Raw genomic sequence first — 282,429 nt, forward strand, 5'->3', positions numbered from 1 at the left:
CCTCAGGAGAAATCCGATGAATATTTAATGTCGTCTTAGAAGGGAGGCGGAGAAGCTCCAGGATCCCACTTAACCTACTTCCTGCCTCTCTGGAGAACAGGCAGGCAGGGGGGTGTCCCCTTGGGTTGTGGGGTCCCAGCGCAAACCAGTGCCCCCCTCCAAGCAGGAGCGACTGAGCTGGGAAGCAGCTTTCAGCTCCTTCAGGAGAGAAGCAGGCAACATCCGAGTGTGCCCCGCGGACCCTCCCCCTGTTTGGGAGGGGGATTGGGAAAGTTTAGCCACAATCGCCACCCTGTTCTATTTTCCTTTTGTTCTTCTCATCTCCTATTTAAAGCAACCACCTCCCACTACCAGCTGCTGTCTTCAATCCTTGGAAAGGCCCGGGGTGGGGGAGTGGCGGGCGGGGGGTGGGGGCGGGAAGAGCACGCTCAGGAGGCAGGAGAGCTGAATTCGTATTAATAATATTCCCAAACTACCAAGCGTGCCACACACTTCCCTGAGCATTTTCAGACTCGAGCTCATTTAACTCGGCCACCACTCTGAGGTGGTACTGTCCACGTCCCTCTCTTCACATGGGGCATCGAAGTGCAGAGAGGTGAAGCTCCAGGTCACAGGGGGAGGCGGAGGCAGAGCCGGGGTTCACCGTAGGCTGGGGACACCAGAGCCCCCACATCTAAAGCTCTCCAGTGGTCTGCCCGCTGTCTTCTCACCTGCAAAGTAGGGTTCGCAGCCCCTGCCCTGCCTCCTTCCCGAGATGACTGTGGGGCCCTCGGCAGATGCTGGCCATGGACACGGAAGTGCTTTCAGGTGGGAAGGGCTAATCCAGGATTTGGGCCAGGGCCCGTCTGGGGTGCCATCCTGCACCCTTGGGCCTCCTGGTCCCAGGATGCATCGGCCTACAGTGCTGGAGCGTGAATGGCAGGGGGACGGCATGTGCACGCGAGTGCATCCACACACACTTCAGTGACCAAGGACCCCGAAGAGCTGGACTAGACACCCCTCCACCCTGAGCCAGGGAAGACAATGTCCATGACAAGTGCCTGTGAGGGCTTCCCGGGACCGCGTCTGTCCCTCCAGCCTTAAAATGGCCCAGTGAAGTGGGGTTCCCACCACCATCGGTGGGAAAATGGCTTCACAGAGAACTTGTGACACGCCTGCCATGGGGACTGGCCCCAGGCTCAGGTTTCCCTCCTGCACACCCACAGCCGTGGGGACGTGATGAGAGTGACAACTCCCCCAGGACACCTTCCCCACTGCACCCTCCAGACCCCCCTTCTAGACTTTCGCTCTGTGTCCCCAGTGTGCCGCATCTTCTGTCATGGTATCGACACCTGCTGCATTTTATCGACTTGATGGCAGGGACTGTGTCTTCTCTTTCTAGCACAGGGCCTGATATGTATTGAAGATGCATCGTGATGAGTGAGGGAGTGAAAGGATGGATGGACGGATGGACAGATGGACAGGTGATGGGTGGATGGATGATGAATGGATGGGTGGATAGGTGAATGGGTGATAAGTGGGTGCTGATGGATGGGTGATGGAGGGTGGGTGGATGGGTGATGGGTGTATGGATGAATGGACGGATGGATGGACAGATGGATGGACAGGTGATGGGTGGATGGATGATGAATGGATGGGTGGATAGGTGAATGGGTGATAAGTGGGTGCTGATGGATGGGTGATGGAGGGTGGGTGGATGGGTGATGAGTGTATGGATGGATGGACGGATGGATGGACAGATGGATGGACAGGTGATGGGTGGATGGATGATGAATGGATGGGTGGATAGGTGAATGGGTGATAAGTGGGTGCTGATGGATGGGTGATGGAGGATGGGTGGATGGGTGATGGGTGTATGGATGGATGGACGGATGGATGGTGGATGATGGATGAGTGGAAAAGTCCCGGGAAACTTAAAGCAGCAGGCACACAAGGCGAGCATATCAGCCATGACCGAGTCAGGGGCTCAACCTTGTCCCTTGAGTTCTGATACCCTCTGCCAAATTTCCAGGCCCCTCACAGAAGACCTCAGGTTTGTTTGGGACTCACAAAGTCACTCCCCTTTGGCCTGGTTCCCAAGAAACATGTAAAATCCAGAAGCAGCACGAGTGGATTCCCACGGGTGAAAGTGCATTGCTAAAGGATGGAAGAGCATTGCAAAGCAGGAAGAGGGTGCTGGGTTTGCAGTGAGACCTGAAAACCAGTGCCGGCTCCACCACTTACAAGCTGCGTGGCCTCGAGTGAGTCCCTTCATCTCCTGAGCCCCATTCTCGGGTAAAAGGAGAAGTGCTTGCCCTCCTACCCAGAGGTCACTGGGAGGATGGAGGGTATGGAGCCACAATTGAAAGGGGGTCACGAGGGGCGCCTGGGTGGCTCAGTCGTTAAGCGTCTGCCTTCGGCTCAGGTCCTGATCCCAGGGTCCTGGGATCAAGCCCCGCATCGGGCTTCCTGCTCGGCAGGAAGCCTGCTTCCCCCTCTCCCACTCCCCCTGCTTGTGTTCCCTCTCTCGCTGTGTCTCTCTCTGTCAAATAAATAAAATCTTAAGAAAAAAGAAGGGAGTCACAAGGTAGCTAGTATTGTCAAAGCCTCTGCCGGAGGGTTGTCCTTGGCAAGTGCAACACAGGCTTCGCTCCTACACCCAGGCTTGGCCTTCGAGGACCACTTGCAGCCTCCCCTGCCGTCCTGGTGGTCTTTCCAATCATCGCCCAGCAAATATCTGATGAGCTCTGGGGAGGTGCTGGGCCCCTGGCAGAGGAAATGGCCTTCCACAGGTGTTCCTGCCTCCAGGGGAACACAGACTCTAAAGGGGCTTCCTGGAGAAGTGTGTGCAGGCAGAGCCGTGGATAAGCCAGTGGATGTTCAGGGGACATGTGTTCCAGGACCCCTGGGAAGCTTCGCCCAAGCCTTCCTGATTGCCCTGGTCGGGGCAGGGCCTCCCCCTTGAGCACTCGTAGGCCGGGGCGCTTGTGGGAGCCAATGGGCTCAGCATTATGTATCCCCCTACCGGGCTTAGCATGGGGTTGTGTACACAGCTGGTGCTCAGTAAATGCTTATTACGTGAACGCCCTTGCCCATTTATTCATTTGTCAAATCTTTCAGGACATTTGTTGTGCCAGGTTCTGCTGGGGCTGGGGACACAGGACAGTGTGACATTCTTGCCACCTTTCAGAGCTTGCAGTGAGGCAAACCTGAGAGCCATCGGAGACAGCTCCCTGTGCAAAGTGTCCTGGGGCACGGGAGTGCCCAGGAGGGGCGCAAAGACCAGAGAAGGGACATTTGAGCAGGACCTTGAACTGAACTGGGCTTGGGGTTCAACCCACGGGGAAGGGGCTGAGAGGGAGGGCTGGGAGGGAGCGTGTACACGAGCCTGCAGGCAGAGCGGGGGTGGGGGGGCGGGGGGCAGGAGGTGAGAGATGGTTCTGGAGAGGTGGGCAGGAGCCAGGCCTCTGTGGGCTCACTCGCTGAGATGAGGGAGGGAAGCAGGTGGTCACGGAGGCGGTCGCGGCATCCACGTGGCGGAGTCCATCTGCCCCGGAGAGGTCAGGCTGGGGGGTGGGGGGAAGGCCTGCACCAGGCTGGAGAGAGGGGGCCAAACTGGGAGAGGCCACTCATCAAGTGCTGGGAATGCCGGTGTGGGGAGGCATACCTCAGTCTTTGAGGGGTGGTCTTCGCTCTCCCCGCCACCCCAGCTCAGAGGCCCCGTGGAGCTGGAAGGGGCAGCACTACCCTGGGGACAGACTAGCATCTTAGGAGGTTTGTCCAGGGCTGGGGCAGGGGGGTAAACATTCTGTCACTGAATCATCTGGAGGCCAGCCCTGCCTTCCCCTGGGCCCCTTAACTTGCGGGCCCTTCTCTTATCAGCACTGATAACTGACCCCCCCACCACCTGGCCAGGCCTCCCCCCCCAACCCCGGCCTCCACTGCATCCCCGGGGCCTTGGGCACTCCCTGGACTCCACCTCTGGAGACCCATCTGGGAGATGACCCCCTCCCCCCCGCTCCGGCCCCCAACCGGCTGACTCCCGCAGATGCCACCTCTCTCTAACTATCCTCAGTGCCCTCAGCGCCCCCTTCCAGGCTGTCGGACCCAGCTCCATGGCCCTCCCACTGTTTCCATAGTGGTGATGATCCCACCTCCAGCTGCTGGGTCTCAGTGGCCCTGTGGCTGCACTTGGCTCCTTCCTCTTGGGCCCCTTCAGGTGGCCTTGTCACATTCAGGACAACCCATGCCTGCCCAGCCCCCCCACCCCTTCCCCAGCTCAGGAGCCCCTGGAGGCCCTTGGCGAGGAGCTGTGGAGGCTTCTGGAGCTGCGAGACTTCAACAGGACCCCAAGAGGAGGCTGCCCAACAGATACCAGGGGCCACAGCCTTCCAGGTGGCCAAGGGCAGACACCCCTATATAACACCCACGCCTGTGCTGGGGGGAGGACGAGCTCCTCCGGGTCACCCCAGGAAGAACTTCTCGCTGACAAACAGCAAGAGTGCCGAATGGAAGTGGTCCAGCTCCTGGCGATGCTGTGCGCCGCAGCCAGAGACCAAGCCTCTCCCACCTCCGCGGCTCGGTGAGAAGTAAGGAGGTCTCTGTGAGGCCTGCACAGCTCAGACTCCAGGATGGAGGCTGTTCTCTCTGTCTCGGGCTCCCTTCTTTGCTCTCTTCCTCATCTCTCTTGCTGAGTGTTCCATCTGCTGCTGGGCCCTGGGGCCCCGGTAACGGCCAGTGCCTCCCATTAAGCCCTGTTCCCTACCCATCGGGGTCTTGGCCACAAACCTCGCTAACTGGTGAGTGCTGAGCTCCCACGAGCTGGGGGTGCCAGGGAGAAGGCTCCATACCTAGACTGGCCCAGAGGGCTTCTTGGAGGAAGGGGCATTTGAGCTGAACCTAGAAGGGATTTCCATAGGCCCCAGGGAGGTGAGGAGGAGGCAGGCATTGTAGCCGAAGAAGCTGGGGGGTGGGAGTGGGCGGAGCTGAAGCTAGGGCTGGGTCAGTGGGGTGGGGGTGGGGCGATCCTTGCCGGATCATGACACTGTAGAGCCGGGAGGCAACTAGGGCTTGGGAGAGGCAGCCAGGAGCCAGTAACCTGCTCTGCTAGTCAAGGATGGAGCTGGGCCGTGGCTATGCTGCCAGGCCTCCTAATCCAGCCCCCCACCCCCATCTCGCTCCCCTCAAAGGAACCAGAAGAACCGCGCTGTGCCCTAGCTTACCCCCACCTGACAGTTTCCCCACTGCCCCAGGATAAAGCCCAGCTCCTCGCCCTGGCCTGCCAGGCCCAGCGTGGCCCGACCTCACTGCCTGTCGGCAGGGTCCAGCTGCCTTGACAGCCAGGGCCAGCCTTGACCCTCAGGTTGGCAGAGCTGCCAAGCCAGACCCCGGAGGCACCCACCCCGTGGCGATGCCTCCACATGTACCAGGATGAGCTATACCCCAGCATGACCTGCCGGGCTCTCCCTGTTGGAGGAGGTGGCTACCAAGAAGATCGTGGCCTTGAGTGTGGTCAAATCCACCTGCATGCCCCCCGCCCCACACTCCCCATCCCCCAGCCCTGCCCTCCCCAACGCTATCTCCTCCTTGCCGTCCAGAAGTCTCGGGGATGCCAGCTGAAGCTAACCGTAATGTGCACCAACAATGGTATACCATCTTCAAACCCATGAGGTGGGACCAGCGAGGGGACCTCTCAGGTCTGCCACGAGCCGGCTGTGTGTCCCTGCGGTCGGCCACCCCCTCTCTGGGCCCATCTCCTCCTCTGTGGCCAAGAGCTGATCTCCCAGATAGTAATTCAGCCCTGCTCCTGCCCACCCCCCTCCCCCACCCCCCCACCCCCCCACCCCCCCCACCCCCCCCACCCCCCCACCCCCCCACCCCCCCCACCCCCCCCACCCCCCCCACCCCCCCACCCCCCCCACCCCCCCCACCCCCCTCCACCCCCCCACCCCCCCGCGCGGTCCTTTTTCTCCAAGATGCGTTCCCTGCTCTACCGCTAGGAGCCGTCTGGGAGGCTGTTCTCACTGCAGCTGGCGGTGCGCGGCGACCTCCTGTGGCCACACGCGGGCATAACATGGCTCTGCAGCGACTGTCCCCGCCTGGGCCCGCACGAGGGCGCTGGGAGGGCAAGCTGGGCTCTGCCTACACTGTGCTCTTCTCCAAGGCCCAGCCAGGCCCCCTCTTCAGGTTCATCAGGCCCAAGTGGGAAAAGGTGAGGTGGCGGTGAGTCAGATCCAACTGCCTTCTGATCTTCATTCACAGACATTTATTAAGCATCTACTGTATGCCCTGCCTGTGTGGGTGCTGGGGCAGCAAACTAACAGAGCAGGCTGGTCCCCATCCTCACTGAAGTTAGGGTCCAGCCAGGCCCCAGCACCTCCACTTCGATCTCTGAGCCCCATACCTCCTCCTGGAACCTTGCCTGCTCAACAGACCCCACCTGGCAGGGCTGCCGTGAGGATGGAGGTGCAGGAGGGGGACCTGGCCCAGGGCAGACAGCAGAGACGCAGCAGATCCCAACCCATCTCCTCCTCTACCCATCCCCACCCGCACACTCCACCGCCCCTTTGTCCAGAGGGCTATTCCAAGAGCTTCCACCGAGACCCCCAAGCACCTGCCCCCACGCTGGGGTGCCTCTTCCGGGAGATCACGTTGGTGCTCTCACTTTACCCTCCAGGGAAGGGGCCAAATTAATAGCATTTGACTGGGAAGCTTTTTTAAAAATAAGGATCCTTTCATAGAGCGAGGGGGCACTCTAAAATTTGTGTTTGTGGCCCCTTTGGATTTTCTGCTTAGAGGGTTTACTCAAAGCGGGGTTGCTGAGCCCCTCCGCCAACCCCTAGCCAACACAGGCCAGAGGACCTGGGTGCAGAGGAAAATGCAGGCAGGGCCTGTCCCTCCCAGCCCCCAGGGAGCCTGCCTAGAGAGCAAGAAGGGAGGCCCTCATACGTCTCCATTCCGTGGCTGGGAGTGTCACCTCCAGAGCAGAGACACCCCCCTGCCCCCCACCCAGAGCCTCAGTCACCCTGGGAAGGGACATTTGCCATGATCCATGTTCTGCCACTCGCACATCTGTGATTGCACCTGGAGAGGCAGAGTGAAGACACTGAGGCAGAGAGAGGTTAAGTACCCTGCCCAGGGTCACACAGCTGCTGGGAGCTGAGCGGAGGGGTGGGTCCAGAGCAGACTGTAAGTGCAGTGCTCTTCAGAGACCCCAGGCCCTTTTCACTGGACCATCTCTCTTGACTTTTGAAAGGCCTTCCTGCAGACCATTTTTGGATGGAAGCCAGAGGAGGGAAGGGAGCTGGCCTCTAAGGGCAAGGCTCTGGGCCACCTTATCTTTCCATCCGCACGGTGTCGTTAAGATGAGGAAACAGAGGCCCAGGGAAGCAAAGCTACGCCCCACCCCCCAGCCACCCAGCTCTCTCACAGGTGCAGGATTCTGTCTCTGGTGCAGAGGGCCTTTCTGTCTTGTCTCGGGCTGACCCAGGGTCAGGAGGCCCCTGCCCGCCTCTCCTACTTCTCTGACTTTGAGCAACACAGTTCGAAAGGGTGGCTTTTCTCCTGGCTAGGTGAGGTTCCGCGGCCAGATTTCTGGCAGCCCGGGGGTCCCCAGAGCGTAGCCCGGCCGGCAGGTCTCCTCAAGCTCACCTTGCCCCTGGGTTTCTCCGCCTCCACCCGGCTTCCCAGGGGCAGATTCCACCCTGGCGCTTGGCTCCGAGGGGGCCACCCAGCAGGTAGAAAGGGCATCTGCTTTCAGACCCTCTAGCCTCGCCATTCACCAGCTGCTTACCTTGGACAAGCCACTCAATTTCTCCAAGCCCAGCTTCCTATAAAGACGATAATCAGCCTACGTCTCACGTTTCAGAGATTTAACTGAGCTAATAGGGTTAGGAAAAGTGCCTAGGGCCTGACCCGTGTGCGTCCTTCTTTCCCTTTCTTCTGGGACAGAATCCTGGAATTCTGGAGGGTTCTCCCAGCCGTGGGCCGAAGGCTGAGTATCCTCAAGGTGATGTGAGGCAGCCCTACTGACAGAAAGCTCTGCAGAATCTTTTTTTTTTGAAGATGTTATTTTATTTATTTGAGAGAGTGAGAGAGCGAGCGCAAGAGGGGGTAGGGTCAGAGGCAGAGGCAGACTCCCCGCTGAGCAGGGAGCCCGATGCCGGACTTGATCGCGGGACCCCGGGATCATGACCTGAGCCGAAGGCAGTCGCTTAACCAACTGAGCCACCCAGGCGCCTGTGCAGAATCTTCTTCACACCCCCAGGTGAGTGGGCCCACCTCACCGGGGCCCCTGGCCTTCGGAGGCGGGGAGTTGAGAGTCCTCCTCATCTGAGCCGCCCCCGAGGCCTTCCCCCACCGCACTGTCCTCCACATGGACTGCATCCTCCTCGCCCTCCCGAGGAATCCTGTGTCCAAAGTGGACACAGACCGCGCCTGCTCCGTGAGCCGGGATTCCCCGTGCCAGCCCCAGCCCGAGCCTCGTACACTGGCCCGTCTCTGGTGGGGGGCAGGGGACAGTGCCAGTGATGAAGGCTGCAGAGGGCACAGGGTCCCATGAAGGGACACAAAGCCCACCCTCGCATCCGGTGGGGGGGGGGGGCTTCCTGGAGGAGATGCCATTGTCACTAGGATTTGAAGGATTTTTTTTTTTTTAAGATTTTATTTATTTGACAGAGACACAGCGAGAGAAGGAACACAAGCAGGGGGAGCGGGAGAGGGAGAAGCAGGCTTCCCGCTGAGCAGGGGGCCCGATGCGGGGCTCGATCCCAGGACCCTGGGATCATGACCTGAGCCGAAGGCAGACGCTTAACGACTGAGCCACCCAGGCGCCCCTAGGATTTGAAGGATTTAAGAGTGTGCGTCTGAGTTAGTGGAGTGTTAGCAGGAAAAGTGAGATGGGCCTCTAGGTAGAGGTCACAAGGGTGTGGAGGCTGGAAGCAGCACCAGGGGTGCAGGAACCGTAAGCAAGTTGCTGGGCTGTTATTGGAAACGGAGGAGAGAAAGGAGCAGACTGGGGACAGGGGCTCGGGGAGGAGGCTCTGGGTGGGGCTTGTCGGCCTGAGTTGGTCCAAGGTGCGGGTCCACTAATCTTGCCTCCCAGCTAAATGACAGCGGCCCCGTTTCATGTGTCCTGCCCTGTGTTCACTTGTGTCCTGGACAGTGAGCCCGGAGGGCCGTGGGAGCTGGCTGGCAGGCCATCGTTCCGGGGCTGAAAGGGATCACGTGCTTTGTGGGCCATTCGGGTGTTGCCCTGTCCCTCAGCTTCTTCCAGGACATGCAGGAGGCCCGAGCCGACTCCAGCCCTCCGATGCCTGGGCTCCGGTCCCCCGCAGCACAAAAGGGTTCACGCTGTGCAGCTGGCTGGCCGGGTCCAAACCCTGGCACCCCACTTACCAGCAGGAGCCCAGAACAGCTGCTCATGTTGTGTACTTGCTGGGTCTCCGTGTCCTTATGGCTGAAGTGGAGACAGGAAGACCTGTGTGCTGAGGCCCATAGGAGGTGGTCATCGCTGTGAGTCCCCTTCCCCGTGTTGCAGGACCTCCCTCCGTGCTGAGGCCAAGGGGAGGGACCTAGGCTGGCGGTGCCCTGGCGGGCACAGCTGGGAGAGGGAGGCGTAGGCACAGAACCAGATGCAGGAGGAGGTGGGGGGTCATGTGAGGCCATGGCATCCACCCACAGGTGACAGTCTGGGCACGCGCCCCCAGGGCTGGGGGTGGGCATCTCACTGGGGGCTCTGGGGCTGCCCCAGAAGGCAGAGAGCTCAGTGAGGGCAAGTCAGGACCCCATAGCCCTCAGAATCCAGGCTGGGCTGCTGTCAGGGACCGATAAGTTTGCAGATCCCTGGGGTGGGCGATGAGAAAGAATGATTGATTAGTCACTTTACCATGATGGTCCTTTCCTCCCTTCAGCCACCCCAAGTAAGGTCACTGTGTCCACCTTACAGGCCAGGAAACGGAGGTTCACCGGCCCCTGGCCAGCTACAGAGAGGGGTCAGGTCTACAGAATCTGGGCACAGGTGTAGCTGGGATCTGGGGAAAGTGGCAGAAATCAGGGGTGGTACATGTAGAGTCAGAGCCCAAGGGAGTCACTGCTTTATGGCAGAATGCGGGGGCAGAGGTCCTTCTGCCACACCCCATCCCCAGCACTTGAGTGGGCTGAGGCTGGTAAGGGACAGGAGCCAGGCAGCCTTTCCCAGGACTGGCCCGCATGCCCCTCCGACTCCAGTATGGAGCCCGGGCTGAGCGGTAGCCCCACACATCTGAGGGCGCCATGGGCACCTTTGTGCCCAAACCTGTCTGGCCAAATGTGCGTGGTGCCGCCCCGGAGATGCTCCTGCTGCAAGAGCCAGAAGGCCAAGTGAGCGGGGACAAACCTCTCATCTAGAAGAGCTCCGGTCAAGGCCATGGGCACAGGGTGTCTGCCAGGCCTCCCCCTCATTGTGCATGTGGTTCCTGTGAGCTCCAGGTCAGGCACTGGCCAAAGGAAAAGAGAAATGTACTCTGGATTCAGAAAGCTCTGGTTTTATCAGTAACTGGCTATGTGACCTTGGATAGACCAATCACATCTCTGAGCACAAACACATCAGTTTTTTCATCTGTAAAATGGAGACAGCAATGCCCACCAGGGATGGTTGTTTTTCATTCATTCAACTGGTATTTGCTGAGCACCTACAATGCTAGGCACTGGGGAAGTAGCACAGTGAGTCGCTCTTATTAGGCAATGGTGGGCACCTTCCAGAAATCCAAGTTTCCAGATGCCAGCCAAGGGCCAATCTTGAAAGCAGGCCTTTGTCGCAAGCCTGCTGTGTTCATTCTTTTCTGAGTAAGGTGGGGAGGGGAGACTATGAGGCTGGGGGGAGGACAGAGACCACATCATAGGGGCCTTCTAGGCCAGGCTGGACTTGACCCAGGGCTTGATGGAGCCATGGACGGGTGGTAAGCTAGAGGCAGCTGACAACGTACAGCCTGTGCTTAAGAAAGATTGTTCTGGAAGCTTTGTGGAGGCCAGAGGGAAAGTGTGGGGTGGGGGGAAGCTGGGAAGCTGCAGAAATCATTCAGAATCCAGTTCTGGATCCGGGGTTCTTAGGGGACGATGACAGCATGACAGGCCTTAAGGGGCAGAGGGACTGTCGGGTGGGGGAGGGGTGGCACCACACTGAGGGGTCCCAAGGGGAGAGGTTGGAGCCTAGGGAGGGGAGCAGAAGGGGGTGCAGGATCCAAGGGGCAGGTCCTGGCAGGGAGGCTGGCAGTTAGGAGTGAGGTGTGGGGTGGGGCAGGGACCCAGTTCTGAAGGGTCTGGGATGAGGGTGACAGCTGGGGAGGGGCTGGAAGAGGAAGACCGAGAAACTGCCTGAATTTCAAATAACCGCAGCCATCTTGTCCCCAAGAGGAAAGCTGTCAAGAGCCCAACACAGGAGAAGGATGGAGTAACAGAGAAGAGAAGTGGGCGCTGGAACAGGAAGGCAGGGGAGAAAACAGGAGAGTTTGGAGCATTCCAGACACAAAGGAGAAAGAGATGTGACCTGCAAGACCCTCAGAGCCTGTGTGGCAAGAGCCGGGGAGCCAGCCTGGGGGAGAGAGAGGAGGGAAGCTAGAGCAGGCTCAGGTCAGCCCCCGCCCCCACCCCGACACCCCGTGTGTGCCGTCCCCGTGTGGCGGGCACCGGACTGGGTGCGCAGACAGGTAACTCACTGCCCGTCCTGGGGGCTGGACAGGTTCAGGCTGGGGTGGCCGGGGTACAGACGGGAGTGGGGGGAGCCACTGCCAGCCAGGACGGCTGAGCTGGGGATGGACTCTGGAACGGACACCTGCCGCGGCCACAGGAGCACGCTGAGGCTTGCCTGAGACCATGTCATCCCCGAGTGACAGCCCGAGATGGCTGCCCATGCTGTACGCACCCAGGCACGTGCACATGCACTCCACGCACACTCGCCCCCAGATGCTAGAGGCGAGTCTCCTGGACCCCATCCCTCTCTGCTTCCCCCCCACCTTTCTTTAGCATCAAGAAGTCAAACATCCTGACCCCCAGGGAGCCGTGGCTGCAGGCTGGGCTGGACACGGGGTCCAGGCGCATGGACCGGGGCCCTCGGGGGTGTTGGCAGAGAAGCTACCGGCTGGTAGGACCGAGCCGGGCAGAGGACCACGCGTGGCCCCTGCAATCCCCGCCCCACCTGTGTGCCGCCAGAGCCAGCCAGCCGGATCCCCCAACACCTAGGGAAGTACAGACCACCAGGAAGCAGGGGCCGTGGGGGCAGGGGGAAGGGCACAGGGGAGCGGAACGAACTGGGGTCCCCAGATTGAAATGCCCTCAGCCATGGGCAGTGGCTCCCAAGTCCTGCACCCTCTCTGGGAACCACACCGGGTGACTCACGACCACGGAATGTTCCTCCCCAAGCAAGCTGCGTGCTGACAGCCGGGGCTGCATGAGGAGGGCCCTTCTGAGGTCTGTGTCTGCGTGGGAAAGCCATGCTGGTCACACCAAGGATAGCACTGCCGTGAGGACGGCTGCCCCGGCGTCCCGTGCAGCTCAGCCCAGCCTCGCCACGGCCACCTGGTGGGCAGGGCCAGACGGCAGTCCCTACCCCTGCCCCGTGGAGCAGGCCTGCGGGGGGCTGCAGCCCTGCAGGAGGGGGCCCGGTGAGGGGCAAGTGGCGGAGGATTTGTTGGCGTTGGGGAGGGGCTGGGGTGCTGCTGAGGCTTCTCACGTTAGCCCAGGGGACACGGGCAAAGAGTCCAGGGACAGGGCTGGGAGGGGGCAGAGGCTGTCCCTACACAATGTGTCTGGTGGGTCCGGCCATGTCCCCTGAACTGAGTGCTCGCCCCGCTGTCCCCTCTGTCCTCTGGCTACTCCTCTCGCCCTGATTCAGGTCACTGTCTCTGGCAGTTTCCCTGACTCCCCAAATCTGGGCGAGGGGAGGCACAGCCAGTCCCTCCCTTACACACAGCAGGCACAGTGCCGGGGCCCGCAACACACTTCGGGCCCGCAGAAGTGCCTTAGTTATTTTTCCAATGAGAAGGAAAAAAAAAATGAATACAATCCAGTCTGGATTATGTTCTCCTTTATACCAACACAGCCACAAAATAGAGTTTTTAATATTTTTATGGAGGTCAAATAAATAATCTTAAAAAACAAAGCAAAACAAAACAAAACAAAAGAGGCTGTCTCTCCAAAAAAAAACGATATTTTTATGGAGGAAGGGGCCCATGAAAGTGATACTGAGGCCTTGATCATGGGGGCCCCTAGAGGCCTGTGTCCCTCCTGGGGCCCCACTGTGTGACCTGCTTACTCACCCCCTTCTCCAGAAGGGCAGGGTCCTACTCCCTGGCAAAGCAGGGATGCTGCAGGCATAGAATACATAGATGCTTGTAAATTAAAAAGTAGTTAACACTGATGGATCATTTACTCTGTGCCAGGCACTGGGCTAGGCTTCTAGGAAGTAGACACATCAATGTCATCCCCATTTTACAGATGAGAACATCGAGGCCGAGAAAGCCTAAATGATTGGCCCGCGCTGTTCACCTGGAGCGTCTGAGTGTCAAGCCTGCTCTGGGAACCACTGGCCCAGCAATGTCCCCACAGCAGGTAGAGGAGCAGGTGGGGGTGTCAAGGGGCTGAGAGTCCCTTCCAGGAGAGACAACCTCATGGGGATATCTGGCCAGTCCCTCTAGATGAGCCCAGGAATCATGACCCGTGGAGGCCCCAGCGCCACCCCTGACTTTCCTTTTTTTTTTTTAAGATTTTATTTATTTGAGAGAGAGAGAATGAGCGAGAGAGAAAGCACATGAGGTGGGGGGAGGGTCAGAGGGAGAAGCAGACTCCCTGCTGAGCAGGGAGCCCGATGCGGGACTCGATCCAGGGACTCCAGGATCATGACCTGAGCCGAAGGCAGTCGCTTAACCAACTGAGCCACCCAGGCGCCCCTGACTTTCCTTCTGACCCCAGAGGCCCAGCAAGCCATTCCTCCATGCACTCAGGTGCTGTGCGGGGGCCAATGAGTGACTCATCGAAGCTTACACTGAGGGCTCGTGCTATCCGTAGGGGCTGTGGGTGACTGTTAGTCCCATTCCAGAACACAGCGTGGGACGTGCCTGCATAGAAGGGATGGGGAGTGTGGGAACATGGTGCAGGAGCCATTCTTTCTGCCTTGGGAACTTGGAGACGGGGAAGGAAGCCTCTATGGGAGAAGTGCCACCTGAGCCCATCCTTGAAAGCTTCATGGTATCTCATCAGGCAGAAAAATGGGGAAAGGGCATTCTAGGCTAACGCACAGCCTGAGCAAAGGTGTGGGAGTGGGAGGGGCCTTGGATGAGGCCGAGGAGGGCTCAGCTCTGGGGAGCGCAAGTGGGGCTCTCAGGGCTCTGTGGCCGCCACACTAGGGAGTGGGGTGTTTGAAGACTGGGGAGCTGCAGTGAGGCAGTTAGTTGATGCGTGTTTATTGAGCAGTTCTTAGGAGCCTGGCTCTGTAATAGGCGTGAGGGGACCGAGATGACTTCAGGCATGCTCACCCATAAGAGCCTGGCTGGCCCGCTTACTAACCTGGATCCAGCACCTTTCCTTCCTCAGACTGGCCTTCTCCTTCCATAAAACAGGCTTTACTGTGCTTGTCACCAGATGACAGAGCTCTTTGAGGTCTTGGGATGAAAGATCCTGTAAATATGGAGCCCTGTCGCCAGCCGGGGCAGGGTGGAGTTGGGAGCCCACATCAGATCCCCGAGAGGATAGAGAAACAGCCCCTGGGGGGTGGGAGGGCACCAGGATCCTCTGAGGTTACCCCCCTCCACAGCTGCCAAACATGTTCCTGCTGCCAGGAAGCCTGACATTAAAGTCCTCCCCATCCCGCCCCCCAGCAAGGACACTGCTTGGGGTGATTAAATGACAGACGCCGACACCCTGTCTGCTGACCCATGCTGACAGCCGGGAGGGAGGAGTAGAGGTGGCCTTGGCAGCAGCGAGGTGGCTAGAGGCTCTGCTGTCACTTTCGTGTTCCTCCGACAAGGGCACACTGACTGAGTCCCTGACTCGAGTAGTCTGGAGCTGGGGCAGGCAGGCAGGTACACAGGTCATCCCACCTCCACGTGGGACGGTCACGTCTCCCCGACGTGACCATGCGTCCGGGACAGACCAACAGCCCAACCTCCTCGTCTTCCCAAAGATCTCCAGCAGGAAAAGCCCTTTGTGTCGGAGCAGTTTCTCTCCTCACTTGACCTCACACATGAGGAAACAGAGGCCAGAGGGCCTTGCTGACTTGTCCAAGGTCACGCACAGGACAGTTGTAATTATTCAAGTGAGGAAAATGGTTCCGAGAGCTCAAGTGGCCACCCCAGGATCACAGAGCAAGCAAGTGGGACACCTGGCCTGGAGCCAGGGCTGCGGGTCCCGCTTTGCTTTTTATCATCCCTACACGGATGTGAGACTTCCTATGGCTGCTCTGGGTGAGAGCAGGGAAGTGCTAAGTGGCCTGGGGGTGGGGGGTGGGGGGCCCCCCCGCAGGCCAGGGCTGGGGCAGGAGCCCATTTTGGCTCCCCTGGCTGAGCTGTCCGTTCCTCAGCATCTCCAGCAGAGCAGGCAGGGCGCCCAGGGCCCACGATATGGAAATGGTTTCATTTTCATCCTTTTAACATCAGAAGAAAAACTCCGTATAATCATAATAGTAAATATTTACGAATGAATCAAGCCTAGATTGCAGTCATCTTTCTGCCAGCGTGGTCCTAACATATATGTTTAAATATATATATGTATTTTTTTTTTATAAAGGAAGGGGGCTGCCAAGGCAAAAGTGCCTGGTGACAAAGAAAGCCATCACGTGGCCCCCACTGCAGGGGCTGCATGGTCAGCCACTGAGATCTTGTTCCAGGGGACGAAGCGGTCCGCCTCCTGCCCCGCCGCTGGGTATGAAATGATGAGGAGAAAAGGAGGAGCAAGAATGGGGTGGAGGCCCAGAGAAGACTGGCCACATGAACGGCAGCCACGCAGGGAAGAGCCCCGAGGGGGTGAGAGGTCCTGAGGGAGCCGGGGGAGATAGGTGAGGGGCCGAGAGAGGGGGAGACGGGTCTGCGTGTGATGGGCGGCACGGCACAAACACGAGACACCCGAACAGCGAAGCCAAGAATTTCTCCCGGCTCTCACTACTTTCCTGTGGCTGTGGTAACAAGTCGGCACAAATTTAGGGACATAAGCAACAGAACCGTATTCTCTCACAGTTCAGAAGACCAGAAGTCTGAAATCAAAATCACTGGACCTGAAATCCAGGTGTCAGCAAAGCCGTGCTCCCTCCCGAGGCTTTAGAGGAGAACGGGGTCCTTGCCTCTTCCAGCTTCTGGGAGCAGCCAGCATCGTGCGCCCCATGACACCATCGCACCAATCTCTGCCTGCGGGGTCCTGCTGCCCTCTCCTCTTCTCCTCTCCCTCTCTCTTAAAGAACACTTGTAATTACATGTAGGGCCACCTTAATAATGCAAGATAATCTCCCTTTCTCAAAGTCCTTCATTTAATGGCGTCTGCAAAGTTTTTGCCGCTTTCACTCACATGCACAGTTTCCAGGGATTAGGACCTAATATCCTTGGGGACATTATCCACCTTCTCGGGGCCCCCAGAGGCAACACGGTTTAGGAGGGACCTGCCTCCAGCCGGCAGAAGGCATGCCCCAGGAAAGGGTCCTTCTGCTGAGATCCTCGGAGAGTGAAACAGGCCTGCAGGGGAGATGGTGAGATACGGACACTCTCGGCTGGAACTGACAAGGACAGGACCGGGGAATTAAGTGCCCAGGGGAGAAGGTGTCAAGAGAGGCCCCTGGGAAGCTGGCCCTACATCTGACTTGCGTTCTCATTTCACTCATTCCACCGTCAGCAGATAGTGAGCCAGGCCCTACGCGAGGTCCTGGAGAGCCAGCCCTGTCCTCAGGGTCTAACCCTTGTCTTCAGGATGCTGCAAGCGCAGGTGAGGCCCCCCTCTTTTCCAGGGGGAGCAGTAGAGGTCCAGGAAGGCCGGGTGGTTTTTGTCTGGAGTGCTAAGTTGTTAGCCCAAGGGCTTCACTAACCCCCCCACCGCCCCGCACCTTCCTGTCCTGTCTCAGTAATTTTGTAATTTGTCTCTTCCTCTTGGTGCTTTCTTTAATAGTGAAATAACCACAGTTACCCTTAGAAGAACTTGCACAGGAAATGACTCCTCCCGAGCTGTGCACTTGCTGCATCTGTAAATTTGGCGGGAGGCGGGCTGCTGGAGTCTGGCAGCATTTGACCCGCTCAGTATCTATCTATCACACGAATCTGAGTGAGGGAGAGGAAGAGGTAACCAGCCTTGCCTTCTCGGTATCAAATGTAGCAAACTCCCTCCTTAAACTGGAGAAAAACTAAAAAAACAAACAAACAAACAAACAAAAAACTGGAGAAAAACTTCTGCAGTGAAACTTGGGGGCCCTGGGAGCAGACTGGGAAGTGCCCGAGCCTCCTGCCATGTCTGGAATCCCAAAATCAACCCTAAAGCGGAAAAATCAGACTTGGACGTGAAGAGAATCTCCTAATCTCAATTCTGCCTCTTTCTAGCTGTGACTTTAAGCAAATCCCTTAAAACCTCTATGAACCTATTTCCTAATCTCTAAAATGGTTGTAGAAATGCCTGGCTAAAAGGACAATTACGCATGCGCCAGGCGTTTAGCAAGCCTTCAACAATCCACTAACAATCCACTAAGGGCTAACTATCGCTACCCCTCCAGGTGGGCCTGAGGTCAGGGGTCTTCTACTCTCCTTGCTCCCCACTTCCTTGGGCCATCCTCAGAGAGGCTGTGTCTCCCCAGTCACCCGATGCCTTTAAGGCCCCAGCACCCCGACTCCCTGCGGAGTCGGCTTGCGGGACGCTGGGACGCCCCGGCCGGAAGGCCACGGGTGGGGTGAGGCGCACGAGGCCGCGCTCGGAGCCGGATCAGGTTGTTTTGAGCCGCCAGACCGGGAGTCAAGTGCGCAGTCAGGCCCGACCGGGCCCCCACCTGCCGGCTCCAGCAGCGTCCTCCAGCGGCCAGCCGCCGCCCCCGCGCCTCCCACGCGCGGACTCGGGGCAAGGCGCGCCGGGCCACCCCCTCCACGGCCCACGCGGTGGGCGGAGCAACCGGGGCCTTTGTGTTCAAACCGCCCAATGGGCGGTGGCAGTGGGCGGTGACGCGGGCGGGGCCTGGCCAATGGGCCGCGGCCTGTCAGCGCTGATTGGCAGGCGCACACATACACACTCGGCCACGCGCGCGCCGGCCGGCCCCACTCGCGCAGCGCGATTGTGCGCGGGTCGCATTGTCTGCCGCGCCGTCCCGCCCGCTGGCCTCGTCCCGCGCCGCCGCTGCCCGCGCGCCCCGGGCCCCTCACCGAGCACCGCTCGCGGGATTCCGACGCGGGAAGGGGGCGCGCCCGGGCGGCGCAGCGGGCCTCGGACGCCCCCGGCCCCGCACGGAGCAGCCGCGGCAGCAGCAGGTAACCGCCGGCCGTGGGCCTCGGGCGGGTGGACGTGCCGGGCAAGGGTATGTGGGCCGGCCTCGCCCGCCTCCCCGCGGGCCGCCGACTCCGGGGTCATCGTCGGCCCGCTCCGGCCAGGGCCGAGCTGCCCAGGCCTGGTTCTTCCACTCCGGGCCAAGCTGGGCCGGGCTCCCGCCCCGCCCGGCGCACGCCCCTGGGCCGGTCGGAAAGGGCCAGCGCCGTGCAGGGGGGCCAGCCGCCCTGACTCATCTCCGCAGCCCGCCCACTGGCCAGCTCCGAGGGCGGATGTCTCCAGGCGGGACTTCCCCGGGCACGACCTCCCCGAGAGGAGGGGAGCGAGAGCCGGGCCACCTCAGACCGGCCCAGGGCAGTGCCTGTTTTCGTGCCAGGCAGGCAGTTTCCAGGGACAGGCAGTTCCCTGCCTCTGCCTGTCAGACTCTGGGAATAGGAGGAAGGCCCATTTTGTTCCGTTCTTTAAAAAAAGAAACCAAACACATAGGAGGCCGGAGGGTGACTTAGAACAGAGTGGCAGGGAAGGCGCGTGGTTGGTTAAAAAAAAAAAAAAAAAAAAAAAAAAAAATCAAATGTCTGCAGGTTCAGCCCGGAGAGAAAATGAGGGGAGAAGGGAGTTAGCACCTGGAGCGTTTTACAGGTCCCACGAGGGAAAGTAGTGTGAAAACGCCCCGTGGAAGACGGCCGAGATCTAGGTTAAGTCTGAAGACTGGCTGGTTACGGCCATATAAGTTTGTGGAGGGGGGTGTGGGGGAAGGTGGAGTTGAGAAAAGGATGTGGTTCGGCCCAGAAGTGGGGAGGGATGTTGTGTTTGAGGGTTTCTTTACTAGTGTGTGTGTGTTGGTGAGGGTGGGGTCTATTCTGATATGCAAAAGATTTGAGCTCCTAGAGGCTCTTGTTTTGTTTTGGAGGATTCAGGCCTTGACCTTTCTCATCTTCTGAACCCAGACTCAGTTGCAAACCGTTTCGTGATACCAGGACTACAGGAAAGACTGGGAGGGCGGAGGAGGGGGCTGCTGACAGTTTTCACCACCCCCTCCCACCCCCCACCCCCCACACCTCCGTCTGAATATTTATATTCTTGCCAAGAGCGGCTTGAGTTGGCAGAAACATTGTTTTGTTTCTGCCCCAGGGTGAAGGCTTCCTTCCCTTCAGCAGGCAGGGGTTAAGAGGAGGAGCCTGTATGGGCATCTGGAGCTTTCAGGTGGGGAGGGCAGTCGAGGGGGTGGAATTACCTTATAAGGAGTGGAATATAGAAAAGGACCCAGGCCAACTTCCTGCTTTGGCTACTACCAATTGGTCCCTTTACCAACACCGGCCTAAAACCACGGAGGGATGCTAGGTGGGCATCCTACCTGGGAAGACGCCAATAAGACCAAGACATGAGGCTGCTTGTTTTTCAGAAGAGGACTTTCTAGATTTTTCCAGCTGGACTAACCAGAACTTCTGGTTTCCACAGCCTTGAGTTGGGAAATATTGGAGTCTCTGCTCTTTGTACAGCATAGGGACCTAACAGTGTAAGGATCACCCAGGAATATTAGAAGTGATAATAAGTCAAAAGTACTGGGGACTCTTGAGTGGGTCTAAGTGTAACAAAGACTTTGTAACATGGGCAGGCAAAGGCACCACGTTGAGACTCCTCACATTGGTCATCTGAGATTTTGAATTTGGGTTTTTATATTTGGAAGGCTTATTAATCCTCCTCTGGTTATCAAACGCTGTCTTTTGCCCGGTCTCCTCACCTTGGCCTCCTTTGAGTCCTCGATATCAATTTCCCAGAGCCTTGATTCCCCACTGCATGTGCTGACTTGTTCCCTCCGGCAGAGATTCACCGAAATCCTATACCTGTCAGATCTACGCTCAAATCCTGAGTCTGTCATTCATAGGCTAGGTGACTGTGGGCAAGGTCACCCATCACCTCCGTGTGCCAGGGTCCTCCCTTGTACAGTGGCAGGAATGGTACTTCCCATGTTCACAAGGATCAGAGATGGCTGTGTAAGGAGCCAGTTACCTAGGAGGCATTTAACACAGCATTCTGTCCTCACCATCACCATCCTACCAGGATGCACTGCTGCTGCTGCACGCTAATCACTGAGGGGACACAGCATGCAGACCCCTTCAGGATGGAGGTGGGGCTTACCAGGAAAAAGGTTTTCTCCAGTCCAAGTTGGATTGGCGCCTTGAGTCAATGAGTATAACCACAAGGAAGAGAAAGCGTGTCCCCTCGAAGAGAAACAGTTGGAACGAGCGCACACACAGCTCTAGGGGGAGGGCAGCATGGTGGGACGGCTGGACTGGAGCGTCTGGGCGAGGCAGCAGCGATCAGAGGCATCCAGTTAGCATCTGTCGGGTGCCTGTCATGTTCGACGTGCTCTGCTACGTGCCGAAGGTTGCAGAAGGTCCAGGTCTGCCTCTCAGGCAGCTCAGTGTCAGGTTAACTGAAAACTAGAAAAGCCTGTGGAAAGCACCCAGAGAGGCCACCTGCGTACTAAGTGAGCCCGAGGCTGGGCAGGGACCGCAGCAGGGTGGATGCCGGCAGATGCCTAATAAATGCCCCATGTCCCCACCTCTCAGGCTGGGTTGAATGCACAGGGGGTGGACTGTTCCCTGGGAGCCAGGTCCCCAGGGAGGAGCTGAGAACAACCGCAGGCCTCACATGTCCTCCTTTCTCTCCCAAGAGTCTCTCCAGGGGGAGGGTCCCCATCCTACCTCGTCATGTCCCGCCGAAGCCAGCGCCTCACGCGCTACTCGCAGGGTGACGATGATGGCGGCAGCAGCAGTGGAGGGAGTTCGGTGATGGGGAGCCAGAGCACCCTGTTCAAAGACAGTCCTCTCAGGTAGGGGATTCCCGTGGATTGCGGAGAGCTCGGGCAGGTCTTCCTGTTGCCACCTCAGCGGGCAGAGATCAGATGCCCATCCGGTCGAGGGGGAACCTTCACACCTTTGAGGATGCCAGGACCCAGCACTGCCGCTTCTTCGCCCCCTGTTGCAGGCCAGGCTGTTGTCCTCATGTTCAGAGGACAGGCCGTGGGGAGAGGCAGCTTCAAGAACAAGCCAGGCCAGAACCCCCAAAAGTGCAAGTGGGGTTCACAGGAGCCCCTTCTGCTATGGATAGGTGTGCCCTTCTGACCCTCCGCCCCCGACCCATGTGTGCTGTCTGTAGGGCTTCAGCCCGGCCAGCGAAGCCGCCCAGGGGAGGACCAAGTCTGAGGGGCAGAGCAAATGAGCTGAAGCAGGTGCCCGCCTCATCCTGCCCGGCTGGCAGATACGAGGCCCAGAGAGTAGCTCGCGAGGCTTTGGCTAGTCCTAGGAGGCCAGGTCGGGTTGGTCCGGGCTTTCAGTGGGTCGTAGAAATGGCTACTGCTTTAGGAAGCACGAGAAGAAACTTTGGCTTTAAAGTTAGGGACCTGGATTTGAATCCTGACTCCATCACTTAACTGCTGGTGAGATTTAGAGCTAATGGGAGTCAAGAAAGCACCTGTGGTTAGCACCGGCAGGAGCCAGGAAGCTGTTGGTTGCCTAGCAACAGGGCTGACCCACTCACTAGAGGCGGGCAGAGCGGCTTGCTTCCCTATTCCTGGCTGGGCTCACCTGCCTGTTCCCGGCCTCTCCCTGCCTGGCTGACCTCCCGCAGGACCTTGAAGAGGAAATCCAGCAACATGAAGCGCCTCTCCCCAGCGCCCCAGCTGGGCCCCTCCTCCGATGCACACACCTCCTACTACAGCGAGTCAGTGGTCAGGGAGTCCTACTTTGGCAGCCCCCGGGCCTCCTCCCTGGCTAGGAGCTCCATCCTCGACGACCACCTGCATAGTGACTCCTACTGGAGTGAGTATCTGAGACCTTTGGCCTGGGGCTTTGCTTTCTTTGCTTCCAGTGGAAACTTAAGGTCCACAATCTCCCCCTGAGTGGTTTCCTGAGCACTGCTGGGCCAGAGGAGGGGCTCCCCATCTTCAGAAACCCTTAGAAGGGGAGCCGAGTGTCTGAACTCGCAGGCCACATCAGACAACGAAGTGGTCACGGAGCTGCTCCAGGCCCAGAGACCCTCCTGTGGACCCAGGGAGCTCGGGAGAAGCGAAGGGCAGTCCCATCTGTCCATCAGAGATGCTCCTCAAGGTGTCCCCATGAGGCCGTGTGGCATAGCCTCCTGGGAGTAGCTCTCGGCTCCCAGAGGACCCCGCGTTCTTTCTTCCGCAGGTGAGGACTTGCGGGGGAGGAGGAGGAGGGGCACGGGTGGCACGGAGAGCAGCAAACTCAACGGGCTTGCTGAGAAGAAGAGCTCCGAGGACTTCCTGGGCTCTTCCTCGGGCTACTCTTCTGAGGATGACTTCGCAGGTAGGTGACACCTCGGGGATACACTCCGGCAGCTCCCGGGACTGCTGGGGCGGGTGACGGGGGAGGCCCAGGGAATGTGCCCCCTGACCGCCTGAGAGATCACAGTATCCGACAGGCCTCTCCACAGACCAGCCGTGCATCCCCACCCCCCCCCACCCCCCGTGCCACCACGGCACCCTGAACCCGGGCCGGGGGGGCCATTAACACACCGTGACTGCCCTGTCCCCATCAGTCTGAGCAGCCTGTGGTCAACTCCATTGTGTTTGACTTGTTTCCAGCCAATACTTGACATGGGGCTTCACACAGAGGAGGGGCTTGACCCCTTTAGTCTCGTTCTGAACGATGGTTTGAAGGACTGCTGGCGAGGAGAGGGATGCAGATGAGAAGCTCAAAGGAAATAAAATGTCAGAAACCTACCGCTTCATTCCTTTCACCGATGTTTACTGACCTGCTGGGGGCCAGCCTGTGCGATGCTCTGGGGGTGCAAAGGAGAATGATAGGTGGTCTCAGCTCACAGTCTAAAGGAGACAACTAATAGGCAGTCTCCGTATCCCTGGGCCCGTAAAAGTGAGGACAGACTGAATGTGGCCTCTCTGTCCCTGCAGGATACTCGGAGACTGACCACCGTGATTCAGGTTCACAGTTAAGGAACGCCGTCTCCTGGGCAGCCTCTTGTTTCTGGACGCTTGTCACTTCTCCAGGTGGGTCCTGGCTATTCTGTGCATGATTATTTCCATTCTCTACAGCAGTCCCTTCTCCCCGCTTCTCCCCGTGGTTGGGCAGCCCACTGAGAGACCATAGCACCATCAGGGAAAGCTCGTTCTAGAATAATCACTGGAGACCAGGAGCCATAGTAACACTCTAGCATCCTCGGGTGGAGGGGCAGGAGGGGCAGGAGCAGCTGCGGAGCCGGGTGGAGGGCGTTGGCAGACTAGGCAGGTGGGATCGGAGGAACGGGGTGGCCTCAGACGGGACAGAGGTGCTCTGGCAGCTCAGGGGTGGGGGTGGGGTGGGGGCAGAGAGGGCGGCAGGTGGACAGAGCGGTGCTCTGAACCATGACCTGCAGGCCTCTGGCTCAGGGTGACACTTAGGCCTTGCTGGTCCCTCTCGTAGGCCGGCTCTTTGGCCTCCTCTACTGGTGGGTTGGCACCACCTGGTATCGCCTGACGACAGCTGCCTCTCTTCTCGATGTCTTCGTCTTAACCAGGTGAGTGAGACCCCCACTTTGACAATGAATCCGGAAGCCCTGGGACGGAAGGGACCCATAAAGCTCCTAAACCCCTGGATGTCATCTCTCTGAAGGTGGTCGTCCCAGTTTACGGGTGGCTTTTATCAGCGAGCAGGGAGCGGACTCCCCAGAGCCCTTCTTTGCCTGACAGATGATGGGACTGAGTCAGGTGTTTTCCAGACCAATAGCTCGCTTCAGGGAGTATTCTGGAATTACGGGTTCCTGTTTCTTAGATTCTTCCTGCTAAATGCCAGCCCCGTCTGGCCACTTCTGTATCTGCCGAGCCTGGCCTTCCTCCTGCTGGTCAGGTTTTAGGCTCCGGCCAACAAGTGGTGTTGCCAAGAAAGTTCAGTTTCCCTCTTGGCCCCGTGGCAGTCTAGAACCCAGTGTTCTCCGAGGTGTGTTCAGAAGCCAGGAATAGGTGCTGTGTGAGGATGCTGTGGGTTTATTTCCCAAGTCCCTGAGCCAGCAGAGCCAGGAAAGAAGACTGAGCCAGGAAGTCCGGGTCCTCCTACAGCTGTAGTCCTGGCTGGCTGGTCGGCCGGCTGTGCTGAGAGGGGCAAGGATGGATCTGTGTCACCAGAAGAAGGTTCCTCATTTTTCTAAAAGAAAACATTGTTTAAGGAGTTCTGTATTTTTTTTTTCCTAGAATTGCTTGCTTAGAGGATCTCTGTATATGAAAATTTCAGGTTTTTCAAGACCCCATGTTTTTTTAAATAACATCAATAAAATTCAGAGAGTCCGAATTCTCCCCATTATTCCAAGACCTGCAGGTAAAGCTCTAAAGTGTCCAATCCGGCCCTGGGGAGATGAGACACTTCCGGGCAACCCCCTCCAACTCTAGTGTAGCACTCAGGAAAAGCCTCTGCAGACTCCCCGTGGGGATAAAGAGGCCCAAACGCCCTCTTGACGCTGACGCCGCCCCCCCCCCCCCCCCCCCCCCGTCCCCTCCTGTGGTCCAGGCGCTTCTCGTCTGTGAAGACATTCCTGTGGTTCCTCTCGCTGCTGCTGCTCGTGACCGGCCTGACCTACGGTGAGCTTGCCTGGGGCTGCAGGGGAGGGGTGGGATGAGCATGCCTGGCTGAAATGGCGCTGGCGCGCCAGAGGGGCGGGGCAGGGTGTGGGTGGGGGCTGGCGCTGAGCAGAAATGTGAAAACCAGAGGGACTGTGATGATCTCCAGGAAAGGGAAGGAGGCAGGATGAGTGGGATCAGACTGAGCCTGGGCAGCTCCCAAGCCCCAGGCCAGTCCTGTCTGGCTCTCCTGGGTCCTCACTGACCCATGCGGCATTCTCAGGGCGCCCAGTGGGTGAAAGGGGATATGCCCCAGTCCACTGACCTGGTCCTGTTTGGGGAGCTGCTCTGGACTGCCTGGCATGTCTAGGGCATTCTTGGAGCCACCTGGCTCAGGACATGCCCTAGTACAGGAGCACTGGGGTAAAAGCCAGGATCTTGACACTGTTATTAGTAGTCCTTTTCCCTCCATTTGAAAGCAGGACGTCGTCTGGGTGAGTGAATTCTTCTTACGACGTCAAGTTCAATCTTTAACTATCTTTGAGATCGAAACAATAAAGTAGTAAAGAGAAGCATGCTCTTTTATACTAATATAGCTCATTTATAAGGTGCTTGATTGACATTGTTCCAGTCTCTATCCTAGGACTATTTTGTGTGTTTTACATAGTTGTAATAATGTGTGTATATATTTTGTGTTCAGCTTGTAATCTGACAGTATCATAGGAGTCTCACAATTCCATAGGAGTTGCCTCTATGGCCCCCAGCCTGTTTTAATGATTGTACCAATCTACAATTAATTGATAGAGACCATGCTTTATTTTTTTTTTTAGAGTTGATTTTTTAAAGTTTTTATTTATTTATTTGAGAGAGAGACACACACACAGATCGAGTGGGGAGGAGAGGGCCACGCAGACTCCCTGATGAGCAGGGAGCCCAGTGTGGGGCTCGATCCCAGGACCCTGAGATCATAACCTAAGCCGAAGGCAGATGCTTAACGGGCTGAGCCACCCAGGCACCCCTAGAGTTGGTTTTATAGGTTTAGCATCTACTCAACTTGTATTTATCGAATAGCAAGATAGAAAATTTTTCCAAGTGTTGATTTCCTTTTTGTTTCCTGTACAGGAACAGCTTGTTCATGTCCAGTGGAAACTGGGCATCACCCTTAAAATAATAATGATCCTTTACAATTGTATAGTGCTTTGTTCATGAGTTACCTCCGATAATTTGAGTTTCACCACAGCCTTGTGGGGTTGTTGGAGCTGATGTCCCAGCGGCATCTCTCACGAAGAGATGCGTGTGGAGAGTCTGAAAGGCGGGGGCAGTGGCCCGCTCCGGGACGGGAGTGCAGGAAGTGAGGCGCGTCCAGAGGGACTGACTGAAAGCCTGGTGGGCGTGTGATTCCCGCTGCGCTTGCTCCCAGCCAATGACTGAGTGGCATGTGTGGTCCTACCCGGATGGAGACGCATGCAGCTTTTCAGGTGTCCTCACCACCCCCACACACACATGCATGTGCACAGCTCAGGAGTAAACACATGGCAAGCAGATGACCCCTAAAGCAAGATGCAAGTGTCACTGTAGCTGTAGTGCCCTCTCTTAGCAGGTGTCTTGTTTTAGTGATTCTCAATCACAGTAGTCCATGAGAGTTACCTGGGGAGCTTGTTTTTTTTTACATAAGTAGGCTCCTTGCCCAGCATGGAGCCCAATGCTGGGCTTGAACTCATGACCCTGAGATCAAGAGTCAGACACTTAACCAACTGAGCCACCCAGGTGCCCCTCCTGAGGAGCTTTTAAGACTCGCCCACAAGGGGGCGCCTGGGTGGCTCAGTCGTTAAGCGTCTGCCTTCGGCTCAGGTCATGATCCCAGGGTGCTGGGATCGAGCCCCTCATTGGGCTCCCTCCTTGGCGGGGGCGGGGGGGGAGCCTGCTTCTCCCTGTCCCACTCCCCCTGCTTGTGTTCCCTCTCTCGCTGTCTCTGTCAAATACATAAATAAAATCTTAAAAAAAAAAAAAAAGGCTCACCTCCAGGGACAGTGCGGTGGCTCAGTTGGGCATCCAACTCTTGGTTTCAGCTCAGGTCATGATCTTGGGCTCGTGGAATCAAGCCCTGCATCAGGCTCCGCGCCTCTGCATGGAGTCTGCTTCTCCCTCTCCCTCTGCTCGTCCCCCAACTCTTTCTCTAAAGTAAGGAAAATCTTTCACCTCACCTACAGAAGGATCCCCCAGACCAGTGAATTCATGCTCTAGAGAGTGGGGCCAGATACTGGGTATTTTTTAAAAGCTTCCTGGGTGATTCTGATGGACATTCGGGAGTGGCCTCTGGTTCTACCCCTGGATCATCCCTCGCTTATCATAGCCATGTTCTCTGAGTTTTGCCATCCAGAGAAAGATGAGGGTTCCTGAGGAATGTGAGAACGCATATACTCTGGGACTGTCGGGTGGAAGTTACCGCCTCAGAGAATGATGGGAACCTCCATTCCACCATCCCTCCATCTCTTCCAGAAGAAACGCAGCTCACGGGAATGAGACAGGCTGCTAATAACCCGTGTTGATTAGGCCGCCCGCTTCAGCAGCTTGTGCCTTCCTGCTTGTGGCCACTGGCCTGGATAACCCCCTCTCCTCTGTGTACAGGCGCTTGGTATTTCTACCCGTATGGGCTGCAGACATTCCACCCTGCGGTGGTTTCCTGGTGGGCAGCGAGGAGCAGCGGCAGACAGCAGGACGTGTGTGAGTCCAGAGACTCCTCCCACTTCCAGGTGAGGGTCTGAGGGTCGCAGGTCCTCCCTCTGCCTGTGTTTGTAGTTGATTTCCCTGCCCTTACACCTTACATACAGGGCTGAGAAGAGGTGCCGTCCTTGCTGATAAACTGCCTTGTCTCCCAGGACACCCCTTCCTCTACTGTTTGGGCTGCAGGTACTGGGGGAGCAGTTTGCTTGTGCTTAAATAGGATTTCAAACTGTGCCAAAGTTAGTTGCTGTCTTAAGCATAGAAAACTGAAGGAAAAAGAATGAGACCAATCGTTTTGTCTACTTTTGTTCCTTTGTAATATAATTTCATAAATATTTACTAAGCATCTTCTACGAATAAGGTGATATGTTGGTCAGTTACCAATTACCACAAGTAAATCACCCCTAAAATCAGTGCCTTAAAACTACAGGCATTTGATTAGCTCACGAGTCTGGGGCTCCTCTGGGTGGCTTCTCTGGTCTAAGCAAGGACCGGCTGGTCTAGGCTGGGCTCCCTTGTGTGTCTGCAGCTGGCTGTGCACCACACCTGCTTCTCTCGCCCAGCAGGCTAGCCTGAGCTTGTTCTCATAGGAGCTGACCATGGTTCCATGAGAGCAAAATCAGGCCTAGATTCTGAACTGTCGCTTCCACCACATTCTAGGCCGAAGGCAGTCTCAAAGCCAGTCTACATTCCAAGAGGGGGACACAGACTCCACCTCCTGATGGGAGCACCTGCAAGGCCACACTGCGCAGGGTGCAGATACAGGGAGGAGGGTAGAATGGGGGCCAGTTTTGCAGCCCAGGCTGTGTCCTCAAGGAGCCTGCAGTCCAGTGGGGGTGACAAGTGCCCAGATAACCAGAATATGTGCGTGTGACAATGAAAATTTAAAATTCTTTACTCCCTAAATATATTTGAATTTTGCTTGCATCTTGCTGAATCTAATTGGGTAACACATTTTTAACCATTTATTTTGGTGGATATTACTTTCCTGATCATCATGTTGTCATTTCATAAAATAATAACCTATTTTGGCATTATAACTTTCCTTTTTGTAATCGTTTGTAAAGATGTTAAATACAATTTCAGGACCACCTTTTCTGTGCAAAGGGGGAGTATATCTTTGTACTTGCTTACATTTGAATAAAGACATGAATGAAAATTGTTGCTTGGTTTGGGAGCAGGTGGTGGTTGAGAGCACCAGGTGGATAGGGACACAGGTTAGAATAACTTCTGTTTGCTTTTTGAGTCCTGTAAATGTACGGCCTATTTAAAATAATTTTAAAAAATCAGAAGCAACTTCCGCGCTTAGGAGGTTCCTGTCTTTAACCGACAGCTGACAGATTATATCTTCTTTTGGCAAAGATTTTTGTTTTTAAGCCAGCAGGTTTCTAAAAATTCATAGCATGCTATCAGGTGCAACCCTCAAGTCCAAATGACTTCTATTTCCTCTGTGGGCCCTCCAGTTAAAGAGAAGAAAGAAAGCCTTTTCAAATTATTTTGTCTTTTAGCCCTAGTTCTCTTGGACAGACTTAGTGGGAGCTGCTGAAGTCAGCAGCTGAACCCCTCGGCCCCTCGCTCTCCGGCATGCGCACCCATGTAGCAGAGGGAAGGGGGCTGGGGTCAGCCCGGCAGGCCACCCAGCCCCCTGCGGCTCCCTCCTCGCTATGTCCCTGCTCACCTGGCCCACACACACTCCTCCTTGGGGATCAGACCCTTCCAGGCCTCGTGTGTCCGGCGTCCTGTGCTGCACGGTCACTACACGTCAGCAGCCTTATGGCACCCCGGCTCCCTGCTGGCGTCCTCCCCTACCTGCAGGGCACAGAGCGGCCTCTGTCACTCACCTCCGTGGCTTTTCCCTCCCCACCCCACCCCACCAGGCTGAGCAGCGCATCTTGTCCCGGGTCCACTCTCTGGAGCGGCGTCTGGAAGCTCTCGCTGCTGAATTTTCCTCCAACTGGCAGAAGGAGGCTATGCGGCTGGAGCGGCTGGAGTTGCGGCAGGGAGCCGCTGGCGGGGGCGGCCACGTGGGCCTGAGCCAGGAGGACACCCTGGCACTTCTGGAGGGACTGGTGAGCCGCCGTGAGGCTGCCCTGAAGGAGGACTTCCGCAGGGACACCGCCACTCGGATCCAGGTCTCTGAGCGGGAGCGGAGTGGCATTTGGGTGGCGTGGTTGGGCGTACGGGGGGGAGGGGCAAGGCCCTGCACACCCTGACATGACAGAGACAGCAGTGTGTCACTTGGCAGTTACCTTCTCTAAGCCTTAGTTCCCTGTAAAATGGAGGCTCTTGCACCCCCACCCAGTCGTGCGAGACCGTAGAGTGCCTGGCACAAGAGGTGTGCAGTAAGATCCAGGGAGTCTTGCATGTTCCCAGGGAGCACTGGAGAAGAAAGGCCAGGAGCTGAAGTTCACAGTCAGGCCTGGTTCAAGTTCCCATCTGACCCCGTACTGGCTAAGTTCCCTCTGCCTGTAAATCCGGAAAGTCCTCAGCCTCTCTCCTCTGTCTGATAGGAAGAACTGGTCACCCTGAGAGCAGAGCATCAACAAGACTCTGAAGACCTCTTTAAGAAAATTGTCCAGGCTTCCCAGGTCGGTGGGGCCCTTATCCAGTTCAGCATCTGCTCTTGGGCTGAGACAGCATGGCTCTCCCGAAGGGCCTGCTTAGACACCAGATGGGGTGGGGGTATAGTCCCCTGACTTCTGCGGAGCCCAAACCCACAGGCTCTGGAATGCTTTGCAGGGATGCGCTGGGGCATGCTTGAGGCAGGGGGGCTTTCAGGAGGTCTGTTGTGCTGAGTATAACATGCCGAGCGAATGAATGAATGAATGCCGAAGTGTGCCAGCAGGGAGACTCTCGTAAGGACCCTGACCAGGAGGTGTTTAAGGTTTGCTGGGGTGGGGCTGTGGTGAAACAAAGACTCCAAAGGGAACAGATCCTGCTCCCGGAGACCGGTTGCTGCGAGCTTGGCATTTGTTCTATCCGTGCTTTCTTCCCACGACAGGAGTCTGAGGCTCGACTCCAGCAGCTGCAGTCTGAGTGGCAAAGGTAATGGGCACTGCCATCTGGCCTAGGCCTGCTCCTCCCCCGCCCCTTCCCCCCACACCCGGGCAGGCCTGGGGAGCAGAGCCCCAGAGCAGAGAGGGGACGGCTGAAACCTAGCTCAGGAACACCTGCTTAGAGCCTGTCAAGAGAGGCTGGGTATGGGAGGCACTGCAGGAGAATTGGGATTTGTGGGTTTGGGTGTAGACGTGCCATTTTTTCTGTACACACTCATGTAGGCTGCCTTCCCCTGCCCCAGACATCCGTATGTGTGGAGGGGGGGGAGAGGCTGAGGCAGAGTGAATTATGGACCTGGGGTTAGAAAGGGAACAGGGTAAGAATGGATTCCTTGGGATAAGCAAACCAGTTCGTAGGCGCCGGGGCCATGGTCCCCAGGCGTAGGCCTTGCGTGCACCTGCGGGTGATGAGCACACATTTCTATTGAGAGCCAGCGAGGGGATCCTCTTGTGTTCCTCAGCACGGCCTCACCCCTCACCAGAGAGCCAAGGCTTACTCTTTTCTGCTCTCTCCCGGAGTAGGATGACCCAAGAGGCCTTCCGAGAGCACTCCATGAAGGAGCTGGGGCGGCTGGAGGGCCAGCTGGCAGCCCTGAGCCTGAAGCAGAGCTCGGTGGCAGACCAAGTGGGCCTCCTGCCCCAGCAGCTGCAGGCCGTGAGGGATGACGTAAGTTGGAACCACCCAAGTCCCCTGCTGAACACCCTGTCCTCTGAGGGCATCTGTCCTAGGAGCCCATATGGCAAAGAGCCTGTTTGTCCCACCGGCCCCTGCTTGGGACCTGGCACAGATGTTGGCTTTCTTTGACCGGAGTTCTTCTGGTTTTGTTTTCAGTAACGTGGAGGGTTGAGCATAACTCTTTCCTCCATGTGGGTTAGCAGGATTTGCTGGCCCGGCCCTCCCCTCCCAGGCTTGTGCTCCTTCCCTACCCCTTCTACTCAAGCCAGGCCCCACCCTGCCCTGGCCTGGGCCACCAGAGCAACACTCCCTGTGAGCCTCTCAGAGACCTTTTTTCGGTCCCCAGGTGGAGTCTCAGTTCCCCGCCTGGGTCAGTCAGTTCCTTCTCCGAGGTGGAGGAACCCGCACGGGGCTCCTTCAGCGAGAAGAGATGCAAGCTCAGCTGCAGGAGCTGGAGAGCAAGATCCTTGCCCACGTGGCTGAGATGCAGGGCAAGTCAGCGAGGGAGGCCGCGGCCAGCCTGGGGCTGACGCTGCAGAAGGAAGGTGTGATTGGGGTGACAGAGGAGGTAAGGACTGTGTGGCCCCTGGAACAGCCCCACCCCCAACACGGTGTTCTCTTCCCGGGGAGCCACAGACCTGCACAGTCCCAACACTGCCGGCTTCCGGCTATGTTCCAAGGCCTAAGGGACATGTGAGAGGCTCTGATGTTGGCTTTGGGGCTGGTGGGAGTGGGGGCGGGGGGACACCTAGGGAAGTGGCATGTGTGGCTGGATGCCAGTGTGTGGTGCAGGATAGGAGGGGCCCCTAGTAGTAGGGGCTCAAGGGTGGACAAGTCTGCTTCTCCTGGCAGCCGCCCTGGGTGCTTCTTTTAGCAGGTGCAGCGCATTGTAAACCAGGCCCTGAAGCGCTACAGTGAGGACCGCATAGGGATGGTGGACTACGCTCTGGAATCAGGAGGTGTGTGTGCACTCTCCCCCCTTTGCAGAGCCTTTGTCCGGCTGCTGGCCAGGTCCCCGTGCTGGCCGGCCCTCTGGCATCAGCCGGGGCAGCCATGTTGCTAGGCGAGTGGAGCTTGAGATCAGCACACATCACTCACCACGAAGGCAAGTGAAGCAGCTTAGGGGAAGTCTGGATGAACTGAACACCACTGTTGGCCAGGGAGAGGCTGACGTTTACAGTTATTCTGTAGTTGGATATAGTTGGAAGTACACAGACTAGGCCCGGGGCATCTGCCCTCCATCCTCAGAGAGGACATGGCAATAGCCGCCCCCACCTGGGTTCCCTGGGCTGGTGAGATGCACACCCTCCCTCCCCTGCTGGGGTCCAGCTCCAGGTGCCCACACTGCCTTGCTTTCCCGTCTTAGGAGCTAGTGTTATCAGCACCCGGTGTTCCGAGACCTACGAGACCAAGACGGCCCTCCTCAGCCTCTTCGGCATCCCCCTGTGGTACCACTCGCAGTCACCCCGAGTCATTCTCCAGGTAGGCACCCAAAGAGGGCAGCGGCAGGGGTCCCGAGCAGTCACCTGTGCAGCTGGGGGCTCCCATCCTGGGGTCAGCAAAAGCTGTGCTCAGGGTGGGCTATCTTTGTCACCAGCCCTACGCTGACCCAGCTTCCTTCCCCTCCAGCCAGATGTGCACCCAGGCAACTGCTGGGCCTTCCAGGGGCCCCAGGGCTTTGCCGTGGTTCGCCTCTCTGCCCGCATCCGCCCCACTGCTGTCACCTTAGAGCATGTCCCCAAGTCCTTGTCGCCCAACAGCACCATCTCCAGTGCCCCCAAGGACTTCTCCATCTTTGTGAGTACCTGTGGGGGGCCAGGGAGGGCTACAGGACCCTGTGAGGCTCTACCGAGGACAAAGCTGGCATCTGTTCTTTGGCTGGGAAGAAAGGAGCAGATTTGGAAGAGAGCAGCAGGGTGGGAAATGGTACCTCGGTCCCAGGTATCTTAGGCTGCACTGGAAGAAACCGGGTCCAGGGCTCAGGCCCCCTACAGTCTCAGTAAGGCTGCTGCCTGATCTGCTAGTGTGGGAAGGGACCAGTATGGGAACAGGAAGGGAGAACATTCCTCCCTGGGGGGGGCGGGGGCACTTGTCTAGTGCAAGATCTTCTCTCCATCCCTTGTTCTCTTTTCAGGGGTTTGATGAAGACCTACAGCAAGAGGGGACACTTCTCGGCCAGTTCACCTACGACCAGGATGGGGAGCCCATTCAGACCTTCTATTTTCAGGTACAGGACTCTGCTATGCTAGCAGACGTGGCACGCTCACTTTCCCATCCACTCAGCAGACAGTTTGAGCACTTACCCTGGGCCGGGCACTGGGGGCTCAGGGCAAGAAAAAGTGCAACCCCTGCCTTCCAAGAGCTCAAGGTAGGGAACAGGGACAGCTGTCCCAGTGGGACAGGAGAGGCACCACCTAGATGTCAGCACAGGGGAGGGTCCCATCCCAGACAGGGAGCATGGAAAAGGCTGCCCAGAAAGGGCAGTTGTCTGAGGGTGATCCAGTTGGACCTCAGGGGGTGCAGCATGACTAGGGCACGCAGGGAGGGCGCTTGCCTCAACCCGAGTGGGCATCAGTCTCCCAGGCCCTTGTTAGATATGCAGATTCCCAGTCTCCACCCCAGGAGATAGGCTCCCAGGTTCCAACAGCCCTAAGGAATCAATGTTCTTTTTTTTTTTTCCCAAAGATTTTATTTGAGGGTGCCTGGGAGGCTCAGTTGTTAAGTGTCTGCCTTCGGCTCAGGTCATGATCCCAGGGTCCTGGGATCGAGCCCCTGCATCGGGTTCCCTGCTCCACGGGGAGCCTGCTTCTCCCTCTCCCACTCTCCCTGCTTGTATTCTCTCTCTAGCTGTGTCTCTCTTTGTCAAATAAATAAATAAAACCTTAAATAAATTTTTTTATTTGAGAGAGAGTGCACATGAGTGGGGCGGGTAGGGCAAGAAGAGGGAGAAACAGACTCCCCTACTGAGCAGGGAACCCAATGCAGGGCTCGATCCCAGGACCCCGGGATCATGACCTGTATCCGAAGGCAGCTACTTAACCGACTGAGCCACCCAGGCGCCCCAGGAATCAATGTTCTAACAAGCAGCCCAGATGACTGCTGTGCAGGGGGCTTGAGAGCTATACCAGGGGTGAAGAATTGGATGAGGTGGCAAAGGGACAGTGGCGGGAAGGGAGGCCGGAGAGAGGCAGGCCTGGCTACCAGGCCAAAGACTTTTGGCCCTGATGGGCACTGCCATGTTTTCGGCAGAGAAGTGACAATACCTTGTAGTAAGATCACTGTGACCATGTGGAAATGATGAATCTAGGGGACAAGACCAGTCAGGAAGTGGCTGCAGAGAGAGGGTGTGAGGAGGGAGAGGTGGATACACAGTTGGGAGGCCAAGGGTCAGGCTGGACAGAAGTGGGGAAGGGGTAAGAAAGGGATGGCTTCCAGAGGTGCCAAGAGGCAGGCTAATGGGGGGGGGGGGAGGGTTGGCCACCAAGTCTGAGGCACCTGTGGGATGGCCCAGTGGAGGGATCAGGGGAACTAGACACAAAGACTGAGCGGTCAGCTCCAGGGTGGTAACCGAGCCAGTGGGGTGCTCAGGGATGGGTGCAGACTGAGCCTTTAGGAGAAGGTAGAGGACAAGAGACTGTGTGGAAGGCCAGAAGGAGACAGGAAGAATAGGAAAGCACTGTGCCTACTGGCATCAAACCAGGGGAAATTTGCTCTGAAAGCTCACTCAAAAATTGTGGCTTTTTGAGCAAAGAGAACCAGAGGCCTGATGAGAACTTGAGAGAGAATAATTCTGCCTAATTCAGAGGAAAAGGATTCTTTTCCAGCGTCAACATCTATCAAACCCTCCACAAAGGTAATTCTGTCCACTGACAGTAATAGCTCCTATGAATCTGTCAGTTTGGGATGAATTTCGCTGGTCCTCAGCTACACGGCCGTTTGGATGTGGCTGTGGGTCACTGGCCCCTGGAGGACCTCTGAAGCCCCTGGAGTTCCTTGGCTCATAGGCTGGAAACTGCTTCATGGTCTGAGGACGGGACCTTGGAAGCCCACTTCTCTGTAGAGGTCGATGGGGGGGGGGGGTGGGCATCTGACCCTGGGGGTGGCTGTCTCCCTTCCTGCCCTCCTGTCAGTGAAGTTTGAGGACTTGGCCACTCCTAACCTCTTCTTTCTCTACCCAGGACACTAAAATGGCCACATACCAGGTGGTAGAGCTACGGATCTTGACTAACTGGGGCCATCCCGAGTACACCTGCATCTACCGCTTCCGGGTGCATGGGGAACCCACCCACTAGGCCTTTTCGGCACTGCAGCCAGCCAGCTGGGAGTCCAGCCCCTCAGCACGTGCCCCCTTCTCTGGGAATGGGAGAGCAGCACCCTGCCACTTCCCCACATGTTGACCAGCGCACGGACTTCCAGGAGCAAGAACCCCTGGCCCGATGGAGCTGAGAATATATAGGGCTTTCCTAGCAGCAGGACAGCTCAAGGTGGACGGCAAGCTCCAGTGTCCCTTTTCTTTGTCCTCCTTGTGCCAGGCATGGGGTGTCTACTTCCCCCTCTTGGGATGGTGTATATATGTAGCATATCATGGGGGATTGAAAGACAGGGAGAGAGGCAATGAGTGGACATGTTCCAGCAAAGGTGGGTGTAACCTGTCTGCCCCTTAAACAGGATGGGGGCTGGCACCTAGGGAGCTGCTGTTGGTAGGTGTGTGAATGAAGCAGGTGCCAAAGCCGTGGGTGGGCTATAAGTGAGGACCTGGGGCAAGTGAGCTGCCCTCATCCACAGGCAGGGAAGTTAGGTCCTCTGGGAGGAAAGTGCTTGTGGTGCAGGTTGGGATTGAGCCCCAGTCAGGAAGCTCCTTGTACAGGGCAGCTGGGCTCTTCCAGAAGTCTAGTGCCATCAACCTAAGGGAGCTTGACCCATGAGGCCCCCCAAAGGCCTCACTACACTGTATTTGGTCTGGGTCACAGTGGGCCCTTGAGCTTCCCATGCCCTCGAGGGTCTGGCTCCTATGAGCCTCTGAGGGCCCGGGGGGCCAACCTGTAGGATTCCCACTCTGCTGGGGCTAGTTGCTTTCTCTCTCTCTCCTGATGCTGGGACCGGGGCCTACTCTGCTCCCCGTTCCTGCTAGGGCCTACCTGTGCCCCAGAGCAAGCTTGTCACATTCCCCCAGGGTGAAGGGAGCCTAGACCAGTTTTTTGAGGCCATAAGCAACTGGGGTAAGCTTAAAAGGGTGAGGAGCAGGGTATTCCCTAGGCTCTCGGGATGGTCCAATGAGTATGATGGTAACATTCAAGGTGTCGTGGTGGGAAGAGGTCTGTCTACTGTGGGCCCCCATCCTAGTCAGGCCCCTGACTATAAGGGCCCTGATCCTCAGCTACCCCCTTGGGACTCTTTCAAGTTCTTGCTCAGATTGTTTCCTTTCTGGCTCATTTTCTATGGGGGGTGGCATTCAGGGGTGGGCAGCGGGGAGATAGGGCTTTTAGACCCAAGCAGGCCTGCTGTATTATGTATATATTTTTCAAGGTCTGATTTTTAACTGAAAAGCTTTGGGCTTGATTCCTAGCCCCGTTCTGTGGGGCACTGGCTGATTTCAGTTCCTTGTAACCCAGCTGCCGCGAGGGGCTGCTGTGGAGGCAGGTGCCCCAGGAGCAGGGCTGAGCCCCAGATGGGCTCGTAGGGGAGGAAGCTGGAAGGAAGAGGAGGCCCAAGGCCACCTCTGGTCCTCTGGCAGTGGCCCCATCCCAGATAACCAGGTTTCGTTTTCCGCTCTCCTGTCACAAATGCTGCACTATTGGCTCTGAATTTTTTATCTCCACATTCTAATTTATGCCTATGCAAAAAAAAAATAAATTATGCCCAGGATTCATGGCGTGTGTAGTTTTTTATCTGGCCCTGGCACCGGGACTCTGCTCTTGGGAAGACAAAGAGAATGAACTCTGAACCAAAACAATGCCCCAAAGACTTACCCCTGAACTTCAGAAACCCAGGCTTCTCCACTAAAACCCAGCTGGGATGGGGCAACGGGGCTTGAGGCTGACCCTACTCTGGGATTCTGGGCTCAGGGGAGAGAAAGGGCGATGAAGAAAGAAGGGAGGTGGCTTTATTAGCCCTCCTAGACATCTCAGTAGGAAGTGGGCAGCTTTGCCTGCCCCTCGGTGTCACTTGAGCAGAAGGTAGACAAATTTACCTGTTTCACTACTGACCACGTCTGCCTTCAGTGTGGGACTGGACTCCACTGTGGGAACTGGACATTTGTCCCTTGTACCTGTGCTGGGATGGCACAAGAAGGGTCCCCTGAAGAGCCAGAACCTGCCAGCTCAGAGGAACAGGTCCTGGCCCTTCCCTGCCAGTATGTCCCCAGATTCAGTGCCTCCAATAAGCTGCCTGAAGGGCCAGGGGTGGTTCCACAACCACACTTTCCAACATACTCTGCTCCTGACCATGGCACCTGACCCAGGGCTGGTCCCCACCACATCTGAGAAAACAGAGGCTGGGATGGGTCAGAAGGGTAAGGGTTAGGGATAAACTGCCAGAGGAGAGGGTACCAGGTGCAGTGTAAATCCAGCCCTGAGGCCTTGGGCCAGTTAACCCCTCACCCCCCTCTATGCCAGGAAAGAGCTGGTCCTATGGCTCACCCCCAGTGACCACTCCATTTTCCCTACTTAACACCTGCTCTGCATCTAGAACGTCTTTCAACAAAGGAGCTATCCCCCAGGTGCACCACTAAACGAGTGCCTGGAACTTACCACCGTCAGGGCTCAGTGCCCCTGGTTGTGCTCTCCAGGCCAGACTGCCCGTCTGTACATGTTCAAATCCTCCTGACCCCTCAAGGCACAGCTCTCACCCCATTTTCTCCATGCCCCATGCCCCCAAACCTGTGTTTCCCCCTGCACCATCGCATGGTCCCGTTCCCTTATTCTGTGCCAGGGAGGCCAATAAGCCAGAACAGGGGTCCTAACCGAACTAGACGCCACAAATGCTAGCTGTACATACAAAAGGGTCAGGATCGGTCATTCGAGATGATTAACAACTTTATTCTTTATCAGCTATAAAAGGGCTGGTGTTTTGTTCCAAAGTGAGAGTCGGTAGGGCTGAGACCCGTAGAGGACCTGTGGAGTCCCTGTTAATGACAGTAAAACACTATTCAGTCAGCCCCTGCTAGCAGGCACGGGTCTGGTGACCACCAAGATCCAAACCAACCTCCTGCACGTCTGAGGGCAGAGGCCAGGGTGGAGACCACAGCTTCCAAATGTAAAGAAAGTGGTTATGCTCTTAGGGGCAAAAGAGTTCAAACAAGGTCCCCACCCTGGTGAAGTCCTGTGGAAACATGGGCTCCACAGCACCTGCCACGGGGACAGAGAGCAGAGGGGTGCTCAATGCTGCAGGCTTCCTCTTGCGAAGGTACCAGTGGGCGGCAGCCCCTATAATAAGGACCAGAGTCAAAAAGCAAGAAGGAACTAGCACACAAAGGAACAGGCAGGGGCCCAAGGCCACGGGGCAGAGTGGCTGCCTACTGACGGCTGGGGCTGAGGGCTGGTGCGGGCATGAATGTGCCCGCTGGTGGCGCTGCTCCTCCGAGCTTCAGTCGCCCTAACCAGAAAAAGGGACCGCCACCTCTCCTAGATGGCAGCTTCAAAATCAAAGCGCCTAAGTGAGGGAGACATCCAGCAGACACATGTCAATGCCCCCTTTCTCCCTGCACGCCTGCCCACCGCCCCGAGGACCTGGGAGCCGGCGCGGGGGGCAGCAGCACGGGGACCGGTCAGCGGCGCCTCCCACAGGCTGGCACATCAGAGCCTCACCACACGCTCTCTCACTGAACCCTCACAACCACCACGACACAGGCATTTGTTTACCTCTTGCTCTAGATGAGGAAATAGGTTCAGGGAAGACTGGCAACTTGTCCCGTGTCACATCTGCCAGAGGAGCCTGCATTTTGAAGCCACACGTGCCTGAGAGAAGCTGGGCTCCTCCCGCCCCTGCCCTGCCCCACAGCTGGGGGCTTGGGGGCAGGCACAGCCAGCGCTCCCCGTGGTGGCACCTCCACCTGGGGGGCCGGGGCAGGAACAGGACACCGTCAACTTGGAACAAACTTTTATTTCTTGTGCTGGTCTGGTCAGTCCATGGCCATGGGTCAGTGGTAACTGGAAATAGCTGGAAGGAGGGGAGGTGAGGGGACCAGGAGTCCAGAAGCAGGAAGAATGGAGGACGGTTGGGGATGGGAGGGAGGCTAGGCTGAGGAAGGACCCAGCCAGCTGGGTGTCTGTCCTGGCTAGAAAGAACACATCTCCACCCACCAGTCCACCCTAAACCCAGGGGTTCTGGCCACAGCTCGGGCCAGGCTGGTCTGGGCCCCACACTGCCGCCGCTGGCCTGAGTGACCCCAACCCCGACCCCACCCTCACCCCAGGCAGTGAATCTTCCAGAGGGATTAATGTTCTGTGCTGGGCCTAGAAGAATCTTTTTCACTACCCTTACCTGCCCTTCCCACAACCCAAATGGGGCTTCCGAAACTGGGGCTCAGGCCCTTCCCTGTTGTGCTCCTGTAGCAGCCATGCTGGGGCAACATGGTGGGGCTGTAGTGGGGAAGAAGGGGTTCCAGTCCTGGCCTGGCTCAGAGGAACACCTCACACCCCCACCAATAGGAGGTGCTGGTGAGCCGGACCCAGAGCAAGCCAATCCCAGTCCAGGTCATCAGTGCCCCAAGGCCCAATAAGATTCATAGAAAGTTCAAGGGCCAGAGCCCCCAGCTCAAAATCAGCACAATGGGAGTTGCCCTGGCCTGGCCAGGCAAACACAGGATTGTCTCCAAGGGGAAAGGAAAACCACCAGCTGTCTTTGGGTCAGTGGCAAGGGTCAGAGTTAGGGGCAGGGAGGTTCCTACAATCGAAGTGCCACTCCCCTCCACACATCTACAGGCTACAGCTTAAGAAATTTTGGCATTACCTGTTTTGGGGCTTAAGGCAGGGGGGAAGGAGGAGAGAGAAAAGGAGGCCACCACTCTCCATTCTGCTAAAAGCCCCCCAAGTCCCAGAAGGAAGGCTTCCTGCTCTGGCAGCAGCACTTACGAAGCCCCTAAGCCCCGAGTCCGGCTCTGTGGAGGGCTCTGGGTGCAGAGGAGTGAGCACAGGGGAGGAGGGTGAGCACAGGGGAGGAGGGGGAGGAGGGTGAGCACAAGGGAGGAGGGTGAGCACAGGGGAGGAGGGTGCTCTTCAGCTCCTGAAAGCCCCTAAAGGTTGTCAGACACACAGACGGATGGACACACGGGCAGGCAGCCAGCTCCTGGAGGCTGGTGGCCAGCCACAGAGGAAAAAAGGAGAAAGACTGCCAGGGCCCTGACCGGCTACACTTCACCACACACACACGCGCGTGCGCGTGCGTGCACACATACACACACACACGCACACACACACACACACACACACTAAAGAGAGAGAAAGAGATAATAAAAAGAATAAAAACTAAGGGCCCAGATGTACAAAAAATGTGAGTAAGGAAGAAGGCAGGGAAGAAGGTGGATGATGGTCAGTCCTCCAGAAGTCTGGCCACCTTCCTCAGCTTATAAATTACAACCCCCCTGGAAAATGGGGGTGGGGGTGGGGAATGATGAGGCTCCGCAGTGGCCTGGGGGAGGGTGGGTGGTGGTCAGAGCTGCTCTGGCCCACGTGGTAGAACAGTGGCCAGAGTACAAGGATCCCGTGGGTGGTGGGGGTGGGCCGGGGAGATTCAGCAGCCGCTGGCAGGAGTCACGCAGGCCCCCTGGGACTTCACTTTGTGACGCTGGCCCCCCCGTCGCCGGCCCCCGCTGCTGGGCTTGGGCTGAAAGGAAGAAAGGAGGAGCTTGAGAAGTAGTGGCCCACTGGGAGCAGGGTAGGACAGCAGAGGGGCAAGGTGGTGGGAAAAGGGGTAAGAGAAAAGCAAGCAGGCAGGATGGTCCCAGCCTAGCCTGAGCAGTCATCTACTACTTGGAGCATGGCACTCCCCCTCTGTCAGATGGAGCCAGCACCCAACCTAGCAAGTGGGGCACACGTGAGATGGGGTGAGATGGAGCCGTTCCGAGAAGCACAAGGAGAGCAGGAACCAACACCTGCCCCCGCGGATAGGTAGAAAGAGAAAGGCTCAATGTGGGAGAGCGGCAGAAAGGACAGGTCCAAACAGAAGTTTCCTTCTCCCAAGAAGGGTCAGGTGGAGAAGACCCTGGAAGGAGCAACATGAGGGGGTGCCAGGACAGAACCAGGGGACAGAGCTAAAGGGAGATACTGAGTGAGAACCACACTGATAACGGGGTCCGAGGCCACCAATGCCCACCCAGGAGGACCCACTAAGGCAGCGCCTTTCCAACAACCTTCTGGACTGCCACACACATCCCACTCCCGCAGGCCGCACGCGCTCTTACTTGGGGGACGGAAACCCTGACATTTTTCTATTGCTTCATTAATACCAAATGCTAATCAGGACCAACTAAATCAGCTTTAAGCAGGCCATATCTCAAAGATTGGAAAATACCGCCCTAAGAGACAAACAGCACAACACTTAGCACTTATGTGCCAAGAGTTGGGAGAGACACCTCCTATGAACTACAGACACGGGAGCTAGACACAGGCTGCCTAAAGCTCTCCTGTCACCTCCACCAACTACAGTAACAGTCACCCTCCCACTCCCACCCTGAGGGGGTCAGGGGACCAGACCAGCCTGAGCAGCACACTCACCTGTGGCTGGAGACTGCTGGACAAAGCTGGCTGCACAGCCCCTAGAGAGCAAGCTTCATCTCCAGTGGGGGGCGCCCCTACTGCTGGCCCTCCAGAGGGGCCTCCTTCTTCTCGTTTGGTCAGGGGACCCTTTTTTGTTGACTGCATTTTAATTTGCTGGGGCTTTGAATTCATCGGGGAGTTGTTGGTGGTCTGGAGGAGCTGCAGGAGCCAAGGAGTTGGGGATGAGGCTGGAGCTGCAGGCAGGGACGTCGGCTCAGCTGCCCAGGCCCCGTGCCCCCACCCCCAGGGACTCCCTGGCCTGGCTGGTCCTGAGTGAGGTGGACGGCAAGGGCGCCACGACAGGGGCAGCGGGCTGGAGAGACGCTGTCATCCCCCTTCAGTGTCTCAAGGCTGCCCCTCCCCTAGCTGATGTCTGGCCTGCCTCAGCCCAGCCCGGCTCCATCCTAGTCTCTGCCCCCGCTGCTCTTCCCGCAGAAAGCCCGTGCATCTTGGCTATCCCCCACCTGGCCTAGCTCCTAGGCTGCCCAGAACCTTGTATCGAACTTGAGGCTCTTGCTCTTGCTAAGCTGGCTGAAACTCATCAGAGCATCACCTGCATCTCTCCTACTGCCCCGACAACAGTCTGGGGCAAGTTTTAACTTCAGGCCTCCCAAAGAGACCAAGTGAATGTTCAGCATCTGGAAACACTGAGTGTGTGGCTATCAGGGATCTGAAGAACTACCACCCAGGAGAGACTGATTTAGAGCCTTCCCTTGTGGCCCAAGTTGAATTTCAAAGCAGACGGGAGGACTGCCATACCCCCAAGGGCACTACCTCACGTGCTGGTGGCTTCTGCCACTCTCAGCCAGTCCCAGAGGCAAGTGGCCTTCAAGGACCTGATCAGGTCTGCATGGAAGGGCCTGAGGAAGGCCGTTCTGGAGGCAAGGCCAGCCTAAGGGTGGTCCCAAGATCTCACACAGGCTGTTTGGAGCAAGAGTCAAATCACTCTATCAAGTGCTCCTACCCAAGGCCATGGGTGAAGTCTGCAGAGGGCATGAAGTAGGCTCCAGGACACACAGACAGCTCAAGCCCCAAGGGCACTCAAGCCTAGGACCCCCAGCTGTCCAACATTCACTCTAACCTGACCCACTGCTGTGAGGGTGCCACCCCAGCCAGGCCACCGGAGCCTGCGCCTGGCATCTCAGAGGCCGACCACGGCTAGATCCAGACACTCTCCTACCACTGTTTCCCATGTAGGACAGCTAGGCCTCAACCCCACCTGCTCTCCTCCACAGTCACCACCAAACCCAGGGAGACCTCTCAGGGGGAAGAGAGAAAATGGCACCGAGGCTGCACTTCAGCACTGTTCCAGCTCTCCCAGGGCGGGAACTAGAGCCTCTGTCCCTGGCAGTCAGGGGGACTCTGCAGGGCTTCTGCTGTTGTGCTCACAGGCTGAAACTGGAGTGGCCCCCATGCTTCCTGGGGCTGGGAAAGGGAGGCTGCCTGGCCATACCTTGGTGATGGTGCCCACAGCCTTGGTGCGGCCTTCTCGAAACACCAGCCGCTGGTCTATGTGCAGGTACTCAGGGGTCTTGATGAAGCGGAAGTGCACAGTGGCCTTGTCCCCCGTGCGCAGGCAGTCCTTGTCCATGCTCAGAATGGTAGCCGTCTGCCTGATGCTCCCACAGTGCACTGCCAAGAGAGTGAGCGGGTCACCACAAGACTGAGCTGCCCAGTGGCCTCCGGGCAGGAGAGGCAGGAGTGAGAACATGGAATATGCTGGAGCTATGGTCAGCTAAAGGCCTCAGGGGGCCATGTGTGGTAAAGTGAGCTGGAGGTCCACTCTCAGGTCTGATCCTGTCACACACACTCAGACCCCACCTGTCCCTGCACCCACGGTCCTGGTTCCTAAATACAGGGCACTCTGTTTGCATGTGTGCCTTCTCTAGACTGTTGGCTTTTTTTTTTTTCTAAAGATTTTATTTATTTATTTGACAGAGAGAGAGAGACAGCGGGAGAGGGAACACAAGCAGGGGGAGTGGGAGAGGGAGAAGCAGGTCTCCCGCCGAGCAGGGAGCCCGATGTGGGGCTCGATCCCAGGACCCTGAGATCATGACCTGAGCCGAAGGCAGATGCTTAACGACTGAGCCACCCAGGCGCCCCTAGACTGTTGGCTTCTTGACGGCAGAGCCCCTGCCCAGCATTGTGTCCCCAGCACCCTGGCAGCACCACGTGGCACACAGCAGCATTCAGAAGACATTTGCTGAAGGAATGAGTATGAGGTTCTTGAGGGCAAGTCTGGGTCTCCAGAGCCCAGCACAGAGCCGGCACTCGGTTAATATTCGCAGAACTGAATAACACTGCAGCTTATGGGCAGAATAGAGGGGGCATCACCACATAGCATGGAGACCTGACTCTTGGCTGCAGCTGAAACCTTGGGGTTTGGGTAACTGGAGCACTTTGTTGGGGTAGCTACAGCAGATGGCCTCCTAGGCTGGCAGTGCCCTTGGACACCTACCCATGGCCTGGTAGCGTGGGCTAATCGTGGTGGGGTGGTGGAGGACAAGGATCTCGGCCTCAAACTCCCAGGATGCTTGGGGATTCAAGCGTGGGGAAACCATCACCATGCCCTTGCGGATGGACGAGCGCTTGATCTGAAAGAAAGAGGGAATCCCAGACCTCAGAGGCAATAATGTCCAGGGGTTCTTTCCCCCAATCCCAGAGAACCAGTAGTCCTTTCTGGGAATGGAGACTACCCCAACTCAGCCTTGCCCTCTTACTGTACTAGACCACAGGCCTTCTAGGGTGAACAATACAGGGCCAACTTCAGGGCTATGTGGGAAGCCTAAACACTGCTACTGGGGGTCAGGAAAGCCTTTAGGCAGGAATTGGCATTTCAGCTAGGCCTTGAAGGATGGTGGTGAGAGGGCAGAGGTAGGCAAGCTTTCAAGTGGAAGGGACAGGGCGAGCACGATGGGACTGTTGGAGGGAATAAGGAAAGTCCCACTCTGCTGGATAATTTGGTTGGCAGGGAGGTAGGTGACCCTAGAGCTAGCACTTATCCCAATCCCTGAGGGACAGAAGGCTGACTGGGAGGAGGATTTGGCATGAACCCTAAAGACCCTATATAGAGGGACCATCTGCACAGGAGGGAGGTATCTTTCTGACCTTACCACTGAGCTTGGGGCACCCACCTCAGGCACTAGAAGGAGGCAAAGAGCTTAGGAAGCAGGCAGGCAGGCCTGGGCTCAAGTCCTGGCTCTAGAACTTACTGTGTGTTCCTGGGCAAGTCACTTGGGCTCTCTGAGCCTGAGTTTTCTGACCTATAAAAGTGAGGTCAGTAACCCCTGCCTTACACAGCAGCCAGGACGACTGGAGATGGCCCAGAGCCTAGCGTAACGAACCCGAGGGGAGTTCTTCGTATTCTCAGCACTCACCTTCTTCAGTGCAAAGGAGGCTGTCTGGCCCCCCCGCACTTCCTTGACAGGCATGCGCTTGCGGTGGATTGACTTGACAGCAATGGACAGGAAGTTACCCAGGGGATCTGGGCCAAGCAGCAGTGTGTCATTCAGCTTGATCAGGCCTCTCAGTGTTGTCCCCGACACCACAGTCCCCACACCCTGCAAAGAAGGCCAGGGTCCAGTAAGTCGATCCCACTTAGGTCCTCCCTACCATACACTTGCCCGATGCCCCTGTAGGAAGTGCCCACCCAGCCTCCCATTCTGTTCAGTCCACCAGAAGCCACTCACTGGGACAGAGTAGGTGTCGTCAATCTGAAACTCAGCAGGCTCTTCCTCCCGGTAGCTGGTGCGGGGGGAGAGGAGGTTGAGGAACATCTTCAGCAGGTCTAGGTTCTCACCTGTAACGTTGGAGATCTGGAATATCGGGCACATCCTAAGTGGAGGGTGAAGAAAGACAAAGGAGCTCAGGTGGCCAGCTCTCAGGTGACAGAGTAGGAACAGGAGAGCTTCTGGAACATGTGCTGCTGCTAAGGGCCCCGCTGCCCCCTCACCAGCCTGCCCCAGCTTTCCAAGTGCTGGCCACACCTGCTCCAAGGCCTTCATCTTTCATTCAGTTTTATCTCTGAAATCTGTCCCCTTGTCTCTGCCCCTCTACCACTGCCGTATTTTCGGCTTGTATGACTGTCTCTTCCTAAAGCACACACATTCTTGCCTAAAATTCTTACCTGCCTTTCCACTGCAGAGAAGACAGACAGAATTCCCTCTTCCCAACATCTCTGCAGGTTTATTTCTCTCAAATTCCTGTCTGTCAGCCAGACCACAGAACCTTCTCTTCTCCCAAAAGCTATTACTTTTTTGCTCCCCATGTATTTCTTCATTCTGATCCTGCTGCCTGGACTCCTACCCTCCTCCTTCAGGGCCCATTTCCAATGCAGATTTTTCCAGGAAACCCTTCTCACATGGGTACTCCTGACTCCTCCCAGATCTAGGGAGCACTTTTTGCACCTCTGTTACACATGATTACACCTGATTTTCCGTTTGTCATCACAACAGCCTCTATGTCTCCTATCCAAGGTTAATCATACTCTTCAAGATCAGGAATTATATATTCCCCATTGCTCCCAGAGTAGCACCTGCACAGAACAGGCACAAGGAATGAATGGAAAAGCGGCCGGCTGAAATGTACCCCCTCTGCTGGCCGCTTGATGGTACTGAAGGCAGCACTGGGACGCAGCCACCGGCCAAAATGCCAGCCTGCTCTGGGTGCTGTATACTGACCAAGCCAGGAGGCAGATGGCTCCTAAGCAGCCCCAAGACTCTGGGAAAAGGGGCAAACTTAACAAAGTTCACTACTGGGGCGCCTGGGTGGCTCAGTCCTTAAGCGTTTGCCTTCGGCTCAGGTCATGATCCCAGGGTCCTGGGATCGAGCCCCACATCGGGCTCTCTGCTCCGCGGGAAGCCTGCTTCTCCCTCTTCCACTCTCCCTGCTTGTGTTCCCTCTCTCGCTGTGTCTCTCTCTGTCAAATAAATAAATAAAATCTTTAAAAAAACAAACAAAACAAAACAAAACAAAACAAAGTTCACTATTATCAAGAGAGTATCTCTGACCAAGGAGGTGACCACCTTGAGGACAAGGATTATACCTGAGTCAACTCTGAATCCTCAATGCCTAGGTGAGAAGCCTGGTACAGAACATCCAACAAAGATTTATGGAATCAAAGGATACATTAATGAATAAAAGCCAAATGCTAATCTGTGATTAAAAACTTTCTGAAACTTTCAAAAACTGAAAGAAAAACTTACTAATAACAGTTATAAAAAGGGCTGTGTCTGTATCACACAGCAGCCAGACACAGTGCCAAGTGCTTTACATACATCATTTCTAACACTTACGAGGCCACCGTGGGGAAGGGAATATTATTCCCATTTCACAAGTAAAGACACTGAAGCCTCAACTGGGATTCCAACCTCAGCAAGGCCAGCACCTCAGAATCTGGGTTGCATGATATCGCTCCCAGGCAACACTGCCAGCCTGGGAGAGCTTGTACTGAGACCAGAATCTTCTATTCCATCCAATCTCTGTGCCTGCCCAGCAGTGAGTGCTCCCTACTCCATTACCTCTCAGAGCTGAAGTTGGAGGCCGTAACGATCACATCATCCTTGCTCTGTACCAACACAGGGATCTTCCGGCAGCCTGGAGACTTCAGCAAGCGCTGTAACAGCTTCAGGGTTTCTTAAAGGTTGAAATGGAACACAATTAGGGGGACACAGCTTTCTCTCTGGCCAGGCTTCCAGGGCAAGACCGGTCCACTCCTTACTGAGAGAAGCAGGAGACAGACGGACCAGTGTTAAATGCCATGCCTGGAGAAGCAAAAGGAGGATCAAAACTTGGGGTGGGTATGTGTTTGCTAGAGTAGAAGGAACACAGACAAGACCTGTCTGGTAAAGTTACGAGTCTGAAACCTGTTAAATTTCTCCAGAGTCTCTAAAAGACCCACATCCTATAAGTAAGTGACTTGCGGGTCCATGGGAAAGGCAATGTTCTTCTCAGAATGCTCTGCTTCCTGGATAAAAATTCATCTGACAAAGGATCTCTATGACATTTACACCTCTGCAGAAGCCCTTATGAGGCATTCCAAAAGAACACCTCTCCACTTCTCTTCTACCATCTACAGCAATGAGGGAGAAATGCGAGGCTATTCTGAAACCTTTGGTGGTAGAAGGCAATCAGACCCTCTGCCCAAATGCCTCCATATGTATCCTGTTCAGATGGTAAAACCCAACCCCCTGGCCCTGGGGCCATCTGAAAAGAGGTACCAGATTAGAAATCTCAAGGATCCTATATTTGGAACGAGAAGGAACAAAGAGTAAGGGATAATTCTAGGGTGTGCTTAGACCAAGAGCTAAATAAAGGAAGCAGAAGATTCAGGCTTGATGGAAATTCAGACCAAGGTCTGAGCACAAGACAAAAAAGCAGAAGATTCTGGGCCGAAGCCGTGGCAGCACCACCAAGGAGCCACAGTGGGTGACAGCCCCTGCTACTAGACACAGGCTTCACTTACCTTGCAGGATGTTGGCAGGACACATGTCAATCTTGGTGACCACCACAAAGACAGGCACATTGAGTGCCAACGCCAAGCCCAGATGTTCCTTAGTCATCCCCACGATGCCAGCATTGCTGCCCACCTGCCCCAACACAGAAAGAAAGGTCAGGACAAGGGAGACAGAAGTTGCTGCTGGGTGGGCACAGGGGCTCAAAGAAGGCTGGGTTAAGAGAGAGCTCTCCTCTGAGGCCCCCATCAGAACAGGACACGTGGGGCAGAAGTCTTAGGCCAGAAACAAAAGAGCTGTAGATGAAAGCTGGGCTGGGCACAGATGGCTTTAACCTCTGATTTAATGATATGGGCTGTCAAAATCTGAAGAGACTTGGAAACAATAAAAAAAGACAAACCCAGACAGTCCAGGGAAACAACTGTCTAGTGTTGTCAAGGTAGATTCAGTCTAACATCACTGGCCTCCAGTTTCCCTGTCTGTAAAATGGAGAGATAGTAACATCCCCTTTAGAGGGTCTCTTGAGGTTTGTGTCATAAAGTATGTCAGAGATCCCATACACAACTAGCATGAATTAGGTGTTCAAGGAATGGCAGCTCTTATTACTGTTACTATTCCTTCCCGTAACAATAAAGGTTTTAAATTATCACCATAAAGGTTGGGTAAATGAAGGCACGTGTACAAGTGTGCCATACAAAATGTACCAAATGTTCTATAGACAAGAAAAAGGAAACTCTTATCTACTGACATGGGATAATCCCTAAGATATGTTTTTGAGAGAGGAAAAAAAGCAAGGTGTGTACAGCATGCTACATGGTGTATACAGCATGTAGAATGGGTCACTGTTTGAGAAAAGCAGCTGTAAGAGCTGGAAGACATCGGGGGAACATCTGAGATCAGATAAACACTTACAGCCGAGATATTAGGGAACTCTTGTTCATATTCCTGGCTGCTGTAATAGCAGGAGTCAGTTCTCACTTTTAGGAGCTGTGTGCTGAAGGATTTGGGTGTCAAGAGTCACAATGCCTATAATCTACTTTCAAATGATTCAGCCAAGGGGCGCCTGGGTGGCTCAGATGGTTAAGCGTCTGCCTTCGGCTCGGGTCATGATCCCAGGGTCCTGGGATCGAGCCCCGCATCGGGCTCCCTGCTCAGCGGGAAGCCTGCTTCTCCCTCTCCCACTCCCCCTGCTTGTGTTCCCTCTCTCACTGTGTCTCTCTCTGTCAAATAAACAAATAAAATCTTAAAAAAAAAAATGATTCAGCCAAGACAACAACAAAAAAAATACACATACTCATCCATGACACATAAAGATGAACAGAGCAAACGTTAATGATTGTTGAATCTGAGTGGTGGGTCTATGGGATCCATCGTATTATTCTTTCAACTTTTCTGACTGTTGTGAAACTGGAGGGAGAGAATATATCCCCATTTGCTGGTATGATTACAAAATCTCTCTGAGAATAACTAAGAAACTGGAAATACTGGTTGCCCCTGAGAGGAAACTGGACAGAGGAGGAAGAAAACTTTTCACTATAAGCCCTTTGGTTATCTTTTTGTTTTTGTACCACATGAATGCATTACTTACAAAAACAAAATTAAAGTTGCCACGACACATTTATATAGTGTTTAATACATTCCAGAAGGTTTTCAAATGATGTTCTCATTTGATCCCAGGTCACAGGTGAGCTGCCATCCCCCCAATACCGACGTCCCCTGCATATTCCCTTCTGCCCACACCAAGAAACCTCCTCTTTCTGCCTTCTGATTCTTCCCATTTCTTCCAACCACCTTTCCTATCCAACCCAGACTTGCTTTTGTTCTTCCCAACTGGGATAAGAGAATGCTCTATCACTCTGCTGTCTATATATTTTAAAGTTTTTTTCTCCTGGAAATTTATTGTCATGGGGCAATAATGATTTCAGTGTTTTCTATAGAAAAATTTGAGTATTTAATAAAATATTAAAATAATATTTATAACCTAAAAATCAGATAATATATAACATTTCATCTAGGGTGAAGGTATTTCCTTTAATTGGCCTTGTTCACTATAGCTTAGCTGAAAAAAATGCTCATTTTAGACTGGTTTCTATACCTTTCTTAATATAAACCCAACAACTCCCCCCAGATATGCCCTATGGCTCCTCCTCTGAAATCCCTTCTTGTAGAACAGCTTTTCTTAGCCCAGCTGAGTTGGTGATGGCCCCTTGAAATGCTCAAGGATATGGGAGATGAAATCATGCTGAGATCCCAAGAACCTTGGGCAGAGAGCCGACAACAGTGTTCACACATATGCTCTGCCTCTTTACTCTCCAGTTTGGGGAGAATTTGCCTGAGAACCTGTGTTTGTGGGGCAACTTAATCAATTATGCTCTCAACAGATGCCTGTGTTTACTACACTTATTAATACAGACAGCTGGAGGAACTGGGAAATGGGGAAGGGCTTAGAGAAGAACCTGCCAAAGGAAAACTTGCTCACTTGTGCTGTGAAAGCTGTGAAGCTGTGTGCGAGGCTGTGGATCCCACAGACTCCCATTCTCTGTCCAGAGAAGATCAGTGGGACCCAAATGGAAGCTTTGCAACATGACCAACACAGAAGCCCCTGCTCCCTTCCGTTCTCAGGTGATCTACAGGATTAGCTGCTGAAAAGTCTCCTCTCACTAGACTCAACTGCTGTATCTTCAGGTCCAGCATGGTGCTAGGCACACAGCAGCCGCTCCACAAGTACCTTGGACTGGCTGACACTCCTCCCAGGCTTTGAGAGAGGCCACCTCCCAGGCCCCTCTTGATTGCTGTCTGTGCTCTCCACCATTTCTTCCCAGGCCTCCCCATTTCTGGGGGTGCCACCGGGTGCCACCTCTGCAGAGTAGCCTAACCCCAGGAGAAACATTTCTGAAGGCAGTAAGTAAGCCCCAGGAGAAACCCTCCTCTGTGCCTCTCTGAAAAATAAAAGAGGTCCACAAATGGTACCAGGGAGAGAGATCAAGGTACAGCCCTCGAGAAGGTGATAGCACTCAGAGGACTAGGTATCCCTGTAAAATGTGTCATCCTTACCCTCTGAAACCCTCAAAGCCCCAAACCAACAAGCCTCTGTTGCAGAACAATTTCTAACACTTGCACATAAGCAACCCCCCCCCCAAAACAGCCCAGCTGAAGCCTCCCCTCCTCAGGAGTGCCTCACACTTACCATGAGCATGCAGAAGTCAGGCAAATGACCTGTCATGCCAAAGACAGTGGTCTTCAGGTATTTTTCATGGCCAGCCAAGTCAATGAAGGTAATCACCTTAGTGGATTTCTCACAAATCTTTGTCCATTCCAGGCTGCCACCATGGCTGTCCGGCTTGTTTACCACATTGCCTTCACTGTCAAACCCCAGAATGTCGTTGCCCACGCTGCTGGTGCGACCAGATTCAATCTCATGTTTGTGGCGGAAGAGCTTCTGACGGGCAAAGCCTCGGCCATTGTCCAGCTCCCCATGTGTCAGGACCCCCAGGAGCGTGCTTTTGCCAGCATCCACGTTGCCTACTACTGCTACCCTGCGTGTACATGAACCCAAACATCCTTGTGAGAGACAGCAGGGAAGCAAAGTGCGAGTAACGAACTGTAAGGACAGACTTGCCCCTGAGCCTCTCTAGCTTACCGCTCCTCCCATTCATGGCTGAGCACATTGGGAATGACCCTGGAGGTACACCCAAGAATAGAAAGAATTATTCAGGAGGAGCTAGGCTCCTGTCATGATGGCTTTCTCTCTTAACTTCCATAAGCCTCCTCAAAGCTGCCAGATAGGAGCCCGAAAACCGAGAGGCACAAAATGCTCTCCTCCAAGACCCTGGTTTTTAGCCTCACAGGCTGACAGGTAAGAAAACACGGCCCACACAATGGCCACAAATGTATGGCTAGCCTCCCCCTCTTACCAAATGGAAATATTTAGGGATAGGGAAGTACAGAAATAGAAAATGAAGCTATCATATCTCTGGACACTCTTCCCATGCCTCAGAAAGGGAAGGAGTGAAGTTGACATGCCAGGTGCCAAAGGCTCAATCACCCCATTCTCTGTGAAGCCCTAGAACCACAAGGTCATGCTGCAGAGAACCCCTGAACTGTTCTGAGGCCTCCTCACCTGACCTCCAGGAAGTCATTGTCTCCTACTCGTTTCCGGACCAGGTAATCACGCACACGGCCCCCAGCTTCTTGACGTTCCCGCAGGAGGATGACATCAGCCTCTATCTGTTCCGCCATGCTCTTCACTGTAGCGTAGGAGGCCTCCATGTCAGCTTCACTCAGCCCATACTCAGTCCCATCTGGTGACAAGAGCCCAGACATCAGCTAGCCAACAAGTCAGCCGGTCAACCACCCCTACCAAAGGCCCCACCCTAGGCACTGGAGAAGAACACCACTCTCTCCACCTGACACTTTTCAAAAACTTGAGCACACACGGAGTTAATAAATAATAGTGCCACGGGCTTCCCCTTTAAGCAGGGTATTCATTAATTCATTCAACAGTAATCACTAAGACTCTCCGAGCTTTTATGCCAAGCCTCATGCTGGGTACTGGGAATACAGGTGTCCTTGGTGAGGTCACAGCCCAGCGGGAGAGACAGAAAATTAATTAATTGTAATACAGCTTGAGTGCTTTACTATATTACTGTACAAAAAGAATGTTAAGCGTGAGCAACTGGCATTGCCTGGGGAAGCTGAGGACAGCTTTGCAGGGTGCTGACTCCAAGCTGGGTCTCCAAGTATGGAAAATGGACCTACAGAGAAAGGAGTAAAAACATCCTAGGCGGAGGAACAAAGCATGGAGCATGGCAGATCATGGCAATTCAGGGACCAGTAAGCAGCTCGGTATGTTGGGGAGCAGGATGTCAAGTGGTGAGAGACCACACAAGAGGTGGGAGCTGTTAAGCAGAGACGTCAGAGAGCAGCAAAACACAATTATGTACCAGGCGGTGGGAAGCCTTGGGGGTTTAGGCAGGGGAGTAACATGATCAGATCGCTGCAGGTTAGAAAGATGTCTTGAGCAGCAATATAAAGTGTGCACTGGCAAGCGAGAGACCAGAAAGGGGGAGCCCAGTTAGGAAACAATTCTAATAATCCAGGCAAGAGATAATGAGGACGGGAGTCAAAGGAAAATGGGGAGAGAATTCCAGAATGATTTCAGGGATCGATTTTTCAACTGAGGTGGCTCAGGTGAAATATCCAGCAAGTAGCCGAAAAAAAATGAGTCTGAATTCAGGATGAGGAAGGGTGTCCAAAGGAAAGACAACAGACCAGTCAACCAATCACTTGAGTGCTTAATGTAAGGCAATCCCTGCAAGGTGCCTTCCACATGGTGTCATTCAATGCCCACAACAGCTCCCTCAGCTTTCCCTCCAGCCTCTGGGTCTCACAGAACAGCTCCGCTCCCTCCCTAGGCTGATCCCCCAGTATGCGCCCAACTTTTCTTCTCTTTTACTGCCTCCCAAAGACCTTGCAGTACCTTTTCTCACCTTCTCTTCCCTCCTTCCATGCTTCCCCTTACAAAGGAGCTCATTCTTAAACCACAAAAAGGAAACCCACCCCGTCTTCCTTTGCCCCTGCTTACTTACTAAGCTACCATCTCCCCTGTTCCTCCTTTCACCACCAAGCATCTCAAAAAAGTGACTGTACCTGCTGACTACATTTCTGATGACTGCAGAAGAAACTAGTTTTCAAGGCATTAATGGACTTCAACCACTCATCTAATGCCCTTTTCTTGCCCCCTACAGCATATGACACTGCTGGCTATCCTACCTTTGCTTCTTGAAGTACCTCCCCCTCCCACTCTGCTTGCCTATTGCCTGAACTCTCCTGATTCATCTCTCTACCCTCTGGTTCCTTCTTCTCTGTTCCCTCTGCTGGCTCTTCCTGCTCCTGTCCCCTATATGCCAGTCTTTTCCAGTAATCAGTCAGTGGCCCTTTTCTCTAGCCTCTAAACATTTCCCTTGGCCATCTCATTCTATGGTTCAAACTGTAGTTTTGTAAATTACAGAAACATTCATTTCTAGCACTGTCCTCTTTGCAGAGCTCCAGACTGAATTTCCAATTGCCCGTTTGATAACTCTTTAGAAGCACCTACACTCAACCACTCCACCCGCCTTTTAAACAACAACACAAAAACTAACACCACTAACAAAGCATTTTAGACCTCCCTGCAATCCTAAGGAGTAAGCATTACTGTTCCCATTTAGCAGTGGGATAAAGAGAACCCAGAGAGGTCTCAGAGTTGGTAAAGAGCCAAGGGGCTGTGTGAGCTTGAGTCTTCTGATTCCAAACCTAGAGCCTTTTCCTCGGGCAAGGGTTCCTCTTTGTGCCCAACTAGTTCCTCCCTTGCCTTCCTTACTTCTAATGACACCACCACCCTCCCAGTCACCCAAGCTCAACACTCATCCCTCCAGTCCTGCTGATTCTAGCTTTAGACCTTGCCCTTCTGTCCTTGTCCCTGCTCTCTTGTTGCCAATCCAGCGCCACCAGCCTGATTCAGGCCCTGTTCTACCTCAATCACTGCAACACCCCTAGCTGGTCTTAGCATACCCGGGCTCTATTCCCTGCAGCCCATCCTACATACACACAAGCTTAAGCTCCTAATCCAGGCACAGCTCTGACGTTTTCACTTCTAACTCAAAGCCTTGGAATGGCTCCCCCAGCCCAGCAGCAGCCAGTTCCAATTCCTTAAAGCCCTCCCCCATTTATCCCACAGCCCCTCCTCAGTTTTGTCCCAATGCAAGTGGCCCAGTCGCCAGCCCCCATGTGCCCTGCACTTCTTCAGCTCTATACCTTTGCTTAGGTATTTCCTATCCTAGAAAGCCCATCAGTGCACCACAGACTACCCCTTGTGGAACAGTGTTTTGGATGCATGTACTCCCCCACTATACATAGGCATCTTGAGGATAGGGTACATCTCAAACATCCCCTGGATGCCCCATGAGGGTGCTTGTCCTCCATCAAGTCCTCTAATGTTTGCAAAATGCAAAACAAATGAACAAAGTGGGAGCAGTTGGGCTGAGGAATACATGGCCAACTGAGCTCTGGAAATCTTCTAGATTAGAGAAGGGCTTGTTGAAAGTGTTCCTAAGGGGCGCCTGGGTGGATCAGTTGTTAAGCATCTGCCTTCGGCCCAGGTCATGGTCCCAGGATCCTGGGATCGAGCCCCACACTGGGCTCCTTGCTCCGCGGGAAGCCTGCTTCTCCCTCTCCCACTCCCCCTGCTTGTGTTCCTGCTCTTGCTGTGTCTCTCTCTGTCAAATAAATAAATAAAATCTCAAAAAAAAAAAAAAAAAAAAGTGTTCCTAAGAGGAAGTCTACTAATCTTGCCATTCTTGCCAGATCCCCAAATTCTATCCAACTTCCCTGTTTTTGGTACAACAAAATGCTTTCAGGTCCTGTTCCGTGCCAGGGGGCAATCATGAGTGTTACCTTGTCTATCTAGAGCTCCCAGAAAATGCTCCCAGTCACATTACCCTTCTCCAGCATGCACTGCATTCCTCACTCTGTATGAGTGGAGACAAAGGTCAAGGAGAAAAGCTGCAGAGGTCCAATTACCCAAGGTCACATATTCAGCCATGTCCAAACCTAATCAGATTTCTGTCCTGCCATCTGACTTACCTTTTCTGTACGTACTCTCCTGCTCAACATGCTTTTAGGATAAAAGTCTTAACTCTTTAATATGTATTCACAAACCATCAAGATCTGGGCCCTGCGACCTGTCCAGCCTACTCTCCTGACACTCCAAACCTCACATTCTATACTCCCACTTTACAGAATCACTTTTGGGGGCACTTGGGTGGCTCAGTCGGTTAAGTGTCCAACTCTTGATTTCGGCTCAGGTCATGATCTCAGGGTCGTGAGATCGAACCCTGCACTGGGCTCTGCACTCAGCACAGGGAGTCTGCTTGAGATTCTCTTTCTCCCTCTCCCTCTGCCTCTGCCCCAACCGACTCCCATGCAAGCACACACTCTAAGATAAATTTTTAACAGAATCACCTTTGGTCCACCAAATATTCCACAATCACCAATGTCTCTGTGCCTTTGTGCATGTGGCTTTCTCTGCTCACTCACTACTGCCTCTATTTACCTGGAAAACTCCTATTCACCCTTTAGTATCAATTCAAGAGGCACCTCCTCTTTTGAAGCCCTTCCTGACTCCCCCACAAAGACCTAACACTCCTCCTATGTTCCCTGAACTTTTAATACAGTAGCTGGCTCTTGTAAGCCATGTCTTAAAATGAAAAATGAACAAAGTGGTTCTTGAAAAAACTCTCATGGTAAATCAACTATAACCTAGAATCCTTAAAAAATTAGTACTGCAGGGTGCCTGGGTGGCTCAGTCGTTAAGCGTCTGCCTTTGGCTCAGGTCATGATCCCAGGGTCCTGGGATCAAGTCCTGCATCGGGCTCCTACTTAGCGGGAAGACTGCTTCTCCCTCTCCTACTCCCCCTGCCTGTGTTCCCTCTCTTGCTGTCTGTCAAAAAAAAAAAAAAAATCTTAAAAAAAAATTATTACTGCAATTACTAAGTAACATTTATATAATGCTTACTGTATGTCAAGTATTAATCTTCACCATGACACCATGGGATAGATTCTATTATTAACCCCATTTTAAGACAAGGGAAAGAGCCAATAGGCAAATGCAGACCTACCAGGCTCCAGACCCTGAACTATCAGGCCAGACTGCCTCTTTTTAAAATTAGGAATGTATACTTAAAGAGCACATTACTCTGCTTAGAATTTTTTAACACCTAACTTATCCATACAAAATCTCTCTGAGGTAGGGTGGGTAAGTATGTCATTATCCCCATTTTACAGATGAAGGAAGAGACAAACAGAGGTGAAGCACCAAGCACAGGAAGTCAGTAATGAAGCTGACCCCTGGGGGCCTTGCACCTGGTTTAGTCCTCTGATGTTCAACTTGTTTAACTAGTTATGATCTCTTTCTGCCTCTAAAGAATTCCAGCAGGAAGGAGTCACTGTGAATGTAATAGCATCCAATTGGTAGATGCAAAGATAATGCTTAGGTATACAGGAGATGTGATAATGAATATCTGACATTTTCTTATGCTTTGCTGTTGGACGGTTAATTAGTTGTGAGTTGCCAAGGCATGATAAAATTCACTAAGAGTCCACATTAAAGAATGGGAAAAGGTGGGGCCTTAAGAATTTAAATCATCAAAGAACAGTCCCAACACTTGTCAAAATTGATCTAGATGTGGTTTCTTCAATTCTACAAACATGAAGTGGACTTGGAGTGGTTCATCCTATTACCAGCGGGCCAGATGTACACCTGAACAAAAGCTTTCAAAAGGCTACCAACAATGCCCTAGCCACCAAACAGAATGGCTTTTTCTGAACCTGACTCTCCTTGCTGTCTCTAGCACTTGACAATGCTGACCAATTTCCTCCCTTTCTTGACAGGCAACCTCTCAGTTTGCCTATCTCTCTGACCATGCTTTCTTTAAAGTGATAAGACCCAAACAGGAAGGTGGCAGCAAGGATGGAATGAAAGGGATAGATAGGAGAGACATTTCAAAGGAAGGCACAGCAGTATTTGGAGATCAAACCCTTCTTCCATGTGTCAATCTTGCAGCATTTCCAAATATTATTTTCTACTGAAGTTATCTATGTATATGCCATCTTTCTGGGACAGAGACCAGATTATAAGTATCCAAAAATACTTTGCAACAGTATCAAGCCCTTGGAAGATACTTAATAGATACCTGTCAAATAGTTGAAGAATGATTTTGAGATTTTTCTCCATCTTAGACTAAAAGGAATTATTACCTGCCTTCACAAAGCCTACATTCAGCAAAGAACTGTTCCTTTACTGATGCATCAAGGCCCACCAAGGCTTCCTGCATCCTGCAAAGATGACAGAGACAAGTTCTGGTACAAGCTAAATTCATTTGTTAACAAGCCCAGCTGCCATTTCAGCAAAGATAATGTCGTAATGAAGTAAGGGTAAGTAGGGCTCGCATCAAGGTTATAAACTAGGACCAACCAAAAAAAAACCCCAAGCCCAAAAAAACAAAAGCCCAAGATACAATCTGCAATGAGGACTGCCTTCCTCTAAAACAGTGGACCTCATTACAATGGAATAAGTAGGCTGGAGGACATTAATCGGCCCCTTCCAGAACATGTAACAAGGCTGCATGTCTGACAGGATCTCATAGAGAGGAAAAGAGGACTTCTGTTATCACAACTATCCACACTGAATGGTCACTGGGGTCTGAGGCAAGGTAGCCTTGCTGAAGAGAGGAATTCTGGATGTGCCTTTCTTGCGGACATCAAGAAGAATAACAAAGGTTCTCTTGTGAAGCAGGCAGTAAGTAGCAATGGGATCTGTAAACCGGGCCTGCAGAGGGAAGACCTAGAGCTTCCCAAGGAAGGCTTCTTTGTAGACCTAACTGTGATTTGCTCTATTACCTGAGATAAGAAGTTTCCTTGCTTTGTGCTTTCCCTTTATGCAAATTGAGAATACTGGAGGTAGAAAAGAAGCATCTGTAAAACCGCCTGGAAAGTGAATCTTTGAAGTCAAGCATATTATGACCACTAACGTGGGAATTAGCATTATAATTTTGTACTTTAATGTCCTCCCAAACAATTCTGCAGATACTAAAGAATCACTGCAACTGAGACACACGAACAGGAAGTCAATAAGAGGGAAAATGTGCTCTAAATAATTTTTTAAAAATAAAGCAAAAGGAAAACTATGCTCACCTGATCCCTGCCCAATGACATATATGGTCTCTCCGCATCCCTCGTCCATCCTCTCCCACATCTGCCGAAGTAGGCTGTCATACTGCTCTGATGTAGGGCTCACTAGAACCAGCTAGAAGAGAAACCAACAGCCTTAAGACCACACTTACTAGAAGAGCACCACAGCCAAAGCAGATCAATAGCCTGACCAAAGACCCTGACTGAACCCCCACAGCACCCTGATCTAAAATAGCTACGCAGCCCCCTCATGCCCTCTCTGTCTCTCTTGAAATAGACTTTGAGACTAAGCACTCTCTGAGTTAAGTTACATGATATACTAAAATGAGTATGTCTGAACCACAACCCGCAGAAAAGAGGGTGAGAGGAGCCGGCTTCCTGCTGCTTAACAGGAGGGGCAGGACCCACAATGACTGAGAATCTGGACTGTGGGCAGAAACTGATGAGCAGTGCTTTATTACCTACATGTCAAAGTCTTCCACCTGCAGCTTGCAGTTCACAGGACAGAGATCTCATACACTGCCATGCTCTCCCCTCAAGGCCAATGGTTCTTACAGTAACGAAAGAATTCTGTTCCATCTTGCCTTGGCTAACTTGATTATTTAGGAATCAACAGTTAAAACTGCTGCAAGACTCATCTTCATCAACAAAACACCATTACCACTAAGATGGGTATTAGTACCATCATTTTGCAAATTTCTGCCAATAACATTAAAATATGAACTACTTATTTGGGGAGGCCAATTCCATCTTCTGCCTACTTGTGTGTGACCTTGGACAAAGAACTTAACCTCTCTGAGTCTCAGTTTTTCAATCTACAAATAGAGATTATACTACCTACATCCTAAACACACTATACAGACCAAGTAAGATTAACATGCAAAGCATCTAGTCCACACCTCAATAAGTGGTAATTAGTTTCCTTCGCCCAATCTTTCCTAGAAAAACCTTCTTGGATGAAACTAGCCGCTTCAGTCCTCTAATTGTTTTTCCCTTTGAAAGCTCTCAGAACTTTCGGTCTCCACAGCTAATTGTAGCAAGTGTATAAACTTATAGCTTCTAGTCTTTTCCTCAGGAATCAATCTATTCAACACATCACTTCTCCCCCTCCACATTCTCAGTTTTTCTTTTCAATATCATCAAAATTTATATGCATATAGCTTCTCAACTTTAAAACAGCGAGGAGGACTCCCCCAGCCCTGTGATGAAGTAACACTTCCCTATCCCAGAACGCGAAATAAGTTGGTCCGGAGATGAAGGTACTATACTCTCTTTGCAACTCTGCCTTGCAATTTCCCACTGTGTTTTCAGGATTCTTCAGCACCTTGACCATGAATTGACATCCAACTCATCCGCTTTTGAATCAAGTGCATTTCTTACAGTTTCCTGAGCTGACTCATTAGGGCCTGTACTTGTAACCTGGGTGCTGTCTGGGTCTTTTGCATCATGTCACATCACCTCACACACTTCCTCTGATCATCCCCCTCTCTGAGCTTGGCCATTCTCATTGTGGCAGTAGAGACATCAGACAGGAAAATTGTAATAAGGCAGATAGCTGGTTTCTTAGTTGGCAACTGAGACTAGAGGGAGAGAGAAGAGTTGAAATTTGGCTGCCTAGGTTGCAAGGGAAGTTCTCTCCAGTTTGGGTCAAGTTTCATGCAGTTTTGCCACAACAGACTTTGAACACTCGCAAATGTTTTCAGTGCTCTATAAACGTCTTTTTACTGTAACTCTCCAACAACAGGTAGGAGGCGGCGTTGGTGTTCTCCCTTCCTCGGCTCCTATTTAAATTGCACAGGGAATTATCAGTTATTCGGTTCACTTTAAACATTTACTCAGTAGTATGTATCAGGCACTGCACTAGGTGTCCGTCAGAAAACAAAATTCAATCCAGTACATTTCTAGATCTAATTGGCTTTGTTCTAAATTCATGAATCAGGCAGCACCCTACTGAGCAAGGAGAAAAGAGTTCCAAGTAGCTGTACCAAAACCAAAGATTTTATAGGCAGAAAGGGGGTGAGACAAGGTTATTAGGGAAAGAAAAGAAGGGGTCATTTCAGGCACGGTTATATTCCCTCTAGGAAAGGCAGGGGGTTTTATCAGGCAGATTACCTCACTAGTGCTGACCAGGAAATTTCACTCCTGGGAGAGGGTGATGCTGCAACTAAGTACTGGTCTGTAGTCCAGAGGGCAAATGACCCCATCTTGGGCCTGTTGTTTTTCGTTTTGGTTTTTTTAAATGTCATATACATTTCTCATTTTTACAACACATCTGTACTTAAAAAAAATGGAGCTGGAAAACCGAGAGGTTAAGAAACTTTCCCAAGGTCACAGAGCCTTTTTAAGTGGCAGGGCAGGAAAGGGAACCCAGCCCAGTCTGACTCCCAAGTTGGCGTTCTTTCCTTTAGCGATGTTTAAGCACCTTCAAAACACCAGTCACATCTTATACTTACTTTTTCATCCTCACAATGCCAAGCAGAAGCTGAGCCCTTAATTCCTGCCTACCTTCTCACAAGCTCAGAAGCCCCGATTTAAAAGGTCCTTCATTATTCCATTCATACAAGATGAGGTTCCACTCCCAGTATGGCGAGATTATGGGTCCTGCCCATCTTTCAGTTTTGGTTTGGGAAGGAATTCCTCAGACAACCCTCTCCGCGACTGAGCAACTACTTTCCGTCTCCTCTTCCGAGGCCAGGAAGAGCCCCGGCGGCCTTCGTGCTCCCCGCGGGGTTGCCTGATCCTCCCGCGCCTCCGCTCTCCCTGCCTCAGCCACCTCCGACTCTCGGCGTGGCCGGTGCAGGGAGAGGACCACCCCCTCGGTCTCGGGGGAGTCGGCACTGCTCGGGGACGGCGACCGCGCGGGGCGCTCCGAGCGTCGGGCGCCCCCGTTCCACGTGGCGGAGCCGAGGGGTTGTGATCTCGGCGGGAGCCGGACGGCGGGAGGCCGGATAGGCGCCGCCGGGAGAAGACGGCGGTGCGCGGCCCTCGGGGGCCGCCCCTCGCCCGGGAGCCCCAGACGCTTCCCGCACCGGGAGGTGGGCGGGCTCGGCGCGGCCCCTCCCGCCCCCACCGGCGCCATCGCCGTCGCCCCGGAGACGGCTCTGCGCGCCGCCCGGTCCCCTCAGCGCCGCCGCCGGCGCCCGGGCCTACCTTGCTGGTGAGGTCCAGCTCCGGCTCGCCGTTGAGCGCCTCGCCGTCTTCGCTGCAGTCCGAGTCGAAGCCGCCGTGGAGTCGGGCGGCAACCGCCGCGGCCCTGGCCGCCCCCGGGGAGCTGGGCTCGGGGGCGAACATACAGGCCGGGACCGGCGAGTCCATGGGGGAGCGACTCCGCTCCGCCGCCATCTTTAATAACTTAGGCTAATTCGTAGCCGGCCTCCCCTCCCTCCTCGGCGTATTTGCCTAATGTATGCGTGGGCCCCGCCCCGCCCCTCATCGGATAATTTATGCGAAACTTCTCCGGCCGCGTAGAGGGTGACACGTATCTCTAGCTAAGAAACAATCGACCAGGCCTCTCAGCCACCAATCACTGCAGCCCTTTCAAGTACCTAATGAATAATTAATGAGGTCCAAACCCCAACAACAAATGTCTTGAGACGTCACGCGCCTAGTTCGCAGCTCAGGAGGGGGCAGCACCGCGTCCAGGCTACCTGCCTGGAGCCTTCCAGCCAACGAGACTGGGCAGAGTATGACTGACACAGCAGCCACCCAATGAATGGGGAAATACGCACAAGTTTACCCTCACCTCCCTCTTTTCCATAGGCGGTGTTCAGTTTCCAAATCTTACTGTAAAACAGTCGCCGCGGGACAGCCTTCCGATGATGGACAGGGGCAAGGCCCAATCTAGTCACCCGATGGGTTCCGCGCCTCGGGCCACCGCCCACCGAGATAGTAAACTGCACAAGGCACCTCCCTCCTCTCAGTGACTCCGGGCAGTCCCTGGAAGATCGAGGTCGGACGTGTTGGCAACCTCCAGACAATTTTAATAGAAGGATCGATGCTTGGAATACTATAGCAGCCAAAGCGAGGCAATTAATTAAACGCTGACCTTAGGGAGAATTCTCCATTCACTGCCTCTGCGGAGAGAGCAATTACAGGGCCAAAAAGAGGCAACCAGCTAAAACACAAGCCCAAAGTACCTCGCCACATTTGTGAACTGTGAAGCTGAGATCTAGGGTCTGTTAGGGTAGTTTCCTATGGATGATTTTTCCAGAGTATCATCAGTTGTGGAAAGTCCCAATCCGCAATACCATCAGCACAAGTTTTAGGTGTCTTTCCCTGTCTCAAAAGTCTGAAAAGCGGGACGCCTGGGTGGCTCAGTCGGTTGAGCGCCTGCCTTTGGCTCAGGTCATGACTCCAGGGTCCTGGGGATTGAGTCCCACGCTAGGCTCCTTGCTTAGTGAGGAGCCTGCTTCTCCTTCTCACTCCGCCTACTTGTGCTCTCTCTCTGTGTCAAATAAATAAATAATCTTAAAAAAATAAAGTGAAAAGCTTGATAAAATGAGGGATTAGCCAACATTCGCATAAGGCTGGCCTTGGCCACTCGTCTCAGGCAGCAATCAAGAGAGAGCAGCCATTGAGATGGTAACATAGCCAAGATTTAGGGTTTGGAACACAGGATTTAGTAAGAGTCAGGGTTCAAAATGACATTGTTTCAGGGATACACCTGAAAAAAAAAAAAAAGGCAACCTCTGCTTGCTCCTGTTTTCAACAATTTTTTTTTTTTTAACAATCAAGTTTTATGTGCACAAACACAGCTGGGAATCTGGGACAAGTCATTCAACTCCAAAGGTCTTGATAATAGCTCTTCAAATGCTTTTTTTTTTCTTTTTCTGCCTAATCTGCTCACCATTATCCTATATATGCCTCTATGAGGTAGTTAAAAACATTAAAATCTTGATTTGGCAGAAAAGCCAAATATCAAGCCTTAGTACTCTAGAGTAGTAATTGGTATTTACCATCTTACCGACTGGCTCTTCCAGAAAGAGCTTAAGTTCAGAATGTGCTGACATCTATTGGTAGACCAAAAAAAAAAAACATGTCCTTCTCACTATAGGGCTTGCCCATAAAAAAACACTCTCAAGAGTAGATGCTTCTTGAACAGAGAATTTTAAAAGTACATTTTGGGAAGGGAACTGCCTACCCATTTTTACATCCTCTTTCTGAAGACGTTCTAGAGTTCAGGTTCCAATTCCGGGTCCACTGCTTACTAACTGTGTGACCTGAAACAATTAACTCTGAGATTCAGTTGTCGCCTCTTAAAAAAAAAAAAAGCTGCATAGTTAGCTATAAATAAATGAACAGTGCTTGTAAGCCTGTCTTACAAGCCTGTGTTGCAAGCCTAATGTTATGAAAATATAACTGCAACCCTTAGGTGGCTTACAAATTACAAAAATTTAAGGTAAGTCAAAAGTTGTCTGGATTAGGGCAGGACTCCCAACCATACGGTAAGCACTCAGGTGTGTGTTAAGTGGTAACTGTGGTGAGTGTCCTGGTGTTAGGAGAGTCGTGTTGTATAGCAGGGTTAAAGAAATGCCTGAATTGTGTAACCTGTTTTTTCAATTCTCTGCACAGAAATCCCAAAGGGCAGCTAGGGTAGATAATGCTTTCCACACGACCTAGAGGTAAAGGGAAAAACGTCTACACGGAACTGGGTGTTTACCTTCCTGACACTCGAAACACCTTGAAAATATCCAGGGAGTAGTTCTGTGTCAGCCACCGTGAGACCAGGTGGAAGCCCGAGGGCAAGAGGCCAGTGGTCAGTGTGTAGTGCACAGAATTCGACAGCCCTGAAACGGGACTCTCCATTCCGCTTGAAATCTGAGGCACTTACCCTCAGCGCTCCCAGGGAAGTGCGAAGCGGCCGGGCCCACTAACCAAGACAATTTACTCCCGGCCGCATCAGGTCACCTGGTGAACAGCGCGCCACACAGACAGAAAACGGTCAACGAAGGAGTAGCTTGTCCAGGTTCTCGAAAGCACTCCGCTCGAGAAGCCCGCCCACAGAGGGAAAAGGGAGGGGAAGAAGGCGAAGTGCAGCCGCAGGCCGGGTCGCCGCCCCGGAACGGCGCCGATGCCCAGGGAGGGGTGGGGAGCGGCGGGCGTCGAGGCGAGACTCCCGCCGGCCGCCCCGCCCTACCCAGCCCCGGAAAGAACCGAACCCAGGAGTCGGGCATGAGCTCCGGCTGCCGCCGCCACGCTCTACGGCTCACGGCACACAACCCCCAGCCGCCTCGCCTCAAGGCCACCCACACCCACTCAACCGACGGCTGGCAGCCCGGGCCTTAAAGCCGGCGCCGCCTGACGACAGGCTGACGTCATACGTGACGCCGCGGCGGGCGGGAGCGGGGACGGCGCAAGAAGGCGTTTCCGGAGCACGCGCCCGGCGAGGGCGGCTGACGTCGGGCTCAGGTGCGCGCGCTTGCCCGCCCGCCGGAGCGCGGCCCAGGTGGCGGCCCGCAGCGCCAGGTGGTGGCCTGCAGCGGTGAGGGGGTTGACCCGCGGCGTGGGTGGGGGCAGCGGCGGGAGGGCGTGTCGGCTTGCACTCACGTGATGGGCGGGGAGGTTGGGGTGTGGGCGGTGAGGCGAGCCGGGTGGGCCCGACCCCACCCCTCGCGGGCCTGCCAGTCGCTGCGCAGGACCTTCCCTCGGGCTGGGGCCGGGCCCGCCCCCGCCCCCCCCCCCCCCCCCCCCCCCCGCCTCCGCCAGCCTGGTTCTTCGCGGCGGTCCGCTTGACCGCGGGAGCTGACCGGGGTTGTTTCCTCCGCAGGGCCGCGGCGAGAGGGTGAAAGTCCGCGCGTTCCGAGGGAGCCGCCCCCGCCTCGGCCCGTGCCCTGCGGGGCCCCACCGCACCAGAGGGGATGGAGAGCAGCCCCCGAGGCCCCGGCTCGGCCCGCGATCCCACGGTGGCCGGCCCTCGCTAGCGGCTCGAATTTTGCATTTTACCCACCACCTAGGCCTTGTCTCCTGAGTCAGTGGCGTTGCGGTTTGAAAGAAATGGAAGAAAAGGAGCGATGTGACCAATTCCGTTCGGTCCTCCTGCGTTGAGGTCTGGTTGGCATTTGCAGACAGGAAAATACGGCAAGAAAATCGTGGGTTTTTTGTTTTTTGTTGGGTTTTTTTTTTTTTTGGAGGGGAGGGTGGGAGAAGGGAAACAAGGTCTTAGATCGTCTATGATTTTTTTAAAAAAATCTGCACTTTGACAGTAGTGGCGAAATACACTAATCCAAAAGTGGTATTTCTGTTGATGGAGGTGGATTTTTTTTTTCCTTTTGATTCCAACCTTTCTCCCCGTGACAAAGCATAAATCATGGAGACCAGAAAATAAGGTGGACCTCAGGAATCCTGAAAAGACTGAGAAGCTTACATTCTTCCTCTGGAGGGAAGGGTGGGGTGTTTTTAGCCCTCTCTGGAACCTAAAACGAAAACATGAGTTGCGTGCCATGGAAAGGAGACAAGGCCAAATCTGAATCTTTGGAGCTGCCTCAGGCAGCACCCCCACAAATCTACCATGAGAAACAGCGCAGGGAGCTTTGTGCCCTGCATGCCCTCAATAACGTCTTCCAGGACAGCAATGCTTTCACCCGGGAAACGCTGCAAGAGATTTTCCAGAGGTAGGGGACCTTCTCCTTGGCATTTTTACACTGTTTGCTATTTATGAATTTCTGTGGGTGGGGCAGTGTCTCAGCTACATAAACCTTCAAACCAACAGGTATTATTAGCTAGATGTTAGCAGTTATAAGGGACACAGATGGGAAAAATAATCAGCCTCGTTGATTGAGCACTTACTATATCGACAAGGCACAGTGCTAAAAGCCTCAGTTGTGTGATCCCCTCAACAATCCCATGGAATGTGTGTTATTTCCATTTTACGGACATAGGCAGGGCTCAGAGAAGTTCAGTAATTTGCCTGAGGTAACATGACAAGAGATGGAGCCGAGTTTGAATTCAGGTTTGTATCTGTGCGGTTGATCGCTATGTTGTAATGCCTCTCAAGTCCTGCCCCCGAGCGGTTACAGTCCCGAAGGGGGACGGGAGCTGTACACACTAAGTCACCTCTCCTCAGAGGTGGAATGCTGTGGGTCTTATAAGGAAGGTGCTCAGCTATACACAGTGCTCAGTTTGTGTATGCAGCCATGTGCTGGCCGTGGTGCTTTTCATAAATTGCTTTGTATAGCCCTCCCCAGCAGTTATTTTACTGTTTCTCTTTTACTGATAGAGCAACAGGCGGAAAGGTCAGGTAGTTTGCCCAAATAGCTTCTGAATAGCAAAGCTGTGATTTGAAGCTGACTCTAGATCTCTTCCCCGTTCTGCTTCATTCTCGATGGCCTTTTATACCCACTTTGCTAAGTGCTGCCTGACAGGTTGATAGAAGTTCAGGCTTTTCTCTCTCTACTTTGATGTTCTAAAATTCTTTTTATCAGAGGGTTTGAGAGTTGGTTCTCTAGTGTCTGGATGGACACAGCAACTCCTCTGCTCTGCTACTTCCTGAGTATTGGAAAAGGCGTGTCAGAGCAATGGTATGATCCGAACCCGTTCACCCTGCTAGTAAGTTGGGCCTGGGTCTAAAGATACGGACTGTGATTATAAGCTGTTTGTGGATAATTGCTGTTTGCGGATAACTCTTTCAGTTAGTTGTGTTTTCCTTGAATGAAAGAATGCTAAATATTTGCTAAACACTCAACATGGAACCAGAGTTCTATTCCTGGCTACTAAAGCTCTAGAAAATTTGTACTACGCTCCCCAGTTTCCTACCAGCACAAGGTAAAGATCCATCTCAAAGTAATAGCAATAGCAAATATACTCAGCTTCCACTCCAGAGGCAGAATTCTATGTAGGGCATTTTGTATGGAAAGATTCAATGTGGATAGAAACAAAGAAGCATGAAAGGGATCAAAGAAAAGGGAGAAGAGGTGAGGAGAAGAGGGAATTTTATAAACATTTACTAGCGGCCTGCTGTGTGCCAAGCACTGCTAGGCACTGTAGAGAAAAGTTGAACAGGACTCAGCCGCTAAGTACATCCCAGGCTCTACATTGACCAGACCTTGAGAATAAACTTAGGTGAAGTTAGAACCCTGGAATTTAGAACCGTTTGAAAGGGAAAAGATGATCTGTTTGGATCTTAATGGAAAGAATAGTAATGTTGGCAGGTTAAACTAGATAATTTTAAATTCCCAGATACAAAGTTTTATGCTCTTTTGAAGATGGGGCTGATGAATGGGAGAAATGGGAGAAAAATTTTGATGAATGCTCTTTGTTGAGAGGAAGTTCATCCTAGCAGTTGAATTTTAGCCAGATAAAAAAGGAGAAATACAAAAGCAGGGTGGAGTTTCAGTAGTTGTGGATATGAGATGACTCATGTTTGGAACAGAAATGAGTAGGAACTAAGAAAAAACTAAAGCCAGTGGCCCAGCAGCATGGGGATAGGGAATAGAGGAGTCAAGGTGGCAGAGTCTCAGTCCAGGATTTGAACATAGTGCTAAGAACCACAGTGATGGCAGAAGAGGTCACTGGTTTGAAAAGGATCTGTTTTCAACATGTGTGTGAAATTAGAGAAAAGCTCGGAAACTTGGCAGCTGTCATCGTGCACATATACAGATGTGGATATCTGATCCTGTACATCTCATCATATATGAGCCTGTGCTTTGAAAAAGGAAGGATTTAGAAGTCAAATGATGTAGTAGCAGCTTTGCTGAGTTGTTTGGAAAATTCTCAGTTTCAAACCATTTTCACCAGACTCATCTCAATTGTTCAGTGATTAAATGTTCTTGCAGCTGGGTGTGCACCTCACCCCCTGCAAAAAAAAAAAAGTAGCTGTTAAAATCTAAATAGATGAAAACTAGGTTGGTACCATTCAAAAACTCTAATGCAAGCTGGACGGGACAAAGAATTTTAGATATTGGTGAACAACCAGCATTCTTCTACCAAGAGAAGTCTAACCCTCCCCATTAAAAGGTCCCTGAGCAAGTGAAAGGAGCCACATTTAAAGGTGTGGTGTTGGTAAATTGCTAAGTATAGAGAGTTAACCTCTAGAGATTGAAATCATTTTGTCCAAGGGCCAGGCAAACACATCATCATCATTGCCAATACTTAAAGAGTACATTGATGTGCCTGGCCCTGTGATCTGTGCTTTATATATTTAATAATTTAAAGATCCATCATCAAGTTCTGAGACATATTTTCTAAGGTCACATTTCTTCAGATCTGATAAAAAGGAAAATAATAATTAGGAGAGAAAAGGAATCTTTTTTTTTTTTAAGATTTTATTTATTTATTTGACAGAGAGATATAGCGAGAGAGGGAACACAAGTAGGGGGAGTGGGAGAGGGAGAAACAGGCTTTCCACTGAGCAGGGAGCCCGACGTGGGGCTCGATCCCAGGACCCCGGGATCATGACCTGAGCCAAAGGCAGATGCTTAACAACTGAGCCACCCAGGCGCCCTGAGAAAAGGAATCTTGGTGAATGTCTCCACATCTCCTTTTTGTTAAAATCTGAAATCCTCATCGTAGCCGGACACAGGAATAACCACAAGGGAGGATCAGGAACTCACCTGAGGGCATAGGCATTAGTGAGACCTGGCTAGAGCCCATTTTCTCACTTGGAGATCATCACTTCAAATCCCATGGCTCTAACCTGTGGCTGTGACAACAGAAGTGAGAGGCTTGCTTTCTAGTCCAGACCTTCTATCCAAATCATGAAGACCATCCTGAACAGGAGTTTGCCAAGGAGTCTCAAGAAAAGAATCACAGAACAGGATGCCACGGAGTTCATTGGGACGCGTGTGTCAAACTGTCCGGGAGACCGTTGAGTGTATTAGGTGTAGGGGTTGGATCCTAGCTCCGTAGCCCTCGCCAGCTGCACAGGGCTGTGCAAGTCACTGTAGCCACGCTGCATCTCAGCTTCCTTATTAACACTGTGGGATTAAGTTCTGTCTTAAGACTGTTGGAAGGATTAAGAGATAAAGCTCGTAAGGGTAGCTAACACAGTGGGCACCTGGTTATGGTTAAATAGAAACAAGTACTGGTATAATGGCCCACTGGGCAGACCCCACTTATTCAAATGACCACTCTAGGAATGAGATGGAGGCCATTCTCTGCATTCCCTGTAGTGATATCATCTAGGCCAGCCCGTGTTTACTCAGTTGCCACTGCTTTGCCGTGAGGGCTGCAGAGTTGAAGAGCCATCCCCTGTGCTTCGGGAATTTGCTATTTGGTTGGACACGTATAAGATAATGGAATTCTTGGGCGCCTGGGTGGTTCAGTTGGTTAAGTGACTGCCTTCGGCTCAGGTCATGATCCTGGAGTCCCGGGATCGAGTCCCGCATCGGGCTCCCTGCTTGGCGGGGGGGTCTTCTTCTCCCTCTGACCCTCCCCCTGCCATGCACACGCGCTCTCTCTCTCTTTCATTCTCTCTCTCAAATAAATAAAAAAATCTTTAAAAAAAAGATAATGCATTCTTCAATGGTCTTGTAAGATGGGGATTATTCCCATTGTTGCAGATAAGCCAACAGGCACGGAGATTAAATCACACAGTTAGTATTGGTGCTGCTTGCTAGGATACTGTGTGGTCCTCCCCATCTCCCTGTATTTTCTACGCAGAAGCCAGGAAAGATTCCATGGAAGAAGTAGGATGTGACATTGACCTTGAAGAAGCTTTAGGATTTGGCTTGGAACAGGAAACAGGATGAAAGAATAGAGGCCACATGGTCGTGGTGTCTGAAGTGCACTAAAAGGGGCGCCTGGGTGGCTCAGTCGTTAAGCGTCTGCCTTCGGCTCAGGTCATGGTCCCAGGGTCCTGGGATCGAGCCCCACATCAGGCTCCCTGCTCCACGGGAAGCCTGCTTCTCCCTCTCCCATTCCCCCTGCTTGTGTTCCCTCTCTCGCTGTGTCTCTCTCTGTCAAATGAATAAATAAAATCTTAAAAAAAAAAATGAAACCAAAAACTAATGATGTAATATATGGTGATTAACATAACAATAAAAAAATTTAAAAAAAAATGAAGTGCACTAAAAGCCCAAGGAGAGGGGAACGGCAGGCTCAGTAGGGCCAGGAGGGTTGAAGTTAGCCAGTGGGCAGTTGGCTCCAGTGGCAGTTCTTACATGAGAGAGTGAAATGATAACTTGGTGAATGTGGCAGGAACATTTAGGTGACTTGGTGGAAGGGGAGTTTGGGAACAAGATCACTTTATTTTATTTATTTTTTAAAGATTTTATTTATTTGACAGAGAGCGAGAGAGGGAACAAGCAGGGGGAGTGGGAGAGGGAGAAGCAGGCTTCCCGCCTAGCAGGAAGCCCGATGCGGGGCTCGATCCCAGGACCCTGAGATCATGACCTGAGCTGAAGGCAGACGCTGAATGACTGAGCCACCCAGGCGCCCCAAGGAGATCACTTTAGCAACCTGTTTCAAAAGCCCAGATATGGGGCAAGGAAGCTCCAGCTAGGGGAGAGCAAATGGGAACAGACGGGAGAGGGTTGGAGCCTGAGATAGAAGCTGTGGGACATGGAGAGGAGACCCTGGGAACACTCCTGTAAGGTGCACCTCAAAAAAAGGTTTGGTTGTATATGTTTGGGATCTGAAATCTACCGTCTCCTCAAGACTCGAGGTGAATATTAGCATATTAGGGGCTCCACAAATTCCCGCAGGAAACCCTTTTATTCGATTTATTCAGCCATTAATGTGTTGAACACCTTCTGTGATCATCTGGGAACACACTCAGGAAAGCGAGGCTCCAAGTTTTTTGTTGTTTTTTTTTTTAAGATTTTATTTATTTATTTGACAGACAGCAACACAGTGAGAGAGGGAACACAAGCAGGGGGAGTGGGAGAGGGAGAAGCAGGCTTCCCACCGAGCAGGGAGCCTGATGTGGGGCTCGATCCCAGGACCCCGGGATCATGACCTGAGCCGAAGGCAGATGCTTAACTGACTGAGCCACCCAGGTGCCCTGCGCGGCTCCAAGTTTTGAGCTTGGTAAGGAGTTAAATAGTGAACAAGGTAGAAGACCCAGAAGTTTCTTTGTTGCAGTCTTCATGCATCTCCTAGAGACTTCCCTGAAAGTACGGAGAAGCTATTGAAAAGTTGGTGAAGGGGAAGGAACTTGATACACCTTGAGCTAGGCTTGCTTTCATATACTTTCTTATTTAATACAAGAGCCCACTGAGAGCCTTTGTCCTTTGAAGCTGTATTTTAGGTCCAGGCCCCAGGGATTCCACTGGCCTTTCCTCTTCTCACCCAACTACCATCACCCATTCTGGTTCTTGGGTCCTCACCATAAGACGAGTAAGCACAACATTGGAGTCAGACAAACCTGAGTATGAATCCTAGTTCTGTCATTTGTGAGATAAGTGATCACAGGCAAGTCACCATTTTAAATCACCAAACTTCAGTTTTTTAAGCCTGTAAAATGGAAACAATTTATAGCTTCATAGGTTTATTGTGGAAATTAAATGAGATACACATAAAAGCATCTTGCATTGAGTGTGGCATGGAATTTTTCAATAAATGGTAGTTATTGTTACAATAAAATGCAATTTGGTGGCAGAGTGAAGTTTTGTGTCCTCTGATCCCCTTCTTTGCCAGCTCTGGGGACAAGCACACAACCTCTTTTTAAGGGTCTGCCACCAATGTTTACAAAGAAAGAGATAGGGTAGCAAAATAAACATGGCAAACATGTCAGTAAATATTTCTGGAGCACCTGTCATGTGCCAGGCACTCTTTGGGTCCTGGTGATGTAGTCCTAACAGGATAGAGAAGGCCCCTGCTGTCATTCTAGTGTGGAAAACAGACATGGCTGGTTGTAACAAGGGCTGTAATTAAAGCAGGTGGAGTAAGAGCTGGTGCCTGGAAGAGACTGAAGATTGGGTGCTCAGAAAAGGCCTCTAAGGCACTAACACTTGAGACCCAAATAATAAGGAGCAAACCAAGTTTCAGCCAACTTTACAGATGGCTGAAACAGTGTGTGCAAAGGCCTTCGGGTGAGAAGGAGTTTTGTGTGTTTAAGTAGTAGGGAGCAGGTGTGTGTGTTAAAAGAAGTAGGGATGAGGTCAGCAGTGTTCTGAGGGCTTTGCAGGGAGAGGAAGTAATTTAGACTGTATTTAAGTGCTTTGGAAGCCATTGGAGGGTTTAAGTAGTGGAAGGAATGTTTTATGTTCAAAAAATATTAGTATAGTTGCTGTGTACAGAGAAGTTTAAAAAAAAACAAAAACAACTTTTTGTAAGATTTCTTGAGTGTTTGGAGTTGACCTAAAGTCATGATTCTCTTCTAGAGATGGCCCTTAGCAGCCTCCCGGACATCTGCCCTCCGATTTTATTCCTGAGAAACTCACCCCATTTCCCTTCTTCCCCTTCACAACAAGGTGGAAGTAATCTACCCCTTCCTTCAAGATGGCCTTTCCTCAGGTCCTGGCCTGACAAGCCTGTGAAAGCAAAATCGTAGGACTGGAAACGCCTTTAGAGCTGCTGTCCTTGCCTTGGATGAAGGAGTAGCTAATAAGGCCTGGCCAAAAATGACTTAAAGCTCGGTGGGCAAGTTTGTTTGGCACATTCATTTTTTTCAGTTGATTCATTGTGTTTTAATTTTTTTATTTTTTATTCAATTATTTTACACACACACGTATATTTGAAATACTTTAGGTGGCTCATGCATTCCAGTTCAATGTAGGCCTTACTACTTCTTATTGCTTTACATTTGGCCCCAGGTTCATACATTTATGTTACCCGTCTGAGCGTCTGTATGCCTTGGAGTATTTAATGATTAATGATTACCAAGTGTGCAAGCGTTAAATAGAAAGCATTTCAACTGTAAAAGGAAAAGAAAAAAGGAGAGAGTAGAGTCCAAGATGGTGGAGGAGTAGGAGACCTGAGTTTCGTCTGGTCCCAGGAATTCAGTTAGATAGCTATCAAATGATTCTGAACACCTGCAAACTTAACTGAAGATCTAAGAAAAGAGTAGCTGCAACTCTACAAATAGAAAAGCGACCATGTTCTGCAAGTTGGGAGGTGCGGAGAAGTGAATCCGAGGTGATATATCAGAAGATAAACTGCAAGGGGTGGGAGCCTCTGTAAGCCGGCCCGGGAAAGTGAGCAGCAGAGCACAGAATCAGAACTTTGAGAAGTCTGCTCCGATGAGGGATGTCCCTGCCTGAAGGGTGCTCAGGTGGCAAGGCGAGGTAGAATCCTAGGTGGAACAGTGTGGTCTCAGGATCTGAGGGGTCACAGGAAGACCGGGAGTGTCTGAGTATGGCAGAGCTCCCAGACATTGGAGCGGGGAAGCTGGCTGCAATCAGCGAGCCCAGGGACTCTTAGCTCAGGGATGCCATAAACCATGCACCGTGGCTGCAGTCAGCAAGCTCGGAGTGGACTCTCAGCCTGGGGTTGCCATATACCATGAACCACAGTACAGTTGGCTGACCGCTCTTTGAGCAGGGGCCCAGCAAGCAACAGAACCTCAGCGAGACCCTCCTCCCTCCCCTGGGGGAGGAGCGGTGCAGGTGCGCACTGCAGGAGTCTGCAGGGTTTAGAGACTCAAAACGGGTTGTGTACCTGAGACAGAAATGTCTGGTCACAGACTGGGTGAGCATGCAGTGCAGACAGAGACCAGGGAGACAGGAGTGATTGCTTTTCTCTGAGGGCTCACTGAGGAGTGAGGCCCCGAGCTCTCAGCTGGGGCTGAAGATTGGGAGGCCACCAATTTCATTCTCATCCTCTAAAGCCACGTGGAAAGCCTTCAGGGAATAAAAGAGCAATTCAGAGCCGCTTAGCCTGGCCCCAGGCAAGGGTGGTGCAGTTCTGCGGGGGGGGGGGGGGGGGGGGGTAGACACCTGAGAATCAGTGCAACCGGCCCCTCCCCGAGAAAATCAGCAAGAACATCTGGCTAAGACCAAGTTTACTGATCACACTGAACTGCAAAACTCCAGTGCTAGGGGAAAATAGTATATAGAATTCATGGGTTTTTCTCATGATTGTTTAGTCTTTCAATTTTAATATTTTTTCCCTTTCCTTTTTCAACCAATTTCTTATTTTATCAACTCTTTTATAAAATCTTTTTTAATCTTTTTTCACTATCATTTTTAGAGTTACATTCTATCCTTTTATTGTATTTAATTTTATTTTTGTATATATATGTTTTTCGTTCTTTACAATTTTGGGATACAGTTTCTTCTAACAAACAGACCAAATTGCACCCAGAATCTAGTGTATGGCTCTGTTCTCTTAACCTATCTGATCATGTTCTTTTTTTTCTTCTTTTGCTTAGGCTTTTTAAATTTTGATCTTTACAGTTGCATTCCATCTTTTCAATGTATTTAATTATATATATATATTTTTTTTTTTTCTTTACAATTTTGAGATGTAGTTTTTCCAACAAACTGACCAAAATATACTCAGGACATAATATATTGCTCTGTTCTGTTCACCTGTCTGTTTATATTCCTTTTTTTTCTTTTCTTTAATTTTCATTTTTATGGTTATATTTTATTCTTTCATTATATTTAACTTTATTTTTATACATATTGTACATATATGTTGTTTTTTTTTTTTTTACAATTTTGGGATCTAGTTTTCTAACAGACCAAAATACACACAGGATCCTGTGTATTGCTCTGTTCAGTTCACCTGTATGATTATATTCTATCTCTTTTTTATTTTATTATTTTTTTTTTTGGTTTTTAGTCTCTTCTGATTTGTTTAGTGTATATTTCTCTGCTGTCATTGTTGCCATTTTAGTATTTTGTTCTCTCATTCATCTTTTCTTCTCTAGACAGAATGACAAAGACAGAAAAACTCATCTCAAAAAAGAGAACAAGAGGCAGTACCATCTGCCAGGGACCTAATCAGTATGGATATAAGTAAGATGTGGGAACTAGAGTTAGAACAACGATTATAAAGATACTAGCTGGGCTTGAAAAAAGCATAGAAGATATTACAGAACCCCTTTCTGGAGAAATAAAAGAACTCTAATCAAGTCAAAATCAAAATGCTATTAATGAGATGCAATCAAATATGGAGGCTCTAACTGCTAGGATAAATGAGGCAGAAGAGAGAATTAGTGATATACAAGACAAAATGATGGAGAATAAAGAAGCTAAAAAAAAACCATAACTACTGGATCACGAGGGTAGAATTCGAGACATAAGTGATACCATAAAGTGAAACAATATTAGAATAATTGGGATCCCAGAAGAAGAGGAAAGGGGGGAGCAGAAAGTATATCGGAGAAAATTATACTGGAGAACTTCCCTAATCTGGGGAAGGAAACAGGCATTCAAGTCCAGGAGGCACAGAGAACCCCTCTCAAAATCAATAAAAATAGGTCAACACCCTGACATATAATAGTGAAACTTGCAAATCTCAGAGACAAAGAGAAAATCCTGAAAGCTCGGGACAAGAGGTCTGTAACCTAAAAGAGTAGAAACATAGCCTGGCAGCAGACCTATCTTCAGAGACCTGGCAGGCCTGAAAGGACTGTCATGATATATTCAGGGTGCTAAATATGCAGCCAAGAATACTTACTCCATTCATTCAAAATAGAATGGCTATCATTCAAATAGAAGGAGAGATAAAAAGCTTTCAGGACAAACAGAAACTAAAGGAATTTGTGATCACTAAACCAGCCCTGCAGGAAATATTAAAGGGGATCCCTTAAGTGAAGGGAGAGCCCAAAGGTAACATAGACCAGAAAGGAACAGAGGCAATAATACAGAAACAGTGACTTTACAGGTAATACAACCACACAAAATTCATCTTTCAGTAGTTACTCTGAATATAAATGGGCTAAATGCTCCAATCAAAAGACAAAGGATATCAGATTGGATAAAAAAGCAAGACTCATCAATATGCTGTCTTAGACTCATTTTAGACCCACACAACTCCAGATTGAAAGTGAGGGGGTAGAAATCCATTTATCATGCTAATGGACATCAAAAGAAAGCTGGGGTGGCAATCCTTATATCAGACAAATTAGATTTAAACCAGAGACTGTAATAAGAGATGAGAAAGAACACTGTATCCTACTTAAAGGATCTATCCAACAAGAAGATCTAACAATTGTAAATATTTATGCCCCTAACATGGGAGCAGCCAATTATATAAACCAATTAATAACAAAATTAAAGAAACACATTGATAATAATACAATAATAGTCGGGGACTTTAACACTCCACTCACTGCAAGAGAGAGATCATCTAAGCAGAAGATCAACAAGGAAACAAGGGCTTTGAATGACACACTGGACCAGATGAACTTCACAGGTATATTCAGAGCATTCCATCCTAAAACAACAGAATACACATTCTTCAAGAGTGTACGTGGAACATTCTCCAGAGCAGATCACATACTGGGTCACAAATCAGGTCTCAACTGGTACCAAAAGATTGGGATCATTCCCTGCATATTTTTGGACCCCAATGCTTTGAAACTCAAACTCAAACACAAGAGGAAATTTGGAAAGAACTCAAATACATGAAGGCTAAAGAGCATCGTACTAAAGAATAAATGGGTCCACCAGGAAATTAAAGAATTTTAAAAATTCACGGAAATAAATGAAAATGAAAACACAACTGTTCAAAACCTTTGGGATGCAGCAAAGGCAGTCCTAAGAGGGAGGTATATAGCAACACAAGTCTTTCTCAAGAAACAAGAAAGGTCTCAAAGACACAACCTAACCTTACACCTAAAGTAATTGGAGAAAGAACAGTAAATAAAGCCTAAACCCAGCAGGATAAGTGAATAAAGATTAGAGCAGAAATCGATGAAATAGAAACCAAAAGAACAGTGGAACAGATCAGCAAAACTAGGAGCTTGTTTTCTGAAATAATAAGATTGATAACCCCCTGGCCAGACTTATCAAAAAGAGAAAGGACCCAAATAAAACCATGAATGAAAAAGGAGAGATCACAACTAACACTGAAGGAATACAAACAATTATAAGAACATATTATGAGCAACTATATACCAACAAATTAGGCAATCTGGAAGAAATGGATGCATTTCTAGAGATGTATAAAGTATCAAAACTGAACCAGGATGAAGTAGAAAACCTGAACAGACCCATAACCAGCAAGGAAATTGAAGCAGTAGTCAAAATCTCCCAACAAACAAGAGCCCAGGGTCAGATGGCTTCCCAGGGGAATTCTACCAAACATTTAAAGAAGCATTAATACCTATTCTTCTGGGGGCGCCTGGGTGGCTCAGTTGGTTGAGCAACTGCCTTCACCTCAGGTCATGATCTCAGGGTCCTGGGATCAAGCCCCACATCAGGCTCCCTGCTAGGCAGGAAGCCTGCTTCTCCCCTTCCCACTCCCCCTGCTTATGTTCCCTCTCTCGCTGTGTCTCTCTCTGTCAAATAAATAAATAAAATCTTAAAAAAAAAAATACCTATTCTTCTGAAGCTGTTTCAAAAAATCAAAATGGAAGGAAAACTTCCAAACTCTTTCTGTGAGGCCAGCATTACCTTGATCCCAAAACCAGATGAGGACCCCACCAAAAAGAATTACAGACCAATATCCCTGATGAACATGGATGCAAAAAATTCTCACCAAAATACTAGCCAATAGGATCCAACAGTAAATTAAAAGGATTAGTCACCATGACCAGGTAGGATTTATTCCTGGGCTACAAGTTTGGTTCAACATCCACAAATCAATGTGATACACTACATAAATAAAAGAAAGAACAAGAACCATACGATACTCTGAATAGATGCAGAAAAAGCATTTGACAAAGCACAGCAACCTTTCTTGATTCAAACTCTTCACAGTATAGGGATAGAGGGTACATACCTCAATATCATAAAAGCCATCTATGAAAAACCCACAACAAATATCATTCTCAGTGGGGAAAAACTGAGAGCTTTTCGCCTAAGGTCAGGAACACAGCGGGGATGTCCACCATCACCACTGCTGTTCAACATAGTGGTAGAATCCTAGCCTTGGCAATCAGACAACAAAAAGAAAGAAAAGGCATCTGAATTGACAGGGAAGAAGTCAAACTCTCACTCTTTGCAGATGACATGATGTGTGGAAAACCCGAAAGACTCAACCCCAAAATTGCTAGAACTCATACAGGAATGAAGCAAAGTGGCAGGATATAAAATCAGTGCACAGAAATCAGTTGCATTTCTATACACCAACAATGAGACAGAAGAGAGAAATTAAGGAGTTGATCCCATTTACAACTGCATCCAAAACCATAAGATACCTAGGAATAAACCTAACCAAATAGGCAAAGGAGCTGTACTCAGAAAACTATAAACACTCATGAAAGAAATTGAGGAAGACACAAAGAAATGGAAAAACGTTCCATGCTCATGGATTGGGAGAACAAATATTAAAATGGCTATGCTACCTAGAGCCATCTATACATTCAATGCAATCCCTATCAAAATACCATCAACTTTTTTCACAGAGCTGGAACAAATAATCCTAAAATTTGTATGGAACCAGAAAAGACCCCGCATAGCCAAAGGAATGTTGAAAAAGAAAACCAAAGCTGGTGGCTTTACAACGCCAGACTTCAAACTCTATAACAAAGCTGTAATCATCAAGACAGTATGGTACTGGCACAGAAAAAGACACATAGATCAATGGAACAGAATAGAGAACCCAGAAATGGACCCTCAACTCCATGGTCAACTAATCTTCGACAAAGCAGGAAAGAATATCCAATGGAAAAAAGTCTCTTCAACAAATGGTGTTGGGAAAATTGGACAGCCACATGCAGAAGAATGAAACTGGACCATCTCCTTACACCACACACAAAAATAGACTCAGAATGGATGAAAGACCTAAATGTGAGACAGGAGTCCCTCAAAATCCTAGAGGAGAACACAGGCAGCAAACCCTGTGACCTTGGCCACAGCAACTTCTTGCTAGATACGTCTCCAAAGGCAAGGAAGACAAAGGCAGAAATGACTATTGGGACTTCTTCAAGTTAAAAAGCTTTTTGCACAGCAAGGGAAACAGTTGACAAAACCAAAAGGCAACCGACAGAATGGGAAAAGAAAATGTCTTATCAGATAAAGGGCTAGTATCCAAAATCTATAAAGAACTTACAAACTCAACACCCAAAGAACAGATAATCCAAGAAATGGGCAGAAAACATGAACAGACATTTCTCCAAAGAAGACATACAAGTGGCCAACAGACACATGAAAAAATGCTCAACATCATTCGGCATCAGGGAAATACAATGAAAACCTCAATGAGATACCACCTCACACCAGTCAGAATGGCTAAAATTAACAAGTCAGGAAATGAGAGATGTTGGCAAGGATGCGGAGAAAGGTGAACCCTCCTACACTGTTGGTGGGAATGCAAGCTGGTGCCACCACTCTGGAAAACAGTATGGACATTCCTCAAAAAGTTGAAAGTAGAGCTACCCTACAACTCAGCAATTGCACTGCTTGGGTTTTTACCACAAAGATACAAACGTAGTGATCTGAAGGGGTACCTGCACCCCAATGTTTATAGCAGCAATGTCCACAATAGCCAAACTATGGAAAGAGCCCAGGTGTCTTATCAACAGATGAATGGATAAAGAAGATGTGGTTTCTGTGTATCATGGAATACTACTCAGCCATCAAAAAAAAAAGAAGTCTTGCCATTTGCAATGACATGGTTGGAACTAGAGGGTATTATGCTAAGCAAAATAAGTCAATCAGAGAAAGACAGTTATATGATCTCCCTCATGTGGGATTTAAGAAACAAAAGGGAGGATCATAGGGGAAGAGAGGAAAAAATGAAACGATGAAATCAGAGAGGGAGACAAACCATAAGAGACTCTTGATCATGGGAAGTGGACTGAGGGTTGCTGGAGGGGAGGGGGTTGGGGGATGGGGTACCTGGGTGATGGGCATTAAGGAGGGCACATGATTTTAATGAACACTGGGTATTATATAAGACCGATGAATCACTGAACTCTACCTCTGACAGTAATAATGTTATGTGTTAATTAGTTGAATTTAAATAAAAATTTAAAAACTATAAAAGAAAACAAGAGTAGCAACAAATACTACCAATGGTAATGTTTAAGAAAAATGGCTATATTAAGGCAGGAAGATCAGCAAGGAAGAAGACTGCAGAAATAAGTAGGCTGAGGGTTTCACAAATGAGACCTCTTGTGGAACATAGTTTGGGTCCATTGACTTTCTGAATGACAGCCAAGTAGGCCCCACCACTATGGAATTAATGTTTTGCATAAAAAGAGAGGTGGTAATCCCTAGGGCAGTAGGAGTCCAAACTATAAAATACTTGGGTAAAAAGTGGTTACCTTGTACTGGATGGGGGAAAGAAGCTTCCGGGGGCAGTGGTGCAAGGTGTCTGTGGGGTGCTGGGCAGGAAGAGTTGGACAGCCCACACGTCTCAGCCCTCCTCCTTTCACATTTGTAGGTTGTCTCCAAACACCATGGTGACCCCCCACAAGAAGAGCATGCTAGGAAATGGGAACTACGATGTGAACGTCATTATGGCGGCACTTCAAACCAAAGGCTATGAAGCTGTCTGGTGGGACAAGCGCAGGTAATCTGAACCAGGCTTGACTTGATGAGAACAGGCACTCAGGCCCGAGTGGGGAGGTGTTCCTGCTGGGAACCTTGGGGAGTTGATGCCTTTTCTCTTCTGCAGGGATGTCAGTGCCATTGCTCTCACGAATGTCATGGGCTTCATCATGAATCTGCCCTCCAGCCTGTGCTGGGGTCCACTGAAGTTGCCTCTCAAAAGGCAGCACTGGATCTGTGTTCGAGAGGTGGGAGGTGCCTATTACAACCTCGACTCCAAACTGAAGATGCCCGAGTGGATTGGAGGCGAGAGCGAGCTCAGGTACCTGTTGTGAATGGGCCGGGCTCCTTCCTTTGGTGCGTTGGGGAAGTTGAGCCCATCTTTGGTTATTTGACGAAGGAGACGAAATCCCTAGCGACTTGGATCCTCTCCCTGCCCTTAGAATCATGGTCTCAGACTTGAAAGACCTGTATCTTTGATGGCCCCTGAGGATGTGAAGTCCCTTTGGTAGAGAAGTTCCCACAGCCAGAATGCTGGCCTTCTGGTCTGGTAGGACCGGCATCATAACATTCTCTATGCTTAGACAAATGGGATGGTACAGCTGCCAGTTCAGAAGGCAGACAGACATTTAGACCAGAAAGAGCTAAATTTCCCTGAGACCAAAGAAGAAACTTTTTTTTTTAAACAATGACAAGGCCCTTACTTCGGGCTGGCTCTGTTCCTCACATAACTGAGGATGAATGAAAATTCAGGTTGGCAATGAGCTGGACAGGTTGAAGGGGTAGCCAGATGTGGAACCCTGCAAGAACAGATCCCTCCAAGAGTGTCTTTAGGACTGCCAAGGGCATAGATAATGAGGTCACTGGGGAGCATGCGACCCCGAGGCTGGAGTTTGCAGTTTTACCAGCATTTCATTTTCTCTCATCTACCCTTTGTTCCCATAGGAAATTTCTCAAACATCACTTGCGAGGAAAGAACTGTGAACTCCTGCTGGTGGTGCCAGAAGAGGTGGAGGCCCGTCAGAGTTGGAGGGCTGACGTGTAATGCAGTTCTACCCAGCCTTCCCTCCCCTCGGCCCCCCAAGTCCTCTGTCATGTGTTGTGGCCTATCCAGTGGGTCTGCCCTTGCCACTCCCCCAAACATCTCATTGGGTTTCCCCTCCGATTTGACAGTGCAATAGGACAGACGGATGTGTGGACGGTTACAAGAACCACCACCCAGCGTTACTCATTCCTGGGACAGGAAGGTAGGAGCTCTGTGTGCTTAGGGCGGAGCTGTGGAAGACCCTTGTTTTCTTTGAGGAGGAAGAAAGGTGGGTCCAATCTTACTTTCCCCATCCCTACGAGGACTTGACAGAGGCTCTGCTGGAGGACACTGCTGCTGTGACTCACCTGGAGATGCTGCCTCCACTTCCCCTTTCCTGGCAACCAGTGGGTCTGAAGACATAGTACATGCACAGTCCATGTGACTGGCTTGACGGACCCAGAGCATAAGGGCCTCTCAGGAAACCATCTCCAAAACCCCAGCAGTGGTACAGCATGCCATCTCCAACCCTTAATGCCACCCATTACCCCCATTTTGAGGGTGGTTTATGGCCATCCTTGGGAGTTTTCTAATGAAACATTTAGTATTCCATGCCGGGTGGTTGACTCCTGCAATATTCTAGTGTGACAGGGTGAGCTAGATACCTAAGAAGACATGGCAGAAGGCAGACTGGGGCCGGCACAGATGGCCTGTCGGCCTCACTCCAGCATTGTCCCTGCCACTTCACTACATTGATTTCGGAGGCTCTGGGGCACAAGATAGGCCAGAGGGCAGTTTTTCTGGTTGACACACTCCAGCAGAATCAGGAAACAATTAAGTCTGCTTTTGATATCAAATTCCACTAGTTTGAGAAACAGTTGAGTGAGGAAAAGTATTGTGAAGATAAGCTACTCAGAGAGTAAGAGCAGCTAGAATTGGTAGAAGTCCTAGGCTCGGAGTCACTATAGTGACAAGAATCAGAACCCTCAAGTTGGGTGTTTACGTGCATTATGTTATAGGACCTGGATTTGTCATCTTTCTTTAGTTTCCTTTACAAATCAACGAGAATTGATCGATCCCCTACCTCTTTAAATAGTTGTAGGCCACTTTTCTCCTGTAACTTTGGAAAACAAAAGAGAAGGAGGGGGAAGTATCCTACCACACTGTGTGTCACCCAAGTGGTTGTGGTTGCCTCAAGACAGGTGGGCAGACAGGGATGGCCTGTCTACCCCTTACAGTTCGGTGGTCTTGGCGGGTCTGAGAGCTGCCCCACTGGCCAGACGTCTCTCCAGCAGCAAAGCCAGCCTGGGGCTTGCATGTCAAGCCTGAGCAAGCTTAACAGGATTAAGCTGAGGCTTTCTCCCCACTGTGACTGGAGTGCATGTTTACACCAGCACTTTTTCTGCACATGTATCTTCAATCCAACAAGGCCGTTTTTTATGCTGAGTAACAGAGGCCACCAAGCGGCTACTGCATCACACCCTCTTGGCAACTGGCTGCAGTCTCTTCTGCACCATTTTCCACACCAGACCTGCTTGGCACCACAGGGAGCTCTTTACCCCTGCACAATGACATTCCAACCACCACCAGCCAGAAGTTACAGCCAACCTGATTGTCACAAGCAGGACCTTGGGTCCATGGGCACTGTCAGTGATAGTAAGCCATCTTCTGGGAGGACGGGGCACTCTTCTCCAATCTGCTTGGGCCTGTGCAAATGGCACTTTAGAGGAGTCCCCGTGCACTTGGAGTCCATGAGCCAATGGGATATGCAAAGACGCTTAAACATTTCAGGGCTGGTTTCTCTGTTCATATCCAATTTTGGTGCTTAGGAACAGGGACCCATGCTGATGCCCAAGGGCAAAAAGCCCCACTTCCTTTAAGGAAGGGGGCAGGCCTGACCCTGATGCCCAATAAGGGGCAACCCTAGGCTTTTTGTTTTTCTTGCTTTTATTCCTTTTTTTTTTGTTGGCCTTGTGCTGGGTTTGTTTACAAAAGATGTATTTTGTTTAACCAAATATTAAAAATGGAAAACTCCATACATAAATCTCACCTGTCTGCCTGAATTCTGTAATTACGTATGTGGAGGGGGAAAAAAGTAAACTTTAGTATAACAGTGCTTTAGAAGAAAAACTCACTACCATCATAAACCATCTTTTAGACCTATTTTGTGTTTTGGTCAAACCTCTCAAGCCTCAAAAATCCAGACAAGATATTCACTAACTAGGATTTGGTTCAAAAGCCTGAGACATTTTTCAGTTCACAAAAACTAGGCTCAACAATCTGAGGAATCTGAATCTTAAGTACAAGTTTTCTTTACCAGCACTGACAGGTGACCAGTGTTTTTCTCTGGTTAACAAGGTCAAGATCACATAGCAGAGGGCGTACTGGATTTGAATTCAGATCCAGCATTTCCTATGCAGTCTGGTAGATTACTTAACCTTTCTGTGACCGTTTCCTCTGTAAAATAGGAATAGTACTACACCCTAAATTGTATAGTTGTATTCTGATAAATATGATACACATAAAAGGCTCAATACTGTTAACAGCACAGTGCTAATAAAAATTTGTTACATGAAAAACTGCAAAGTTCAAAGACAAGGGTACTTGGATTCATAATCAGCTCATCTCAGCAATTATTTTTAAAAGAACCAAAAAAGTTCTATTTGCCACCCTTCCCTCCCTAGACCAGAAATCAGTACTGTGTCATCACCTACAAATCCTTTTATGTCACTGTAGATTGTACAAGTACATGGACCTAGTCCTTTGTTGGTGGATCTGAAAATGATTGTCTGAATTCAGGGCAGAGATTACTATTAAGAGGTTCTTGGCCAGAAATAAACATCTTTTTCACTTTTGGAAGTTTAACTAACTTGCACCTGAGGGGTCAAACTGTTAAATGGTGATGGCTAGCTGAGCTGAGAGGAAATGTGAGGGGCAGTCTGAAGTGATTTCGAGATGTGTATCACAAGTACATAGATGACACTTTCCATTGGAATCGTTTTTAATATTTAAATACAAAAAGTGAGCACTTACTTTTTTTTCTTTTTTAGACAGACACACAGGTCTCTTGATAGCCAAAATGGGCAGAGGAAATGAGCTCCTACTCTGTCCATCCTATGGTTGAAACTGCTGCCCGGCCCTCCCTCCTTTCCAACATAGGAATTCACAGTGGCTGTGTTACACTACGGCTGTAATGCATTGTGTATTTCATGTCGTGTGCATGTCCCTTCCCAACATCTCATGCTTAAAAACAAAAATGGTCAGGGGTACATCCTTCCCAGTGGCATCAGTTCCTCTGCCACAATGGGATAGTGAGATCTTCCGGTCATGAGTGACTTAGTGAAAGGGGTGGGATGGCCAGAGCTGGAGTAACCGTCTGCATTCCTGAACTCGTATCAGAGTGAGAACAGAAGAAATGGGACAGCGTGGAGGGCACAGTTGCAAGTTGGGAGTCTCTGTGAGACACTGGGGAGAATTCTCCCCACCAGGTTTAGATAGATCAATGTGCCAAAGTTAAAAAAAAGAAAAAAAAATCCAAATAATCAGCAGTTCAAACACTATTGAATTTTCAAACTTGTCCCACTGAGACAAGTCATATAGCAGTAGCAATCTAGATCTTTCCAGGAAGTGAAGGTAGAGCCCCTGGCATTCCTCCTGAGAGCCCTGTGTTAGGCCCTAGAAGTATCTGGAAAAGAAAAGGAGGGGTATAAGGCATCACACAAGCCTAGGGATCGCATTTCCACTTAACTGACAGGGCAGACAAGGTCTACACAAACTGCTGAGCACAGGTACCCAAAAAACCATGGGCTGGAGCCCAATCTCTACCCACAAGTAACTGCTGGTCTCCGCAGGTGCTGGGAAATCAACAACTTGCCTCTCCACCACTGGCAACAGGCCCAGGGGCTGGGCTCACCTGCCGCTGCTGCAGTTGCTGTTGCTGCTCCATTTGCAACTTCTCAGTCTCAAAGACGACAGGAAGAACCAGGATCATGAAGGAAGTGGTCCCAATCCACAAGGCTGCCCTGGAAAACCTGCAGAGGGAGTGTGAGCATGAAAGTGAGACACAAAAACGGGCCCGCTTCACCAAGGAACCAGTAACCAAACCTCTCACGCTCCCATGTTTTTGACAGGCGTGTTTCTACCCAACCCTTGCACCATCCTCCTACCAGAAACAGGACAAGCACTTCTGCCGGCCGTTTATCTCCTGCCAGCAATTCCAACGTTCTCCTGAGTTCTTACAAAGCTACTTATACAGCACATTTATTACCTCACATAATGTGAAACAATCCTCCCAACAACCCCGACCCGTAAGAACTGCCACTTTAGGGAAAGGAAACGGAGACCAAGAAAGGTTAAGGTACCCACCAGCCCAAGGTCACTCAAGTGGTCTAGGTGGCGGGCTGGTCTCCAACCCCCGTCTGCTACTTCCAAATCCCACGCTCATTCGCGTTACTTCAGTCACCCCAGGCACGCCCCAATGTCTCTGCCCTCGTCCCTTACCTGTACATTTTCTGAGCCACAAAGAGGGAGAGATCAAAAGTCGCTCCAGCCGCGGACCGGACCCTCTCTGGGAACATCTCCGTCAGACCCCACAGTCTCTCCGACAGGGTCTCATCTAGCTGTGGTGGATGCGGCGCGGGTCTTGACCGAAGCAACGGCTACCATCCCCTGGGGCTAGGGCACCCTGCCCCGGCCCAGTGGGGGGCCCTAACCCCGCCTCCCGGAGAAGACACCTCCCCCCGACCTCTCCGGGCTCCGCGACGCGCCTTCGTCCGAATCCCGCAGCACGCGGAGCTCACACCCCCGAGCCGGTCGCTCCCCGCCCGTAACTTCGCACCCCGCCCCACACCGCAGGGCCCCAGTACCTCCTCGTCGTCTTCCTCCTCCAGCTCCTCTTCAGTCTTCTCGGAATCGCCTTTCGGAAGCAATTCGTCCGGGGACAGAGGCGCCGCAGGACCGCCAGCGGCGGCGGCGGCGGCCATGGCTGCAGGGAGACACCGGAAGCGGAAAAGAGGAGGCAAGTGCAGCACACCCCGCCCCCCCCCGGCGGACAGAGGTGCTCTTCCGGAAGCCGGAGGCTGAAGTGCTGCGGAAGAACGACGCCTTCTGGCCGGCGGACTTCGGCTTTCGGCCAAGTAAGAAACACCTGGGAAATTTGATCCAGGTACAGAGTCGCGGTGCTTCCGCCGTAGTAATTCTCTCCGGTTTAGGGTGGGCCCAGAAATCTGCATTTTAATAAGCTCCCAGGGGCCACACTGAGACAAACAGTAATCCAGTCTCATTTCCCGGCGGGGTGTGTTATTTGGTAAGAGTTAGATATTTGGAGGTTTATTGGTCTTTTGGGAAAAGGTCCAGTGAAGAGTGCCAATGTACTAAGACAAAGGCAAGAATTAGCACTTACATACTTGAGTACCAGGCATTGTGTGTGTGTGTGTACTCATTTAATCGTCACAGCAACCCACTGAGGTATGTACTATTATCCCTGGTTTAGAAATAAGGAAGTTGAGGCACAGTACAGGGGTGCGTGGCAAATCCTTCTGGAGGATATAGTTCTTTTTTTTTAAATTTATTTATTTTTTATTTTATTTTGTAATTTTTTTATTATGTTCAGTTAGCCAACATACAGTACATCATTAGTTTTTGATGTAGTGTTCAACGACTCATTAGTTGCGTATAACACCCAGTGCTCATGCCATCATGTGCCCTCCTTAATACCCATCACCCAGTTGGTTACCCTATCCCCCACCCCCTCCCTCATGTAACCCTCAGTTTGGCTCCCGGAGTCCAGAGTCTCTCATGGAGGATATATTTCTAGAAGCAAGTTTGCCGGCCAGAAAGTATGAACATTTAGTACTTTGCTCGATATTAGATAATTGCCCTCGAAATTATATCATATACTTTTTTTTAAAGGTTTTATTTATTTATTTGACAGAGAGACAGCAAGAGAGGGAACACAGGGGGAGTGGGAGAAGCAGGCTTCCCACAATATATCATATACTTTAATGATTGTAAATGGAAGTGTCCTTTTCCCCACACTGTCCCCAGCATTAGGTATTATCCATATTTTAATTTTTTGCCTCGATGGATCAAATGCTTTTTATAATGTGCCACACAAGTTCTTTTTTTATTTTATTTGAGAGAGAGAGAGCGCACAAGCTGGGGTGGGGGCAGAGGGAGAGGGAGAAGCAGGCTCCTCACTGAGCAGGGAGCATGTCACAGGGCTCTACCCCAGGACCCTGAGATCATTTTTCTAAAGATTTTATTTATTTATTTGACAGAGACACAGCGAGAGAGGGAACACAAGCAGGGGGAGCGGGAGAGGGAGAAGCAGGCTTCCGTGGAGCAAAGAGCCCTATGCGGGACTCGATCCCAGGACCTGCGATCATGACCTGAGCCAAAGGCAGACGACTGAGCCACCCAGGCGCCCCAGGACCCTGAGATCGTGACCTGAGCGGAAGGCAGACGCCCAACCGACTGAGCCACCCAGGCACCCCTCACACAAATTCTTAATACAAGGGTGATTTGATAAACACTTTGGCCAGCTGACCATGGAATCAGAGAATCTCAGGACTGAACAGTCCAAGTCTCTATCTGTTGCAGGACCATGTCCTTCATCCTGTGCTAACATAAGGAGGGGCAGGTATGTTTGCACTTCCTCCTGTAACAGTCCTTGGTTCTTTTCAGCTCCAAACAGGGCAGCACTGACCATAGAAAGTTTTTATGTCGGGACAACTGGATGGCTCAGTTGGTTGGGCGGCTGCCTTTGGCTCAGGTCACGATCCCAGGGTCCTGGGATCAAGGCCCGCATCGGGCTTCTTGCTCAGCAGGGAATCCGCTTCTCCCTCTGCCTGCTGCTCCCCTTGCTTGTACACACTTGTGCTCTCTCTCTGACAAATAAATAAAATCTTAAAAAAAAAAAAGTTTTTATGTCTCAAAAGGGTGCTTACTGTTTTATTCCATCACATAAAGTTCAAAAACCAGTAAAACCAATCTATTGTGTGGATTAGTGATTCCCTTTGAATACCTCGGAGGGGATAATATTTGGTAAGGGGCAGGAGAGTGGCTTCTGGGGTGCTGGTAAAGTTCTATTTCTTGACCTGGGTAGTGTTTACCTGGGTATGTTCATTTTGGATAATCTATCAGGCTGCACACTTATTATGCCTTTTTGCATTTGTTAAAATTATTTATGTTGGCTAGCACTATATAAAGTGGGCAGCTTAAGAGCCCAGTACCAGTGGCTTTCAATTCTTTTGTGGGCTTTTAGGAAATGCTGGAAGTGTTTGAGGGAGAGAAGGCAATCTTTTTTTCCCCTTTTTTTAAGTAGGCTCCATACCCAACCTGGGGCTTGAATTCACGATCCTGAGATCAAGAGTTGAATGCTCTACCAAGTGAGCCAGCCAGGTGTGCCTAGAAAGGCAATCTTATGTGGAAGGTACAGGCTTTAATGCCTCCAAGTGGAAAGTCACAATACTAATGTGGGGAAGTTTTAGGAAAACTTTAACCAACTAATTTTGTTTATAGTCACAAGAGCAATACATGATCTAAAACAAAACAAAAACCCTGAATAAAAGAACTTTTGGGGCGCCTGGGTGGCTCAGTCGTTAAGCGTCTACCTTCGGCTCGGGTCATGATCCCAGGGTCCTGGGATCGAGACCCGCATTGGGATCCCTGCTCAGCGGGAAGCCTCCTTCTCCCTCTCCCACTCCCCCTGCTTGTGTTCCCTCTCTCACCATCTCTCTCTCTCTGTCAAATAAATACATACATACATACATACATACATACATAAATAAATAAAATCTTAAAAAAATAAAAGAACTTTCAATAATTCTATCACTGAGGAGGGATAAAAAAAAGAGGGGGGGACATCATGCAGTACAGAGTATTAAAAGCCCCGGGAGAGATGCTAAGTGTTAATTTAATTGTTTTGCAGGAACTCCAGGTTTCCTCCTGAAGCCAACTGGAACCACTCCGGACACTGCGCCCCTTAGGGCCCAACAAAATGCAGTGAACCCTCCCTTACTTCATAACTTCCTTTATCTGATTTTGAGTCACGTAACTCCTCTCCCCTTTACTCAGACCCTTTTCCACTTGTTAAAAATCCCTGGCTCTCCTGCTTCAGGGAGGCCGACTTGAAGCTTGTCTTCCCGGCTCCTCATTTGGCTGCAAGAATAAACTTTTGCCTTGCTGCACACTTGAAGTCTGTTTCAGTGATCAGCTTTACTGCACGTCAGGCACTTGAACTTGGATTTGGTTACAAAATGGGGAGTTACTGTTTGATGGGTACAGAGTTTCAGCTTTACAAGATGAAGCATCTGGAGATGGATGGTGGTGATGAGTGCAATCATTATGAATGTATTTGGTACCACTGAACTAATTATAAATGGTGAAGATGGTAAATTTTATGTTGTATGTAATCTGCCACATAGAAAAAAATTTAAATTAAAAACAAACAGAAAATCAAAACTCTTGGGGGAAAAGGGGGGGGAAGAGGAGCCTCAAGAGGTTCAAGGAGGAGCTGCTGGAGAGGAAGAAGGGAAATCGGGAGAAGAGTGGCTTCACTGAAGGTTTCAGGGAGAAATGCCAAGCAAAGAAGATGCAAGGCAAGAATGATGTTCGGCCAGGGGGCACTATGGAAGGGTAAGGAGACAAATAAAGGTGCTAACAAGTGAATGTGAATGCCCCAGGCAGGTCCACAGCTAACTTTGCCATTTGGATGGAGATGGGGCGTTCTGGAACCCCAGCCTCTGGCTCCTCTCCTACCCTATCCCGTGAGTCTATGATTTCACCTCTCCTGTTTCTGTCCTGTCAGAATTTGAAATTGGTGATACAGCAGTTCTTGATGTGGGTCAGTGGGCAGGCACAGATCCCTTTGAGAATCTTAGAAAAGCTGTAAGCCCCTCCCATAAAAAAACACACATTAGCCTGTATCTGCACAATTGTGCAGGTGGATCCCCTTGCAAGGCCTGTAGGACTCCCTCCAACTGCCTCTAATCCTTCACTCGCTCCCTGACGCCCCCAGAGTTTCCATGCAGCTCCCCCATAACAGCGCCCCGTAACTTGATGCGCGGCGCAGAAATTCCCAAAATTGTTGTAGTATCACAAGAGATAACATCAAGTAGACAGCACTATTTACTTGGGTGGCCCATCCGTAGCAGATTTGGCTCATAAGGTCTTTGAAGGAGGAAGAATTTTAACCAGAACCTGAAGGATGTATCTGACTAGAAAGGTTAAGAACTTGAAAGTAGGGGCGCCTGGGTGGCCCAGTTGTTAAGCATCTGCCTTCGGCTCAGATCATGATCCCAGGGTCCCAGGGTCCTGGAATCGAGCCCCACGTCGGGCTCCCTGCTCCGTGGGAAGCCTGCTTCTCCCTCCCCCACTCCCCCTGCTTGTGTTCTCTCTCTTGCTATGTCTCTCTCTGTCAAATAAATAAAATCTTAAAAAAAAAAAAAAAGAACTTGAAAGTAGATAGCATCTTCCTGGGAAAAATACAAAGGTTGTGGTGGTGAGAGGTAGCCACCTTCCTCTTTTCTCCTTCCTCTTTTCCTCATATCCATCAGGAAACACAAATTGACTGGGACACTTGGGTGGTTGTCAGTTGAGCCTCTGATTCTTGATTTCAGCTCAAGTAATGATCTCAGGGTCATGACATCAAGTCCCGCGTTGGGAGTCTGTTAGAGGTTCTCTCGCCTCCCTCTGCCCCTCCCTGCCGTACACTCTCTAAAATAAATAAGTCTTTTAAAAAAATTGATCATAGCACTCCTCTGCTCAAACTCACCGACAGCTTATTTCCCTTATCACTCAAAATAGAAGTCCTTCTTTACTGCAGAACTGTCCCACGTAATGGCTCCAGGGCCCTCTGGTGGCAGGGTGACGCGGGGACCCACATCACTGTGACAACCAAACCTGCCCCTCATGATTCCCAGGGTTTCGGTCCAGGCTCCACCCCTTCCAGCTGTGTCACCTTGAGGGAGCTCGTTTCTTCATCTAAAAGCAGGGGACGATAACAAACCTGAATTCTATGAGATTCAGCAATAGGTGTCTGGCATTGGAAGGCACTCAATAAGTGGTTGCTCCTGATGCAGGGCCAGGAACAAGCCAACTCTCAACGACTGCCATGAGCTGGAGCATTTACATCCTGTTTACTTTTGTGTCCTCCGATTTCTTCTGAGTTATTCTCTCCTATATCAGAAGGTGAGCTTATGGGGTGGAGCCTCTATCCATCTCCCCTAGAGCTGGTCCACTGGAGGCCGTCCCCTACCAGCTCCTCCCTTTCACCAGGAGCTGGGAGTCAGCAGACTCTCACACTTCTGTATGATCCTGGACCAGCTTCTGAACCTCCTGGAACCTGGTTCCTTCCCTCTGAGGACAACTGCTGCCAGTCCCCCATTCACAGGGCTGAGCTGAGGGAGACAAGAGTAGGAGGGCAAGGTGCTGAGGTCGGTTCCACACAAGTCACAGGCTTTCAGAAACTGCTGACCATCATAGCCGTCGCCAGGCTAAAGCTCTGGGCTCTGTCCCCATCTCAGTGCCCTCCCCTTAACTTTGGGAGCTGGGTTCCCTCACTGACTCCCTCCTCCAGCCACAGCAGCTCGGCTCACACAGACTTAGGCGCAAATTCCCTCTCTAGGAATGCCGCCCCCCACCCCGACCACTCGACCAGACCGCTCGATGACTCGGTCCCTGTCAGGTCCAGGCTAGTCCCAGATCTCTGAAGGACAGCAGAGGAATCTGGGCAGAGAGACTGTTCTGTTTCCAGTCAGCCTCGGCGGATGCCCAGGAAGCTGGAATGCTTCTCCTGCAGGGGTGACGTTTCCCCACAACTTAAAAACTCTATCTCTGGACAGCCAAACAGAAGCTTAGACTCCAGGGTCCACTGACTTCTTCAAGAACTGCTACTTTCATTTCTCAGTCACTTTGGCCACAGACAGATTATATACCATCATTTAATTTTGAGAAAGTAAACAGGAAAGTAGCACAAAAATAGTGTTGCCGTGGAACGCTGGAGCTCGCCACCGAGAAGCTGAAGCCAGAAGAAGGGGATGGAGTCCACGAACAAGTATTCTTTAAAGGACAGAGAGAGTAGCCCCGGGGGTGGGGGGGGGACAGTGCAGAGAACCAGGAGGGCTGCTCATCGGAGGCCCCCAACACAAGCTGTTTAGAAGTGCTCGTGCCACACCCCAAATACCAGCAATGAGCGGTGAGGCAGTGAAGTCCAGCTGCTTCAGCCAGCTGCATCAGTCTGGTGAGGCAGAACCTGGGAAGGCACATTCGTACGTGAAGTGACTACCGGCAGTACGCCAGGGCTCATTCCTGCTCACCGCCCTGGCCTGGGGTCCTGGTTTCTGCCAGCAATGTTGTACCTTCCTGCTGCCAACCTGAGGGGGGCCTTTCACTCCATTATACCTCTCTCCCAGTACCTAATCCCCTAGTTCGGCTACAAAAAACCCTCAGCCACATCCCCACTCCTCTGGTCGGTGGACTTTCTCCTAACGAATGTCCTTTTCTCCTAACGAGTATCTTCAGGGGCTCATTTCCTCCTGCGGCTGACGCTCTTCAGCTCCTCCAATTCTTTCTCCATTAAGTGGGACTCGGCGGTGGTCTCGGACAGCTGAAATGAAGGCAGGAGACTGTAAGAAAGCAGGACCCTTCTGCGCTGAGTCACGTTCGCAAGGGCAGCTGGGAAAGGGCACTAGGGAAAGGGCCCCCCCCGCCGCCGCCGGCCTCTCTCTCACACCACCGATGCCGTCCACCGTGGGAACTCCTTGGGGAACCCCAGGGCCTCCAGTACATAAAGAACAGACACAATCCACCCTCGCAACATTCTGGTCACCTAGGATTGCTCAGCATGTGCTGCCTTAAAGAGAGCAGGCCTCAGGATGAAAAAGGCAGACAATGGGCCTTCCTAAGGCTAAAGAATTAGGGTCTGAGTTGTTTCTGAGCCGTAGCTCACATAATGGTGATTAGGGGAAAAAAATGCTTGAAAAAGAATGCCACTTTCCTCATTAGGATCTTTCAATGGACTTTAGAGTAGAAAGTGGAAGATATTCAGGACAGGGACAGAAACTTTACTCTCCAAAGTAGAGGTCAGCTTACTGCGGGGGGAGAAAAGCTACACTTCTGAGCAATTCTCTTTTCCAAGTGCTTTACTTGGATTATTAACTCAGTATGAGGCAGATCCTCTCATGGTGCCTGTTTCACTGATGAAGACACTAAGTTTCGACACCTGCAGCCGTGAAGTAATTTGCTAAAGTCACAAAGCCAGTGGCGGCGCCGCACAAGGAACCGGGCGGGTTGGTCCAGAACGCATGACAGCAAGGGCTCTCCTGTGTCCCAGTCACCTCTCACCTGCAGCCCCAGGCCCAGCGGCCCACTGGGTCTTTTGCAGCCACAAGGAACTGAGAGAGCGCGCTCCTCGGCAGGTCTGAGCCCGCTTGATATGGGACACCTCCAAGCCATGGGCAGACGGTCCTTCTTCCTGGAAAGCCTTCATTCCTCCCTTTATCCTTCCACATTCAGCTCAAATATCCCTTCCTCCAACACCCTCCTGACTCGACAGAATGACTTGTTCCCCGTCCTGTGCTGACACCCGGCCCAACGCAGACTCCAACCGTTGCCCTCACCATGAGGCCCTGTCACTGTGTGTGCCTACTGCCCACCTCCCTGCTAGACTGTGAGCCCTTGAGAGCAGGGGCGCTGTATGATCTGGATCTTTAGATTCAAAGCACTGTACCCGGGCTTGGATGGAATGACTCGTGGTGGAGCCTCCCACCAGAAAAGCCTAGGCAGGGGCGCCTGGGTGGCTCAGTCGGTTAAGCGTCTGCCTTCAGCTTGGGTCATGATCCCGGGGTCCTGGGATCGAGCCCCACATCGGGCTCCCTGCTCAGCGGGAGGCCTGCTTCTCCCTCTCCCGCTCCCCCTGCTTGTGTTCCCTCTTGCTGTCTCTCTGTCAAATAAATAAATAAAATGTTTAAAAAAAAAAAAAAGCCTAGACGTCCCTTCCCATCGCCCTCCTCACCATGTCCAGTAGGATGTCCACCTTTAGCCGCAAGAGATTGTTCTCTTCCTCCAACTGCTGGTTCCGCCTGCGGAGGCGCTGGGCCTCCCTCCTGTCCACACCGCCACTAATCCCCGTCTCTGGGGGAAGGACAGAATGGGCAGTTACATGGGGGCTTTTGCTTCCACGCTCTCCGTGGACACCACGGCAGGAGATCAGCCCACCTGCTATCCACTGGCCGTTTTCAAACTTCAGGCTTTGCCCCGCCAGGTTCATGGTGGGGGTTCCGTAGTCGAGGCCCAGCTCCACCTCCCGGGTTGACCGATCCAGCTGTGGACGAGACAGTCCCACTAACTGTGTGACCCCGGCAAATCATTTCTTTCCTCTAATCATCACTGGGCACATTTTCTCGCTTTTGTTCAAAGTCAGAAAATCAAATAAGGTACAACAAAAACTTTTACACTGTAAGAAGAAACCTCCCACTTTATTATATGATACATGTTTTCCAGAAAAACTATATATGCTGAAATTTGAATTATTTGACATCTGCTGGGCACTTCACAGTTTAAGAAATCTTTTTTTTTTTTAAGATTTTATTTATTTGACAGAGAGAGACACAGCGAGAGAGGGAACACAAGCAGGGGGAGCGGGAGAGGGAGAAGCAGGCCTCCCACGGAGCAGGGAGCCCGATGCGGGGCTCGAGCCCAGGACCCCGGGATCATGACCTGAGCCGAAGGCAGACGCTTAACGACTGAGCCACCCAGGCGCCCCCAGTTTAAGAAATCTTACTATAAATTTTTAATAAAGTAGAAAATCCTTTCTAGAGGTAATAAGCTCCTATGTTATCCGTTGCTTACCATGGAGCTCTACAGGTCATGGAAAAGGCATGAAACGCTAACTCCCGGTCTGTAGTTGTAGCTGGGCTGTAATGTGGTTTTCAGAGCTTCTACAACTCACTCCGCAGCCATGAGGCACCGGGACTAGGACTGGGCATTCTGGGATGAGTGCAACCAGCCCTGTGCTCCAGGAGCCGCATCTGGAGCTTCAACACCCACACCCTTGAATGCCATTAACGGTGGCAAAACATCATCCTTTGAGAATGAATTTGATTCTCAGACACAATTAAAATCAATCCCTGGACAGGTCTTGGGAATAAAGTGAAAGCTAGCTGGATAATACCATTTGCAGCCAAAAACCATCCTGCCACTGACCATCTTACCAGGTTCCTGAACATGCTCTGATGATGACTTCCAAACAGGAGTTAAAAATGTTTTTTTTTTGGGGGGGGGTGCCCAGGTGGCTCAGTGGGTTAAGCGTCTGCCTTCAGCTCAGGTCATGATCCCAGGGTCCTGGGATCGAGTCCCACGTCAGGCTCCCTGCTCAGCGGGGCAGTCTGCTTCTCCCTCTCCCTCTGCCCCTGCTCGTGTACTCTCTCTCTCTCTTGCTCACTCTCTCAAATAAATAAAATCTTTAAAAACAAATTTTTTTTAAGTTTACTTATTTAAGTAATCTCTATACCCAACATGGGGCTCAAACTCATGACCGCAAAATCAAGAGTTGCGTGCTTTTCTGACTGAGCCAGCCAGGTGCCCCAGGAGTTAAAAATGTTTTTAGCAATAGCAATAATATGAATTAGAAGGATGTCCTCCTTACAAGGATGCCTCTAGAGAACCACACTTTCCATCAGAGACCAGGCTTGATGCTCCAGTCCCTGCGCACTGGGATGGGCCCCAGCAGTGATACTCACATTATGCAGGTTGGAGAGAGAAGCGGACTTCCGAGGGGGTGTCTTCTTGGGACTGAACGTATTCCCAAAGAGAGGCATCTTGGGCCTGATGAAGGAGAGGTCGATGCTCCCTTCTACCGTCAGAAAAAGTCACAGATACAAACAGATGGGTTAATGACCTTACGCCACCATCCTCAAATCATGAAAACATACATCTTACCACGTGGCTCTTAACAATCCTGGTGATGGTGCACATGTGTTGAGAGCTCACTAGGAAGAATGCTCAATGAACCCCTTGCATGAAACACCTCAACTCTCACAACCATGCTTTGTTTATTCCCCTTGTTATCCCCATTGAACAGATGAGGTTTAGAAAGACTAAGGTCCTAAGTGGTCACTAGAATTTCAGTGCAGGACCGTAGGGCTCTACAGTTTAGTCACCACGGGCAAATGCCTAACTTGCCCGTTTCAAGTTTTGTCATGAGGTGACATCACCAGATTTACAGTCCAGCACAAAGAATGCAATCCTGCTCGTTCCTGGACGCTGGTGAGAATCACATGTAGGGCAAGAGCCCCTGCACAGACTCCATCTTATTTTTTATTTTTTTTTAAGATTTTATTTATTTATTTTTTTAAAGATTTTATTTATTTATTTGAGAGAGAGAGAGAATGAGAGATAGAAAGCATGGGAGGGAAGAGGGTCAGAGGGAGAAGCAGACTCCCCGCTGAGCAGGAAGCCTCTTGCGGGACTCGATCCCGGGACTCCAGGATCACGACCCGAGCCGAAGGCAGTTGTCCAACCAACTGAGCCACCCAGGCGCCCTAAAGATTTTATTTATTTGACAGAGAGAGACACAGCGAGAGAGGGAACACAAGCAGGGGGAGCAGGAGAGGGAGAAGCAGGCTTCCCGCGGAGCAGGGAGCCCAACGTGGGGCTCGATCCCAGGACCCTGGGATCATGACCTGAGCCGAAGGCAGACGCTTAACAACTGAGCCATCCAGGCGCCCCAAAGACTCCATGACAATGGTGCCCCTCAGTCAGTCCTATGTCAGAAGGCCACCTGTCCTGTGTGGCAGGTGAGGTGTCCAGTGGAAGGAGGAGGCCCACCACATGGCAGGGCTGACAACACCACACATTTGCTTTCAGCACATTACAACCTACTGCAATTCACACAGGCGCAGTGAAGTAGATTTACTGACACTGCCCCTTTTGGGGGTGGGGAGGTGGGGTAAATATTTTTGTATATTTATGTATAACACAGAAAAGTATACAGATTGTAAGTGTATGGCTTCATGAATTTTTACTGCACACACACACCACCCCGACTCCTATGTAGCCACCCTCCAGATCAGGATACAGAACATTTCATCACCCTGCCTACCTCGCCGAGCAGCCTTATATCCATGGATTCATGCACTATGTCTTCTTCTGTATTTGGTTTTTTTTCACTCGATATCGTTTGTGAGACTTGTCTGTGTTCTGTGTAGTTAAGAGTTTGTTTATTCACATTGCAGTAAAATATTCTGAGTAAGTGGACATTTGGACTGTTTTCAGTTTTTGTCAATTAGAAACAGTAATGCTAAGAACATATGTGGACATGTACTTCTGTACACCTAAGTACACTTCTCTGATTCTATACCCGGAGGTGGAACTGTGGAGTTGTAGGGTGTTCATATATTCAGCTGTAGTAGATACTGCTAAATGGTTTTCCAAAGTGGTTGAGCCAATTTATATGTCCTACCAACAGTGTATGAACTTTTGAACTTTGGGCATTTCCTATCTTTTTCATTTTATCTATTTTGGTAGTACCACATTGAGTGCTTAAATTGCTTTTCCCCAATAAGTAATTAAATGGAACACCTTTTCATATACTCATCGGACATTTAGATACCCTCTTTTGTGACATGCTTGTTCAAGTCTTTTGCCACTTTTCTTTCTTTTTTTTTTTTTTAAACATTTTATTTATTTATTTGACAGAGAGAGACAGTGAGAGCAGGAACACAAGCAGGGGGAGTGGGAGAGGGAGAAGCAGGCTTCCCGCTGAGCAGGGAGCCCGATGTGGGACTCGACCCCAGGACCCTGGGATCATGACCTGAGCCAAAGGCAGACGCTTAACGACTGAGCCACCCAGGTGCCCATCTTTTGCCACTTTTCTTCTGGCCTTTCTACCACTTTCTTATTGATTTGTAAGGGCTCTATATATATGCTGACTATAAGTCCTTTATTGTACAGAGAATACTGAAAATATCTTCTCCCAATCTGGGACTTGTCTTCCTGCTTATTGGCTTCTTTTTGATTAAAGAAGTTCTTAATTTTAATGGAATCTATCAATTTTATTTTGTTATTTATTTATATTTTTTAAAGATTTTATTTATTTATTTGACGGAGAGAGACACAGTGAGAGAGGGAACACAAGCAGGGGGAGTGGGAGAGGGAGAAGCAGGCTTCTTCCCGTCGAGCAAGGAGCCTGATGCGGGGCTGGATCCCAGGACCCCAGGATCATGACCTGAGCTGAAGGCAGACGCTTAACAACTGAGCCACCCAGGCGCCCCTCTATCAATTTTATTTAATGATTAGTGTTTTGTATCCTATTTAAGAAATTTTTGCCTACTCCAAGGTCATATTTTTTTTATTTTTATTTTACCATTCCAAGGTCATATTTTCATATATATAACCTTCTGCAAATTTTATTGTTTTAGCTTTCACATTTAGGACTATGATTCATCTGGAATTAATTTTTGTACAAGGTGTGAGACAGAGGTCAAGGTTCATTTCTTCCCAGACATTACCCAATTTTAACTTATAATACACAAGTAGTTTAAAAAGATTCCTTCTAAGAAACTGTAGACTGAAAATAACCATAACAAAAGCACAAATGGGGGCGCCTGAGTGGCTCAGTTGTTCAGCGTCTGCCTTCAGCTCAGGTCATGATCCCAGGGTCCTGGGATGGAGCCCCACATCGGGCTCCCTGCTCGGCGGGAAGCCTGCTTCTCCCTCTCCCACTCACCCTACTTGCGTTCCCTCTCTCTCTGTGTCTCTCTCTGTCAAATAGATAAATAAAAAAATCTAAAAAAAAAGGACAAATGAACAGAAGGAAACAGAGCTCTTGATTTTCCTACTCCTATGTATAAAATCTTCCTCTGCCACATTATGAGATAAAAACAGTAATGAATTGAGTGCCTGGGTGGCCCAGTCAGTTAAGCATCTGCCTTCAGCTCAGGTCATGACTCAGGGTCCGGGGATCAAGCCTGGCATCAGGCTCCCTGCTCAGGGGGGAGTCTGCTTCTCCCTCTGCCTCTGCCCCTCCCCCTACTTACGCGTGCGTGCGCGCACTCTCTCTTTCTCTCTCAAATAAAACCCTAAAAAAAAAAAAAACCAAAACAGTAATGAATTAATCACATCTGACAAAAAGCAGGCCATAAAAAGAGAGAATTTCTCAAGACCATGTGAAACAAGGTTTATATCAACTATCATTAAAAGATAACTCATTGTTTGAATCCATCACAATTACGAAGACATGCCCTCAATGAGAACGTGATGAAAAACTGTGCTATTTTCAGTGATGTAGAAATTAATGTCACTAAGATTAATGATAAAAGTCTAGACGGTTCTTTGGAGGTATTACAATATATAATACAGAAGTTCATGTCTGTATGATCTATAAATAAATAAAAATAAAGATATTTGGAGCAGGTGTACTCATGAGAGTTTCATTGGTAGGTGTGTATTTGTAATTAAAAACAGCAGTAGATCCACAACCTAGGGGATGGCATTTGAGCCTGGGCACAATATGAGTACTTGGACAAAGCAGAATGCTTCCAGCTTGGTGGTGGATGGGACAGCAGTGGGGACCAAGATGCTGAGAGAGATTGAAGCTGCGCTACCGTGTCATCCAAAACAGTGGAAGGCTCTGGTATTGTTTCTCTGGAGAAAAGTAAAAGGGTGGAAGAGGGAAGGCAAGTAATCTGATGTCTGTAGAGGGCAGAATAAGAATGAAAGGAGAATATCTGGGAAGAAATTGTTTAACCCCAAAAAGAAAAGAGCACAGTAAACACAAACTAGTATCACTTTCTGCCTAGCCACCATCGGTTGGGCCCAATGCTGAGCACACTTCATAGATTTCTTTTATTCCTTGCAGCAACCCCATTAGGTAGGTGTTTTCCTATCCATATCAGAGGTGAGAAGACTAGGGCGTGGAGAAGTTAGCCAAATTTTCCCAGGGTCCACAGTCATGGTCAGCTGGCTAAAGGTATATATCAAATTACTCTCATATTAATAACTAGTAGGGTACATCATAAAAAGAAGCATTTTCATCCACCATATTGGCAAAACTTAAAAGATGAAAAATATCCAATGCTCGTGAGGGTGTGGATAAAAAGACACTTTAGTTTTCTTTAGGTGGAAACATAAGATGCTGTAATTTTCCCAGTTAGGCAAAACCTAGCAAAATTTTAAACGTGCATACTTGGGGCACCTGGGTGGCTCAGTCATTAAGCGTCTGCCTTCCGCTCAGGTCATGATCCCGGGGTCCTGGGACTGAGCCCTGCATCGGGCTCCCTGCTCGGTGGGAAGCCTGCTTCTCCCCCTCCAGCTCCCCCTGCTTGTGTTCCCTCTCTCGCTGTCTCTCTCTCTCTGTCTGTCAAAAAAAATAAATAAAATCTTAAAAAAAATAAAATAAAATAGGGCGCCTGGGTGGCTCAAGTTGGTTAAGTGACTGCCTTCAGCTCAGGTCATGATCCTGGAGTCCTGGGATCGAGTCCCACATGGGGCTCCCTGCTCAGCAGGGAGTCTGCTTCTCCCTCTGACCCTCTTCCCTCTCGTGCTCTCTATCTCTCATTCTCTCTCTCTCAGATAAATAAATAAAATCTTTAAAAAAATAAAATAAAATAAATGTTCATTCTTTTTGACCACCACATCTTCTAAAAATTTATCCTCCAGAAAGAACTGGACATGTACAGACATATGTTCCCTACTGTTGGTAAAAGTGAAAAATAAAAAACAATCCAAAATGTCTACCAATGGTTGGTATAGCCAAATACATTGTAGCACATTATTATAATGGAATGCAACAGGACAAGTAAAAACAATGAGGCAGCTGTGTATGGACTGCCCTGGAAAGACCTCCAACACACTTTAAGCACTAAGAAAGCAAGATGCAGAACAATGTGTATACTATAACGCCACAAGACAGAAAGAAAAAAAAGGCAAGAATATAGGTGTGTAAATTAAAAAATAGAAAAAAAAAATCTGGAAAGATACACCAAACTGCTCACTGTGGTTAAATGTGGGAAGGGGAGTAGGATGGTGGCTTTAGTGAAATCCTTTTATAGGTAAAAAGTGGTCAAGAGGTAGCAATTTCGGTCCAGGTCGAAAATGGCGGCGACGTCTGTGTCTCGGCTGTCTGGGCTGCTAGGTCGGTCCGGGGCACAGCTGGGGCGTTCCATGTCGAGTGGCGCCCACGGCGAGGAGGGCTCAGCTCGCATGTGGAAGGCTCTCACCTACTTCGTAGCGCTCCCTGGCGTGGGTGTGAGCATGCTGAATGTCTTTCTGAAGTCGCGTCACGGAGAGCACGAGAGACCCGAGTTCGTCGCCTACCCCCATCTCCGCATCAGGTCCAAGCCCTTTCCCTGGGGAGATGGTAATCATACTCTATTCCATAACTCTCACGTGAATCCACTTCCAACCGGCTATGAAGATGAATAGAGAGAACCTGGACCACCACCCAGTGGGGACCACAGCACTGGTTTGGACCATGACTCTGCACACGGACCAGAAGTCTTTGGGACCTTAAGCTCACCTTCCTTACTTGTATCAAATGATGACCAGTATACCGATCTTCCATCCCTTTTCTTATGGCAGGAGATGGCTTAAATAAATAACTTAGATTGGTCCATGAAAAAAAAAAAAAAAAAAAAAGAGGTAGCAATTTCATATGTTATAATAATATCGAATTATATTAAATAAATATACTTCTGGGGGCGCCTGGGTGGCTCAGTCGGTTAAGCCGTTGCCTTTGGCTTTGGTCATGATCTCTGGGTGCTGGGATCAAGCCCCACGTCAGGCTCCCTGCTCAGCAGGGAGCCGGCTTCTCCCTCTGCCCCTCCCCCTACTTGTGCAGAGAGAGAGAGAGAGAGAGAGAGAGTGTGTGTGTGTGTGTGTGTGTGTGTGCGCGCGCGCGCGTGCACGCTCTCTTTCTCTCTCAAATAAATAAAATTTAAAAAAAATTTTTTTTTAAATATACTGGGACGCCTGGATGGCTCAGTCGGTTAAGCGGTTGCCTTCCATTCTGGTCATGATCTCCAGGTCCTGGGAGGGTCCTGAGATCAAGCCCCACATTGGGCTCCTTCCTCAGCAGGGAGCCCGCTTCTCCCTCTGCCTGCTTCTTCTCTGCCTGTCGCCCTCCCCCCCACCCCGCCCCCCGTTTGTGCTCTCTCTCTCAAATAAATAAAGGCATTTAAAAAATTAACAAAAAGAAATACACTTTTGGATTTAATAAATTACTACAATGATAGTATGTTAATTATGAAAAAACAAAACAAATGAACAAAAAACAACTAAAAAGCAGCCTCTCTCCTTCCAAAAACCTGGAGACATCTGAAGAAGGAAAAATACTTGGCCAAGGTGTTCTTGCAAAGCCTGCAATTGTGCAAAGAGTACTACGCCTAAGCCTATCACTTGGACACAACAGACCAAGTACCAGGTCTGGCTCTGCCCCTCAACTGCATGCTAAACCCTGGCTAAATTACTTTCTTTCTCAGGGTTTTAACAGGGGCACTTCCTTTATGACCTCATTAATTCTCATAACCCTTAAGCAGAGAACTATCACCAGTATATTACAGGCGAGGAAAAGGAAGTGTCTGGACGAGATGCCTTTTAAGTCATACCCAATAATCCACAAACAACTTTGACCGAGATCCTAAGATCCTGGAACATTGGTGTGGACCCTGAGGTCCCAGCTGAGCCCCTGATCCAAGGCAGCTGTCTGTCTAGTTAAACTCCCTGGAGTGAGAGGGCTCAGCTCTAAGAAAGAAAAGGGAGAGCGTCTGGGTTCCAATCATGGCTCTGCCGTGCAGCCCCACTGGGACCCCAGAACTTAATCTTCTCTGGGCCTCAGGCTTATTTATAAACAAGGATAACAACAGTACCCACTTACAGGTTGTTATAGTGTTAATAAAAATCAGTGGCATTTGGGGGCGCCTGGGTGGCTCAGTCGTTAAGCGTCTGCCTTCGGTTGAGGTCATGATCCCAGGGTCCTGGGTTCGAGGCCCACATCGGGCTCCCTGCCTAGGGGGAAGCCTGCTTCGCCCTCTTGCTCTACCAGCTTGTGTTCCCTCTCTCGCTGTGTCCCTGTCAAATAAACAAAATCTTAAAAAAAAAAAAAAATCGGTGGCATTTGATGCTCACAACAGCCCTGAAAAATAGATCGAGGTAAGTATGTCCCAGGCAACTTGTCCCCAGTCACACGGTGGGAAGGTAGTGCGATTGGGCTTCTACTCCCTTGGGCTAGTAATAATCACTTCATCACTGCGCAATGCTCTAGTTTGCAATGGGCCATAAAATACATTATCCTATTTTAATCTAACAAGAAGGTGAGGGAGTAGTTTTTGGCTTTCACTGGATTCTCAAAAGAGTTCAGAGCTAGCCCAGTACGTGCCGCGCAGATACTCTGCCACCCCGGGCGCTGGACTCAACTAACGGTAGAGAACAAACGTTCACACGCACGTCCTTTAATCCTCTTCGCAGCCGATTTACCCGGAGGAATTACCAACCCAGTTTATAATCGAGGCGAGAAGGGCGGTGACGGGCCTAGGGTGAACCCAGCCTCCGCCTCCTGTCCCGCGCCCTAGGGCCACTCCAGCGGCTGGGAAGCCCTGGGTCCCCTGGGAAACACCCGGGCGTTCCCCCCCGTCCTCGGGCCCAGGGGCGACGCTGTGCTTAGACCTAGCGCATCCCAGAAGCCCGGGTCCAAATGCATTCCGATACTTGCCGGCAACCGCCTGCAGGGGTTCGCGTCACCCGCCTAGACCACGGCTCCGGCGCTGTTCCGCCCCCCGCCACCTGTGTGCGCATGCGCATCCCCGCCCCGGACTCTACCATCGCGGGAGGTGGGGGTGCCCGGCGCGGTGGGGGGCACAACGGGAGCCTACGCGAGGCACCAGAAACGCTTGAGGACTGCCCTCGGTATATTAAAGAGACTCCGGAGGGGATGTCTCCTGGAGTCACTTACATTCCCCGTGCTAGAGACTGGGAAGAGGAACCACAAACCCATTGGTCTGGTCTCCCCAGCCACCTGGGGCCGTCACCGTGGTAACGGCGTGTCGCGGGCGCCGCGGTGGCTCACCACGGTTCCATTGTTGTGGGAAAGGTGGAAGTGGTGACAGCGCCTGGCGTTGCCTTGAGAACGCCAGGACTCACAGTAGCAAAATGGGCCTCTCCCCGACGCCCCTCCTCCTCTTCTTCCTCCTCCCCGACCGCAAAGCGAAGGGCACCCCTTCCTGGTGCATGTGGGGGCAACAGGTGTCGGATGTCCCATCCAGAACTTTGCGGGGTCCGCTGAAGGACCCGTGGCGGAAACGGCCCCAAGTTCGTCACATTCCGCCTATGTCTTCAGGTAAGACGTACAGACAGACGATGACCCGCCCTGCCCTCTTCCGCACGCTGCCACCTCCCCACGTCCCGACACTGATCGGCTTTTACGAGCAGGAGAAACTGAGGCCCAGGGACCACTTCAAGGTGGCACAATGAGCAAGGGCAGGGAACTACTCGAGGATCAACGCCAGATCTCCTGAAGTCCTGTGTATTATTGGTTCCATTTGACAAAATAAACCCAGAGCCATTGAAGGGATGTTTATTGGGTGCCTAGTGAGTGCACCAGGTCATCCATCCAGTGAGAGCCAGATCCCATGGGTCTCTGGCCCCAAGTGCAATTTTCTTCCAACTACACCCCAGTGCGTTGAAAAGGGGAGAGTTCTATGTCCTAGAACCAAACTGCACGGTCTAACCCAGAACTATCCAATGGAAACATACGGGGGCCACATGTGTCGTTTAGAATTTTCTAGTAGCCATATTTTAAAGATTAAAAAAAAAAATCAGGTTAGGGGCGCCTGGGTGGCTCAGTCGTTGAGCGGCCGCCTTCGGCTCAGGTCACCATCCCAGGGTCCTGGGATCGAGCCCCGCATCGGGCTCCCTGCTCGGCGGGAAGCCTGCTTCTCCCTCTCCCACTCCCCCTGCTTGTGTTCCCTCTCTCTCTGTGTCTCTCTCTGTCAAATAAATAAATAAAATCTTTAAAAAATATAAAATAAAAAATAAATCAGGTTATATTAATTTGAGCCTTTTATTTAACTCCTATGTCCCAAATATCATTTCAACATATAATCAATGTTAACATATAATCATTTCAACATATAATCAACTGCTTCAGTTTTTAAGGTTAAATTAATTAAAATTAAAATTTCAGTTCTTCAAGCACACTAACCAGATTCCAAGGGCTCAATTTCACATGTGGTTAGTGGCTACTCTGGCACACAGATCTAGCCTTTTCCTACTTGTCTACACTTTCTCCCCTCTTCTTGGATGGTATTTCCCCCGTCCCCCTTTAATTAACTCCTGATCTTCCTTCAAACCTTGACTAGATCCGTACCTAATACCAGCTTATCTCACAGTACTGCATGCTTCCCTTCAAAGCACTGGTTGCAGTTATAATTCACAATTATTTATGTAATCATTTGACTATTGCATGTCTCCCCTGGTAGACATAAGCTCCATTAAGGAAGGGATCAAGTCTAGCTTGCTCACCACCCTGTCCCCAGTAAGAGCACACTGCTGGCTTGTGTTGGGCACTCAGTAAATCGTCATTGAGTGGCTGAAGTTTAAACTGAACAAAAGTCTGATTCCAAAATCAGCATCATTTTAACTTATTTAAACATTAAAATTGTTTAACGTGTTAACTTTAAACAGAGAACGTTTAAATCCCAGGTGTCAGGATATGCGCAACACAAGGGCGGAATGTTTGTCTGCCCCCAACACAGCACAGTGAGGCCCACAGGGTAGATAGTCAGTGAAGTTCGTTTTGTCCCCCATCCTTTTTTCCTTCCCAAGGAGTGACAGTAAAGGCTTATCATATTTCAGAGAATACCTAGAAGGGTATGATGAAAAATTCCGAAGACAACAGAGTGTGTATTTTAAACATTTCTTTTAAGAACCATAATAATAGCCAATTCTTCCATTCGGCATGAGTAAGAATGTAAAGCTAAAGCAAGAGGCTTCTTGACAGGGGCGCCTGGGTGGCTCAGTCGTTAAGCGTCTGCCTTCGGCTCAGGTCATGGTCCCGGGTTCCTCGGGCTCCCTGCTCGGCGGGAAGCCTGCTTCTCCTTCTCTCATTCCCTCTGCTTGTGTTCCCTCTCTCTCTATGTCTCTCTCTGTCAAATAAATAAATAAATAAATAAAAATCTTTAAAAAAAATAAAAATAAAAAAGAGGCTTCTTGACAGAGTCGCCCTAAGCCTGCTTCTCAGAGAACATGCCATAGTCATGCTGGGGAGTCGGTGGGAGGAAAGTGAGAAGCCCTGCAATGCACCTGCCTCCTCCTTACCGTCTCCCTCTTGCCTACATAGTGAAAGGCTAGGAGCTAGAAGGAGGAAATAGTACTGACCTGGGCCTGGGACAGCCTTTCCTGCAATCCAGCTGACTTGGGACAGCCCCAAGCTTCTTCGGACTAGAAAGAAGTACGGTGAGTGAGTCTAAGATGGAGTCAAATATTAGTGAGTGTACCTAATCCCTGCGAATTAACTTGCCTAATGGAGAAAGATGTGGAAGCAAATAATTCCAGTTCAGAATTGTAAGTGCAGTAATGGAGAGGTGAAAGCAGAATCCCGAACTTCCTGGAGGAGGGGCAGTAACTAATGGCCTGGAGTAATTCAAGAAGGTTTTCCAGGGGCGCCTGGGTGGCTCAGTCGGTTAAGCGTCTGCCTTCGGCTCAGGTCATGATCCCGGAGTCCTGTGTATGAGCCCCGCATTGGGCTCCCTGCTCGGCGGGAAGCCTGCTTCTCCCTCTCCCACTCCCCCTGCTTGTGTTCCCTCTCTCTCTGTCTCTTCTCTGTCAAATAAATACATAAAATAATTTTTAAAAAAAGAAGGTTTTCCAAAAGAGGGGCATTTGGGTGGCTCAGTTGGTTAAGCGTCTCACTCTTGATCTCAGCTCAGGTCTTGATCTCAGGGTCACGAGTTCAAGCCCTGGATTGGGTTCCATGCTAGGTGTGGTACCTACTTAAAAACAAAAAAACTGTTTATAAGAGGTTTTCCCCAAAAGATATATCATGTGGGATGAGCGTGGAATAGAGGGAACAGCATGTGAAAAGGCATAGAGGCACCAAGAGCATAGCAGAGCAAGGACCAGGAGGAAGTTCAGTCGGGCAGGCCTATAGGATGTATGGCTGCGGAGAAGAGCCAGAGCGGAAGGCCACGAGCGCAAGGAGAGGAAAAGACAATGTGGTGAGCCCCTGGGCTAATTTTCCCACTGAACTACCTTTTCCCTCTCCTTCCATTACATATGAGCTTATTGAGGGCCCATCTGAGTCTTACTTCATTAGAACCAGGCCTATGCCCCCGGGCTCCAGCTTTGGAAGAGCCACAGATGGTAGTATGAACTCCTGGCCAACAAGCAAGGACCCAGGAGAGCAGTCCAGCCAGAGTGTTCCAAAGCCAGGAGGAAGAGTAGTGAGGGGGCCAGTTTTCTGGGAGGCAGCAGGGAGCTTCAGGTAGATCAGGAGCCTCATGCTGAGGAGATAGACCCAGAGTCACAGAGTCCTAGCATCTGAGAGCTGAAAAGGGTGTTAGGAATCTAATCCAGATCTCTGACTTGGCAGATGAGTCTCAGAGAGATGGGGATTTGGTTTCCTTTCTAACTTGGAAACTGGTTTGCTGGGCGGCCTGGAGCCCTGGCCTTTTCATCGCTCTCGTCTCCTCATTTTAAAAACTAGAGGGGCACCTGGGTGGCTCAGTCGTTAAGCGTCTGCCTTCGGCTCAGGTCATGATCCCAGGGTCCTGGGATCGAGCCCCGCATCAGGCTCCCTGCTTGGCGGGAAGCCTGCCTCTCCCTCTCCCACTCCCCCTGCTTGTGTTCCCTCTCTCTCTGTGTCTCTCTCTGTCGAATAAATAAATAAAATCTTTAAAAAAAAATAAAATAAAAACTAGAACAAAAATAAATAAATAAATAAATAAATAAATAAATAAATAAATAAATAAAACTAGAACAATTTTCATGGGAAACAGCGTGGAGCAGGGGGAGCATCGAAAGGAAAGGAAAAGTGTATATGTCTGAAATCCCTCAGAAGGGCTTGTCAGACAATGGCCTCCGTTCCCCACGGGGCACGGAGCACATGCCTTGCCATCAGCCCCGCTTTACCAGATGAACATGGTTGTGTTTTCTAAGATGGTTCTATGTTATCTGTGATTTCCAGGAGGCTGGTGGAACAGAGAACAAGAATGGAGTAGGAAATGGGAGGCTCTTAAGTGGAAACTTACTGTTTTATCCTTTTACAAGAAACTGGACAATGGCTTATTTCAGGAACATGGATGTCGTCAATGTCACTGCCTTGCCAATTGTGCCCGTGGATGAGCACCTGACTGTCTCCCTTGTGACACGGGATGCGGTGAAAAATGACCTGAAGAAGAGCCCGGAGGACAACCCACCCTGTATCCTTCAATGGTGCCATCTACAATCCAGGCCAAATGCACCTGCCACAGAGGGGTAACCAGTGCCTGTGTCTGTGACATGCACAATCAGCTCCTTTCCTTCTGTGCTCGTTAATTTTTTTCAGTTAGTTAAGCCCTACCTGTCCTCTAAAAGAACCTGTGAGACTGTGACGGATTGCTTGATTTGAGTTTATTTTTCTAGGATAATCAGGGCCCCAGAGGAAGAAGTACTGGAAATATTTGTTGAAAGAATGGGGAAGAAGATGGAAAAAAAAGCTCATTTTTTTTTCCATTGTCTCATTCTTTCTCTTCTGTCTTCCAAAGAATTATAGATAGCAACTAAGAAGTCCCGGGGTAGCCCTCTGCCCCCAGATAAGTGAGCTGAAGACCCAACTTTGTTGGGGTTCTCACTCCAGTTGACATCGCCTCTTCTCATCACCTGTCCCACCTTCTGCTTGGGCTCCGACTTTGCCCTTTCTGGCATCCCCCCTCTCCGGGGCTCTTCCAGCATCTGACTTCTCTAGCCCTGCCTTCATTGATCCACATCTCACTTCTGACTCCGAACTCTCTGCCAGGGACCCTTAGAGGCCCATTTCTGGAGGACCTTAGGGCTTATCCGGCAAATAACCCTCTCGGGTTATAAATAACCCCAGGTCCTCTCGTCTCATCAAGAGCTCATTGACCTTCGAGTCCTGCTGCTGCATGTTTCCCTCTACATCCCCTCCCCTTCTGCACGTCTCAGGGACCCTTCTCGAGATGAGCACAAGCGATCCCATCAGGGTCTGCTTCAGGGACTCACTTTCCCGGGCCTTTTTCTAATGTCCCCCCTTTCTTCTTAATCCTGCACTCATCTCAACCTAACTAACCCATTTCACTTCCTGTGATTTGTCATGTCCCTCCTTGGCATCTTCATTTGTCAAGTATCCTCCATCTGTAAGAACCCTTGAGGGTAATGGAAATAAGAGTGAGCCCTGCTGTAGTGGAGGCAGTGAGGAGTGATAGGATGTTGGGTCTTCTACAGAAGATATATCCTAGACCAACTGAGGCCAAGACAGAAAGAAACGCAAGCGCAGAGAGGGTAACAAGAGGGGCCCTTGAGCTGAGCAGAGATTTCAACAGTGATAAACAAGGTCGAGATACCCTCTGACCCAGCCATCCCTCACCTGAAAATCTCCCTTGAAGGAATAATCCACGGTACGGAAACAGCTGTTTCTGTATTCTGACTATGTGCATCATGGCATTATTTTTAATTGCAAGAAATTACGAACAACTTAAATATTCAATAGCCATGAACAGTTGAGTGCGTTAAGGTGCATTCTCTAAATGGATTCATAATGCCATTTAAAATATTATGAGGATTGGGGCGCCTGGGTGGCTCAGTCGCTAAGCGTCTGCCTTTGGCTCAGGTCATGGTCCCAGGGGCCTGGGATCGAGCCCCGCATCGGGCTCCCTGCTGGGCGGGAGACCCGCTTCTCCCTCTTCCACTCCCCCTGCTTATGCTCCCTCTCTCGTGTGTCTCTCTCTGTCAAATAAATAGATAAAATCTTAAAAAATATATATATATAAAATATTATGAGGATTATTTATCTTTATGGAAAATGATCATAATAACGAGTGGAAGAGAAGTCAGAGTCCTAAAATAGATATTCACTGAGATGATAATTATGTAAAAAGGTATGTATATAAAAAATACTGGAAGGAAATCTACCCAAATCCTAACAGAAGCTGTTAGTGTGATAGCATAACGGATGATTCCTTTTATATTTTCTAAGGTGTCTAGGATATGGCTAATTTTCATTTAGAATTCATAAAGCAACTCATTTAAAACAATAAAAGAAGTGTGAATGTTTGTAAAGAAGATAGTTAAGTAGAGAGACAGCTCAGAAAGAGAGTGAGCTAGGCTAGCCTGCCCCGTGCCTGTGTGATCAGTACCCAGAGTGTTTCCTTAGCAGACCCCCCTCCCAGCCTGCCTTATTGGCTCCATACACCGGGTGAACCAAAGGATTGCTGAGCTCGATCTGAGTCCCAGCCTGTTGGCCAACAGCCTGGTGAGTTATGGGTGCTGAGACGAGGCTTCCCGGCAGGAAGGGCTCTGGGGGCTCCCGCATTTATTTGAAAGCACATTTGCACAATAGAGATCTCAAAGATAATATTTTATTACTTAGTAAACTTAATTTTTTTGGAGCAGTTTTAGGTCCACAGCAAAACTGAGCTGAAAGTACAGAGTTCCCACATACCCCTGTCCCAACACAAGGGCAAGGTCCCCATCACCACAGTGGTACATTTGTTACAATTGATGAACCTGCATGGACACATCATTATCACCCCAAAGTCGTCGTTTACATTAGGGTTCTCTCTTGATGCTGTACATTCTGTGTGAAGAAATGTGTAATGACATATATTCACCTTTGTAGTATCGTACAGAAGAGTCTCACTGCCCTAAAAATCCTCTGTGCTGCTCCTCTTCACCCCCGCTGACTCCTCACCACACCTGAACTTTCTGCTGTCTCCATAGTTTTACCTTTTCAGAATGACCTAGAGTCAGAACCCTACAGTACGCTGGCTTCTTTCACTTAGTAATAGGCATTTAAGGTTCCGCCATGTCTTTTCATGGCTTGATAGCTCATTTCTTTTTGGCACTGAATAATATTCCTTTCTCTGGATGCACCACAGTTTATTTACCTGTTCACCTTTTGTTTGCTTCCAAGTTTTGGCAGTTATACACAAGGCTGCTGTGAACATCTATGTTCAGGGTTTTGTGTGGACATATATTTTCAGTTCGTTTGGGTAAATAATGAGGAGCACGATTCCCGGACCATCTGGTAAGAGTATGTTGAGTTTTGTAAGAAACCATCAAACTGTCTCCCAAAGTGGCTGCACCATTTTGCATTCCCAGCAGCCACGAATAAAGAGCTCCTGTTGCTCCCCATCCTCACCAGCATTTGGTGTTGTCAGCATGCTGGATCTTGGCCATTCTAATCAGTATATAGCGATATCTCCTTGTCGTTTGAATTTGCAATTCTCTAATGACATAGGCTATTGAACATCTTTTCATATGCCTGCTTGCCATCTGTCAATCTTCTTAGGTGGGGTGTCTGTTCAAGTCTTTGCCCCATTTTTTGATTGAGTTGTTTGTTTTCTTATGGTTGGGTTTTAAGGATTCTTTGCATATTTGGGGGAACAGCCCTTTACCAGATGTGTCTTTTGCAAATATTTTCTGCCAGTTCACTCCAATTAAATTTCCTAACCCCATCCCCCTTGGCAGCTTGCTTTCCACCAAGTTCCTCTGTCCCCAGGGCCCTGAGCTGATCATTGTCGCCACAGGTTTCAGCTTCACCCTCTCCCCCAACTTTTCTAGTGCTGACTTTAGGGGTCAGTTCATCTCTTGAGTCCATCTTTTTGTTTTGTTTTAATTTAAATGGCAAGGGATGCATGTTTATTCTAAAATACTCAAACTGGAGCACCTGGATGGCTCAGTCGGTTGAATGTCCAAGGTCCAGGTCATGATCTCAGGGTCGTGCGATTGAGCCCCACATTGAGCTTGGCGCTCAGCGTGGAGTCTGTTTAGGATTCTCTCTCTCTCTCTCCCTCCTCCTGCACCCCTACCCCCTGCTCACACACTCTCTTTCTCTAAAAAATAAATACTTTTTATTTTTATTTATTTATTTTTAAAGATTTTTATTTATTTATTTGACAGAGAGAGAGACAGCGAGAGAGGGAACACAAGCAGGGAGAGTGTGAGAGGGAGAAGCACGCTTCCCACTGAGCATTGAGCCCGATGCGGGGCTCGATCCCAGGATCCTGGGATCATGACCCTAGCCGAAGGCAGACGCTTAACGACTGAGCCACCCAGGCACCCCCCCCCAAAAAAATAGATACTTTTTAAATAAATAAATAGATAAATAAATAACTCAAACCATCTACGAGTATATAAGTAAACTGTGAAAGTCACTTCACTCCCCAGCCCTATTTTCTTCCTTAGAAGTGACCATCATTAATTGTTTGGTGTGTATCCTTCCAGAACTTTTTTTATACATTTAGAAATGTAGAACACATATATTTAGGGTTATTGTTTTCTTTTTTTAATGTGAATAAGGTCATACCATAAATACTGTTTTTTAACCTGCTTTGGGTTTTTTTTTTCTTATTCATTTATTTTTAGCATAAATATCTCTTGGAGATTCTTCAAAGTCAGTACTGTTGACCTGCCCCATTCTTTTTATGGCTGCATAATATTCTATAGGTTAGATGTGGCATAATTAATTCAACTATTGATCTTGATAAATATTTGAGTGGTATTTTCATCAGAGTGAACATGTGAATATTTCTGTATATGTATCTTGGGGTTCATTTGCAAGTATTTCTGCAGGTAGAGTCCTAGAATTGAAATTTCAGATTTTGGTAAATAGTCAAATTGTCTTTCACAGAGGTTAAGCTGTTGTTTACTCATGCAGCAATGAGACCACTAGTTTCAGTCGCCCCTCCCCCACCAATTGAATTGTGAGTAAAGGCAACACACACACACACACACACACACACACACACACACACGCTATTTGGAGTGATTGCGTGGACGTTAAGCAACCTTGTGTGTGCGTGTGCACGTATCTGTGGGAGAGGGCAGAGCCCTAGAGGCACAGGCTCCAGAGTGAGACTGTCCAACTTTAAATTCCTGCTCGGTTGTTTTCTCACCTTGTGACATTAGGCAAATTATTTAACCTTTGTGAATCTCTGTTTTCTAGAAAATGAGGATAACAGTCATAAAGTATCTCCCTCACGGGGCTGTTGCAAGAATTAGAGGAGTTCAAACTCACAAAGACCCTTAAATCAGGGCAGAGAAGAGTGCCTGGCTCACAGGAGGTACATTCTATATGTACAAATGTGGAGGAGAAAAGTCTGGAAGGATACACACAGTCAATGGGGTCAGTTCTGGAAAGGGGAGTGGGATGGAAGGCAAGTAAAACTGTTTTTTACTCTAAATACTTCTGTAGTGTTTGGGTATTTTACAACAGAAATGTATTTGTAGGTCAGTTCTGTATTTTTTGTGTTTTTTTAATGATAATTTTATTTATTTTGTATTTATTTAAAGATTTTGTTCATTTATTTAATTGACAGAGAGAGAGAGACAGCGAGAGAGGGAACACAAGCAGGGTGAGGGGCAGAGGGAGGAGCAGGCTTCCTGCTGAGCAGGGAGCACGTTGCAGGGCTCGATCCCAGGCCTGGGATCATGACCTGAGCTAAAGGCAGATGCTTAACCGACTGAGCCACCCAGGTGCCCCTTAATGATAATTTTAAAAAGCAGGAAAAAGAATGTTTTGCTCCCAGAAGCAGGATCCAGTGGCTTTTCAAGATTGTCCAGCCTTGGCGTATCTCCTCAGGTGCTCGCCGTTGCCAGTCAGAACCAGGAAGGGGCCGGCCCGAGCAGCCTCGGGCCCTGCTATGACCTGGAGGAAGGGACCCCTTGCCTGTCCTTCCTGTCCTCTGCCCAGGCAACTGGTCAGCTCTGTCAGGTCTGCCTTCTGCCCCTGGAGCCCATCCCAGGCTACCCTGCCCAACCTCTGTTGGCTGTGGTTCACCCTGCCCTCTATTCACCAGGTGTGACCACTTCCCCTGAGTCAGCACCTTGGCCAGACTGGTTTCTCCAGCCTCCATGCTACCCTGCCGGCTGGCACCTAGCACGGAGCCTGGTGCGTAAGAAGTGCTTTATAGAGGGGCGCCCGGGTGGCTCAGATGGTTAAGCGTCTGCCTTCCGCTCAGGTCGTGAGCCCAGGTCCTGGGATGGAGCCCCACGTCTGGCTCCTGACTCGGCAGGGAGCCTGCTTCTCCCCCGCCCTTTGCCTCTCCCCTGCTCATGCTCTCGCTCTCTCTCTGTATCTCTGCGTTTCAAATGAATGGATAAAATCTCAAAGAAGAAGAAGAAGTGCTTTATAGATGCATACTAATACATGAGTAAGCCCCAGATCCTCCTCCCCACATCCCAATGACCAGGTCCTGTTTCTGTTCCCTCTTCCATGCCCTAAGTGTGGGTTTCCCTCGTCTCTGGCCATGAACCTTGCTTAGCTCTTCTTTCCAGCCTTCCTCCCTTCCGCTCTCTGCCTGTAGCTCATTACCCTGGAAAGACCTTCCCTGCCTCCTCCACCCCAGGACTAGCGTAGGTGCTCCTCCTGGGCACACGTCTGGCATCCTGTCCGCCCCCCACGGCAGCACCCATCACCTCATAATCACTGGCTTCTCCCCACTAATCCTCGAGCCCTTGGAAGGCAGGGATGGCATTCCCTGCTCACCGCTGCATCCTTGACGTGGGCATGGCATTGGCCTTTAGCAGGTGCTCCGGAAATATCTGTGGAATGAATGATAATGGTTGCAAATTCTAGCTTCTCTCCTGTACTTCAGCCTCATATTCCCAGCTCCCTGGAGCAATGACACCGAGACCTAACTGATCCTCAGACTCCCCTGGGAGGTTCTTAAAAAAACTAAAAGTGAGGGGCGCCTGGGTGGCTCAGTCGGTTAAGCATCTGCCTTTAGCTCGGGTCATGATCTTGAGGTCCTGGGATCGAGTCCTGCGTTGGACTCCCTGCTCAGCAGGGAGTCTGCTTCTCCCTCTTCCTCTGCCCCTCCCCCCTACTCATGCTCCCTCTCTTTCTCTCTTACTCTCTCAAATAAATAAAATCTTAAAAAAAAAAAAAACTAAAAGTGAAAAGAGCATCACACAGGACTATGTGTTTTGTGTGCTCTCATTTGAACAGGATTTCTCTGGAAGGCTGTGCAAGAACTAAGGGTGTTGGGGGGCCGCGGGGGTTAGGCGGGAGACTTTTGACTCCACTATTTGATTTTGTACCTTGTAAAATATTTACTTGTTTTTAAAATTTAAATAGAGAACTATGCGGGAGCCTCCGTAAATAAACAGTTCATGACCCAGGGCAGATGTCAGGAATGGGCTTCTCTAATGGACTGGTCTATCTGAATCATTCCCCAGCCATGCTGGTCATCAGCCAGGTTTGGGAGTTGACTTCCCACTTGTAGGTCCTGCTGTCATCGCAAACGCAAACAGCCCCGTGCTGGTCCCCTCATTTCCCCCTAAAACTTGCTTTTCTTTCGGTGTTCATCTATCCTGCCTGCTCTGTGTGCAAATCTTGTCCATCCTTCCAAGGCCCGCACAATATTGGCTACAGTGGCATCCTGATAAGGCTCAGAGACATTGCTGTTTTGCTACATTGGCGTATATCCATCCAATTCATTCATCATGCTTTCTCTTGGACTATTTTTTTTGGAGTAACAGCGTTGACAGCCTTACCAATGTGACCCCTTTCCCCATCTACATACACCTGCACACATGCCGATTTCGGATAAGGCGATGGGAAGCTGGAGGGGCATTTCACAGTGTATCAAGTGCAACAGACAGATGTCTCATCATGTCCGCCAACACTCATGTCCCATCTCTTCTGGGCAGTCCTCTGTGACTGCTCCAACTTACACTGCTCTCATTTGTTCGAATCCCAAACGCGGCAGTTTAGGACTTAATTGGCCCATGTATGCTGATGTGACTGTCCAAATAGATTGTAAATTCCTAAGGGCAAGAGCACAGAGTCCTAATTCTTCATTAACTTTATTATCCAAGAACAGTGCTGGGCTCATGGTTGACAATCAGTATGACTTGTTGGGTTACTGACATTCATTTTTTCTTTCCTTGTCTTTCCTCAAGAAGGGATTAGGGGTGGGGGGAGTCAGAGATCACGAGAAATCTCTTGAGAAGTCAAGGGTATGGTGATTAATAATAATAATAATTACCCTTTATTGAGCAGCTCCTATCTGACAGTAGCCTCTTGCTAGTGTTTTAAGATGCATTCAGCACTTTATATCTGATCCTTACAAGGACCTGAGAAGGTAGGTATCATTGCCCCCCTACAGAGAGTTTAAACAATAGCTTTTAACCTGTGGAGCTTGATTGGAACCCCATTCCAAATCCTGTACCCCTCAGAGGTGTAGACAAGAGGGGGCATAGCCAGGAGGGGGGGCAGCGTGAGAGGGCAGGAGTGGGGGGATGTATTGGTGGTGACACTTGGGGGGGGTGAGGTCAGTGACACCAACGACCGCTGAGGTCCTAGCACCTGGGGGAAAGACAGCAGGATGTGCCACCCACTTTTCTCCAGGCCTTTTGCACACCAACAGGAGAAATGGCCTGGTCTCTGACCCCCATCCCCCTCCAAGATCTAATGAATCCTTAATGCCCCTTTTCTTTTTGGTTTTTGAAGGCAATTGAGAGATTCGAGTTGGAGAAGAAGGCTTTGGGAGAGAAAAGTCACGACGGCCCGGGAGACAGAGGCAAAAATCCTTTCTCATAGCCTTGCTGGTGTTTGTGGGGTTCGGCTTTTGTTAGTATCTCAAATGCAGTTAAGCAGGAATCCAGCGTTTCAGCTGGGGATGTTTTTGTCCTCCTCTGAAGGAGCCTCACGTCTGAGTTGCTAGCATTGGGCAAGTAAGGAGGAAAGGCCAGCGCACTTAGAGATGGCCTGCCATGTGGTGCACTGCTCCACAGCTCTTACTCGGACTCCCTTGTTAAATCTTCCTAATGTCCCCACCTGTGGGGTAGGTGCCACTGAACCCAGTTTACAGATGAGGGAACAGGCTCGGGGGCGAGGGAACAGCTTGTCTGCAGTGGGTCCTGGATTCGGGTCCCAGCCTGCCTTCACAGCCCATGCTCTGTCTGCTCCTCCTGGGGCAGGGAGTCTAACCCATCAGGAGGGGAATCTTAGTGAGTCAGCAGCGCAGGTGGGGTCCAGTGAGCCTACCAGTGTGGCCGGCATCTGGCAGCTCAGGCCCAGTGAAAAATCACAGCTATGATTACCGCACAGCAGGGGACAGACCCCATGGTTACTCACATCCTGTTTCTCTTCCATTCTTCTGCAGACAAGAGTCAAAGCAAATCACAGTATACTTGCAGAGGCTCAGAATCCAGGAATGTCAGATCTTTCCTTTTTAAAAGGGTAAGGGATTTATTGCTGGGTCTCTTTCTGACTGGTTTCTGCTGGGCACGAAATTATATTTTAGTCTTGGGGATGGCACGCTTGGCACCTGCCTGGTGATGGTGCAGGAAAACAGCAGGGTGCCCCTTTTTAGAGCATCTTAAGGTATCTTAATAACGCAGGAATTTCTCATACCACCCTCGAAGGGGTAGAATGAGGGGTGTTCCAGAGGCATTTGTCTGTTTATTTGTAGAGCTTCAAAGATGGTTCCTCTTAGAAACAGTAAGTTTAGTGTGGGTTCATGTGAGCCCTGGTGCTGCCCCGCTCCAAGAGACCCGTTCACACTGCGGTCTGTCACTTGGATGCCGCAGGAAGCTGACAGTCAGGAGTAGGTCAATGGCCTGTCCAGCATCATGCACCTGGCTGATGGGCAGAGCCCCTGCCAACCCGCCCATGGCCAGGCTGGCCTCTGCCTCTGCAGCAGCAATCTGGCCCCACCTCAAAGCCACCCCAGTGAAGATTCTCCCAAGCTGGCTCTTTCAACTACCCAGGTCATATATATTCAAAACTTTAAATGCCAGAGCACACAAAACCATCTGTTATTGTTACGTTTTCACTTCTCAGCCTAGGAAATATCCACGCAGCAGAAAGCCCGATGCTCAAGAGTGGGTCAAAATTGCCAGACTACCTCTGATGGGGGCCGAACAGATGTGGATGCCCTGCCCAAGGTGGCACAGCTAGTCAGTGGTGGCACTGACCTCTGGCCCAGGTTGTCTGAGTCAGGGTCAGAGCAGTTCATCAAGGAGTTCTGCTGATGCCAAGGCCATAGCCCTGTTAGAAAGTCACTCAGTCCCTCAGAACCTTTCCAGTAGGTGCTTTGGGTGATGGTGATCGGTTTCCTCTTTCCAATTTTCTGTACTTTCACATTTTTAGTAGTTATTATATTGCCTCTTTCTGAAATTATTTCTAAATAAATAAGCCCAAAAGGGAAGAAACTATATGCTCCAAATCATTAATAATGGTAATATTATTTGGAGGTCATCAGTGAGTAGTTAATTAAATGATAGCACATCTCCTTAATAGGCTCTATTATCTGAAGTGATAAATTTGAAGACAGTGTAGCAATGTGGAAAATCTAAAGTGGAGAAGGCAGGACATCAAGAGTGTGTGTGTGTGTGTGTGTGTGTGTGTGTGTGTGTGTGTGTGTGTGTGTGTGTGTGTTTATGTTTTGTAAAGTGAGTGAAGTTACACATACATATTTGTATACAGGTGCTCAAAGCCTAAAAGGGAAGACAGAAATAACACAAACAGGAATTTGGGAAGAGGTGCTGGGGTCATGAATGCACCCCCATTTTTTTTCTTTGGTGTTTTCGAAGATGGTTATATCGTCTTCATGATGGAAAAGGGAAAATATCCTAGTATTAGTTTTAAACTGTCAAATGACGGACCTCACTTCCATACTCTGCTTTTTGTTTCAGAAAATAGCCCGTAAAAATCTGCTGGTAGAGCTGTTTCAGTACCCGCCGTTTAACAGCACTGCACCAAACAGGCTTCCAAATGGGGTGAACTTCTGTGACATGGTGGGCAATGTGGTCCGGGCTGAGAGAAACTCCCTTAGTGGCAAGGTAAGGAAAGACAGTGGGCAGTTCACTGGTACGCCCAGCTCCATGAGGCCCGCTGTGGGCCCAGCCTTACAGCAACCCATGTGGCAGGCACACGCACTGTCCCTGTTTTATACCCCAAGAAACGGAGTCAGCGTCACTAAGTACGTCACCCAAGGCCACACAGTTTGCACGTGACTGAACCGAGATCAGAACCCAAGCCCACATGTTCCCTCCAAAACCTAGATTCTTCCTCCCAGAGGACTGGTTTCCAGACTGTCTAGATCAGGTATCCTATCAGCAAGAAATTTTGAGCATGCGCCCTGAGGATGTATGTTTCTTTATATATGATATACACGCTCTGTTGTCAATAGCTATGTTGTATGTTAGTAATCTTAATTTCTTGGTTTTTTTAAATTAGACATTAATTAGGGGCGCCTGGGTGGCTCAGTCGTTAAGCATCTGCCTTTGGCTCAGGTGATGATTCCAGGGTCCTGGGATCAAGCCCCGCATCAGGCTCCCTGATCAGCGGGGAGCCTGCTTCTCCCTCTCCCTCTGCTTGCCGCTCCCCTCTGCTTGTGTTCTCTATCTCTCTGTGTGTCAAATAAATAAATAAAATCTTTTTTTAAAAAAAGAAAAAATAGACATTAATTAGAATATTTTCCTCCCACACCCCTTGGTACCCCTTGGGGTGAATTACCACTGGGAGCACGGTGCACTGGGTTCCTTAGGAAGCAGGATGGAGGCATTCCAAGGCCCAGAACAGGTGTGAGACAGCACTGGCCACTGGGGAGACAAGTGTAAGGAGGTGTGGGGAGGGGAGGAAGCCCAGGAAATGGTATCTGTAGCCCTACAGCTGTGCCTCAGTGCCCTTCACAATTGTTCACTAACTGGTGTGTCCCCTTGGCTCCTAACTAGTCAGGCCACTGTTCCCGGGACCCAGCTTCTTAGTCTTAACTACCTGCGCTTCCCACTGCTGCTTCAAACCCCTCACTCCCCCATCTCTCTCCCTCTCTCCTTCTCTCCCTCCCTTTGTCCCTCTGTCTCTTTCCCTCCCTCCTTCTCTCTCCCCTCCCCCCACCCCCGCCTTCCTTCACCCCCTCCTTTCTTCTTCACCCGTTCTCCCTGCTGCCTTCTCTCCAGCGCTGCTTCTAAGTCAGCCCCATCTGTCTCCTTCCTCGGCGTCTGGCATTCAGACTTCCTAAGACTGATGATCTGTTCAGGCCAGTCACTGCAGAGCATGGTGATGGAGTTTGCTGGAGTTCCAGTGCCCGGTTCCAGCATGGGCTGCAGTCAGCAAGTGGACAGCTACCTTTGACCAGGCAGCGGTGGCTCTGGGGTCGGGTACCTGATGCCCTGCTGTCCTCAGCGTGGAGGTGGAGGAGTGGCCGGCACTCAGAGGGAGGAGTGGCCGGCACTCAGAGCGTCACATTTGCCCCGGACAATGTAAAAAGATGTTCCCTGTATGGTCATGTATGATAGCAAGGACCTGGGCTCTAGTTTCTTCTATAAAATACGGATATGAGCAATCTCTACCTAGAGGTGTTATTGCAAAATTAAATACGATAAGGATCTTATTTAAGTGTGTAAAAAGCACTTGGTGGGCGCCAGGGTGGCTCAGTCGATTAATCGTCCAACTCTTGGTTTTGGCTCAGGTCTTGATCTCCGGGTCCCGGGATGGAGCCCCTTGTCGGGCTCCACGCTCAGCGGGAGTCTGCTTGTCCCTCTGCGTGCCTCACCCCCCACCCCGCTCACAAGCACACACACTCTCTCTCTCTAAAATAAATAAATAAATCTTTTAAAAAATGAAAAGCACTTGGCACAGTGCTTAGTAAGTCATGAGTTCTCAAAAAATGCTAGTGTCTATTATCAGCATTTTTAGAAATAGTTTAAGGATGATTAGTAGAAGGCCAGCTCAGTCATTTTGGGTACATATATCATGGACTACTTAGCCATTGAAACGAGTGTTTATAAAGAGTGCATTTTGCTATGCTGTGATGCTAAATGAAAAATATCAGTATATAAAACTCTACAATATGATGTTCCATATGTACACACACAGGAAAATCTAGGGATGAAACCATACATAGATATCGCCAATGTTCGCTGAGTGATAAGGCTATAGCTTTGTCTTCCTCCTTTTTCTGTACTTTAAAAAGAAGAAAGGGGTGCCCGGCTGGCTCAGTCAGAAGAGCATGTGAGTCTTGATCTTGGGGTCATGAGTTCAATTCCCACAAGGGGCGTAGAGATTACTTAAATAAATAACAAACTTTTAAAATAAAGAAATAAATAGAAGAAAAACTTGAGAACAAATAGATTGTATGTTTCATGGATCTGCTGTCCCTGCATGACCTTCCTGCCCCCTGGCACAACCACACGCACTCCTGTTCCATCTGCAAGGTGGCTAGCCCCGAGGACAGTGACCACTGTTATTTAATGTCCCATTTTGGAGGGCCCATGGGGAATGTTCTCCTTAGACCTTAATCCCCAGAAAACTTGTGCATCTCCTGGCATGCTTTTCATCTTATAACTAATGCTTTTAACTAATGCTTTTCTTCAGCTCCCAGGAAACTCAAGGCAATTTGTGTCTTACAGTTATTTTTATTTTATTTTTTTAAAGATTTTATTTTATTGGTTCTTTAAAGTTTTATTTATTGAAGGAATCTCTACGCCCAACATGGGGGCTCCAACTCACAACCCCGAGGCCAAGAGTCTTACGCTCCACCGACTGAGCCGGCCGGGCACCCCTGTGTCGTACCTTTAAAAGGACCCTCTTCCATCCTGCTCAGGGCCATCACAAGCCCTTCCCTGCCTCTTCACACCCTCTCCTCCGTCACTTCTCCCCGTCTCTTGGCAGCCCAAGTTGCCTCTGCTTTAGAGAATCTGGAGGCCATCACTAGATCATGAGCTCCACGAGGATCAAAGGCCTGTCTCCCTCGTTCAGTGGTGGGCTCCACCCTGGCACCGAGCCTCGCCTGGGACGCGAAGAGCTGCCCACGCTTGCTGCCCCCGCTTCTCACTGCCGCCCTCTTTCAGTGCTGCTGCAGCTTGCCCCGTTCCTGTCCCTGAACGTGGCCCAAGTCCGTCCACCCTTCGCTCTCACGGGGCCAAGTCCAAAGGGTGTGTTCTGTCATTACCTTAGACGACCTCTCTGTGGAACTGACCCAGAGGATGACTCCCTGCACTCAGAAGTTCTGTCCTTCCTTTGTTTCTGTGGTAGCTTCTCCATCTACTCAAGCAGCACACTTGGGTCTTCCAAGCCCACGTTCTTTAGGACCCCTGGCTCTGCTCTGTCTTCTCCCTCCGCACAGACTCATGGGGATGGCAGAGGGTGGACAGGAGTCATCTTCTCCCCACACAAGGCTCCCCACCGTGCTCCCAACTCCCATATTCTGAGCTGTGCTCCCGACTCTCATATTCCTCCACCACCGGCCCCGCTGGCTCTGACTTCTCAGACTCATCAGACCTGCTTCTCTTCCTGTCTTGTTGAAAACCACAGCCTTCCGCCCAAGCATCAGCCAGTCTCCTCCCTGGCCCTCACCCCTGCATCCGATCCGTCACTGAGACTCAGTTACTATCTTTACTGTACCTCCTCCTCCTTCCCACTGCCACTGCCAAGTTCAGGCCCCACACTTTCCTGTCTGGATCACTGCACCTGCTGCTCAGCATGCCGTCAGCCTTTTTTTTTTTTTTTTTAAATGTCATTTCCTTTTTTTAATTTTTTTTTTAAGATTTTTATTTACTTATTCATGAGAGACAGAGAGAGAGAGAGGCAGAGGGAGAAGCAGGCTCCCAAGGAGCAGGGAGCCCGATGTGGGACTTGATCCCAGGACTCTGGGATCATGACCTGAGCTGAAGGCAGACGTTTAACCATCTGAGCCACCCAGGCGCCCAGCATGCCGTCAGCCCTACCATCTCAATCCCCTCTGATGCACCTTCTGTGCTGCCTCCAGGGATCTTTCTAGAACAACAATTTCATGGTGTCATGCCCTGTTGAAAATTCTTCAGTGCTGGCTGTCCCCCTGCCCCCTGTCCAGTGGCAGAACAAACCCTTGGTCCCAGCCCCCAGGTGCCTCATAGCCTGACTCCTGCCTGGCCTCCCAGCTCCCACACCCGGTGCCTTCCACGGCACAGAAACCCCTTGAAGTTCCCCAAATGTGTCCTGCTATTTCCCAACTCAGCACATGCTTCCTCCTGTCTGTGCAGCTCTCAGCTCTCCCTTCTTCAGCAGTCATTTTTACTCTCCGAGCCTCTCCCGATACCCCAAGCACAGATTAGCTGCCCCTCTGGGCTCCATATCCCCCTGGATTCCTTCTCTCAGGGCACTCATCACACTAAATTATAAATGTCTGCTCATCTGGGAACATCCCCAAGGCAGGTACTCTCCATCACCATCCAAGCACCTAGTAGGTGTTCAGTAAATAACTGCTGAAGGGCTGAAATGAAATCCTTTTTGGAAAGGAAACAGGAGGGGCGCCTGACTGGCTCAGTCATTAAGCATCCGCCTTCGGCTCAGGTCATGACCCCAGGGTCCTGGGATCGAGCCCCACATCGGGCTCCCTGCTCAGCGGGAAGCCTGCTTCTGCCTCTCCCACTCCCCCTGCTTGTGTTCCCTCTCTCGCTGTGTCTCTCTCTGTCAAATAAATAAATAAAATCTTAAAAAAAAAAAGGAAACAGGAGTATGAGTAAATAAATAAATAAGAACTAGCATGCCCTTAATGAGTGTTTCCGTGCCTGGCCCTGTTCCAAGCACTTTGTATGTGTCACTTGCTCATTGAATCATCTTACCAGTCCTTGAGGTGGGGACTGTCACTCTCCATTCCCTGTGATGTCGGCAGGCTGCCTCCCAGGACCCGGAGGGGGTCCCATGGGTCCAGCCAAGAGGGGCCCTGGCTGCTCACAGGCTAGAAATCAAACCCAAGCCAGCAGGAAGTGAAAGCAGAGTTTGTTGAAGGTATTGAGAGAGGGCAGGTGGAGACAGAGTGCCTGGGAGACTCAGAAAGGAAAGGGGGTATGAGTGTTGTCTATGTTCAGGGTCTGGGGTTTTTGTTGAGGGTGGCGGTCTGGTGTATGTGTCCTCGCAGGCAGCCAGGAACTGGTTTGAACAATGACAAAGGCGCAGATGTTATTCCTTGGAGCCAGAAATTCCAGTGGTCTGGAACACGCATATAATGGCATGTCCAGTCATTCTTACCTGGTCCTTCCTTAGATGTCATCTGTTCTAGAGAAATCATCAACTCCTTGTCCTTTGCAGGGAGGACACTATTTGCGTTATGAGGCTTGTGTGAAGTGGGCAGTGCAGGTCCTAGCAAGAATAGAAACAGGAAAAGGAGCAAAAAGCAGATTTTCTATGGAGTCTTTCAGTTTCCCTATCTCATCTGGATGGGGAAACTGAGCACATACAGGTTCAAGAACGTTGCTCAAGGTCACACAGCTTATAAGTGTAAGAGCTGGATTTGAATCCAGGCAGTCTGGTACCAGAGTCCGTCCTCTTAACTGCTCCAACTCTACTTTTTCTCTGAGGAAACGGGAGGAATGGTGAAAAAGACAAAGCAAAGAGCAGGGCTCAGAGAGCTCCCTGCTAATGAGGGAGGCTTGCTTATTCATGCACCGTGCCCTCCGTTTCCGTGGGCCCGAAGGGAGACCAGGGCTCTCCCTTTGCATCCAGGAGGGGGGCGGGAGTGGGATCTCTTTGCTCTTCATAATGCTAAGGGCAGCCTGTGTGGTGTTTCTGGCTGGGGTCAGGCTGCCTGCCTCAGAGCCTCCCGGGCCATGTGAGCTTAGGCAAGAATCCTAACCTTTCGATCTAAAATCCCTCTTCTGTAAACCGGGGATACCTGTGGTATCTACCACAAAGATTGTGGAAAATGAAGTGAGATAAGGAGGGAATGTGCATAGCCCAGTGCCAAACACACGGTAAGCATTCAACAAATATATGAATATATATATGTTCATTCATGTATATTCATATATATATGAATGATGTGGTTTTGGGATAGCAGTGAGGTAAGGTCTGGAGCCGAAGACCAAGAAGGAATTCTTGATGGTTTCTTTACCAGTTCCTTGGTGGTTTATTAAAGCACGGAGACAGGGCCCGTGGGCGGAAAGAGCTGCTGCACAGGGCTGTGAGGGGTAGCTGATTATATATACTCAGGAGTTGGGGGAGGTAAGGAAAAGGGAGGTTTTCAAAAGGATTTTCATATGTTAAAGAGGACCTACAAGATACTGGAGGCCTTGCTATTGTCAAATTAAGGCATTAACATTAAGATAGTTGGGAACTTCCCGGAGGAACATTACATTTTGCCATCAGTGGGTTGCACGTTATAACGGCATTTAATTGTATCTACGTTTCCTTCTGGAAGCTAGGTTATCGATAGAAATGCTTTGTTCTTGTAGATCGCTAAGCCATTTGTAAACTGAGGGAGGCTCAAGTCTTGCAGGATTGTGATCTCTGTAAGTTGTTTTTCCTTTCCTTAGCTTTAGGGCAGCCAGGAGTGCCTGAGGAATGTCGCAGATACCCCATGGGGGGAGTGAGGTGTCAGCTTCTGCTTTGTCCTCAGCTTGCCTTCTGTTCCCTCATCATATATATATATATATATTTTAAAGATTTCATTTATTTATTTGAGAGAGAGAGAATGAGAGATAGAGAGCACGAGAGGGAAGAGGGTCAGAGGGAGAAGCAGACTCCCTGCTGAGCAGGCAGCCCGATGTGGGGCTCCATCCCAGGACCCTGGGATCATCACCTGAGCCGAAAGCAGCCGCTTAACCGACTGAGCCACTCAGGCGCCCTGACATATTATTATGTTATTAAGGTAGTAGCTTTGGAATCAGAGTAAGGTTCAAGACCATGTTGCATCACAATAAAGTCTGAATTTTCTGCCCCTCTGAGTTCACCGATAATTCTATTCTGATTTTAGGCTTACTAGGAACCCAGCAGAATCTCTTGGTCCAGTGATTTGCATTTGTATAGTATCTGTGTTTGCTGATCACTGCTGATTGAAGTAGATGAGAGCTTGGGGCAGGGGCCTGGAGTTAGAGATTTCAGTCCTCGCTCTGCCACTTGCTGCCTGTATTACTTTGGGCAAGTGACTTCAGCTCTTTGGTCCTCAGTATCCTCATCTGTAAAATGGAGATTATCATAGTGGTTAAATGAGAGCATGTAAAAACAGCTGGAAAGGCAAATAGTCTGCACTCTCTTTAAAGGGTAAGTGATGTTTTTAAGTTGACGTCAAAGTCTGTTAATTCCAAAGGTGACTGGAGGGAAGATGGTGTGATTAGTAATAGTAAGCTGTGGAACGTAGGAGGAAAGGAGGGTCTTGGACGGAGAGGATTATGAATCGGCCTGTGGCTCCAGGTGAAAAATGTTGGTTTTTTTTTTTTTTTTTCAAAAACAACAGCAATAATAATGTGAGTTGTTTTTCTTCAAGTCTTTCTGTTCAGCTAGAGAATTAGAGAAGTTTCTGTCTTCTCCTTCTCCAAGAACCATATGGCTGGATAGCTTCTGGTGGATCTTTCATGAGAGGTACCAGGTAAATGCAAATCTGATCACTTCTCTCCCTTGCTCAAGTTATTTTTCTGTGGAACAAACCCTAACCTCTTTAACGTGGGCTGGAAGCCTCTCTGGTTCTGTGGACCCCCCCCCACCGGAGCCCCATCTGCCCCCCCTCCCCCGCCTGGCCCGTACATCCTGTGCTTCAGCCACTGCACAACGTTTTGTAGCCCCAGAGCATTAGGAACTGGTCCCTGTCACGTGGCTGGTCTACCACAAGGCGGGGAGCAGAGTCAGGACCTCCCTGCCCAGAGTTTGGGCGCTTGCTTCAACAGTCTGCTCTACGCATAAATCTATTTCATAAATCTTCTAAAAATGAGTGTACTATTTCATAAATAACATGAGGTTAAACATCTCAAGAATAATATTCCTAAACACGAGAGAAGTAGCTATTTCAGCATCTCAGCCGTTGCCCGTTAAAACCAGGGGCTCTAGGGGCGCCTGGGTGGCTCAGTTGGTTAAGCGACTGCCTTTGGCTCAGGTCATGATCCTGGAGTCCCGGGATCGAGTCCCGCATCGGGCTCCCTGCTCAGCAGGGAGTCTGCTTCTCCCTCTGACCCTACCCCCTCTCGTGCTCTCTGTCTCTCATTCTCGCTCTCTCAAATAAATAAATAAAATCTTTAAAAAAAAACCAAAAAAAACAAAAACCAGGGGCTCTAGTAACTCCTTCTTCACTTGTATTCCTGGTAGCCCAACAAGGAGATCCAGAATAAGCTGTTTGACCGGATAGCCCAAAACTACGCCTTTCTCTTGTTGTATGAATCCAAGTCCCACTACGAAGAGGCGCTCTTAAAAGTGAGCATCAGGCACCATTTGGAGGAAAAAAAAATCACACTAGCTATCTCTTCGTTTCTAATGCCAATAGAATGCCCTTGACGTTCTTTCTGTGAGGCAGTAAGTAGTAGGTTGTGCTATATCCATACCCTGACTTGTAATGCAGCAGTTACAATAAATAAAGTGGATCTATATATGGTATATTTTAAGTGAAAAGCAGAGCAATTTATAGAACTCTGTGTTTAAAAATGTGTATGTGTATGTATATGTGTGTGCCTATGAATAGAAAAAAAAAATCTGGAAAAATACGTACCAAACTCTTAGCAATGGTTATCTCTGGGGAATGAGGTTGTAAGAGACTTCCTTTTCTATTTTATGTATTTCTTTGGTATTTAAATAAGCATGTAATTTTAAAAGTATGAATATATATATATTCACAAAGACCGATTTAACTACATAAATTATTTAAATTACCACAGTCAGACTTAAAAGGCCAAGGAGAAACCGCAGAAACCACGTGGCACATACATCACACAATGTAAAGAACTCTTACAAATTGGTGCGCCTGGCTGGCTCAGTCAGCGGTGCATTCGACTCTTGATCTCGGGGATGTGAGTTCGAGCCCCATGTTGGGTGTGGAGATTACTTAAGTAAATAAAAACTGAAGAAAAAAAAAAAGAACTTATACAAATCAATTAGAAAAAAATGCAACACCCCATAGACCAATTGACAAAGTACATAAACCAGAAATTCACCAGGGAAGAAATACAGATGGGGGAAAAAAGTTCACCCTTAACAATAGTCAAACGTACCAATTAAAACAATAATCATTTGCTACCCCTTTTTACCTGCTAGATTGCATGGATTAAAAAGAGTGATTCCCAGGGTTCTGAAGGATCTAGGGAAATGGCACTCTGACAGTCTGAGAAGTGACTTGATACATTTTTGCTACCAGGTGCTTACACTAGTTAAGTGCCCGCCTATCAAGTCAATTAGATTTTCTGTGCCTCAGTTTCATCATCCATAAAATGGGGATAATACTGCCTCGCTCACTGGGTTGTCCTAAGGATTAAATGAGATGATGTTTGTAAGGCACCTGACATATCCCCAGCACCTGAGAAGCCCCCAGCGCATCATAGCCACTATAATTACTATCATGATTCCATCTTCTGGAGGTCATAATTGAATACTCAGGAAAAGCTGCTTTCCCTTAGGCTTTCCACAAATTTTTGACTGCCTGCTATGTGCCACAGAGGTAGGTTAACAAATAAAAATAATTATTCCACATAATTTGTAATGTAAAGTCTTAGAAACGAGACAACATCCACTGATGGGGGATGTAGAAGTAAATTTTGGTATGCTTACTCAGCCCAATATTATGAAGGTCATTCTTGGGGGAAAAAAATTCCCAAGAGTTGATAACAACCCGAGGAAATGCTTATACTATATATTGTTAAATGAATAAGGCCGGATTATAAATGTATAATTTGCGATCAACCATGGTTAAGAAGGACCAACAGTACCACCTATGCACAGGGAAAAAAATAACAGCAGTAGTACCACCTGTTATCTCTGGGAGGAAGCAAGATGGGCAGGTCAAATGTATCTTGTCCTCTGGGCTACTCTTTGGCCGGGTGGCAGAAGGGGCCGAGCCACCGACCACGAGCAGAGGAGCTGGGGGTGGGGGGGGAGGTTGCTGGTCAAGCATCTCATGAGGTTTGAGGTGTGGTCCTCAGGTAGGGTAAGGAGTCCTCCAAGATGTGGGCCAGCAGCAGATGGAAATTGCGTGCCCCCATGAATGGAAGGCAGTGCGACATCAGGTAAGAGAGTTTTATCACAGATCCTTTCTGCAGTCAGGAGCTCTTTTCTGGGTGTGGAGATGTCCAGGATGTTGCCTGAGCTCTGCTCCCCCGCTCCCCCGCCCCCAGAAGTTGCCATCGCTGCTGAGTAAAGCTGTGTATACCAGCTTCTGTTGCTGCTTCCCGCAATCCTGGTTCAACACGCACGAATTCAAATCGAGCATCTGTAACACGATGAGCCTGTGGATTTCAGGTAAGAGGGGGCTGCTTCGTTCTGGGGAAAGTGATTCTGGAAACACTTTTCTGCCTGAGCCTAGGTGTGTGGTTTGCCATCACATCCTTCACTGAGGCATTTGTCCTTTTTTCTTGCTGACATCAAAGGAGGGAAGGGCTGTGGTTAGAGCCTCCAGGAGTACTGATTTCCCTGCTTACACACACACACACACACACACACACACACACACACACACACACACACACACACACACACACACACACAAAACAGTTATGAGACATTCCTAGTGCCCAGTGATCTGTAGGCAGCAGGTTTCAGCAGAGGTTAGTTGGCCATGTGCTGTGGACTGATGGATTGGAGGCTCAGGAGCCCCAAAGCAGATGCTGGTTGGACGATTCCCCCCTTCCACTCCCCAGTGACCCCATGTGGCCTAACCGAGGTCCCCTTGTCCCTGCCACACACCATGCCAGACTGATGTTTGCTTTTAACTACTTTTCACTCCCGTTCCCTACTCCCCTCCTCTCGACCTAGCTTTTTTCTAAGGTTCTTAACATCTACTACCTATTGAGAGGTTCCTGTGTACTAAGTATTGTGCTAAGTAAGCACTTCTTTACATTTCCTACTGTCTTGGGGGTCTCCAAGTTCAGTCCCACATTAGGATATTTGCTGGGAGAACTCAGAGTCTCAGCGTGTAGTTATATTCACGGCTAAGATTATAGCAGTGTAGTGAGGATACGCAGCCAGGGAATACTCTTAGGGGAAAAGACAGAGTCTGGAGGAACTTGTGTGCAGGCTTCCTTCTGCTCTCTCCCTTCTATGAGGACTTGGGCAGAGCACTCTCATCCCTCTGCAGCAAAGATGTAGGAACACGTGTGATATTTCTGCCCAGGGAAGCCTACTAGAGACACAGCACCCAAGGTTTATATTGGGGGCCAGTCACGTAGACACCTCTGTCTATCATATACCAAAATTCCAGGAAAGCAGGTGTTCAGAGCCTTGGTATTGAAGTACTCAGGCCAGTGTCTAGACTATCTAGACAGATAGTCTAGGCCCAGTGAGCCATTCTAATCAGTTAGGGAAGAATTTCCTCCCAGCTATATTGTTATAATTGACATATAACATTGTGTAAGTCTAAGATGCACAAAGTGAGGATTCGATGCATGTACGTATTGGGGAATGTTAACCATAATAAGGTTAGTTAGAACATCCTTCACACATAATTACCATTTTGTTGTTATGGTGAGAAGACTTAAGGTCGGGGCACCTGCGTGGCTCAGATGGTTAAGCGTCTGCCTTCAGCTCAGGTCATGATCCCAGAGTCCTGGGATCAGGCCCCACATCGGGCTCCTGGCTGGAAGCAGGGAGCCTGCTTCTCCCTTTCCTTCTGCCTCTCCCCCTGCTAATGCTCTCTCTTTCTCTCTGTATCTCTTTGTCTCAGATGAATAAATAAAATCTTAAAAAAAAAAAAAAAAGACTTAAGGTCTACTCTCAATAAGCTTTGCTTATTTTCAAGATTGCTTTGGCTTTCAGGGTCTTTTGCGGATCCACACAAATTTTGAGATGGTTTTCTCTACTTCTGTGAAAAATACCACTGGAATTTTTCCTTTTTTTTTTTGAATTTTGATAGAGATTGCATTGAATCTATAGGTGGCTTTGGGTAATATGGATATTTTCACAATGTTAATTCTTTTGATCCATTACACAGCATATCTTTCCATTGATTTGTGCCTTCCTCGATTTCTTTCATCAGTGTCTTATAGTTTTCAATGTATGGGTTTTCCACTTCCTTGGTTAAATTTTTTCCCAAGTATTTTATTGTTTTCGATGTTATTGTGAGTCGGTTGTTTTATTTTTTTTTCATATAGCTCTTTGTCAGTGTATAGAAACCCAACTGACTTTCATATGTTGATTTTGTATCCTGACAATTTCCTGAATTTGTTTATTAATTCTAACAGTTTTTTTGGTGGACTCTACGTTTTTCTATATACAAGATCATGTCATCGGCAAATGGAGACAAATTTACTTCCTCCATTCTGATTTGGATGCCATTTTTTTCTTTCTTTTTTCTTTTCTTTCTCTCTTTTTTTTTTCCTTTCTCTCCCTCTCTCTCTTATTTTTTTTTTTCCGTCTAATTATTCTGGGTGGTGAGAGTGGTTAGAGTGGATATTCTTGTCTCATTCTTGGTCTTAGAAGAAAAACTTTTTTCATCACTGAGTATGTTATTAGCTGTGGGCTTGTTATATGTGGCCCTTATTACATTGAAGTGTGTTCCCTTTGTGCTCACTTTGTTGAGAGTCGTTACCATGAAAGGATGTTGAATTGTGTCAAATGCTTTTCCTACGTCTACTGAGATGATCATGTGATTTTTATCTTTCCTTTTATTAATATGGTGTATCACATTGATTTGTGGATGTTCAACCATCTTTGCATCCCAGGGATCCATCCCACTTGATCATGGTGTCTGATCCTCCTAATGTGCTCTTGAATTCAGTTCGCTAGTATTTTCCTGAGAATTTTTATGTCTACAGGCCAGTATATTGGCCTGTAGTTCTCTTTTCTTGTAGTGTCCTTATCTGGCTTTGGTTATCAGGGTAAACCTGGCCTCATGAGTTTGGAAGTGTTCCCTCCTCTTCAATGTTTTGAAAGAGTTTGAGAAAGATTGGAGTTCATTCTTTAAATATTTGGTAAAATTTGCCTGTGAAGCCATCTGGTCCTGAGCTGTCCTTTGGGAGGTTTTTGATCACTGATTCAACCTCCTAACTCATTATTGGTCTGTTGAGATTTTATATGTCTTCATGATTCGGTCTTGGTAGTTTGTATACTTCTAGGAATGTATCCACTTCTTCTAGGTATTAGGGAAAGTGGTATCAGTGTAAGGAAATGTTTACCAGCCAACTTGCAGATGCTGGCCAAAGGCCAATCTCGCAAGCAAGATTTTCCAAGGATAAGCAGCCTGGGCCTGCTAAGTCTTTTTGGCACACCCATTTAATCCTCTTAACATATGCAGAATCAAAGAGGTCTAGCAGCAAACAAATGGGGAAGCAGGCATTCAGATCCAGGCTGTCCCACTGCAAAACTAGGTCTTTGACCACTATGCCATCCTGCCTCTCATTCTCTGACACTTTTATTTCTGTTTCTCCTTCCTATTGCCCTTTTTGTCCAGGGCTGTACCTCCTTCCCTAAACTTCCTGTCCACTTACCTTACTTTGTCCAATGGAGACAGCATCTTTGCATAAGAGTTAATTTCTCAAGTAATCCTTGGTCTTTTCCTTTCTAAACCAAAGAACTGAGGGAGAGAGTGGAGTCCTTCTAACATCTGAGGGTCCAGGTTCCAAGAAGCCAGGACTCTGAAACACATGGTTTGCTTTATAAGAAAAGCATTAGCCCCATTAACATCACCATCAAATATTTAGGGAGAGCCAGTTTCTGGTTAGCCAAGTGTGATAATATGTTGAGCAAATACTTACTAAGCTCCTATTTATCACATGCTGGGTGCGGTGTAAAGCCCCCGAGGTGCAAAAGTGAGTACGATCCAGGTCCTGCGCTCAGGGAGCTCATAGTTCAGCAAGAACAGAGGAGATAAGCAGGAAAGGAATGATTACAATGGCTTCCTATCTGTACAGCACAGGGTCAGGTGCCCTGGTGTGATCCAGTCGTCAGACCCACGCTGTTGGGGGGCAGGGCGAACCTCACCATCTATTCTCCAGAGGAAGGCACTAAAGCCTCCCACAGGGGAAGTGGCTCCCTCAAGGCCACAGGGCCACTGTAGGGTGAGGCTAATGCTAGAAGCTCTCCCCTCCCCAGGACCAGCGGGGGGGGGGGGGGGGGGGGGCTCTGTCTTCTGTTTTCTGCCTCCTTTCTCTTTTATGGAAGTTTTCATGATCACTCTTCATTCTCTGTTAGGTATCTACCCTTGCCTACAGAGCTATAACAGCTGGGACTATTCAGAACTGGATCCAGAGAGATTCTGGAGAGAAAAATTAATTTTGCAGAGAAGAATGTTAAAGAGTAAGCTACCCCTTGTGCGCTTGGCCCCCTGCGCCCCTGCCCCACCCAGCTGCCATCCAGTTGGGACAGGGCAGAGCCTTGGTATTGAAGTACTCAGGCCAGTTTCCCTCTCACACTCCCCCACACTAGCCACCAAAATGACTGAAATGCTATTGCTTAGAAATTATAGTCAGGGGCCCCTGGGTGGCTCAGATGGTTAAGCGTCTGCCTTCGGCTCAGGTCATGATCCCAGGGTCCTGGGATGGAGTCCCGCATCGGGCTCCTTGCTCAGCGGGGAGTCTGCTTCTCCCTCTCCCTCTGCCTCTCCCCCTGCTTGTTCTCTCTCTGTCTCTCTCGCAAATGAATAAATAAAACCTTAAAAAAAAAAAGAAATTATAGTCAGCACAACCTAATTGCTGGGATGTAGGGGTGGAACCCGGTATTATACCCATGGATGTCAGAGACTAGGTATCTTCTGCTCTGGGCCAGGCGCCATGCTGGCCTCTTTAACCTTTTAGTTAATCCTTACGACAACCAGCTCAAAGACACACTAAATCCATTTCACAGTTAAGGACAGTAGAGTTCAGAGAAGCAAGTTGCCCAAGGCCTACTTTCTTATTGCCGCAACAGATGCATAAAGGGCTCTGTGCGCCAGGCAGCCACGCTCCCGTGGATTAGGCCCGGCGATGGGGCGTACAGGCTGAGGCGGCGCGGCGGGAGGTACTCAGCCCAGCCCTGAGAGGGTCAATAAGTGGCACCTAAGCTGAGATTGGAAGGATGTGTATTTTAGGCAAGTGAAGGGAAGAATTACTGTTCCAGGTGGAGGGAACAGAATGTGGTAAGACCCAGAGGCATTCCTCATGGCAGCCGTGAGAGGACTCTAATGGGTAACCAGCCCGTGGGTGACCAAGCCAGGATCAAACTCAGGACTGCAAAGCCAGACAGACACAATGCTGGGTTAGGTGGATGTTTCCTCCAGGGGGTGATGTCTTCCCTTTTCATGGGGGCACCCCAGGGATGCAGCGAAGCCCTATCTTTAATAGGTCAATAGGACCCAGGGGGCAAACAACATCCACTAATGAAGTCCTTTAACAACCCAGGACCCTTTGGAAGTGGAAGACAGGAGTGAGAAAATAATTTTTCTCTTAAATATCCTGAAAACAGCCCGGGCTGCGAAGAATGAGTCTGAGCACAAAGCTCTACCCTGGTTAGCAATAAAAATAAAGCTATTGCACACTGACTCCCATTCTTTGCACCAGCCACAGTTTGGGTTCTTTTGTGTCCCCCCACCCGAACCTTATGAGCGAGGCTGTTACCCTGATCTTATAGCAGGATTTAAGGTGCAGAGAGGTTCCTGTGCCCAGGGTTTCCCGGCACAGTTGGGGGCCAGGATTTTGCCTAGACGGGCTAATCAACCTCCTGCTCTTGTTAGCTGGTGGTCTCTCTGGGCAGTGACCGTGGTCTCCCCCCTCAGTCTACCTCCCTTAGGGAAAGTGAGGCCACTCAGCAGGTGGGGGGGCCTCCCGAGAGGCGGTACAGTCCACACCATGGTGAGCTTCCTGACCCTGGAGGGGCGCTGGCAGAGCCTCCCACATGCTGGCCTAGGACAAGCAGTGTCAGCATCTCTGGATGGGCTGACCACCCCATGATCTATGAGCGCCGTCCAGTTTGCAAAGCACTGGTCCACGGCATAGGGAAGGCAGTCCTCAGAGAAGAGCATGGCTGTACTTACTGGGTGGAAATGCTCATGGCCATACTTCCTCAGAGCCAGGCACTTTCATTGCTGCTTTTCTAAGCATTTACGTTCACTGACGCACTCAATACGTTTGCTTTCCCAGAAATCACCATGGACACACAGAAGTTTCAAAGTGAAAAAAAATATAACCTGTAAACTGTAAACCTTCAACTTTAATGACACTCCCTGAGGCTGAGAGATTGTTACTTTAAGTGTTTAATCCAACATTTATTCATTTTGATGTTTCAGGGTTTTCGGTTTTTTGTTTTTCTTTTGAAGCCAGTACTTTTTTTTTTATATGGGTTGAGTGCTTGCCCTGGATACTGGCCTCTGCATACATTATTTACTTTAATTGGTTCACCAGCCCCACGAGGTAGTTTAATATTCAAACCTTTAACGGGATCAGAGAGGTTAGGTAACTTGCCCAAGGTCACTCAGCAGAGGGAATGACAGAGGGGCTCTGGTTTGCCTGAGGTCCATTGTTCTACTGTTGCTGTTGCCTCCAGGGAGGGGGCTGTGTCAGAACTCCTGGTCTGCAGCGTCACCTCTGGACAAAAAGGGACTGAGGGACTGAAACACATTTTTTCTTTTCCCTAGAAAGAGAGTTTTCTTTGTTCACGTCTAAGAGATGTATCTCCCAGGGGCGTCTCCAGAACAAGAAAGTTCCCTGCCCTAAGGTGAGTAGAGGGGCACAGACCCAGACCCCCTTGCATCCCCAGAAGCTTCAATGACTTCTAGTTGGTTCCACATCACTGCACTCCCTGTCCATCATCTTGGGAGGGGTCCTGGTGGTCCTCTAGATCTGCATGCATGAGCAGAGCACCAAAGGGTCACAACAGAAATGCAGTGATTGGGGGGTAGAGGGGATGGAAGCAGTTTCTAAGTGTAGGCTCAGCTCCAAAGTGTTTTCGTAGCTTTTCCTATCACTCATCATAAACCCACACCTGGCTGGCATGTCTGAAGCAGGAATGATATTAGGGTTCAAAGCCGCCGGCTTTCTTGTGAAAGAATTCTTGAGACGTTTTGGTGCAAAAAGACACAGGGCCAGGACCCGTGGGCAGAAAGAGGAGGGGTCGTGAGGAGTGGCCCATGATATACTTCCAAGTTGGGAGGAGGTTAGGGATAGCATAAGTCTCTAAGGAATTTTGGAAGCAAGGTTTCCAGGACCTTGAGAGGGCTGGCTATTGTTGGGAAAAGGTCATTTTACGGTCTAGTAAAACCTTAGTCACAAGGCCCTTCAGAGGTGTATCAGTGGGTGTTATGCTTGGGGGATGATTGCCAACATGTATCTTGGAGGAGTAGAGATAAAGGAAGTTTCCAAATAAATTTTTATATGTTAAAGTAGACTCATAGGATCCTGGGGGTCGGGCTAAGATTGCCTTTTGCCCTTCGCAAAGTATTAACGTGGAGGAAGGCCAACTGCCTGTTTCAAGTCAGTGGGCTGTAGGTAGTCAGGAAATTTAATTTTTTCTGCCTTTGTTTCCCACATCACTCTCACACCAGCTTGCCCCTCTCTGCCTTGCCCTGTGATGTTCCTCCTAGGTAGCTCCAACACCACCCCACTCACCTCTCCCCCCCTCCCCTTCCCTCCCCTCCCTACAGTCCAGTTTGAGCCCCTTCACCAATGCAGTAGGCTCCTGGCTCCCTCGGGCTCCCCAGAACCCCTGCTATCTTTTCAAAATGCAGATCTAATTATAAGGTCACCCCCGGGCCCCAGCCTACTCCTCCATCCCAAACACCCTCCCCCAGCCCAAATGAAAAATACCTCCCAAACTTCACCTTGGCCTCTGTACCTACCACCCCTCTGGTCCCAAGTAAGCTCCCTCCCCCCACTGCCACCCACATGGTCAGCATCTCCTCCCATTGGTAACATGAAACCTGCCAAACACTCACCAGCAAGGCGTACTTTTTCCGGAGAGCTGGAAAAAAAAAAAAAAATGCCTGGGAAAACCATGAATGAGGACTTCTGCTGCCCGTTTTTATAAGTAATACATCACTGGCACCCAGCCGAGGTCACTCGTTGACTACTGCCTTTGACTATCTTTGTAGAGTTGAGTAGTTGTGATGCAGACTTTAAGGCCTGCAAAGCTGAAAACATTTACCCTCTGGCTCTTTGTAGAAGGAGCGGGGTTCATCCTTCTATCTCAGCTGAGGCCCTCAGGGAGCGGGGTTCATCCTTCTATCTCAGCTGAGGCCCTCAGGGAGCGGGGTTCATCCTTCTATCTCAGCTGAGGCCCTCAGGGAGCGGGGTTCATCCTTCTATCTCAGCTGAGGCCCTCAGGGTCCGCAGTCTCCACCCAGGTCAGCATTCTAGTTCTACCCACTGAGCCCTCTCCTTCCGAGCTAGGGAATTACTGGGTCATTCACTGATCATGGTTGTCTCTCCCCCTAACCTTTAAGCTGTAGACCGCCGTCCTCATTTCTAATGCCCTGTTTCGTCCTTACTAAGTACCTATGAGGTTTGATTCATTGTCAGACCAGCCTTTCCCCTTTGTTTGGTGCAGAGTTGGGGGTGTTTCCACCCTGAAATGTTCACCCAGTGTTTGGAATGGGTGAAAGTTGTGCTTTGTGGGAAAAAGGCCGCAGGATGACCACTTTGAAGAAAACAGGATGTGAGGACACTTGGGGATCTGGAAATGGATGTTCTTCCAACGGGCCATCCCAGTATTCCTTGGAAAGTCTCTTGTGGCCCCAGAGGGGTTGAAGGTCTCTGGTTAAAACCCTGCTCTCTGTTCTGAAGAAAAGATTCATGGCATACCCCGTCCTCTTCAGTTTCAAAGGGGGAAAAAAACACTTTACTGATATTATAAAAATCTAATAGAAACAGAAAGAAAAGGGAAATCCATGCATAGGTGAGGACAATAGTAAGCAGTAAAGGAGAAGACTTGCTTTCTACAGGTGTGAAGTGAGTATGGCTGCAGTAGGGCCTTCTCCCTGAGCTGCTGAAGACTGCAGCACTCGAGACGGTGTGGCCGGGCTCCCTGTCACTCCCTGGCCACACGTCCCAGCTGGGCCCTCGACACGTCCCAGCTGGGCCCTCGGCACGTCCCAGCTGGGCCCTCGGCACGTCCAGGCTCCCCTCCCCCCAACCCTTATTTCACCTGGTCTCCCTTTCCAGAAGTCTTGCACCACGAGCAGGCTTTTCCCCTGGCCCTCTGCTAGGAGCAGCCAGCTGGAAAGCCCTCACCTTCCTACCCCGAGGCGATTGCGCCCATCTGTACCCTCACTGTCCGCCAGCCCCCTGTGCCTATGGAGGAAGGGCCCTGCCGCACTTGGGTCTGGACCTCGCCCCTGCGGCGGCCACCCCCCCCCCGCCCCCATGTCTTGCATCATCAATCTTCTCCTGCTCCGTTGGGTCGCTGCCATCGTGGAACAGTCCTGCTCTGGCACCTCAAACCTTTGCCTCTGCACCATTTCCTGCCACCCTTCCCAAAGCCTCATCCGCACCCACGGATCCTGCCTTCAGTGTGGCCTAGCAGCTGCTCCTGCCTCCGGGGCCCCAACCCTCATCGGCTCACACTCTAGTCCACGTCACGTGGTTGGCTGCTCCCACCTTCTTGAGACGCTTTTTTCTCTTGGCTTCTCTTTTCTATGTTGCCAGAGTTTTGCGAGTGCCTTCTTTCCGTCCTGGCCCCTTCCCCTCTACCTACATATTCTTCCCAAGTGGTCTCATCTGGTCCTCTTTTGTGGTTCAGGAATATAGGTGAGGTTTGGTGCCAATGACCAATTGAGACGTCTTTGGTGCAAAATGGTGGTTTTATTAAAGCACAGGACAGGACCTGTGGGCAGAAAGACTGCTGCCCGGGGTCTTGAGGAGTGGCTGATTATGTACTGGGGAGTTGGGGGAAGTGGGGAAGTGAGGAAAAGGGGGGTCTCAAAATTACTTTCATATGCTAAAGAGGACCTACGGGATAATGGAGGCCTTGCCACTGTCAAGTTAAGGATGTTTACACCTCCTAGCAAGACATTAACATTAAGATAGTTGGGAGCTTCCTGGAAAAATGTTACACTTGTCCCACCCAGGAGTGGGGGTTGGGGGGAGGTTGCAGGGTGTCAGCTTGTGCTTTGTCTTCAGCGAGCCTTCTGCTCCCTCATCACTCTGACTTTAAATGCCACCCATATGCCAGTAACACCCAGATCGCCCTCGTGTATCCAACTGCCCCCTGGGCCTCACCAGAGGGCTATCTCAATGATGAAGTTTTGGAATGTTGGTGAGGCTCGGTGGGGTGGGGTGGGGTGGGGTGGGGTGCGGAGCCTCCGGCCAAGAAAGAATTCTTGAGACGTCTTTGGTGCAAAAAGGTGGTTTTGTTAAAGCACGGGGACAGGCCCCGGGGGCAGAAAGAGCTGCTCCGGGGTTGTGAGGAGCAATTGGTTATATACTATGGGGTTGGGGGAGGTAAGGATTAAGGGAGGTTTTCAAAAGAACTTTCATATGCTAACAAGGACCTACCAGATACCGGAGGCTTTGCCATTGTCAAGTTAAGGTTGTTTTCCCCTCTAGCAAGGCATTAACCTTAAGGTAGTCGGAAGTTTCCTGGAGGAATGTCACACACGTCCCACCCAGGAGTTGGGGGCGTTGGTTTACAGGGTGTCAGCTTGTGCTTTGTCCTCAGCTAGCCTTCTCCCTTATCCTCAGCATGGCTGGGGGGTGGGGGGCTGGGGAGGAGGAGTTTGCCGATTCCCAGCAACCAGCGTGAGGGCTGCGGCCTCCGCCCGGGCTCCTCCCTTTTACCCTTGGCCCCAGCCCAGAGCGACCTTGTCACACACGTGCCGCAGATGAGATTCTTCTCCGCTTAAAGCCTCCGGCAGCCTCTCCAGTGCCCTTGGCAGGCGCTCCCGCCTCCTTAGCCTGCCGCGGACTGCCCTGCAGAATCCGGCCGCCACCTCTCTGCCCAGACGCCTCGCATCCTTTCACTCCGTCGGCGCCAGACCTCAGCCCGGTGAGGCCGGTCCTGACCGCCCAGCTACTCTGTCATCACGGGGCTGCTTTAACGCTCTGCATGGCGCTTGTCACAGGCTCCTCTCTTCCCTGGGGACTTAGGATTGTTCACTGTCTGGCTCCCTCTATTAGAATGTCAACTCCAGGAGGCCAGGGCCCATTTTCTCACTCTTCTCTCTCCAGCTCCTAGGAACGGGGCCATCTGTGTGAAGTCTTGGTCCCGCGCTTAGCAAATAACGGTGCTCTCTCTGCAAGTGTCCGTCCCCAAGAAGCGGAGACAAGCGGGCCCTGTGGACGGCTAGCGGTCCCTGGGAGGCCAAGATCACGTTATTTAATGTTTCTGCACTGCCTGTCACCACTGTGTAAAACAAAATGTATTTTCTTTGTACCGAAATACATAAAATCTTCTCACAGTTATTTCCGAAACGCAGCTAAAGATTCCATTTTCTGCCCCAGAAATAGAAAAAATCAAATGCTTTCCAACAGTGAAAGGAGCTGAAGTCTTACTGGGTGAACCAGGATGGACTGGTGGAATTCCACGGTGAGGACAGAGCCTCTCCCTTGTCTTTAGCAGACGCACTTTCCCATCTGCTCACAAAAATAGCTGTCTGTGTTCAAAATATGTTTTTCAATGGCAACAATCTGTCTTAAGAGTCGGCAGTTAAGTGGCTTTAAGTCTGACCTGTGGTCTGCCCTTCTCTTCCCTAGTGTTAGGGGTTTGCCCCAGTGGGAATGAAAAAGCATCTAACGGTATATCTGCTTCTGCTTTGAGGTTCAGCCATAAATAAGGGCTCCTACCTTTTAAAGGCGGGGTCCTTCATTCATTTAACAAATAGTAGAGAAGATTATCCAAGAACGTCTTTATAAGGAGGAATCATTGGGGCACCTGGGTGGCTCAGTCAGTTGAGCGTCCGCCTTCGGTTCAGGTCCCCACCTCAGGGTCCTGGGATCGAGCCCCGCTTCGGGCTCCCTGCTCAGTGAGGAGTCTGTGTCTCCCTCTCCCTCTGCCCCTCCCACTTCTTGTGCTCTCTCTCACATAAATAAAATCTTTAAAAAAGAATACATATATATACATATATATGAATCATCATCAGAATTCTTACCTGCAAACAATGGAATCTGCTCCAGGAAGAAACGTATTCAGGGAAAACAGTGGTGCACCGCTCCCCAGGGAGGGTCGACGTGTTAGTTTCAGAGGCCATGCCACCAAGAACGACGCCCAGGCCATCCCTCCTCTGCAAAGGGACACGGCTGTGCCCCGACCAGCGTTCCTGGGGACTGGGAGTCAAAGCTCCGCTTTGCTTTTCCTGTCAGCAGTCTTCCTGAAACTGGAGTCTGCGTGGCGCTGCCTCATCATGTTGGTCATTTATACTTCGAAGTGTTGGGCAGGTGCAGCGCATCTAAAGGGTAGACTGTAGGTGAAATGTCTGCATCCCAGCCACAAAAGAAGCTGGGGGGAACAGCTTAAGTCTTTCACGTTGGGGCATGGGTCTTCTGTATACGGAGAAGGAAGGGTACACATGTGACAGATAACACCACCAGAAAGAGCCATTTGGGCTGAGAACCAAAGGCTGAGGAGTCAGCCATTAAAAGAGTGAACGGAAGAACCTTCCAGAAAAAGGGAACAGTGTGTGCAAAGGCCCTGAGGCAAAAACAAAAACAAAAAAACCTTGAGATATTCAAGGAACAGAGAGAAGGCCAATGATACTGTCACCCAGCCCATGTGGAAAGAGTGGCAAGAGTCAAGGCTGAGGAAGTAGCAGGGGCCACCAGGTCCTGTACAGTTGGGAGGGTCACAGTAAGGAATATGGATATAATTTAAGTGCTGCGGGAATCCATTAAAACAGGGAGATGACACCCTCTGATTTATATTTTACAAGATCCCACTGTCTTCTGAATATGGAGAATGTAACAGAAGGGGACAGACGACCAGTTAGGAGGCTTTTGTGGTTGTCTCAGGAAGAGAAAGTGACAGCAGGTGGTGAGAGGCGGAGACCTGAGGTGTGTTTTGGAGCCAGGTCTTTCAACAGGTGCTAACCGATTGGCTTTGGGAGTGGGGAAGGGGGTAGGGAAAGTAAAGGAAGGAGCCAAGGAGGCTTGCCAGCTGTGTGGCTTAAGCATCTGAATGGTACCGTTTATTCAGAGGAAGAGTGGAGCCTTTTGAGGTAGGGGAAAGACACCAAGAGTTCAGCTTTGAACTTGTTACCTTAAACACACCTGTGAGAAGTATGGATGCAGATGTCACCTAGGTAGTTCCATCTACAGGACTAGGCTTTGGAGAAGAGGTCTGGGTTAAAGTAAGAACAAGTCCTACCCAAGTTGTCCATATTTGTGACACAATATGGGATCTAGGAGTGAAAGACCACCCTGGAGCCCTAGGTAAAGGCAGGAAAACACACTAGCTTGGTGCAGGAAGATCTAAAGTTCCCTCCAGGTGATGCCACCTCTCAATTGCACAGCTTTCATCAAAACTGAGCCTCTCCAGGGGCACCTGGGTGGCTCAGTTGGTTGAGCGACTGCCTTCGGCTCAGGTCATGATCCTGGAGTCCCGGGATCGAGTCCTGCATCGGGCTCTCTGCTCAGCGGGGAGTCTGCTTCTCCCTCTGACCTTCCCCCCTCTCATGTACTCTTTCTCATTCTCTCTCTCAAATAAATAAATAAAATCTTAAAAAAAAAAAAAAAAACTGAGCCTCTCTGTTCTTACCTGCAAAACGAACTTCACAACTGTTACTCATTCTTGCAGATTCAGTCCAAGGACAGGAAATGCCCGAGATTGTTCAGTCAGGTCCTATTGGAATATCTACTGATTTTAACCAGAGATTTCCCAAGTTCCAGAGCATGGGTACAGTAAGGGTCATTAAGAGTAATGACCCCAACTCCTCTAGCTAATGCCCGTACCTGCTAATACCAGGTCTGCAAAGCCCAGTGCCCTCCCAGACACTTCTGGGCAGCCCCAGATTGCATCCTACATTGGCTCAAAAAAGGCTCCCTGGCCTCCCTGGCTGCCCTGTCCCATCACAGCTGAACCCCCAGCACGGGGAATCTGAGCAGCAGGGTGAGCACGTGGGGCAGAAGGGGTCCATCTCTGGGCCATGGTGGGGAGGGGATCCCAGACCGGTCTTAGCTTACCTCCCTCCTGCACGACAGTCGCCTTGCCTCACAGCTCAGACGTGGTCACTGGTCCCCACCCAAGAGACTAAATGGGGACGTGTCCTCTCTAGGCCTTCCAACACCCTTGCAAGGCAGGTAATTACTATCTTTATTTGACAAAGGAAGCAATAGACTAAGAGGCGAACAACGTAACCCGGGCCACACAGCTGACCTCAGCTGACATCCGGACATGGTCAGTCTGAGCTCCTTCTACACCGCCCAGGACTTACACCCAGGATTGGAGTCTAGTGAAGTGCATTTATTCTCTGCTGGACTACAGATCTCTCTGAGGCCTGTTAACAAGGAGCTGTGATGGTTCATCGAGCCGGGAGCGTTTTCTCTCTGACACATCCCAGGACCCATTTCTATGCTATAAAAATCAGTAGCTGTTGGACAGCCAGCTGCACAGGACACGAGAAGTCCTTTCAGCGCGCTTCCCATTCCAGTATCGTATTTATATAAAAGCGAAGTGGTTGTTGCGGCTGGTGGACTGCTTGTCTGCCGTGTGGTGGGCCATCTGTTCAACATTGCCCAACTCCTCCTCATCCTGAAAGAGAGAACAGAAGTGTCTTCTCTCCTTGGAAGCTCTCCAGCTCTCCCCCAGACAGAATCAGGCGTTCCCCACCCTGGCTTCCGATGCTACTCTGATCACATGGCTTGCGGCAGACTAGTAGTTGTCCCCCAATATCTGAGAGCTCTAGCTGCCATCTTGGACCCTAAGAACAAGGCTCCTATCTTAGGAATGTTGTCATCACGAGATGGAAGAAGTCAGAGTCCCTAAGGATTTCTCACAGCAGAAATACCATATTAGCCCTGGAGTGCCCAACTTCAGACTGTTATGTGGGAGGGAAATTTCTACCTAATTGGAACCACTGTCATTCTGAGTCTCTGTCACTCACCCCAACTTACATTACCTCTCTAAGAAATAGGTGAGACTTTCCACCCCTTAGCGTAACTGTCTATTTCCTGCTCTCTCCCGCAGCTTGAATGGGAGCTCCTCTGGTTAGGGCCTATAGGTTCCAGGGTGTGCCCACTGGCAGACACGGAGGTAGCTGTTCAGTAGGATGTCCCCTAAGAGGGGTGCGGTGAGTGAGTGTGTGAACAATGGCAGTGATGCTCACAGAACACTTTCCATGAGCTGCCACTCCTGCGTTTTGCACGCATGTGCTGACTTAATCCTCCTAAGGACCTAGGAGGAAACCAAGACCACCGAGAGGTTCAGGGACCTGTCCAAGATTAGCGGCTATTTTGAGGGACTGGACTGGGACTGGCACCCTGGCCTGCTCCATCCCCGGCACCTGCATTTTCCACTTCTGCCACCTCTCGGCCATGCTCCCGGGTTGGAGGGCTGCGTGCTCAGGCTGTACTGAACGGTCTCCCTCCGCATGTTCTGTCTCTAAGAACAATGAGAAATGTCTAGGGGATGTCATGTACGCTGTCTGTATTCCTCTCACAACCAGTTTTACTAAATTTATTCTTTTTTTTTTTTTTTTTCCTCCCCTGGAGTCTCCTGGTATAAATTCAACCACTGAGAGAGACTCTTTGGCCAAGAAGAATTCAGCAGATAGATCACAAACACAGAATGCCACAAAAGGTACATTAACTACCTAAAAGGGAAATGTAGGCGTTTGACTTCATTATGATCTCCCAAGCTCTAGGTGATTGGGTTTGTTCAAACATAATTTGCCACCCTAGTTTACACCTGTAGTTCTAGCCTGGGCCTTGGCAACAAGTAATATCTGAAGAGAGGACAGAATTATTTTTCAGGAGGCGTCTGGGTGGCTCAGTCAGTTGAGCATCTGCATTTGGCTCAGGTCCTGATCCCAGAGTCCTGGGATCGAGTCCCACGTCGGGGCTCCGTGCTCTGCGGGGAGCCTTCTTCCTCTGCCTCTGCCTGCCGCTCTGTCTCTCATGAATAGGTAAATAAATAAAATCTTTTATTTTTTAAAGATTTTATTTATTTATTTGAGAGAGAGAATGAGATAGAGAGAGAGAGCATGAGAGGGGGGAGGGTCCGAGGGAGAAACAGACTCCCTGCTGAGCAGGGAGCCCGATGTGGGACTCGATCCCGGGACTCCAGGATCATGACCCGAGCCAAAGGCAGTCGCCCAACCAACTGAGCCACCCAGGCGCCCAATAAATAAAATCTTAAAAAAAAAAAAAAAAAAAAGAATTATTTTTCAGCTCAACAAGCCCTGATTAAGTTCCACTTTGATGATGATGAGTTCAGCACAGTGCTAATATCTGTGGGGAAGAGAGATTGTTAGCAATGGAAGAAAAAACTAAGACATGATTATGGCCTGCTCCACCCCACCCCCTGCGGCCCCATCAGAAACCAGCATTTATTGAGGTAGGAATTGATTTCTGTCTAGGTGTTAATTTATGAAGGAGACTGAATGAGTACACAGAGAGGCCAATGCCTTTGAAATAAAGGTTTGCTATTCACAGTTCTCCTAGAAACAGGCCCAGTGCGTCATGCAGGGCCATGGGAGGAAGCACCAGGGTCTGTCAGGAGGCGGAACGAAGGAGCAAGGGGAAGGCATGGGCCTCGGCCTTTACCGGGATTTCTTTTTTTATAGGATTTTTTTTTTTTAAAGATTTTATTTATTTATTTGAGAGAGAGAGAATGAGAAATAGAGAGCACGAGAGGGAAGAGGGTCAGAGGGAGAAGCAGACTCCCTGCTGAGCAGGGAGCCCGATGTGGGACTCGATCCCGGGACTCCAGGATCATGACCTGAGCGGAAGGCAGTCGCTTAACCAACTGAGCCACCCAGGCGCCCACCGGGATTTCTTTACAAAAGATTAGGCATGTAAGGGTAAAGAGGTTAGGGTTAGCTAGTTTGAATGATTCTGGTGGGCTCTGGGGCATAGGGGCTGTCCCTAGTTGTCTGGCACCTGGCCTCGGGGTGATTTAGGGCAGGGGGAAAACTGCCTTGGTGTGGGAGAGTTAGAGAAGTGGGTGGCTCAGAGCATGGGCTCTGGGTCATAGGGGAAACGTGAACAACTCTGGTCATTAGTTTTGCCCGGTAACTACTGGATGCCAAATAGGCAAATACAGAACCTAAGAAAACAAAGAACAGGAACTCTTAAATCATTCTAGACAATTGCATACATGTCATCATTATTCCGAAAAATTAAACAATCCATTTTCTTGATGGAGAAATGAAGGCTCAGAGTATGTGAGTTATATTTCAATCAAACTGTTATTAAAACAACAACAACAACAACTTGGGAACCCCCGGAGAGATATAGCCAGATTCCAAACAGAGGTATATTCGTAGGAGACTCTGCAAAACATAAACATGCAGTTGACTCTTGAACAACACAGGCGTTAGGGATGCTGATCCCACCACTCAGTCAAAAATCCAAGTATAACTTTTGACTCCCTGCAAAACTTAACCACTAATAGCTTACTGGGGACTAGAAGCCTCACCAACCACATACACAGTTGATTAACACATATTTTGTATGTTACAGGTATTATATTCTGTGTTCTCATAATAATGTAAGCTAGAAAAAAAGAAAATGCTATTAAGGGGATTATGAGGAGGGGCACCTGTGTGGCTCAGTCAGTTAAGCATCCAACTCTCAATCTTAGCTCAGGTCTTGATCTCAGGGCTGTGAGTACAAGCCCCACATTGGCCTCCATGCTGGATGTGGAGCCTACTTAAAAAAACAAAAAAAACCCCGACAAAGGCCAATTGTATATTCAATTCATGAAGACCCATGAGTCAAAGAGGAAGTATCAAAGAGACTTAGAAAATATTTTGAACTGAATGAAAACGAGACCCTTTTTCTAACATAAGCATTTAATGCTATAGCTTTCCCTCTGCACACTGAGGCATTTCACAAACGGTTTGGATATGGTCTTTTGATTTTTATTCAGTTCAGATTGTTTCCACTTTGTAGCTATTACGAAGAATGTTGCTGTGGGCATCCATGTACAAGATTTTGTGTGCCATATGTTTTCATTTCTCTTGGGTATATGTGAACCAAGGGGTGCAGTTGCCAGGTCATATGATGACATTTTGAGGAACTGCCAAACTATCCTCCAAAGTGATCATCATACACAGAGGAGAGGAGAGAAATAGTCTATTATATGTACTGTATATAACCATATATATATATATATATAATATATGTTATATATTTACTGTGTATATTATATATTTATTGTATGTAACCAGATATTTATAATTTGTTTTTTTCCCATTCGTCTTTTTTTTTTCCTTAAGATTTTTATTTTTAAGTAATCTCTACCCCCAATGTGGGGCTCAAACTCAAAACCCTGAGATCAGGAGTCACATGCTCTACCAACTGAGCCAGCCAGGCACCCATTTTTTTCATTATTCTTGAAGTTCCAAGTTTTCCTTTGGTACCATTTTCCTTTTATGTGAAAAAAAAAACCCAAAAAACAAAAGCGCTTACAATAGGCCTGTTGGCAGTGAATCCCCTCTGTTTTCTTTCATCTGAGAATGTCTTTATTTCACCATAATTCTTTTTTTTTTTTAAGATTTTATTTATTTATTTGAGAGAGAGAATGAGAGATAGAGAGCACGAGAAGGAAGAGGGTCAGAGGGAGAAGCAGACTCCCTGCTGAGCAGGGATCCCGATGTGGGACTCGATCGTGGGACTCCAGGATCATGACCTGAGCCGAAGGCAGTCGCTTAACCAACTGAGCCACCCAGGCGCCCCCATAATTCTTTTTTTTAAAGGTTTTATTATTTTTTAGAATTTATTTATTTGTCAGAGAGAGAGAGTGAGCACAAGCAGAGGGAGAAGCAAGCTCCCTGCCCCATGTGTATCTCCATCCCAGGCCCTGGGATCATGACCTGAGCCGAAGGCAGACGCTTCACCGACTGAGCCACCCAGGCGCCCCTTCACCTTCATTCTTTTTTTTTTTTTTTTTTTTTTAAAGATTTTATTTATTCATTCATGAGAGACAGAGGGATAGAGAGAGAGAGAGAGAGAGAGAGAGAAGCAGAGGGAGAAGCAGGCTCCCAAGGAGCAGGGAGCCCGATGCGGGACTCGATCCCAGGACCCTGGGATCATGACCTGAGCCGAAGGCAGACGCTTAACCATCTGAGCCACCCAGGCGCCCACCTTCATTCTTGAAGGATGTTTTTTCTGGATATTCTGGGTCGCCAGTTCTTTTCTTTCAGCCCTTTAAATTGTTCCACAGCCATCTGGCCTTAATGGTCTGATGGGAAGATCCAGGCATTTACATAGTCTCCCTTTTGCGTAATGCATTTTTCTCTGGCTGCCCTCAAGATACTTTCTTTGTCTTGGTCTTTCAGCTGGTTGATTACAAGGTGTATGGGCGTGGGTTTCTTTCGATTTAACTTGTTTGGGGTTTGTAGAGCTTCTTGAACCTGTACATTTGTCTTTTGCCAAATTTGGAAAAGTTTTCAGACATTATTTCTTGGAATAATTTTTTTTTGTACCATACTCTTCGTCCTTCCTTTATGGACTTTGATGACACAGATGTTACACCTGTTGATATTGTCCCATAGGTCCCTGAGGCCCTGTTCATTTTTTCCAGTCTTTTGTCTCCACATTGTTCAGAACGTGTGGTATAATAAAAAACAGGTTTTGTCTTTATCCCCAGTTCCTGACACAGAGTTCCTAAAACCCTTAGAGTTTCCCAAGTGATGGGAGTGTCTTTTGTTATTCATAATGAACGTCTTTGCAACCACACCTGAGTTTATGCTAATAAAATGCCTCGGGTTGGGGCTCCAGTGGGCTTCAGGATGGGCTCTCATTACCAGAAAGACCAAACATGAGTAGAGGATGGGAACTTTCAGCCCCACCCTCTCCAGCCTCCAGGGAAAAGAGAAGGACCGGAGATTGAGTTATAAAAACTCTTGAACAGTGTTGTTTGGTGAACTTCCAGGTTGCTGGGCACATCAGTGTCCTGGGAATGTGGTATGCTGAAGAGGGTATAGAGCTTCCATCCCCATACCTTGTCCTATGTATCTCTTCCATCTTTCTGAGCCGCCTTTCTTAAAAAAGATTTTATTTATTTATTTGAGAGAGAGAGAGAGAGAGCACAAGCAGGGGGAGTGGCAGAGGGTGAGGGAGAAGCAGGCTCCCTGTGGAGCAGGGAGCCTGACGCGGGGCTCGATCCCAGGACCCCACCGGGATCATGACCTGAGCCGAAGGCAGACACTTAACCAACTGAGCCACCCAGGCATCCCTCTGAGCTGCATTTTTTATAATAAATCTGTAATAGTAAATATAGCACTTTCCTGAGTTCTGTGAGTCATCCTAGTGAATTATCAAACTTGAGAGTGCGTCATATGAACCCTGAAATTTGTAATAGACTGGATAGAAATGTGGGTAACTGGGCATCCCATTTGAGACTGGTGCCTGAAGTGGAGACAGTTTTGTCAGACTGAGTTCTTTAACTTGTCAGATCTGAGGCTAACTCTAGGTAGATTTGGAACTCAGCTGAATTGTTGGAGACCCAGTTTATATCAGAGAATTGGAGAGTTGGTATAGAAGAACCACACATGTGGTATTAGAAAATACCACACAAATTGGATAATTTCTTTTTTTTTAATTTTTTAAGTTACAATTCAATTAATTAACATATGATATTAGTTTCAGAGGTAGAGGTCAGTGATTCATCAGTCTTATATAATACCCAGTGGTCATTACATCATGTGCCCTCCTTAACGTCCATCACCCAATTACCACATCCCCCCACCCCTTTCTCCTCCAGCAACCCTCAGTTTGTTTCCTATATTAAGAGTCTCTTATGGTTTGTCTCCCTCTCTGATTTCTTCTTGTTTTATTTTTTCCTCTCTTCCCCTATGATCCTCCCTTTGTTTCTTAAATCCCACATATCAGTGAGATCATATGATAATTGTCTTTCTCTGATTGACTTATTTCGCTTAGCACAATACCCTCTGGTTCCATTCATGTCGTTGTAAATGGCAAGATTTCACTTTTTTGATGGCTGAGTAGTATTCCATTGTACATATATACCACGTCTTCTGCGATACACGCTTTCTCATCACAGCTGAAAAGCTCTAATGATCCTCTTCTTGTTAACATTGCATTGACAGAGCATCATGATCAGACTCTGGTCTTGAGGGAAGCTACAAAACTAGTCAAGAGGAAATCAGAAGCAAGAGAACTTGAGAATATTCTTCCCAAGCAGGTGAGCACATGATTGGAAATTTAATAGTAGAGATGATTTAAGAGGGGCTAGGAGATCTGGTGAGAAAAGCCAGCACTGTGAAGATGTCAGGGTAAGAACTGGGGTATTTCTGATTATAGACTAGGGTGATACAGTCAGGAAATCTCCCAAGGGTAATTTCTGGGTGAGGTAGGTACCAGTTAGAGTGAGCGTTTCATCCGGATTTCTCCAGGGATTTAAGTTACCTGCTTGGAATTCAGGAGCCTTGGCATAATGGAAAGAGAGCACTGAGCCTCAGTTTTCTACTCTAGAAAATGGGGATGACAATTCCTAGGTCATGGTGTTCTTATGAGGCTTACCTGAGGTAATGATAGTGTTCATGGAATGAACACTTACTATATGTCAGATATTAAACCAAATCTGTACGTGCAGTATATTTTTTTACTTTCACAGTTCTCTGAGATAATTATTCCCGCTCTTCTTTAGTTTATTAGTGAGGGAAGTGATGCTCAGAGCATTGTCCAAATTCACAAAGCAAATAAATAGATAAAGCCAAGACTTGCATGCAGATCTGTCTGACTCTGAGCCTGAGCTTTTCATCTCTGAGCTTTGCCATTAGCAAAGTCCCCAGAACTTGAAAGGCCCTGGATTGATGTGTGTTCTCTCCTCTTCTCCTCCCCTCCCCTAACACTTCCCCACAAAACTCTGCAGATGGCCAGGGTGCCTGGGTGGCTCAGTCGGCTAAGCAACTGCCTTCAGCTCAGGTCATGATCCTGGAGTCCTGGGATCGAGTCCCGCGTCAGGCTTCCTGCTCAGCAGGGAGTCTGCTTCTCCCTGTGACCCTCATGCGCCTCTCTCTCTCTATCTCATTCTCTCTCAAATAAATAAATAAATACATAAATAAATAAAATCTTAAAAAAAAAAAACTCTGCAGATGGTCGTTTACATCAATGGCACCTTCAGAGTTCTTGAACCTTCTCATTTCTCCATATTTTACCGCTGCCTATTTCCCCTCAGTATTTAGGAATGAAATTTTGAGAAGTAGCAGGACATGATAAAAAAGACAGACAGACATGGGTTCAAATCTCTGTGCTGCATCTCATCAGCTGTGTTACTTAAGCGGGTTGTTTAACTTTTCTAACCTTATTCTATAAAATGGGGAAAACAGGGGCACCTGGGTGGCTCAGTTGTTAAGCGTCTGCCTTCAGCTCAGGTCATGATCCCAGGGTCCTGGGATCGAGCCCCACATTTCATCCAGAGTGTCTGCATCAGTTCCAAGGCCCTTTGTGGCAGCATGAAGTTCATCAGCATCGAACTGGGCTAGAGTTTTTAATAGAGCCAAAACAACTTCCTCGAGGTGACCAGAAAGGGCTTTCTTCAGAGCTTCAACCAGGGGCTTTCCTTTTTCTTGGAGATATGCTACTTTGATCTGTCAAGGACTGTGCATTGTTCCTCAGAATGTCAATGATGGTTGCTTCATCCACACCTTTAACTGTTACCACATTATGCAAAGCAGCAACATCCGAGGATGGACTGAAGCTAGATTGGGGCTCACTGCTGACCCAGGACCGCCTTTGGATCCCTTCACAGTTTTAATGTGTTCCTGCTCTTCATTTTCACTAAACCAGGCCTGTTTAAGGACATGTCAAAGAAGTATCTTTTTTCCCCACCTTCTTCCAAAGCACCAAAGAGAGATTCTCTTCTGAACGTTTCCCACTCTGTCCTTGGCCAACTTGAACAAAAACTGGAAGAACACTGAGTAGCTAGAAAGTCTGAAATTGAGTCCAGGCACGAGGAGAAGAATCATGGCAGTTTCAACCCTCGAACCATCTCTTCAAGGTGACATGCTGGGATGGGTGAACCCCCATGTGTTTTCAGTCTATATTTTACCCCACTCAAGATTCAAAATCCCAGGAGCAGGAGTTTTGACTGACTAAAGCTGATTCCATGAGCCCTGGCTCTAGCTGGGTAGGTGGAGGCAGGCCCTGGCAGAGCCTGTGAAGGCCTCTGAGGACCCCTCCAGTGCCCTCATGGGGGAGCAGGACTTTTGACTTCACAGTCCCCTCAAACCCAAATGCAGTAGAGGGCAGGTAAACTCCCCCACGCACAGGAATCAGGGCCTGTCAGGAAAGGAGGATGGATTCTGGGCAGCCAAAAGAACAACGCTAGGATAAATGTAGAACTAAATTAGTGGATCCTGGATTCACTTTGGAATTTTCTAGACTTTGAAAAAAAATTTTTAACTAAAATTCATTAAAGCAAAATGACTGCTATCTACCATCACCATTGTTTCACAGAAGAAAGGTCATTAACACAAAAAAGGAGAAAAGGTAATCTCAGAATAAAAGAAAGGCCTTAAAGTGAATAATCATACTCTATGTCAGATTTATTGCAATATCTTTTTTCCTTGTTGCCCGCATTTCACTGGAGACCGGTGAACACAGATTGGCCCCCAGTTTGGCGGTAGAGTTTCAGGAATCATTGGGCTAAGTGGTCTGTAGGTTCCTTACTAGCCTCAAGTTTCCGTGAACCCAGTGGGATCTTGCTGTTAAATAGTAGTTCTCCACTGCAGGTGAGTTTGCCCACTAGGAGACTTGGCCACACCTAGAGACAATTCAGGTCGTCACAACTGGGGGTGAAGGAGGAGAGAGTCCTACTAGCATCTAGAGACCAGGGATGCTGATCAACATCCTACTATGCGCAGGACAGCTCCCGCCACAAAGAATTATCTGGCCCAACATGTCAAAGTGATGAGGTTTAAGAGACCGTGCTATAGATAGAAAAAAAAAATCTCATGAAGCAATTAAAATGGAAAGTACTAGAGAATAGTGCACTCAGGTGTTGCCACAGCCCTTATTCACAGGGCAGACTTTTTTAGTTAAATTATATCTGCTTCTTTAAAATGTATTGTTTCTTTAAATACAAAAGTAGTACATACTCATTATTGACATTGTTGGAAAAAGGCAGAGGAATAATAAGCAAGGAAAACAAGTCACTCTTGGCCCCAGCCCCTTCTCTTTCCTGCGATACTTCCTCTCAACTATACCATGACCGAAGCGGACTCTTTGATTTTCCTGCCCCACTAACCTGTTCCTTCCTGGATCCTCCCACCCGAACAACTGGCACCTACATCTTTAGAGTCATCCTTGACTTCTTTCCTCACACTCAACATCAAGTGCTCCAGCAAATCCTGCCGATTCTGCTTTCACAGCAGATTGCCAATTCCATCACTTCTAACCCTCTCTGCAACTGCTCAGCTCAGTCCCAGCCCAGCAGCCCCCACCCCTGCAGAGACCTCTTGACCACTCTTCACGGCCGCTTTCTCTACACACCAGTCAAAGGAAGTGGGAGAGAAATTAATCCAATTCTGTTGAACCCCAGCTCAAACCTTCCAGTGGCTTCCATCACACTTAGAAAAGATCCTCATTCCTTACCTTCTCATGGCCCTCCCTGACCACCCCATGGAAAGGGTTCCTCTCCTCCCCGGTCTCCCTTCCCACAACCCCCCACCCCTTGCCCTGCTTGATTTTTTTTTTTTTTGAAGATTTTATTTATTTATTTGACAGAGAGAGAGAGACAGCAAGAGAGGGAACACAAGCAGGGGGAGTGGGAAAGGGAGAAGCAGGCTCCCCGCCGAGCAGGGAGCCCGATGCGGGGGCTCGATCCCAGGACCCTGGGATCATGACCTGAGCAGAAAGCAGTCACTTAACCAACTGAGCCACCCAGGCGCCCCACCCTGCTTGATTCTTATTTGAAGCACCTATTATTCCATAATGTCACACTATTCCTTTATTTGTTGAATTGTTTATTATCTTTGTCTCAGTGTAATGCATGCTCCATGAGGGCTGGAATTTGTCCTCTTCTCGGTTAAATCTCTAGCACCTAGAACGGTGTTTATACATGATAGTGACCCAATAAATATTTGCTGAATGAATCATTAACATTTTGGTAACTATGTTTCCAGTCTCCTTTCTTTCTTTTCTTTTCTTTTTTTAAAGATTTCCTTTATTTATTTGACAAAAGAGACACAGTGAGAGAGGAAACACAAGCAGGGGGAGTGGGAGAGGGAGAAGCAGGCCACCCGCCCAGCAGGGAGCCCGATGCGGGGGCTTGATCCCAGGACCCTGGGATCATGACCTGAGCAGAAGGCAGACGCTTAATGACTGAGCCACCCAGGCGCCCCTCCTATCTTTCTTTTTAACTGATTTCTTTCATAAAGAATATATAATGCTATCTACCTGACTTCGCATCTCAATTTTTTCTTTTTTTTTAAGATTTTATTCATCTATTTGAGAGAGAGAGTGAGAGAGGAGTGGGGGGGAGGGGCAGAGGGAGAAGCAGGCTCTCTGCTGAGTGGGGAGCCCGATGCGGGCCTCTATCCCAGGACTCCGGGATCATGACCTGAGCAGAAGAAAGACATTTAACTGACGGAGCCACTCAGGTGCCCTATTTTTTTTTTTTTTTAAGATTTTACTTATTTATTTATTTGAGAGAGAGAGAGAGCATGAGGGGGAGGAGGGTCAGAGAGAGAAGCAGACTCATTGCTCAGCGGGGAGGCGGACATGGGGCTCAGTCCTGGGCCCCTAAGATCATGATCAGAGCCGAAGGCAGATGCCTAACTGACTGAGCCACCCAGATGCCCCTGCATCTCAATTTTTAAATCTATTAGATCTGAAGCTATCTCTTAGGACCAACTCTTCATAAACATTTTATTTATTTTTTTTTAAAGATTTTATTTATTTATCTGAGAGAGAGAGAATGAGATATAGAGAGCACAAGAGGGAAGAGGGTCAGAGGGAGAAGCAGACTCCCTGCTGAGCAGGGAGCCCGATGTGGGACTCGATCCCGGGACTCCAGGATCATGACCTGAGCTGAAGGCAGTCGCTTAACCAACTGAGCCACCCAGGCGCCCTCTTCATAAACATTTTAATAGCAGCATAACTATTCCTTGGGATAGAAATATCTGTATCTTCTTGAACATTCAGGTTATTCTAATCTTTTGCTATAGTCAGTATCTCTGCAGCAAGCATCTTAGTACTTAAATCTTTTTTCTTTAATTTGGGTAATTTCTTTAGGGTAGTATCCTAAAGTTGGAGTTACTGGACAAAGAACATTACTACCTTTACATTTCTTAATCCATGCTGTAACAATGACAATATGTAATTTTTTCCACTCTTTCCTACTCAGTCTCACCCAGCCGGCAAAAGCCCTGAGCTGATTTCAAACTTCTTCAACCTTTATGGGAAGAGCCCTCTGATTGTGTACTTCCTCCAGAATTATGCCTGTCTGCAGCGGTGTGGCAAAGACGTGTTGATAGTCAGGAGGGAAAGAATCAAGAGCATCCCATATCCTTTCCACCATGGGCAGGGCACATATTATTCCAGGCCTCTGCTTCCTCCTCCCAGAAGCAAGGGTGTGGAAAGGTACCCAGCCCTTAACCCAGTGCCTGGCACATAGTGCGTGCCCGTCAAGGGTAGTCATTGATATGAGCCTAAGGCTCAGAATCTTGTGCGTTTTAGTTCCAAGTCGGCCTCATGAACTGGCTGCGTGGGATCTTGGGCAAGTCAAATTCCCCTGGGTGCAAAATCTCTTCCTGTCTACCAGAGAGAATGCTAACTAGGTACTCGAACATATTTTGCAGCTCAGTAATGACTCCCAGATGCTCACTGACCCCAGAGTATGTATTGATCAGGATTTGGGGTCCAGACATGTGTTTCTTCTACCATCCTCCTCACACACACACAGCCCTCCTCCAGATCCATCAGCAGATCTCTGGCCCTGTTGCCATTTATTTTAAAGATTTGGTAACCAACTCAGATCTTAAGAAAACAAATGGGACATGTTGGTGTCCTAAGTCCTAGCACTTTACTGTAGGGGGTCAGAACATGGAATCACGTCCTCCTGGACTCAAGAACCAACTCAACTGTTGACCAGCTGAGTGATCTTAGACAAATTTCAGCCTCTCTCTGAGCTTCATTTTTTTCATCTGCAAAATGGGATAGCAACAGCTGCCTTCTAGGGCTGTTTACACTGAGTTCAGGCACAGTAACAATAGAGGCTTGGCGTAGAGCCTGACAAGTAACAAGTGCTTGAAACGTTACCTGTCTGCACATAGCTCCCCACCTGGAGGAGCTTCCCAAATGAACTAGGTAGCACTTGTCTATAGAGCTCATATCCCCAAACTTATTTATATGCCTAACAGCTCACATTTCATAGCACTTTATCGGTATATAAAGCACTTTCCCATATACACCTCACTGCTCTGTAGACTGTGTAGTGTAGTGGAAGGAGCCTGGGTTGGGAATACACAGCTCCAGATTTGAGTCCAGCTCAGCAACCGACTGACCTTAAGATCTCATGTGCATAGCTTAACCTCGGAGCTCAATATCTTTTATCAACTTCCATGATATTGGGAATGAGGCTTGAGACTGACTGTTGAAATCCATTCCTCTGGGCGCCTGGGTGGCTCAGTTGGTCAAGCAACTGCCTTTGGCTCAGGTCATGATCCTGGAGTCCCGGGATCGAGTCCCACATCGGGCTCCCTGCTCGGCGGGGAGTCTGCTTCTCCCTCTTCCCTCTCGTGCTCTCTATCTCTCATTCTCTCTCTCTCAAATAAATAAATAAAATCTTAAAAAAAAAAAAAGAAATCCATTCCTCTTCACCACTGTAATAATGGAGTAAGAATTGTATTTATTTGCTTATTTTTTTTATTGAAGTATAGTTTTTTTTATTGAAGTATATACTCACAACTTATTAGTTTCAGGTGTACGACACACTGATATGACAATTCTATACGTTACGAAGTGCTTCCCATGGTAAGTGGAGTGAGAATTTTATTTTTTTTAAATTTTTTTTAAAGATTTTATTTATTTATTTGAGAGAGAGAGAATGAAGGATAGCACGAGAGGGAAGAGGGTCAGAGGGAGAAGCAGGCTCCCCGCTGAGCAGGGAGCCCGATGCGGGACTCGATCCCGGGACTCCAGGATCACGACCTGAGCCGAAGGCAGTTGCTTAACCAACTGAGCCACCCAGGCACCCGGGAGTGAGAATTTTAGACAGCAGTCTGAAAAGAGCATTTCCTAGCCCTTACATCAGCAGGAGGAGAAAAGGGCTTTGTTAAAAGACCGGGAATGGCCTGGCCATTGGGGAGGATAGCCCCTTGCCTTCCCCAGTAGGCCATGGCCAGAGAGCAGGAGTCCTTTCCTGCCCAGATTTCAGTGATCTGGTCCAGAAAGAGGTCATTTCCCCCACTCTGCCATCTCCCTCCCCCCCCCGCCCCATGCAGTAGGCTGTTCTGCTGGTAATGCTCAGAGTCAATACCAACTGAGAGTGTGGGCTTTTCCTTGACGGCTGATGCCACTGAGTCCGTCCTGACGTATGCTGAGGTCATCAACCTGACCCTGAGCAACATGAAGAAGCGGAGGGACAACCTCCGCCAACTGAGCTGGCTCCACTGGAATGAACGGAATTATTTCGATGAGTACCTAAAGGGACTGCAAGAAAACTTCCTCAGGTATTTAAGGGGCATTAGGGAAGGGCATTGTTTGAGTTGTCTGAGCTGAGTCTGTCTATTGTTGCACATGACAATTAAAAAAAAATTTTTTTTAAAGATTTTTACGTAATCTCTAAACCTAGTGTGGGGCTCGAACTCACAATCTCAAGATCAAGAGTTGCATGCTTCTTGGGGCACCTGGGTGGTTCAGATGGTTGGGCGTCTGCCTTTGGCTCAGGTCACGATCCTAGGGTCCTGGGATCGAGTCCCGCATCGGGCTCCCTGCTCCTTGGGACCCTGCTTCTCCCTCTGCTTCTCTCTCTCTCTCTCTGTCTCTTATGAATAAATAAATAAATAAAATCTTTAAAAAAAAAAGTTGCACGCTCCACTGACCAGGCTGACCTGGCGCCCCTGCACATGATAGTTTCATTTTTACATGCATTTTATTATTTATTTATTTATTTAAAGATTTTATTTATTTATTTGACAGAGAGAGACACAGTGAGAGAGGGAATACAAGCGGGGGAGTGGGAGAGGGAGAAGCAGGCTTCCCGCTGAGCGGGGAGCCGGATGCGGAGCTCGATCCCAGCACCCTGGGATCATGACCTGAGCCGAAGGCAGACGCTTAACGACTGAGCCACCCAGGCGCCCCTTTACATGCATTTTATTTATTTATTTATTTAAAGATTTTTATTTATTTGACAGAGAGAGAGAGAGCGAGAGAGGGAACACAAGCAGGGGGAGTGGGAGAGGGAGAAGCAGGTTTCCCACGGAGCAGGGAGCCGGATGAGGGGCTCGATCCCAGGACCCTGGGATCATGACCTGAGCCGAAGGCAGACGCTTAACGACTGAGCCACCTAGGTGCCCCCCTTTACATGCATTTTAAAGTTGTATTTATTTTGAGAGAGAGAGCAGGAGCAGGAGGTGCAGAGGGAGAGGGGGAGAGAGAATCTTGAACAGACTCCCTGCTGTGTGGAGCCGGATGATTTGGGCGGGTCTCACGACCCTGAGATCAGGACCTGAGCCGAAACCAAGAGTTGGACACTTAATGGACTGCACCACCCTGGCGCCCCTGCACATGACAATTTTTAATTGGGGGCCTGGCCCTTGGACTATCTTAAGCACCTTTCTTGTGGTCGGAATGTAAACTCCACAATAACAGAGACCAGATCTTTCTTTTAAAGTTATTCTTTTCTAACTACAAAAACATTTATGTTCAATGAAAACAAACAAACCAACCTGGAAGAGCACCTGGAGGCATACATTGCCAACATTTTTCTATAAATCCTTCCAGTCTTTACTCCTGGGCCCATAGAGGTGTATCTTTAAACAAAAGTAGTAGAGACATAACGTCAATCTGGTTTTTAGACTTTGTTTTCCTACTTAGCATATTATGGATATTTTCCTGTGCCTTCTGACTTTTTCAATATTTTTATTTTATTTAGAAAATTTTCAGACCTTCCAGAAATGTTGAAAGGATGGTGCAGTGAACACCATATGCCCGCACTGCGTTTACCAATTATCCACATTTTGCCACATTTTCTTTCTCTCCCTAGTAATTAGGTCAAATTCATAGTTCCCCGTGGTGCCCAAAATATCCTTTTTGGTTTTACTTGCTGCCCCAGGATCCAATCAAGGATTGGGAATTAGATTTTGTTGTTATATCTCTTTGGTGTCTTTTCATCGATAACAGTGCCCTGCCCCCACCTTTGTTATTATGCCCTGAAGCAATGATCACATTATTAATTTTTTTTTAATCACATAGACTTTTTTGAAACGCTTAAGCCACATTCTGGATTTTTCTGATTATTTCTTCAGGGTATCATTTAACTTATTTGAAAATACCCTATATTTCTCATAAACTGGACATTGGGGTGCTACTAGATGCTTGATAAGTTTCAGGGAAGATCCCTTTGCCAAGGACACCTCACAGATGATATGATGTTGTGTGTACACAACTGCACTGCGTCAGGAGACACTCAGTGTCAGGTCAGCCAGACAGGTGGTCTCTGCCAGACCTCTCTACTGTAAGACCCCTGTTTTATGTGGTTAGTCTGTAATAAGTGGTGTGATTCTCTGAGACTGAATGCATCTGCTGTCCCCAAACCTCTGCCCAGCGGTTTTAGCATCCCTCTGATGGTCTTTGCCTGAACCAATGATTATAGTTGGGGTTGCAAAATCGTGATTTTCTACTTCCATCATCCCTTCTCCCTTTATTAGCTGGCACTTTTTTTCTCTAGAGAAGAGCTCACCTTCTTCGTTTGCTCCTTATCTCTCTCATGTCTTCTCTGCCTGCTCCCGTAACTCTCTCACATGGACATCCGGGCTGCAAAAGGAGCTTGGGAAATATCTGGCAAAGAGAAATGAGATTTCCGTGCCTGGACCAGAGCAGAACTGGCTGGGCACTTCATTACCCAAAATAGCACCGGATTCGGTTAGCAGGGGAGGAAGGGGGAATTGCTGTTGGCTAGACAGCCATTGGCATCTGCCATCATAGGAGAGAGAAAGGAAACAATAAATACATAGGTAGCTGCTTTGTTTTGCAAAGTGATACAGTTGAGTTATTTTCAAACGATGATACACACACGCACAAAAACAAGCCCCACAAAAATGCAGTGTGGCCTAAAAGTTCATCAAAAAGTGAGGAGCGCCTGGGTGACTCAGTTGGTTAAGCGACTGCCTCCGGCTCAGGTCATGATCCCGGAGTCCTGGGATCAAGTCCCTCGTCGGACTCCCTGCTCAGCAGGGAGTCTGCTGCTCCCTCTGACCTTCCCCCATCTTGTGCTCTCTCTCTCTCATTCTCTCTCTCTCAAATAAATAAATAAAATATTTTTTTTAAATGTTAAAAAAAGATGATTGGTTTAATAAGCTCTTGTACGTGCGTGCTCTGCGGCCAAGAAAAATGGCCATGTTGATCTAGTATTCTTATTTTATAAGGAGGGGTGGTCACAACATATTATTGGACCAAAACAAAAAAAATCAGGGTATAAAATAGTGTGTGTAAGAAGCACAGTTAATTGAATGCCATTTACCGAAGTGAAGGTCAAGGACAGAAACTTAGAGGGCCACCACATATGTGGGGAGGACGAATGGGGCCAAGGAGAAAGAGTGGCCAGAAGGAAAGGAGAGCCTGCACGTAAAGGCACACCAACCGTGAAGCTGAGGGAAGAAAGGGCGAAGGGAAGTAAGGATCAGCGGCAGGGGTGCCAGATGCAGAAGCCTGGGGCTGAGACAGGTTTGGTGAGTTGGTAGAGAATGGTCTTAACAGGGCTGAGGTCAGACACCAGAGCCTGGAACACTAGGGGGAAGCTGTGGCTCCCCATGGGTGAATGAGACTACTAGAAAGCAGAAGGAGCAAAATCCTGCACTGAAAAAGGCAAGACTGGATGGTGAGTAACAGGGCCATTTCAATGTAAAGTGGAAGACCCAAGCCTGTGTGAAGCGGGAGAGGTCAGAGAGATGCAGGTGAGGGAGGAGAGGGTCAGGACTGGGGAAGGGAGAGGACCCAGGAACCGTTCTTTTTCTTTTTCTTTTTTTAATTTATTTATTTGGGAGAGAGAAGGAGCATAAGCAGGGGGAAGGGCAGAGGGAGAGGGAGAAGCGGGCTCCACTGAGCAGGGAGCCTGACGCGGGGAGCCTAATCCCAGGACCCTGAGATCATGACCTGAGCGAAACGTAGATGCTTACCCTTACCTGACTGAGCCACCCAGGCGCCCTTGCAGGAATTGTTCTTTAGGGCTCTTTGTTTCTGCCTCTGTTACTGTGGTTCATTATGCTTTGTTTCTTCTCTATTTCACTCATTGTTCCAACAAATATTTTCAGCAACTTCTATGCACCAGGTATTATGTTCTGTTTATAACATAGATGTTTTGTAATGTCTGTCTCTCCCAATAGTTGTAGCAATTCTTGGAAGGTGGGATCCTTGGAATGGCAGAGGCTTAGGGTTTTTTTACTTACTGGCTCTATGACATTGGACCAGTCACATATATCGCTGAGCTTCCATTTCTTTGTTGGTTAAATGAAGATAATATTTCCTACTTTGGAGAGTTGTATCAATCAAGTAAAATAAGGCACATAAAGCCTGTTTATAGGACCAAGCCCATAGTAGGTAATTCTATCACTTAGAATTAGTTTTAGCTTCGAGTGACAGAAGAACTCAAAATAGTGGCTAAAACAAGATACAAATCTATTTTTATTATTTAAAAAGGAGTCCAACAGATATGGCAGGTCACAGTGTCAGGGACCCAAGCCCCTTTTGTCTTATTTCTCCATAATCCTTCACCCATGATTCAGCCTCATGGTCTAAGATAGCTGGTCAAGCTCCAGCCATCAGGTCCATATTCCAGCCAATAGAAAGGAAGATGAAGGGGCCTGGGTGGCTTACTCGTTAAGCGTCTACCTTCAGCTCAGGTCATGATCCCAGGGTCCTGAGATCAAGCCCCACATTGGGCTCCCTGCTCGGCAGGAAGCCTGCTTCTCCCTCCCTCTGCTTGTGTTCCCTCTCTTGCTGTGTCTCTGTCAAATAAATAAAAATCTTAAAAAAGAAAAAAGAAAGGAAGATGAAGTCCAAAGAAATGCATACCTCTTGGGCGCCTGGGTGGCTCAGTTTGTTAAGTGACTGCCTTCGGCTCAGGTCATGATCCTGGAGTCCCGGGATCGAGTCCCACATCGGGCTCCCTGCTCAGCAGGGTGTCTGCTTCTCCCTCTGACCCTCTTCCCTCTCGTGCTCTCTATCTTTCATTCTCTCTCTCTCTCGAATAAATAAACATAAAATCTTTAAAAAAAAAAAAAGAAATGCATACCTCTTGTGAGTCACAAGTGAAACTTCCATTTTCATTCCATTGGCCAGAACTTAGCCTCCATAGTTATACCTAGCTATGGCATGAGCAAGGCAAAAATAATTTAGGACTAATATTAAATTTAATCAAGATTAAGTCTACAGCGTATATATTTCAGAAATATATAAGGACATCCGTGTTTAATAAAGGCATCCTTATCAGGTGAATTATAGTATAGGTATTTTAAGTCAGTACAAACTATAATTATGTGTTAGCAATCTCATTGCTAAATATATCCACTTTAGGGCGCCTGGGTGGCTCAGTTGGTTAAGCGACTGCCTTCGGCTCAGGTCATGATCCTGGAGTCACTGGATGGAGTCCCGCATCGGGCTCCCTGCTGGGCAGGGAGTCTGCTTCTCCCTCTGACCCTCTCCCCCTCTCATGTGCTCTCTCTCTTATTCTCTCTCTTTCAAATACATGAATAAAATCTTTAAAAAAAATAAAAAAAATAAACATATCCACTTTTTGTTGGATAAGGCATTATCAAGAAGCTCAGCCTGCCTTCTGTTAACAGAGTGATTCTCAAAATTTTGTCTACAAAAGAAAATGGTGTCCTTGAAACACATCTGTGCTGATAGGGGCACCTGGGTAGCTCAGTGGGTAAAGCATCTGACTCTTGATTTTGGCTCAGGGCATGATCTCAGCGTCCTGGGATGGGGCCCTGCATCGGGCTCCAAGCTCAGTGGGAAGTCTGCTTGAGATTCTCTCTCTCTCCCTCTCCCCTGCCCCTCCCCCGACCCCCTGCACTCTCACTCTCTCTCTCTCAAATAAATAATCGAAAAAAACCCAAACCCACATCTGTGCTGTTAGACATCAGGGCAGGGCTACCCGCAGGGAAGTAGGGTTTGAGTAGGGTACGGATAAGGGGGCTTCTGGGGAGCTGGCAATGTTCCGTTTCTTGATCTGGGTGCTGGTTACATGGGTGTGCTCAGTCCACAAGAACTTGAGCTGCACATTTAGAGTCTATGAACTCTTTGGTATCTATGTTCCAAAGGAACATATTAAGGAACTCCTTATATTGGTGTATTCCTTTTCTTTGTAGATTATAATGGTTTTGTAGTTACCGTATTTTTAAGAGTCATGTCTGGAGCGCCTGGGTGGCTCAATTCGTTGAACGTCTACCTTTGGCTCAGGTCATGATCCCAGGATCCTGGGATCGAGTCCCACATCGGGCTCCCTGCTCAGCGGGGAGCCTGCTTCTCCCTCTCCCTCTCCTGCTGCTCCCCCTGCTTGTGCTCTCTCTCTCTCTGTCAAATGAATAAATAAAATCTTTATTTTTTTTTTTTAAAGATTTTATTTATTTATTTGACAGAGAGAGACAGAGCAAGAGAGGGAACATGAGCAGGGGGAGTGGAAGAGGGAGAAGCAGGCTTCCCGCTGAGCAGGGAGCCCGATGTGGGGCTCGATCCCAGGACCCTGGGATCATGACCTGAGCCGAAGGCAGACGCCTAACGACTGAGCCACTCAGGCGCCCCTAAATAAAATCTTTAAAAATAAATAAGTAAATAATGAAAGAGTCATGTCTAAAAGAGATACCTAATGAAATGTTTATGGATGAAATGACATGGTATCTAGGATTTGCTTGAAAATCACCCATTTGGGGTGGGGATGGGGGTGTGCGCAAGGGAGTAATGGATGATTCAAGATTAATCCTGTGTTGGTAACTATTGAAGCTAGATAATGGCTAAATGGTGTTGATTATGTAATTTTCTTTACTTTTATATATTTTTGAAGCTTTTTTTTTTTTTTAATGGTGTCCATAACAAGAACAAAAGGTGACAGGGGCGCCTGGGTGGCTCAGTCATTAAGCATCTGCCTTCAGCTCAGGTCATGGTCTCAGGGTCCTGGGATCGAGCCCCGCATCGGGCTCCCTGCTCCGCGGGAAGCCTGCTTCTCCCTCTCCCACTCCCCCTGCTTGTGTTCCCTCTCCCGCTGTGTCTCTCTCTGTCAAATAAATAAACAAAATCTTTAAAAAAAAAAAAAAGAACAAAAGGTGACAAATGCCCATATGGAATATTAATTGCAGGTGGGCTAGGACTCCTTTGGGACCTCAGGTACTAACTTATTTCCTAAATAGAGCATATCAGTTAAGAGCACTGGCTTTGCAGTTGGCCAGACCGAAGCTCTGTCTCACTCTCTATCTGAATTATGTCCATCACTTAGCCTGTGCGAGGCTTGGATACCGTCTGTAAACAGGGACACTAATAGTACTCACAGAGTAGTTGTGGATGAATGGAGATGTCTAGCCTCCAGGCCGGGCTCAAAGGAAGTACTCAGTAAATGCTGACTGTCAGAGATGATACCTGTGACTCCATGCCATGGAAATTGGAGGGTCCAAAGCAGCATAGGACTCGGAGTTGAAAGTCTGCAGCTGGGGAGACCTGGAGCAGTCCCCCTTAGAAAAGGCAGTCCAGGGGCACCTGGGTGGCTCAGTCGGTTAGGCATCTGCCTTCAGCTCGGGTTGTGATCCCAGGGTCCTGGGATCGAGCTCTGCATCGGGCTCCCTGCTTGGCGGGGAGCCCACTTCTCCCTCTCCCTCTGCCCCTCCCCCTGCTTGTGTTCTCTCTTGCTCACTCTTCCTCTCTCTCAAATAAATAAATAAATAAAATCTCTTAAGATTTTATTTATTTATTTGACAGAGGGAGACACAGCGAGAGAGGGAACATAAGCGGTGGAGTGTGAGAGGGAGAAGCAGGCTTCCCGCTGAGCAGAGAGCCCGATCGAGCCCTGGGCTCGATCCCGGGACCCCGGGATCATGACCTGAGCCGAAGGCAGACGCTTAACGACCGAGCCACCCAGGTGCCCCAAATAAATAAAATCTTTAAAAAAAGAAAAGAAAATGTGATCATAACAAGGACAAATGCAATCTACTGCTGTTCTTTGCCTCTTTGTTGCAAGCAGAAGCAGGCTCCCCAGGGTTAAGAAAAAGTTGTGGCAGAAGATCCCAAAGTAAGAACGTTGTATCAACAGAATTTCTTCCTTTGACTTGGGAGAAGTTGCCCATTGTTGGAATAACCATTGGTTTTGATACAGGCAGGTTGAGTCTGAGGATCCAGAGGAGGCTCCCCCAGGACCAGCCAAGAGGGTCCTTGGCTTTACGCAGGATAGAAATCAAATGCTAGGGGCGTCTGCCTTCGGCTTAGGTCATGGTAGACGCTGAACTGACTGAGCCACCCGGGTGCCCCTCTTTCAGATTGTTGAGTTCTTCTTCTGTCCTCCTAATCTGAGTACATGTTCCTTGAATTCAGGGACCACATTTTATTCCTCTCTATGTCCCCAAGGACTGATATGCCCCCTAGCACACAGCAGGGGCTCGGGACTGAGTTGCTGCTATGTAGTCAGCTCTCTACTTCAGTCAGTTGCTCTTGAATGAATAAGTTTGTAAATATTTGTCTCTATTTACATATGAAAATAGGAGTGAAAAGATCATGCTGACTCTTCAGTATTTTTCCATAGGTGCCTTTGTGATTTCTCCACAGGGAGGTCAAGAATATCGATCAAAAAGCATTAGATAAAAAGAAGGCAAACCACATGTTCATCCCACCTTCAACCTTCACTGAGGTATCTCCCAACAAGAAATCTGGAGGAAGTCTTGAGAGAGAGACTGTGTTTCTTTTAAGGTTTGTTCTGACAAAGACCATGGAAAACTGGAAATATGAACACTGTCAGAATTTTTTTTTTTTAAGTAGGCTCCACATTGGGTGTGGAGCACAACATAGGGCTTGAACTCACAACCCTGGGATCAAGACCTGAGCTGACATCAAGAGTCAGATGCTTAACTGACTGAGCCACGCAGGTGCCCCTATCAGAATTCTTAATTTATATTTTATTAACATATAATGTATTATTTGTTTCAGGGGCACAGGTCTGTGATTCATCAACCTTTTTTTTTTTTTAAGATTTTTATTTATTTGACAGAGAGAGAGACAGCAAGAGTGGGAACACAAGCAGGGGGAATGGGAGAGGGAGAAGCAGGCTTCCCACTGAGCAGGGAGCCCAGTGCACCCTGTCATCATCAGTCTTATACAACACCCAGCACTCACCACAACACATACCTCCCCAATGTCCATCACCCAGCCACCCTCTTTTTTTTTAAAGATTATATTTATTGGGGTGCCTGGGTGGCTCAATCAGTTAAGTGTCTGCCTTCGGCTCAGGTCAGAATCCCAGGGTCCTGGGATCAAGCCCCACATCGGGCTCCCTGCTCAGCGGGGAGCCTGCTTCTCCCTCTCCCCTTGGTCCTCCCTGCTGCTCATGCTCTCTCTGTGTCAAATAAATAAATAAAATCTTTTAAAAAAGTAAAAATAAACACATTCCTTTAAAAAAAACCCAAAAACCCCTTTTTAAATGATGTTTTGTAATAATTATTATTACTTTATAATATTATTGAGGTGTAATTTACCATAAAATTTGCTCATTTTAAGTATACAATTCAATTAATTTTAGCAAATTTACAGAGTTTGGCAACAATTGCTGCAATCCAGTTTAGAACTTTTTCATCACCCCAGAAAGATCCCTCATGCTCAGTTGTAGTCAATCCCTGTTACCCTCTCCCTTTTTAATAACCTCCCTGGAAATACCATTTAATATTGCCACTTTATTTCAAGGGTCGGATATTAGTCACATGGTGATGTTAGTTTCAAAGGAGGCTGGGAAATGTAATTTAAAAAAACTCTGGGCACATTGCCATCTTAAACAAAAACTGGTTCCATTGCTAAAGAAAAAGGGAGAGTGGATGATGGGTTGGTAACTAACCATCTCATCACAGATAGATGGTGTTATAGTCTCCATTTAGAGAAGAAGAAACCAGCTTAATGAGTGAGAAATTTACCCAAGGAAACCTTCCAATCTTAAGTCTTCCACTTTTAATTTTCCTTTGATCGAGAAGACCACAATTTTTTGATAATCGCACTTTAGCTTAAGACCCACCTGTCTTACAGGATCAGTGGTGACTCAATTATCTATCAGAAACAATCTTTCTGACATCCACCTGAGATTCTCAGAAATCTAAGCCAACGCAGTTTAATTTACCAATGTTATTGTTGTTCCCTCAGACTTGACTATCTTCCAAATACCTCTTTAATCTTACTAACTCCTTGCTGACCTTTAAAACCCAGCTCAGGGGCGCCTGGGTGGCTCAGTCGTTAAGCGTCTGCCTTCAGCCCAGGTCATGATCCCAGGGTCCTGGGATCGAGTCCCGCATCGGGCTCCCTGCTCTGCAGGGAGCCTGCTTCTCCCTCTCCCACTCCCCCTGCTTGTGTTCCTGCTCTTGCTATCTCTCTCTCTGTCAAATAAATAAATAAAATCTTTAAAAAAAAAAAAAACAACAGCTCAGGCATCAAGCATCTGACTTGCTTACTCAGGGTACCCATTATGTGCCCTGTGCTTTCCTGATCGTGCTCCACAGATCTTAGCCTACTCAATCATAGAGTTGCTTGTCCATCTCCCTAGATTGAAGATTTGGCTGTAAGGAATCTTGCCCTGGGTGATCTTGTTTTCCCAGGGCCAAGTCCAGTGCCTGGCATCCAACAGTACCTAGAAGACAGATGAGGGGATCATGCAGTGTGTTCAGCATTCTGTTCTGGTTATTTGCTGTCGCTGTTATTGGTTCCTTTGTAAACTTTTCCTTTCAATATCTATCAAGATTCCAGTGACACCTTTGAAGAAATCACACTGAATTTTTGAGCCAATTTTTGTTAAGTGTTTTTTATTTCCCCCACAGGAAGGAAAAGGAGAGGGAAAGAGAAGCAAGAATGAAGTTGGACTGCTCTCCCTTGTCACTCTCAGACCTTGACTAATTCTCTCCCCTGGGACTGGGAAGCTCTGGCAGGAGCCCTGATATTTCTACCAGGTAGGGTAAAACAATAGGAGAAAAAGGAAACTGTGGCCAAAGACTGAGAAACAGAAATAGCTATTCCCAGGATAGGGGAAATATTCCATCATAGTTTTTCCTAGGCTGAGCGAAAAGCAGGAGTGGGGAGTTTTTGCTTGGGTCACTACCTTTATTCATGGATTTACTCTTTTTTTTAAGATTTTATTTATTTATTTGAGAGAGAGAGAATGAGAGATAGAGAGCACGAGATGGAAGAGGGTCAGAAGGAGAAGCAGACTCCCTGCTGAGCAGGGAGCCCGATGCGGGACTTGATCCCAGGACTCCAGGATCATGATCTGAGCCGAAGGCAGTCGCTTAACCAACTGAGTCACCCAGGCGCCCTGAATTTACTCTTTTACCCATTATTTTATTTAAAATATTACAACTAACAATATTAAATGATAATATAATAACGGCTTTAGTCGTTAACTAAACAAGTAAGCTGAACGCATGAGAAACATCACCTCATTTTGACCTTTATAACAGCCATATGAGGTAGACATTACCCACTGCATCTTACACAGCAACAAGCCCAGGTTAGAAGAGGTTTCAGGGGCGCCTGGGCAGCTCAGTCAGTTAAGCGTCCAACTCTTGATTTCAGCTCAGGTCATGATCTTAGGGTTGTGAGATGGAGCCACGTGTTGCGCTCTGCGCTCAGTGCGGAGTCTGCTTGAGATTCTCTCTCTCCCTCTCCCTCTGCCCCTCCCCGGCTCTCTCTAAATAAATAAATAAAAGAAGAAGAAAAGAAGAGGTTTCAGAAGTTCCCTGCAATAGACACTGGGTAAAATACTGTAGTTAACACACAGTCCCTATTTTCAAGGAGCTCATAGTCTGGTAGAGAGAAGGCAAATGTATCAACAAATAAACACCCTAAGCTCTGGAGGTGCTTTTAGACAGAGGGGACCCCAGGAGCCATGCAGAAACTTTTTTTTTTTTAAGATTTTTTTGAGTAATCTCTACACCCAACATGGGGCTCAAACTCACAACCCCCGAGCTCAAGAGTTGTACGCTCTTCTGACTGAGCCAGCCAGTGCCCCCAGAAACACTTTACAGAAGTGGTGTTCCTTGACCTGAATCTGGAAGAGATAAGAAGGTGTTTGCCAGGACAAAGGAGGAGGAGGAGGAAAGACATGGCATTCTTGGCGGATGGAGCAGCAAAGGCAAAGGCTCAGAGGCAGGAATTAGCATGGCGGGGATCAAGAAAGTGTGTGAGGGGGGTCCCAGGAGAGGTGAACACAGAGAAGATCCCTGAACAAATCAGGAAGGGATATCCATGAAGCACTTTATTTTCTAAGTCTTGGGGAGTTGTGGATTTTAAAAGTATTTGGATTTTAAAAGTCCTGATGGCAGATGAAGCAGCAACTCTAAAAGTACAGTAGACTTTATTCTAAAAAGATCTGGGGTTTTGAATCTTTGTTCTGCTCCTTCTGTGACCCCCAGGTCAAGTACCTTCGTTGTCTGAGCCTGTTTCCTTGTCCCTAAGAAATGTGGATGGTTGTTATGTGTGAAGAGCTAACCCATATAAAGAGCCTGGCATAGAACTTGGTAGTTATAATAGTCACTGTATCATTGTTTCATAAAGCTTCTTACATTCCTTCAACCAGGACATCTCTGAGCATGCCTGTTTGAGACCACTGGCCTAGCCCAGGCCAGCCCAGAAGGACTCCTGGGTTTTCTGGGCCCTGGACCAGCTGAGTTCTTACCTCTTAGGGCAGTCCTTACCCTACATAGCCACCACCGGGCACTGAAATGGTGAAGCTCCAGAAAACACACAAATTCTTACCTGCAGGGAAGAGCCTCCAAGCTCCAAGAGTTTCACATTTTTTTTAAAATATTTTATTTATTGAGAGGGAGAGAGAGAGAGCACAAACAGGGGGAGGGGCAGAGGGAGAAGCAGACTCCTCGCTGCACAGGGAGCCTGATGTGGGACTCCGTCCCAGGACCCCAGGATCATGACCTGAGCCAAAGGCAGACGATTAACCGACTGAGCCACCCAGGCATCCCTGTGAGTTTCACATTAAGAGAGGGCACAACCAGGATCCAAAAATGTCTCCCCAGACACTTCTTTCAGACATCACTAAGGACTGGTGACCCCAGACTCTTCAGAGCCTGAAGAAGAGCAGACCTGTTCCTCCTATTACAAATGCTGGAAGGGGAATTGGGGGAAGTTGTCTTGGCCCTATGCTAGGAATATTCCATTGTCCCATTCAAGTCTAGGTAAATTTTATTTTTCCTGTTTTTAAAAGGAGGCAGCTGAGGCTCACTTGAGTCGAGGCCCAGGTTCCTTATGGGTCAACTGTACATTGGACCAGTCTGGACGGGGAGGTTTGGGGCAGACCCAATTTGGAGAAACCATCTAGCCATTGTTTTACAGGATTACTGCTCTGGGGTGGAGGAAGAGGCTGGCAAGGCGTTTTCCTGAGCTCAGAGCCCTGATTCTCCCATGTGTTGGGGACAGGACAGCCAGAAGTCGTGGTGCTCTTTGCAGAAGCCCATAAAAATATCACTGCTTTAAATTCTGGAACCCAAATAAAGGACTATTGAGTAGCGTAGAATATGGATCTTCAGTATATCTGCAAACTTTGGTATCTTATAAAGTAACATATAATATGTTAAGAAATTACAACTTTTTACAGATTAATTTTTTTTCTTCATTACAACTTTTACTTATCATTCATTTTATCACTTTGAGCAAGGGCACCCAACAGAGTCGTGCTGGCCAGGTCCTTACTCTGTTCTAAGCGTGGTCTTTGTAGGCTTTAATGCCCATAGCACTCCTGTAAGATATGGGGTGTTGTCCTCATTTTATAACTGAGGCAGCTGAGGCTCAGAGAGGTTTAGTGACCACTGCCCAAGCTCTCACCTTTGGCAGACAGAAAAGCCGGGATTTGAAACCAGCAGCCAGACTCTAGGGCCTGCCCTACAGCCTACTTTTAAGGGAAGTGTTAAGAAGTAAACTTATTATGAAGAAAAGCTTTATCAATTTATTTTTTCCTTTGATTAGAGAAACAGCCACTGAAACTGGAATATAGCGGCATGGTTTTCACCCCACTGCTTTGGGCTATGGCCTCTCTCAGGTTAAGAGGGGCTTATAAATACTATTGTTTCTGACATTCTAATATTTCAGAATGGAAGAAGAAAACAACTAATTCATTTCACTTTAATAAGATTCATTACTCTGTTCTCTTCCTTAAATAGGCTTATTAGTAGTAATACTATGGAAGATTTCATATTATTATATAACACAGTAATCGTAATCATAGGAGATGTTTATTGAGTACTTCTGAGACGTTTATTGAGTACTTCAGATGTGCTGAGTACTCTGGTAAGTCCTGCTTAGACATTATCTTGGTTCACCCTCCTAATGTCTCCCCACAAGGTAAGTATTGTCCCCTCCATTTCTCCTGGGAGGACACTGGGGCTTGGAGGGGTTGAGCAAGCCTTCTAGATAGAGTCTGTTTTCTACCAGGCCTGCAGCAGTCCCTGAGGATACAGAGATGAATAAAGCCACAGTCCCTGGCCTTAAGGCGCACAGTCTGGAAGAGGGGAAAGGATGTAGACGCCAATAAATACATTAATGCTTTGCCAGAAATCTGTGTGGAATCCAAGAAAAAACAAATGGAAAGCGGCTTCCCTGAGACTCAGAGGTATGGGGGCCAGTAAGTGGAAGAAGCTGGGCTGATGGGTGTGGCTTTCATCCCTCGGACCTCAGGGCACTAGGGAGTGACCTGGTCTGTGTTAGAGCTGTCTGCCTGGCAATGCCAAGTGGGAAGAGAATAAGCAGATGGCTATTTGCCTGAACCAAGAAGAAAATAAGTGCATTCTTCGACTGCCTTCGGCTCAGGTCATGATCCTGGAGTCCCCGGATCGAGTGCCGCATCAGGCTCCCTGCTCAGCGGGGAGTCTGCTTCTCCCTCTGACCCTCTTCCCTCTCGTGCTCTCTCTCTCTCTCTTTCTCACTCTCTCAAATAAATAAAATCTTAAAAAAAAAATCAAAAAAAGAAAATAAGTGCATTCTTGGGATCTCCAGTGTCTCCCACAGATATGTATATTCACTTGAATAGTCCCAGGAAAGGGATGGGGGAAGGGTGATAAGGAAAAAGTTCAAGCTTTGGCCCCAGAAAATTCAGGGCTTGAGTCTCTACCCTTCCTCAAAATAGATGTATGACTTTAGGCCTAGTAGCTGAACTTTTTCTGAACTTGTTTTCTTGAATGCAGAAAGGGAATGCCTGCCTAGCAGTAGTGTTGTGATCATTAAATGAGGTAATTTATGTGAAGTTCCTGGCACAGGGTATTTCACTTGGTCATTGCTACCAGCTATTGTTGTTGTCATTGCTGTTAATAAATATACTCCTCCTGAAACCAGGACATACGGAGCACTTGCCATGTACAAGGCACCATATAAGATAACCAGAGCTTTCTCACCCCTTCCCTTCCCACTATTCAAATTATAGTTAGCTCTTTATTTATTTTCTCTAAGGAGCCATACTCTCTCCTATTTCTGGGCCTTTCACCTGTGGCTGCTTCTGTACCTGAAAATCCCAACATCACTCATTCCTGCTCCTCCTTCAGGACCCCACATAGACATCCTCTCCTTCAGGAAGCCTTCCCTGATACACCACCAGCAAAGCTGGCACATGGACCCCTTCTATACACTCCCACAGCCTTTCATGCCCCTCCATCATGGTAGCAGTTATCATAGTGGATGTAATCGCCTGTCAACCTATCTGTTTCTACTAGCCCCCACCCAGAAGAAGGTCTCCTGGTTTTCTGAACCCAGGACAAACTGCATTGCTGTCTTTCAGGACAATCCTTTGCACAGCTTGGGGCCAAGATCTCTGCACAGACCCCTTCTAGAAATTACTGAGGACTCCTAACCATAGGCCTCTCAGGAGTTCAAGATGAAAAGACCTGTCTCTGTGCTTTGTAAATATTAAAAGGGAAAATTATGGTGAAGAATACTTTGCCCTTTATAAGGGGAAGGGGGTAGAGCATTGTAGGGAACTAATATTTAAGAAGCATTTACTGTAATGGATAAAACAAATGAGTAATTGTGTAACACTCCAATTCTGTCATTCTCCGTGTTGCTGAGAACCAGCATCCTCACCATTGGAGAAAGGAAATTCAGACATTAAACTAGAAGAGATGAAGTTAAAATCCTACTGTCCTGATTTTGAACTGATGATGAATTAAGGATGTATTTTATGTTTAAAAAAAAAAACAGTTGCCTGAGTAACCGAGAGGAGGGATATCTAGAGAGGGGAGGGGAGGAGAGACTGGAAGGAGTTACAAAGAAGCCTGAAGAAACTTTTGGGGTGATGGATATGTTCACTGTCTTCATTGTGGTGAAAGGTTCTCAGGTGTAGACACATTTTAAGCACGTGCACTCTCTCGTATGTTACATCTCAAGCTATTTAAAACAGAAACAAAAAAACTATTTCCTAACTCTATCCATTGAAATGACCTAGAAATAAAGACTGCAGTAGCAATGCCCCAGACTGTGGTCTTGAAATACTATTTGCACTAAAAGGATTCAGGGATCCTTGAAGAAATGTCTGATTACTGGTCTAGGGCAGGGAAATCATGAGATGAACACACAAGCTCTTGCTACACTAGACAACAAAGAAGCTGCTCAAGATAGGGTCCGGCCAGAAAAAGTCAGGAGCCAACTTGGGATCTCATTGGCTAAAGATTCCCATCTTTTTTAGGGGTACCTGGCTGGCTCAGGCAGTAGAGTATGTGACTCTTGATCTCAGGGTCATGAGTTCAAGCCCCACATTGGGCGTGGAGCTTACTTAAAAAAAAAAAAAAGGTTGGGATGATTTAAACATTGTAATAATAATCATTGCCATGGATTGAAGCACGTCAAATACATTTTCACTTATACATTCATATTATCGCTTTATTTGTTCATTTATTTATTTATTTATTTGGTGGGCAGCAAAGCAAGGTTTATTGAACGATGGTAAAGTGATAGTACAAGGCTCCCGAAAAGGGAGGGGACCCCAGAGGATTGCCCATATTATTGCTTTAAAAAGATTAATTCATCACCATTGAAAGATACTAGGGAACCAATTCACTATTATGAAACCTGGTAAATAAAGGGAAAAAAGTCAGCATTTATCATGTCATTTCCATACAAACCTTATTACCAGGTAACCAAACAGTAGATGAGGGGAAGTTTCTCTTTTAGAAGTATTCCACTTAATAAATTAAAAAGGAACAATAGAATTAAAATATTACTATTTTGTGACCCCTAATGAATTAATCTAGGTTGATCAGCAGCAGCTGCTAACATCCCCAAAGATAAAAAGTCATTAAATGCCTCCTAATGGTAGACCACCTATAAAATAATCGTTACCAAATAACCAAACTTGGATCTGATCTAGACTTTACATCCAACTACAGTAATAGGAAATATAGAGGATAGAGGAGCATATCACACCAGGATGGAGTCAGCAAAATCGAGGCTCTGGAGAACTGCATTTTGAAAAATGACTTCATTTTTGGGATGCCTGCGTGGCTCAGTTGGTTAAGCATCTGCCTTTGGCTCAGGTCATGATCCCAGAGTCCTGGGATGAGCCCTGAGTGGAGTCAGGCTCCCTGCTCAGCGGGGAGTCTGTTCTCCCTCTGCCCCTCTCCCCTCCCCCCCGTGTTTTCTCTCTCTCTCTCAAATAAACAAATAAAATATTTTAAAAAATGACTCCTTTTTTTTTTTTAAAGATTTTATTTATTTGACAGAGAGAGACACAGCGAGAGAGGGAACACAAGCAAGGGGAGTGGGAGAGGGAGAAGCAGGCTTCCCGCGGAGCAGGGAACCCGATGCGGGGCTCGATCCCAGGACTCTGGGATCATGACCTGAGCCGAAGGCAGACGCTTAACGACTGAGCCACCCAGGCGCCCCTGACTCCATTTTTTTAAACAAATAAGTCACAAGGAAAAAAGAAGGAAATCTATAGGTTTTTCAAAAGAGAGTCAAAAAGCATCAATCAGTTGCTACATGTAGACATTTTTTGATCCCAGTTGAAGCAAACTAAAAAAACAGATGGCAGGGCGCCTGGGTGGCTCAGTCGTTAAGTGTCTGCCTTCGGCTCAGGTCATGATCCCAGTGTCCTGGGATCGAGCCCCGCATCGGGCTCCCTGCTCAGCGGGAAGCCTGCTTCTCTCTCTCCTACTCCCGCTACTTCTGTTCCCTCTCTCGCTGTGTCTCTCTCTGTCAAATAAATAAATAAAATCTTAAAAAAAAAAACAAAACAGATGGCATTGGGGCACCTTGGGTGGGTCAGTCAGTTAAGCGTCTGCCTTTGGCTCAGGTCATGATCCCAGGGTCCTAGGATAGAGCCCCACGTCAGGCTCCCTGCTCAGTGGGGAGCCTGCTTCTCCCTCTCCCACTCCCCCTGCTTGTGTTCTCTCTCTCTCTGTCAAATAAATAAAATCTTAAAAAAAAAATAGATGGCATTGATGAGACAACTGAATATTTGAATGCTGCCTGTGTATTTGATTTTAAAAGTTATTAATTTTTAAGTGTGCTAATGGCATTGTGGTTATGTTTTTAAAAATAGTCCTTATCTTTTAGAGATACATACTGAAATATTCACATAAGAAATTATATGATGTATGGAATTTGCTTCAAAATAATAGGAGAGGGAGTAAGTGGATGGAGATATAAGTGAAATAAGGTTGTCCATGTGTTGAAAGTTGTTGAAGCTGGGTTCTGAAAATATTATATTACTTTTGTATATATTAGAAGTTATCCATAATAAACTAATTCAAGGTTTTTACTACGAACTAAACACTTTTTTTTTAAGATTTTATTTTTAAGTAATCTCTACATCCAAGGTAGGGCTTGAACTCACACCCCCAAGATCAAGAGTCACTCGCTCCACCGACTGAGCCAGCCAGGTGCCCCTGAACTAAACATGTTTAAGCATATTTCCACATTATTTTATTGTCTTCTCACTATAGCTCTGTGAGTGAGGTACAATTTTCCCCACTTTCAAGAGGCCTTTCTTGGCTGAAGCCACCCCTGGCTTTGACTAACACAATTTTCTCCTAGGTATTCTCTTTGGTCTCTCTCTTGCCCCCTTCAGCCCATTATTCACACAGCAGCCCAAATACTTCACGTGTATTAACCCGTTTAATTCTCACAACAACTCAGTACTATTATTATTGGTTTCCAGATGAGGAAATTGAGGCACAGAGGTTAAATTATTTCTCCAAGACAACACAGCTAGTAACTGGCTGAACTGTACTATGAAGCCTGGTTTAGTTGCCACTATGTGTGCTGAAACCATACTTCTATAAATGGAAAATAAAATCACATATGAATATACAGGGTCTGCCATATGCTGGTTTAGTATATTGGTTAAGAGCATGGATGCTGGAGCCAGACTATGAGCCTCAAGCAAGTTACTTCACCTGTGGTCCCTCAGTTCCCCCATCTGTAAATAGTGGTAATAAGAGTTCCTATCTCATGGTGTCTTTGTGATGAGTGGTTGCATTAATCTGTGGAAAGGAGGAAGTGCTATAATTGTTGGCTGTCATCAGATGTTACCTTTAGCTTCTCTCCTGCACTTCTGAGAGCTGCTTTTTCCTTAGCATCTTCCACCCCAGCAGAACCACTTGCAGTTCCCTAAATAAGCCTCTGTGATTATGTTTCAGTGTCTATCTCCCCTACTAGACTCATGGCTCCTGAAGGGCAGAGACCTGTCTTCATGTCATTATCCAGCAGAGAGCTGGGATCAAGCTGTGTTTATTTGTTTTTAAAGGTTTTATTTATTTGAGAGAGAGAGCACAAGCAGGAGGAGTGGGAGAGCAGCAGACTCCCTACTAAGCAGGGAACCTGATGTGGGGCTTGATCCCAGGACCCTGGGATTATGACCTGAACCACCCAGTTGCCCCATCAAGCTGTATTTAGTAAATGTTGGTTAAATAACCTGTCGGGGCATGCCTCTCTGGGCAGCTACGTGCTGAAGTCAGAAGTTTTTCAAATTTGGAAATCTAAATAAATGAGAAAGCCCCCAAATGACTGGTGTGTGTGTGTGTGTGTGTGTGTGTGTGTGTGTGTGTGTGTGTGTGTGTGTGTGTGTGTGTGTGTGTGTGTGTGTGTGTGTGTGTGTGTGTGTGTGTGTGTGTGTGTGTGTGTGTGTGTGTGTGTGTGTGTGTGTGTGTGTGTGTGTGTGTGTGTGTGTGTCTGCAATTGCCTATATACATACCAATCTATAGCCCCCATTAGGGTTTGTATCTTGTTGGTTGTTGAATCCCTAGTACCTAACACCTAGCACAGTGTCTGACAAATAGTAGGGATTCAGTAAACATCTTCTGAATGAATTAAATGTTTAAGGGGAGACACCCAGTGAAATTCTTTTTTGTGTGATGATCTTTCATTTTTTTTTTTAAGATTTCATTTATTTGACAGAGAGAGACACAGCGAGAGAGGGAAAACAAACAGGGGGAGTAGGAGAGGGAGAAGCAGGCTTCCTGCTGTGCAGGGAGCCCGATGTGGGGCTCTATCCTAGGACCCTGGGATGATGACCTGAGCCAAAGGCAGACGCTTAACGACTGAGCCACCCAGGCACCCAATGATCTTTCATTCTTAAGTTCTCTACTAAAGCATTTTTCATTTCTGAGCTCTTGAGACTCCAAGAATATGTATCCACAGGCACCAGTTTGAGGAAACCCAACTGCAGACAGTTGGGATCATATGCCTTTACTTGATTATAAGGTGGCTGTCCACAGAGGGGCAGTAAAGTGTAATGGTTTAAAATTCAGGTAATCCCACTGCCTGGTTTTGTTGTTGTTTTTAAAATACCATAAAAATGACACAATTTTTTAAAATTTTGTAGAGAATTTGTGGACTCACCGAAGGATTTGAGAAATTGGGAAAGCTATTCGACATAATTACTAATTAGTTACTACTTGATATAAAAGCTCTGGCTCCCTATACTCTTATCTAAAATAGGAAAGTTAGCATTTTGCAACACAGTTTTTTTTTTTTTAATGTAGTCGTTTTTATAAGTCTTTTATGGCTTCTGAGTTTTGTGTCATATTTAAAAAGATTTTTCTTATTCTGGGATAATGAAAAATTGTTGTCTTCTAGCACTTTTATTATTACATTCAGATTTAATCTCTTGATCCATCTGGAATTTATCTTGGTATAAGGTGTGAAGTATGGTTCCAATTTTATTTTTCTTCCAGATGGCTACCTAGTTGTTCCAACACCATTTACTGAATTCATCATTTCCCCACTGATTTGAAATACCACCGTCATCATATTCAGAATTTTTATATGATATGAAAGGCTAGTCCTTTTCTTTTGGTCCTGATTTGAGTGGAAAAGTCTTCAAGTATACTTCTTAACTGCCCCCAGTTTTTGGTTTAAAAAAATTTTTTTAAGTTGCACATAACCATCAATATCATATCCAAACACAATTTTTATCCTCATTTTACGAATTTGTCGTTACCAAGCTCATTTTCTGTTTCTTTAAGTGTAGTGCACACAACCTTCAAATATTATGAACATTTCTCTCTCCCAGCTGTCACTACACCAAACTACATATGTTATATTTCCCTAAATCGTCTTGCTGTGCTCTTAGCAGCTCTTCCATACACTTCATGTCCTCACCTAACAAGTTGCTCAGAAGTTACTACAGGGGGCGCCTGAGTGGCTCAGTCGTTAAGCATCTGCCTTCGGCTCAGGTCAAGATTCCAGGATCCTGGGATCAGCGGGGAGCCTGCTTCTCCCTCTCCCACTCCCTCTGCTTGTGTTCCCTCTCTCACTGTGTCTCTCTCTCTGTCGGATAAATAAAATCTTTGGGAGAAAAAAAAAAAAAGAAGTTACTACAGTTATTTTAGGTGAGGTCTCAACGGGAAGGCCTATCATCTCTATCCAGTTCATCCCCAGACTGGGCACTGATTTCCATTTAAACTTAAAGGAGAGGCTATGCTTCTGGAAAATAAGATTTTGAAGGAGCTACAGCAGATATTTGTTGGCTTTTTAAACAATCCACTCTGGGGGGAAAATGTCCTACAAAATGCCAACTGCTATTGTGGGATTTTTTTTTTTTTTTTTTTGCTATTTATTCCAGCAAAATGATTCAGACACTGAAGAAAAAGGGTCGTCCTGTACTAGGTCTTGAACTCAAAGAACTGTTTGCACAGATACTCATCATAGCCTCCACCTCAACAGATGCTCTTTCAAATGTTTCACGACTCTCATCAACAGTCAGTCTCCATTTAAGGCGAGCAAGATGACGCTGCCAGAGACGGCTGTGCTGGCAAGAAGGCGGGCCCCAAATTTCTATTTAAAAGCTGGACCAAAATATGTTTGGCTTCTGTTGTCTATTTAAAATTTCAAGTTAAGACGCAGAAAAATTACTCTCCATCCTGAATGGGCCCTGGGTGCCTCACACAGACTAGAGAGCCGCGGATGGTATGAGAGGCACAGAGAAGGGAGAGAAACTAGGAACGCTGAGGTGTTAGTGAAGATCCATATTCGACCTCCTGACCCGAGGGTCCCGAACAAGATAAGCATTTTGCGCAGCACCTGCCGCCACGTCAGCCACCTTCACTGAGCACCCCTCCCCGCCTTGGTTTTCCACCTCATGACCCTTTCCCAGCGGCCTCTCTCCCTTTCGGAACAACCCCCACCTTAGGGCCTTCTTTCTCACAGCAGCCTGTCTTCCCCTCAGCACCCACCTCAGTGCCCCCTGATTTCCACGCGTCTCCTCCGTGCCCCCACCTTGGAGTCTTCTCCCCGACTTCAGCATCTCCCTCAGCTCAAGGGAGTCCCCCAGCCTCCCCTTGTATCACAGCCCCTCTCCTCAGGACACTTCCTCCGCCTCAGAGTCCCTCCCTCACCCCAGCGAGCCATCGCGCGAGGTTCGTGGAGACTCTGCTCCTAGCTCCTCCTCCCCCATGCCTACCCACCCGGACCCCGCCCACATGGGCCCCGCCCCGCCCAATGTGGGCCCGCCCTCTCGTTCTCCGCCGGGTCTCAGTCTCAGCCCCACCCTGTCCTGCACCCACCTGTGGACACGCCCCCTCACTCTCCGCCCCGCCCCCTGTGGACACGCCCCCTCGGCCATTGCCCGGCCCGGTCCACGCAGGGCAGGCGCCCAAACTCTCGTCCGTTGGCGCCAAACCTCCTGGTCAGTGATGCGAGGGCTGCCAGTCTCAGCGTTCTGGTTCGGAGTCAGAATCCCTGAGGACGGGAAACCCCGGGCGGGGGGCGGAAGGGAGTCACCTTGAAAACCTCGGGGGGACTGTGGGTGCGAGCGGGGTTTGTGGCAGAAAGGGCAAGCGTGTGAAGAATGTGAGGGGGAAAAAAGAAAAAGAATGTGAGGGGAAACCAAAGGGTTCTTTTCTTTGGTGGTGCTTGGTGGTCGTCGCTGGGCCCTGGGCTAGTGACTTTATGCGTTCTGTCCCCACCCCCGGGAGGAAATCTCAGTGATCCCGAGGGATTTCCAGCAGCATTGTTTTAAAGCAAGGCGGACCTAAGTCTTCATGCGGCCTCCTCGGCCTCGTTAGGAGGGAACTGGGTGTCCGAAAATGCCCATGGCGGCGCGTGGGACGTGGACCAGGCTCCCCCGCGACGACCCCTGAAAGCGAGGTGTCAGGGAGCCTACTTTAGGATCCAGCTCTTCCATCCGTCCATGGCTATCTTTCTTTTTATCAAGGCGAGAAGAAATGAACGATTTTCTTCTTCAATGAGAACAGTCAATGCAGAATTTGGGGTAGTCCTATATATGATTACCTGTCTGGGGTACAATATTCCCGAAGATCCCATTCACATTGTCTCCTCTTTGCCTCAGATATTTTGCTGTTTAGCGGAATTAGGTGATAGCAATCATACCTCTACGTTAGTTCCCTTCTGCCAGGCCCCAACCATGACTTTGGTAGGAAGCAAGAAAATTCAATAAACCAAGAAAACTGATAACTCGGACCACATTTTATTCTACAGTCATGCCTCGTAGATTCCTGAGATCTTAAAACAACTACTAGAGTGTTAAAGGCTCCATTTATCTGCTTATTGGCCCTCATGTTACCATAATATTGGGTATCTACCATAACTTTAAATCTTAAAAAAAGTTAGAGACTAGTAAGTATTATAAAACAAAATAGATCTAATGTTTTATGAAACAAAGATATGTTGCAAGAGAGCCCATTCATAATTAGGAAGCAGGAAGGCATTCATCATATATGAGAAAAATGAAATCTATTGATTGAGGGTAGACTAAGTTCTAGGAGCCAGGGAAGATGCAGGAAGAATGACAGGACGTCAAAATTCGTGAGGTGTTGTTAACATAAACCTGAAAGGTTAAACTGCAACACGCAATGCTAAATAGCATTCCAAGAAAACAGAAAGGATATTAGCCAGACAGTCATGATATCTGTGCTATAGGAAATCAAAAGATGAGAAAAGGTAACCAATTTTCAGGAAAAGGAGTGGAAACAAAGTCCCCCACCCTCACGTACATACACCCATGAAAGAAATAATGTCACGTGCCCAGCAAAAAGAAGATAGGCCAGCTCAGTCATTCTAAACTAAATGTTTCTCTAATTGCTCAAGGAAGTCTCTGGGCAAAGGGTTTTGTACTATATGATCTATACTTCTTAAAATATTTCTTATTTTCCCAGAAGTGATTATTTTTCTGCTGCTCACCTTTCAAGATGAAGGAGGATCAAGTTGTGCTGGAAGAACCAGGATTCCAAGATGAAGAGGTATGGCTAGAATGTTGAAATATGGGTAGACGTTCAGTCATTCCACAAAAATGAAGTTCCTTCTCTGTTTGCTATTATTTTTAGAAACTGAGAATGGAAAGAAAGCATAGTTTTAGAGAGAGGCAATATTACAAATATGTAACAACTTGTTTGGCAAGGGGTGCTAAGATTAGCTACTTAGCAACTAGCATGAAAGTATTTTAATAACCTAACAACTGGTGCAGCCATAATGGTATCAATGCACGCTGGTACCGAATAGCAGAGGAAAGAGTTCAAAGTCTGGTGGGGCAGAAAGTTGAGAAAACATATTTTTTTAAAAGAGTAAATGTTGTTCCACTCCTTTGGGTTAAGGTCTTAAAAATCTGGACAGGACATGACAAAAATGTTGGGCTTCCCAGCCCTTTCAGTGTGGGTGCATCTTCTAAGTATGTAACAATGTTTTTGAAAAAACTTTATTGATCATAACTCAATCTGTCTAGAGAAGTGGAATTTGAGGCATTTTGGAGTGACTTATAATATTGAATTAACTCTTTAAAAGATATGATACAGGGTGGGGGGATGGGTTAGCCTGGTGATGGGTATTAAAGAGGGCACGTTCTGTGTGGAGCACTGGGTATTATGCACAAACAATGAATCATGGAACACTACATCAAAAACTAGTGATGTAATGTATGGTGATTAACATAACAATAAAAAATTTAAAGTGAAAAAAATAAAAGATATGATACAATTGGATATGAAGAATCAAAGCTCCATTTTTTTCTGTTCCATCTCCTTCAGGAATCTTTGTTTCAAGACATTGACCTGTTACAAAAACATGGAATTGTAAGTATTTTTTCAATTTTCAATGTAAGTAATTTTTCAGTATGAAATTGTTCAATTCAGGGTTCCTCAGCCTTGACCCTATTGACATTTGGGGCTGGGTAATTCTTAGTTGCGGGGGGCTGTCCTGTGGATTTGTAGGGTGTTTAGCAGCATCCCTGGCTCCTGACCATTTATTATATGCCAGTAGCACCCCTCTTAGTTATGACAACCAAAAATTTCTCCAGACATTGTCAAGTGTCCTAAGGGGGCAAAACTGCCCCTAGTCAAGAACCGCTGGTCCAACTGGAGGTATCCAGAGCTACCTACCTCTGTCTTCATCAACAGAAAATTCAGTTCTGTGGCAGGTGATTAGAGTAAATGATGTTGACTGATACTGGACTTTGAGTAAGTAGATGAATTTCACCAGCAGTTCACTGATAGTAAAACTTCTCTGACATTATCTCTTGAAGTCCTCACATTTAATCTCTTTCAGCTGGATTTAGAAAATAGGAGCAAGAGAAAATCCTGGTCCTTTGGTGATGTAGTTATTTGCATTCCCCAAGGGTAGAGGGAAAAAAATTTAATTTTAAAAGAACATATTCATAATGAAGCTCTCTAGAAGGAAAGAGATGAACTGAGGGGGTGAACGTGTGATAAATTTGCTAGCTTTTCCACCAACAGACTTTTCTTTTGAATTCCTTGTTACATTGCCATGGTCTCACTAACATTCTTGGGAAATCAGGGCACAGCCAGAACATTTGGCAGCGTGCTGGGTATGTTCTACTCAGATATTTCCAGAACATTTGGCTACATGGTGGGTGGGTTCCACCTGGCTGCTTGTATAAAATTGGCATCGTGGTGGAAGGAGATGGACACAAAAGCACATGACATAGTATGGGAGCCTTGCAGGCTGGCATTTTATCAAATCTGCTGCACCCATTCTTTTATTTACAGAATGTGGCTGACATTAAGAAACTGAAGTCAGTAGGAATCTGTACCATCAAAGGGATACAAATGACAACAAGAAGAGCACTATGCAATGTCAAAGGGCTCTCAGAAGCAAAAGTGGACAAGATTAAAGAGGCAGCCAACAAACTTATTGTAAGCAAAATCAATTCTTTGTTATTTTAGCTTAGAAGGGCCCTATGAGTCTCTATAGCCTTTCTCATTGAGTGCTAGAAACTTGTCATGAACACCAGAAACTACTGTGGGAACTCTGAATTTCTATAGATCACAATCTGTTATAATCCTCATGTTAACTTTTTATCACTTCAGTTTCAAAGCAACAACAATTAATTTCTGATAGATTGAGACAGGTGTTAAGAGACTTGAACACTATAAAGGTAATTATTTTTACCAAAACTTTTTTTTGGTCTCCTTTTATATTAATTTTTCTCCCTGTCTGTTTCTCTGCTTTGACTCCTCCTTATTTTTGCTTTGTCTCCTCAAATATAATATCTTTGGTTGCTGCGAAGCCCTCAGCACCAAAGAAGTTGCCCTCTCCTGGTATAGGCCAGTTGGTAAGAGACCATTGGGTTAGAAATAAACTATCGGTGTGGGTCTACATGTGTACCGTGGAGATAAATATGACAAAGAATATGCTCACTGAGGCAGATGAGCTACAGCTGAGCTGAACTCGCACCTTGTAGCTGGCCCACAGACTATGAGTGGCCCATGCAGCTGAGAGGCTCCAAGCAAAAACATATGCCTTTGACTCAAGCTTTTGTGTTAAACTTTTGGGGGCCAGTGGAGGCACTAGCTCTGGCAACAGTAATGTGCAGAATGATAGGCACCAAGTCTCTCTCTTTGCAGAACAAGTCTCTCCATGTCTACATATGTATGTAAGGGTCTCATTCCCAGCAAGTCCTAGAAGCTCTCTTCACTGACAGCCATTTGATTTCCTTCCCCAGAGGCAGTTGAGGTGTGGCAGTGATGACATTGGCAGTATGGTCCTGAACTTGGAGAGGACCTAGCTGAACTGCTCTGAACCCAGCTCAGTTGCTCTAACTTCTTTTTTTTTTTTTTTAAGATTTTATTTATTCATGACAGACAGAGAGAGAGAGAGAGAGAGAAGCAGAGGGAGAAGCAGACTCCCAAGGAGCAGGGAGCCCGATGCGGGACTCGATCCCGGGACCCTGGGATCATGACCTGAGCCGAAGGCAGACGCTTAACCATCTGAGCCACCCAGGCGCCCAGTTGCTCTAACTTCTGAGTAAGCTCAGGCAATATACTCTCAGACCAAATCCACAATTGCCCTAGAGCAGTACCCAGAGTTTGCAAAACTGCCAATTTATAGCTCATAGGCGTTGGTCTTATTTTCTTTGCAAACTAAATCCCATTATCAAAGAAAAGAATCCCTCTCCTTCTCAAGCAGCCACTACTATACCCAGAGTCTGCATCCTTTCTTAACTAAAGCTGTTTATTCTTAGAAAGAGATTGAGAGAGAGAGAGAGGGAGGGATGGATGGAGGGGGAGAGAGAAAGAGAAAGAGGTTAACTTCATAGTACAGTGGTTCCAAACATTGGTGTGTATCAGAATGACCTGGACTGGCTAATAAAGAGCACACAGGCCCAGACTCATTGAAATAGGATAGGGCCTGGGTTGTTTCTTTCTTTCTTTTTTTTTAAGAGTTCCGAATTCAAACATTTTATTTATTTATTTATTTATTTATTTATTTATTTATTTATTTATTTATTTTAGAGGATGGGGGAGGGGCAAAGGAAGAGGGAGAGAGTCCCAAGTAGGCTCCAAGCCCAGTGTGGAGCCCCACGTGGGGCTTGATCCCACAACCCTGAGATCATGACCTGAGCCAAAATCAAGAGTCACTCAACCAACTAAGCCACCCATGTGCCCCCCCTGGGCTTTCTTAACCCCCTGTCAAGTTCTCCAAAGTTTGAGAACCACTGTGATAGTTTAAAACAAAAAGGGAAATACATTAGGGGTACCCGGGTGGTTCAGTTGGTTAAACATCTGCCTTTGGCTCAGGTCATGATCCCAGGGTCCTGGAATTGAGTCCCATCTCGGGCTCCCTGCTCAGTAGAGAGCCTGCTTCTCCCTATTCCTCTGTCCCTCCCCACTGTTCGTGCTCATGCGCTCTCTCTTTCTATCTCAAATAAATAAAATCTTTTTTTTTTAAAGGGAAATACATTAGACCATGTCATTAGAGCACATCAGGGCCTGTTCTCACTAGTTATACTACTGCATCAGCTATAGCTCATTGATTTGTCAAATAAGTAGTATTTCTACCATTGCAATACATTGTCTCATGAATAGTAAACATTGGAATTTCTGTGCTCCTTGAAACTTCCAGAGCTAGGGGAAAATGATGCTGTTCAATGAAATCAGTGGAATCATTTGGTAAAATACCATTTTGCTTTATGCCATAAATATACCTCATTTAAACTTTACAGCTACCCTATGAGAGAGACACTATTCTTATCCTGATTTGACCCAAAAGAGGAAATTGAAGTACATCAAGATTAAGTAGTTTACCCCAAATCATACAACTAATAAGTAGATTACAGACTTATTTTGAACCTAAATAGGGTAGCTCCAGAGCCTGTTTTCTTAACCATGATCTCGTGCTGTCTTCAAAGACAAATGAACTGTAGCTCATATCAAATGATGACCCTAATTATCAAATAGAGAGTTTGGGGCAGCATTTGAAATAAAACCATCATCTTATACCCCTTTGAACCTTTCCTTTTGTCTTTCTGTAGGAACCAGGATTCTTGACTGCCTTTGAGTATAGTGAGAAGAGAAAGATGGTTTTCCATATCACCACTGGGAGCCAGGAATTTGAGTGTGTATCTCATATTTTTTACAACCACTAGACACAATCTTGGGAATATTGTATCTCTTTTCTTGAGTTTGTTAGAGATAGCTTCTTTTTCTGAAGTAGTAGGTTTTTTTTTCTTTCTGAAAGTCTACTGAAGCAAACAAATTCCAGATGATTTGCAGAAGCAGGATTAAATTTGTTGCAAAAAATTCAGACCCAAAATATAAGTCGTTTCTGAATCAGCCTGTATTTTAAAAACCATCTTGAAAATCAGTTTAACTTTTCATTTCCTTTTCTTCATGTTGATAAAGGAAATTCCATTTCACTTTTGGCTTTACTTAAAAATCAGTCATTTAAGTTGAATATTTTAGAAGAAATAATCCAGTGGTTTTTTTGCTCTTTAGCATCAGCAGCTTTAACTTCCCTTTTTATTTACTCTCTCATGATTCCTGAGACATAGTTATCATCTTCCTAATGCAAGTTGTCTAAATTGTGGTTTTTTTCCCCCCCCTACCTTACTAGTCAGAATTACTAGTTGTAGGTTAGATGAGTGGCCAAGAGCAATTTGAACAAAAGCAGTATTTCCACAAAATAGTCCTCAAAACCCTGTCCTCACAAGATATTCCAAGAAAAAAGGATTTCATAGTCAAATATTGCATCCAATTGGATGTCTGCCAGGCAGTTCAGACTTCATAGGTCCAAATCCAAACTTCTGTTATCTGTCCCAGATCTGCACCTCCCAAAGCCTCCCTCATCTCAGATCTGCCTCTTTTCTGATCCTCAGAACTAAAACCTTGGTGTCATCTTGGCACTTTGTTTTTTTTCCTCTCATACCCTAACTCTTACTCATTAAGGAATCCTGTCTGCTCTGCTTTCAACAACAAACCACTCAATTTCTTCAACAAATAAATTACAAGGAATCAAAAAACAGATGAAGTCAGTGTTGACCTAGAGATTAAAAGAGATTTAAAAAAGACATATTACCTAATCCCCAATATGTGGATTTTATTTGGATCCTGGTTCAAGCACAGTATTAAAAAATAAGATATATATGACACAGTTAGAAAATTGAACACTTACTATATAGTTGATATTAAGGAATTACTACTTTTTTAGGTAATAATGATAATATGATTATCTTTAAAATAAGAGTATTCATCTTTTAGAGATACCTATTGAAATATTCAGGATGAAGTGATATGTTGTCCAGTATCTGCTTAAAATAATATGAAAAGGGAGGGAAGTAGTTGGAGGTTTATATGAAAAAAATTGACCATGAGTTCATAGTTGATAATTGTTGAAGCTAAGTGAGAGGTACATGATGGCTCATTATTAATACTGTTTTTGTCCACTTTAGTTTATGTTTGAAACTTTCCACTATAATGTTTATATATTTTTCCTATGTGTGTATATATGTGTGTTTAGAAAAAAAAAGAGGAAATAATTCAATTAATTCTCCACCACTTCCTCCACTGTTACCTTACTCGTTTAAATTACCTGTTAACATCTCCTCTGGAGTATTATAATAACTTCTAGCTTCTCTCTTTTTCAGACCTTGCCCCTACTGTTTATTCTTCACACAGGAGCCAGAATGATCTCTTTAAGACTTAGGTCAGGGGCCCTGGGTGGCTCAGTTTGTTGAGCATCCAACTCTTGTTTTTGGCCCAGGTCATGATCTCTGGGTCATGGGATTGAGCTTGTTCTCAGGCTCCATGCTCAGTGGGGAATCTGCTTGGGATTCTCTCCCTCTGCCCCTCCCCCCACTATCTCTTAAAAAAAGAAACAACAACAACAAACTTAGGTCAGATAATGACATTTCTCTGCCCAAAACTATTCTAATGACTCATCATCTCAGAGCAAAAGCCAAAATCCTCTCTAATCTAATTTCATCCTTTATTCTTTTCTCAGTTTGCTATGCACCAACCACACTGACTTCTTTGCTATTCTTAGAACATGCCAGATACACTCCTGCCTCAGGGCCTTTGCACTTACTGTTTCCTCTGCCTGGAACACATTTTCCTCCTATATCTACATGGCTTGCTGTCATCTCTTTCAGGTCTTTGCTAAAATGTCCACTTCTCAATGAGGTTTCTCTGGTCACTTTATTTAAATATTTAAACTCCCAATAATAAAAAACAAAACAACAACAAAAAAGTCCCTGCCTTCATCCTCTGTACTCCTTATCTCCTTTCTAGATCTAATTTTTATTCATACCATTTAATAATATCTGACATACCACATATTTTACTTATTTACTTACCTATTACTGTTCATTGTCTATTCTCCCACTGAATGTATATTCAGTTGACTTTTCGAAACATAGTCCCAAGCACAATATGAACAACCCAGTTAATAACTAAGACCATTTGTTCAAGCTCCAATTCAGTTCTAAAGAATAATGAGACTTAAGTCTATATAGCACATTTCCTATTGGTACCCCAAAGTAAGATCAAGGACAACAGGGCTTATATGTTGTTTTGTTGATCCATCCTGCTCATATACAGCAGAATCTGTGGTCTAAAGAGATAGAGTGTCATTTGTTCTGCCAAGAATTCCTGTTTGTGGCAGATAGATAGATAGATAGATAGATAATGACACAAATGATACACTTTCTCCTTTCTTGATCTCTCTATTTCTGTTTCTTTTACTAATGCTTACTTTTTATTTCCAGTAAGTTGCTAGGAGGTGGAATTGAAAGCATGGCAATCACAGAAGCTTTTGGAGGTAGGTAGAACCTTAATATTTTGTTATATGAAAAAAATTATATATACACACATACATATATAATAAAAAAAAACAACCAATAGTACATTGTATATCTACTTTGAAACTTATGTTAAAATCTCAGTTATAATATAGGATCAGTCTGGGCTTAAAATACATTCCGACGGGCGCCTGAGTGGCTCAGTCGTTAAGCATCTGCCTTGGGCTCAGGTCATGATCCCAGAATCCTGGGATCGAGCCCCGCATCGGGCTCCCTGCTCCGCGGGAAGCCTGCTTCTCCCTCTCCCACTCCCCCTGCTTGTGTTCCCTCTCTCACTGTGTTTCTCTGTCAAATAAATAAATAAATAAAATCTTTAAAAAAAATACATTCCAACATTAACAGAGAGGTCCTGTTGGCATTTGTCATCTTTTTATCTCTGAGTCCCATAGAAGAAGAGAGAATTTTCTTTTTCTCATTCCTTCAGAAGGTAGTTGGATAATGAGACCAATCTGATTTCTAGGATATGCATGTTCCATGAACATAGTAGATTTTTTTCTTCCCTGATTCTATCTTCTAGTTTTCTTCTTCTTTTTTTTTTTAAGATTTTATTTATTTATTTGACAGAGAGAGTGAGAGAGCACAAGTAGGGGGAGTGGCAGAGGGAGAGGGAGAACCAGGCTCCCCGCTGAGCAGGGAACCCGACCCAGTGCAGGGCTCAATCCCACGATCCTGAGATCATGACCTGGGCCAAAGGCAGCCATTCAACCGACTGAGCCACCCAGGCACCCCTCTGTTTTTCTTCATAACAGTTCATTCATACCTATTTTATATGCTGTGCCTTGCAAATCTAGTATCTGCAATCCTTAGGGAACTAGTCTGTTTTGTTGTTGTTGTTGTTGATGTTTCTGTTGACATAGAGAAATAAATCTGGTTTTTATTATTTCTGTTGACTGTCAGACTTAGTGGCTTACTCTCTTGTGTACTTATTGATATTTGTGTGCTTATTGCCTGATTTTGATCTATGGGAGCTCACTGGACCTAAACTGTTGAGTGGGGAAGTTTTTCTCCAGAGAGAATTTGCTTTTGTTGGGAGGTAGGGCATGCCACCAGAGACTACTTCAGCTTTCCTTTGAGGATCTCAGTGCAATGGGACAACCCTAGGCTCTCCTTCCTTGTAGTAGGGTCTTAAACTTTCATTTATATGACTGAGATGAAAAAGCTCAGTATTTTTTTCCCCATATAAGGAAAACCCAGTTCTTTCCTACTGTATATTTTTTTCCTGTGAGTCTCTTTTACTATTCACACAAACACTTCACTTCTGACACTTCTGGTCACCAAATATATGGACGTTTCCCCCCACAACAACAAGCAATTCTTGGACACCTGCAGGGTATCCAAGAATTCAAGTCAATTCTGACACTCTCTACCCAGAGGTAGCATCAGATTCCACAGGCTAAATAAGGGCTCAGTCCCATAAGAATCCCCGTACCTGTCCCCTGCCTTCAGATGCCAGTTACAAGCCCAGGTTATTACCAGTGCTTCTGACCAACCGGCTGTAGGTCCAAAATTCCAATGTCCCCTTCCTTGGGTTTGATTAATTTGTTATGGCAGCTCACAGAACTCAGGAAAACATTTACTCATGTTTACCAGTTTATTAAAGGATATGACAAAGGATACAGATGAACATTTAGAGGGAAAAGATGAGTAGGAAAAGGTATGAGGGAAGAGGTGTGCAGCTTCCATGTCCTCTTTTCTGTTATCTCACAATGACTAATCCTAAGGAAAACTTGGTGTGAATAAATTTTTTCTAAAGGACAGTTCTGTGAACAGATACCTTTAAAAAGTTATTTTTACTACTGTTATTTGTATTGCAGGATCCATCCATGACACAGTCGTACTTTATGTGTAAGATTTGACAGTTGGAAAGAAAATCATACTCTGAGACTATATTTCATTCTTTATGAAAATATCTAGAAATTAACTATGTGGCTTTGGTGTTTTCTATATTTCGCAGAATTTCGTACTGGAAAAACCCAGCTCTCTCATACCCTCTGTGGTAAGGATACATAACAACCACAGTAACAATAATAATCATAGTAATCACTTACTAATTTACTTTGTACTTGGTACTTTGTATAATCTCATGTGATCTGAAATTTGCAAGGAAACTAAACTGCCCATGGTTACACAAATACCAAAGCCAGTCTTTGAATGTGTGATGCTTGAGGTAATGTTATATCTGCTACACTCTGAACACCTGAATGGAAACAAGGAGGAAGTGAATGGGTATATGAGTGTAGTATTGATGGTGGGGAGAGGCCCTCACTGTCTCCATTTTACCCATTCCATCTTTCCTATATTCTATCGACAAGAATGTCACAAAATTGGGCTCCTGGGTGGCTCAGACGGTTAAGCGTCTGCCTTCGGCTCAGGTCATGATTCCAGGGTCCTGGGATCGAGCCCCGCGTCGGGCTCCCTGCCCAGCAGGAAGCCTACTTCTCTCTCTCCCTCTGCCTGCTGCTTCCCCTGCTTGTACACTCTCTCTCTCTGTCAAAAATAAATAAAATCTTAAAAAAAAAAAAAGAATGTCACAAAATCAGTTGAGACCTAGAATCTCTAACTTTCCATGAAGTAAAGATGGCCTTCAGAAAGATTTAAAAATAAATTTTTCTAAAACAAAATAAACAAAATACCTCCTTCTGTACAAAGGTGTTACTCTGCATTTCTTTGACCTAAGCAGAAGGAGCATGGCCACGCAGTTAAGAAGCAGATTCTGGAATCAGAATACCTAGCTCCAGTCTTGGCTCTACCATTAATAACTGTGTGACCTTGGGCAAGTTGCTTCACCTTTCTAATTTTCCCCATCAGTAAAAGAGGAATAATGATAGTGCCAAATTTAGGGTTGTTTTGAAAAATAAATGAAATAATACATGAACCTAATATAAAGAAATTCTTTAGTGTCATTTACTAATACTTATAACAAAAGTGCACTTTAAAATTTGACGTGCATTAATTGAAAGGTTACTTAAATGAGTTATAAAGCATAAATTATATTTGTGATTGTTTCTTATAGGAAGAAAGTAATAAATTCTATTCTTTAGGAGAACTAAAAATTGTGAGATATTGACATTGTTTGTTGAAGTACCATGCTGATGGAATCCTTATGGTTATATTACTGGTTAGTAATATAAAAATATAACATGCTGTTTAGGAACTAAAGGATCATGATTTTTTGCCAGATTGGTGAAAGAATTGCAACCAACATAAATCCTATGTTAATTTATGTATTTACTTGTGCAAAGTTTATTCATTTCTATTAATATTTCATTTTTTTAATTGCTTCCTAGTGACAGCTCAGCTTCCAGGAGCAGGTGGCTATTCAGGAGGAAAGATTATCTTCATTGATACAGAAAATACTTTGTAACCTTTTTATTTAAATAAGTTGCTAGCATAATAGTGTGTTGTAGTAATGTTACCATAAAGAAAGTTTAAAATATATCATTTGTGTAATCATCCCCTAAACCAGCAATAATGAGAAGAGCCACAGGAAAATCAGTTGTTGGTAGAGTTTTCAAATCACTTTTTATTTAAAAAGTTTCACTTCTCTAGATGTGTTCAGTGTAAAATTCACAAAATGAATACATGAGAGGAACTTATATTTTATTTGGTTTTTTTTTTAAGATTTTATTTATTTATCTGACAGAGAGAGAGAAAAAGAGGGAGCACAAGCAGGGGGAAGGGCAGGCAGAGAGAGAGGGAGAAGTGGGCTCCCTTGCTGAGCAGGAGCCTGATGCGGGGATTGATCCCAGGACTCCGGGATCGTGACCTGAGCCAAAGGCAGACGCCCAAACTGACTGAGCCACTCAGGTGCCCCTATTTTATTTGTTTTTAATCCTCTTACTTCTCCAGAGGTACTTAATAGTTAGGAAGAAGATTGTTGACTCACTCAAAGTCATGGTTCAAAATAAAGGGAAAGGAAAGAAGAGAACAAAAGCACGGAAGGGAAAAAGGCAGAACCTTACTGGGTCACAGAAAGAATTGTAGTTTAATTGAAATGTGAGATGTTTCAGAATTAAGGCTGGAAAGGTGATTTGGGTCTTAGCTATGAAGGGCTTTAAAATCAGATGATGGGTATAAATCGATACTTTTGCGATATTCTAGGCAAGTAACGAGAGCTTGAGCTAGGCTGGAAGCGGGAAGAATAAAAAGAAAAGGACAGGGGCATCTGGCTGGCTCAGTGAGTGGAGCATGTGATTCTTGACCTCAAGGCTGTAGGTTCGAGCCCCATGTTGGGTGTAGAGATTACTTAAAAATAAGAATCTTAAAAAGAAAAACGGGACAAGAAATATTAGGGAGGAAAATTGATAGGACTTGATGACTATATTTGGTAGACAAAGGAAAGAGAGGTTTCAGAAACTACTGTCAGTTTTTTTGTCTTATAATGGGAGAATAATGATGCTAAAAGACAGAATTGGGAAGATCGTGTTTCAGACAAAAGGTGTGTTTCATTTCAGTGTGTTAAATATGAACAGGAGGACATCCACATGGCAGGTGGAAACGTTGGACTCTGAGAAGGGGTAGGGCCAGAGACATAGACGGAATAAACAGAAGGGCAAGAGAACTTAGAAGAGAGGAGAACTGAGAACATAACTTCCCAGTGTGCCTAAGTTTAGGAAGTGGGACTAAAAAAGAGGATGCCATAGAGACAGGGGAAGCAGGAGGAAATCTGGTTGTAGAAGCTGAGCAAAAGGAAAGTTTCAAGAAGAAAAGTGTAGTAGCACTGTTCCACGAAGAGAGAAAGAAGGCACAAATTGAGAAAGATCACTGAAGTCTGAAATTAGGAATCCAAGAGAGCATTTGTAGTAAAGGAAGATGATGGAAGCTTGTTGCAAATAAACAGTAAAGAATGGAGCCAGTGTGTTATTAACCAACAAATAGAAGAAGAAATACAGTAGTTTGAGGTACCAGGTTCAGAGGAAATTGTTTTTTTTTTTTTAAGATTTTATTTATTTATTTGAGAGAGAGAAAGAGAGAGAGCACACGAGGGGGGAGAGGGTCAGAGGGAGAAGCAGACTCCCTGCTGAGCAGGGAGCCCGATGCAGGACTCGATGCAGGACTCGATCCCAGAACTCCAGGATCATGACCTGAGCCGAAGGCAGTCCCTTAACCAACTGAGCCACCCAGGCGCCCCAGAGGAAATTGTTTTTAACAATAGAAAAGACTTGCACAAGTGTGTAAGGCCAGTCACAATGAAGCCCCAGCCTAGCTCTCCAAGCTCCTTCCTCACTATTACCGCTATTAGAGGCAAAGGGATCCAATCTGTTCTAGTCCAGTATTATTGTCTCTAAAACATGAAAACATTGTACATCAGCAATTAGATTTAACTATAAAGATAGTCATTATAATTGGTCATTATGATTTCTTGCATCCCTAATTTTATTTCCTGTATCTTTGTTTTATCGGAGTACCTACTCAAGTCATTCTTTCAGAAAAGTAATCTGGGTGGTAAGCTTTGAGCCCTAGCAAATCTGAAAATGACTGTATTTTGCTCTCGCTCTTAAATGTGAATCTGGCCAGTCAGAGAAATTTGCATGGTATATTTCTATCCTCCTTGGGTATTTGATCAGTCTATCCCTACTGTCTATCCCTATCCTTCTGAATCATACAAATCCTTTAAGGCTCTCCTTTGAAGGCCTGCCTTTTTTAATCTTCTCTAATTACCCAACGTAAAAAACCTTGTCCTTCTTAATCTGTTATAGAATTTACTACCTAAAATACCGTCTTAGAAGAAAAAAAAAAAAAAACAGAGAGCCATGTGCAGAAGACTTTATTTGGAAATAGGCCTAAGAAGACTCTGAAGGAGACTCCACACTTGGGGAAGGAGGGTGGAATGCCACATAGGGCGGTAGCAAGAGGAGCGCAGCTGGAGTTCAGCTCATTTCAGAAATAGTTGATTAAGAATGGTTCTTGAAGAGGGAGGAATGGTTCTTGCAGATGAGCAGCCACTGTTTGGGCAATTTGGATTTTATCAAGAATGGTAGAGAGGAGCAGTTAGGAGCCAAGTCTTATGCAAGAAGGAGTAGGGAGGACAGCCGGAGGGGGGGGCGGACAAGGACATTCAAGAGCCCCAGTGGAATGTTCTCATTCCTTTAGTTTCTTTCTTTTTTTAAAATATTTTATTTATTTAGAGAAAGAGAGCATGAGCAGGGGGAAGGGCAAAGGGAGAGGGAGAAAAAATCTCAAGCAGACTCCTCACTGAGTGCAGAGCTCATTGTGGGGCTCGATCCCAGGACCCTGAGATCATGACCTGAGCTGAAACCAAAAGTTTGCTGCTTAACTGACTGTGCCACCCAGGCGCCCCTCTAGTTTCTCTTACATGTACACTGCTCTCTCTTGATATTTTCCTTTTTATATGTTTATAGTTTGCCTTCTTAATTATGTTTTCTATTTACCTGTAATGTGGATTGTTTTATGACTCCTTAGGTCTTCCACAAAGCATTGGTAATTGGTTAAAATGGTAATCAATTCCATATAGTAATCGGTTAACAAATATTTATAAATTGATTTGAACTTCCCTTCAGCATAAGCCCAACTTTTACACTTTCAGTCACATAGTAACCAGGTTCTGTAAAAAGTGAAATACTGAAAAGCATTTTTACTGTGTCTTCCAAGTCTTTGCCGTCTTTGACCTGTTCACCAAAAACATCTACTGGGTATACTCAGTAGCAATGGAAGATTTTAGTGGTTGTCACGGAAGCTCTGAAGGAAAGAACACGTGTAGTGCATTAGACAATCCACTTCTACACATACCGGAGCTAGTTGTAAACATCACAAATAAAATTGTAATTTGTCCTCGTTTTACAGTTATAGTATGATCAGTACTATATAAACACTGTAAACAAAGTGAAATGAGAACACAGACATGTTTTAGCTCGCTTCATTTCAGAGAATACTGTAGGCATATTTGGGATCACCAAAGACCTAAAAAAAATGTTGATTACGCCTTTATAGTTTAGATAGGATGTAAGTGATTATTAGCATCTTCAAAAATACCTTTGCAGGTACTCTGAATGTGCCTCCCTATGAATTTACTAATTTCAGAAAGCTAACACAAGTCCTTTAGAAGAAGGGAGATTTTAAACCCTAAACAAACTGAAAACAATAGGTCGATAATTTCCTTCTGACCCTTGAAATTCCTTTTTTTTTTTTAAGATTTTATTTTTAAGTAATCTCTACACCCAATGTAGGGCTCGAACTCACAACCTCAAGATCAAGAGGCACACACTCGAGGGGCGCCTGGGTGGCTCAGTTGTTAAGCGTCTGCCTTCGGCTCAAGTCATGATCGGGATCGAGCCCCGCATCGGGCTCCCTGCGCAGTGGGAAGCCTGCTTCTCCCTCTCCCACTCCCCCTGCTTGTGTTCCCTCTCTCTCTCTGTGTCTCTCTCTGTCAAATAAATAAATTAAAAAATCTTAAAAAAATTTTTTTTAAAATTTATTAAAAAAAAAAGAGTCACACACTCAAATGACTGAGCCAGGCACCCCATGATCCTTGAAATTACTTATTGCTCCTTTGGTTTATGTAGTCAAATTTATCATTTGTTGGCAACTCATGGTTAACAGTATATTAAATTACTTCATATTAAACAAGCGAAGAGTTTAAAGAGAGTGAATTAATTCACTTTGAAGTGACTTGAATTATAATTCAGTGATATTATCTTCCTAGAATAGATCTATTTTTTACAGAACTGAGATCAAAAGAGAGTCACAAATCTTATTTTTTAGTTTTTCTCTTGTAACTGATTTGCTACATAATCCTGAGTCATTTGCCTAATCTCTGTCAGTGTCCTCATTTGTAAAATGTAATATAGGCCACAACAACTAGCTTCCAAAGTTATTGTAAGGATTAGAGTATTTAGTATTTAAATTCATCACTGCCTCGTCATTTCTATCACTGTTATCACTAACTAAGTTATTTATTAATTTGGGTACTTATGAAAAAGAAAAATCTGATACAGATTTTAAGTGATTATTAGCATCCTCCAGAATACCTTTGCAGGTATGATGTTTGCCTCTCTGTTAGTTTACTTACTTAAGGTATTATTTTTTGTAGTTGTTCTAAACTTTTTTTGGAATTGATTTATTGGATCCTTAATTTTGGCATACTCCAGCCGTCCAGATCGCCTTCGGGACATTGCTGACCGCTTCAGTGTAGACCATGATGCAGTACTGGACAATGTCCTTTATGCACGTGCATATACTAGTAAGAGCCCCATGTAATTGGATGCTTGGGCTGTTTTAAGGTTGGCAGCACTGATTTGCTATTTGAGTGATACTTACAACATTTTGATGCTGTTCTGTTCTCTTTTCATTTTGCTTTCCTCCAAATTTATTTAGTCAGTCCACAGATTTTATCATCTGGCAAGCCCTGAGATACTAAAATGCCCTCAAATGATTTCTTGTTCTTGTCTTTGAAATGGAGAGTAACATTCTTTTTGGATAATGTAGCATTTGGCATGCATGCTAAGGCAGAATGTGAAATCATATTTAATAAAGCCATGAGCAATTAAGAAAATTCTTTTAGGACTCTCTTTTCCTTGACTCCAAGAACATAAATGATCTTAGCCTCTGCTTCTTCTAGCTGTTATAACATTTTTCTCACTGCATTTCCCACCAGGTGAACATCAGATGGAGCTACTTGATTATGTAGCAGCCAAGTTCCATGAAGAGGCTGGCATCTTCAAGCTATTGGTACAAGCTTTTAAATACCACTCCCTCACAGAGCTATTTAGCATATTATTTTTCTTCTATTGATTCCAATCCAAATTAACTTCTTCTTTCCATTTCCATATTTATTTTTACATTAATCCTGTGCAGATCATTGATTCAATAATGGCACTTTTTCGAGTGGATTTCAGCGGTCGTGGGGAGTTGGCTGAACGGCAGCAAAAATTGGCCCAGATGTTGTCACGACTCCAAAAAATCTCAGAAGGTAGATTTTTAAAATAAGTGGTGCTATCGGAATAGCATCTGTGACTGTTGAGTAGGCTTTGCAGAGAAGCTCAGAATAATGTCAGGAGGCAATACATGTTTAAAAATAAAATTACCTTCATGGGAATGCAGTTCTTTTTTTTTTAAACCAAAATACTGATTCTAATACGATAAGTACCTAAATAGTAATAACAATAATAACTTTAAATAAATTAATTCATGTTATCAATGAAAAAATTGGAATGTAATATTGTTTATAAAATCAATTCATAGCACAGTATTCCTAAACTCTGAAATCGAAGCAGTGAACTTTTTATATTGCTATTCCCTTAGTTTCTTAATTTTATTTCTTGATGCAGAATATAACGTGGCTGTGTTTGTGACCAATCAAATGACTGCTGATCCAGGAGCAACTATGACGTAAGCCCCAATATTCTGCTTTTGTATTTCACAAAGGTTAATATCAAAAGGGTTAGAGTGAAGAATAGAAAATAATTCCAAAATGATCAGTCCCAATGTGGGCACAAATATATCACAAATCACTGTATTACACAGTGAATATTACTTCATAATTGCAAATATCACTTGTTATCCAGAGTCTATTTTTCTCTAGTTCTTTATAGAATAAAGCAAGAGTTCAACCATTTTTAGAGATGCTTTGGGCTCCTCTTTTGTCTAGGGCTAAAAAGATACTGGAGGGCAAAAAGAAAAAGATAAAAATTTATATTCCATATACATGAATGGCTTCTATTCAGTATGATAAACTATCAGCCTAAAAACAAAAAAAGGAGGCTCTGTGCAGGGTATACAAGAGATACATTTATAAGAGGTCCTATGAGAGAAGTCTCCTGTTAGAAGAAACAGAATTTCAGTTCTCACTTAGGCATGTGCAGAATCTGTTGAGGTGTTTGTGCACATCACATACTTATTGATGGCTCTGCTTGACAGATGGCAGTGAACAGAAAGGCAAGGAGAGCTAAATAAAGTAGGATGATGAAAACAGAAAATTCAAAGAAAGATTAGTTGCCACCATCAAACATTTTGAGCATTATGTATCTGAATAAGCAATCAAAAGAACCCTGAATTCATGATTTCAATCTTTCCAACAAGTTTTTATTTAGAAAATTGTTTAACCAGAGAAAAGTTGCAAGATTAGTACAACGAATATACATATATCATTCAGCTAAGTTTTTCTATTGTAAACATTTGCCACATTTTTTCTCTCTCGTGTTTTGTGTGTCCATGTGTGTGCATGTGTGTAAGTTCTCTTTCTCCGTACGTACACACACATACTCAAATATATATATGTGTATTTTTTGTGAACCATTTGAGAGGTTTTCCACCTGAACCGTTGAGGATTATTTACGGACATTATGACACTTCCTCTCTTAATAATTGAGCATATTTGTTGTAAGAACCAGAACATTCTCCTACACAACCACAGTATAACTATCACTGTCAAGAAATTTAACGCTGGCATACTAGTGTTACCTAATATACATTTATATTCCAGCACCTCCAATTATCTCAGAAATGTCTGTTATAGTTGCCGGGGTTTTTTAATTTTGTTTTTGATTCAGGACTAATTGAGTATCAAACACGGAGCTGGTTGTCTTGCCCCTTAAGTCTCCTTTAATCAGAACGGCTCTTCAGCGTTTGTTAGGCTTTTATGACACTGACAGTTTTGAAGAGCACAGGCCAACTGTTTTTCAGAATGTCCCTCAATTTGGAGGGTATTTTTCCTCATTATTTAAAATGTTAAACACTTTTGGCCGGAAAATTACATAAGCAATATTATGGCCTTCTCCACAGATCATATCAGGAGGCATACGATGGCGGTTTGTTCCATTATTAGTGATGTGAAGTTTGATCATGTGATTAAGATGGTGTTCACAAGATTTCCCCATTGTAGAAGACCTTTTCACCTTTATAATGAATAAGTAATTTGTGGGGTATGTAAGAGTAATCTGAGATGCCTGGAAATATTATGTTCTGCAATAAGCTCTCACCAATTGGTTTTAGCATCCATTGAAGGTTCTTGCTTAAATCAATTATTACCCTAATGATTGCAATATAGTTTTATTTAAAACCAAGACAATACATCATTTAGTAGCAGATAAATGGGTCATTGACATATGTGTTTGAAGATATTTGATATGCCAATGTAAATTTTGTAAGTTGTATTGAAACGAACATGTGTCTCTTTAGGCATTTTCTTTGTTGTTGTTGTTTTTTTTTTAGGTTTTATTTTTAAGTAATCTCTACACCCAATGTGGGGCTCGAACCCACAACCCTGAGATCAAGCGTTCCACACTCCACTAACCAAGCTAGCCAGGCACCCCTATTTTTTTATTTTTTAAAAGATTTTATTTTTAAGTAACCTCTTTACCCAGTGTGGGGCTCAAACCCACAACCCTGAGATCAAGAATCATATGCTCCCCTGGCCAAACAAGCCAGGCACCCCACTTCAGGCATTTTCTACACTAACACTAAGAGTATTGCTACATCTTCTGCAATATGTATATCTCACTTTTCAATACCCTTCTATGAGTACTTTCTACTTAATCACAGGAGATTCCAATGTGAAAAATATTAATTACATGAATGGTATTAAGCAAGTTAAAAAGACTGAGGAGGGGGAAAAATCATTTATTCAGCCAATAAATACTTTTTAAAAATCTACGTATCAAGATTCTGGGAATTCACTAGTGCACAAAAGAGACTATGTGCCTTGCCTACCTAAAGAAGAAAATAAATGATGTCCGTTTAACTCAGAATTGTGAAGACTTGGTAGGTCAGACATTGTCTGTAGTCCTTGAGTAGTTAAGGCAATCTTCTCCGTTTTATAGGGTGTCTTTCATACACAGGACATAAAGTACTTCACAAAGAGAATAATTTTAAACTGAAGAGAAATGGAAGATTTTCAGGGCTCACTTTAAAAAGAGAAAATGACTCATTGGCTCAGAGGGAGGAAGTGGGTTGCATTCAAATAAAACAGTACAAGTTAAAGAGCAATGTTCTTTCTTCAGGTGTGGGGAGGGAACACTGCAGAGACCAAAACTGTCTATCTGGGGTTAGAAGGCAAAGGAAATCTGTGGAAATTAGGTCAGATAGGGGTTCTTTTTCTTATATTTGTAGAAAATTTAAAAAAGAGTAAAACCATTTTGAATTGACTCCAATAAAACAACGAAAGGAGACATAGAGAGATGATGGAAAGAAACAATTGTAGGAGCTGGAGAGGGGAGATTTATAGTGAAGTGAGCTGAGAACCAGACAAGATAGCAAAGGCTAGGACTTTTCTTGGGTGACTCTGCTTTGAAACTTCATCTCCACCAAGCCAAATTGTGAGGAATCAAGGTTCACTATAATTATAATTAGTATATTCTAAAGTATATTAAATTATAACAATATAAATTAAATGTATGTCTTTATATAAAGCACATAGATTACCACAACTAAATGAAAAAGAAATAAAAAACAGTACAGTTTTAAACTAAAGAATCTCAAATGCTATTAGAAAACCTCCCATAAAGCAAATCTTTGTTTCTCAGTGTTAGAGAACTCCAAGCTGCAGCTTGCCTGGGACCTGTCAGAGAAGTATCACTATAATTGGTATGAGTCCCCAAGTATGCTGACAATAATTGAGGCTTATATCCCATGCATTATACTTGATGGCACATCGTATTAAAAAGGAACAAAATTATAGAGGTGAGGAGCTGCTGTATGATACAGCAGGGCATTAGCTCCTAGACGAGGCTTACAGATACAGATTTTAGAACTAAAATGATCCAGTTGATGAAGGCCTGGAGATAAAAAGTGAAAAGTATCAGCCTGTGAAGCTCCACACCAGGCCAGATAATATGAGTGACAAATAAGACCATGATGTAGCCACCTATTTTGTGTATTTGTTTAGCTAAAACAAAAAGTCATCTTAGAACATTTGCAGTCTTGTAAATGTGCAGTCAGTTTGTTCTCTAAGGGTGTCACCCACTTATCCAACATCATTTGCGTAAGTTAAGAAGCAATATAGTTAAAGAAAAAACATTAAGTCAAGTTCACTAGCGTGGTGACCTTGAGTAAGTCATTTAAACTGTTTGAACTTCAGGGGCACCTGGCTGGCTCAGTCAGAAGAGCACGTGACTCTTGATCTTGGGGGTTGTGAGTTCGAGCCCCACTTAAATAAAAGAAAAACTTTAAAAATGAATAAGTAAAAATAAACTATATGAACTCCATTAAGAGACTAAGAGGTCTTATATTTATTGATTGCTTACCATGTGCGAGGTGCTTTTATGCTTTATCTGTATAATTCGCTCATCACCCCAACTCAGCCTCCTTGGGCCTCCCTGTTCTTCCTATGAAGCCAGTCTCAGAATGTTGCTACACTCTATGCCCCTCCCCCAAACCCCAGAATTTTTCTGCATATTTTATGAGAAAATGGCAGGGTGGGAGATTACTTAACAAAACTTCTTAAAGATACCCCTTATTATTTTTTTACTTTTTTTTTTTTTTAAGTAGGCTCCATGCCCAATGTGGAGCCCAACACAGGGCTTGAACTCTCAGGGCTTGAACTCATGACCCTGAGATCAAGACCTCTGAGCTAAGATCAAGAATCAGACACTTAACTGACTGAGCCACCCAGGTGTCCCTAAACATAGCCCTTTTCAAAAACCATCTCTTCTTGGGGCGCCTGGCTGGCTCAGTTGATAGAGCATGCAACTCTTGGTCTCAGGGTTGTAAGTTCAAGCCCTACATTGGGTGTAGAGATTACTTAAAAATAAAATATTAAAAAAAAGTCTCTTCTTTCCCCCAAATTTTCTCTTTTTGCAGTACTCTTCTTTCCCTATCTTCCCCTAATCTCAAAGAATCTTCCTCATTCTTGGGCATGTTCACTCAGCCTTTCTCTCCTCAATAGACCCCTTCTCAAAAATTCCATCCAAAAGCTTACCCTGCAGCAGGTCCAAAGTACCAGGAGTTCCAGCTGTCCCTCAGGGACAATACCAATTTGCCCTTGTGCGGGCCCCTGAAGGTCCCTACGCCAACCAGTAGTTAAAGTAGATACTATTATTATTCCTAATTTGAAAAGGATGAAACAGAGGCTCAGAGTATCTACTTGCTCAATCATCCAGTTTAAAAATGGGAGCCTGGGGGTGCCTGGGTGGCTCAGTTGGTTAGGCGTCTGCCTTCCGCTTTGGCATCCGGCTCCTTGCTCTGGGGAGAGGGGGCCGGGGTCCTGCTTCTTCCTCTGCCTGCCACTCCCCTTGCTTATGCTCTCTCTTTCTCTCTCTTTCTGTCAAACAAGTAGATAGATAAAATCTTTGAAAAAAATTAAAATGAAGGGGCTCCCTCTGGCCAAGTCTGGGACATTTAACTAACTAACTAACTAACTAACTAACTAACTAACTAACTAAAAACAGGAGCCAGGATTTGAACCCAGGTATCTTTGATTTCAGAGTTAATGCTCTTTTAACCTCACTGTGCTACCCTCCCTACCCCACTCCTAGGAAAATATCACCTGCCCTACCATCACCATAATTTTGTACTTCATGACCCCAGCATGCTGGTTTGAAGTTGGGAGGTCAGGCTGCTCTGGGTCTTACCTTCAACGATGTAATACGCTATGTCCTGTTCAACCAGATGGGGATAAATGACACAGTCTCTCTTGGCCCCTCTTTATTCCTAATATCCACGCCTCTCTCTTCCTCCTACCCATCATACTCTCCCATCCCCTGAGAAAAGGAGGAAAGAAGAGAAGAGCATATGAAAGAAGGGTAAATAAGAATAGGCTGAAGGAGGAATGTGGGTGGTTTTCTGAAGCTGTTTTACTAGGTCAGAAATATACGTAAATTAAAGCCCTCTAAAAGGATGCGGAATGCTACATCTTCTTGTACTTTACCTCGAGCCTTGGTTATAATTGCTAGAATACTCAAGGTTCAAAGAAACTTTAAGAAAATTTCTTGGTCTACATGTCACTGAAAGAGTGGCTGTGTTAAATGAATCGTTTAATTAAATAACCATAGCTACCATTTATTGAGTATCTCTTATGTGCCAAGATTAGTGCTAAGGTAGAGCTAATGTATGTAAATGACCTGGCACAGCTCCTGGCATGTGGTAGGCTCTCAATGAGTTATTTTAATATATCTTGAGTCCTTATGATGGTCCTAAGAGGTGAGATCTTTTTGTTCCCATGTTATAGGTAAAGAAACTGAGGTTCATAAACATAAGTAACTAGCCCAAGGTAACATCGATAATACATGTTTGAGTCAGGATTGGAAAAGTAGGTAATTATAGTCACTGGGCTAATGCCTTACCTAAACTATTTCATTTTATTCTTACAAATACCCTACCAGTTAGGTACTGTTATTACTCCCCCTTTAAAATAAAGAAACAGACACTTATAATGCTTAAGCAATTTTCCTGATGTCACATGGCTGGCTGGTGAGCCAAAACTTGAACCCGGGTCTAGGTCCAAAGCTCATACACCACACAGTACATCAGGGCCATCTATGCCTGGAGAGAGGTTGGCAAGCTGTTGAGAAACTTCGCAGGGATGTATCTATTACCTTGGTGAACTGACCAGAGTTCAGGACCCTCAGCCTTATAGGCAGAGATTTGATTTGGTCACCTGCTGAGAACCAATCCATTTCTTAGGGGCAGATTCACATTAATCAAGCTCAAGAGACTCAATGAAAGAGCAGAGGACCAGTTTACTGACAATGAAAAATGTAACTACATTTGAGTTTCTTGACCAGTGCATTCTCTCCCTGGAAGCAGACCTTTATAGGAAATTCAAGTTTTAATCTAAAGTTATTCACTAAATATGGAATCGAAGCAAAAGGAAATATTTGGATGAGTTAAGAAGAGCATCTGCTACAGAGTAAGGACTCAATAAATCCTAGGTGTTATTATTACTAATGCCCATCTACATCAGAGGAGAGAGAAACCATGAATCCCCTAAACTTACATGAAAAGTTCATGTATATACATATGTGCATTTTTCTGAGTGAGAGTCTGTATCTTTTATTAAATTATCAAAGTGTTAGTGACCTATAAGAAAGCTTAAGAGCCATAAATTCTACAAAGAATCATGAACACCTTGATGGAGCAAGTAAAATTTGAATTGGCTTGATATTCTCCCAGAGCTAAGGTTGTTATAGTATGTGGTAATCAATTTTGATTAAGTATAACCTCTTTATGAGTCACTTTTGAGGACATTTTTCTTCCCATAATATATTTCCTATATTTTTTTTAGTACTTTTGCACATTCTATAATGTATTTCCCCATTTAGTTCATTCAAAATCATCTCCCTTTGGAGATAGCTTTTTTTTTTTTTTTTTTGAGATAACATTCTTTTTTTTTTTAAGATTTTATTTATTTATTTTGACAGAGAGAGAGACACAGTGAGAGAGGGAACACAAACAAGGGGGAACGGGAGAGGGAGAAGCAGGCCTCCCGGGGAGCAGGGAGCCTGATGTGAGGCTCGATCCTGGGACCCTGGGATCATGACCTGAGCCGAAGGCAGATGCTTAACGACTGAGCCACCCAGGTGCCCCAAGATAACATGCTTAACATTCGGGCTCTTCACCTAGAGTAATCAGTAACAAGCAGTAGTACCTATTGTGCATAAGGTACCACATTGGTCACAGCAAACAGTAATTTGCTTAAAAAAATCATGGCTATGCATCTAAAAGCTCCACCTTCCTGCTCTTCTTTAGCTTATCAGCAATGGGGTGGGAACAGGATTACTTCAATTAGAGAGAAATTCTATCTCCTTTTACATTTGCCTTTTTGTCAGAACACCCTTCAAAAGCTCCTTGAATTATAGCTTCTTTGAAGATGTGTTTCCAAATCTGTATCCAAAAGAATATAGATCAGGGAGACCCAAATTGTCCTCTCCTCTATTCATTCGACAATATTTATACAGTGCCTTTTATATTATAGGCACTTTTCTAGGCACTGGAGTTACAAAGATGAATAAGGACTTAGAGTATAGTAGGGGAATGAGACCTATAAATTAAAAATCACATTGTGGGGGTGCTGGCTGGTTCAGTTGGTGGAGCATTGTGGCTCTTGATATCAGAGTGGTGAGTTTAAGCCCCATATTGGGTGTGGAGCCTACTTAAGTAAAAAGAAAATTAGGGCGCCTGGGTGGCTTAGTTGGTTAAGCGACTGCCTTCGGCTCAGGTCATGATCCTGGAGGCCCCGGATCAAGTCCCACATCGGGCTCCCTGCTCGATGAGGAGTCTGCTTCTCCCTCTGACCCTCTTCCCTCTCGTGCTCTCTATCTCTCATTCTCTCTCTCTCAAATAAATAAATAAAATCTTAAAAAAAAAAGAAAATTACGATGCAGTGTGCTTTCAAAGAGGAATATATGGTGGTATGAGAGCACGGACAAGAAGGCTGCACTCTGTTTCAGAGAATCAGGTAAGGCTTCCAAGAAGGGATGACACTGGGTGGGTGAGTAGGAGCTAAATGAACAAACACAGTGGGAAGAGGGCTTTCGTTTACAGGGAATTGTGTGTGCAAAGGCATCAAGGTGTAAGAGGACTTGTTGGAAGAAGGAAAAAGCAAAGTTTGAGAGGGAAGAAGAAAGGATGACTACAACTGTAGAGAAGTATATAAGCAGCAAATAGAAAGAAGGGGAAATTGAGGGAGCTTTTTCCTGAGAACACATTTCTTTTTCACAAAGAAGCAAGCTTTGTCAGGGCGCCTGGGTGGTTCAGTCGGTTAAGCGTCTGCCTTTGGCTTGGGTCATGATCTCAGGGGATCTAGTCTCATGTCAGGTCAGGCTCCCTGTTCAGTGGCGAGTCTGCTTCTCCCTCTGCCTGCACCCTCTCTTTTGCAAAAATAAATAAAATCTTTATTTTTATTTTTTGTTATTTTTATTTATTTATTTGACAGAGACACGGTGAGAGAGGGAACACAAGCAGGGGGAGTGGGAGAGGGAGAAGCAGGCTTCCTGCTAAGCAGAGCCCTACGCGGGGCTCAGTCTTAGGACCCTGGGATCATGACCTGAGCCAAAGGCAGATGGCTAACGACTGAGCCACCCAGGTGCCCCAAAATAAATAAAATCTTAAAAAAAAAAGAAGAAGCAAGCTTTGTCATCCAAGATGAAGGGACAAGAATGGAAAAGGGGGCTTAAGGAAACTAACCATGCTCATGTAGGAGAATTACTAAGCAGTACTGAGAGACCATCTGTGAGAAGCAGTAACATAGCTGTTGAAAGTTCTCTCCACCCATTTAGCTTCTTGTCTCCTCTTGATAGAAATTTCTAATTGGTGTACCTTCTGTGGAAGCACCAATCTTTCTACAGTCCAATATTCTCCTTGATATTTTTATAACTTCTATATTTTACGTTCAAAAATATCTTTGAGCACCCACTGTGTAGCTCGTTGCTACACAGTTAAATACAGTGTCTGCCCTTAAGGAGCTTAGTGACGGGTAATAGATGAGAGATTGAAGGGAAATATAAAAGGTGAATAATAATGGCACTAACGGCACAATATGAAACGTACATTAGGGAGGCGTTAAGTATAGTATTTGCAAGTTCAGAGTCCTAGCCCTGTTTGATATCATCAGGGCACATCTGCATAGAACATAGGATTCTTTTAAGACCCTGAAGAACCACCAATAACATAGGATCACCTGGAAAATCCAGAGCCATTCCATTAAAAAGAGTGGTATTGAACTGTAAGCATTACATAGACAACTGAACTCTAGCTTATTCATCCAATTGAGATCACTTTATTGCTTTACCCCTTCAGCTGCCTGCAGAAAGCAACCTAGCCTTCTGACTTATTTTTTTTATTAATATTCCACTTAGTTAACATACTGTGTAATATTAGTTTCTGGTGTACAATTTAGTGGTTCAACACATCCATACATCACCCGGTGCTCATTACAAGTGCCCTCCTTAATCCCCATCCCCCTATTTAAGCCATTCCCCACCTCTCCCCTCTGGTAACCATCAGTTTGTTCTCCCATAGTTAAGAGTCTGTTTCTTGGTTTGCCTCTCTTTTTTTCTGCTGTGATCATTTGTTTTGTTTCTTAAATTCCACGTATGAGTGAAATCATATGGTATTTGTCTTTCTCTGAGTGACTTATTTTGCTTAGCATAATACTCTCTAGCTCCATACACGTCATTGCAAATGGCACTATTAGGTATTTACCCAAAGGATACAAAATACTAATTCGAGGGGATTCATGCATCCTGATGTTTATAGCAGCATTATCAGCAATAGCCAAATTATAGAAAGAGTGCAAATGTCCATCAACTGATAAATGGATAAAGATGTAGTATATGGCCTTCTGACTTCTTAACTGCTGTCAGTCTCAACTGCCAAGCTACTACTTTCTTGATAGTGGTTCACTCCAAAACTAACTTTCTGTGTTTGTTTCAACGTTGGACCTGCTGAATCTTAACCAATCCTATCCAGCCCCAGCCAGGGATCTTCTGGTCCTAACTCCCGAGCCATTTAACCAAGCAGCAGTTTATAAGCAGACTCCTGTTGTTATCAGCAGACTCCTTTACCAGAGAGCTTCTTATCCCCACCACCCTACCATCTATTTAACCTCACGCCAGTCAGTTACATCCTTACTACACCCTGCCTCATACTTAGAGTAACCAGAATCCTGAACAGCTTCAAGGAACAAGCAGAATTTAAACTGACTTGTAACCATATTCTCCCAGAGGTGAGGTTATTAGGCTATGTCACAGTTTATTTTGATCAAGTATAACCTCTTAGTTTATTTTTTTATTAAATTTCTTTTTTTTAAGGATTTTATTTATTTATTTGACAGAGAGAGAGAGACAGCAAGAGAGAGAACACAAGCAGGGGGAGTGGGAGAGGGAGAAGCAGGCTTCCCGCGGAGCAGGGAGCCCAATGAGGGGCCCGATTCCAGGACCCTGGGATCATGACCTGAGCCAAAGGTAGACGCTTAACGACTGAGCCACCCAGGCACCCCAACCTGTTAGTTTATATTCAGTTCCTTTTATGGATGATTTCAAAGCCTAGGTTTTCTTCTGCATCAACTGGGATGATTATGTCGGGGTTTTTTCCCTTTATTCTTTTGATCTGGTATATTACACTGATGATTTTCCTTTGTTGAACTACTCTTGCATTTCTAAAATAAATCCTACTTGGTCATGATGTATAATCCTTTTAATATGCTGCCAGATTTGGTTTGCTGGTATTTTGTTGATGCTTTAAAGCACCTAGGCTTTTTTAAAGGGTTCGCTATTAGGGTTATTAAGAACCCTTCACTCCTTGCCAAGTGAGTGTTAGTCCCCTAGTGAATATATCTCTCAAGATGAGTATCAACGATATTTGTAACTACCTTGCAATCATAATATATTTTTTGAATTCAGACATAGTAAAAACTTATCTTTTCTGTATCTTCTTTTAGAAGGATAAACTTTGAGCATCAGTGATAAAGACAAAGACATTTCCAAAATTATTCTCACTGCAAATTCATAACAAGTGCGAAGTTGAAGGCTTCCAACATACAGTTAATGAACAAGAAGGAGGTTCTCAATCTGCTCTCGTTTACATCATGACCTCATAGGGATAATTGGGCATTTCTTATTCATTAGACTAAAATCGTGCTTGGCACATAGTAGGCCATTTTTTTAAAGATTTATTTATTTATTTATTTGACAGTGAGCGAGGGAACACAAGCAGGGGGAGAGGGAGAGGGAGAAGCAGGCTTTCCGCGGAGCAGGGAACCCGATGCGGGGCTCGATCCCAGGACCCTGGGATCATGACCTGAGCTGAAGACAGACGCTTAACGACTGAGCCACCCAGGTGCCCCAGTACGCCATTTTGAAAAAAAAGATTTTATTTATTTATTTGACAGAGAGACAGTGAGAGAGGGAACACAAGCAGGGGGAGTGGGAGAGGGAGAAGCAGGCTTTCTGCTGAGCAGGGAGCTCGATGTGGGACTCGATCCTAGGACCCTGGGATCATGACCCGAGCCGAAGGCAGATGCTTAACAACTGAGCCACCAGGCGCCCCATAGTAGGCCATTAATAAATATTTCTTTTGTTTTTTTTTTTTAAGATTTTATTTATTTGAGAAGACAGAGCTCAAGCCAGGGGAGGGGCAGGCAGATACCCTGCTCAGTGGGAAGCCCGATCCCAGGACCCTGAGATCATGACCTGGGCCTAAGGCACTGAGCCACCCAGGAGCCCCCTAGCCATACTTTGCATACTTGGTTGTCAAGGGACATTTCTATCACTGCAGAAAGTTCTGACAGTGCTATGCATGATCTGACAGGTGGGGGAATTCAGTACTTCACAAATCAGAAACACAACAGCAGTAGAGCCGAAAGGTCTCACATTTATTACTGAACCAACCTACTGGTGCAGAGGCACAGTTACAGAGAAAAATCATTTCCATGATAAGACAAGTCTATGGCCAGGTAGGAAGGATGTTTACAGAATGATAGAACACATGATCTTCACTCAGCTTAATTAAATACGTGTGCCAATTAAGTGTGTCATTTCATGATGTGTGATGCCTTATAGACCCAGCTTAGTTCTTCTCCAGTGCCTCCTCTTGGAGTTGTACCTGATCTTATTACCAGTTTTCATCTGAATCCACTGGGGAATGGGACGATTCTGCTTTTGTTTCTTGGCCAGGAATCACTTGATTCTGAAAGTCTTGTGAGAAGACATGGAGAGAAGCAGCCAGCCACGCAGAGCAGGATGGCGGCGAAAAAGAGAAAGCAATAAATATTTCTGATAAATGAATGAATGAATAAATAAATTCAGTCTTTGTATTTTGTAAAGAAGAAAAATTGCTTACTCCCAAGAATTATCCTAAGACAGTGAATAACATTTTATTTGTGATTTTTCCTTTTAAAAAAGCATTCAAAACATGAACTGTACATCATAGGACTCTCAGAAGCCTAAACAGGATGGCAAGGGGGTATAGAGCAGCTCCAATCCATACCCCACTCCATAGTTAACGAACGAGCCTCTGCCTGCTTAGAACACACACCTACCCCATCTCCTGCTGTGCTCCACACAAAAGTTGCCTTATAATTGCAGGTTTTACTGTATATAGTCCCTATGATGAAACCTGAAAAGGTGTTTTATTAATTCAGTTTTCAGGCAGACCCCAAAAAACCGATCGGGGGACACATTCTGGCTCATGCTTCGACAACAAGAATAAGCTTGAGAAAAGGAAGAGGAGAATTGAGAATTGCCAAGATTTATGACAGGTAAATATTTTCTTATTTTTAATCAGTTTCTTGGGCATATGGCATTAAATAGAATTGCCTCTCCTGAGAGGCTGTAATTATACCACTAGCAGATCCTACATGTCTGAATTTCCTTCTCAAAAGTATTCATTCCATTGGGAAGTCCCTACTATGGACTAGGTTCTAGGGATTCAGGGATTCTGTTGACAAATACACTTGGTCCCTGACCTTCCAAAGCTTACAGTGAAGCTAGATAGCAAAAGAATGATTCCAGCTGAAGTGTGGTCAGTGTAGGGAAAGTACAGAATATGGTAGAGATATATTCTCCTTTCTTCTGCCAGGTTTGTTTGTTTGTCTGTTTTAAGTTTCAGTTTAAACATCACTTCCACAGGGAACCTGTCCCTAACCCTTCAGTCTAAGCTGTACCCTATATTATAATTTATATTCTCTCATGGTATTTTACTTGTTTAATTAATAATTATAAACAATAAATTTTTACAAGAGACCTACTACACACCAGCTGTTCTAGGTTCTGGAGATAGAGCAGTGACTAAAACAGAAAGACAAGGCCCTGCTCTCATAGAGCTTATATTCCACTGGTAATGATTTATGTAATGTATGCCATCCAGCTAGACAGCAGACACCCCAAGGACAGGGACACGATTCTCTTGCTCACTGCTGTATTCCCAGTACCTGAGACATAATAGATGTATAATATTTGTGATTGACTGATTAGCCAACCCTGAGCAACAGGGCAGATTTGTAATAACTCTACCCTAGGGAGGAAAAATCAGCCAAAAAGAAATCACATGAGCTCTTAATCTGGCTTTTGCTATGATTCACAGTACTTATTATGGGCTGTCACTGAATAAATATTAAATAATCAGTTCTCCCATCTATCTGATTGTTATTTAGACTATTTTGCTTTTAATGACCCATCCCTATAGACTATAATATACAAATGCTCTGTTTTATGGAGCTTCAGCAATCTCTAGAAATTTGCTATGACTATTCTTTGTTGAATTAAATAGTAAGATTGTTCCATCTTTTTACTAAAATTTCTTGGTCTGTATCTTAGACAGATTGCTGTGCTTAGAACTTTCCTAGGAGCGCCTGGGTGGCTCAGTTGGTTAAGCAAGCGTCTGACTCTTGGTTTCTGCTCAGGTCATGATCTCCGGGTGGGAAGATGGAGGTCCGCATCAGGCTCCCTGCTCAGCAGGGACTCTGCTTCCCCTGTCCCTCTCCCTCTGCCCCTTTCCCCCATTCACACACACTCTCTCTCTGTCTCTCTTAAATAAATAAATACATAGATACATACATAAATAAAATACCTTCCTGAACACTTTCACTCTGAATTGCATCAGCTGATTACATGTCCATCTCCCTCACAACAGGGACTGAGTCTGATTCACAAATGTACCCAGCACCTAACATGGTACTTGGCACATAGTAGGAACTCAGTAACTGTTTGTTGAATTAACATATGAACTCCATCTACATGTTCAGTCATTTGCATATTTTATCAAATCCTCCATATTTGCAGGACCAAATAACTCCTGCAGTTCTTACCGTCTTGAGAGAATACTAGGCTTCTGCAGACTCAATAAAGAATAATTAAAGTTATCATAGAGGTTAGAAATGTCAAATTTCCATAAATTTGAATAAAAACAGCAAAACTAGATCAGAGTAAAAAATGTCAAAACTTAGTTGGCTGTGCAGCGTGTCCTCCCTTCTTTCTGGTCCCTAAAGATTTTCCACAAAGAATTTTTGACTTTAGAGAAAACTTTTTAGTTGAGAAGATGATGGTGCTAATAATGATAGCTAAGACATATGGAGTGGCTGCTGCGTGCTAGGCCTTTTGCACCAAGTGCTTTATATATATATATTTCATTGTTTATAACAACAACCCTAAGAGATGGAGGTCATTATCCCTATTTTCCATATGAGCAAACCAAGGACTCAAGCAGTTAGGTAGACATTGCCCCTCTGCAGTCTATTTTAAACACAGAAGCCATGGGGTGCCTGGGTGGCTCAATTGGTTAAGCGTCTGCCTTCGGCTCAGGTCATGATTCCAGGGTGCTGGGATCGAGCCCCGCATCGGGCTCCCTGCTCGGCGGGAAACCCGCTTCTCCTTCTCCCAGTCCCCCTGCTTGTGTTCCCTCTCTCGCTGTCTTTCTCTCTCTTTGTCAAATAAATAAATAAATAAATAAATAAATAAATAAAATCTTAAAAAAACAAACCCCACAAACAAAAAACACACAGAAGCCAGAGTGATCCCTTGTAAAACTGAGTCAGATCATATCTGTCTTATGCTTAAAACTCTCCAATGGCTCCCCATCTTAACTCGGAATAAAAGCTCGCGTGTCTGTAGTGGTTTACTTAGCACTACATGTATGTCCCTACCCTGTTGCCTCTGCTCTCCTCACAGAATTGCAACTTCAGTGGGCACTTCGACGTTCCATAAACGTGCCAGGCACAGTTCTACCTTAGGGGCTTTGTACTTGCCTAGAATCATCTTTCCCCATGTAGCCCTCATTCTGGTTGTCAATCTCCCCTCCTCCAATCTTTGATCAAATATTACCTTCTCCACAATACCTGTCTAGCTCTCCCTATTTAAAATTGCAACTCCTCCCAGTTTCCACACTTCTACTGTCCCTCACCCAGCTCTGTTTTTTTCTTTCCCCATGACACTTATCATCTTCTAACATATTACATAATATATTTGTTATGTTCATTATTTGTTATCTGTTTCTTCTTCTCCCCAAATATAAGTTCCACAAGGACAGGGATCTTTGTGTATTTTTTTCACTTCTAGATTTCAAGTGCCTACAACAAAGATTTAGCAGGTGCTCAATAAATACTTTCTTAGTGAATGAATGAAAGGCCTTGCCCAGATCACACAATCAATAAAAGATGGGACTGGGATTAGAATCTGTACTATCTGAATCTAGGGCCAACACTTTTAATCATTACACTATTTCTTAGTTTGTTAAAGATGCTCTATTTTGGACAGTCATAGCATCTGCTATAGCTACTCCCATGGCTTCAACTACTAACTTACACAGATGTAAGAGAAAAACATTTCTTGTTCAAAGAAAACACAAAATTCTCGAGGAATTGAGCAGAAAAAGTTATCGGAAGAATTCCCAGATATGCAAGAGTGACTACAAAAATGAACTAAGCTCTTTCCCTAGAATGTCACTATAGGGGGTGCCTGGGTGGCTCAGTTGGTTAGGTGTCTGCTTTTGGCTCAGGTCATGATCCCACTATAGTTACAGCCTCCATAAGTAATTATAGCTGGCCCCCAGTCTGCATTTTTCTCTCTTTAAAACTTTTTTTAAAAGATTTTATTTATTTATTTGACAGAGAGAGCGAGCACAAGCAGGGAGAGCAGCAGGCAGAGGGAGAGGGAGAAGCAGGGTCTCCACTGAGCAGGGAGCCCGACTCGGGGCTCAATCCCAGGACCCTAGGATCATGACCTGAGCTGAAGGCAGTTGCTTAACCGAATGAGCCACCCAGGCGCCCCGCTCTCTTTAAAACTTTTTTTTTTTTAAAGATTTTATTTATTTATTTGTGAGAGAGAATGAGAAAGAGATAGAGAGCACATGAGAGGGGGGAGGGTCAGAGGGAGAAGCAGACTCCCCGCTGAGCAGGGAGCCCGATGTGGGACTCGGTCCCGGGACTCCAGGATCATGACCTGAGCCGAAGGCAGTCGCTTAACCAACTGAACCACTCAGGCGCCCTCTTTAAAACTTGTAAGTGAAGAAAAACCCCATTTATTTTATTCTACTTAGCATATCTGAGATTTGTGGACATTAAAAACAAAGAACTCTACTGAATTCAAAGAAAAAACAAATTTTTAATAATTACCAAGAACTGAAAAGGCACCCAAATGGTCAAGTTTCTGAAGTAATTGTTTTTTATTCTATTTCTAGAACCAAAAAAGCAAACAAATCCCAGTTCAATTTTGCAGATACCCTCATGGTCCTCCTCTTTCTCATCTCCTTAGCTTCCTGCCATTTGTAAGTGGCCAACTGAGTATTTTCCGTCAAAGCCAAAAGGTTATTTTCTGATTCGGCTCAGGCCTTCTTATCCAGCTCTAGTTTTCGTTTAGCAAGACTGGCTTTATTTATAGCCCATTTAGTATCCTCGGGGGGGGGGGGGGGCTACTATTTCCTAAGGGAAGTAACCTAACCCATAGTGTGCTCAGAGTATAGTGCCTAATCTCCACCCCTCTAATAAAACAAAACAAACAAACAAAATCAAAAAACAAAAACCAGCTTTGAGAGGCAATAAAGTCTGGTGGTTAAGAACATGAGCTTTGGGGGCGCCTGGTTGGCTCAGTCGGTTAAGCATTTGCCTTCTGCTCAGATCGTGGTCCCAGGGTCCTGGGATCAGGTCCCGCTGGAATCAAGTCTGGCATCGGGCTCCTGGCTCAGTGGTAAGTCTGCTTCTCCCTCTGCCTGCCGCTCCCCCTACTTGTGCTCTCTCTCTCTCTCTCTCTCTCTCTCTGACAAAAAAATAAAATCTTTAAAAAAAAAAAAGAACAACAACAGCATTGAGCTTTGGAGTCAAATAACTTAGTCTCTAATCCGGCATCTTCATTTACCAGCAATTGTGACCTTGGGCAAATTACTTCTCTCTGAACCTCGATCTTCTCATCTGTAAAATGGGGATAATAATACAGACCCAAGAGTTCTCATAAAGTTAAAATAAAATAATATAAAGGAGACCAACATGTAGTAATTAGTAAATACTTAATAAATAATGTTACTAAATAGTCACCATAACCTGGATATAATAACAGCACAAAATAGCAGTAGCTCTTTCTCTCATGATCAGTGATTTTCAAATTTTTATTTCTTGTTTAGCCTTTTACTTGAGTTTTAGATATTCGTTTCCAACTGCTTGCAGAACTCCTCTACAGGACTATCACACAGGTACTTCAAACACAACATACCTAAACCTAACTTTATTCTTCTCTCTCTCTCTCTCTCTCTTTTTTTTTTAGATCTTATTCATTTGTTTGAAAAAGAGAGAGAGCACAAGTGTGGTGGGGGAGCAGAGGGAGAGGGAGAAGCAGACTCCCCACTGAGCAGGGAGGCTGATGCAGGCTTGATCCCAGGACCCCGAGATCATGACCTGAGCCAAAGGCAGACACTTAACCAACTGAGCCACCCAGATGCCCCTGTTCTTCTCTTTCTTATCTATAACACAAGTATCTATTCCCATGTTTTTGTTTATACTATTCCCTCTGCCTAGAATGCCCCCATTTCTGCCTCAAAAGCCTCTTCAAATATTATCTATGAGGACTTTCCTAATCAACCTCACTGTATAATGTCTCCTTTTCTTTCTTTTTTTTTTAAAGATTTTATTTATTTATTTGACAGCAAGAGAGACAGCGAGAGAGGGAACACAAGCAGGGGGAGTGGGAGAGGGAGAAGCAGGCTTCCCGCCGAGCAGGGAGCCCAATGCGGGGCTCGATCCCAGGACCCTGGGATCATGACCTGAGCCGAAGGCAGATGCTTAACAACTGAGTCACCCAGGCGCCCCTAATGTCTCCTTTCTTTAGCGTTCTGTAACATAGATATTGACTTTATGAAATTTAGCTTACTTTGCATATTTGTCATACGTCATACATAGTTCACCTGTTAGACTCCTTGAGAGTAGGGACTCCCATTTTTGTGAAATCTGTAGGGTTTAGTACATACTAACATATGATTTTCACAAGTTGAAAACATGACTTTCTTGCAAATATAAAATAAACGTGCCAAAGACTTGATTCAACTCAAGTAATGAAGAAACTGATTCAAAGGATAATTTGAAAGAGATTTATGTAGTCAATCAAAGGAATGCTGAAATAAATTTGCTAATAGATGAAAAACTGGTTAATATAAGGCAATAAATTGTAACATTTGAAGTTGTTTTTTCTATTAGCGGGAAATCAATTGTTTCTCTACACAATGAAATTCATTTCCAGTGCTATAGACTGGAATCATCTGCATCACCCTCAGACAAGAATCACCTGCATTGCTATCAGTTTTCCACAAATTAACCTCTACTCCTACAGTGTTGTAGAATAAAGTAAAAGGTAAAACCTAAAAGATCATATAATCACATACAAATATAAAATGTCAAAGATTTTATTTAAGTCATTAATTAATGCAGGAACTAATAAGATTTTATAACCAGATCAAAGAAAAAATCAAATTAACACACATATGGAGCCAAATAAGGAATGCTAAAATGAATCAGAAATTGATCAAAAACAGGTCAATATCCATAGGACAAGAATCAGTTGCATTCCTCCTCATACAATTTACATTTCTATGGACAAGAATAATTTGTATTGCTCATGGTTACCTACAACTTGCAGAGTTGTCAAGTAGCTCAAAGACAACGAAAAGCAGAGTCCTCACAGAATTGGGGAACCTGGAAGGATGTGCCGGGCAACCTATTTTTCCACTGAAGGTACTTGGCAATCTTTTAGTTCACTTCAGAGCCTTTCACAATTTTGCCCTGAATTGGTCTAGTCAGCAGAAATGTGCACCCCCCTTTTGACCCAGACCCCTGAAGGCCTGCCACACTGTTGCCTAAGAGTATACTGGAAGAACACCCAGTTATTCCTTCTGCCTATTTCCAAGTTTGGGGTCATTTTTCTTGACATTCAGAACCTTAGAAGTGGAAGTTGTTCAATAAGGGTTTGTGAGGGTTGGTAACCCTTGTAGGTAAATTCTATGGTCCACATTTAGCTGTAGCAACTCTGAAATGTCTCTGGAGACTCAGACTGATAGGGGTGTGATGCCTGTGGCAGGAATATGGTATTTATAGAAACAGAGCTTTTTATAAACTTCTGTTCCCTTGTATTCTGTTAGCCCTGAGATGCCTGAAAATGAAGCCACCTTCGCAATAACTGCTGGAGGAATTGGGGATGCCAAAGAGTAGGTGGCGGATTGATGCAAATTGCTTCTTAGTACTTATTAGGAGCTGAAGAAGTGGAAAAGCAGTCTCAGATTTCAGAACTTGAAGTAAGAGTTTGTTTTTTTCACATGTTGTTAGAGGAAAGTCAACAAAAGGAATTTAAAATCTTATATTTATCCTAAAAGTCCCTGATGTATAATCACTATACATTGTATGTCAATTCAGGAATATATATATATATTCACACGTATACATATGTATATACGTGTGTGTATATGAATGAAGCTATTGAAAACTAATTGGGAAGAGGTACCTGATCCTATCACTTTAGCTGTCCAAAGTCAGCCACTAAACAGATAGAAAATCTAAGAGCTCAGAAATGCACCATTCTCCTATCATTTCCCCTTGAACACTTACAGAGGTGGACGCACTTCCAAAAGAGGGAGCCACTTAAGGAAGCCATTTACAGGACACACAAAAAAGCTTTTTTTATTTACAACATCAAACTGTACATTCACCTCTGTAGCAATGGAAAAGAAATATTAAATTAAACTAAATATTAAACCATTTGACTTTTTGACAAGTTGAAATTACTTTTAAAAAATGTATTTCTGATACAAACATATTTTATGGGGTGATAAAGAGGAAGGTAACTAGGAAATTTGCAGTTTGGGGTAATCAATATAGCATGAGTTTTATATTTTAAGTTTGGGGTAGAGAATTCAAAATATTTTTAAAAATATATTAAAGTTAATTTACATGTAAAATTTCTGAACACTAAATTTAGAAATGTGCAAAAGAATATTGTTTTTTTCTAACTGTTAAACAAAATAAAATCTAGTTTTCAGAATGAATGTATGATAAAAGTATTTCAAAATTAAAATACTAATAATATTTATAATGACAATCTTTATAGACCTCAAAAAGATTTCATCTCTTATGTTGCATCACCTTGTATGAAAATGCAAGTATTGAAAGCACCATTTGTTACAAAAGATATTTGATTATCCATTCTCATTCACTCAGCAATGCTTAGAGCTAAAAAATATACAAGGAAAGTATGGTTCCTGCCCCCAAAGAATGGGTACACTAGTTAAGAGAAAATACTACTATTTATGAAAGAATGAAAGAGAGCAAATGATTATTTAGTTAATTTATCAGTAGTGTGGTCTTGGATTGTAGGATTCCAAAAATGGGAGAGGAAAGGTTAAGCTGTGGGACAGCATGTGCAAAGGCAGTGAAGCTGGGATTTGGAAACAGAGACCAGCCTGACAAGCAGAAATTGTTCAGTGTGGGGTACTGGGAAATAAGAGCTTTTTTTTCTTTTTACTTTTTTTATACCACAGAAGCTGCTTTCTGAAGAAGCAGAGATAAGTCATCTAGGAGCAGATTTTCTGTATTCAACAAAGTCACTTAAATGACTTCTTTTGGTATACAAATATAAATGCATACTTTTTGTCCTGGGGAAGGGAAGATTTTGTTACTTGATAAAAACTGAGCAACAGCTAAAGATTCCCTGGTATGCAGAGCACTAGAGGGCAATGGACTAATTTATATAGGAGCCCGGAGCCTTTTGGTAGGAAAGGAAATATAAGTCCCAAGATTTGAGATTCAGAAAAAATTTCTGGATTAAACTGAGTAACCCCCTCACCAATGAGAATTTACCGAGAGGTAGGCCGTAGGTTTGGAAACCAGCGCCTAATCCAAGGGCCTACAGTTCCGTGGGGAGGCTAGTTATAATATGGCATGTAGCTAAAGCCAGAAACCTCTCAGTCCAGCTACTCTATGTGTCCTGCTTTGGAGAACAGTAGCTGAGAACTGAGGACAGTGAACTAAGAAGCTGTAACCTTGGGGCCCAACTTTGGGACAGCACAGTAGATTGTGCGGTGCCCATGGAACCCTGCTAGGCCAGGGTTCAATTTGCTGGGGCTTTCCAGTCCTCCCTCTCCTCCTGACTATAGAAACAGCTCTCACTCCTTATTCTAAGAGGGACAGAAAAGCTAAAAAACGAGATTTTTTTGGTCAGGACTCTTTTGGTTGCAAGCCACAGAAACTCAAAGTAGCAAATGGAAGATAGGAATTCATTGGCTCATGAAACCGAAAAGTCCAGAAGTAGTGCTGACTTTAGCCACAGATGGAGCCAAGATCTCAAACAGCATCATCAGGACCTGCCTCCTTTTCGGGTTCTGATCATTTCCATGCTGCTCTTGTTCGCAGACAGGCTTTCCCCACATAGTAGCCAAGATGCTGCTTGAGGCTCTAGGCTTACATCCCACTAAGTTAGAAAACCCACTAGAAAAAGCATCACTTTTTCCTCCATAGATTATTCATTCTGTGGAAAAAACCAAACAAACAAAGACTATTAAATGAGAACCGAGGTTATTTACTCAGAGTTTGCTACAGCAAGAGAGTCAGTGACCTCTATTTGCTTTTCGTAGAGACTCAAAGGCAGGCAGAGGAATGGGAAAGCTTTATAGTAGAAAAAGGAAAGGCTTTAGATGTGTCCTGATTGGAAGTTGTTGGCATGGGGAAGCCGGAGGATTAATCTGTTGGAGACGTAGAAAATGGATAAAGGAAATAACACTGGCATCAGGGAGACATTTTAGGAAACAGTTACAAAAATTAAACTGAGATGGTAAATACTGAGACTGGAGTAGCAGTGAAATAGACATTTCAAGAAGGTGGTTAAGAATTGGTGTGAGATTGAATAAAAACAGAAGAAGAGCCACAGGTGACTATTGACAAAGTTCTCTAACCTGTGAAAGGAGATTATATTTGTATCATGATCAGGAATGAGGAAATGGTTAATAGAGATTAAGGCTTTTACCTGGGAAGGTTTGTGTATTAGTTTGCTAGGACTGCCATAACCAAATACCATAAACTGGATGGCTTAAACAACAGAATTTTATTGTCTCACAGTTCTGGAGGCTATAAGTCCAAGGTCAAGGTTGGTTCCTTCTGAGGTCCATGAGGGAGAATCTGTTCCCTGCCTCTTCCGTAGCTTCTGCTGGTTTTCTGGTGACCTTCAGCATTCCTTGGCTTGTAGAAAAATCACCCCATCTCTGCCTTCATCTTCACATGACATTCTTACTATGTGTATGTCTTTGTGTTCAAATTTCCCCCTTTTATAAGGATACCAGTCATGTTGGATTAGATGTCCACCCTACTCTAGTGTGACCTCAATTTTACTAATTACATCTATAATGACCTTATTCCAAAATAAGGTCACATTCTGAGGTGTTAGGGGTTAGGACTTCAATGTGTGAATTTTAGTGGGGAAAGGGACCCATAGCAGTCAGTAAGAATCAGGTAAAGTCAAGGGTCAAACACTGTTGGCCCATAACCTCCTCAGGAGCTTCCCAGGGGTAATCTGAAATCAGCCCCCATGGGTGGAGGGCAGGGAGAGCCTGAAGAAAGAGGCAGACCCCTCTCTTGGTGGGTGGCCATTTTAATAAGCAAAGGGAACTTACGTATGAGGCTTGTCTCAGGCAGCAGCAAGACAAGTTTGGATCCGTGCACCCGCCCACCAAATCTTAAAAGTTTATGGAGAGGCCTTAACTGGGTTCAGTCACATTGAGAAAACCAAGAACACCATACAGGTGTTCTCAACACCACACTATTTCAAGTCTATCCTTAGAAAAATGGGAAGGGCGCCTGGGTGGCTCAGCTGGTTAAGCGACTGCCTTCGGCTCAGGTCATGATCCTGGAGTCCCGGGATCGAGTCCCACATTGGGCTCCCTGCTCAGCAGGGAGTCTGCTTCTCCCTCTGACCCTCTTCCCTCTCTTGCTCTCAGTCTCTCATTCTCTCTCTCTCAAATAAATAAATAAAATCTTTAAAAAAAAAATAAGAGTTTGGGCGCCTGGGTGGCTCAGTTGGTTAAGTGACTGCCTTCAGCTCAGGTCATGATCCTGGAGTCCCGGGATCGAGTCCCCCCTCGGGCTCCCTGCTCAGCGGGGAGTCTGCTTCTCCCTCTGACCCTCTTCCCTCTCGTGTTCTCTGTCTCTCATTCTCTCTCTCTCAAATAAATAAATAAAATCTTAAAAAAAAAAAAAAGAAAAATGGGAAAGACAAGCGAAACCCATACTCCAAGGATGGGGGAGGGGGTAAGGAGCTCCAATTGCCTGAGTCTGGCTCACAGGTCAACAGGCATTCATGTCTTCTCAATGACCTCCCCTAACAAACACCAGGATGCACAAGACACAATCTGTACTCAATACAGGCTACAGTTAGAAACATGTAAGTCAAGATCTAGGGAAACCTAGTATCTACTTAGAAAATGAAGAGGGTGAAATAGAATATTTCTACAATTCCTTTCTAACTTTCCTGTTCAATCATTCCTTAAACAGAAAAGAAAAAAACAAGGATAGAAAGCCCAATTAGAATAGGGTGGCCAAGCCAAAAATAGGGAATACGATAGACTAAACACCTGAGAAGGGATACCTTTTATGGCGAAAAGAGGGATTGGGATCTTGGACACCAAGCTGCACCCGGTCAAGTCTTCTTCACCTGACTCTGGCTTGGATATAGTGAATGTTTATAATTTTTTGGTTGTACAGTTTCCATTTTTCTATTATAATAACATCCTGGTTTTCTTTTAAAGAGTTATCTCTCCCCAATTCATGTAGTCTATCCTGAGACATTGCATACTGAGTGATAGTTGCAAGGTTTGAAACATGGGTTAGAAGCCACTCATTTGTACAGTAACAGCAGGGTGGCGGAGCCAGCAGCAGTGGCAGTGACCTGGCAGTCTGTTCCTGCTACTAGACTGCAGGTTTCTGACTCCTCAACTGCAGTGTTGTTCAAACTCCTGTCCATCCCCACGGTGGTTTTCCAGCCTCCTGCCAACTCAATGACTCCTAATGTCCTTCTGACAAATTTTCCTTTGCTTCAATTAGCCAGAGTTGCACTATACATGCTACTTGCAATCTAGAACTCCAACCAAGGCACAGAGAAAGTGATTCCCAAATGCTGCTTCAGGGAAATGGAGAAAAAAGCCAGAAAGGGCTTGCTTAACACCCAGATGAGAGATTCCTCATTATTCATACTCTTCATATACTCTTCTATACCAGTCTTTTTTGTTTTGTTTTGTTAAGTAGGCTCCATGCCCAGTGTGGAGCCCCATGCAAGGCTTGAACTCATAACCCTGAGATCAAGACCTGAGCTGAGATCAAAAGTCAGACACTTAACCGACTGAGCCACCCAGGTGCCCCAGTCTTTAATATATTAAAAGGAAATTTGGGGGATGCCTGGGTGGCTCAGTCGGTTAAGCATCTGCCTTTGGCTCAGGTCATGATCCTAGGGTCCTAGGATCGAGTCCCGCATCGGGCTCCTTGCTCAGCGGGGAGCCTGCTTCTCCCTCTGCCTGCCACTCGCCCTGCTTGTGCACTCTCTCTCTCTGATAAATAAATAAAATCTTTATAAAAAAAAGGAAATTTGGGATTTTACTTGGCCAAATATAAAAGAAAAACTGAAAATAATGGTGTCTTAAACAAAATCAAGGTTTATATTTCTCTCATTGACAAGTAATCTGAAGCCAGGCAGTCCAGAGATGTTATGGTACCTCTGCTTTGTCCTTGGGGCCCCTACTTTGTCATCAGGCTTCTGTCTTTCTGCTTGACCATTCTCGCTCTTGGTTTCCATCCTCAGGGTCACCTTATGGCCTAAGATAGTGCTTGGAACTCTTGTCAGAGAAACCAAGCTGGAGGAAGAAAGATGAAAGGCAGAAGGGCAGAAAAAAAAAGGTTCCTTCCAGCTGAGTCAGCCCCTGTGAAGCAGCCCTCCCACACACTTCTGCTTGTATCTCATTGGTCTGAACTCAGTCACAAAGCCATATCTACACACAAAGAAGTAGGGAACTAGTCTTTTGTTCTAGACAGCAATATGCCCAGCTAGAACTGAGAGTTCTATAATTAGGGGGGAAAGGGAGAACAGTTGTTGGGTAAGCAATTAGCAGTCTCTACCACAAAATCTTTTACTTCCTCAGCAAAGACAAACTCATTGAAGGTCTGTTATATACAATGCAGGGCATTTCAGGAGTTTTCTATTTGTACCAGTAGAGCTGGTTGAGGAATATATCAGTTAGAATGCCTTCGGCTGTGGAGCACCTGGCTGGTTCAGTGGGTGGAGCATGAGACCCTTGATCTCAGAGTCGTGAGTTCGAGCCCCACATCAGATGTAGAGAGTACTTAAAAAAAAAAAAAGAATGCCTTCAGCAGCAAGTAACAGAAAACCCAACTCAAAGGAACTTAAGCAATGAGGAAATATGCCTTCTCATATAATTAAAAGTCCAGAAGTTGACCTTAATTAATTAACTAGTCAGTTCATTAATATAATTAATATAGTACTTAAGTTAATAGCAACTATATATTGTCATTAAGGGTCCAGGTTCTTTCTGTTTCTTCACTTTCCCATCCTCAGTGCTGGTTCATTCTCCAAAAGCTCCCCTCATGGTCAAAAGATGGTTATAGGGTTCTGCTTCACATCCTAATATGACAACATCTAGATAAAAGAGCAAGGAAACAACCCAGTCACACAGCTGCCTTCAGCTCACGGGTTGGCTGGAGGGTCTAAGATGGCTTCACCCATGTGTCTGGGGTCATGGCAGGGATGGATAAAAGGGTGGGACTTCTCTCTGTCATCATTCAGTTGTCTAGCCTGAGTTTCTACATGGTACCTGGGTTCCAGAAAGGCAAGTGCTTATCAAGCTTCTACTTGTCTCATGCTTACTAATGTCCTATTGGCCAAAGCAAGTCATGCACCAAGCCCAGAGTCATTGTGGGAGGGGACTACACATGAGCTTGAATGCCAGGAGCTATGGTTCTTTGGAAGTCATCAGCGTAACAGTATTCTACAGGGTACTATGTTGGGCCTTTGTAGGTAGGGAGAATTCATCTTCAAGAGCTTACAGTATGGTCCGAAACATGAGACACAAGCTATTAGAAAGTTAAATAGCAACACAGGATTTAAATAACATTTTAAGACTATGTAAGTCTAAACGCAGACACAGAGAAAGGAGTTTCGACCTGGGAAAGCTAGTTGGAATTTTCTCAAAAGGTCTCATATGGTGGTGAATGTTCCATACCTCAGGGTCAGGCCTTCAGCCTTCATCTTCAATGTATTTAGTTCTCCAGTATTGATTAATTTCTAGAGAAATAGCTCCTTCTGACTAAGCACACAAGCTGCCAAGTAGAGTATACCAGAATGCCAGTGATATTGAAGAATGGACTATAATGGCAAGCTGATCAGATGTCAAGATTGACCTACACTACCCATGGCCTCAGTGAGCAAGTTCAAATGAAGCTAAAGTTGTTTGATGAATATGGAATCAGAGTAGGGTTGCTTGATGTCCACAATAGCCAAAATATGGAAAGAGCCCAGATGTCCATTGACAGATGAATGGATAAAGAAGATGTGGTGTGGGGTGCCTGGGTGGCTCAGTCATTAAGCGTCTGTCTTCGGCTCAGGTCATGATCCCAGGGTCCTGGGATCGAGCCCTGCATCAGGCTTCCTGCTCAGAGGGAAGCCTGCTTCCCCCTCTCCCACTAACCCCTGCTTGTGTTCCCTCTTTCACTGTATCTATCTCTGTCAAATGAATAAATAAAATCTTTAAAAAAAAGAAAAAAGAAGGTGTGGTGTATGTATGTGTGTATAAATATATGTATATACACACAAGCAGTGGAATATTACTCAGCCATCAAAAACAATGAAATCTTGCCATTTGCAATGATGTGGATGGAACTAGAGGGTATTATGCTAAGCAAAATAAGTCAATTAGAGAAAGACAAATATGTGATATGATACTCCACTCATATGTGGAATTTAAGGAATTTTAACAAAACAGATGAACATAGGGCAAGGGAGGGAAAAAATAAGATGAAAACAGGGACACATGGGTGGCTCAGTCGGTTAAGCGTCTGCCTTCGGCTAAGGTCATGATCCCAGGGCCTGGGACTGAGTCCCACATTGGTCTCCGTGCTCAGCGGGAAGCCTGCTTTTCCCTCTCCCTCTGTTGCTCTCCCTGCTGTTCTCTCTCTCTCTCTCTGTAAAATAAATAAAATCTTAAAAAAAAAATAAGATGAAAAGAGAGAGGGACACAAACCATAAGAGACTCTTAACTATAGGGAACAAACTGAGGGTTGCAGGAGGGGAAGTGGGTGGGGGATGCTGTAACTGGGTGATGGGCATTAAGGAGGACACTTGATGTAATGAGCACTGGGTGTTATATGCGACTGATGATTCACTATATTCTACTGTAATACTAATAATACAATATATGTTAATTGAATTGAAATTTAAAAATCTTTTTAAAAAGAAGCTGTATCCCAGAACAATAAAAAAAATAAGATTGCTTGAATATAAGCCTTGAATTATTAATGGGCTCGAGGGCCCACTACATCCATCCTCATTCATTCATTCATATGTACATTTTAAATGTATTATGGACTATTTAAGACAAAAAGGATAAAAAATAATGCAGCTGGTACTTGTAAAATGAAATATTACCAATAAAATTGAAGGCCCCTGAATATCCCCTAGGATTGAATCTCTTTCCTCCCCAACAGAATTAATCATTTTTCTGAATTTGTTGTCAAACACTCCCATACATTTCTTTGTTCTTACATTACATATATGTGCATCCCTAAGTTATAAAACATACTGCCTCGTATTCCACCAATATTGAGACATCAGTTAGTTGCCAAGTACAACAGATATAGATAGGAATGATTAATCAAGACAGTCCCTGAGGCGTGGACTTACAGGGAAAATCACCCAAATAATTACAAATGTGGCTTAGAGCTACAAAGCAAAAGTACAGGTAGCTATGAGAGTTCTCACTCAGGGAACTGCCTTTCTGGGGTTAACCTGAGCAGGTTTGGGGCAGGTACAAAGACCTGCCAGGTAGTCTGGACACTCACATTGTCTTGACAAGGCACCCTCTACCTTGGGTAGCTTTTGGATGGCTGCTTTGCCAACCTTTCCTCCACTCCCTTCTTCAAGTAGTTTCACTCCTCGGCAGAGAGCAAAAAGCCTGTCCTGAACACTACAATCCCAATTCAATTCACAAGTACTGCCAAGAGAGTCAACTCCCGCATTTCCCAGTCTCAGAACTGGTCTTTGCAGCAATTTCAGTAGGTAGAGGAGGTAAAGCCATGTAAATCTACTTACACTGACTTATTTACTCTGGGCAGGAGCCCATTTGGGAGGGAAACCCCTGTAAATTCTCAAACATATGTGCCTAGAATTATATATATATATATACACAAAAGCAAAAGTCTCGAGTCGAGTTGTTGCTTTGGCCAGACCAGGACGTGTGGCCCGCCGCACCCGCTCTTTGTGCCCCGTCGCTCCCGCCCGCCTGCAGGATGGCCCACAAGCAGATCTACTACTCAGACAAGTACTTCGACGAGCACTACGAGTACCGGCACGGCATGTTACCCAGAGAACTTTCCAAACAAGTCCCGAAAACCCATCTGATGTCTGAAGAGGAGTGGAGGAGACTTGGTGTCTAACAGAGTCTAGGCTGGGTTCATTACATGATTCATGAGCCAGAACCACATATTCTTCTCTAGACGACCTCTTCCAAAAGAGCAACAAAAATGAAGTCTATCTGGGGATCGTCAATTAAATCTTTTTCAAATTTAATGTATATGTGTATATAAGGTAGTATTCAGTGAATACTTGAAAAATGTACAAATTGTTGATCCATCCCCGTGCATGAGCTGTATTCTTCACAGCAACAGAGCTCAGTAAATGCAACTGCAAATAGGTTACTATAAGGTGTTTAAGATAAAATTTCTTCTAGTTGGTTTTTGTCTTAATATAAGTGCCTGTTTGACTTTACCTGTTACTTTTGTTAAATAAAGTTTGCATGTTTCTTTAAAAAAAAAAAAAGCAAACATCTCCCCTTTTGACTCTACCCAGTACCAATCTAAACCACCCCTGGATCAGGTAGAGAGAGAGAGAGAGAGAGAGAGAGAGATAATGTGTGTGTGTGCGTGTGTGTGTTTAGGCGTGGTGTCCTTGTTTGACGAAGTCCTTCCTAAGAGATAACCCTGATGCTAGTTGGTTTTCCTCCAAGTGTGTGCAAACTATATTTTGCCTCTGTGATCAAAATTATGTAAACACCAGAGCTTTCCTTCTCATTATATAATACCTTAGAGACACTGGTTGGTGTTTAACTGACCCATCGATGTTTTCACTGTCTTTGTCCTTAAGTTCCGATTTTTGGTGCCAGCCCGTTTTTCTTCACATTAATAAGTCTATGTATTTCCAAAGTACAATTGTAATTCTTAAGTGCAATTCTAAATGTACAATTAAAGTACATAATTATATACTTTCTGGTCAATTCTCTTCCTTTCCATTCTGTTCCTCAGCAGGATGTTGCCAACTCTCCTCTCAGATTCTCCACTCTGCTCAGTACCTGATCAACATCCCTATATCTGTCTGGAGAACACAGAGGAATCTATTTAAAAACATGAACTGGCCCCTCTACCTCCTGCTCAGCTGCTTTAGCATCTACCTACTCCCTCCCTTCCAGCTTATAAAGACTGACTTTTCCTCTCTAGGACTGTCAAAAGTAAACCAAGATTGCCAATCACCTGTCCTTTGGGTTTGGATTTCCCAGCAAAGACAAGGCCCTGCTGTAGTTCCAGAGACTGTCAGGGCCTCCCAAGCACCAGTGGTGCCAGTCACACAGCTCTGACAAGTCTGATCTTTAACCTCTGAGCCACACCCAGGAGAGCTCAGCGATTGGGGCCCAGCATGTGACACGGCAGATGGTCCTTGGCCACAGTGACCCAGAAGTTTGCTGGGGTCAGTTTTATGCTTCTCCAGAACTAAAAAGCTACCACGGAAATGGCCTTGGTCAGTCAGTCTGGGGTCAGTCCAAGTCTGTGATAGTTGTTTTTCTATTGCTAGCTCACAAGGAGCCCATAATGTCAGCCATACCCATACCTGGACTTCAACTGCTGAAAAGCCTGGGATTGGCCACAAACTTTGCAGCAGTGGGCATGGGTGGGGGACGGGGACTGTAGGAGTGAAGAGTAACAGAGAATTCGGGGAACCGGGAATCTAAAGAAAATTACACCCCTGTGCCTTACAATCTACTGGAACATCTCGGAATTTTCTCTGGACTGAGAACCAGTTACCTCCCACGTGGCTGCATCCACACTGACAGTCTCTGTTCTCAACCAGTATCCATCTTAAAGAGGAACTCAGCCTTCCATGGCATCTTAATGGCACCTCTGTTAAACAAACACCCCCTACTGAGCACTAGAGAACATTACTGATTTTTTTGAAGGTAAAACATTGCCTTATTGCCTCCCCCCCACTTCCCCCATGCAAAACATTTTTACACACTCTGGCTTCTCAGATTTTGCACTCCCATACACATCATTTAACACTGTCTTTAAATTCATTCATATTCAACAAACCAAAGGCTTCAGCTACTAGGATCCCTTGACTTAGAAGGCTGCTAGGGAATCAACAATTTTTTCTGTCACCAAATACATTTTTCTTGTCCTGCCCTAATTAGAAAGGTACTATTTGCTGAGGCAAAGGGCAGGGTGGATACATCATCCTGTGCATTCCAAAAGGTAAGTGCCAAGCATTTGTGTATGCAAGTGTAGTATTCGTCACACCTTGATAATTATAATCCCCCCTTTCTCATTTAGAGTCTTTAAGAGGCAGTAACACTGTTAATCTCTATGCTTGTGAGTCATTCTCTTTAATTTTTAACTATGTCACCCCTAGTGAGCTGACTATATAGTCTCAACTCTCTTCCTCCTCAGCTTGCTTGCATGCTGTGCTGAAGGGAGGAACCGAACAGCTGCCCCCATTATCTATCAAGAGAACAGAAAAAATATTGTTTCCAGGTGGTGACTAATGCCTCTAAATGCCAGAGGACAGACAGAAGATCACGTCTCTAAGTTTCCAAGCAGGGAGGGGACAGAAGTAGACCTTGAGTTTTTCTATTTGCATGTAAGGACAGGGATTAACAAAAATCACAAAAGTTGGCATAAATAAATATTTTAAATGTGGGTGAAGACTAGAGAATAGAGATTTGTTGAAGCAGGGAGGTGGTGAGAGGTTGGGGCCAGAATTTGGAAAGCCTTCAGTGTGAGACTATGAAACTAAAACTGGGTCTTCGAAGGGACATTGTGAGCAACAGAAAATTTTTAAGCAAGAGACTTATACAGAATAGTGAAGTTGAAAAACAGTGATGGTGGCATTCTGTTCTTCTAGGTCTCTCTAAAACAGAAGCCACTAACACACACATTCGACTGGAATCAATGATGGACACCTCTCGGCCAAATTTCTGCCTGGCAACAATTAACTGGATGGTGAAACACCCACTTTAGATGGAGCATGGCAACCTGGTCTGGGTTCACCTCTTTAGATTAGTGGTCTTCAAACAGTTACCCTAAGAAAATTCTGAAAACAGATTTTATGTTGACACAACTTTTTCATTGTAGGTTTAAATTGTTGTTGTTGTTGTTTTTAACTAGGCTCCACACTCAGCGTAGAGCCCAATGAGGGGCTTAAACTCACCACCTTGAGAACAAGACCAGAGCTGAGATCAAGAGTCGGATACTTAACTGACTGAGCCACCCAGGTGCCCCTCAATTGTTTTAAAGGCTGAAATTTATGACATGGTGAAGTATTGACATTTTAACATGAAACTATCACATCCACGTCACTCTTTTAAATGTATCCCAATGGAATTTAAATACCATAGCAGTTTGATAGCCAACATCATCCTTTAAAAATACATGAATAGGAGGGCCCCTGGCTGGCTCAGTCGTTAGAGCATGTGACTCTTGATCTTGGTGTTGTGGGTTCAAGCCCCACACTGGGTGTAGAGGTTACTTAAAAATAAGAAAATCTTAAAATAATAAAAATACATGAATAGGCTCTTCTTTAAGAGTTGGACATTTTTGGGGCGCCTGGGTGGCTCAGATGGTTAAGCGTCTGCCTTCGGCTCAGGTCATGATCCCGGGGTCCTGGGATCGAGTCCCGCATCAGGCTCCCTGCTCCTTGGGAGCCTGCTTCTCCCTCTGCCTCTCTCTCTCTCTCTGTCTCTCATGAATAAATAAATAAAATCTTTAAAAAAAAAAAGAGTTGGACATTTTATATGGTTCTATTTTCTCTTTGAACTCTTATTTTCTTTCCAGAATTTTATCCCATATTTTTATATCAAATTTGTTATTCATCATTTATTTCTGTCACACAGAATTGTGTGGAAAATATTAAATATTTAATATTTAATAATATAATAATATATAATATATAATATATAATATAATAGTATATATAATATAATACAATAATAATTTAATATAAATTATAATTTAATAATAAAATAAAAATATTAAAATTTTTTTTCTCATTTCTTTTCTTTTTTAAGATTTTACTTTTTTATTTGAGATTGAGTGAGAGAGCAAGCACAAGCAGGGTGGGAGGGCAGAGGGAGAAGGAGAAGCAAACTCCCTACTAAGCCAGGAGCCTGATGTAGGGCTCGATTCCAGGACCCTGGGATCGTGACCTAAGCCAAAGGCAGATGCTTAACCAACTGACCTACCCAGGTGCCCCTTTTTTCTCATTTATTATGATCCTAAGGCTCTACATATTAAAATTCTTCTGGATTAAGTTACCGTAATAATTACTATTAGAACACAAACAAAGCAAAATAAATATATTAAAATTCTTAAGGGGCGCCTGGGTGGCTCAGTCGTTAAGTGTGTGCCTTCAGCTCAGGTCATGATCCCAGGGTCCTGGGATCGAGCCTCCCATCGGGCTCCCTGCTTGGTGGGAAGCCTGCTTCTTCCTCTCCCACTCCCTTTGCTTGTGTTCCCTCTCTCACTGTGTCCCTCTCTGTCAAAAAAATAAAAATAAAAAATAAAAATAATAAAATTCTTAATAACTATTAAATAGGGAAATTTTTTATTGGGGATATATCTTTTATTTTTTAATTTTCTTAAACTGTTTATTTATTTGTTTGTTTGTTTGTTTGTTTATTTATTTAAGGAATCTCTACACCCAACATGGGGCTTGAACTCACAACCCCAAGATCAAGAGTTGCATGCTCTTCTTACTGGACCAGCCAAGTGCCCTGGGAATGTATCTTTTAATAAGATACAGGCAGATTAAGAAAAAAAGATCCTGTATCCATGGAAGCATATTACTTTTGGCTATTCTTTTTTCCCCCCTCCCTTTTTATAGCTATAAGTGCTGAGAAACTTTGATCACATAATTTAGTAGCTGGAAGTGGAAAAGAGTTTTGTTCTAGTAATGTCACTCAATTCTTTAATCTCCTTCCAAGTTATATGCCAAAAATCTCATAATCTATCTTAAGTTATTTTTAATGATCTGCTGGCTGAAAATTCCACATGGCCCTCTTTCCATTTTGTTGAAAGCAAAAAACTGGAGTTTTCCTAATTTACAAAAGGATGTGTTAACAAGTCATTAGAATCATTTACTTTTCTCACTTCTATGTCATCATTTTGAATTGTCCCTGTATTCAGTGCCTTTGAGATTTGTACATACATGGCAAAGTCCATAGTGAGATTTTGGATAGAAGAGAAATATTCTTTTTGTTTGTAAAATAAGATGACATTTAAAACAAGTTTCTCAGTTTTATCCATTTTAGAAAAGAGTGTATATGAAAGTTCATGTTTTGGAAATAGATTTCCTATGTGTCCCTTGAATGCCATAGTTTGAAGGCAACTTCTTTAGTTTCCCTTGTTGACTGAAGAATGTCAGTATTCTCGGGCGCCTGGGTGGCTCAGTTGGTTAAGCGACTGCCTTTGGCTCAGGTCATGATCCTGGAGTTCCGGGATCGAGTCCCGCATCGGGCTCCCTGCTCAGCAGAGAGTCTGCTTCTCCTTCTCACCCTCCTCCCTCTCATGCTGTCTCTCATTCTCTCTCAAATAAATAAATAAAATCTTAAAAAAAAAAAAAAAGAATGTCAGTATTCTCAACCTCTTCTATCTAAAGCAAAATTAGTACAATTAGTTTTTTCTCAAAAAACTAACCTCAGTCCTACCAAGGCAGAAAGCAGAAGCAACTGTATCTCACATTTGGAGAGTTTAATGACTATGAAATTGCAGTTGTAATACTGGGAGGAGAGAATGTAGGTACAGAACTTAGCATAGATGGTTGACAGTAAAAGTAGCTTAAAAACAAAAACTTCTGGCTTTAAAATCTAAACAAAAGAAATAATTCTCTTAGTGGTTGGAAACTGAATCTTGAATACAAGTTTTACTGCTATAATAACAATAAAATGGATAAAATGAAAAATGGCATTGGTATTGTTGGCAGGTGGAGTGCAGAAGGCAAACCAAATTTGTAGAAAAACTTGACAGTTTTGAAAGAGAATGATAATCATCCTGTGATCCCACAGGGAGGTAGTATAGCATAGGGCTTCTTGAGCAGCTGTTCTCAATTAGAGTCATTCTCAATGTTCCCTAGGAGACATTTTGTGACATTTTGTTGTCGCAACTTGGAGGAGGGGGGAGATCCCATTGGCATGTAGTTGGTAGAGTCCAGAATGCTGCTAACATCTTACAACGCATAAGATAAGCTGCACAACAAATTATTTGACCCCAAATGTCAATAGTACCATGTGAAACCTAGCTGGAGCACCTAAGTTTGAGTCCCAACTAGGCCAATTGCTGTGTGACCCTGGGTGAATGACTTAGCCTCCTAAGCCTCAGCTTTCTCATCCAAGAAAGTGGAGAGATGATAACTGCTAATATTTATGGAGTGTTACATGCCAGGCACCACTCTGAGTGGTATTTTCATTTGCTCCTTCTAAAATCCTATGAGGTGCTGTTATCTCATTTACAGATGAGAAAAAAATAAAGCTCACAGCACATGCCTAGGATTCAGTGGGCATGAGTACACAATAGTCATCAGTTCTTAGGGTTTTTTTTAAGGCTTTATTTTTTAGAGAAGTTTTAAGTTTACAATAAAATTGAGAGGAGGGTCCAGAGATTTCCTATATACCTCCAGCCCCACACATGCATGATGTAGGAAAGATGTTGGGGTTCAGAGCTGACAGCGAGGAAAGAATTCTTGAGATGTCTTTGGTGCAAAAAGGTGGTTTTATTAAAGCATGGAGACAGGACCTGTGGGCAGAAAGAGCTTCATTGGGGTAGCGAGGAGCGGCCAATTATATATTTTCAAGTTGGGAGGAGGTTAGGGATAGTGTAAGTCTCTAAGGAATTTTGGAAACGAGGTTTCTAGGACCTTGAGGGAGCTAGCTATTGTTAGGAAAAGGTCATTTATTACTGTCTAAGAAAACCTTAGTCATGAGAACCTCCAGATGTATATCGGTGGGTGTTATGCTTGGGGGATGATTGCCAACATATATCTTGGGGGTAGAGATAAAGGAAGTTTCCAAAGGAATTTTTATATGTGAAAGTAGACTTACAGGATCCTGAGGATTGGGCTAAGATTGCCTTTTGCCATTAGCAAAGTATTAACATGTTGAGTTCCTAGAGGAATGTCACTCTGCCTGTTTCAAGGACCTGTCAGTGGGCTGTAGGTAGTCAGGAAATTTAATTTTTCTTTTGCCTTTGTTTCCCACATCAATGCAGGGCTATTATGAACACTTCCACATTCATTACAATTGGTGAACCTACTTTGGCATATCATCATCGCCCGAAGTCCATAGTTTACATTATGGTTCATTCTTAATGTTATACATTCTCTGGGTTTGGATAAATGTGTAATGATATGTGTTCACCATCATGGTACCATACAGAATAGTTTCACTGTCCTAAAAATCCTCTGTACTCCATCTATTCATCCCTCCCTCCTGCTAACCCCTGGCAATCACTGATCTGTTTATTGTCTTCATAGTTTTGCCTTTTCCAGAATGTTATGTAGTTAAAAATCATACAGTATATAGCCTTTTTAGATTGGCTTCTTTCACTTAGTAATACACAGTTAATATTTGTCAATGTCTTTTTATGGCTTGATAGCTCATTTCTTTTTTCTTTTCTTTCTTTCTTTCTTTTTTTTTTTTTTTGCTGAATAATATTCCTCTGCCCTGATGTACCACAGTTTATCTGTTCATCTCCTGAAGGACATCGTGGTTGCTTCCAAGTTTTGTCAATTATGAATAAAGCTGCTATAAACATCCGTGTGCAGGTTTTTGTGTGGATGTAAGTTTTCAAATCTTAGAGTAAATACCAAGAAGCATAATTACTGGATCATATGGTAAGTGCTTAGGTTTCAAAAAAAGATGAAGTGAGCAAAGCATATTTCCTTTTTCCAAACAGTCTTGGCTATTACTAATGAAATTCCTAGGTTCTCTGACCCCTCTACTTAATGAAAATCTTTCTCTGTGTTTAGAAAAAATGTAATAAGCTTCAACCATCTTTGGTAAGAAAACAGACATATCAAGAATGAGAAATGCATACTATGGATTCACTTTATAATAAAAAACTTGTCTGTCACAGGAAAACTAAAAGTTCACTTTTTTTTGAGGTGGTATTAACCAATTATATACTGTGAAAACCAATTATATACTGTAGATTCTATAATATAGGGACCTGATCTAGTAGCAAAATATGAATTATTTTCCCTCAGCAAAACATAGGGAGGGTTTCAGTGGACCTACCTTACTTCATAAATTATTTATTGTTATATAGACAACCTCAGATTGAATTGCTTAGCATATTTGATAAATAGGCAAAACAGTCCAAATCCTTCCTTCAGTGCCTGTACAGTCTAAATCACAGGAGCTTAATTGTTGTATCACTCCCACAAGGTTATCCTTGAGTCTTCTTTCCTTCATATCCCACCCATCAGCAAATCGTTGGCTAAATTTTCATTCAGACCATTTCTTCTTTACCCATTCCTATTAATCTGTACCACCCCCATCATCTTTTGCCTGAACTACTGCACTAGCCTCCTAATTAATCTTCCTGCTTCTACCCTAGCTCACTCTCAATTCATTCTCTGTATGGTAGTCATAGGGGTCCTTATATTGTGTCACTCTGAAAACTTCCTAGACATTTCTATTTTACTGACAAGAAAAGACAAAGTGCTACAGCAGCTTACAAATCCTTCAAATCTGGTCCTCTCCAGTCTTTCCTATAGCCAGTCACATTCTGCCTCAGGGCCTTTGCACACGCTCTTTCCTGTTCCAGCAAGGCTAGCTCCCTCCCTTTAGGGCTCTGCTCAAATGTCACTTGATTAGGGAGGCCTTCCCCCAGGGCACCCCATGTAACACTATGACACCCATATACTCCCCTTCCCCACAGGCACAGAAACACTATCCCCTTTCCCTGCTTTATTTTTCTATTTTAGTTAGCAATATTTAAATAACAAAGATTTATTGTCCTATCTCCCCCACTAGGGTATAAACACCAGGAGGGCAGGAACCCATGTGTTGGTCCTAGCACAGTGCTTGGGCCACATGGCGTTCAACACCTGTCCAGGGATTCTGATTGCCCATCTACATCTACGGCCCCAGAGACATCTGAGCGGCTTGTCACGAAGCTCCTTTCCTTATGCTCCTTTTGTAATAATTTGGGAAACATTCACAACACAGTAGGAGACAACACTCGGCCCCCACAATGAGGGACCTCAAATCTCCCCCCTTGCACCCATCTGTAGAAATAAACAAAAGAGACGTCGGATGAGCTGCTCTCCGAGGGCCTTAGCTGCTCGACAATTGTGTGACGCTATCTAGCCAGGCTTGTGAGCCTGTTAAGTTCAGTCTGACGGAGAAGAAAGCAGGAAGTTGGAAACCAGCTTAGAAGGAATCAAGAGGAACGCGGTCTGGCCTGGTTAAAAACACGTGCTTATGCCTTCACCTTTTCTGTGCCTACAGGCCACCACTTTTAACCCTTCTCGTCTGGGGAGAGCGCCAAGGGCCAGCCAGGATCTCCTGAGGCAGCGCCGAGCAATGGCGACCAAGGGACCCAGGTGTCTACCTCAACAGGAGCCCTACCCACGTTTTGGTTCTTTGTTGGTCAGCTGTGCTCAGCCGGGGACAGTGTAAATATTCTGCTCAGAAAATGCACTTCAGTGTGAACCAAGTGTAGTAAGGAGTGCTTTAACCTAACTGGGACGTCGTCAACCGATCACCTCCTGAAAGAACGGACAAGGAGCATCCATCATGGCTGCCGGCGGCAGCGCAGCGAGAGGCAATCTAAAGAAAATGGCGCCGGGGCGCGCGGCCAGTGACGGCAGGTCCAGGCTGGCGCGGCCAGGGAGCCGGCAGGGCCATCTAGGAGCGCCAACCAGGGACCCTGAAGGACTGCCCGGGCTTAAGACGCCTGAAGACCCTGACACTTGACGACTACAATATGGAGGACAGTTATTGTGTCTGCAAAGCAAATTGCACAAGGAGGCCCGGGTTCCGTCTCGGGTTCGGAACCGGCAAAATCCTCTATTCTCCAAACAGAATGCGTTACGCACACTGCGCATCTTCGCAATAGTGGGCCGGGTAACGACGCAAAGAATGTTACGTCGCACCGGAGGCTCTTCCCCTCACCCCACCCCACGTTCTAGTTCAGGTGGCGTGAGAACTCTACGCCCGCTTCGTACTTTATTTTTCTTCTACGGACTGCAAAATGTACCCGTCTGCGCAACTGACGTAAAATGCTTCCAGGAATACCCTTAGTACTCCGCCAAGCCCTCGGGCTATTCCAAGACGCTGTTTACGTATCGTCTCCGACGTACGTAGCGTTAAGCTGGAGCAGTCTCAGCTCCGGCCGCCATTTTGTGCAGTCGCTGGGAAGGAAGGAGACGCCTAAACCGCGGCACTGCCGGGTTTGAGCGGAGCCAAACCTACCCACTGTTTTTATAACCCCGATTCTCTGTGTTTTGCTCCCGTCTCCGACGAGAGAGGCGGCGACGGTGGCGTCTGCGACGGGAGACAGCGCGTCGGAGCGAGAGAGCGCCGCGCCTGCCGCCGCCCCAACAGCGGAGGCGCCGCCGCCATCGGTCGTCACCAGACCGGAGCCGCAGGCCCTCCCGAGCCCGGCCATCCGTGCCCCGCTCCCAGATCTCTATCCGTTTGGGACCATGCGCGGAGGCGGCTTTGGGGACCGGGACCGGGATCGTGACCGTGGAGGGTAAGGGGGGGAGGGGGAGAGGGGAAGGTCTCGCGTGTGCGTGGGCCGGGGGTGGGGGGAAGGTTTCCTGAGGAAACCGCAGCCTGCGGCCGAGCGGGAGACCTGGAGCGGATTGCGGGCCTGGGAGCGACGCCGCCGACTCCGGGAGGCGAGGCGTCTTGGGACATAATAGCGGTTTGGTGTGCGGGCCTGTGGCGGGCCTGCGCCCCGGGATCCCGGGTGACCCGGCTGGGGGGCGGCGGCCTGGCGACGCCCCAGCCCCCTCCTTGTGGACCGCCGTCGTGGCGGGGAGCGCGAGGCGCCGCAGACCGGCCGGGCCTCGCCTCGCTGACCGGCTTTCGAGCCCGGCGGATTTGGGCAAGTCATTTGATCTCCAGGCCTCAGCGCTCATCTGTAAAACACGGATGTTCTTGCTGAGAAGAGGAGGAGGTCTTCGAATGCGGCCTGGGAAAATCTTGACGCCAAATGGCTTCCCTTACGTTGTCTGTCGCCAGAGATCACTGTTAATAGAACCGGAAACTAACTAGAGACCAGAAGGCTGTTTAAATCTTTAAATCCCCTCTAGTCGTATTTCAGGTAACGACATTGAACAGTAAAGCAATGGAGTTGTTTGCCATCTAAAAAATGATCATATTTGAGGAGGGAAGGTTTTTTTTGTTTTGTTTTTACTATAGGGTTCCTCCCCATATTCCTTTTCTCCAGTTGGACCTGGGGTATTAGAGTTTTCTCGGCCTGACTAGAAAGTTTTTGATGGGATAATGCCACGGTTGAAAGTTAGCAAGATTAAACCTGAAGTCTTCCCAGATACTGAGATTGAAATCTTAACGTCAGTTAAAGGAAAAAGTTACTTAAGAGATTCATGTTCATTTGTGCTGTTACTTTTTTGTAATAAACGTCTTATCTTTGGATAAAAAGTAATGGAACGCCAGTTATTAATATATGTGACCTTGTGCAAGATCCTGGACCTTTGTGAGCCTGTTTTCTCAACTGAAGATGGGCATAAGTCATTGCCTTTACTTTGCATTGTTCTCGGGAATTAAGATACTATGTGAAATTGTCTCTTTGTAGTAGGTGTTCTGTTAATGGTATTTTCTCCAAACATTCTTGTCTTTTGTGGTTCAGATACAGAAGTCCCAGACCTTCTAGTCACAAGTACTTCAATTATCACTTGAATTACAAAATAAAAAGGATAACTTTATATCTTGTTTAGGAAGGAAAATATTTGATCTTAGTGTTAAATTTGGAGGGCTAGAAGTGGAATTTTTGCTTAGTGTTTCACGGTATAGCTATATTTAGAAGTGAATTTCAGTGCAACCACTTAAGACAAAGAATTTGACATTACCTAGTAGAAAATGACCCAGTAATTCCTCTTGAGCTTTATACCCCCAGACGCTAAAGCCTAGAGAAATCCTTGTATGTGTTCCCCAGCATTCATGTACAAAAATGTTTATACCAGCATTGTTTGTGACAATATTGGGAACTGCTCCTGTCTGGTAAAGTGTGGGTATTCATACAGTAGAATACAATACAGCAGTGAAAAGAAAAACCGCGCATCAACACGGATGACTCACAAACGTGGAGTGAAAAAGCAGGTCATGGTAAAACGATAATACCTATAAGGGTACATAGGACAAGACTCTAAAAAGCAAAATTCGAGGTGATAGTTACGGGATTTGTAAACTTGAAATAGGCACAGGGAGCTACCAAAGTACTGAATGTTTTATTTCTTTGCTGTGGGTGTTGGTTTAATAATTTAACCATATATATGTTTTAACAATAAAAATAAATTATTTGAAAAGCGAATTACTGATCCATACTTAACCCCATATTGACCATCAGATGACTTTTTTTTTAAAGCTTGAAAAACTTTTCAAACAAAATGGCGCTTTTTCATAAGATCTCTGTCCTAATTCTACATTTACCCTGAAATTTCATTTATGATTTGAGTTGTTATATTCTTAATATTACAGAGCTGCAATGGATTATTATTTTGAAAAGGGAATGAAAGTGAGGTCTGTGTGTGTACATGGAAAATCCAAAAGTGATGTGCTGTGTACATTTAAATTAGCATGATACTGCATGTTAATATATAAATCTTCAGAGCTGCATTTATTGCAAAGCAATCAAAATATCTAATGAGCAGTATAGTATGCGAGGGATTAGGATATGCATCTTTGAAGGATGGCAAGAATGTGCTCAAAAATTCTGTAAAAGGCTATCTTGAATATTGAGGTAAGCTTTAATTATGGTGGGAGACAGCATATTTTTAAAGAACCCCATGTTTCAAATTATGTCTGTAGTGTAGAATGATACGTCTTGGTTAAATAAGGCAATAGGGAGATGGGAAAAACCTCTTTCCTTTCGTTGAATAAGGCTTAAAAGGAATGTTACTTTCCAGAGTTCAGTTTTCTTATAGATCATTAGTTTAAGGTTTGGGTCGCCTTGGAGTGCAGGAGCAGATTTGAAACAGCACCTTCTAGGAACCACATAAATTATTATAAACTAAGCTGACAATCTGAAGACTTGTCTTACCTATTTAGACCTGTGTTAGTTGCTTCATTTGTAAGGGGGGGGTTGATCCAGGTGGTCTTTGATCGTCTTATTCAGTATTGAGCTTTGGGCCTGAGGGCAAGTTGAAGATGTCATTGATACTGTATCTTCAATATATGTATATTTCTTTGCTTCTGTTTTGATTCCTGATCTCTCTTACCAGTTAAGTAGTATAAATGGAATCCATCAAGTTGTACCTATTGAATGTAGATACTCAGTGGTCCCAAGAAAATTTCCCGCCATCAGTCTTTGTATGTTTGTATTTAGAGAAATGTCTAGCTGAGTAAGTTTTAGGATCACTTTGAATTCCAGGAAATTGAGGCCCTTTAAAATCATACAGCTACTGCCTGTCAATTATAAAGTGGAACCATCTGCAAGATGATGTTATGAGTGGGTTAAAGTGGAAAAGGGAAGTTAAATTCAAATTCAGGAGTAAGGAAACGGAATGAAAACAGTGTAAGTGTATACTTGTATACAAAACAATGCCCCACACTTAATAGGTTGAAATACAAAAATGAAGACCATCTTCATGTTCTAGGAAAAGTTAGAAAATTGCAAGTTCGCTTAGTGGTAATTTGTATTCCAATTGAACTTGTCCGTTAGGAATGTTAGATAAAACAAAGATTGGCTTTAAATTTGTTTGAGTTTTTTAAACCTTAAATAAGGGGTGCCTGGCAGGCTCAGTGGAACATGTGACTCTTGAGGTTGAACCCCACGTTTGGTGTAGAGATTACTAAAAAGAATGAACTTTTTTTTTCAAGATTTCTTTTTATTTATTTATTCATGGGAGACAGAGAGAGAGGCAGAGGGAGAAGCAGGCTCCCAAGGAGCAGGGAGCCCGATGCGGGACTCGATCCCAGGACCCCGGGATCATGACCTGAGCCGAAGGCAGACGCTTAACCATCTGAGCCACCCAGGCGCCCTTTTTTCAAGATTTTATTTATTTATTTGAGAGAATGAGAGAGAGAAAGCACATGAGATTGGGGAGGGTCAGAGGGAGAAGCGGGCTCCCTGCAGGACTCATCCAGGGACTCCAGGATCATGACCTGAGCCGGAGGCAGTTGCTCAACCAACTGAGCCACCCAGGCGCCCACTAAAAAGAATGAACTTAAGTAAAACCTTAAATAAGACTAATATTTTTTGGGTAAATTTATAGTTAATATAAGCTCCCTGGGAACAAAGTAAAGGAGATGAAGAAGAGGTCCTAAGTCAGTTCTGGCTATTCATTAGCATAAACTAAGGTGAAGAGTAGCCTACTAGTGTTAGAGGAGCCCTAGTAGTTTTCCTTATTAGCAGACAATAGGAATGCTTATCATACAATCTAGATAAAAGTTTCAACAAACTGTTCCAAGTGTGGAGCGACTTGGCTTGAAGTATATTTTTTTTTACCTGTCCACAATGTTGCCTTTAAACATAAACTAATGTCTTCCCTTGCCTACACGTCTGAATATTACACAGGAATAGAGATTTATGTTTTCAGTTTATGTCTCCATCACCACTTAAAACAGTACGTGGTACAGTAACTGCAGTTACTACAGTAACATTGAATGAATACAGTTATGCTAACTTGTACTGAGTGCTTACTATGCCAGATAACTTCCTTAAGCACTTCATCTCAGTCTCTGAAATAAGTGGTAGTATTATGTCTACATAAGAAACAGGGGTACAGAGAAGTTAAATTGTTCAAAATCATACCTAAGAGGCAAAATCAAAATTCAAACCTTTTCAGTCATTCCAGAACCTGGTTGTGATCCCTATATTTTTCTAAACATAGGGGTTTTTTAATTTTTCACCTATTGTAATCATACCTGTAACAATATTATTGGATAGTAACGGAAGTTTTACAAACATTTTTTCCATACCTTTGAATAAGAATAAAAAAAATACTCTGGAGGGGGCTGGTAGTATCCTAATAAAATCTTTTTGCTTGTTTTTATGCCACCTAAGGTATATTGCTTTTAAAATACTAATAAACGAAAAATTTTTGTTTCTAGATTTGGTGCAAGAGGTGGTGGTGGCCTTCCCCCGAAGAAATTTGGTAATCCTGGGGAGCGTTTACGTAAAAAGAAATGGGATTTGAGTGAGCTCCCCAAGTTTGAGAAGAATTTTTATGTAGAGCATCCAGAAGTGGCAAGGCTGACTCCGGTAAGTTTTGGGGATTGATTGATTTATTTACCTTTTTTTCTATACACAATAATGACCGAGTTGACATATTAGGTAGACTTTACTGCTGTTAGATGTTTTATTCTTGTGTGGTATTTCGTTAGATTCTTAGTAAGATTACTAGTACTCCAAGGAGGAAATAGTTTAAATATATACCTAATCTATTGTTGATTCTCATTTATTGGCTATGCTTCCCAATTTGTCATGTATGAGATTTTAACTGTATATGAGGTTCACGTCCTTTCATCTACGAAGTTAAGTTTAAAACATTGGCATAGGGGCGCCTGGGTGGCTCAGTTGGTTAAGCGTCTTCCTTCGGCTCAGGTCATGATCCCAGGGTCCTGGGATCGAGCCTCGCGTGAGGCTCCCTGAGCCTGCTTCTCCCTCTCCTTCTGCCCCCTCTCCCCATCTCGTGCTCTCTGTTGAATAAACAAAATCTTTCAAAAAAAATAAAACATTGGCATAATATACTTATGTTTTTTTTTAAATCTCATTGTGATTATTTTGAACTCTACTCATGAAATGGTTACTCATTCAAAAAAAGGTATGATGGCAAGAGCACTTGGTCCCAAGTTCCACTATTTCTCCCTCTTCCTAGTTCTGACCTTGGGCAAATTACTTTTAATATTTCTGAGTATCTGTTTTCTCATGGGCAAAATAGAACTCTTATCACTTGCTTCATTGACTCGAGAAGTTGAGAGGATCCTTACAAATTGGTTGAAGTTAAATACATATGAAAGCACTATCAGAACTGTTAGACGTATTTTCCAGTGTAATTGTAGACTAGATCATTGTTCAGCTTGACTGGAACATAAAGTTTTGCGTGTTTAGAATAACTTACTCGTTTTTTTACTTTTTCTTCCATAGTATGAGGTTGATGAACTACGCCGAAAGAAGGAAATTACAGTGAGGGGGGGAGATGTTTGTCCTAAACCTGTATTTGCCTTCCATCATGCTAACTTCCCACGTAAGTGTTCTTCAAACCAGGATTGTAATCTGTTAAATTTTATTGAATGGTAAACATGGGTAATGGCTTATTTAAAGGTTTTGATTCAGGCTCAGTATTTTGTTGAAGAGGCAAATAGAAACATTTCACAAAGGTGGTAATGTTAGGGGCCCCTGGGTGGCTCAATTGTTAAGCGTCTGCCTTTGGCTCAGGTCATGATCCCAGGGTCCTGGGATCGAGCCCCGCATCAGGCTCTCTGCTCAGTTGGGGAGCCTGCTTCTCCTCCCACTCCCCCTGCTTGTGTTCCCTCTCTCGCTGTCCCTCTCAAATAAATAAAATCTTTAAAAAAAAAAAAAAAAAGGTGGTAATATTAACTTCAAGCCTGGAAGTAAATGCTGTTATTGTTGCATGAGAGATTTTTTATGCTTATCCGTTCTTCATTTTAAAACCTGGAGTTTTTCATCTTCCCCTAGTTTGCCCTCTACCTTTTAGAAAACAGTGAAATTGCATTCTAGCCGGGTATAACTTGGCAAACAGTATGTGACTAACAACCATGTGCCCATGCTCTGTTAGAGACTTCTGGGCAGTGGTTTTAAAGTATTGAAGGGAAGGGTAGATAGCTAAGGCAACAGTCCTCTGAGAGGTAGTAGTCGGCAGGTCAGAGATTCAGTGACTAAAGAAACAGCACTTCTCTTGGAGAGATACGAAGCTGGGTAAATCTTTCCTTTGATGAATTGAACAGTTTTAGAATTCTATTGGCTGTGTCCTTAGTTTTACCTAAAAGCATTGACATCTATTCCCTAACAGAATATGTAATGGATGTGTTGATGGATCAGCACTTTACAGAACCAACTCCAATTCAGTGCCAGGGATTTCCTTTGGCTCTCAGTGGCCGAGATATGGTGGGCATCGCTCAGACTGGCTCTGGGAAGACACTGGCGGTACGTACCAGCAAGGGAATGTTAACATTGTGGTAACTTACTTTGCTATTTTGATTATCCTGTTAATTCTTAATTCTTAGAAAATTGTAATTCAGATAGTGGAGGTAATATTTCAGGTTTCTTAGCTATGGGAAATGTGTGTATTTTGTGTTCTAATTTACACTGGACATAATGTGTAACAGTTGTGAGTTCTGTTTTCACTTTTGTGGTTATTATCAATTAACTGTGATAATTTAGGATAATGGCTTAGTTTTGGAATAAGACTGTTCTTTCTACCCCCCCCAGTATTTGCTGCCTGCAATTGTCCATATTAACCACCAGCCGTACCTGGAAAGGGGAGATGGCCCGATTGTAAGTGTGTTTATAATTCTAAAAATAACCACAATTTAAAGATAACTGTTTCAGGCACTGCTTTGCATGTTTTCAGATTTCATTTTCAAACCCACTCTCCATAGGTAGAAATGTTACCCTCATCTTACTGATAAAATTTTGATAACAGTGCTATTAAATGACTAGTCCAAAGTCATATAGCTGTTAAGTGGCTGAGTTTGAATTTGAACTAGTCTTACTCTTTTTTTTTTTTTTTTAAGATTTTATTTATTTATTTGACAGAGAGAGACACAGAGAGTGAACACAAGCAGGGGGAGTGAGAGAGGGAGAAGCAGGCTTCCCGCTGAGCGGGGAGCCCGATGTGGGACTCGATCCCAGGACCCTGGGATCATGACCTGAGCCGAAGGCAGACGCTTAACGACTGAGCCACCCAGGTGCCCTGAACTAGTCTTACTTTTAACCACTATGCATACTGCCTTCATATTATTTCATATTACTGCATTTACTGTGCAGTAAATTCAAATACAGTTTTGAATTGCTTGATGATGCTGTGAGGGATAAGGAATTATGAAATGATGTCCCTGCCATATGTATGTAAGTCAGATTCACGATGTGTATTCTTTGTGGTTAAGTAATACTTTTGTAAATGTTTATAGGGCAGTATGGTTTTCTGGTGTGATTATTTTCACTTATGCTACTTCCTATGAAATGTGTGTAGTGGTTATGAAACATTTTTAATACATTCTTAACCTGTTTTTTAAAAATCAAGGGGTTGGGTGCCTGGGTGGCTCAGTTGGTTAAGCGACTGCCTTCGGCTCAGGTCATGATCCTGGAGTCCCGGGATCGAGTCCCACATCGGGCTCCCTGCTCAGCAGGGAGTCTGCTTCTCCCTCTGGCCCTCTTCCCTCTCGTGCTCTCTATCTCTCATTCTCTCTCTCTCGAATAAATAAATAAAATCTTTAAAAAAAATAAAAAAAAATAAAAATCAAGGGGTGCCTGACTGGCTCAATAGAGTATGCAGCTCTTGAGCTCAGGATTGTGAGTTGGAACCCCATGATGGGTGTAGGGATTACTTAAAATCTTAAAAAAAATTTGAGCTTGCATTTGCTGTGTTTTTACGAAGAGGTACTTTATTACAGTGTGTCTGAAAATATTCACGAAAAGTATAATACGTTACTTTGCAGTATGAAATATATTCCATGTGGCTAATAGAATTAGCTTCATTATTGTTAGCTAATATGTCATGGATCTGTACACAGACCAGGATGTGTTGTTAACAGTATATATGATAACCTATTTCAAAGAGTTTTAATTTTGTGTTGTTTTGATTGTGTATAAGTCATTGTTTTTGCCTAATGTGTGGCTAAAAGCTTCAACTAGAAGTCAGTAAAGTGCCTGCTTTGCTGTTTCCTTATTCATTTGGTTTTTTCTTAATATTTGATCCATGGTTAAAGCTACTTGTTCATTTTGTGAGAGTTGGTTAGTTAAAACTAGGTAATGCAGTCTGTAAATCCACTTGAATAGCACACGGACTATAATGAATGAATCGTGTATCAAAAGTAAACCCATCAGTTCACATGCTAAATATTCTGTTTTTTGCCACCTTCCAGTGTACTGTCTTAAACTCTCTGTCTTCCCCACCCCCTCACATAATTTTAAAGTACCAGATTAGACAGTAGAAAAAGAATTTAGATAACCTTTTTGGTTTTTTTCTTTTTTAACTTGGGATAAGTGTCTTAAACGTGTGTTTGTTTCAGTGTCTAGTTCTGGCTCCTACCAGAGAGCTTGCCCAGCAAGTACAGCAGGTGGCTGATGACTATGGCAAATGTTCTAGATTGAAGAGTACTTGCATTTATGGAGGGGCTCCTAAAGGTCCTCAGATTCGAGATTTGGAGAGAGGTAATTTAAAAAAACAAAAATTAAAGAATTTTTCTCATTTTACCAATTTTTATGAATGAAGTTGGAGAGGAAAATAGTGGGTTCTTGTTGGGAAAAAAATCAGTATTTCAGGAGCTTAGAAATTCTCAGGTATGGTTAAACTGCTATTAAAGGAATGTTTAACACAGACACTTAAACTTTGTGGAGATTTGATAATTTATACATAAATCTTTTTACGTCATGCTTTTCCAAGTATTATGTTAAAATTTAGCTAGTGCTCTGCAGTATCGAATGTGACCACCAGAGCTGGTGCTTCTTAGTTTGCTGAGGCTTGGACAGTGTATATAAAGACTTCTTAATTGGCTACATCTTTGGTTTTGTTTTACAGGTGTTGAGATCTGTATAGCTACTCCTGGGCGCCTGATAGATTTCCTGGAGTCAGGAAAGACAAATCTTCGCCGATGTACTTACCTCGTATTGGATGAGGCAGACAGGATGCTTGATATGGGCTTTGAACCTCAGATCCGTAAAATTGTGGACCAAATCAGGGTGTGTCAAACTGATGATAAAACTCTGTCTTTGTGTTCGTTGCCTATCATAGTTCCTTATCCTAAAAGAAAGCTTTTCTTTTCCTGGTAGCCTGATAGGCAGACATTGATGTGGAGCGCAACCTGGCCAAAAGAAGTAAGACAGCTTGCAGAGGATTTCCTTCGTGATTACACCCAGATCAACGTGGGCAATCTGGAGTTGAGTGCCAACCACAACATCCTCCAGATTGTGGATGTCTGCATGGAAAGTGAAAAAGACCACAAGTAAGAGAGATTTTACTGTTTTGATAATGCTGTTAAACCTTCCCTAATAATCCTCCCAGAGTTAAAGCATTGAAGAAGTCTGAAATTTTTTGAGGCCCCAAAACATTAAAAAGCATTACTAGCTTTCCAACAATCCATTCTTTATCTCATTTTCCAGAGCATTGTGGTTACAAGGAAGGATTCTGGATCCTTAGAATAAATCCCAGCTCGGATAGTTATCAGCTGTATAGAAAATGTGAAAAGAAAGTACTGTAGTTTTCGGGAGTTGATATTGTAGACATAGCTTCTACATAATGTATGGGGAGGTCTTCTTTGAATGCATGCGTTTTTGCTGGTCTTGTTTTCAGGTTGATCCAACTCATGGAGGAAATAATGGCTGAGAAAGAAAATAAGACAATAATATTTGTAGAGACAAAGAGACGCTGTGATGACCTCACTCGAAGGATGCGCAGAGATGGGTGAGTACTGCACGGAGGTAATTAGCCACAGGTTTTATATTTATAGTTCAGTAGGAATTTCTAAATTGGTATAATGAATGTTGTATTACTATTGCAGTAATACCTGTCATACACTTTGCTCTTTGGATGGACACAGTCAGCTATTCATGTAGCCTAATAAACCTTCACAATTCCGTGTGGTAGCTCTTCTTTTGAAGTTTAGTTTTACTCCTTTAAAGATTTCTGAAATATTGGTCACTTTTCTTCTGACAGTTGGCCAGCTATGTGTATCCATGGAGATAAGAGTCAACCAGAAAGAGATTGGGTACTTAATGGTGAGTTCAAAACTAAACATTGTCCATGTTCTGTTTTAGGGATGGGCAGACTTTCTGTAAAGGGTCAAGAAGTAAATATTTTCGGGGCGCTTGGGTGGCTCAGATGGTTAGGCATCTGCCTTCAGCTCAGGTCGTGATCCTGGGGTCGAGCCCCACATCAGGCTCCCAGCTCAGCGGGGAGTCTGCTTCTCCTTCTGCCTCTCTCCCCTGCTCATGCTCTCTCTCTTGTCTGTCTCAAATGAATAAATAAAATCTTTTTTTTTTTTAAAGTTAATATTTTCTGCTTTGCAGGCTGTACGGTGGTTGTGTCACAGTAGTTCGGCTTTGATGTTGTAGCAAAAAAAGATGGTCGTAGGCAATATGTAAAGAAAGAGCCTTGCTGTGTTGCAGTAAAATAATAAAAATAATTATATTTCCAGATTTGATCCATAGGTCAGAGTTTGCCTAACCGTGCTCTCGTTAATTGAGTATTAGGGACATTTTTTAGCATATCTCTACTGTCTTTGAAGGTCCATAATGCTCGCTATTTAAACTATTTTTCATAATTTAGACCATCCTTCCTTTAATAAGGTCTTGTCCTTGTTAGTGTTCTGATGTTCAAACGTTCATCAGCCTGGAGAGCTTGCCAAACCTATACTTTTGGAGGTGTTTTTGTTTTTTAAGATTTTAGAGCAGGTGAGCAGGGGGAGGGGCAGAGAGAGGGAGAGAGAGTCTCAAGCTGACTCTGTGCTGAGCTCAGAGTCCTATGCAGGCTCAGTCTCACCACCCTGAGATCACAACCCAAGCCGAAACCAAGAGTTGGACACTCAACGGACTACACCACCCAGGTGCCCCTACTTTTGGGATTTTTTTTTTAAGATTTTATTTACTTGGCAGAGAGAGACAGCGAGAGAGGGAACACAAGCAGGGGGAGTGGGAGAGGGAGAAGCAGGCTTCCCGCTGAGCAGGGAACCCGATGCAGGGCTCGATCCCAGGACCCTGGGATCATGACCTGAGCCGAAGGCAGATGCCCAACGACTGAGCCACCCAGGTGCCCTACTTTTGGGATTTTTATGGAGGCTTCATAGCATAGGCCTGATTGATAATATTAACTCAATCTCCAGTCCCTCTTCCCTTTTCCAGGGATGGGGGATAGGTCTGAAAGTTCCAAGCTCTTACAATCATGGCTTGATCTTTCTGGTGACAAGCCCCCATCCTCAAGCTCTCCGGGATTCCACCAAGTAGTGCCTCAGCACAAAAGATACTCCATCACTCAGGAAATTCTGAGGGACTTGGGGTCTCTGTGTCAGGAACCAGGCAAGGTCAAAGACTAGGAATAAAAGATTCTCCTAGCATCTCTGTGTACAAGGGTTTTTAGGAGCTCAGGGCCAGGACCTGGGGGTAGAGACTAATATACGTAATTTCTGTTATTTCACAGAGGAAAATAACACTTCTCCTTTGATTTCACATCTTTAAACTTGCTTCCTCCTCTGACCTCTACTTTTGGTTTTGTTTCATTTGGAAGATAACTTCGGTGTCATAATTTAACGGGGAAAAATTCTAGCTCGTTTTAATTTTGTTACAAATTGTTACACAGTTTTAATAGTATTTCATTATTAAAGGTAGTTTTTGTCTCTGTTTCTCTGCTAAAAGTGAGTATAATAAAGATTTTCAAAGAAATATTATTTCTCTTGAGTTTTTAGAAGAGTTTGGCATGTTCTGATGCCATTATTTGAAGTTTAATGTGGTAAAATAAGAAGGCTAGGTAGCTAGGAATGTTTGTATGGTCATTTTATAAAGATAATCATTTAGCCTTGATTGTATAACTTGGCTTTCATGGTACTCTGCTTGTTTTACAGAGTTCCGTTCAGGAAAGGCTCCCATCCTCATTGCCACAGATGTAGCCTCCCGTGGGCTAGGTTTGTATAGATAGGTGTCTCTGTCAATGGTATATGTATCTTTTGGTTTAAAGATTTGTTTGTCATTTCAAATTAGAGTTGTATATACATGTGGTTAGATAAATATTTAAAAGAGAATACAAAGTGTGACTTTTTCTCCCTCACAACTTTTTTTAACCTTGGTTTTTTTTTTGTTTGTTTGTTGTTTTTTCCTTTTATTTTCAAAGTCTCTTCCTGCTCCTGACAAACAGGCTTTGGTCTGCAGCAAGGCCTAGGCATGACTATTCAGTTAGAGGGACAGGAGACACTCAGTTGAACAGCTCAGCTTCTTCTGGTTTTATTCTATATTCTGGCTGGATAGGATGAGCCTGATTAAACCTAGCTATTAGAAGCTAGAGTCCGCAGTTGTTCTCCCTATACCGGTGTATTTGTACTAGATATGTATGTGGAAGTCCAATTCCATGAATGCTAATGTAATATATCCTTGGGATTTAATAAGTCTACTAATATGTTATCGTTCAGCGATTAAATCTGCATTGCCCGATTTTATTTATTGGCGTAAAATTATCATGGACACTCAGCTGTCCCCTCTTCCCACCCATGTTCCTATCATCCATGTGCTGTTTTCCAATTTAAGGACTTCATTTGAAGCTCGTGTTCTTTTGGAGCTTTCCACCCATTATGATTTAAGATTTATAGAACCATTTTGTGGTACTTTATCCCGTTATTCTGAGGTAAACAGGAATAATTCAAAACTTTTATATTAGAAAAATAACATTTTCTCTATTACAAAGATATTTTTAAATTATTGACAGGTATTTAATTTCTTGCCCAGTAAGGTGAGAAGTGCCATATTCCCTTGTAATACTTAACATAAAGAGGATAAGTGTTCAACTGGAATACAAAAGAATGAAGGCTTTCTATACATTGCACTCATCATTCCCTCCTTCAGAGGTGGTGACCTGCAGCCATGACTGAAACTTGTCTCTGCCCTCTGAGGTCATGTCTGGATCTGTGCGGTTAGAACTCGGGCCTGTTGGGAGAAGAGGCTGAGGCCTGAAAGCAGTTTACACAAAAGCTTTCAGTGATGGTGGTTTTTAAAAACAGGCTTGCTATGTGCTGGTAGCTTCTTTGTGCATCTTGCCTAGACAATTAAAAATATTTGTTCCTTTTCCCCCTGCATTTCTAAACCAAATCAATTGGCTACCATTAGAATAATTTAGACTCTTCATCCCACCCCCACTCATCCAAGTGAGGGGAGAGGGAAGGTACCTGAGTCTGTTTCTTGTTACTCAGCATCAGTGCTTGTTTTGGGCCCCTTTGTTTGCTGCCTTGTAAAAATCAAAAGGAGGGGGAAAACCCACCAAAATGGCAGAATGCTGACCAAGGTCCTACAAGATCCTGGAAAGTGAAGGCTTCTACCTCACAGACAGGGGTGCAATTTTCAGCTGAGTCACCAGGCCTTTTTTCACTTCCTGTCGAGCGATGGCCTCTTAAATGTTCCCTTCAGGTAAGTTCTTCACTTCCCATAGTTTTATGATAGTCATCCTCAGGAAGCCACTATTCCCTTTCCACTGGGATAGTTTTAATTTTTCCTTTTTTTTTTGTTTTTTGTTTAAACTACACACTGTGAAACTAAAGTATTGAATTTATTTTGTTTTGTTTTTTAACAGAAGCTTTGATATCAGCTGCAGATCACTCAGTACATGGCCGAGGCAAATCTACATTGGCCCGAAGCAGCTCTAGATGAGCCTATTGGCTAGTTTCAGTCCCTCCCAGTTAGTGATTGGATATTCAGGCCATGTCCTAGGGCTTGTCAGACAAAAAGTTGTTATCTTAGGCAGCTGGCCAAAACACTAACTTTTCAATTTCTTACCCTGCTACAGCATCTTCTCTAAAGGCAGCAAGATAATATTGTGGCAGTGCACAAATAGCATCAGGGCAGGCTTGACTGGAGAAAACCAAATTCTGCGCTTGCTCCTGTGTGCCGTCAGCCAGCTCTCTGTGTGTACACACAGGACACCTTTCTAGTACGAAGAACTGGCACCGTGTCTGTTCCCTATTGAACCCCTCCAGAGATACTCCCAAGTCTTAGTTTCTGAGCTGTTGACTCCAGTCCCCAGTGCTTTCTGTGCATTCAGTGCAGTCTCTCAGCTTGCTCTGCTGCCCGTGGTCAAACACCATGGGACTGACTAAGGAGCGTTATCTTAGCTCTGAAGATATGGCCATGGAGCATAATTTCCCATCCCCCCACCTTCCATCCATCCTGGCCCTGTACATTTTTGTTTTTCCTTTGTTGCATCAACGACCCTAGCCGGAGACTCACGCTGCCCCCTGTGATAACTGCCTTCTCGTCTTTCTGGTGTGATTTCAGGACTTTAGGGGTCAGTAAAGACTGAGGAGCCTTTATTGTAATAAGAAACAGACATAATGCCCCTTTCTTCACAGGCCCTTTATAACAGCTGAATTTTTTTTTTTTTTAATCATCTCCCCTTTCCCCTGAAATTAATCCAGTCTGGGCAATAGATGCAGTCTGACCCTTTGGATGTAACTTACATTTTTTTATTAATTATTTTTTTCTACAATCACCCCAATTATCCTTGGGGGAGGCGTTGGAGGACCTGAAATTTTTACCCGAACCCAGGTTCTCCGGCGCTTGGCAACCAAATGGGGCTACAGAGAAGCATCTAAGCCAGTTCACAGAGCGAGCGTGTGTGGGGACTTCTCACTGCCACGGACCCTTGATGCATGCTCCCCGCGCTCCAGTGGTCCCGTGTCAGAAGGCGGAGTTTTCGAAAGGAGGCCGCCAAAAATAAAAGGCAAAGAGACGGGATCGGCTGCAGCGGTTTCCCAAAGGAGGAGGGAGTGTGCATCGGTCTGGTAACAAACAGAGAATGTTTTTTAATTATTTATATCACAAAAATCTGTGTTTTATCTAGGATATTTTCTGAATATTCTTTGTAAAATGCAGATTTTTTTCCACAAAACATTAGGATTCTTTGTTATATTAGATTTGTTTGTTTAAGTAGGTAAAAATATACATTTAGCTGAAAGCATTACACTAACATTTACATACTTTAAGCATTAGGAGGTTTATTCAACCCAATTCCCAGCAGTGGATAGAACATTAAACTGTGTCTCAAGGTTTCATGGTTTTTCCCACCCTCTTTGGCTATTTAATTTCCCAGGTTATGTAGACAATCTTCAATAATTGAAGCAAGTACTGAGTTGAAATAACCTTGAGTTGAGCAAAAAAAAAAAACCTCATTTGGCAGAGCTGGGCTTGGTAGTACAGTGAAATTTTAGTGTAATGTGCTCTTGCGGTAATCGAAAGGGGAAAGATAATTTGGATGATTCTGCAAAGGAAAATAGGTGTGTACTTAACTTTGGCTCTGATGAGTTTTTTTAAATATGAGAGCAAACATTTTTTAATCTAAATACTTCAATTAAGTCTCCTTGAAAATGTAGTAATAAAGTATATGAAGTTTCTTTTTTCATTTTGCTCTGTGACTGGTTTAAAGGTAAGTTTGTTATATTACTGGTAGATTTTGCCAGGCTTCTCCCAACAGAGTAGAAGTAATTGACCTTGTACCTTATCAGTGGTACCACTTACCTTCTACATTTCCAGTTTTGAAAAAGAACTGGAATTCGATACGGTTCCTGCCGGTATATTGGTTAAAATAAAGAAGAGGCAGGAGTTTGGATGGTTGGATGGGATTCCCTTAGGATTTTACAGCTGATAAAGATGCCACTTCCTGTGCATGTCCCAAGAATCATTAATCCTCTTTTACTCTGTTGGGATGAGTCTTTTTTTGTTCCTGTTCAGAGTGGTTACTAACTTAATCTTTTTTCCTCTTGCTGTCATCTGCATTCGTGCTTCCCACCTGTTGTTGGCATGTCCTTTACCTTCTCTTTCCCTGCCACATCAACCTACCAACTGACTCACCGTTGGCTTTGAAGATGTGGAAGATGTCAAGTTTGTGATCAACTATGACTATCCAAACAGCTCAGAGGATTATGTGCACCGTATTGGCCGAACAGCCCGTAGCACCAACAAGGGCACCGCCTACACCTTCTTCACCCCAGGGAACCTAAAGCAGGCCAGAGAGCTGATCAAAGTGCTGGAAGAGGCTAATCAGGCTATCAATCCAAAACTGATGCAGTTGGTGGACCACAGAGGAGGCGGCGGAGGAGGGGGTAAGGGTAAGTCCTGGAGTTTTCCAGGTACTGCCAAGGTATCTTTTTGTGCTCATTGTGCCTTTTTTTTCCCCCCCAAGTCCTGTGAAGGCTTTTGAGTATGTTGCTTAATAACAGAGGACAGTGATTAGTAGTTTTTCGTAATATCTTCTAAGATAGACCGTGGGGCGGGGGCTGTCATTTTCCTCCTTTTGCATCCCAGTATTTCCGTAGACGGTAATAATAAAACTGATCTTTGTGTTTTGAAGTACATGGTGCATGTTCAGAATTAAGCTGAATTCCGGTTGCTTTTAATACCTTAAAGAGCCTCAGTGTATATTAGGTTTTCAGTTTTTCAGGTTAAGAGATAGTAATTTTACACCATTTTATGGTCTTAGGCGTAGTAAATAGATCTGAAAATTGGATAGTTGCAAAATATTCTAGGATTGGAGCTTCTTGACTTCCAGTTTGGTATTACTTTGTCTCAAACTTACTGCATGCTGAAGCTGTTAAAATTACCTGAGAAGTTTCTTAAATAACAAGGTTTTGTTTTTTAAGTGGGTTTGGAATTGAGCCTAGGATCCCAAAGCTTGTGAGGTAATTCCGATGAAGTTAGGTCCACAGAGCAACATCTGAGAACTGTGTACTAGTAGAGGGTCCAGGTAGGGTGGTCCGAACTTAGCTGCTTGTCTTTGTTTTTTAACCTGTGGTAAGTCACCTAAACTTCTTTACATTGTTCCTTTATTTGAAGATTGTGTTTCTTGGTAAGTTCTCAAAGGAAAACGGACCTAAAACGGTGAGAAGTCGAATGACCTTTAATGTGCACCATTGTTTTGAGTATGTCCTATTAAAGAATCAGATTATGGGTATATGTTTTAAAGTACCTGATGTGGAGGCTGGCCTAGCTAAAGATCAAGAAAGAAGGTTGAATACTTCTGTGCCTCATAAGAGTTTTTACATCTGGTTATGTTTGGATTCTATATCTGGCATTAAAGATACCTCGTGTCCTCCCCTCAGGAGGTCGTTCTCGATACCGGACCACTTCTTCAGCCAACAATCCCAATCTGATGTATCAGGATGAGTGTGACCGGAGGCTTCGAGGAGTCAAGGATGGTGGCCGGAGAGACTCTGCGAGCTATCGGGATCGTAGCGAAACCGATAGAGCTGGTTATGCTAACGGCAGTGGCTATGGAAGTCCAAATTCTGCCTTTGGAGCACAAGCAGGCCAATACACCTATGGTCAAGGCACCTATGGGGCAGCTGCTTATGGCACCAGTGGCTATACAGCCCAGGAATACGGCGCCGGCACTTACGGGGCTAGTAGCACCACCTCAACTGGGAGAAGTTCACAGAGCTCTAGCCAGCAGTTTAGTGGGATAGGCCGGTCTGGGCAGCAGCCACAGCCACTGATGTCACAACAGTTTGCACAGCCTCCGGGAGCTACCAATATGATAGGTTACATGGGGCAGACTGCCTACCAGTACCCCCCTCCTCCTCCTCCCCCTCCTCCTTCACGTAAATGAAACCACTCGAGTGGTAGTGACTTGTGCAGACTTACTACATTTAAAGGAACGCTGTCTTTCCCTTTTTTTTCTCTTCCCCTTTTTTCTTTCTTTTTCTTTTTTATTTTTTTCCCCAACCATTGTGATTTGTCTTTCATGCAGATTAGTTAGAATTCACTGCCAGGTTTCTTCTGTCCGCCAAAATGATCCAGTCTGTAATAACAGATTTTGTAAAAACATATATATATAGCCGACTGGAAGAGTTTCCCCCCCCCCAACTTCTTGCATGTTGAGGATACTTGAGCTATTTTTCATCTTAAAAGAAAAAGTAAGGTATTAGGCCCTTTTGTGGGAGCTCATTTTTTTGTTGTCCTGAGTTGGGGGGGGTAGGGGGGAGGGTAGAGGGTTGAATTCAGAAGAAGATGGCATCTGTGCTTTAGGTTGCTCTCATTACTGGGTTAGAAAACCAAGAGGGAATTCCCTGCACATTTTCTGTAATGCTTTTTAATGTTCCTCAGGCCTGATGAGTTTTTAAGACAGTGCTTTGCCATTGTCTTTTTGGCTGATTGCTTGTTAAGTGCATTTGACAGTTTAAAAAAATTCCTAATTGGTTTTGTCTCCCTTATATTCTGCCTTGCCCCTTCCCAATTACTGAAAAATAACCATTTTAGTCTGGTTAGACATTGAATTCTTGAGTTTTTTAAGTGTATCTTTTAAATTAAAAACCCCAAGTGTTTATTGCGATGGTTAAATGTAGCATCTCAGCATCTGGGTGGAAGCTGCCTATTTTTCTTCCCCACATAACCAGGGACCATCTGTGAAATTCATTTTCCAACTAGATAGCTGCTCTGAGCAGAATGAACATAAATGCTCACTGAAAATTTATTAGCCAGTTAAATAACCAGTTAAGTATGCATTCACCTGCAGTATAAAAACCACCTTTAATTATAAACAGAATATACTCGGTGGCAGTTTCTTTTTAAACTCAGTATCTGTAGAGCTAGAATAAAAGCACCTCTTTGCTAGCTACTCAGCCCTTTTGGCCAAATTATCTTGAATAAAGAATCTTTGGGGGTCTAAGAAAGCTCTTAATTCTCTTCATACTCTTCTCTGCAGTGCTTTGTAAACAGCTTTTGGATGCAAATTTTCTTCAGCATCCTTTTACACTCAGCTTTTTACAGGTAGGTAGTGCTTAAGAAAAGTTACAGAGGACTAAAGCCTAAGTCCTCACTTTTCTTCTTCCTGAAGGTAGGTGAGTTTGTCCCCTTGATAGTGATACTGTTTTACTGAGACTTCTATAGCACATGGGCCTAGAAGGAATTTTCTGCTCTTGTGTTCACTGTAATAGGACAGGGAGATCAGACAGCCCCAGAACCCTCTTCCATATCCAGTGTTGGACTATTAATTTTTTGTGCTATTATTGGTATTGTTCATTAACAATGTAGTTAAAGGGGGAAGGCTCCACTGCATTCTTTGGCTAAGGCCCGAGGGTGCTTGCTGGTTTGTAATATCTAAATACTTGAGGTTTTTTTTTTTCGTTTTGTTTTTCTTTTAAAATTCTTCAGGGAGAGAAGGGATGGTTTCTGAGGGGTTCTGAAAAGTATGGTTGAATGTGCAACATACAGGTAGGTTGTCAGCATCAGCTGAAATGTACGCATGTAAGAACTTTGACATGTTGTCTCCCCTTCCCCCCACACATACATTTTCTTCTTCTTTAACTATACTTCTTTTTTCCCCTTCTTCTAGAAATTGAGGCTGAGGGAGGATGGTAGGCACAGGAAAACTTGGCAAAACTGCTCTGTGCTTTTAAAACCAAAGTGCCCCCTCACCCTCTGCCAAAAAAAATATATATTTTTTGGTCTAAGCACTGACCAGTCCATTATAGAGATTTCTTTGTTTTTAAACAGAGGTGCCACCACAAGGGGTGTCCTACTTACTCTCTTGCAGGTCTTAAAGTATCCCATTGTGGGAAGGGTCTCTGGGCAAGCAAGTATTACTTGGTCAGTTGCTTGCTTCCCTTTTTCCACCAGGGATGTTGTCATAAGTCAAAATAACAGCATATTCCAAATCTCAAAGCAATTGTGGCCTGAGCACAATTGAAATTTAGCAGAGTTTTTCCTATATAGCTTTAGAGTAACTCTTCTGCTTCTCTGTCACTCATAATTCAGGTTCTGCCTTTGCTTCAGAACATGAGCAGAAGAGTCCTCATGTGATGCTAGTTATTGCAGTCATGGTTGAAACTCATTTAGGGAAAGGATTTCAATATTAAGCTACGGGGCTGCTTCTCCCCAATTCCTCCCTAACAATCCATTGTGTGGACTTCTCTCATCTAAAAGGTTGGTGGCTTTTGCTTGGGATCAGTGCTCTATTCACGTTCTTGCTGGTCTCTGAACACATTCCTGTTGCGTTAAGACTTGAAAGATTTGTAGATGTGTGATGTTCAGGCACAGGATGCTAAGAGCTATGTTACTATTCTTAGTTTGTAAATTGTCCTTTTGATACCATCTTGTTTTCTTTTGTAGGTATAAATAAAACACTGTTGACAATAAGGTGTGAACTTTTTATTGCTTGAAAATTCTCTTGACTATAGTCCACTGGTAGTTTTCTTAAGAGTTTTTATTTGCTTCAAGACCACATTTGGGGGTGTTTGAGTAATCACCCTAGCACCTGAAAATGTGAAAGGGAGGTGGGATTGATTGGCACAAAGCAACAAGGCCAGGCACCTAGTAGGTAAAGCTTGGTCATTTGTTTCCTCATTGGTAAATGGTCATCATGGTGGCAGTACCCACCTAGGTTACTGGGATTAAAGTACTGTGTGGAGCTGCTGTGAGCCATAGCAAGACCCAAGTCTGTTTTAAAGGTGAGGAAGCAAACTACTTCAGTCTAGCCAAAGCTGATAAATTTGGCTTTTGCTTGTGGCTTGAAGACATAAGTTGAAGTAATATTTCACACTTATAATATTAGGTCACCTCTGTATCACTCCCTAAACTTGAAAGTGAAAATCAAATACCATGTTTCTAGTACTTGAAGTCTGATCTTTGGGGGCATTTGCCTTATACATAGACATCTTTCCAGATGGGATTGACTGTTCTTAGCATGAGGGTCACGCTAGGACCTCGGGAGCAATAGTACATGGGTTAAGCTAAGATTTCTTGATAATCCAGTTGATGTGAGGCCCCATGCTTGTGTAATTGGCCCAGGTTTTTTATTCCTGCTATAATTTAAAGGGCAGATTGGTGAGAACGTCTTCTACGTAGAATGATCAGTGCTTTGCTGAAATCCACACTAAGCATTTTTCTCATTTTAATTGTAACATTTGGCCCGAGTCCTGTAGAAGTGGTCCAGGAGAACATTTCAAATACTTTGTTCAGTGTCCTTGTTAAGGTGTAGAACCATCTCTGGGGCCCTCAAATTGGCATTGGAAGACTTAACTTCTTTCCTTTAAGGACTAGAAGAAGATGGAGATGAAATTACAATTTATCACATGAAAAGACTCCCTTATAAACTGCAGTTTCTCTAATTCCCAGTTCATAATAGGAGTTTGTTAAAGCCAAGGGGGAAACTTCACCCAAGGTTAACTATAGACTCATACGCCCCGCCCCCTCCTCAATCTTGGTTACTGTTCCCACTTTTCCTTAGGCCATAAACTTGGCCTCCCTTTCTGTTTCACATCTGTCCAGTGCCTTTGAGATCTGCCCAAAACAGGTGACCTCTGCCCACACACGGGTGACCTCGTGAACAACCACAACTGCCCCATCCCTAGTCTCCCTACTTGGCTGCCTTTTACTCTACATGGCAGCTGCTGGGCTGCCGCTTGAGCCTTCCAATGGCTGCGCTTAGCAATCAGTGCAGTGCAGACCCGTAACTCCTGAGCTTGCTTGACCTCTGAGCTCTCCCAGCTTTATAGATTGTGACCACATTAGCCTTTTTGTCCTTTGACACCAACCTGGTTCCATTCTTGGGGCTCCTACGTAAGCTATTCTGTGGAATCTTTCTCCTATTTTTTTTTTAATTATGTTAATCACCATACATTTCATCATTAGTTTTTGATCTATATTTTTCTAACCAAGTATTCTGTCAAATGTCCTCCCACAGTTCTCTCTACACAGTGTTCGCACAAGTACATGCAGTATCTAACTGGTCTGTATTTCTTCATGGTACTTGTTTCCTGGAAACACTTGTTCATCTTCCATCAACTGAAGTAAAAGCACCAGGAGGGGCAGAGACTTTTATCTATACATTCACTTCCAGATCCCCTCCTATTGAGTGGGTAACTCCTTGTGTAACCCTCCAGAGCAACCCTGCTCTGTCTGGTACCTACCTTTGGTCACATACAAGTAGAAGAAGTCACAGTAGAAGATGGTTTGTACTACTCCAGACACCACTGCAATTTGGTCATAGAAGTTCTCAGTCTGATACCGCCTGATCCAGTTAGCCAGGTAGAGTGCCCGGTACAGCCCAAGAAAGAACAGGTAGTGAGTAGTAATGGTCTCAGCCTCTCCAGTTTTACTGATCATGAAGAGCTGGGGCAGGATGGCCACTGACTCCAGGTAGATAGAGAAAGTCCAGAGGACCTGAACCAAAGAGAGAAAGTGGCCAGAGGAGGCAGATAAAGACCATGAAGGGGCCCATCTCTTTAAAAGGATGTAATTACTGGAATAATCTAGTGCAGCAAAAAAAAAGTTTCTGAAATAAGTGTATCATTCCACCCCTCTGTAAATACAAAATATTTCTAAAAGATTGAAGCAAAGTGCTTTTTTTTACATCACATGAACATTTCTTTAGAACATAATTTTTAATTGCTGGGGAATTTTATTGTCTAAACTGGTCTTAATTGAAACCATAGTTTCTCAAAACGTAGTCCGGGAACACTAGCATCAGAACTTGCTGCTACATTTGCGGGCCCCCAGATTCTTGGGCTGCAGCCCAGACCTACTGAGTTGCAATCACAGCCTGGACTGTGCTCTAGTAGCCAGCCACCCGTGGAACAGAAGGTCTCAGTAGCCATAAGCAGTGCTGTGATGCCTGCTTTGTTAACATAATGAGTTGGGTCCCTTCTCTTACCTCCAGGGGAGTAAAACTGTAGTTCTCAAGGAAGGAGAGACCAATGACGGGGACCAGAAGAAACTCCAGGCGGAATGTGTCATTCTCACTGTCAAATGTTTTACGAAATTTCCCATAGATCATGTACACTGTGACATAGGCACAGAGGAGAAAAACCACCTAACAAGGGAAAGAAACACATGGGAATCAAAGAAGTCATTTTCCAACCTATTTGCTGGGCTTCCAAGCTACCCTGAGTTGGGACCTACCAAATAAAGGGCTAGTGCACTGCCCCAAGGTGGACAAAGTGAAATGTGTGTGCAATTTCTCTTGAGTCGTTGGCCTAGATACGGAAGCTAATGACCCTTTTGTTAAATAACTCCATGCTTCTAATGAGGACTGATGGCATTAACTATGAACACTCAAAGGTGCCCAGCCTTTCCTTACGGCACAGCGTTAGGGAGAAGACCAGAGTTGGTCTCTGTCCGGGGTTTTAGCAGTGGCTGGAATTCCAGGGCTCTTAACTCAAATTCCTGGATCTGCCTCAGTGACTTGTGAGCATTGTTGCACCAGGACTGACATCCTTTGAATCAGCTGATCCTTGCTCCTTCAGAAAAGCTTTTTCTAATCACAGTAGCTGCCCTCCAGCACGTGATGGTTTTATGGTTTGCCAGAGGTTCTCAAATTTGTGTGCGTCAGAATCACATAAATGGTCGTTGTTCCTCCCCTACCCCCAGAGTTACTACTGACTCAGTAGGTCTAAGTAGACTTGAAGATCTGCACTTCTAGCAAGTTCCTATGTGATGCTGATGCTGCCAGTCCAGGAACTCACTGGCCTAGAGAACTCCTATTCGTACTTCAAAACTCAGATTACTTTCTCACCAGAATGAGGCAAATATACTTTCTGTCACCATAGCCCCATGGGAACCCATTCACTGCCCCCCATGATCACATGTTCTGTAAATGTCTGTGTACCAGTCTCTTTCCCCTATGGGAGGGGATTTCTGTAAGAGGGTCCTGACTTCATGTCTGCCTCCAAATCCCCAGCCCCTAACTCAGGGCCCAGCACAAAACATGCCAGAATGAATGAATCAGTCAATGAAGTGATCACTTCCTCACTTCACAAATGTAGAAACTGGCCTCTCTGAGGTTCCTACAACTCATTCAGCCATGCCAAGGGCTGGGTGTGCAGTCCCTCCCAGGGCTATCCAAGTCAGACCCTTGGGCGGAAGAATGAACTAAGTAGGTGGTGTTTGCTATTTCTGTGTTGACTTTAAGTAAAGACCATGATTTTAGGACCTCAGACTGAAGTTCAGCACCCCATAGATAACATCAGCCATTCCAACAAGATGCCTGGAATCCCAAAGGCACATCTCTGATATGGAGGGGAAAGAGAACCTGCCCTGGTTAAGTATCTTCTGGGTGCTAGGCACTTTACATATATTTTCTCACATAGTCTTCACAATAGTTCTGCAACATAGGTAGAACTCCCCTCACATAGCCTTTCTTCCTTAAAAACGGAACTATTGGTGATGTGCCCAACTAAAAACTACACTTCCCAACCTCCTCTGCAGATAAGGATGGTCAGTAGTGTGCCAGTGAAAGTCACTGGGTATGGTTTGGAAAAGGCTCTTTACAAAGGGCTTAGCCAGCTGGCAGACACCCTATTGCTTTCTCCCCTTCTTCCTCCTTCCTGCCCAGAATGTGATGTGATGGTAAGGAGTTCTAGCATCCATTTTGTGACCCTGAGGCAACCTTGAGGGTAGATGTCACATTTGGACTCTGTATAATTTGCAGGGCCTCTTAAAGAATTGAATTTCAAGATGGCAACAGCAAAGCATTAAACCAAGTGTGGGGCTCTTCTGAGCAACTGCACAGGTCACACATCTGTGAGTCCTGGTCGCACTAAAATGATGGAGCAGAAAGTTAAAAGGAGTTGCCATTGCGGCCCTGGACAGCCCACCTCCAGATTCCATATTATGAGTAAGGTAAAAATAAACCTTTATCTTATTAAACTAACTCTTTTTTAAAAATATTTCTTTATTTTAAAGAGAGAGCACGAGCGGGAGGTGCAGAGCCAGAGGGAGAGAGAATCAAGCAGACTCTGAGCTGAGCATGGAGCCCAACACGGGGCTCAATCTCACCCCTGAGAGCACGACCAGAGCCGAAACCAAGAGCTGGACACTTAACCAACTGCGCCACCCAGGTGCCCCTAAAATAACTTTTATTTTAAGTCTCTGTTACCAGCATCCAAGCAGTAACATTCCACTTCACTGACTCTGAAACCTGTGCTCCTTTCACTAACCTATGTTGCCTTAAAGAGTTCGGATGGCTGAGGGGCGCCTGGCTGGCTCAGTCAATGGAGCATGTGACTCTTGATCTTGGGGTCGTGAGTTCAAGACCCACGTTGGGTGTAGAGCTTTAAAAAAAAAAAAAAAAGCTACGAAGGCTGATTAAAAGCTCAGAAAATGCCTCACCCCAACATAACCTCTAATGGTTATGGCCCAGAACCTAAGACGTCGGAGTGAAACCAAGAGATGCTCAGTTTCTCCTATAAAACAGGGCTGTGCTTCAAAGCAACAGCTTCCTATCACAAAATGAAGTCCAAACTGTTGACCTGCGCCATCTGCCCTCCCCCAGCCCTCTGATGGCAGCCCCACCTCCATCGGGCAGCCCTGGACTGCTGAGCTCCCACCTATCCTGTGAGCACAGCAAGCTTGTTTCCGTACTGGTGGTCTTTGCACCAACTATTCCTTCTGCTGGGAATGCTCTCTGCTGATTAGCCCATGGCTGGTTCCTTGTGTCACACAGACCTTGACATTTATGTCACCTCTTCAGAGAGGCCCTTCCTGGTCATACTCCCTAAACAGCTTCCTATTCGTTCTATCACATCACCCAGTGTTTAAGACTTTTTTTATGGGGTGCCTGGGTGGCTTCATTGGTTAAGCATCTGACTCTGGATTTCAGTTCAGGTGTTGATCTCAGGGTTGGGAGTTCAAACCCCAGGCTCCATGCTGGGCATGGAGCCTACTTTAAATAAACGAACAGGTGCACCTGAGTGGCTCAGTCGTTAAGTGTTTGCCTTTGGCTCAGGTCACAATCCCAGGGTCCAGGGATCGAGCCCCACGTTGGGCTCCCTGCTCCGCGGGAAGCCTGCTTCTCCCTCTCCCACTCCCCCTGCTTCTGTTCCCTCTCTCGCTGTGTCTCTCTCTGTCAAATGACTAAATAAAATCTTTAAAAAATAAAAACAAATAAACTTTTTTAATTAAAGGAAATGTCACCCTATTTTAATGATTTGCATAGGCTCATCCCTAGCCAAAGATTTTCTTGCTTGTTTTATTATTTGCCTCCCCACTTAGAATATAGGTTCCATGAGAATAGGAGCCTCTTATGTCTTCTTCAAGTTCCTGGCTCATAGTAGGTGCTCAATAAATCGTTGTCAAATGGATGTCGGATGGATAATCTCTCTGAAAGCTCAGAGTTCATGTTTGAATTTTTTGCTTATTTTTTAACCATTATAATAGCTAACCTTTACTGACTGTTTAATATGTGATGGCTATTGGGCACCTGGGTGGCTCAGTCGGTTAAGCGTCTAACTCTTGGTTTCAGCTCAGTCATGATCTCAGGGTCGTGAGATTGAGATGGAGCCCGAGCCCTGCCTCAGGCTCTGCACTCAGCGGGAAGTCTACTTGAGATTCTCTCCCTCTGCCCCTCCCTCCGTCCTCCCCTACACGCGCACGCGCTCTCTCTCTCTCTCTCAAAATAAATCAATCTTAAAATATATATATATGATGGCTATTGTGTATTTGCATGTATTACCTCATTTAATTTTCACCACAAGCCCTCTCAGGTGAGTAATAGTATTATCCTCATTTTGCAGATGAGGAAAGGGAGGTACACAGAGGCCCGAGGCCTTGCCTGAGCGCAGGTCCCTCAGCGGCTAACAACACATCCAGGTCGGCCTGCCTCCACTGCCTGAGTTCACAAGCATGCTATCTGGGTCTGTTGGGCTCAGCAGCCCCCGCCACCATGGCCACCCACCCCCTCACCTTCATGACTGTGTTGTAGATGGAGATGAAGTTGGTGAACAGGTCCAGGTACCTGGTGGTGAAAACGAGAGCAAAAAGGATCTGGCTCTTCCCAGAGATGCCTGTGGCCAAAGGAGGACGGGAGACAATGAGAACACAGACTCCTGGGCCCACCAACACTCCAGAAGCCCAGAGCCTGAGCTCAAAAGGACCGCAGGGTGTCCAATCCCACTTAGTGACAACACCCTGTCCCCACACGGTCCCTCGCTGAGGGTCAGGAAACAGCCCTTCCCGCTGGATCACTTGAGTTCCTCTCATGAGCACGAACACCGAGCTCCCAGGGCCCTGGCATGGGCCCGCCCAGGTTTGGTTCCCGGCTCTGGTAAGCTGTGGCGGGGGGTGGAGGCATCTCTTTGCTCCACCCCGAGTTCCACTGGCAGTCCCCAAAGCTCTGTCTTCTGGAGAGCAAGTCATGGACTTTACAAAGTGTCAGTTCACCAGGGAGACCACATTGGGTGGAGGAAAAAGCAGGGCCAGAGGAGCATTCTATTTTCCAAATTTTAAAAATTAAAAATACCTTTTGTTTAGTTATAGAAGTTTTAACTATTTTTACCCTTCGTAAAAAAAAAAACAAAACAAAACAATACATAGCTATAAATAAAAAAGCAGCAGTCACCTGAATGCCCAAGACTCAGTGTGCGTCCTCCCAGACCTTTGCTGGCACACACATGTGCACGTATGACACACGTGGCCACATCAAGTTGACAAAACTGGGGTCATACTTCTCATGCTATCGCCTCACCTGCTTTGGTCTCTCTTTTTTAACTTTTTATTTTGAATCCATTTTAGATTGGTAGAAGAACTGTAACGATAGTACAGAGTGGTCCCATACACCCTTCACCCAGCTTCCCCCAACGGTGACATCTTGCCTAATCACAGGACATTTACCAAAACTAAGACATTCCCACTGACACAGCGCTGCTGACCAAACTCCGGGCTTTATTCAGATTTCTCCCATTTTCCCACTCACACCCTTTTTGTGTCCCACAAGCCAATCCAGGAATCGATGCTGCATTTAGCTGTCACGCTCCTGAATCCCCCTGTGGCCACTCTTACTATGTCACGGAGGTGGGTCCAGGGCAAGGCGAGCCCTGTCCTACCTCCCGTTCCGTTCCTCTTGCTTGACGGACAAGCCCACACCAGTCGGGACACCTCAGCAAACCATTCCCATCAGTGATACCTGTGTTTCTGATCCAAAGGTCAACTCTGTCCTCATTCATCCAACCTCCCCAGAGCCAGCTGAGGGCAGTGTCTGTTCAGAACCGCATCCTTCCCCTGGCTTCTGCGACCATCCACACTTGCTGGCTCACCGCCCCTGGCCGCTCCTGTCCTGGCTCCCTAATTGTTGGAGGGCTACCCCGGCTTCTCCCTGTCTCTGTGCCACCTCATCCCACATGCCAGGGATGCCCCAGCTCTCGATGCTCCTCCAAGTTCTGACCTATATAGGCCAGCCTGACCAAACTCACCATCCCAAGCCCCTCTTCCTGTCTCCCCTCCTTTGAGAATGCCACCACCATCCCCTCAAGCCACGAAACCAAGAGCCATCCTTGAGTCCCTCCCCCGTGTCCCCCCCAGCTCCACTATGCCCACTTCCATGCCCCTTGCCCACCCGGCGCCCTACCTCAGAGGTCTCACTGGTCTCCTCAAGTCCTTACCTGCTGCCAACCTCCCCCCCCATTCCACTTACCAACCAATGGCCTATTGGTAATGGATCGACTGGGGACTTTGGCACCGAGAAGTGACATTACTTGATTAAGGGTCTGGTTCCTTTATTCGCCTAAACGATGCCTTATCTATTCCTCTGGTGCTGGACATTTTGGGGAGGGGGACAATTTTATTTTATTTATTTTTTTTAAAGATTTTATTTATTTATTCATGAAAGACAGAGAGAGAGAGAGAGAGAGACAGAGAGGCAGAGGGAGAAGCAGGCTCCCCACTGAGCAGGGAGCCCGATGCGGGACTCGATCCCAGGACCCTGGGATCATGACCTGAGCCGAAGGCAGACACTTAACCAGCTGAGCCACCCAGGCGCCCGGGAGGGGGACAATTTTAAAGACTGAGGATGAATACCACTGAAGCCCCTAACATTCTGGAGGGTGCTGGGTGCCCGTGCCAGCCTTCCTAGCAGTACGGCCGGCCTGAGCCTCACACTCCTCATTGTGAAAGGAGTGGCCTCATACAGGTGGGACAGGACTGACCGGAAGCCTAAAGAGGACTCAGCGAGAAGGCGAGTGCCCCCTTGGGGGTCTGGGACTTGGACTTGCAGTAGTGAGGCTGACTGTGGGCAAGGGTGCCCACTCCAGGCATGGGGCGTGGAGTCCAGGAGGCCAGCTCTGGGCTACACCTACTGCTCCCCCATCTCCCAGACGCCTCTCAGAGAGGTCCTCAGCACCATTTAGGAGGGTCCAGGAGGGGACTCTGGTAGGGGACAATTCGCTCCCCCCCCCAGACTTCCCCAAGCCCTGCCCTCTCTGCATCCTCAGCCTGCCAGGTTCCTGGGCTTTGCTCACATTTTCCTTAGTGCTTGGGAGCCCCGGCAAGCTTGAGCACAAAGGTTTTCACACTCTATCGAAAGCAGTGAAAGATTTCCACCAGAGCAAGCCACGCACAGAGGCCCAGGACATAGAAGAGAACCTGAGCCGGTACGCGGCCAGAGTCCCTCAGGGGTCCACTGAGCACATTTGGGACCCACTACAGCCCTGCGTCCGTTTCACAGATGGGGAAACTCAGGTTCGAGGTCACACGGTGAGTCAGTGGCTGAGTGAGAACTAAGCCCCAGTGTCCTACCTTTGGGGGGGGGTGAGGAGTGGTCAGGGCAGGTCTCACCAGGCTCCGCATCTCGGGGTGGGCAGGGCTGGCATTGAGGCACCTCACCTCCTCAGATCCCAACCAGGCCTATGCCAACCCCCCCTCCACACACACACACAGGATCCAGCACCCAGCTGCCCTTTTCCTTTTTTCTGTAGCACTTAGCACGTCTAACAAACCTATCATTTACTTGGTTGCTTCGACTTTTGCTTGTTGGCAGTCTCCCACTGCTAGAAAGTCCGCTCCCCCAGGCCGGGGCTTCTCTCCCTGCTCTCCCCGTTATGTCCAGCGGGCCTAGGGCCGTGCTGGTAGAGTGGGTTGGGGAACAGCGCCCCCTCCTGGTCATGGTTGCTCATCCCGCCCAGGGCCCTCCGCGGAAGAGCAGGGACAGGTCCGAGCTAGATCCCTCTCCTCACCGGAGCTGGGAGCCCCTTCCGGGGCTCCTGCCTCACTTCCCCGAGTGGGAATCTGAGGGGCCGTGAGTGCCTATCTCTCCAGAGACCGAAAACAGGTCCAGAACCACTCCCTCTGCAATGCCTCTCACACCAGCACCCACCCCTCACCCCTCACCAACCCACCCCCCGCCCCCACTGCTCTCTCTGCCCCCTCTCTCGGTGGGTCCACACAGCTTTCAGCGTGACCTGCTTCCGGTCCCTTCCGGGCCCTCTCCCCTGCTCTCCAAACTTCCATCACTCCCCAGTCCCGACTCCCTAGCCTGAAAGACAAGGCCCCTTCACATTTGGACCCCGGCGCCCCTGCCACTCACTCATCTCCCTTACGGACCGCCCCCAAATCAGGCTACTCGCTGTCCCTGGGACATTCCCTGCCCTCTGCGACCTGTGGGCTTTTGTACCCCCAGTGCCCTCCACACAGCACACCCTTCCTGGGCGACACCCTGCCCGTCTTCCGGGACCTAGCACAGAGCTGTTCCCTCCATGAAGCCTTCAGGGGTCTGCTCTCTGCCTCCTTGGCCCCCTGCCCAGCCTGCACTCATCTCTGTATCCCCTCAGCCCAGTGCCAAGCCCAGGGTGGGTGCCTCCGGGACACCAGCAGACAAAGATGGCTGCAGGAGGCTTGAGCAGCCTCTTCATGCACTGAGTCTCTTTGGCTACCACCCGTCCCGCTGTGAAACTTCTCCAAACCCCCAGCAGGGTTTCCACATTGCTGGGACCTCTCCTGCCATCCCTGGGCTTCTGCTCAGGGGCAGCTCCGTGCTCACCGGGGCCGGGCCTGGTGTCCCTCCTGCCACATCACAGCCGCCTGTGCGCTCACAGGCGGGGGAGGGAAGAGGGCCCAGCCCGAGGGGCTGTCTGGAGGGGGGCAGGGGAGAGGGTGGGGGAAGGAAAGAGAAGGCCCCGGGAATTGCAGGCTACTTCCTGTGTGCATACCTCCCCCGACCTCCCGATCGCACCGCGCCCGAGGCCTCCCCTGCTGCGGGGCGAAGGGAGGGACTGGCAGGAGCCAGAGGGTGTCGCCTCCTCCGTATCCCCGTCCTCTTCCCACTAGCAGTGGCAGTGCCAAGGCAGGGACGGCGCGGGGGCGAGTGGAGGCACAAGCCCACCCTCCGTCCCTAATCTCCACGGGCCCTCCTTCTTTAACAAAGTCCAATTTGAAAGTTTCTTTGGCAGCTGAGCTGTGCAAAAAGAGTTTCAAGCACCGCCAAGCCGAAGTCCTCACCTTGCAGGCAGGCGGCATCGGCTGGCCCCGGCCCGGCCCCCCGCCCCCCCCCCCCCCCCCCCCCCCCCCCCCCCCCCCCCCCCCGGGGGGGGGCGACCCTCACCCGAGCAGCACTTGGACCTCCAGATCTTCCCCAGGAGCAAGATCATGGCCAGGAGGTGGCTCAGGTCGCCGAGGATCCGGAACACGTTCATGGTGCCCCCGGCGGCCCGACACCGCGCGCCGCCAACTCCCGGGAAACTTTGTGGCGGGCGAGGCGGCTGCCACGTCCCCGGCCCGGCTCTGGGTCCCGCGCGCCGCTGCCCGCGCTCCGAACCCCGCGCTCCCCGCCCGCCGCCGCTCCGCCAGCGCACTCCCGGCCGGGCGGTGACGTGGCCGGACCGGCCGCCGAGCCAGACGAGCCAGGAAGCGCCGCCGCCCGAGATCCCGCCTCCCGCCCGGCCCAGCGCCTCGGGCCCGGGGCGGGGCGGCCGGGACGAGCCGGGGGGGGGGGGGGGGGCGTTCCGGCCTTGGCCTCTGCTGCCGCGCCCCCCACCCGCAGCCCCCGGGGCCTCCCGCACGCCACCTCGGGCCAGCCGCCGCGCCGGGTCTCGCCGCCTCAGTCCCCTCATCTGGACCCCGGTGAATAAGGCGGGCGCCAGGGTGGAGTGGGGTTCCGCGGGCTAGCGCTTGGCAGAAACCTCAGGGGCTGGAAGTACCCCATAAATGTCACCCACTGCCCCTGTCACCATCAACCTGGGGTTCATCTCCTCCTTCCTTGGAGCCCGATACCTGGCCTTCTCACCTGTTCACTGGGAGAGCCACCTTGTTCTGCCCTGACCAGTAGGAGGTGAAGGGGGTATAAGTCATGGCCCTCAAGTTTGAAGTCAGGCTGACCTCAGGTCCAGCCTCCCCGCTGTGGGCCTTCCCTCTTGGCCTCAGTCGATTCATCTGTAGAAGGAGCCTACTGCACGAAAAATGTTTGTCAGGGAGATCCAGGGAGATCCAGTAGGCTTTAAGTCCTCACTTTGCAGGTGACAGCTAGGGAGGTCCAGGGAGGTGAGGCGCATGGGCCAAGTTTCTCTGGGAGGAGGAGTCAGGCATTCATTTCGGGGCTGTGACAGATTCTGAATGGGCTGCTCTGATCCCCGTTCCCCCCCCCCCCCCCCCCGCCAGTCCTGCCCAGATGCCTCTCTTCCAGCATCACCCAGAGAAGGCGGTGGCTATTTAAACCCCTCAGGTGTGGCTACGGTTCTGGGCCCTACCGGCTGGCGTCTCCTCAGCACCCACCTCCTCCCCAAGCCAGGGAAAAGCACGTGCATTTGCCATTTGGTGAAACATCTGTCCTCCTGAGAAGCAGTCCCAACTGCTGCGGGGGCTGGAACAAGGCTAGAATTCTCCTCTTCCCTCTCTTTCTCCAGCCCTCCCCCCCCCCCCCCCCCCCCCCCCCCCGACCCCAGGAGAACTGACAGAGGCCAGGGAAGGTCTGAGAACCATGATGGTGGAAGGGACAGAACCCAGGCTGGGTGGCCTCAGGACCAAGATCTTGAGCCTGCCATGTCCTCTCCTTGGGCCTCAGCTTTCCCATCCATTAATGGGGATAATGAAGGGGAAATTATTGCCAACTGGTAACTTGGTCCTCCTTGCATCTAGTCTTTCCAGCCCCCCCAGGAAACCGATACTCCCTGTCTCAAGACAGAGAGCTCATCACCCCCATTTTAAAGATTTGTTTATTTACTTATTTTAGATAGTGCACATCTACAAGCAGTGGGAGGGGCAGAGGAAGACGGAGAGAAAATCTCAAGCAGACCCCACACTGAACACAGAGCCCCACTTGGGGCTCAATCTCATAACCCTGAGACCATGACTTGGACCAAAATCAGGAGTTGGCCACTTAACCGACTGAGCCACCCAGGTGCCCCATCATCACCCCCATCTTACAGATGAGGAAACTGAGGCTCAAATTGTCTCTTGCTCCCCCAGGTCACATAGACCCCTCTCCCCAAAGTTCTACCACTCTGTTCTTAGTAATGAGCCCTGCCTTTCTCATACTTACCCCATCTTTAACGTGGAGCATTTTTCAAAGCTCCTTGTGGAGAAGAGGAAAAATCATGAGCTCATTTAAAATACTCGGCCCTTGCCCATGCCAGCACTTTGGCCACCTGCACCATCAGACACTGTCTGTCCCTGATGCTGGGTGGTTCTGGGCGTGTCCCTCATCCCCGTGAGCCTCACTTTCCTGACACCCCAAATGTGTCTGCTGTAGGAATGCAGTTGGGGGGGAAGCCAAGAGGGAAATTTCCTTCAGCTCAAAGGGCAAGGGTTCCTTTTTTCCCCATTAACAAAGCAAATTGTACATTCAAAGTCAAAGGAGAGAGAGAATGGGGGAGTAACTCAATTACAGAAAAAAAATGTGTACAATGATCTCTTTTCCTTCCTGGTCCTAGCTCTTTGTTATACTTCACTGCTCTAGTGAATATCATGCCAACTGCCTCGAATTCTGTGTGGATGTAAAGTGAAAACCACTATCCTGAGGATACCCCACACTTAATTGGCTGCCTTTCACTGGGCAGGGCCCTGGAAAGAATGGGGAGCTATGGGCCCCAGCTCCTGGGACTCCCTGCAGGTCACTAGGGGCCACTATGGCTTCCTTTGGCATACACGCACACACGAGTGGATGCTCACCTGTGGAAGGAAAGAACTCTTCCCAGGCCCAGGCAGCCCGAGGTCCCACTCCAGAGGCACGGTCAAGTCCATTCCCTAACCTAGGCTGAGGGTAGCCTTTCTCTTCCTGCGGTTCTGCCCCAGGTGTTCGGGAAGCACCCCCTTCCCCAATATCTTTTGAGTGATATGCAGCAGGGCAAGTACAGTCCAATTTTTGCACAGCAGGAAACCAACGTTCCAAAACTTCTCCTCCACTTTCAGTTCCAAGCACATTTGTAGAAGACCAGCTGTGTGCTGGTGCCTTACAGGTTGAACCTAGAGGCAGCCTCAAGGAGCCCTTGGGGCACTGTGGGAGGCCGTGTCCGTGCATGCGTTAAATATAGCACAGATGGAGAGTAACTACCCTTGTTGGCAGAGAGTTGAGAGGGGGATTGCAGTTAGGAAGGCTTCAAACGATGCCCCAGTGGGCTTTGCAGGATGAGTAGGAGCTTGCCTGAAGGATAAAACCTAGGAGAAGAGAGTAGGAGTCCCAAATAGAAGCAACCACGTGTGTCAAGGCACAGAAATATGATACAACCCACTCTCCTAGCGCATTTTATTTGTACAGCTCTTTAAAAGATGGGAAAACGGGGAGGGGGGAGAGGGGAGGGAGGAAGGATGAACGTCAAGGTTAGACAGATCCTTGTTCAAGTCTCAAGTTTCACCACTTACTGATGAGCTGTCGGAATTTGGGCAATTCGTTTTACCTTTTCAAGCCATACTGTTCTCATGGGTAATCCGGGTATAAACCAAGTACGGACTTCATAGGTTAGTTATCAGAATCGAAGTTAGCTAGGTACCTAAAGCACTTTGCAAGGAGTAAACCACTCATCAAATGCCGGTCCCTTGTTCCCCTTTACTGGACACTGAGGCCCAAAGAGGGCCCGCAAAGCAGAGCCAGGAGAAAACACAAAAATTCTGTGTTCTCAGAAGGTGATCACTCCCTCGCCGGTTTATTCCAGAAGTGCAAAAAAAGACAATTAAAAATAACCTCTGGGCCCAAGGAAGCCTTGTGGGGCGTTAGAAGTGTTCTGTATCTTGCTTGAGTGGTGATTACACGGGTTTTAGGCATATGTAAAAATCCATCCAGCTGTACTCTTAAGATATATTACAGTTTGTAAGTTACACCTCAATTACACAAAAAAGAAAAACATAACAAACCTTGCGACGCGCCGCTGGCGACAGGTGTCTTTCTGAGACACCAAAGACCCCTCTCTGAGCGCGGGGCAGGCCCAGCGCCCTGCGCTCCGAGGCGTGCGTGGCGCGCCTCGGCCGCCTCGAGGTTCCCAAGGCAACCGCAAGCCGCTCGCCGCGTCTCCCGAGTGACGGAGCGTCAGCGAAGACCCGGAGCCCGGATTGAAGAACCGGAGCCACGGAGCAAACGGCCCGCGGGGGTTGGGTGGTGGTGGCTGGATAGAGGTGGTGGCTGGCCAAGGGCGGAGGCGAGCGACTGGTGCCCTTCGTCCTTGCGCTGGCGTTCTTGAAGGCATCTGGCAACCACCACTCCCTAGCCCTGTGACCACAAACTGCTGGGTGAATACACCTCTGGGATTCGCTCTCAGCTTTCCAGGAGGGGAGATGGACCGCTTGGCTACTCCCCAATATCACAGAGCGAGTCAGGGGCCAAGGCAAGCCCTGCACCCCGGTGGCCTGCTTTCCAGCTTGTGCAGCCCAGCCAAGTGGAAGGCTCGTAGGTAGAGCTGGGTGCTGGCACCTCCTTGGGCTCTGGTTCCAGCTCAGCCGGGAATTTGCTGTGTGGTCTTCAAGTCCCCTCTCCTGCCTGTGTCGCAGAGAGATGGGACAGCACCACCAATAGCTCAGAGTAGCTGTTACCAAGTGTGTGAAATAGGAGTGTAAAAGTGGCTTATAAACTGTAAAGTGTTGCACACCTGTTAAGGACCATCCCTGCTGCTACTCTATTGTCTTCTTGTCCTCATCATCAGTCCGGCCCCAGCCGCGGGCTCGGTGACAACCAGATGCCCAGTGAACCTGGGGCTCCCCACTCTCCATGCCCAGAGGTTTACAGTCTCCGGGTGAGAGTTCCTTCCCGGAAATTCCCCCTTCCCAAGGAGTGGACCCAGGGTAGCTCTCCCAGGCGTCAGGGATCCTTTGATCCCCAGACCACCTACTGGAGGGATTCACAGAGATAGCAACCTCCACTCACCCTCCTGTACACCTCTTCCTAATCTTGTACCCCGTAGCTGGATCGTAGAAGTTCCCCACCAAGTGAGGATGTCTGGGGAGCCCAGGATGTGGCTCCTGCCCAGAACCCGATGGTAATTCCCCTTAACGCTCTTTGAATGCCACATGCTGGGCATGTGTTTGTACAGTTGTGTATTCATGTGCCGCGAGACCGCACACACATCGGGGTGCGTGTGTGCACGCATGCACGCATTGGTGTTTGTGTGTACTTGGGATTCATATTTGAGTATGTGTATGTAAAGGTGTGTATTTACGGCTGCGAGGTATGCGCTTGCAGGTGTGTGTTGTGTATTTGAGGCATATGTATTTACCCGTGCATCTATTTGTGTCTTTGGTGGTGAATGTGCACATCAAAGGGGCATTTGTGGGTTTGTACTTGCGGCGTGCAAAGTGGATATGTAAAACCGTGAGGTCTGTAACTGTGCATGTGTAGGTGTGCTGGGGGGTTTCAGTGAGGGGGCTCTTTTCTCCCCCATCTCCCCTCATCTGGGTGACCTTTCTCCAGGCATGCCCAGGCTAGCTCTTACCCCTCTGCTGACCTGTGGCTGCTCAGTTCATCGGCTTGCCCCAGGCTTTGGGCAGTGTGGGCAGCGGGAGCAAGGGCGGGTGGGTGAACCTGGGTCCAGGGCTCGTGTGCCACCCCCTCCCCTCCGGCCTCCTCCCCTCCCCACAGCAGGAACAGCAGCGGGGAAAGGTTGGCGGAGGGGGGCTATTTTGGGAGCGTCTCCCTAGCAACAGCTGCCACGGGCCGTCTGTGGCGGTTTTTCTATAGGTGCTAAAATATTCCACCCTGGGGACTGCTGAGTGCTGGGGGGTGGGCGAGGGTGGGAGTGGAGGGCGGGAGAGACCCCTGCAATCTTCCGTCCGCAGGGCATAGCCTGCTGGGATGGGTCTTGGCCCCCCGGACTCCCCTTGCCCCTCCCCCCCCAATTGCTCCTCACCCCTCACGGCTGCTGGGACTTTAGAGTTTGGAGGCAGGCCAGCTGTGTCCTGGTCTGATTTCTAATCTAAGCAGCTGGGCTGCCTCTGTTTGTCCCATCTGTAGAATGGGCTGGTCAGACTTTAGGGAACTCTCGAAGTCCCAAACCCCTGGACTCCATGACTCTGGCATTTTGAAGGGGCCCGTCCAGTCTACCTCCCCTGCTCCTCCCCCTGCTTGGCCCAAGCCCTCTCACCTGCAGTCCTCCCGGCCCTCTGTATAGGCGCTCAAGGCCTCTGTGGGACCAGGGAGGCCTGACTGGGCTCCCAGAGTGAGCCAGTTTGGGAGATGCTCTGCTGGCCTGAAATGACCTTTCCCCAGGAACTGGGAACCGATTTCAATACTGGCTCAGACACTTGCTTATTCCCTGAGTGACCCTGGGCAAGGCACTTCCTCTTTCTTTGTCTCGGTTCCGTTTCCTCACCTGTGAACGAGGGATAGTCATAGAGTCTGCCTCATGAAGACGTTGTGAGGATCAGATCTGAGAATAGAAAATGGGCCGGAAGTTTTGGCAAAATGTCCAGTTGGACGAAGGTTTTACTTACCATCATTACCCATCAAACTTCAGAGCAAGTCCCACCCTTCCAGAGAGCCGTCCCTGGTCACGTAACAGTATGACCCATGCCTCAGTTTCCCCATTGGTAACAAGCGCCTGCATCATAGAGGTCTTGTAAGGATTAAATGAGGCAATGCCTGTGAAGGCCTAGAATGCTGCTGGGCTATTGGTATCACCCCGGGGTGGGGGGCCTGTTCTCCTCAGTCCTTCCAGGGGGGCGTTTCTGTGTTGGATGATGACAAAGTCTACTTGCCCTTTAGGGACCCAGTCCAGACTGTCCCATTACAGATGAGGCTCCTGAGGTCCAGAGAGCATAAGCAATTTGCCCAGGGTCACCCTGCTTCTGACGTCCAAACCTCTCTCCACTGCCCCTGCAAGCCTCTGCACACCTGTCTCACATCCCTCCCCACCTCTACCTCCCACCCCTCCCCTTCTCAAATATGGGCTGGACAATGGTGAATTCTCCCCCTAGTCTTCTGTCATCTCAACAGTGAGGCTATTATCCTATGACACAATAGGATGTCATACAGGTGAGGACACTGAGGCACAGAGAGAAGTGACCTGCCCAGAGTCACACAAGGCTTGGGTGGGGGATGACTTTTTTTCCTGGGGTCCCTGAACCTCTCTCTGACTGGAACTGTCCCTTCTGCCTCTCCCCACCTCCTCCCAGTCCAACCTTGGCCTCCACCAGACCCTCCTTACAGGAGACGAGCAAGCGGGGGGGGGTCCCCAGACTGCAGCTCCGGGACTAGCAAGGTGACCATTACCAAATGTTTCCTCTCAACCCTATGACATCACAGGCACCAGGCCTCCCCCTCCCATCTCCCAGAAGTCACTGTCCCTGAGCCCTTACCTTTTCCTTAAACTTGTGTCCAGGGACCTAGCATCAGGACTGATCCCACAGGAACAGAGGCTCTGGATCTACAGACACCTCTGTCTGCATTCCCCACCTCCTCTGCCCCTCTTCTTCCCCGCCCCCCCCGCACCCCACATTTCCAGGGCAGCCACCAGGTCAGGCCTCTGGCTAGCTGAAGAGACCACAGGTCATTTGCCTCACCTGCATCCTCCCGATTTCCATGGAAAGGTGTGATAGTGACCGGGCACTTATCTGCCACTGACCCAGGATTCAGATTGCTTAAGTTCATCCATCCATTCACACGGAAGAGTCATGTGAAGGAAAGCCAGTCTTGGCTGCCTGCCTGTGAGGACATCGCCGCGTAATAAGGGAGCCGGGCATGGAATGGGTCATCCGCAATGGGGCTCCACACAGTGTTGAAGGGAGGACTGAGAAAGGATGGTCACGTTTATTCAACACCTACTATGAGCTGTGAATTTCTTGTGCATCGACCTCCCCTAATCTGCCCCTGTGAGGGGAGGGACTATTAGGGACCCCATTTTACAAAGAAGTTTGATTAAAAAAAAAAATTGGAGTACCAGGGCCAGATGAATGAGTGAGTGGGTAAAGACTTCTGCTGGGGGCACCAGGAGGCCCTCCCAGGGGAAGTAGGGGGTGCCTGGGCTGGGAGAGCAGTAGGAATTGTCTGGGCAGAGAAGAAGAAAGGGCACTTCAGGCAGGAAGAACAGCACGGGCAAAGGCAGAGAGGTGCTGAAGCATCTGGTATGTTCTGGAATCTGTGGGAATCAGGGTGTATGTGTGGGTATATAGGGTGCTGGATAAGGTGGGGCCTGACTGTACATCATGCTGAGAACTTGGGACTGGATCCCAGTTGGAGGTGGAGAGGATCCACGGGGAAGGAAGACAGTCATGGTGGTTAGTGTGCTGGACACATGCTCGGGGATCAGCTTGGAGAAGACACTGGAGGAGATTTCTTCTTCAAAAAATTCTCAATCTGGCTTTGGGGTGCCTTAGTCTGTCCGCCTCTTAACTGAGACTAGCCACAGATGGCCAGACTCCCAGGGAAGTTCTTCTGGCTGTCTAACTATAGGTGTTCTCTCATCCTCCACCCTAGTGAAGGAGCACTTTCCCTCCTCAGGGGGTCGGGGTGAGGTGGCAGGGTCGCCAGGAAAGTGGCTGGCTCTGAGGGGCTGTGAGGTGCTGGAGTCTGCTCCCCATAGCCCAGAGTGTGGGGCCCAGACCTGGGGCACACTCAGACTGGTATCCTCCCCAGTAAAGACAGCTTGGAGTAATGGGGACGCAGAGAATAAGAGACTGGGGTTTGGTCCGGCTCTGCCACCTCTGGGTGACCTTGGACAAGCTCATGACCCTCTTTGGCACTCAGTCTCCCAAGTCCGTAAAATGAGGGGTTGCTGTCTAGGTGACTGTGAGGGTCCCTCCAGCCACGCCACCTCCGTCTCCCGGAGCACGGTCCTTAAGGCCGATACTTCAGGAGGGGAAGGCGATCGCTGAACAAAGTGGCTGGGAGCCTCCAAACCCAGGACAGACCCTCTCCCACCCACCCCCTTCCCGGCCCAGAGGAACCCTACCGACCGGCCCCTGGGGGCTAGAAAACCCGGGAGCGGATCTTCGGAATGGGTTCTGGGAGGAGCGCTCCTGGAGGGAGGAGGAAAACCCGGGCAGGATCCGGGGCAGGAGCGGGGGCCCCGCAGCCCCCAGCCCTCGGCCCTGCCCCGCGCGGCCGGCCGACGCGAGCGGGTTTGAAGACCCGCTGGGCCGCGGGGAAGGGGCCGGGCGGGGCCCCGCGGGCCGCCCGGGGCCCGGGGGCCGGGGGGGGGGGCGCGCGGCCTCCGCACTGGGGCGCGGGTCACGTGTGAGGAGGGGCGAAAGTCTCGCAAAGCGGGGCGGCGTGCCGCGAGTTGGGAGTTCTCGGCGCGCCGCGGGCGGCGGGAGCTCGGGCTCCCGGGCGAGCCGGGGACGCGGCGGAGGCGCGGGCCTGGGTCCGAGACAGCGGGGGCCGCACCGAGAGTGGGAGGGAGAGAGAGACAGAGAAGGACAGACGGAGACCGGGAGGAGGACAGATAGAGACGCGCAGGGGAGACAGGGCAGAGGCGGAGGGAGGCAGGGGAGACACCAGGGGAGGGCGGCAGGGAGAAGACAGAGACCCCGCAGGGAGAGACGGAGAAACCCGCACGGGGACAGAGGAGACCGGCAGAGGGACAGAGAGCCCGGGGGGCAGCCGGGGTGGGTGGCGGCGGATCCCGGGCCGGCGGGCCGCAGGGTTCTCGGGGCCGGGGCCGGAGGCGAGCGCCGCGGGGCAGGGCGCGGAGCGCAGGGCGGGGGACAGTGCGGAGTGACAGCGCGAGAACAGCGGCGGGCGGCGGCGGAGGGGCGACGGGGGCGGGGGGCGCGAGCGCTGGCGGTCGAGCGCCATGGGCCCCCGGACCCCCGAGCTCTGAGCCGGGGCCCGGCCCGACGATGCTGACGCCCAGGCGGCGCCGGGGGCGCGGCGCGGGGCAGCGCTGAAAGTTGGGCGGCCCGCGGGGAGCGGCGCGGGACGGGCCCGAGGCGCGGAGACCCGGAGACCAACGGACAGACCCACCGGCAGCCGGGGAGGGGGGGCGGCGCCGGCCCGCCGAGTTCGCGGGGAGGGGGCGCCGGGACTCCCCTCTCCCCGCCCGGGACGCCGCCCGCCCGATCGCGCCGTGGGATGTAGAGCCCGCTCGCCGCCTCCTGGACCTTCGTCGGACCCTCCGCCCCGCGGTAAGCCGGGCCCACGCCCTCCGGGGCGCTGTCCGTCTGTCTGTCCGGCCGCGTGCGTGTCTGTGTGTCCCGTCGGGGGGCGGGGGTGGTGGCGGTGGGAGCCGTTGGCCCCGCCCGTCAGCACCTTATCCCCGCGGGTCTCGGCTGCCAGGCGCGCGTTCCGCGCGGCCCAGCGACTCCCCGGGAGCTGGCCAGCTCTGTCTCTC

The 282,429-nt window shown here is 47.1% G+C and overlaps 11 protein-coding genes and 2 pseudogenes across 30 annotated transcripts in view; 8 read left to right on the forward strand and 5 right to left on the reverse strand.

Moving 5' to 3' along the window:
* The first annotated feature begins 18,210 nt into the window (after nt 1-18,210).
* On the forward strand, nt 18,211-37,346 carry SUN2 (Sad1 and UNC84 domain containing 2). The gene is made up of 18 exons (XM_027593566.2): nt 18,211-18,434; nt 21,128-21,286; nt 22,084-22,274; nt 22,644-22,781; nt 23,387-23,482; nt 23,895-23,988; nt 24,972-25,042; nt 27,650-27,774; nt 29,623-29,877; nt 30,256-30,333; nt 30,747-30,790; nt 31,324-31,468; nt 31,824-32,045; nt 32,352-32,436; nt 32,844-32,959; nt 33,107-33,274; nt 33,612-33,704; nt 35,656-37,346. Exons 2-18 carry the CDS (start codon nt 21,165-21,167, stop codon nt 35,767-35,769), a joined length of 2,157 nt encoding a protein of 718 aa, XP_027449367.1. The 5' UTR covers nt 18,211-18,434; nt 21,128-21,164; the 3' UTR covers nt 35,770-37,346.
* Nucleotides 37,347-38,484: 1,138 nt separating this feature from the next.
* Nucleotides 38,485-63,438, reverse strand: GTPBP1 (GTP binding protein 1). Of its 7 annotated transcripts, none has more exons than XM_027591945.2 (14): nt 62,562-63,438; nt 59,415-59,526; nt 52,804-52,984; nt 51,871-52,219; nt 48,695-48,818; nt 47,751-47,865; nt 45,921-46,065; nt 45,609-45,791; nt 44,690-44,825; nt 43,685-43,863; nt 42,190-42,390; nt 39,337-39,634; nt 38,786-38,901; nt 38,508-38,600 (listed from the first exon to the last, which is right to left on the reverse strand). In XM_027591945.2, exons 1-14 carry the CDS (start codon nt 62,751-62,753, stop codon nt 38,523-38,525), a joined length of 2,409 nt encoding a protein of 802 aa, XP_027447746.2. In that variant the 5' UTR covers nt 62,754-63,438; the 3' UTR covers nt 38,508-38,522. The 7 variants fall into 7 exon arrangements, with proteins under 7 accessions (XP_027447747.2, XP_027447751.2, XP_027447746.2 ...); XM_027591947.2 differs by lacking the exon at nt 62,562-63,438 and adding an exon at nt 61,917-62,332; XM_027591948.2 differs by lacking the exon at nt 62,562-63,438 and adding an exon at nt 61,865-62,332.
* Nucleotides 63,439-65,250: 1,812 nt separating this feature from the next.
* On the forward strand, nt 65,251-84,968 carry JOSD1 (Josephin domain containing 1). Of its 2 annotated transcripts, none has more exons than XM_027591952.2 (5): nt 65,251-65,892; nt 66,178-67,021; nt 81,789-81,917; nt 82,023-82,217; nt 82,841-84,968. In XM_027591952.2, the coding sequence occupies exons 2-5, from the start codon at nt 66,837-66,839 to the stop codon at nt 82,938-82,940; spliced, it is 609 nt and encodes a 202-aa protein (XP_027447753.1). In that variant the 5' UTR covers nt 65,251-65,892; nt 66,178-66,836; the 3' UTR covers nt 82,941-84,968. The 2 variants fall into 2 exon arrangements, with proteins under 2 accessions (XP_027447753.1, XP_027447755.1); XM_027591954.2 differs by having other exon boundaries at nt 65,251-65,819.
* Nucleotides 84,969-85,902: 934 nt separating this feature from the next.
* Nucleotides 85,903-87,941, reverse strand: TOMM22 (translocase of outer mitochondrial membrane 22). Its single transcript, XM_027591955.1, has 4 exons — nt 87,785-87,941; nt 87,420-87,538; nt 86,833-86,950; nt 85,903-86,604 (listed from the first exon to the last, which is right to left on the reverse strand). Exons 1-4 carry the CDS (start codon nt 87,899-87,901, stop codon nt 86,530-86,532), a joined length of 429 nt encoding a protein of 142 aa, XP_027447756.1. The 5' UTR covers nt 87,902-87,941; the 3' UTR covers nt 85,903-86,529.
* Nucleotides 87,942-93,065: 5,124 nt separating this feature from the next.
* Nucleotides 93,066-105,692, reverse strand: CBY1 (chibby family member 1, beta catenin antagonist). 2 transcript variants are annotated; one of them, XM_027595256.2, is made up of 5 exons: nt 105,628-105,692; nt 97,661-97,773; nt 96,138-96,243; nt 95,935-96,053; nt 93,066-94,173 (listed from the first exon to the last, which is right to left on the reverse strand). In XM_027595256.2, the coding sequence occupies exons 2-5, from the start codon at nt 97,736-97,738 to the stop codon at nt 94,141-94,143; spliced, it is 336 nt and encodes a 111-aa protein (XP_027451057.1). In that variant the 5' UTR covers nt 97,739-97,773; nt 105,628-105,692; the 3' UTR covers nt 93,066-94,140. The 2 variants fall into 2 exon arrangements, with proteins under 2 accessions (XP_027451057.1, XP_027451058.1); XM_027595257.2 differs by having other exon boundaries at nt 93,826-94,527.
* Nucleotides 102,999-103,535, forward strand: LOC113922885 (cytochrome c oxidase subunit 6A1, mitochondrial). Its single transcript, XM_027595258.2, has one exon. The coding sequence runs from the start codon at nt 103,014-103,016 to the stop codon at nt 103,341-103,343; it is 330 nt and encodes a 109-aa protein (XP_027451059.2). The 5' UTR covers nt 102,999-103,013; the 3' UTR covers nt 103,344-103,535.
* A 4,498-nt stretch (nt 105,693-110,190) lies between the features above and the next one.
* Nucleotides 110,191-168,197, forward strand: FAM227A (family with sequence similarity 227 member A). The gene is given in 16 exon segments (XM_035729165.1): nt 110,191-110,332; nt 112,298-112,380; nt 118,585-118,654; nt 119,240-119,316; nt 120,774-120,920; nt 128,324-128,425; nt 129,136-129,240; nt 131,148-131,271; nt 135,157-135,261; nt 137,573-137,652; nt 146,571-146,658; nt 152,135-152,229; nt 157,396-157,553; nt 159,569-159,721; nt 168,018-168,141; nt 168,144-168,197. Coding segments are annotated over 16 exon segments (1,707 nt in total).
* Nucleotides 168,198-182,497: 14,300 nt separating this feature from the next.
* On the forward strand, nt 182,498-221,972 carry DMC1 (DNA meiotic recombinase 1). 6 transcript variants are annotated; one of them, XR_003519917.2, is made up of 15 exons: nt 182,498-182,559; nt 184,049-184,132; nt 184,913-184,957; nt 185,891-186,037; nt 188,656-188,738; nt 191,386-191,438; nt 193,433-193,474; nt 194,766-194,838; nt 199,587-199,678; nt 200,093-200,166; nt 200,293-200,407; nt 200,766-200,826; nt 213,512-213,628; nt 220,483-220,635; nt 221,875-221,972. XR_003519917.2 is itself a non-coding variant. In XM_027594076.2 (14 exons), the coding sequence occupies exons 2-14, from the start codon at nt 184,082-184,084 to the stop codon at nt 220,550-220,552; spliced, it is 1,023 nt and encodes a 340-aa protein (XP_027449877.1). In that variant the 5' UTR covers nt 182,498-182,559; nt 184,049-184,081; the 3' UTR covers nt 220,553-221,427. The 6 variants fall into 6 exon arrangements, 5 of the variants coding, with proteins under 5 accessions (XP_027449877.1, XP_027449878.1, XP_027449879.1 ...); XM_027594076.2 differs by lacking the exon at nt 221,875-221,972 and having other exon boundaries at nt 220,483-221,427; XM_027594077.1 differs by lacking the exons at nt 220,483-220,635; nt 221,875-221,972 and adding an exon at nt 214,772-214,832.
* On the reverse strand, nt 212,925-213,080 carry LOC118357342 (annotated as a pseudogene).
* Nucleotides 221,973-229,891: 7,919 nt separating the features above from the next.
* On the forward strand, nt 229,892-230,129 carry LOC113921258 (annotated as a pseudogene).
* A 10,106-nt stretch (nt 230,130-240,235) lies between these two features.
* DDX17 (DEAD-box helicase 17) lies at nt 240,236-261,118 on the forward strand. Of its 2 annotated transcripts, none has more exons than XM_027595030.2 (13): nt 240,236-240,622; nt 245,167-245,317; nt 246,203-246,302; nt 247,089-247,222; nt 247,508-247,573; nt 249,310-249,451; nt 249,819-249,979; nt 250,070-250,242; nt 250,590-250,700; nt 250,953-251,014; nt 252,853-252,912; nt 256,852-257,094; nt 258,085-261,118. In XM_027595030.2, the coding sequence occupies exons 1-13, from the start codon at nt 240,573-240,575 to the stop codon at nt 258,588-258,590; spliced, it is 1,959 nt and encodes a 652-aa protein (XP_027450831.1). In that variant the 5' UTR covers nt 240,236-240,572; the 3' UTR covers nt 258,591-261,118. The 2 variants fall into 2 exon arrangements, with proteins under 2 accessions (XP_027450831.1, XP_027450832.1); XM_027595031.2 differs by having other exon boundaries at nt 240,329-240,622; nt 256,852-257,088; nt 258,085-258,590.
* KDELR3 (KDEL endoplasmic reticulum protein retention receptor 3) lies at nt 261,116-272,570 on the reverse strand. Its single transcript, XM_027595032.2, has 5 exons — nt 272,289-272,570; nt 267,662-267,762; nt 263,634-263,792; nt 262,891-263,143; nt 261,116-262,017 (listed from the first exon to the last, which is right to left on the reverse strand). Exons 1-5 carry the CDS (start codon nt 272,377-272,379, stop codon nt 261,977-261,979), a joined length of 645 nt encoding a protein of 214 aa, XP_027450833.1. The 5' UTR covers nt 272,380-272,570; the 3' UTR covers nt 261,116-261,976.
* A 9,519-nt stretch (nt 272,571-282,089) lies between these two features.
* Nucleotides 282,090-282,429, forward strand: part of KCNJ4 (potassium inwardly rectifying channel subfamily J member 4) — a 22,382-nt gene continuing 22,042 nt past the window's right edge. For 3 of the 6 annotated variants that reach the window (XR_003520144.1, XM_027595492.2, XM_027595493.2), the window contains exon 1: nt 282,093-282,223. The gene's annotated coding sequence lies outside the window, so the exon portion shown is untranslated. Of the gene's footprint in view, nt 282,224-282,423 lie in introns of those variants that run through there. The other 3 variants (XM_027595494.2, XM_027595495.2, XM_027595499.2) reach the window with 3 other exon arrangements.

This window comes from Zalophus californianus, chromosome 9 (genome assembly GCF_009762305.2).
Source record: "Zalophus californianus isolate mZalCal1 chromosome 9, mZalCal1.pri.v2, whole genome shotgun sequence".
NCBI classification, from domain to species: Eukaryota; Metazoa; Chordata; class Mammalia; order Carnivora; family Otariidae; genus Zalophus; species Zalophus californianus.

Bases quoted from the DNA above. Each gene is read 5' to 3' on its own strand.
- LOC113922885 (XM_027595258.2), top strand. From the start codon at position 103,014: ATGGCGGCGACGTCTGTGTCTCGGCTGTCTGGGCTGCTAGGTCGGTCC.
- JOSD1 (XM_027591952.2), top strand. From the start codon at position 66,837: ATGAGTTGCGTGCCATGGAAAGGAGACAAGGCCAAATCTGAATCTTTG. The intron at 67,022-81,788 runs GTAGGGGACCTT...TCACATTTGTAG, and splicing joins CTGCAAGAGATTTTCCAGAG to GTTGTCTCCAAACACCATGG. The intron at 82,218-82,840 runs GTACCTGTTGTG...TTGTTCCCATAG, and splicing joins GGAGGCGAGAGCGAGCTCAG to GAAATTTCTCAAACATCACT.
- KDELR3 (XM_027595032.2), bottom strand. From the start codon at position 272,379: ATGAACGTGTTCCGGATCCTCGGCGACCTGAGCCACCTCCTGGCCATG. The intron at 263,793-267,661 runs GTGAGGGGGTGG...TTCCCTTGTTAG, and splicing joins TCTACAACACAGTCATGAAG to GTGGTTTTTCTCCTCTGTGC. The intron at 263,144-263,633 runs GTAAGAGAAGGG...TCTTTGGTTCAG, and splicing joins ACAGTTTTACTCCCCTGGAG to GTCCTCTGGACTTTCTCTAT.
- TOMM22 (XM_027591955.1), bottom strand. From the start codon at position 87,901: ATGGCCGCCGCCGCCGCCGCTGGCGGTCCTGCGGCGCCTCTGTCCCCG. The intron at 87,539-87,784 runs GTACTGGGGCCC...CATCCACCACAG, and splicing joins AGGAGGAAGACGACGAGGAG to CTAGATGAGACCCTGTCGGA. The intron at 86,951-87,419 runs GTAAGGGACGAG...CTCCCTCTGCAG, and splicing joins GTGGCTCAGAAAATGTACAG to GTTTTCCAGGGCAGCCTTGT.
- DDX17 (XM_027595030.2), top strand. From the start codon at position 240,573: ATGCGCGGAGGCGGCTTTGGGGACCGGGACCGGGATCGTGACCGTGGA. The intron at 240,623-245,166 runs GTAAGGGGGGGA...TTTTGTTTCTAG, and splicing joins CGGGATCGTGACCGTGGAGG to ATTTGGTGCAAGAGGTGGTG. The intron at 252,913-256,851 runs GTTTGTATAGAT...TTGGCTTTGAAG, and splicing joins TGTAGCCTCCCGTGGGCTAG to ATGTGGAAGATGTCAAGTTT.
- SUN2 (XM_027593566.2), top strand. From the start codon at position 21,165: ATGTCCCGCCGAAGCCAGCGCCTCACGCGCTACTCGCAGGGTGACGAT. The intron at 32,437-32,843 runs GTGTGTGTGCAC...TTCCCGTCTTAG, and splicing joins CTACGCTCTGGAATCAGGAG to GAGCTAGTGTTATCAGCACC. The intron at 32,960-33,106 runs GTAGGCACCCAA...CTTCCCCTCCAG, and splicing joins CACCCCGAGTCATTCTCCAG to CCAGATGTGCACCCAGGCAA.
- DMC1 (XM_027594076.2), top strand. From the start codon at position 184,082: ATGAAGGAGGATCAAGTTGTGCTGGAAGAACCAGGATTCCAAGATGAA. The intron at 184,958-185,890 runs GTAAGTATTTTT...TTTTATTTACAG, and splicing joins TGTTACAAAAACATGGAATT to AATGTGGCTGACATTAAGAA. The intron at 191,439-193,432 runs GTAGGTAGAACC...TATATTTCGCAG, and splicing joins AATCACAGAAGCTTTTGGAG to AATTTCGTACTGGAAAAACC.
- GTPBP1 (XM_027591945.2), bottom strand. From the start codon at position 62,753: ATGGCGGCGGAGCGGAGTCGCTCCCCCATGGACTCGCCGGTCCCGGCC. The intron at 48,819-51,870 runs GTAAGTGTGAGG...GTGTTGGGGCAG, and splicing joins CTGACTTCTGCATGCTCATG to GTGGGCAGCAATGCTGGCAT. The intron at 38,601-38,785 runs GTGGGGACCTTG...TGTCATTAACAG, and splicing joins TTCCACAGGACTTCACCAGG to GGACTCCACAGGTCCTCTAC.
- CBY1 (XM_027595257.2), bottom strand. From the start codon at position 97,738: ATGCCTCTCTTTGGGAATACGTTCAGTCCCAAGAAGACACCCCCTCGG. The intron at 96,244-97,660 runs GTGAGTATCACT...TCTCGTCCACAG, and splicing joins CTCTCTCCAACCTGCATAAT to CTGGATCGGTCAACCCGGGA. The intron at 94,528-95,934 runs GTGAGGAGGGCG...CCTTCATTTCAG, and splicing joins TGGACATCCTACTGGACATG to CTGTCCGAGACCACCGCCGA.